The sequence below is a fragment of the Dermacentor andersoni genome, chromosome 9 (genome assembly GCF_023375885.2).
Source record: "Dermacentor andersoni chromosome 9, qqDerAnde1_hic_scaffold, whole genome shotgun sequence".
In the NCBI taxonomy this organism is placed as follows: Eukaryota; Metazoa; Arthropoda; class Arachnida; order Ixodida; family Ixodidae; genus Dermacentor; species Dermacentor andersoni.
In genome coordinates, this window is record NC_092822.1 from 6,961,245 (window position 1) to 7,200,943 (window position 239,699).

The window sequence follows — 239,699 nt, forward strand, 5'->3', positions numbered from 1 at the left end:
TTGTTAAAGCACTGCAGCTCCACTTCACTATGCCCAGTCTTTCTTTTTAGAGTGATAGCTCTACTACCCCAGGTAAAAAACTAGAAAACGCCTGGTTCCATAAATCTGACCTTCAGTCCCAGCCAAGGTCAAACTGGGACTTAGCCTGCCACTACCAGCGGCTGCTGCATACACCGTGTGGGCGTCCATATCTTGAAAGCGATGTGGGCAAAGTGCACCGAGTGCTGGTAGCTTCGTTCGCATTAAAGTGGGAGGTGGCATGAAGGTCATTCCGCTCGCTGCTGCTGCCGTGCCGAGCAACGTCCTAGTGTTGTCTTATGGTGCAATTGTAGATGTGGTAGTTGCTGACGGCACTCAGCAGCATGTGTGTCCTTTCCCAAAGCAAGCAAAACTGTACTATCGCTCAACAAACTTGGTTTAACTGTATTCAACCACAGCAATTTTTTCCCTTATGAAACCTCCATTTCTTCACACGACAGCAGCCAAGTAGAAATTAGTAATTCTCCACTGTCACAATTAGTACCTCCACTGTCAGATCATGGATAGTTTCTGGGCTCAGAACTGCTGCAACTGCACCACAATGGTTATCCTTAAAGGGACACTAAAGCTGCATATTAAGTTGACATGGATTTCTAAAATACCATTACGGAAACCTTGCAGCACTTGTTTCGTGCGAAGACTTAAGTTTACGAGATTTCACCTGAAGGGTCCACATACCTCGCCCACACCTGAGTGGGGAGTCATGTTGCGTATGCAATCTCTTCCCTTTACTGCCGTCCGTGAGTAAAATAGTGCCCAACAGGTGGCACTACAGTTCTCTGCACAGAATGCAAATAGAGAAACGAAGCCAAGACAGAGCAATGGATTTGCTGCTGCAGCTGCTCTTGGTCAAGTGGCAGAGAATGTTCAGGAATCCTGTGACATCACATGGCCATGTCATTTTTTGCCGTTTGTGCAAGCCAGAAAATCCAGCACAGCACTATATATTACTGAAACTACTGAAATGCAAATGCCCAGGCGGTGCGGAGTGAAGAAATCGAAACCTTTTGACCGCCCACGTCGTCGTCTAGGCCAACGTCAATGGGTTTTTTCTAAAAATGGAATAGGACTGGACAAGTAGCATTCCTCTTGTCTTATAATGCAATACAATCTTTCCATTACAAGTGGTTGAGTACTAGAGACGGAATTATAACAAGTGCCTTTGTCATCAGGCTAGTGCTTGAATGTCCCGGGGAGTGTCTAATGATCCACAATAGAATGTGCAAGTGCAACTGAAAAAGTACATACAAACATACAGACAGCACTGTCTCTGTGTATCCGTTTCTTTCTACATCCATTGTTCAGTCGCACTTACGCGTTCTATCATAGATTCAAACCAACTAGCCTGCCAACATGTTTTAACCAAGTTCTCCGATGTTCTGCGTTCACCTCAATTGCTAAAGCTCTGGTCACCAATTTTTCTCAAGGAAGCCAGTGCACTCGGCCAACAATGAAACATCACAAGTCATTAAAATGCTTTATTTTCACCAGTATTCGAGATTGTATTCACTATGTACATGTAGAGCGCACGAACACATCGATGCGCATGTTGTATATAAATAAAGACGCATGCACGAGGAATTCAGAAGTCAGCATCCAGAGTGAACACTTGGTCTTCCTTGTTAGCCATGACACCAGCCTTCTGGTATTCACCGACCTTCTTCTCGAAAAAGTTGGTCTTGCCTTCCAGTGATATGTGCTCCATAAAGTCAAATGGGTTCTCAGAGTTGTAAACCTGTGGAAAGAATAATGAAGACTCAGTCAGCCCAATGTAGAAAACGTACCTCAACCAGACCCAATTTTGCATTATGTTCAAAACATTTGCTAGCAACATATGAAATACACGCACATTTGAAACAGTTTTATTGAGCAGACTTTGCTGAAGCCAGCAGCAGATTGTACCGAGCATGGAACCAAGAAAATAAGTTCTGTACTGATCCAATCATACTTATACCAGTCACACATGGCACTTTTAATCACGATTGAACCTAACAGGGATCGAACTTCTTTACGACATTTTGCTGTCTTCTACACTTTTTGCAAGAAGCCAGTCGCAATTGAGACATTCAATGTCGATCGAGCTTGGTCGTAGATGACAGTGCAGATGTGACAATGGTATTAGACAATGTGGCTGTGACTCTCGCAGCTCATTATTGAAGTTGCTGTCAAACCTCGACATAAGTAAGTTGTGCTGTTAGTGAGAAACTTCATTAAATCGTGAATTTCATTAATTCAAGGTTTTTAAGTTTTAGCAGTAAAAATAATTTCACAAAGTCCCAGAACATTTCTGGTAGGTAACATCTAGTCCAAGTGCTACTTATAAACAAATCTCAAGAAGGTCGGGCCATAATAGCACAGTTATGAGAGTGATGTGGTACAGATTGTGCCGAAAGCAATGCATCGGCATGGCTCGCGCGTTCAATATTGCATGAGTTGCATCGTGCAGCGCCATAAATCTCAGATGCCATGGCTGACTGCGCTTAGTGCTCAGAGGAGTCATCCGACAAAGATCACAAATTAAAAACAAATCCCGCAGTTTCGCCAGAAAGGCGGAGCATTGATGGCGATCGCAAGGAGACAAACAACACTAGATGCACGGGAACAATGCGCATCAAGGCACCAACCATCTCAGGTCGCGCTTTGCACTTGCTGCAGATATATCTCCAAGATATGTGTAGCCTGCGTTTAGACGGCCATGCAGCCACAGCAAGGGCAGAGGATGAGACGCTCGCACAAGAGGCTCACACGCGTCACGTTACCGAGCATTCACCCCCTCCCCACCCTTGCCCTGCGGCCTTCGCAAGTTGTTTACCAACGCGACAAATGGTGCAGTGATGTTTCTTGCATACTGTGTCCCAGCATGCAGGCTTTGACAACATTTTAGAGCATAGCTCTTAGGTGCTTGTTCTTGCAGCAAGCGTTGGCGTCATCCCTTGGTGTCATCGTAACCGAGCGAACGCAGATAAAAGATGGCAATAGCGAAGTCGGCGCGAGGAGGAAAGGAGACGAGAAGGGTGCAGCAGAATCATGAGGTGGAGAGCAGAGGAGTGCATGCCGAAGGCATGAGAAGCGCAGTGCCACAAAAGAAGGGCTTTACAGCAACAATGGCTACGAGATGGCGCCAAAGTGGCACACATTGCCTACATGGAGACAAAGCGCTGCATTGTCTGCAGCAGCTGCTGTGAATCACGGCCACTCACCACCCATGCGTTGCCTCTCACAATTTCCGTATTAGTGAGGCGGTAGTGCTGCACTAAACTCCACTTGCAACATGCCACATGAGACCACATGTCCACTCCAGCCAATATATTGTAAAATGAAAACATGTACACAGCTGCACTCAAATTTCGCATTAGAGAGTACTGGTGATCACTGGTGAATTTTTGTTTATGCTTTTAACTTTTTATGTGGAGGATGCTTGCAAACAACTTAGGTTCAACTGACATGTCTAGTTTTTCCTAGGTTTCCATACAGGCTCTAAGTACATGTTTGAAATAGCTGAAAGCTTCGTTAAATTGAAAACATTGCAAATTTAATTACATTGAGGTTCATTATAATGAAGTTTGACTAGTGCTTTAATGACCTGTAGCAACCTGTTCCTTTAGCCTCATCCGAGATGCAGGAGCCTGTGTATTCACTAAAGTCATCACGCAAGTCCTGCTCAGATGTTAAGAAATGCTAGGTTAAACTATAGAAATTTTCTATTTTTGTTCTGCACATTTGTACAGGGCAACAAACTTAAGTCAATGTCACAACACACAGATGCCATGAACTCAAGTGGAGGTCGTCAGTGGAACCAGAAATATTGCAAACCTCAACACTGGCTTGTGTTACACATGATGTAACGGCCCCACAGAACTGGTGTAAGCAATGCGCGTGCTGTGAGCATTACGATGTGAAGCTGGCTCTTTACTAAGGAACACTTGAAGCAAATTTGGGAGGAACAGTGACCAACCTTTTCACATCCCAGCTCCACGAGCAGGCGGTCGGCCACAAACTCAATGTAGCGCTTCATCAGTTCGCAGTTCATACCAATGAGGGCCACAGGCAGTGCTTCAGTCAGGAATTCTTGCTCTATGACAACAGCATCACACACTATCTGCTTGACACGCATAGCCGATGGCTTGTGCACCAAATGGCTGAACATGAGGCAGGCAAAGTCTGTGTGCAGGCCCTGTACAGGGTAAAACATGCAGTTCCAGACCTCGTCAAATACAGCCATTACCAGTTTCCCAAGCACACTGTCTGAAAAGCCACCCAAGTTTCACTGTAAGATTAACAAAACATACAAGCCAGCTTAAGTATGGTGGACAGCCAGTGCTGCCACTGCAGATTAGCTGGAGTCCCTTAAGAGGCCTTTGCTCAGGCATCATGCAAGCTCTTGGAAGGCACATGTACCCACATGCTTGACTTCTGCAATCATATGGGGAAGACAGAAGTTGAATAACATAGGTTGTGTTTACTTTTTTCTGCATTAGAGATGATGCCCATAGGTTGGGATGCACCACTTAAAACCCTGGCAGACACAGACAACTCAGAGCGATTTGCACAATTCAGTCATCACACTGTACTAAGCCAGCCTACTGGGCATGGATTGAGGTTTAACCTTGATGTTCATGTGGCTTAGCATGCAAGAAAACCATGGATAGGAAGGATGTGACTCCAAATGGCTGAACCTACACCCATGAAATGTGAGATGAGGAAACTGGGCAGGACGACTCCATACCTCATCACGGCTGATGAGCTCATTGCTAAAGGTGAGGCCTGGCATTAGGCCTCGCTTTTTGAGCCAGAATATGGACGCAAAGGAACCAGAGAAGAAGATGCCCTCGACGGCAGCAAAGGCAACCACGCGCTCTCCAAAGCTTGCATTCCGGTCCCCGATCCACCGCAGTGCCCAGTCTGCCTTACGCTTGATGCAGGGCATGGTCTCGACGGCATTGAATAGCAGATCTCTGTCAGAGTTGGGAAAAAGACCATCTTGTCAGAGAGGCTGCACATTGCAGTAACTAAACTCAGTTCCTACTACAGCTACGTTGACTTTCCGCTGTCTCTAATGGTCTTACTAAGTCGGGCAAGAAAATTGCTTGAAAAACAAAAAAGAACACATACGTCGGCAATAGATATAGAATCATAGAATCATCCAACAAAAGTTGGGACCGAAATAACCAAAGTTTAGGCCCACAGAATGCATGGGTGCTAGCTGGGACCTACAGTTCGGATTGAATTAGCCGAAAAAATTGGATTAATCAGAGTCATATTGACAGAAGTCTACAGTATATATAATTTCTAGCACCTTATTCTGTAGTTAGTGCGTTCTGCCAGTTGAGTTCATCGTCACTAAGACATTACCCACAAGTGCTATACACATAGTGCATGAATTGAATTATTTCAGTGCATCTTGCCCTTTGGATTTATGAATTGTTTAGAAGGATTTACAACAAAATACATGGGGTCGGCCAATTAATGAGAAAGATGACAAGAGATGAAACAGCACACAGACAACAAGGACTGAGACACCAACAGACGGATGAAGCAGACTCTTGTCAAAAATTCAGCTGCAATGTCATCAAATGGGTGATGTACTTATCAGCAAGGCTTAGGAATTTGTTCACCTCTCTGCAGCGTCCTTGATGTAAGTGTCAATGAGCAGGCTGTACATTTCAGAGTGAACATTCTCAATGGCCATCTGGAAGCCATAGAAGCACCGCGCCTCTGTCACCTGCACCTCTTGGCTAAAGCGCTCCACCTGTGAAGAAGAAGCAGTTGCAGTGTTGGTGCATGCACGGCTACAACACTAAACAACTGACTGTGCCATCTGATGCAATCGCAGCAATACCTTTAAAGAGCACAATTAAAAGCTTTACAACACTACATCATACTGATGCAATATCAGGAATTACTGTGTGGAAAATGCATTCATCAAGGCATCACAACAATACTGTTTGTGAGGTTTGAAAGACAATAGCGCTTATGTCATTCTACAGCTACAAGTTGGCTTCTCTTGCACTCTATAGCCGTGCAATGAAGCTCACTTGGAGACATTTAAATTATGGGGTTTTAGGTGCCAAAACCACGATCTCGTTACGAGGCATGCCATAGTGGGAGACTCCAGAAATTTGGACCACCTGGGTTTCTTTAACGTGCACCTAAATTTACACAGGTGTTTTCGCAGTTCGCCCCCATTGAAATGCTTGCGGGAATCTACGTATTTCAGTTAAGTTTATGCCCACGCTGCCATTTATTATGGCAATCTCATCGCCAGTGTGCTTAGTAACAAGGCACTGTGGGCCGCATCCAGGCTAATGTTGCTTAATTTTACCGACCACTCCGCTGTAAAGCTGCCAAGGCTTTCTGTGCAAGGAAAGGAATCCACAGAACTAGAACGAACAAAATACTAGTGAAATGCGGCCGCCCAGTCGCAATGAATTTGGCCGATGCTGGTGAAATCGCTATTTGAGTTGAATGTAGTTCGTACCAGGTTCTCGTTGACGATGCCATCGCTGGCGGCGAAGAAGGCAAGGATGTGCGAGATGAAGTGCCGCTCCTCGGGCTTGAGCGACTCCCAGTGAGGCAAGTCCTTGGCCAGGTCCACCTCTTCCACGGTCCAGAAAGAGGCCTCAGCTTTTTTGTACATGCGCCATATGTCCTCGTACTCGATAGGAAATACCACGAACCGACGAGGATTCTCGCGCAGGAGCGGCTCGTCCTCCACGGATGTCGACCGCCGAGCCACTGGCGATGTCTGCTGCAGCGCCTAAAAAACATTACTCCATGTCGGAATCACTCACGGCGTGATAGTGCATACTGTACCCCCACTGTACCGATACAGCCTGCAGAATCGCGTCTGTTCCTTCTTTTGTTCGAGCGCGCGCGTGTGCCTGGGCTTTGGCGAGCGTGCAGTGGATTTTCATCAGAGCTCCAAACTAATCTACACGTGTACCGCTCGAAGCCACAATTTCAGAGCTTGAACAGGGATTTGCAAGACCGCAGTCATTTGCTGCAACATAATTAACAGCATGCCACTCACCTTTTTCTCAACTTTGGCGGTGTCGGCGATGCTAGCGTCGGGCACCTGCAAGCAAGAAAACGGGCGTGATCACCGTGGGCGGACACGTGAAAATACGGAACCACTAGCAGGCGATCAGCTGATTGTTCTGTAATTGCATTTAGTGTGAACATTACGGTTACGAGTGCCTGCTGCGATAACTATATAGCTGTACTGATAAGCTGCACTTTTCACACTTTAGATGTGCTCGATATGCTTTTTGCTACGAGCTGCTGATACAAGTAATGTTCAAAATAGATAAACTTGACTCAACGACTATGGGCGGGATCATTTGCCATGGCGACCAGCCGAAGGGAAACAGCACTACGGCGCTGGCTGGCGAGTGAAGTCGGCAAATTAGATCGCAGTTCATATTGCCCGAGTTCCTCGCAAGTGCTATGCGTGGGGCTACTGGATGTGAAACTCGTCAAATCCAGTGGACGTAAAGCACCTCAAGGCTATGCGGCCGCCGTTTTTGGCGGGAGGATGACGGACGAACATCTGGCACGCTCATTTATTGTCTCAACGCTTTTCAAAAGAAACAGAGGTACAAGTGCCCATTAGAGGCAGCTTAAATGTAGGTAAGAAAATAGATGCTTCTCCTAATTGCCTAATGACATTCCAAAGATGACTAGCACAAAAAGCTCAGTACCAGAGCACCAGACGACTATCACTGAATTGAAGGGTTGGTACTACAATCGTTTGTGCACAAAGGGATTCGCTACCAGTGCTAGCATTCGCCACACGATTCGTTCTTGCTTATAAGTTAAACAACGGCTCGCACGAGACTTTCAGTTGCTGGGGCTGCATCTTTAAGGTCACATGCATGTCGGATATTGGCCTGCCGCGAAAGCGGCAATAAACCGCCAAATTGGCGTCAGGGCTTTAAACAAATGCGTTTGAAACTCACGTGGTTTTCCTTGTCCCGGCTAGAGATCTTCAGGTTGTTGATGACGTTCATGTCTCGCGTAGTAAGAGACATTTTCGCTGGAGCGGTCATACCAATGTTACCTCCCAACAACAGAATTTGCGCGCAACTGCGCATTGGCGCCAAGAGTCAGGCGCGAACCAGCCTTTCTCTCCATTGAAAAAGCCGTCCAATCAAAAACGAATGATTCCTACGAAACTCGCGCAAATAACAATTTTCCTCATCTTAAGCACAAATTTGCGCGGAGCAAGATACATTATTTATCTTTTTGTTATAACAATTATTTTTATGGTCTTTGAAAATCATTTTAGTCAACACGAATCATAGCGGAGTGCCTTTAAGGAATTTTGCAGTGAAAAGAGGTCGCGACATTAGCAGCCGAGTATTCAGTGGGCGGAGCTTGCAGCAAACTGGAAAACGCGGGCATGTCTGTTCACGCAGGCAAGGGAGCCATTGACGCAGTAAATATGTCTTCCTCTAGGCAAGAAAGGGCCATTCACGCAGACATGTGCGTAATGGTAAAGCAATGGTTTAACATTTGTGCGCGTACGCACATACACGAAGGGAAAAAGAATAAAGCAAGAAATACATGCAAAAGTAAAGCCCTGTCGCTTCCTCTCGTACCGACACATACTTTTTAAGCGGGGCTTTTCTTTTTAGCTTGGTTGACATTCCTCGACGTTCCATCGACAAGAATGCAGCGATGCAGCTTATTGGAACATATGGGCCCACTTCCTTTTAAAAACAGGTAGAGAAGCAAATGAGCGCTACACCAATACCTTGTTTGACGTCGCTTTCATCTTTTTTACATGCGTGCTTGCTGCACACAGGAAACTTCGTTTGTCGCGCAACTCCCTTGCTTCTCAGTTTTTTTCACGACAGAGGGAATTTTTTTAAGTTCGATGATGCGCGTCCGTTGCGTCCAGTTCGGTGTATCGCGCCTCAATAGGGACGCAACGTTTTGCTTAAATGAACTCGTAGGGTCAATCGCGAGGTGTGATGAGCCTGCACAATTTTTGAAGATGCTGGCGTGCTTGCTTTACGTCCCAATCAACATGCAGCAGACGGGATCAAAGTTTAGATAAAAGCGCTCGACAAGATGCGCCAGCGTCGAGACTGAGCTTAATGTAATCGTGCTGTCTTGGTGCTGCTAGGGTGCTACTCATATCGGATGATCGCCCAGTGGCAGTTCGTCGCTCTACTGAACCAATGACAACACATTTCATCAGGCGCACGCGTGGAACGAGGAAGGCGCACGAGCGCCTTAATTGACGCGAAATGCTGACGACGTGAAATTCAAAGAAAGACCGTGTTTCACGCATATTAATCCATCTGCGAGCAACACGGAATGTTCAAGACTTCCCAACTTTAGCGCAGAAAAACCTGTCTTTTAAAAAAAAAATTATACACTCAGCCCTTGTCAAGTTGGGTTTAGATCTGGCTGTTCCCTTTGGCACGCTCATGTGGACCTGGAAAGCCGGATAAAACTAGCACACAATGCCAGAGACAATTTTCAGCTTTCGTAACCCAAGATATATTAAATGCCTATGATAGTGTAGAACATTAAGTATTATGCAATCAATTAACGAACCTTGATTTCTCGAAATATATAATAAAATGGTTTAGTGAATTTCTGACAGAGAATTTTATTGCTTTGTGACAGGGTTTTCTTCAAATTGACATCGACAGTCACATGGGGTTCGACGCGGAGCTGTCACTTCACCTTTATTGTTTAACACTTTACTAAGCTCTATATCTTGTCATAATGGCCAGCATACACACATATGTATACGCAGATGACATTGCAATTTTTTTCATCAGACAATGACATCCACTCCTTACGTAGTCGACTGCAAACATAACTGTGCGCTAAGTGGTTACAGAATATTCGTCTGTCTCTTAATGTCAGAAAATGCTCAAGTACAGTTTTTCCCATCAGGGATCTGTTACGTTTCGCCTACAACGCGCGGTATAGCCGGCGCGGATGCAACGGACGCCGGAGCTTCGTTAAAAGCGGCGGACATTTTGGCCCGTTCAGCGCCGCCGATACGCCTCCCCGCCAAGCGCGTCCAGGCGTGTTTCAGTGCCACGTGTCTTCGTGTGTGCGTGTGTGTGTGTGTGCCCACGCTTGTCAAAGCGCGGCAGCCGGGGAGAGGAGCTCCCCAAGAGTGAAGCGAGGAGGTCTGACCACGGCGCCGGCCTGGCGATGCGTCACTACACTCGTCTCAACCTGTCTCTCAGCGTGTCCGTGGCGCCGTCACGTGCGCCAGTGACGAGGCGTTCCTTCTCGCCCTCAACTCCGAGACTATAAGAGCAGCTGCCCCCGGACGCCGAGAGAGAGGCTCCGATTTCTTCTGTCGAGTTACGTGCTCTCCCGTCTCTCACTTCGGTCGACCTGACCGCCCGCTCTTTTGCGATGTTAGAATAAACCACTTGTTCTGTTACCAGTCGACTCATGCTTTGCCGAGACCTTCGGATGCTTCCAGTGCCCCAGGCCGCCAGGCCAACGCTACCCTTGGGGCTTGCGACCCGATTGCAACAACGGGTGTCAGCGCTGAGTTTGCAACAACTCGTGCCAGCACTGCGATTCTAACAGCTGGTTGCCAGCGGTGAGATCGCGACAACGGAGGCCAGCAGCGAAGAGATGCAGTTGACTGTATGCTGAGCAGCACAACGACCATCCGGGAGCAGTGCAACGAGCCCTGCGTGATGACTGGTTGCCTGCAGCGGAACGACTGCGCTGAATTCTTGGCTGCGAGGTTTGGTGAGTGCGGGACTTTCTTCTTCTGAGTTTTGCCAGGCTTTTGTTAGTGTCAGAAACAGAGCTGGTAATTGTGGTTGTCGTTGCTGCCGGGTTAGTTTGCGGCAAGACAATAGTGGGCAGTAGAGAAAGCAGCATTCAGAGCAGCCATGGATTTGAAGTCGTTGCGCAAACCGAAATTGCTGGAGCTTGCAAGAGAGTTGGGTCTGGATGTCTCAGACAAACTCAGAAAACCGGAACTGCTAAGGGCTATTCTTGAGTTAGAAGCTGAGGATGACGAGCTGTCGGAATGCCTTGAGACCATTGAGGAGCGGGCAAAACGACAGGAGCGTGAACGTAAAGAACAGATAGAGCGAGAGCAACAAGAAAAAGAGCGCGACCGTCAACACGCTTTGGAAATGAAGCGTCTCGAGGTAGAGATGGAACGCGCTCGTAATGGAAGTCAGGCACACGGTGCAGGAGAACGAGTATTGTTCAAAATGACTGACCTGATGCGGCCGTTTAAGCTTGGAGAGGACATTGGTTTGTTCCTGGTTAACTTTGAGCGAACGTGCGAGAAGCAGGGGTTCTCTCGGGAAACGTGGCCACAGCGCTTGCTCACTTTGTTACCCGGCGAGGCGGCCGACGTAGTCGCTCGCTTGAAGAGAGAGGAGGCAGAGGATTTCGACCAAGTGAAATCGAGTCTGCTAAAAAAGTACAGGCTGTCCGCGGAGGCGTTCCGTCGGAAGTTTCGGGAAAATGAGAAAGGCAAAAGTGAGTCATATACAGAGTTTGCCTACAGGCTTATGTCAAACATGCAGGAGTGGCTCAAAGAAGAGAAAGCGTTTGGTGACCACGAGAAAGTTCTGCAGTGTTTCGGGCTAGAACAGTTTTATAGTCGGTTACCTGAGAACGTGCGGTACTGGGTCTTGGATAGGCCAGACGTTAGTACGGTGGCTAGAGCCGCTGAGCTAGCCGATGAGTTTGTGACGCGTCGGGCTCGCGGAGCTAAAGACGGTCAAAAGGGTGAATTTGGCTCCAAGTTTGAGAGGCCGAAGTTCACTCCCATGAGAGCAAAGGGGAACACACGTAGTGCGGATGCGAGTGAAAGCAGTCCGACCGAACCTAAGGAGACGGCGGCAGCCGAAGCCGAACGCAGAAAGCGGTTCGAGATGAGGCAAGCGCGCGTTTGTTATACGTGCCAGAAGCCGGGTCACTTTTCGGCGCAGTGTCCGGAAACAAAAACAAAAGTCGTGTTTTTGTCGTTATGCAGCACTGACGAGAACATGAAGCTTCTCGAGCCTTACATGCGAGACCTCCTCGTGAACGGGAAAGAGTGCCGAGTGCTTCGCGATTCCGCAGCTACAATGGATGTAGTTCACCCCTCCTACGTAGAACCCGATATGTTCACGGGCGAGTGCGCATGGATCAAGCAAGCCGTGGAAGCTCACAGCGTGTGTCTGCCCGTAGCAAAAGTGCTGATTGAAGGACCTTTCGGAGCGCTTGAGACGGAGGCGGCAGTGTCATCTATGCTGCCCCCCCAGTACCCGTACCTATTTTCGAACAGGTCCGATCACCTCCTGCGCGAGAAGGGGCTTTTGTTTGGTGAGGCTAGCGTTCAGGCCTTAACCAGATCGAAGGTTCGGGAGCTCGCTGCAAAGGCGGTAGTTGCGGGGTCGACGTTGTCGAACGATGAAAAAGGGTCAGAGGCGCAGCAAGCTGGTATTCAGAGCACGCCCGAACTGAATAAAATTGAGCCTGTAGCGTTAAAGGCACCAGATACTGGAGAGGAAAATCCCGATGCGGGAAAGTTAGAAGAGCTATCTGCAGATTTGCTCATCGCGCCTACGTCAGATGGACTTAATAGGTTGCTAAAAGTCAGCCGGTCGGCTTTGATAGCCGAGCAAAAGAAGGATGGCAGCCTAGAAAACATACGCTGCATTGTCAAGGAAGGTGTCGCCAAGAAAAATGCTCGCTTTGTGGAAAGAGGTGGGGTCCTGTACCGAAAGTATCTAGACCGCAGAGGAGTGGAGTTCGATCAGCTGATCGTGCCTCAGTGCTACCGTCAGGATCTGTTGCGCTTGTCGCATGGGGGCTCGTGGTCCGGACACCTAGGAGTTAAGAAAACTAAGGACCGTCTCTTGCAAGAGTACTATTGGCCAGGGTGTTTTCGGGACGCAGACCACTTTGTGAGGACATGTGACACCTGTCAGCGGGTAGGCAAACCAGGGGACAAATCGAGGGCGCCGTTGAAGTTGGTACCTATCATTACGGAGCCTTTCAGACGGCTCGTTATTGATACAGTGGGACCTCTGCCGGTAACAACCACGGGGTACAGACACATTTTGACTGTGATCTGCCCAGCGACAAAGTTCCCTGAAGCAGTGCCGCTTAAAGAACTCAGCTCAGTTGAGATAGTCAATGCACTACTGTCCATATTTGCGCGAGTTGGTTTTCCTGCGGAAATCCAATCAGATCAGGGCACAGTGTTTACTAGCGCTTTGACGACAGCCTTTCTCGAAAGGTGTGGGGTAAAGCTGTTAGACAGCTCAGTGTACCACCCACAGTCGAATTCCGTTGAGAAGCTCCACTCCGTCATGAAGCGCGTGTGGAGAGCATTGTGGTTTGAACAACAAACTGACTGGGAGCTGTGTCTGCCTGGGGTGACGTTGGCATTAAGGACCGCGCCGCATGCGGCTACGGGGTTTTCGCCAGCTGAGCTAGTGTACGGTCGCTCGCTACGGTCGCTCGCTGCGATCTCCGCTTCGCATGCTTCGATACGGATCACTGCCCTCTCCAATGGCTGCAGACTATCTCTTCCACAAATGGCCGCCTCCTGCACTGGAGCCTCGCTTTGCAACAACATTCCTTTGAGGTGCGTTACAAAAAGGGGAGTCTCAACGGTAACGCCGATGGCTTAAGTCGAAGCCCCTAACGTGGGAATCAGCCTCAAAATTGTTTGTTACTGATGTTTTTCTTCCTGAGGCAGGATTTTTTTTTAACCTATTGCTTTTGTGTAGTGTTTCAAAGTGATGATGTGCTTTCTAGTGCAATTTTCCGATTTGTGGACGCGTTCTGAGTGCTGCTAAGCTACTGTAAGGAACTAGGCAGTAGTATAAAAGGGGAAAGAGCCTGGCAGGGCTTAGTGAGGGTTGTGCCGTGCTTGCTGACTGAGCGGTTGACTTTCGGCGTAGTTCTAACGCTTGCCGGGAACGAGAACAAAAATGTCAACTCTCCCGAAGTCACATTGCAGTGTCCTGTGTGAACCTGAACGAGAGAACGAGGCCTTCTCCGTGCGCTGCGCTCAAGAAACGCCGAAGGACGACCGACTTCGGTTATGAGCATCATCAAGCGACATCCCTCCGGACAGCGGATGCAGTCCCCTGACCATCGGGATCTCCTTCCCCCGGCGGGGCGGTCTGTTACGTTTCGCCTACAACGCGCGGTATAGCCGGCGCGGATGCAACGGACGCCGGAGCTTCGTTAAAAGCGGCGGACATTTTGGCCCGTTCAGCGCCGCCGATACGCCTCCCCGCCAAGCGCGTCCAGGCGTGTTTCAGTGCCACGTGTCTTCGTGTGTGCGTGTGTGTGTGTGTGCCCACGCTTGTCAAAGCGCGGCAGCCGGGGAGAGGAGCTCCCCAAGAGTGAAGCGAGGAGGTCTGACCACGGCGCCGGCCTGGCGATGCGTCACTACACTCGTCTCAACCTGTCTCTCAGCGTGTCCGTGGCGCCGTCACGTGCGCCAGTGACGAGGCGTTCCTTCTCGCCCTCAACTCCGAGACTATAAGAGCAGCTGCCCCCGGACGCCGAGAGAGAGGCTCCGATTTCTTCTGTCGAGTTACGTGCTCTCCCGTCTCTCACTTCGGTCGACCTGACCGCCCGCTCTTTTGCGATGTTAGAATAAACCACTTGTTCTGTTACCAGTCGACTCATGCTTTGCCGAGACCTTCGGATGCTTCCAGTGCCCCAGGCCGCCAGGCCAACGCTACCCTTGGGGCTTGCGACCCGATTGCAACAACGGGTGTCAGCGCTGAGTTTGCAACAACTCGTGCCAGTGGTGCGATACCTAACAGATCCAACACACATAAACCTTGCCTATCACCTGCAGTATATACCTCAGGTGGACACGATAAAATACCTGGGCATAATATATGATAACCAGCTCAGTTGGTGCAAGCACATTGAATATATAAATAAAAAAAGGAGTGTGAGCGGTTGGAATGCTAAGAAGGTTTTGCAACAGTCGATCGGGGATACGGACAGACTCTCTTGTGATGATTTATAAAATGTACGTATGGCCAATTTTGAAATTTGGATTTGTTCTATATTCAGGTGCGACAGCATATAAATTGCATCCCCTTGTTCTTCTCCGATTCCCGTACAGCTATTAGGAATTACTCAGCCGGCTTCGTCTCAATGGAAGCACACAAGTTACTTATACACAGTATTAATACTCATAATTACGACCAACTGGATAGCTCACACCTAGTCTGGTTTCCAGCTCATCAGGGCCACTCGGTTAGCCCCAATGGCTGCAATCCTAACGAGCAAGCTCACTCTGCTGTGAGAGATCTCACATGCCGCGCATCAGATCAGGAACTGCTCCAGGATGACAGCGGCTCTAGTACAAAGACCCACTTACTAGTTTTCACGAGATCACCTCACACTATAGGGACGGCAGGAGGTTGTTCCCTCCCCCCCATCAGAAGCTCAACCGAGCTCATGGCACTCACATTAAGAATGATTCAAACTAAATCTTATCCCACACCTTTTGTGCTTAACAAAATTGACCAGGATTTTCACGCGGAATGTAAAAGTTGTGGACACACTCCGTGTCTATTTGATCATATGTTCTGGCTGTGCCCCAACCAAAGGGCTTCGGATCTCAACAGTGAGGAGGACTGGAGTCGGCGCATATCCAGCGAAGTCCTCCAAGATCAACTCCTGGCCGTCCGGAGAGCCCACGACATCGGGAAAGCCTTTGGCCTACCGGTGCCTACGTGGGCGGAACCACCGACTTAGCCTGCGGGCTTGTGCCCCCGGAGCCTAGTTTCTCTGGACTAAAATAAAGTTCTTGTCATGCCATGCCTTGTTCTTCTGGAATGGGAAGCTTTATGCCTGTACCTTGTTTTACCCAAATTCGTTGTCAACGACATATTATTCCTAGAAGCACGCTTACCGGCTTTTTTGTGTAGATTTCAACTGTTAACTTTCCAAACGTTCTTAAAGATGTAAGATTCCTCAGTAAAATTACAAATAATTTTTATATCTCATGGTTATGTTGCGCTTAGTTTTACACTGACGATATTAAGTGAAGGGCAGGACGTGGACGGACATAGCGCAAACTACCAACTGTTTAATACTGCTTGTATTTTTATTTTTAATCTCAGCTTGTAATATTTTTTCAGTCTTCCTGGTATTGGCTTCACACTCCTCGGGTCGTCTTTGTACAGGCACTTGCTGGTCCCTAAGATGTACGATCAAGTGAAACTCTCTTATTGGCAGAGAGAGAATCTCCATATTATATTTGACGATATTGTTACGGTGAAGGGAAAGAAGGTCACATGGAGTCACGGAGGAAGACATTTAGGAAGTGAAACTCCCGTCAGCGCGAGCGACGCGGGCGACCAGATAAAGTCACAATTGTATGCGCTGACGGGGCCGTATGCAGTGGTGGCGCCATGCGGCGCATAGAAGCCGCAGCGAAAAAAAAAATAATGCAGCGCCCGGGGGCAGGCGGCTCTGGTCAACGCCTCCTATACTTGTATATAGGACGTGTTGCTCTGGCGCGCTCCCGGCCATTTCCTCCGTGCCCTCACTAGAAGTAAGGCGCGCGCGGCCGAACGGGAGCAACACACTCGAACGGTTGCCCTGGCAACCGAAACGGCGGTAATTTCTTTCCAGGCCGCCAGGCGCCGCTAGCATGATAGTGGCTCCGCGGGCTTGTGACCTTTTCTGGTCACCGCAAACAGCGGAGTTTCCACTCCTAAATTTTTCTTGCTCCGTGCATGGAGTAGAGGAAGACGAAGTCTGGCAGTTGCCTGAACGCCACATACACCAGTTCAAAATATACATTATTTTACACTCGTGGGCCTGCTTTCTTCCTGCAACATTTTGGTGTAAGGTGTTGGATACAATCACATAACTTCGCAGCGCACGTCATCTACCTGCCGCGACACTGGCAAATCAACCGACACAAGCGACAATGCCTCACCAGCCCGTGCCAATGGTCATCCTCATTCATCCGCGGGACCCGGAGACATTTTGTGGCACGGACAACGCCGACGTCGAGGACTGGCTTACGATGTACAAGCGAGTGTGCGACAACAACAGGAGGGATCCAACAATGATGCTAACAAACCTGATATCTTATCTGAGAGGAACTGCTAAGCAATACACATGAAGCTGAACTAATGAGCTGGGATGTCTGCAAAGACAAAATGCAAGACCTGTCTGGCAGACCTGTAGGTCGTCAGCTGGCAGCAAAAAAAGAACTTGCGTGCCGCGCTCAGACGTCCACAGAATCCTGTGTCATGTACATACAGTATGTGCTGGCCCTCTGTCGCAAGGCTGATGCAGGCAGACCGAGGCAGACAAGATTGGTCACATACTAAAAGGCATTGCAGACGATGCCTTCAATCTCCTGAAGTGCAAAGATTGTGCCACTGTGGATGCAATTATAAAGGAGTGCCGGCGCTTCGAACAAGCGAAGGGCCGCCGAGTCGCTCAAACTTTCGACAGATTGCCCAATACCACCACGACATCTTCTTGTGAAGACCCACCGCGGTTCGTTCAGCCGACAGGACCGGAAGATATAACGCGCATCGTTCACCGTGAGCTTGAGACCATGGCACCGGCTCCAGTTCGTTCAGACTGTCGGGAAAGCGTGCCCACTATTTCCCTTATACAAGCGGTCGTTCCGGAGGAAAAAGCAACTTTGGGCATTCCATCTCTCTGCTCGGTCTACCATACAAACACCTACCAGATTACTCCGACCGCTTGCTCCCAGACGCAAAGCTTTCTGCAACCCAGCTGACTGGCGCACAGTGGATGATAAACCCATCTGTTTTAATTGTTCTGGTATTGGACACATCGCCCGTCATTGCCGCAACCACTGGTCGTCGCCTCCTCAGTGGTCGTCTCCGAGTCACTACCGCCAAGTGCCAGACAATTGTACTTTCTCGCCCTACTAGGAACATCAAAGCCGACAGTGCTCCACCAGGATCCAGCTGCTCCCTGTCTCTGCAACGCCGTAGGTCCCATTCGCCACTTGTTCACTGCTCTTTGTCCCCTTCTGCAATCGGTCGCTTCACTTCGGAAAACTAGGCGGTGCAGCTCCCGGAGGTGAAGGTGCAACTCCGACCCGGCCCACAAATCCTCTGTTGACCCTGTCTACACGTGGAAACCTACTGGACATTGAAGTTGATGGCGTTCCTAGTTACATCTCTCGTTGACACAGGAGCGCAGCTTTCAGTTATGAGCGCTGCTCTACGCCGAAGACTCAAAAAGGTTCTGACGCCCGCCGTACCGTGCACTGTGTGAGTCGCCGATGGGAGTACTTCACCTGTTCTTGGAATGTGCACAGCACGTGTGACCATTGGGGGCAATTATACCATTGTTTTATTTATCGTCCTTGAGCACTGTCCGCACGACCTAATTCTCGGCCTCGACTTCCTTTCGAAACACTCTGCCCAAATTGACTGCTCCACAGGTGATGTACAGTTGGATCTGCCGCGCTTCCTGCCGACGGAACAACTTGTGCTTCACACCGCTTATGTTCTGCTGAGTTTACAAGGCTGTCTGCACAGGCGGCTACAAATGTCCTCCTGACACCCTATCTTCCCATACGTGATGGCGAGTAAGACGTGTCGCCGCTTACTGACAAGGGTTTGTTGCGCAATATTGCCCTACCGAGCACCTTAATCCGGATCCGCGAAAACTGCACTCACGTGCCCATCTTGAATTTTGGATTTTCGTCGCATGTGCTGCCACACAGTATCGCCATAGCGCATATCACTCCTTTGGAAGAATTTGATATTTCTTAAATCTTTGACCTCTGAATCCTTCCTCAGTATCAACGTACCTTTGTCACCGACTCCTTCGTACTCGACGCCTGCAGACGATGTTTCTAAGATGATTGCCCCTGACCTTCCTTCCGAGTAAACAACAGCTCTTCGTCACCTCCTGTCATCTTATTGGCATATCTTTGATTTGGATGACCGTCCACTGGGCCAGACATCTGTTGTCACGCATCGCATCAACACCGGTGACGCCAGCCCCATACATAGGCGGCCATATCGTGTCTCCGCAACAGAAAGGGCCATCATACAGAAAGAGGTAGACAGGATGATGGACAAAGACACCACTGAACCTTCCAGTAGCCCGTGGGCATAACCAGTTGTCTTAGTAAAGAAAAAAAGACAACTCGTGGTGCTTCTGCGTTGACTATCATCACCACAACAGGATAACAAAGAAGGATGTTTATCCCCTGCCTCGCATTGTTGACGCTGCCTTCACAGATCCCAATACTTTTTATCAATTGACCTCCGTTCTAGCTATTGGCAGATTAGCGTCGATGAGGTGGACCACGAGAAAACTGCCTTCGTCACACCGAACGGTCTGTGCCAATTTAAAGTCATGCCCTTTGGTTTATGCAATGCACCAGCTACATTCGAGCGCATGATGGACTCTCTCTTGCGTGGCTTGAAGTGGTCTACATGCCTCTGTTACCTCGACGATGTGATTGTGTTTTCGCCGTTGTGTGCGGCGCCTCACAACCATACTCTGCGTGTTTCGCAGGGCTGACCTTCAGCTAAACTCCTCCAAGTGCCATTTCGGTCATGGTGAAATTAACATGTTCGGCCATCTCGTAAACGCTACCGGAATCCAACCTGATCCACAGAAAGTTCACACCGTGCGAAATTTTCCTGTACCTTGTTCAACAAATGATGTCCGTAGTTTTCTGGGCTTATGCTCTTATTTCCGGCGATTTGTGAAAAATTTTGCCGACATCGCTCACCCTCTCACTGACCTTCTTAAGAAAGATGTCTCTTTCTCTTGGGGACCACTGCAGGAGAAAGCCTTCTCTACCCTGACTGAGCGGGTTACAACTTCCCCGATTCTGTCACACTTTGACCATTCTACGCCCACTGAAGTACAAACTGACGCGAGTGGTCGTGGCATCGGCGCTGGTCTCGCTCAACGTCAACAGGGCCAAGATCGTGTCATCGCTTATGCCAGCCGCCTTCTTTCCACGCCCGAGCAAAATTACTTCATTACTGAAGAGTGTCTCACGCTCGTAGGGGCGGTCGCGAAATTTCGACCGTACCTTTTCGGTCGGAGCTTCTGCGTCGTAACCGATCATCATGCCCTCTGCTGGCTCTCCTCTTTCAAGGACCCAATTGGACGACTTGCACGTTCGGCATTGCGTCAACAAGAATATACATTTTGTATTATATATAAGTCAGGGCACCTGCATAAGGACGCCGACTGCCTGTCCTGCAATCCCGTGGATTAACCGGACCATATCGATGCAGACTCAACCATCAGTGACGACCATATGACTCAACCATATTGGTGACGAGCAATGCCAAGATCTTGTTCTTCGCACATGGACTTATGGAACGCCTAAGCTCCTCGCCCAATGTCCCGTCCCTCTGGATGTTCACCTTGCGCGATGGAACTTTATGCTGTCGTAGCGTTCGTCCTGATGGCCTGGAGCTCCTTCTAGTCGTTCCCAAGCACCTTCGACTAGCTGTGCTCCAGCAACTTCATGACGCTCCTACTGCTGGAGCGGGCTCTTCAAGAGGCGCTGGACACAACGGAAGAGTACCTGAAGGAAACGGGACTCTGTCTGTCACCCAGCAAATCGGAACTGTTGCTGTACAGGCCCTCGAAACAAGGCATGAGGAATTTGACACCGATCGATCAAATACCGATCAAATTACACACGAGTGCCGGCCAGCCGATTCCCAGAGTGGACACTATAATAATCCTGGGGCTGCTAATTGAGGCTAAAGGCGGTAACATGCAAATAGTCATGAAACTCACGTCCAAAACAGAGAACATGCTCCGGCTGATCCTCAGGGTGATGAACCGCAGGAGACGGCTCAGCGAGAGCAATCTCATCAGACTTTACCACGCCTTCCTCATGAGTCACGTAAATTACATAGCCTCGGGGCTAAAATGGACCAAGAGAGACGCGGCCAAAATAGAGACACTGATGCGCAAGATCATCAAAAGGGTGCTAGGTCTTCCGATCACTATACAAGCACGGAGCGGCTCGATCGGTTAGAGGTCCACAATTCACTATCAGAAATCATCGAAGCACAGACCAAGGCACAGGTCGTGCGGCTGTCGATCACCAGGGCCGGCAGACGCATCCTAGAAGAAGCAGGGATAAATGCAGAGGCAGAGTGCAACGCACACAAGGTTGCGCTCAGCGCGGTGGTCAGGGGCACGGTGTTAGAAGTATCCCTTGCAGGGTAGAACCGCTTCCGAGAGACGTCCACCGCAATTCAACGAGGGGCGCTGAAATGCGAGGGCCCGAGCACTGCTGAAATCGACCGCCAACTGCCCGGGACTGGCGGCATATGTAGACGCGGCCCAGTACGGGCGCAGCGACCGGTACGTGGCCGTCTCGATTCGCTGGGATGGTACGATAACTAACGCAGCATCGGTCAAGGGGGTAATGTCCGAAGTGGCCGAACAGGTGGCAATAGCCATGGCAATGAGGGACCCCGAACGTCCTTACGTCTACACAGATTCGCGATCGGCGGCCAGAGCATTCGCCTCAGGCTCGATATTGCGGGAAGCGGTGGCCGTCCTTGGCAGCGAGAGAGCCGCGGGTCATCACATCGTCAAACGGTTTCCAGCCCACATGGGGGCCGACGTGCACCCCGAATTTCCCAACGCCAACGAGCTGGCGCATGGACGCGCGCGAGGACTCACGCACCGCGGCAATCGTGGCGAGCGAAGTGGCGGGGAGGGAGGGGAGCACCGAGACCCGCTGCTCACCTTCAACGAAATAACAACGCACTATCAGCTGTCGAGGAGGACCTTCCCGCTCCCCCACGCTAAACTCACTAGACCACAGTCATCGATATTCAGAATGCTTCAGACAAGGTCGTTCCCCTCGAGAGGCAGAGAGAGCCGTTATTCACCAGAAGTAGAGCCGCAATGTCCGGATTGTGGCGAATCATACTGCTCGCTAGCGCACATGCTCTGGCAATGCTACGTGTTCACTAAAGAAGAAGACTGGGTGGACGCCCTGCGAAGCGACGACCACCAGATCCAGCTCCAGGCCGTCCAGAGGGCTCCCGAAAGGGCGGAGGCTCGCGGGCTTCCCGTCCCAACGTGGGTGCGGCCCGCGACCCCTGCCGACCACTAAACCAAGAGTAGGTAGGTAGGGGTTCCTCAGGACTCAATAAAGTGATTTCCTCCTCCTCCTACTGCTGGACATCTGGGCATCACTCGTACTTACGACCACCTGCGGCGCCACTTCTTCTGGCCCGGCATTTACCGCTCTGTGCGCCGTTATGTTGCTTCTTGCGACCTTGTGTCAGTGTCGGAAGACGCTTGCTATGCCTCCTGCTGGTTTGCTACAACCAATTGATATCCCTGCAGAGGCCTTCTTCCGTGTGGGCCCCAACCTCCTTGGCCCCTTTTAAATTTCAATTAAAGGAAACAAATGGATTGCTGTGGCAACAGATTATGCCACGAGATATGCCATCGCACGAGCGATGCCAACCAGCTGCGCTACAGATGTCGCAGACTTCTTACTATACGACGTCATCCTGCACCACGGCGCCCCTCGCCAGTTACTCACGGATCGCGGCCACTACTTTTTATCGAAGGTCGTCGATGATCTGCTCCGCTCCTGTTCTACAGAACACCAGCTTGCTACCGCGTACCACCCTCAAACGAACGGCCTCACCAAGCGACTCAACCGCACACTAACTGAAATGCTGGCCAGGTACGTTTCCAACGATCACCGCGACTGGGACGTCGCTTTACCATACATCACTTTTGCATACAACTCATCCCGTCACGACACTGCTGGACTTTCACCATTTTACCTTTTGTATGGCCGCGACCCCACCTTGCCCTTCGATATGTTGCTACCTTCCGCAGTACCATCACCCAGCACTGGTTACGCTCGCGATGATATTGCCTTAGCCGCCTAGGCCAGAGATGTCGCTCGTCATCGCCTCACAGTCTCGCAAGCTTCTCAAAAGCGACATTACGACCTTCGGCACCGAGACCACCATTTTTCACCTGGCTCCCTTGTCCTTCTCCGGACGCCTTCCTGTCGCGTCGGCCTGTTGGAAAAACTACTTTCCCATTATTTTGGTCCATACCAGATCTTACGTCAACTGTCCGATGTGACAGACAAGATCGCCCTAGTCGGTCAGCCTTCAGTGCCTCCCAACGTCACCAGCGATGTTGTTCACGTCGCCAGGCTCAAGCCCTATGTCCCCCCATTAAGTGAGGCTCTATAACTTGCACCGGGATGGAGCTAACCCCACCGGGAGGGTGATGTTACGGTGAAGGGAAAGAAGAAGGTGACATGGACTAGAGGAACACGAAGTCTGGCAGTTGCCTGAACGCCATATACACCAGTTGTAAATATACATTAATTTACACTCGTGGGCCTGCTTTTTTCCTGCAACAATATATAACCAAACAACGCAAAATACCTTTCTTACGATATATTAAATGGGCTGTTACAAAATCACTTATTGGAGCTAAAAAGAAACACAATCGTAGCGACAGATGCATCGCAATCAGAAGGAAAATTGTGAATTGGAATTTTCTCTTCCAATTTTGACTGGTTGTTTTCTTTAACGCTTGCCGACTATCAGGCTCCTCGGTTCCTTCTTCTCGTTGACAATGTGCCAGTACTTTTAGCTGAATTTCTGGCAGTCACATTGGATTTACAGAAAGTGAACGCCTTAATCTCGGAAGTTGTAATAGTAACGCATTATCTTTATCGACTCTCGCTGCACATAGTGGCTCACATATATCACATATGTTTCACTGTCTAATAATCTCTCGCTTAACATTAGTTAGGTTGGTATGGGTGCCTGGTCACAAAGGATTAGTTATTAATGAATTAGCAGGCAGCTTAGCGAGAGCGGCCTTTAGTGGTCGAATTATTTCGATCCTTTCTGTATAGCTTCCTTAACTGCTGCTAGGTTCAGGAGATGTGCAGTCATGCAAGACTCTTCGAGCCTATCATCAACTAATTTAAGTGATTACCGGCACCTCCTATTTCCAAGGAACAGAAACTTCTGCCATAATAGAAACAAAATTTTGATGTCGAATACCTACATACCTGCGCAAATATCAAAATGTTTGAATACAAATACAAAGTTTCGAATATTGAATAGTGATATGCACATGCATTTATTAGCAAGTTATGTTATGTCGGAACATTGAAATTGCATTGTAAATGTTAAAAAACTAGACTAGTAAGCCACCATACTAAAACATGGTACATTTGGCTCGTGTCGGTGTTAAGTTGGAAAATTTAGTAATTCCCACTAGCTGTCCTCACCAGCCTGTGCTTTATTATAACGCATTAAGTGCCTGTAAACATGGAGACATTTGACCCTCTGCGAGTCGTTACACATTGCACTTGCTGTCAAGCAATAAGCTCAGAATTGGGAGTGATGCTGCAAAAAAAAAGGAAGAAGAAAGAAATTGCACCCTTGCTATTGAGAGGTTGGCTTTCTTGCAAAGCTTTTACATTTGGTGGCTTACAGGCGAAATTTCGCTAGCAGCACAATATCATCCCAAAATTGCACCAATATTCTAGATAGAAACCAATGCTAACAACCGTGTTTGCTCCCATATAGCCAGCAATATATGCGATTTGATTCGAATATTTGTATCCAACTGAAAATTCTAACCATTATTGAATATCTATTCTTTCAATCAAATACGAATATTAAAAACATAATAGTTGATGATATTCGTACTTCTTAAATATTTCCACGTCCCTAATTATCTGCACCGATCTGGTCAGGCGCCCTCTTCTTTCTGCTCATACTGTGGTGAGAATGAGATAATGGAACACTTCCTGTCATGTCGCCGTCTTTCATCATTTAAAAACATACTTTAGAAGGGTAATTTCATGGTGCTGGATTGAATAGAACGATTCCTGATATTCTATCTTTCGGAGCCTCTTCTCTAGGGCATTATCATAGCGACGTTGATTCAGCTGTTGCGAGGTACATAACTGAATCAGGATGATTTCCTTGCTAAATTGGTAAACTTTATGATTCCATTTTTTGAGCTATTCAAAATTTTTCAGAAGTGCTTGTTTTTAGATTCATTTAATCTTTTTTTTCTTAAGCCACACGATTCTTGGCCAATCCTCGATAGCGGGTGTGAGCCACTCTTAGAGACAAACAAACAAACAAGTTCAGACATAATATGTTTAATTAATTAGTTAATTAAAGTGCTCCATTGTCTCATCCTCACCACAGTATGAGCACAAGGAGGCGGGCGTCTGACCAGATCGGTGCAGATAATTAGGGACGTGGAAATATTTCAGAAGTCCGAATATCATCAACTAATTAATTAATTAATTAATGAAAATGCTAGTGTTATACAGACATCCCACTTTTCTTTTTCCTCATTGTAACCAATCGACAAACGTGGGCCTTCCCCAAAACCATTTCATTTTTCACTAATTTAGGCGCCCATTGAGATGAGCTAAACGCTAGTGAGCATTCTGCTGGTGTGGCCTTTCTGCTCATCTTGACCAAAGTTGATAGGCACGGCATCAATCAAAGAGCTGCCAATAAAGTATTCAGCTGATAAATGTTTTCAGATGGACAAACTGAGAAACGCGTCTACATAAGCTGGTAAATTACCTTCTCATAATCTGCATTTTTTCAATTAAATATGTAGCTCAGCAACAACAAAAGCGAAGGCCCAACTTCCACGTTGAGCCAGAGCATCGCCGTCAACGCCGCCGCCAATTTCTTTACGTTTCCTTGCATATTTGGGTCTTGCTGAGTGAACTGTCACCAGAAACCAAATTGTGGACTTGTTTTGGCGCTGACAGACAATGAACACACGACACATGCACGAAGCACTTTGTTGGACCTGTGCCCCTTCTCAATGTGTCCATGTTTGTCAGTGCTAAACAAGCTCACTATGAATAAACAACTCGCTCAAATCAGCATTCTGATGGGAACCAAACACCCGCCAAGTTTGCCTTTTTCTTTTATTGTGCTTCTGCAGCTAAGAGCGACATCATCTTGCCCTTGAGCCCCGCCCTAGCGGCCAGTTGCAGAAGGTTGCCGTGAGTCGCCTGCTCAGGTTCCTGCTCTAGCCAGACAAGCAGTGCCTGGTAAGCTTGCTTCGCCGCGTCACCCTCGTGCTCAGAGGCGATATACATGATCTCGTCTTCACCGAAGCTCAGCAGTGGTGCCAGCTTCTTCCAGTCGGCGCCCAGCGCCCCGGCCAGTGCCGCCAGTTCGTCTTTGCCAAGCATGTCCTTTGGCTCGCTGCCACCACAATTTCCACCCGCACCGGTGCCAGATAGTGCTGCAGCATACCACAAATGTCTTACTAGGTATCTTTAGCTTTTCCTATTAACAACACGAACAGAAGCTTGGAGATCAAGGGCGATTCGGGCATCAGCAAAGAACTTCAACTCTCCTCAAGTGTGGTCGTGCAGCATGCAACTACGACATGCGCTGTGCTGGCTAAACATGCACATGTGTACTGGAGCACCCGATTTTAGGCTGCATGTCCTTGAGCCGTATTTCATGACAAGTCTTTATTTCCCATTCCTTTAGCCTTTCATTATTGGCTTCATAGCACTGTGCCTAAATTATTGTCATGACAGGCCCTGCAATGCAGAACAGGTAGAAAACAGTTCTTAAGAAATGATCAGACAACAAAGAAAACATTGCTAATTTCTTTTAGCAGCAACTGTGGTCTCCAAAGTTTTGCTCCCCACTGTACACAAAAAGCTCTCATACGGCCACTGCTGCACCAATTTGTTGCACTTATGAGATTACATTCTAGCAACAATTAACAGGAGATATATCTATTCGCGCACTCAATTGTTCTATAACTATTGACAAAAAAAATTTTCTTACTTTCAAATTCAAGCATAAATGAATGAATGAATCTTTATTTCCCATTGAACATGGAGAAGGGTGAGAAAAAAAAGCCGTGAAGAGACGGCTTGAAAAACTCTCAACCCCCTGACAACACATGGCAGTGACAGGTCAGCAAAACATGCAATGAAGAAAACTAATAGTAAAAAGAAAAGTCAGTAAATGCATAAATTCGGTGCAGCATGCCAGCACATACAGAAAACACCGCTGGCAGTTGTACATTGACAAATACGTGAAATCTATAAGGTATGCTGTGAAATTTGTCAACAAAAAAGCAATGGTAATAACAAAAAATAGTAATTTACATAATGAATAGTGCAGCCAAATCAGATTGTTTAACTAGAAAAATGTCCATACCCAATATATAAAATTCATTTAACAACCACGGCAAATTATTGCTCAGTGATTGTAAGCCGTACGTGGAACGGCAAGTCAGAACTTTCCAAAGTTCGGTCCTCTGAGTGTCATAAGTGGCAGTACTTCTTTCTAAATTCGCAATTTCCGTAAACAGGAAATTACTCTGCTTAACGCCTAAGGAACACGCTCGCACTAGCCTATGCCAGTATAGATAGGTAAACTTTAACATTTTGTATCTCTTGAACAAGTGGGATGCAGGATCACAATAAGCGAGGTCTGCAATGACCCACAGAATTCTTTTTGAGCTTTTATGAGCCTCATAACATTTCTTTGTGTGGTTATGCCCTACACTAAATTACAGCAATTTAAATAGGGAAGAAAAAGATATTTGTCATTTGTACATTAATAATTTCACAGATTGTGGTAGCAAATAGCTATTTCTGTTTAATATGCCTGTAATATGGCCCAATTTTCGCAATATGTAATTTACATGGTCTTCCTATATTGATGTCTCAGAAAAGTAAACACCAAGAACTTTTATAGATTTAACAATTTCAATTTTCTAAGAACGAAAAGTGATGTTATATTCTGCGGGAATTCATTTGTTTTTAGCTCTAAAAATGACTGCTTTGGTTTTATTTGTATTTACATTTAGCTTGTTTCTTTTCATCCATGAATCTAATTCTTCCAAAACCTTATTCACCTTTGAAGATGCCTTGCCTGGAGACGAAGAGGGTACAAAGATACTGGTGTCATCAGTGAATATTACATATTTAGGAATAGGAGAAATGTGCACTATGTCGTTTATGTACAAGCTGAAAAGCAAGGGACTAAGAAGACTTCCTTGGGGAACCCCAGAAATCATTTTCATTTTTGCTCACGTTTTATCACCTAACCTATGGAAACGAATTGGAATCTATTTGATAGATAACTGTCATATTGATAGATATCTGATAGATAACTATTGATAGAGTTCGAGAGACAGACCATGTATACCATGGTGGCTTAACAGTTAAATGCCTGAGTGAAATTGATAAAAAAAATGCCTACTTTTTTATCTTCAAGATTTCTGAGCAAGTATGTTTTTTTTTTTTGGTCAAGCAAAGCAAGTTCGGTGGAGCAGTGTTTTTGGAAGCCATGTTGAGCTTTTGTTATGATGTTGTTATTATTGCAGAAACTCTAGAGCCTCTTTCAAATTATTCACTCCAAACCCTTCGAAAAGACTGGAAGAATCGATATTGGACTAAAATAAGTAAAACTATTTTTATTACCTTTTTTATGAAACGGAATCACCCGTGCTATCTGCATCTTAAATGCAAAGACACCTGTTGATATACAAAGACTGAAGATGTGTACTAAGACCGGCACAACGTTAATCACATACTTTATGGGCTTGATCAGTATAACGTCGGCGTCACAGCTCCGCGAATTCTTTAGACCAATTAATTGAGAGCAGACCTCGTAATCATCTGTGGGTTCTAAAAATATACAGCTGGCATTCCTGAGACCCAACGTACCAGTAAATGTACTCGGAGCTAAATTATTGTCTTAGTGTACAAAGTATGAAATGAAGGCATTTGCCATGCCCACACCAGTAAGGACCACTCCATGATCTAAAATCTTACTGATGGGCACAGTCCTTTCATGACTATTTGTCAGATTATTTAATTGATTCCATAAAAGATCCAGCCGTCCAGAGCACCTAGAAAAAGATCCCAAGTAGTAACTATCCTTGGCCTTTCGTAGTCCCTCCTTAGGTGGGTTCCTAAATTTCTTAAATCGAATAAGGTCAACCTCATTGTGCGTCCGAATAAATTTTTGAAAGATTCAGTCTTTCTGTTTAATTTTTTGCAGTAGGTCACATGTAACCCACGGCTTACAGGAACCACTGCACACTTTAGTAATTTTACAGACAAAATGTTTCTTGTAAACAGAACGAAATATTTCTAAAAACACCTCATATGCTACGTTAACATCAGTTTCATTGATAATGTCAGCCCAGAAAGGTTGGCTAACATCTGAACGGAAAGACTCCAAGGCTGCCTGCATCACAACTTGGTGACTAAACATAGCCCTGGTGTCTGACATAACAGGTGAATGTGTTTTGATGGAACAGCAGACGGCCATGTGATCACTTATCAAGTATGTGGCGACACAACTGATAACACGCGACATATAATTCGTTATAAGTCAAGAATTGTTTCTGTGGACAACGTTAGCCGAGTTGGTGAAGTTATAGAATTTGTGCAGCCACTGCTACTCAATATAGTTTCAAGTTCAAACTTTTTGACACTGTGAGTGCGCATATCAATATTGAAGTCAGCTCCAAGTACCAAATAACACTGATTTTGATTGATAAAAGCAAGAATACCCCCAAAAAGATCAATAGGTATGGAACCATTTGGAGAGCGATAACAAGCGACAATAATAGTATCACGTACATGAACACATACAGCTTCGTAATGCGCAGTCACACAAGAAAATTCAGTCATGAGACTAGCCTCTAAAGAATTTTTAACCAGCAAGGACACACCACCTCCTCGGCAATTTAACTTATGTACGAAAAAAGTTGGCATTTCTGGGAGCTTGAAGGTGTGAAATGTACTACACTGCCATGCTTCGGCGAGCATTATCACATCAAGGCAGTTACACAGTTTAGAAAATAAATGTTCAAGCCCAGCGACGTTATTACCGATTAAGTGGACATTTAAGTGAAAAATATCGCAAAAAAGCTGTTTTATAAGGCTGGAAGGCGCGAGAAAATTCTTCTTGTGTTATATGACCTAAGTGCACCATATCTTTAGTAAAGTATCACTCATCTAAGGCGAGTAATCTTCTTGCGATTGGTTAAGTCACTCACATGTCTGATAACGATCAGAGCTTCCCCGCTTCTTCTGCGAATGAGAATCTCCCCATTTTTGTGCCAGACGAACTGGAAACTTCATTTCTTTGACCATTCCTTTGCGATTGCCATCAGAGTCCTAGAGCGCTTTGTCATGTTCTTGGTTATAAAAATGCCTTCTTGTTGTTGTCTTAAGAGATTTGCTTTTTCCTAGCCAGGGATCTCTAGTTTCTTGCCTCGTGAACCGCAAAACAAGTCCCGGTACTTTTCCTGCCCTCGCAGCTAACCTGTGGAGGGCCATGATGTTGGTTTGAGCAAGCTTTTGCACGCCAAGCTTTCCCGCTACATCTTGAACTTTACTTTTAAGAGATCTTCCCCCTTCGAGGGGGGGACTCCATGAATCGCAATGTTTTGACGCCTGCAGTGCCATTCCAAATCATCAAGATCCAATCTCAACTGAGTCATGTTAGCTGCATCCTGGTCTTTCTCAATTTTGTCGTCTCTGTCTTCGATACCCTGTATCTTTCCCGTGTGCATTCAAACGTTCTTGTGTGCGATCAAACTGATCCTGCATCACCTGAATTTATTGCTCCATGCCATCCACTTTCTGGTTTAGAGGGAGGATTGCCGTCAGCTTGAGGTCTATTTCAGTTATCAAAGCTAACAGACCAGCCCCTCCTTTCTGTTCCTGGCTTTCAAGGTTTCCTTTCGTACCACCTGGACGACATGCATTTCCAGTTCTTTTTGCTTTGTGGTCTCTTATTAGCAAAAGCTTCCTCATTTAGCCCAGAACAAGTAACACCATGAAAACTGAATTCACAAACAGTGCACACAACTGCATTTCCGTCATCACGGATGACAGAGCAGCAGGTGTAGCAGTGGGTCATGTGTTGAACTGGAACAGAACAGCTGCACTTTTCATGCAAAAATGGCAGCATAGGCAGTAAGAGGAATACAGTAGACTCCCTTTAAGATGAACTCAAAGGGACCACGAAAATTTATTCATCTTAGAAGTTCATCTTAGCAGAAGAATAATTGGCAACATGACCAGGCGCATCCGGATATCTTAGTTCAATACGGTAAATGAAGTAGACTTACAATGGGGGAAAAATGACATAAAAAGCATTTATTTCACTGAACTTAAACAGAAAACTGCCTTCAAGTGGTACTCTTTCTTGGTTTCATCCAGTTCGTGATGGATGTTTGGTACTTCTGGTTCAAAGGTAAACAAAAACCCGGGGCACTTCACCGACCAAATAAAGATTTAAAAGAAAAGAAGACGTTGGTACTTCTGTGCAAATTGGAGAGCAGCCACAAACAATGTCATCAAGATGACCTTAAAATTCCTTCTGTGCCTTCGTGCCGCTGGAAAATGTTCTCTAGGAAGTTAAAGCAGGCATCTGCCACCTCACAGGTCATTGGTGCAGGCTCCGAGCTAGCAAAAGTACGAAGGAGTGTGCTGAGCACTCAGCAAAGCAACACAACCTAGAGGAAAGTCTAGGTGACGTTGAGCAAAGTGGGGAAGGAGAAACGAGGCAAAGCGTCGCGGAGGAGGAAGCTAGGTGGAGGTGCACTGGGTTGGCCTTCTCTGGCAGTTGCTACAGGTTTCATGTGCGATACGGGCGTAACGGGTCCGTCTCGTGATAACATTGTCCTCGCGCGCCGTAAGCTGCATGTGCGAGTGAAAGCATGTGAAGGTGAGCCGACGATGGCGGCTCAATCTCGGATGCACAAAGGAGGAAGTGGAGGTGGGGAAGTGCGCCATCTTCTGTCACGCGCATGGCACCGGCGAGGGAGGGGAGTGGGGGAGAGGGAGTGCAGTCACACAGGCTTTATCTTGAAAGTGATCTGCTTTGGGCGCACAGTCTAGGTTAGCTGATGTCTTGTAACTTTGCCTGCGCTGTGTTTTTGTCGCTCAGTGTGTGTTGAAGCGATAGACAGCAGGAAGGTCACTTCGCTTGCTGCCACGACTCCTCATGCCAGCGAGTATCCGTGGTCATTGAGTGTGATGTGCGCACTTGCACCGTGCTCGTCAAGTTAGTCAGTAAACGAATGAAAGAGGCATTCTACTACAGCGGCTCCTGTGTATGGCGCGGCCGCGCGAGCCCTATCTTGAATACGATATGCGGTGCAGACAGTCCAGGTGCACCGAGGGCCAACAGCTTGATGTGCACTATAGCACCCATTAGATTGCGTGTCACCCATGTTCACGAAGTGAAATGTCACTGTCTCTTTTTGTTTCCGCCTCTTGTTTCTGCCTCTGTCCACGGGCGATGTATGCTGCAGGCCTCCAGTAGGGTGCTTCGATGCGCGCGCCCCCAGGTGCAGCACATTGGGACACCCTAGCCTCTGGGATCGGCAGCGGTGGCGGTGAGTCCGAATGTTCATCTTAACAGAAGAGCACGTCTGAGGCGGTTCATCTTAAGTGGATCTTGCATTGAATCCATGGAAAACCAAACAAACATTTTTATGTTGTTTGTTATATTGAATTTGGCTTAACCGAATTCGTCTTAATTAAAGGGGCCCTGAACCACCCATTGGGCTTGTTGAAATAACATAGTCCACGAGTAGCATACGCTGCTGTAAACATCTCAGCCAAGTTTTGCTGTCATACGGTGTGCGTGGAGCTCACAAGCGAATCGCGAAGTCACCTTTCTCTCAAACACTCTCTTTTGAATGGAAGGCGCTGTCCTCACTCTCTTCTGGACAGTTTATTTCGTCATTCCCTTAGACGGCTGCTATTGGCCAACAGCTGACATCAAGCTGCGGCCGGCTACATGGTTTAGATACCGCGGCCGCCGCAGGGTGCAGCCACGAGCAGGGTGTCTACCAATTGATTGATTTGTGGAGTTTATTGGCGCAAGGGCCAGATATGGCCAAAGAGCGCCAAGTCGGTGATCAGTGCTTGTCAATGACATGTGAGTGTCAATAGTGGGGAGTATATGATACACGGCTGTATAGTGGCCTAAAACTATTCGCTAAAATGTGTAAAATATACATATGGTGCAATGTGGCTGTAAAAGGGCCTAAAATTTATTCGCTCTGAGGTGCGTAAAATTCAAGTATAAAAAATGAGGGTGATTGATCGTTTCTGTGATGACAACAGATGTTTCTCGGGATGAGGGACGGTCAGTAAAATATGTAGTGTTTCTAGCACTAGTGCCTCAGCAAGGCCTTGAAGGCAAGGGCTGGGAGGCACGTGCTCTAATAGGTGTTTTCATTGCGGCTACGACCTCCATGCGGAGGCCGTGCTACAAGTAGCCAGGCCAAATGACATTTAGGGTGTCAGTTTCAAATAAAAAGTTTAACGCTGATTGAAAAGTAAAAAGGGGATCATTGCTGAGAAAGAATGCTGGGTGTAACGGTATATGTTCGAGATAAGCGGAGGGAAAGTACTTTTTTCTTTCTGCCTCTATTTCAGCGCATTGGATAAGGACATGGATAACTGTAAGCCTCTTGCCACATTTGGTACATGTCGGAGGTTCACTTCCTGTCAAAAGGTAGGAGTGAGTGCCGTAAGTATGTCCTATTCTTAATCTGCAAAGAAGCACTTCCTTATGCCTTGCTGTTCTTTCGGATATCCAGTTGCCTAATTTGGGTTTGATAACGTGTAGCTTATTCCCTTCTGCTTTATTCCATTGATCCTGCCAGTACTTCCTCAGTTTATGGCGTAAGAAGGGCTTAAGTTCTGTTGCTGCTATGGGTCTATTCAGATCCGTTTCATTAAAGACGACTGACGTTGCACTTTCGTCAGCAGCTACATTGCCTTTTATGCCCCTATGGCCAGGTACCCAACATAGGACGATGTTATGGTTGTACATTAATGCTAGGCATAGTTGTGTGTACAGTTCATTAAAAACAGGGTTCTTATGTTTTCGAAAACTCATTAAGGCCCTTATTACGCTTAACGAATCTGTGAAAATGATGGCCTTATTCAGATTTGTTTGTCTGATGTGCTTTACAGCTGAGAGTATTGCGTACGCTTCAGCCGTAAAAATACTTGTGTTAGGATTTAGAGTACCGGAGGTGGAAAAAACTGGCCCAAGAGCTGCATATGCGACACCAGCAGATGACTTGGAAGCATCTGTGTAAAACTCGGCGCAGCAGTACTTCGCTTGGAGTTCGAGGAAGTGTGATAGTATGTGTGCCTCAGGTGCATGTTTCGTTATTGCAACAAAAGAGATATCGCACTCCATGGTCTGCCATTCCCAAGGCGGTGGAAGGCGAGTGGGAGGCATTAGAATATTTTCTGGGAAGTGTATGTCTGTTTTTTCTGCCATTGCTTCCAAGCGCAGGCTCAAAGGAGTTCTAATAAGTGGGCGGTTACGGTAAAGTCTGGCAGCGGAGAGGTCGCTAACGATGGAATGGCATGGATGTTCGGTGTCTGATTTTACCTTAGTGTAGTATGATAAACTTAGGAATGTTCTGCGTAGATGTAAGGACCATTCGTTCGACTCAACATAAAGACTTTCAACAGGGCTCGTTCTAAAGGCGCCTGTTGCCAGTCGTATACCGAGGTTGTGGACTGGGTCAAGAATCTTTAGTGCAGTCTCTGTGGCGGAGTGGTACACCACGGCTCCGTAGTCGAGGCGTGATTGTACGAGACTCTTATACAGGCTAAGCAGACACTTCCTGTCACTGCCCCAAGTTGTTCGAGAGAGCAGCTTGAGGAGGTTCATGGTCTTCAGGCACTTTTCTTTAAGATATTTTAGGTGTGGAATGAAGTTGAGTTTTCTGTCGAGGATAACACCTAAGAATTTGTATTCAAGGCTGACAGTTAGTCTTTCTCCCTTAAGGTTAATATCTGGTTCTGGAAGTACACCTCTCTTGTTTGAGAACAGGACACATGTGCTTTTTTGAGGGTTCAATCTAAAACCATTCTCATCCGCCCACTTTGAGAATCTATTCAAGCCAAGCTGTAGCTGTCTCTCGCAAATGCTAAGGTTACACGACCTGAACCCTATCTGAACATCGTCCACATAGACTGAGTAGAAGAGCGTGCGAGGTAATATGGTGTGTAGGGAGTTCATTTTAACAATAAATAGCGTACAGCTCAGTACTCCACCCTGCGGTACACCTCTCTCCTGTACGAATGGTCGAGATCGCACGTTGCCAACTCTAACACGAAATGTCCTGTCAGAGAGATAGCTTTCAGTTATTCTCAGCAAGTTGCCGCGAATACCCATTGCAGAAAGATCACGTAGGATCCCGAAGCGCCACGTAGTATCATACGCCTTCTCCAAGTCAAGAAATACTGATAATACAAGCTGTTTGTGGACAAATGCATCCCTGATGTACATTTCCATGCGCACAAGCTGATCTGTCGTCGATCTGCCTTCTCTGAAACCACATTGATATGGGTCTAATTTCTTGTTTATTTCTAGATAGTGGACCAGGCGACTGCTTACCATCTTTTCAAAAACTTTGCATAAGCAGCTCGTCAATGCTATAGGCCTATAACTATTTGCCACGGAAGGGTCCTTACCCTGTTTCAAAATAGGAATTATGATGGCCTCTTTCCAAGCAGAGGGAATATGGACGGAAGACCATATAGAATTGTAGAGACAAAGAAGGGTTTTTTGTGATTCAGACGGCAGGTGTTTTAGCATTTCATATAGGATGCGGTCAGAACCTGGGGCAGATTTGTTGCAGCTATTTAGTGCTGCCTGAAGTTCCGCCATGGAAAAAGGTCTATTGTATGCCTCGCATTTCGTGCTTTTCCATTCTAATGGTTGTCTTTCTATTTGCCTTTTGTATCTTTGGAATGTTTCAGAGTAGTGCGACGAGCTGGAAATCTGTTCGAAATGTGCGCCAAGAAAGTTCGCCTGATCTTCCATGCTGTCGCCTTGAGTATTTACCAGAGGCAGCGAGTAAGGCTGTCGACCGTTTATTCTCTTCACTCTATTCCAAACCTTTGTTTCATCAGTGTGTGAGTTAATGCCCGATATATACTTTCTCCAACTTTCTCTTCTAGCTTGTCGCCGCGTTCTCCGACCCTGGGATTTGACCTGTTTGAAATTGAGAAGATTTTCTGCCGTCGGAGAATCCCGAAGTAAAGCCCATGCCTTGTTCTGTTTCTTACGCGCTATTCGACAGTCATCGTTCCACCACGGAAGACGGCGTTTTGTGGACAATCCACTTGTTACAGGGATACATTTGGAGGAGGCGTCAAGGAGAGCAACCGTAAAATATTTAACCGCAGCTTCTATGCTTAGAGCACACATGTCGTCCCAGGATAAAGAAGCAAGCTTTTTGAATTTTTCCCAGTCAGCTGAGTCAGTTCTCCAGCGAGGTAATTGTGGAAGGCATTCATTAGCCATTGGTGTGCTTAGAACTACAGGGAAATGATCACTCCCGTATGGGTTTTTAATAACTTTCCATTTAAAGTAAGGTAGAAGGGTAGGAGATGCAATGCTAAGATCTATTGAGGAGTATGTTTTGTTTGCTATGTTATAATACGTGGGCTCCTTCTCATTCAAAAGACATGCACCTGAAGAAAAAAGGAACTGTTCAATCAAGCGGCCTCTCGCGTCACAGCGCGAGTCGCCCCATAGGTTGCTGTGCGCATTTAAATCTCCAAGCACAAGATATGGCTCAGGCAGCTGATCTATTAATGTTTGGAATTCTTGTTTGTGAAGCCGAAAATCGGCGGTATATACAGGGAACAGATGGTTATCAGTTTACTTAAATGTACAGCTCGAATGGCCACTGCCTCAAGGGGCGTTTGTAGCTGTAAGTGTTGACAGGCTATAGATTTGTCTGCTATGATGGCTACACCGCCTGATGATGCGAGAGCATCATCGCGATCCTTCCGAAAAATAACATAGTGACGAAGGAAGTGTTTATGTTTAGATTTCAAGTGAGTCTCTTGGACACACAGCACTTTTGGAGTTAGTTCATTAAGGATTTCTTGGATATCATCGAGGTTGCAAAGCAGGCCTCTGATATTCCACTGAATAATTAGTGTATCCATATTAAAATAAATGTTGTGCTATGTGTCGAAGAGAATGTACATCGTTTAGGTTACAGAGCCCTTTTGGGGTCCTGTAATTGGAATTTTGTCTTTCCTGGAGCGGTCGAGAAAATCGCGCCGCTCCTTAGGCGTCAGCTGCGCCTTCTGACTGGGTGTTGTGTCCATGGCCTCTTGAGAGGCACTGGACACGTGCTCTTGCGAGCGGTGTGTTTTCCGTGGAGGCCTTGTCTCGGAAGACAAGGCCTTGGAGCCCACCGTGCTGGTGGTTGATGGGCTTGTGTTGACCTCTGAGCTGTGCTGACTGGTGCCAGCACTAGCAGGGGCCTCCACTGGGGTCAAATTCGGGAGAGGTAGGGCAGCCTTCGCTGCTCCCACCGTGGGGGCGGGTGGCGTTGCCACACGCTCGCTATGCGTCGCGGTGGCGTCCGCCAAGTGCCGTTGTGGTACTGCCCCCCGACGTACCACTTCGGCGAAAGATGTGCTCTGTGCAAATGTTGGTGCAATGCGTTGTCGTGCTTCTCTGAAAGTTATGTTTTCTTTTGCCTTTATCGTAATTATTTCTTTTTCTTTTTTCCAGACCGCGCATGATCGAGAATATGCAGGGTGGCCACCGTTACAATTGCTACAATGGGGCTCAGCCTTACAGTCATCTGCGGAGTGATCATTGATGCCGCATTTTGCACATGTTAGCCGCCCTCGGCAGCTCTGGGAAGCGTGGCCAAACCTCTGGCATTTAAAACAGCGTCGCGGGTTGGGGATATACGGTCGTACTCTGATTTTGATGTATCCAGTTTCTATTGTCTCTGGTAACGTGCTAGAGCCAAAGGTAACTATGAGGTGTTTAGTTGGCAGCTCCTTATTGTCCCGTCTGATCTTTATTCTTTGTACGTTTATTACATTTTCATCCTTCCATCCTTCCAGGAGTTCTTCTTCGGTCAAATCCATCAAGTCAATGTCAGAAATTACGCCTTTGGCGGTATTCATGGTTCGGTGTGCTGTTACACTGACAGGGATGTCTCCAAGTTGTACAAGGTTCGTTAGCTTGTCGTGTTGTGCTTTGTCTTTCAATTCGAGTAACAAGTCACCAATGGCCAGCTTGGTGATTTTATAGCCGCCTCCAATGGTCTCTGTGAGATACTTCGCCACAATGAATGGTGAAATCGTTCTTGCCTTCTTGTCAGGTTTTTCACTGTGTACAACGTGAAATTTCGGGAAAGTCTGAGTGGGTTTGAGAGAAAACTGAAATGTAGCATCGGTGCGCCCCCTTTTAGAGGGACGATCGGTTGGAAAAGGGTTGGAAGTTCCCATGAAATATGTTTAGTATTCAGCGACGATGTCAGTCACCCACCACCGAGCCCAACAAGGGGACAAGGCTGGGTATGTGGTGAAACAAGCCCTGCCATGCCAACTGTACGTCGTCGCTATAACCACATATGTTATAACCAAGGTAGGTCATACCACACTAGGTTAACCCTCGCCGCCAGGAATGTTGGAAGTTATCAGAAGAAAAAGAAGACAGGAAAGACTAAAAGGGAGAGGGAAAGACGAAGATGTGCGAAGAGAGAGACAGGAAAAGGTGACTGCCGATTTCCCCCAGGTGGGTCAGCCTGGAGGTGCCGTCTATGTGAAGCCGAGGCCGAAGAGGTGTGTTGCCTCCGCCGGGGGGCCTTAATGGTCCAAACACCCAGCATCGGCTCAACCGCCAGGATCCCCTTTTCCCCAGACACGGCTAAGCCGCGCACGGCTACACGCGGGAGGGTCCAGCCCTCGTGTGCTCGGGTCCGTGGTGTCGCAACACACCAAACGCCTGCTGACGCAGACGCCCCTGCGGGGGGGTGTCTACCAAGTTGACATTTCCAAATTCCCTGAGTTTTCCAGATTTTCCCCGAGTGCCTTTGCAAAACTCCCTGAGTGATGTAGAACTATGTTTTATGTCAAGACCAGCTGAAACCATACCTCCGATGCTGTCACTCTCTAGTAAGCATATGAAAAAAATTAAACAAGAAAGACTTAATCCAATTTGAATACTAAGAAGTAGTGTTTATGTTATTCAAAAAGAAAATAGAAGGGAGGGGTTACTAAAATGCACAGCAAATAAAATGTCTTCGAAAAAAATCGCAAATCGAGTAGGACATTTTCAATAACGAATAAGAAAGGAGATGCATACAAAAGAAAATATTTTCAAATATGAGCTATATCTATCAACTGATAGCAAGCTCAGTGGTATGAAGCCCAAACATTGTCACAATTGAGATTCTCTCTCAACAGCTCGTAAGTCAACCTCAACTATCCTGACATACTCTCAGCCCGCGCACGACACCTCAGTGTTGTGTTTCACTGCTTTAAACAATTTATTTTGGTTTGGATGAGGGACACTTGCATCTCGACATCAGCCAACACTTTGTCTTTTGAGCTCAAGCTCCATCAAAACAGTGGCAGCACGCTTCCTTTCCCGTTCATTCCTCAATGCATAGGTCCTTTCTGTCTTTGTACTCCTTCCACCCCTCGTTCACCCCACGGACCATTTGAAGCATCTTCTTGGTCAAGGGCACAGTCCACGTCCAAGTTTTCAAACTCCTTAGGGGCCACGAAAATGTCAGAAAAATCGGCCAGTTGGAAAAAAATAAATGCATGTCATTTACTGCCCTTAAAGGCTCAAACCGCTACAGGCACATTCTGAAACGCTCTGAAGGCTTGTTGGTACACGTATTAGGCATATCGGTGCTCGTACTGTGATGGGAAATACCGGGTGCAAGCGTGTATAATTAAGGAATACCTACTGTGTCCCGTGGCAGTAGCCCCTTCCCACGCTTGTTATGCTTCACTGCAATACTTTTGCGTATGCTTCACCAAGTAACATTTCTGTACGAAGGCGAAGCTGACTTTCGGGAACTGGCATTATGCAACTCACCGTGCTTTCCAAACTTCTAAGCCAATCGCGAGGACCGCAAAGGCGGAGTCCATGCCATTGCTGACAGCAGCGAATTCTTTCAGTAAAGAACACGGCACCCAACAGCAAGAAGCTTCATGGCGAACGTTGAAGCAGCTAGGCCTAGCGTTGCCGCAGTGGTGGCTACGGCTGTCAGCAGATCTGCGTGCGAGGGTGCTGGTTTCAGGCGGCAAGGTAATCAAAATGGCAGCAGTGGTGGCTTTGATTAGTGCTGTTTCAGACCTGCGGTCACGGCAAAACCTCCAGAAAATCAGACGGTGAAGAGTTCTTGCGTTCGAAATTTGAGACGTTCTGATACATTGACAATGTTTAACAGTCTCGGTAGAGAACAGCAGTTTACGATAGGTAGCGAGGCACTGGAAGTGGTAAGCGAATACATCTACTTAGGGCAGGTAGTGACCACAGATCCAGATCATGAGACTGAAATAATCAGAAGAATAAGAATGGGCTGGGGTGCGTTTGGCAGGCATTCTCAGATCATGAACAGCAGGTTGCATTATCCCTCAAGAGAAAAGTGTATAACAGCTGTGTCTTACCAGTACTCACGTACGAGGCAGACACTTGGAGGCTTACGAAAAGGGTTCTACTTAAATTGAGGACGACGCAACGAGCTATGGAAAGAAGAATGATGGGTGTAACGTTAAGGGATAAGAAAAGAGCAGATTGGGTGAGGGAACAAACGTGAGTTAATGACATCTTAGTTGAAATCAAGAAAAAGAAATGGGCATGGGCAGGACATGCAATGAGGAGGGAAGATAACCGATGGTCATTAAGGGTTACGGACTGGATTCCAAGGGAAGGGAAGCGTAGCAGGGGGCGGCAGAAAGTTAGGTGGGCGGATGAGATTAACAAGTTTGCAGGGACGACATGGCCACAATTAGTACATGACCGGGGTAGTTGGAGAAGTATGGGAGAGGCCTTTGCCCTGCAGTGGGCATAACCAGGCTGATGATGATGATGATGATACATTGACTCTATGGGGTATGTGGTGGTGCCGCGAAGCCGTCCAAATTATCGGGAATCCGGAAAGTCGGTTGTTGACTGTACACTGGCAACTCCTCCAGCCGACGACAGGACGTCAAAGACGATTCGTTATGATTCCTGTCTGTTACTCGAGCCAGCATTACAGCGACTTTCGACCTTTTAAATAATATTACAGCTAATTTTCCCTGATAGAGGCACAAGTTCCCTGAGTTTTCCCTGAGTTTTCCTAGACTACTCAAAATCCCTGAGAATTCCCGGTTTTCCCGGTTGGTAGACACCCTGCACGAGTCCACTGGCTAAGCGCACTGCGGCTCGCTGAGGACAACCGCGTTTGGCTTACATTTAGCGCGTCGTAGGCACCAAAATCAGAAGTCGTGGTGTCTACGTTAACATCTAAAATCAAATTTGAACTGTGCGCCACCATGACATTTAGCAAACAGAGCGCTGTGGGCATGCCCCACTGCGCCGTAGCCTTCACAGTGCAAGGCACTGAAGAAGGAACAGGAGCACAGTGGAGGCCGTGTTTGATTGCCAATAACTCTCACTTCTGCTGAACGTACTGAAGTACTTTATTGCGGCAAAGTATTTCTGAAATAGCCTATTTTCACTTCAAAGACCTTTCTCCACTTCGATAAAAAGTGGTTCAGGGCCTCTTTAACGAGAGTTCACCAGTATTAGAACACTATTACAGCCATAAATGAAGATATCAGAATTCAGTCAAGCAGACAAACTTGATATATGACATATTTCTCTCGAATACAGCAATAATTTCCTCCTATTTCCTTAGGTAATATCTGAAGTTCCGGTAGAACTAGTTCATTCGTACAAGTATTTAGGAGTAACACTCTCGAGCGATCTTTCCTGGAATCCTCATGTTACTAACCTAATATCATCCGCGAACAGGACGTTAGGATTTCTAAAATGCCATCTACATCATGCTCCTCAACATGTAAAATTGTTAGCCTACAAATCATTTGTCAGGTCAAAACTAGAATTTGCATCGCCTATTTGGAATCCTCATCAGGCATACCTAATTAATGATCTTGAGTCTGTACAAAATCGCGCCGCTCGTATCATCCACTTGTCATATTCCTTTGACATCAGCGTTTCCTCCTTAAGAACTGCATCCACATTATCCTCCTTATCGCTCCGTCGTCGCATTGCCAGCCTATCTTTATTTCACAAATTCTTTCATAGCCCTATGCGCATCGCACCTTATATCCTTCCTCCTACACGCATATCTCACCGCACCAGCCATCAGCTACAGGTTGCCCGTCCACACTCACGCACTGTCACGTCTTCAAATTCTTTTTTTCTTCGCACAGCTGCAGACTGGAACGGCCTTCCTAATGACGTTGCTGTCATTATGTGCCCATCCAAGTTCATCGAAAACGTAAAAAACTTCCTGTTATTGTGACTATGTATTTTTATTCTTGCCACCCCTTATGTAACGCTCCATTTATTGGAGCCTTTAGGTAATAAAATGAAATGAAATGAAAATTTGTAAACAGGGCTTTTGCAAAAGATGTAAAAAAAAGCAACAATTCCATGTGCATCCTAAACTAGTGTGCTAGCTTTTTCTGTTCTACAAGCTCTAGTGAATTCATTTCTCAGAATTTTGACATTTGTCTTTGGTATGGAGTTACGAGCTTTAACCGAGTGCTTCAATTCTGTACTTCACAACTTCTGAAATTCTTTAAGGACATCTGATCTTTTAAATCATATGCCTCATCTCAACAGCCACTAAAATGGAAGTTTTTTTTTTTACCATGCTACAAATTTTATTCCAACTGGTTTATTAGTTGCCAAATGCGAGCGTTTCTGTGTTCCACGTATATTATATAGTACTATTTCGTGTTTCTGTATTAGGATAGAGAAACCAAAGTTGGCCACTTTGGAAGTAAAGCTTCCTCTCTAGAAGAAAAGTGAGAATTCTTTGCTTCACACTAGAAAGTGCCAGGCACACCTGCTGTCACACTTCACAAAGCTGCGAGGTCAGAAAATAAACTGCGACACACATGCACCATCCACTTCAAAGAAAGAAAATGTTGGCATAAAATGAAGATGTGACTTAGGTTTGCCACTAGGGGTGACAGAGCAGCACACGTCTCAGGAATGCAAAGTACCTGGCAGAGTACCAAGCATACCTGTGTCCCGAGATGCCTCCTTGCTTTCATCGTGATTCTTGAGCAGCTCATCTTCGCTGTCTCCATAGTCAGCCATGTCTGTCTTCTCATCAGCTGCCTGGGACGGGGCTGAATTCTGAAATTCAATTTATTTCAATCATTAAATAAACTGTACATAGGTAGTGCAAGAACCAGAGAAGCCTCCAAAAAATGCAATGTAAACAGGTTGACTCGCCACTGTCCCTCACCTTGCCTTTATATATATTTAGGCACATTCTCAATACAGCAACTACACAGACCACGACAAACAAGACAAAGACATACAACGACAAGCAGAGGCTGCTAGTTTAAGCAAAAGCAAGACATGTGTATCCTACAATTGGAAGGAAACATACAATTAGTGATGAGCAATAAAAACAAGGCAAAAGCAGTTTGAATCAAGCACTTACCATTCTTCATCTGTCTTTATGCCCACAAGCCATTCACTTACTCACACAGCCAGTGCTGGTGATGTTTGTTGTTAGATTAAAGTAAGGCACTCGCGCCACTGCTACATTAATTCCATCTTTTTCTTGCAAATATGCAGTATAAAACACAGAAATTTTTTTAAATGTATATTTAGATTTTAGCACTGCCCCTACAAATATAGTAGTACCGCAAAAACCCAAATATAATACGAGAGGTGATTCTATGTCCATAAAAATAAGAAGAATGTTTTAGTCGCATATTATTACTTATCATGAAAACTTACCGTAGTTCAACATTTCTTTGTTAAAGCTACACTGCTGGCTTATTCCCCTCACTTTCCTCGCACGACACACTGCCACAGGGGTCCCACCTAGAGGTGCTTATCTGTACCATCCAGGTTGTTTTGTATTCCGCACTCTTTATAGGCATGCACGACAAGTGGGCTACTGCAATAATAAGCCTGTAAGGCTCAAAAAGCAGCTCATCCAGTGCCTATTCCTGTGAGGCACACATAACAATGCTGTGATGCTCTAAATGAACATGCACAAAAAAAGTGTGGTAAAAGACATGGAAGTAACTTGCATGCTCCATACTGGAAAGGCACTCCGAAGATACAAAGAGGCTTCACACAGGTGTAGGTCCCATGTAAGCCCCCTCATTCGGGACACATGGTCCCTTCCCGCAGCATGTAGAAAAAAGGCTTTTCGTCACTACCAGCCTTAGCTGCTCCCATCAATCACTCTGAACTGTCGTGCCACGCCACTGCTGCTGGTAGTTACGGCAGCCCAAATCGCTTTCCGCTTGATGCGTCGGCGGTGCTGCCATCGTGCATCTGACAGGAGGGATGATGGCTGGCACAGCATGCAGCACGCAGGCCTCGACACATGTTTCGGCATGGCAGGTGGCGGGTATGAGCGCTTACGGTTTCTGTCTCCCACTTCCATTCCTCAACGCACCACAGGGTCTGATGATGAAGGCACCACGCACCCAGTTTCACAACTGAAACCGTGACTAGGTGCACGAAATAATGTGGAAAGTCTTGGAACCCAAATTAGTGTACAGCATAAGAAGAAAAACATGCTTGTCAAAATTTGGAGAGGAAAAAAGTCAAAATTTGGAGAGGAAAAAAAAATTCTTGTGTTGTATGCAGGTTTCTAAGTGCAGCACTTGTATTCCAGTGAAACTTTAGGTCTAGAAAACGGCAGCAAAAATGAAAGCCTTGTCTGAGTTTCAAGCATCCGGTGTCTGCATGGCATCAGAAAACTTTTAGCTGCATGTCTATGGCTGTCAATTTTGCCAAGAAATAATGTGTGCTCTCAGGCACTTAGATGAGTGCACTTGTGGAGACGGTGAGGTTACTTGGGACGATCTCCAGTTTACTGAGGGCTTCCGAAGCAGGGCATGGCATGCGAGCAGAAACTGAAGAAGACCGGGCCTGTGTTGTGGCTGCACCGCACCAGAGCTGGCTTTGTTCCCTCCCTATTTGCCTCTCATGCTCCCTGAGCAAGTAGCAGCGGGGCACACTCAAACACTCTAAGCAATGCACTTTAGGCATCCAATTCAGCCCCGACTCATTTCTCAATATTGACATAAACTAATTTTGGAAACAACATAATTAGATCAACTGTAAAGGTGCCGCTATACGAGGCATGCACTAGATTTAGCCACCAGTTTTAGTGGGCAATGCTAAAAGTTGCCTGAAGATCAGATGATTTACTGCGACACAAAAGGATGTGGATCAACAAACAAAGACCAAGTGCCTGTCGCACAGCCTTCACTTGTGAGTAAAGAGGTTCAGATAGCATTGCACAGGGATAGAATAAAGTGACAACTTACAACCAGTCAGAACACACAGTTAATACGCGCAAGCATACCTGCGTATTGACAGGCAACTCCTTGGCCAGGCGCATCACCATAGATTCCAGGTAGAGCGGCAGGCTCTTGATAGGCTGGTTGCTGCTTGTGAAGAAGTGTGGTGACTTCTGCGACAGCAGGCGTAAAGCCCGCCAGCCCGAATTGCTCTGGTATATGATCCTGAAACAGGCCAGACAAAATGCCAACATGAGGCCAATACCTACAACTCCAAAACAATAATATGGTGCCTATAAGACCTGCGCTTCCATAAATTTCTATGACCACAACACTGTTAACAGTGTCCCTTTTGCCCATATGACTTTGGCCAAGGATACTTAAAAGAAAAAATAAACATGTTACCACCACCACCCTGCTCATAAAGCACAGATTTCATTGTTTCCATTGGACTTTGCACTTAACATATGTGATTTCTCACAGGCACTATATGCTTGTCAGTGATGCCATCTTAGTGATTTTATCACCAGATTCAGCGACATCTTGGTCTGTCTAGCAACACATTTTTGTGTTTAACAACCAGCTACATTCTTTAGCAATATGACAGAACGATTGGCAACATTTAGCGACCTTAACATTAAGAAAGTTGCTCCAAAGTTACTTTCTAGGACACACGTCATCATTCAAATGCTAGAAAAAGGTCACTGCAACTGGCTCTACAGTGCATAGACTCTATGGCTATGATATGATACAACCATGGTCTGTACTCTGGGAAGTCATATGCTGCGATTAAGTGCACCCAGGCAAACAGACTTCAAAATTTGATTACTAAATGTTTTTTATTATTATTTGTTTTTATCTTTTTAGAAAATCCATTAGGAAAGGTCTTAACACTGCGAGTGCTGCAGTTTCACTAAGTAAGCTGGTGAAAGTTCACAAGCCTAGCAGTAAAGCAAATTATCCAAATTTACTTATGTTATTATTAACTTATTACAATGCTTACTAAAATTTTATGGTGAGGATTAGAATGTAGCAGGCAGGACATGTGAACTGAAGAGAAGTGTACATATCTGAGTGGCCGGGCTCATTTATACAAATAAATATTGTGCAGAACATTCAGGTGGATCAAGTGGCAACGTAGTATTTGGCCTGTATACAGGTCCCATAATGTTCAGCACCATGTAAATTATGGGGCTTTAGGTGCCGAAACTACGATCTGATTACGAGGCGTGCTGTAGTGGGGACTGCGGAAATTTGGACCAGCTGAGGCTCTTTAACGTGCACCCAAATTTAAGTACACGGGTGTTTTCGCATTTCGCTCCCACTGAACTTCGGCCGCCGTGGCCGTGATTTGATCCCACGACCTCATGCTTAGCAGCCCAACACTATAGCCACTAAGTAAGCACGGCGGGTTGTTCAGCACCATATAAACACAATGACCAAAATTGTGTCGTCTAATTTACCCCTCGTTTCTCAAGCGCCTAGAACTAGAAAGTTTGCGGCATAACATGGACCAAGTGCATGGACCAAGTGCATCCTTCTAGTGGGAGAATCACGTGATGCGTAATCTTTTGGTATGCTGAATTTTTCATCACATAATCCAAAGGTAAACGCAGGATTTCAGCTGTCATCATGCATAATTTTCAATGTGTATACAGGGAAACCTCGTTACTACTAACACCACATTAACGAACTTTTCAGATTAACTAAGTTTTCAGAAATCCCCTGCTGACTTCTTATACTTCCAACATAAAAATATTTCAGTACTACAAACTTCAGAATACCGAACATTTCAGAATAATGATGGTTATTCACTTTCCCTGTGATATTGTTACGATATTATCGGTAGATACCCGAGAGACGAGCCGCCACGAGAACGACGACGAAGTGGGTCTATGCCCTTGGCGTGAGTGAATGTCGGCCTGGCGCTCTGGCTCCAGTCTACTGTAAATAGTCTGTAAATAGCCTCTTTTGTCTGTGTCTTTCTACACGTAATGACACGTAACAATATTAACTACGAACTACTACATGCTACTACGTACTACTCAGTACTACGAATTAATATTCCGAAATCTGGGGATTCTTAGATGTCAGTGTATCCTTTGCGGCAGCCAAAAAAGTAGGCTAGCAGACAACAAGGAGCAAAGGGTGGGCGTCATGGTGCATGGGTTCCGCATAGGTTTAAAAAACCTGAGACAGTGCCCAAGAAAAAAAGAATGTGGGCGAGCGGAGGCGACGACACATCAGGTTTGCAAGTGCATGCTCCTAGCAGAAAAGTGTCATCTAGCAATAGAGGCACATCTCTTCCTTTTCTCACCCTTCTTTCGCGCTGCTTTCTGCGGCCATACTAGCTGCACTTGCTGTTAAACGTAACCTCTGTACTCGCGGGGATGCCACACGGTCACTCTTTGTACTTTCCAGATGGGGTCGTTTGCACGCGCTTGTGCTTTGACATAGTTCAGGTGTCCGCCTCGAGCAAAACAGTTGCAGTGGCCATGGCAAGAAATGTGAAAAGCAAACAAAAAGCAAGAAACATTGTGCTTTGGAGGTGACATGGAGCTACCTTTTTGTCAGTATTTTCTCATTGTCAGCGTCTGTATTGCGCACATCACTCATATTATACGGTGCTTTGGTGGTGTGTGGTGGCGGAATCTATGGAAAACAGCAATAGCGCGTGCTGAGAGCCAACAGTGACATTTTCATGAATAGCTCATATGGTGACAACTTATGAACTGATGGGTTGATGGGCAGAATGGTTAATTTTGGGGCTTTCACCATAACGATCTTTGAGAATAACGAACAATTTACCATGGTCCCTTGAAGTTCGTTATATCGAGATTTCACTGTATTGATAAATAAATGAAGTCCTCTCCACTTCCTCTACACAAATTCTTCTTCTACAGTCCTCTACGCGAATTGGTAGTGTTGGTACATATATGAAAAGGCGGCAGTTCAAAAAAGACAGACAAAGACAAGACGACAAAGACGGGCGCTGAACTTCCAACATGATTGTGAATGGTTCATGAATATATACGTGCTGTCCGAGCCAGGAGGGATGATAATGATACTGTATAGGTTTTTTTTGCGCAAGGGCCAGGGATGGCCAAAGAGCACCAAGAAATGGCGTGGGAGAGTCAATGATGCGGTGAGTGACAACTGTCAGATGTATCATGGCTGTATAGAGGCCTAAAATATTTCCTGTAAGGTACATAAAAGATACAAATATTAAAATATTGGCAAGGACAAGCGATGTGAGTGATGACCATAAAATATAGCCTAAAGTGAAAAAAACATGGAAAAAAAGAAGTGTCTCAACTCCACAAGCCCTACCGCCTGACTAAGATGAATTGAGCACAAGGGTCTGGAAGCACGTGCTATACAAAACAGTTCGCTCGCAGCAATACCTTCTAGACAGAGGAAAGGCTAAGAATATCTCAGACTAATGACATGCAGTACAACATCATGCAAGAAGTTAAGCACTGCTTTGCTTTCAAACAGTGGTTCTGGGCCGAGAAACAGCATCAGATGTAAGGGGATATGTTGTTTGTATGCCAAAGGAAAGTGATATCTTCGCTCTTCTGCTTCCCGGGACTCCAGCAAGACATGGAGTACAGTCAGCCTTTCGCCACATTTGACACAGAGGGGGAAAGAAGTTCTGTGCCAGTTAAAAGGTATGAATGTGTACCATATGTATGCCCTATTCTGAGGCGGCAAAAGAGAACTTCAGATTGCCGTGACCTTCTTAATGATGGTCACTTCCCTAGAACTGGCTTAATTACATGGAGCTTATTCAATGTTTGCTCATTACATAAGTGTTACCAATGGCTCCCGAATTTGTTATGTAGGAATGGCTTCAAGTATGTGGCAGGAATGGGTATGGACAGATTTCTAGGTGTTGTTGCTATGGAAGTTGCCATTTTATCTGCAAGCTTGTTACTCTCTATACACCTATGGCCAGGCACCCAACATATTACAATCTGTTGGTTGGATGCATACATATTGCACAGCAATGAATACAGGTCGTTGATTATAGGATTTTTGTGTTATCGCAGTGACTGTAAAGTTTTGACGACATTCAAGGAATCTGCGAATATAATGGCCTTTGGAAGCTTTGCTTTCTGATGCGTTTAATGAAGATGCCATGAAGATACTGGTTTCAGGTTGTAGAACATCAGATTCCGAAAATGATGAGCCAACAGCCACGTAAGAGACGCCGGCTTGCGACTTTGAAGCATCTGTGTAAAACTCTGGGCAGTTGTATTTCGACTGAAGCTCTAGAATGTGCATCTGTATGTGCACATCTGGAGCGTGTTTTGTTACCTCAATAAATGATGTGTCACATTCAGCAAGTTGCCATTGCCATGGTGGCAACAGCTTCACCAGAGCCGTCAGGCAAGGTTAAAAGATTGAGACACCTATTTCCTCACCAAGTTTACTGACCCGCTCTGAAAAAGGCTCCCTCACTAAGGGACGATTACAGAATCGTGCAGCAGATGTTACATCATTAGTGCTTGTGTAGCAAGGGTGTCAAGGGTTAGACTGTACCTTGAGGAAATATGTGAAACTGCTGTATGTTCTCTGTATGTTAAGGGACCATTCATTCAATTCAATGTATAGACCCTCAATAGGGCTTGTTCTGAAGATGCCTGTGGCCAGACAGATACCCAGACAGTGTACGGGATCCAGTATTTTCAGCGCGCTAGGTGTGGCATAGTGATATATGACGGCACCATAGTCCAACATGATCGAACAACGCTCTTGTAGAGGTTCAATAGACACTTCTTATCACTTCCCTATGTTGTAGGAGAGAGAATTTTAAACAAATTCATTGTTTTTAGGTATTTCGCCTTCAGATATTTGATGTGTGAGATGAATGTCAATTTGGCATCAAGCACTTGAAATTTGGCTTGTACTCCTTATTCACAGGTGTTCATTGCCCATACAGTACGATACTGAGACCTTGAAACAGACGTCTCTTTCTTGAGAAAAGTATACAGGAGCATTTTTGAGGGTTAAGCTTGAAACCGTTTTGATCTGACCATTTGGACACTTTTTTTAGGCCATGTTGTACTAGTCGCTCACAAACCAAAAGGTTACAAGATTTGAAGGCTAATTGTACATCGTCTACGTAGACAGAATAGATAATTGTTGGAAGTAGCGATGCACGGAGTGAGGTCATCTTAACGATGAATAGCGTGCAGCTGAGTAAGCTTCCTTGAGGTACACCAGTTTCTTGTATAAATGAACGGGACAATACATTGCCAATTCTGAATGAAAAAGTACGGTTGGAGAGGTAGCCTCCTATAATGCTAAGCATAATCCCTCGTATGCCCATCTCCGACAGGTCTCACACTATCCCATAGCGCCATGTTGTGTCGTACGCCTTCGTCATGCGAAATGCGAAGGTTGTGGGTTCGGTTCCCGCCTGCGGCAAGTTGTTTTTTCATCCACTTTAATTTCGATTAATTTATCGTTTCTTTATTTCATTTATTAAGCACAAGTAATTTCCCCTATGTTGTCCTTGGTGTCAGTGTTTGTTGGCTTCTTCTGATATGAGTAATAAAAATCGAGCGCCTCGGTTAACCCTCTTTCTTCTCGTTTGTCATATCTAGGAATATAAGCAAGAAGTACTGCTTGCGCACAAATGCCTCATGGATGTTTGCTTTAATGCGCTTCGAGATGGTTGGTTGTAGATCGGCCTTCCCTAAAGCCACATTGAAATGGGTGAAGCATTTTGTTGGACTCTAGGAAATGTACAAGATGGCGATTGATCATTTTCTCAAAAGCTTACAAAGGAAACTCATAAGCACTATAGGACGGTAACTGGTCAGCAATGAAACATCCTTACCATGCTTCAAAAATGAGATAACAATAGCTTCTTTCCACTTAGATCAGGGTGTCTACAAAGATGACATTTCCAAATTCCCTGAGTTTTCCAGGTTTTCCCAGAGTGCCTTCGCAAATTTCCCTGAGCGACGAAGAACTATGTTTTATGTCAAGACAGGAAACCATGTCGCCTGATGCTGTCACTCTCTAGTAAGCATGTGAAAAAATTAAAAAAAAAAAACGACTTAATCCAGTGTGAATACTAAGGAGTAGTGTTTATGTTATTCAAAAAGAGAATAGAAGGGAGGGGCTACTAAAATGCACAGCAAATAAAATGTCTTCGAAAAAAATTACAAATCAATTCGGACATTCTCAAACACGAATAAAAAGGAGATGCATACAGAAGCATTTTAGAATATGAGCTATTTCTATCAACTGATAGCAAGCTCAGTGGTATGAGGCCCGAACATTGTCACAATTGAGATTCTCTCTCAACAGCTCGTAAGTCAACCTCAACTATCCTGACATACTCTCAGCCTGCGTACGACGCCTCAGTGTTGTGTTTCACTGCTTTAAAGAGTTTATTTTGGTTTGTATGAGGGACACCTGCATCTCGGCATCAGCCAAAACTGTTTTTTGAGCTCAAGCTCCTTCAAAGCCGCCGCAGCACGCTTCCTTTCCCATTCATTCCTCAACGCGTAGGTCCTTTCTGTTCTCATCCTCCTTCCGCTGCGTGTTTGCCCCACGGACCATTTGAAACATCTTCTTGGTCCCTAGGGGCCGCGAAAACGTCCGAAAAATCGGCTAGTTGGAAAAAATGAATGCATGTCTTTTACTGCCCTTAAGGGCTCAAACCGCCATAGGCACATTCGAAAAAGCTCTGAAGGCCTGTCGGTACACTTACTAGGCATATTGGTGCTCGCACTGTGACAGGAGATACCAGGTGCACGTGTGTATAATTAAGGGATACATACTGTGTCCCGTGGCAATTGCCCCTTCTCACGCTTATTATGCTTCACCGCAATACTTTTGCGTATGCCTCACTAAGCAACATTTCTGTACAGAGGCGAAGCTAACTTTCGGGAACTGGCGTTATGCAACGCACAGTGCTTTCCGAGCTTTGAAGCCAATCGCGAGGACCACAAAAGTGGAGTCAATGCCATTGCTGACAGCGGCGAATTCTTTTAATAAAAAACACGGCACCGAATGGCAAGAAGCTTAATTGCAAACATCTAAGCAGTTAGGCCTAGCGTTACCGCAGTGGTGGCTACGGCTTCCAGCAGATCTGCGTGCGAGAGCACTGGTTCAAGGTACTCAAAACTGCAGCGGTGGTGGCTTTGATTAATGCCGTTTCGGACCTGCGGTCACGGCAAAAAGTACGGAAAATGGGACGGCAGAAGGTTCTTGCGTGCGAAATTTCAGACGTTCTGATACAGTGATTCTATGGGGTACGTGGTGGTGCCGCGAAACCGTCCCAATTATCGGGAAAGTCGGTCGTTGACTGTACACTGGCTACTCCTCCAGGTGACGAAAGGCCATCAAAGACGATTCGTTACGATTGCTGTCTGTTACTCGAGCCAGCATTACCACAACTTTCGTTCCCTTCTTACAAATTTACAGATAATTTTCCCTGATAGAAGCACAAATTCTCTGAGTTTTTCCAGACAGCTCAAAATCCCTGAGAATTCACGGTTTTATTGGTTGGTAGACACCCTGTAAGATGGAAGATACCCAGCAACCCAGATAGTATTGAAAAGTGTGAGTAGTGTGGTTTGGATGTCGGGGTGGAGGTGCTGAATCATATTGTACATGATTCTAACAGGGCCTGGTGCAGAGCTCTGACAAGCAAGCAGTCACGGAAGCTTTAGGTTTGGCAACGCTAAAAGGACGGTTATAAGGATCCTTTGGGTTAAATTTCCGGTTGAGTGGCTTACATTCTTCTATTCCTTTATATTTCAGAAAGTTCTCCGAATAGTGGGGGGAGCTAGACACGGGCTCGAAGTGCTCACCAAGAGCGTCAGCCTGGTCTTCCAACTTTCTCCCTTCTCCATCCACTAGGGGCAACTGATGGATTTGTTGCTCCTTAAGCCTCCTTAGTCCGTTCCGTACTTTTGCCTCCTGTGTGTATGAATTAGTACCCAAGAGGTCTTTTCCCAGCATGCCCTTCTAGCTTGCCGTCGTGTCCATCTTGCCTGCGATTTAATGTGTTGAATTCGATCAAATTTTTCGCAGTTGTGTATCGAGTGAGTATTTATTTGTTCACACTACCTTACAGGTGAAGGGGCATTAAGTAAGGAGGGGCAACAGTAATTACATGACAAAAAGAGCAAAGTGCAGCATCGTTACCTGCCATTGTAGTAAGCCCCATGCTTTATTTTGTTTCTTCCACGCCTTCTTGCACTCATTGTTCTACCACTGCACTCATCTTTTGGATGAGCTACCGCTTGATTGTGTAATGGATTTGCTTGCTGCGTCGATGATAAAAGCGGTAAAATCCGTTACTGCATCGTCTATATTAAAATCAGGGCATTTGTGTTGATGTATTAAACATTACATTACAGGGGAGTGGTCGCTTCCATAATAATTTTTGGTTACCTTCCATTGCAAGTCAGGAAAAACTGAAGCAGAGCCAAGCGACAGGTCTATTGATGAATATGAATTAGGATGAAGATTACAATAGGTTGGCTCCTTCTTATTGAACAGGCACGCACTGGAGTTTACAAGGACATTTTCAATGAAACAGCCTCTCGCGTAGCATCGTGAGTTTCCCCACATCATGTTGTGGGGATTAAAATCACCTACGAGTATATAATGGTCCGGAAGCTGATCAATTAGGTTGTAAAAATTGCTTTTTCCGAGATGATAATTTGGGGGTATGTATATGGAACGTACAGTGTTCAATTTATTAAAAAGAATTGCCTGAACTGACACTGCCTCAAAGGGCGTCTGAAGGGCGACATATTGACAAGCTACAGACTTGTTGACAACTACTGCAACACCACCAGATGAGACTTTCGCCTCGTCACGGTCTTTACGATAGATGGTGTACTGACAAAGAAAGTTTGTGTGTGGGTTTCAGATGTGTCCCTTGAACACACAGTAACTTTTGGATTTTGCTTGTATAGGCATTCTGTAATGTCGTTGAGGTTATGAAGAAGCCCTCTAACATTCCAATGCAGTATTTGTGTCTCCATTATGATAAATGTGTTTTGTGCTGCGTGTTTAAGAGACGAAGAGGCTCTTTCCAGGCGCTGTGACGCGAGGTTTGTCTATTTTGGAGTGATCGCAAGAGTCTCGCCGCTCCTTAGGCACTGGCGGCGCTGTTTGGCTGGTTGTTGTGTCCATTGCTTCTTGCGAGGTGCTGGGCACGCTCCAGAAGAGCGCTGCGTTTGACGTGAAAACCTTGAGACATCAGACCACCGGCTCGGTGGTCGATGGTCCTTTCTGCTGGGGTGGCGGAACAGCGCTAGCTGCAGCCGCCGGCAGCAGTGGGGGGATGGCATTACCACCAGCTCGCTGCGTGTGGGCTAGACAGCTGCCAGGAGTTAGTGTGTCACTGCCCCCTGACGCGTCACATCGGCAAAGGTATTCTTCGGCAGGTAGGATACCCAACAGCGTGCCTCCTTGAAAGTTATCCTTCACTTGAATTGTTACTATTTTCCTTTTCTTTTTTCCATGATGGGCACGACTGCGAGTATGCGGCATGCTCTCCATCACAGTTCATGCAGTGGAGAGAGTTTTCACAAGATTCAGATGAGTGCTCATGAGCACTGCATTTTGCACAAATTTGGCGGCTCTGTGAACTGTGGCCAAAATGCCGGTATTTGAAACATCGGAGGGGATTTGGCACATATGGCCTTACACGAAGCTTGATGGCCTCAATGGATTTAGGCAGAATACTTGAGCCGAAAGTAAGCATCAAGTTTTTAATCTGGATTTCCTTGCTGTCACACCTGATTTTAATTCTTTTAACATTGATAAAATTCTGCTCAATGAAGCCCTCCAAGAGTTCAGCCTCACTCAAGTTCCAACAGATTATCGTATAAGACAATACCGCAGGTGGTGCTCATAGCATGGTGGGGGGTTACTGTAACTTGAACGCCCCCAAATGACACTAGACTGGGAAGCTTTTTGTACTGTTTGTTGATCATGGAGCTCCAAGAGGAAATCATTAGTTGCCATCCTTGATGCCTTGCAGCCTGGTCCAAAAGCCTGTTAGAGACTTGGAAAGTAGAAAACGGAAGATTGTTCGTACTTGTTTTTCTGGTTTTTCCGAATGATTGACGAGGAATCGTGGGAAGTTTGGTCTTTGACATCCAAAGAACTGGAACACATCTTGGTGCACCCTCTTTTTTGTGGGCAATCAGGGAGTGGTGGGAAGGAACTAGCCATAAGGATATGTGGAGATTTCGGCAGCAATGCTAGCCACCCACCATGGAGCCCAACATGGGGACGCCACAGGAGTTGAAAGAAACATTTCCTGCTGACGCCAACTGTACGTTGTTGCTATAACCAAATATGTGCAACCAAGGTTGGCTGCTCCACACAAGGTTAACCTTTGCTGCCTGTGAAGTTGGAAGTAAAATAAAATTAAAAGGAGCACAGGAAAGACTGACAGTGAGAGAAAGACGAAGGTTGGAGCGAGAGAGAGACAAGAAAAGGGAACTGCCGATTTCCCCCGGGGTGGGTCAGTCCAGGGGTCCGCCTACGTGAAGCCGAGGCCAAAGGGGTGTGTTGCCTCCACCGAGGGGCCTTAAAGGTCCAAACAATCGGCATCAGCTCAACTCCCAGGATCCCCTTTTCCCTGGACACGGCTAAGCCATGCACGGTTAAACGTGGGAGGGTCCAACCCACATCTGCTCGGGTACATGGTGTCGAAACACACCAAAAGCCTGCTGAAGCAGACACCCCTGCAAGGCTGAGCCAGGGGTTTTACACAAGCGCAGATGATAACCTCTGGCTCAGACAGCACATATATATTCATGAACCATTCACTATCATGTTGTTGGAAGTTCAGCGCTCATCCTTGTCGTCTTGTCTCCGTTCGTGCCTTTTTTGTGCAGCTGCCTTTTCCTCTACACTCTCCTTTTAAACTCTTCACCTGCAAGGAACACTAGCTGAACATGAAATATTTTAATAGATGTTTTACACTATGTTGGCCTGTGTTATAATGTTCCAGGGAAGCCTACATTATATCAAAATCCCTCGACAGTTCTAGCGACACTGGAGCAAAATTTTGCGTAAAGTTAACGACTTCTACGCCTCAGTTTAGTGACAACTGCAGGGCGGGGGAGAAATGGTAAACACTGGTGCTTGTTTGCTACACAATCACCCCTACAATTTTTGGGGGATTAAAACCTGCATTTGTGTTAAAACAAACAGGTAAGCAAATAAACAGTTACGAAGCTTATGTGTTTATGAACCAGAAATACCTTTTCAATTTTTTATGAAGGTTGCCAATGTTCCTTTAGTTGTCTATCAAAACATATAGTTAATATCAGTTTAGTTGATATCAGAACATATCCAGGATCGCTTTGCAATTTGTAACACCTTGAAATGCATCAGCAATTGCTTCAGCATGCACAAGAATGGCTCAATTTTCATACTTGGCTCGGCTCTTGGCACCAGCAACAGGGTCACCTTGGTCCGCCGTGATGTCAAAGAACTTTTCCAAGCTAGGAACAAAGTCCCGCTTAGGTGATGAGCATGCTTCCCAGTTGTCCGGGCACAGGTTCCACAGCCGGTTCATCTCAGTGCTGAAAGCGCACAGGACATCACTGATGACCAACAGCTTTTAAAAGCCAAGGTTTCTGCCACACGAGGATTAAATGTACCATTGCTTCCCTTCAAGGTGGTTAAACTTCCTTTTAATCTATTGCTGACAGTTGGCGTCAACTTGTATCCCTGTATTCTTGCACATTCTTCCACCTTAGCTCCACAAAGTGGAGAGCACACTTCTTGACTCAAGTGGTCACGGGACACTCAGGTATCTACTCAAAGGCACTAGAGTGTAGACGCTCTTTTTCTGACCTAAAGACCAGGAACTGTAACCACTTAGGAGGAGTAGATTTTAATGAAGAGAAAGGAGGAGAGGTCGGCCTGGAGAGCGTGTCTCTAGCCTGCTACTCCTCACTGGGGAATGGAGAAGTGGGAAATACAGGGAAAGGTAGGTGGCCGGTGATTATGATATGGTACAATGTTGCATGGATGGTACAGATATGATGGTATGTTGCATAGATTGGTAGATGTTGCATAGCACAAGCATCCCATAGGAGTGGACTTGATTTTGCAGGATCATTCCTTGCACCTAACCACACCATACTTTCCCCTCTCAATTCTCTGGGCAGGCCTCAGTTAAACAAGGCTTGAATGCTAGTACAACTATTAAAAGCAGCAAACTGCCCAGTAAGATAGCTCTACAACAGTTTCCACTCCAAAAGGACATGTCAGCCAAAATTTGCCCCTGTGAACAATGCACCAAGTGCAACTATCCCAAAAGGATACAGATTCGTCAGCTAAGTTCCTGTGACTATTTGACAGGTGCTGCAGCAGCAAGTCTAGGCCAGGTGCTAACATTGACTGTTACACACAACCTTCTTCCCTGGTGCAATCATTTTCTGGAATGCATGCCCTGACCACTTTGTTACCAGTACTGACCGAAAAAAAAATTCGTGAATACCTAACAAATCACTTTCAATAACTTTCTGTTTCCAGTGTTCATCGTTTAGAACCCATCATAAACCACTCTCAATGGTCTACTTTTGACAACCCTACCACCTAGTTTATTTTTTAGCTTATGTATCCCATGTTGCTTCTTTACTTTCATAATTTTTGCTTGCTTGTTTCAAGTCGTAGAAAATCAAAACTTACTTTTTTTATGTGTGTGGTTGCTAGCTTTATTTGTACGTAACCACTCTTACACATGTTTGTATTGTCCCCCATTGTGTAATTCCTTCGGGTCTTCAAGGTGATAATAAATTAAATGAAAGGAATGCCCTATCTGGGTCCACTTTTGAGCTAAAATCCCATTTAGTAGTTTCTCCTTGGTGCAGGCTACTGCTTTTCTGTTTGAGAAATGGCTGCAGCCTTCCCTTCCATATTTTACTTCATCTTGGAAAAAGGGGTGGGGTGGTTCAAGAGTGCGGCAATAACCTGAATGAAACAGCTACAAATTATGACAAGCAACCCACGTACTCGCCAAGCACAACTCTCTTGCCGGCCAGTGCTGCTTTCACCTCATCGCCAAGTTTCCTCTTGAGCCTGTGGAAAGCGCCAAGTCATAACCATTAATACTAAACATCCGTAAACACTGAATTTCGATCTATGAACTGAATACAGACAATAAAGATAGAGTAACAACTCAACTGAATACAGTCGAACTTGACTATATCGAACCCGTTTACATCGAATTATTCTATATATCGAACAATTTCTGGTCACGGTATAGCTACAATGAGTATATATAGAAAAAATTACGCTTACATCGAACAAATATTGCAGTGACTCCCGATATATCGAACGTCAATCGGCGGAAAAGTGCCCCCAGAAGTTGGCTTTCCCTCGCGGTAGCGGGGAAACCCGGCGGCGCGGCTCCATCCAACCGCTCTCTCTACCGTGACCGCGCTGCCTCGGGCTGTTTGGGCGAGCCGTCGACACTACCCCTGTCGCGCATAGTGGAGTCTATTAGGCCACATCCTCCCTCTTTCACTATCATCTTTCACTTGCCATTCCCTCTCCCCTGACGACACTTCGCCGTGCTCCCTCATGGGTTGCAGAATCAAGCGTCCTTCCTTTCTTTAGATCACTATCTATCGACCACGACCTACTGAACTCCAGACCTGCACAGATCTCCCTCTTCCAGCATGCCTGGTCTAGTTCGCCCTTTTCGCCGCTAGGGAAAGAACGTACGAGCAGAGTGGCGCTAGTTATAACCTGTTCGCTGTCGTTTGCTTCTGCGATCGTTCAGCGCTTGTCTTGCCATTTCGGCAGGCACAAAGCGCTTGTATTGGCGGTAAATGAATAAATTCACAAATATACATAAGAAAACATATTTGCGAATGCTTTGCGTTTGAATAGTGAAACTAGAAGAGGAGGAGCGCTGCAAGAAATGTAAACAACGAGCATAGGTGGCAGCTGCAATGCTAGATCGACAGCATAAATTTCCCTTTTTCTACCCTCCGTAAGAGAATGGAAAAATTGTTTAAAAAGATTCATAGGATAATCTAGCTTTTTTTAGTTGATTACAGACAGCCTAATGTCGTAGATGACATTAGGATTTACTGCTGTGTGCCGTAGTGAAAGGCAGATGATCTGGTAAAAGTATAGTAAAAGTATTCACGAGTGAGTCCTCCGCCCGATATGTGCAATAAGCTGATCAATTCTGTTTCAAGGGAAGGTGAGCATATCTTGTTTTTAATATCGTTAGATGTCTAGCTCAGTAGAAAGCTTGCAAAAAATTAAGCGATCCCAGTGCTTTAAAACGTGCTGCACTGCAGGCCTTAAATCGTGTACGTCACGGAACTCTTTTCAAACTGTAAAGCTAGCTTTTCTGCATGGTACGGTGGTAGCATAACGGTGGTGCTTAAGATACGTACGCAGTGAAGCTGGTGTGCATAATTCACTTTTCGAACTCGCGACGCATTCACGGACAACTTTTAAGAGTTAAAATGAGTGGTAATCGTTCTGTCGTCGAACATTACGGTGGCTTCAAGTTTCTAAAGAGCGCAGAAGCGAATTTTACAACGTGTACAATGAAACTGTTGTGTACGTTGTGAACTCTATACACAATGTGATTTATAATAATCTGCTTGAAAAACGCAATAGGAGTGGCTATTTAACGCTATTTTAGAGAGCAGCGGACTACACGCTCCGACATTTTTTAGGTTCGGGCAGTCAAATTTTGGAGCCAAGTGACCGATCAAAGCCTTGTGACATCACTGTCACTGTGTTAGCAAAAATCATCAACTAGAGAAGCAGTTTGTCACAACACAACAGCTGCCGTACTAATTACAACGCCGCACAGCCGCCCACCGCGTAGCAGACGGATGGATGGATGGATGTTATGAGCGTCCCCTTTGGAACGGGGCGGTGGGTTGCGCCACTAACTCTTGCTACTATGCTGCCTAATATCCTACCTAGGTAAACCAATGAAAAAAAAAAAAAAAACACTATGAACTACCACGTCCAAACTTTCCGATCCCCTATTGCGAACTGTGCTTTTGTACGTCTCCGTCTTTTGTCGTTTCCCTACTTTTCTTCTACCAATCCTCCAATCGCCTCTTACTAATGTCAATTGCGGACCTGTTTGCTTTACCACTGCTCCCGCTGAACCCAAGGGCTTCAAGGAGGCCAGTGGTGCCTAAATCGACCGCTGGGTAGACATCTTCACATTCTAATAAAATATGCTCCGTCGTTTCCCTAGCTTTACCGCAGCAAGCACATGCTTCTTCTTCCTTCTTATATCTCGCTTTATAGGTGCGTGTTCTAAGGCATCCCGATCTCGCTTCGAAAAGTAATGAGCTTCCCTTTGAGTTATCATAAATGGTTTCTTTCCTGATTTCGTTTTTTCCTCTTAAGTAGTTACTCATGGCAGGTTTCTTTTCCATTGCCGCCACCCATGAGATTAATTCAGCCTCTCCGACTTTCCGCTTGACCTTCCTTGTTGCTGTGTTGCCCACCCCACAGGCTGCATACTTGCTGGTAAGCTTCCTAGTTCTTTCCCTCCACTGTGAATCAATGTTTTGCCTGTACAGATACCTGAACACTCTCCCAGCCCATTTACTTTCTTCCATATTCCTAAGCCGTTCTTCATACTCAATTTTACTGCGAGCTTCCCTCACTTCAAAACTAGTCCAGCCCATATCCCCCTGCACAGCTTCATTTGTAGTCTTCCCGTGAGCGCCCAATGCGAGGCGACCCACTGACCTTTGGTTCCCGTCGAGTCCTGATTGTACCCCTGATTTAAAGCAAACAACCGCATTTCCAAAAGTAAGTCCTGGAACCATTACCCCCTTTCCACATACCTCGGAGGACCTCGTACCTATTGTATCCCCATAGCGCTCTGTGCTTCATTATGGCTGCATTTCTCTTCCCCTTGACTGTTATGGTTTTTTCCTGTGTTTCCATATATCCATTGCCTTTGTTTATCCATATACCAAGGTATCTATATTCTGTTACCCGAGGTATTTCTTGGCCCTGTATCTCCACTGTCTGTTCACTGTTTTCATTGAATACCATAACACCTGATTTTCTAACACTAAATTTCAAACCTAAATTGTTGCCTTCCTGTCCACAGATATTAGCCAGACGTTGCAAATCCCTTTGCTTGTTAGCGAGCAACACAATGTCGTCCGCATAAAATAAACCTGGGAGTTGCTGCTCTATTACTGTACCTGCCTGTTTGTATGGGAGATTAAACCCGATACTACTTCCTTCTAGCGCCCTCTCCGTCCTCACCATGTACATCATAAACAGCAGTGGGGATAAAGGGCACCCCTGCCTCAGTCCCTTGTTGATATGAGCTGTCTCCGCGCTCCTCATCCCTTCCCATTCAACGCAAACGGTATTTTCTAAGTAAACCTCTCTCAAAAGCTGTAGACAATGGTTACCTAAGCCTTCCCCTTCCAGAATATCCCACAAAATGTTGCGGTCTACGTTGTCGTAGGCTCCTGTAATGTCCAAAAAGGCCACATACAATGGTCTGCTTTCTACTTTTGATATTTCAATACACTGAGTAAGAACAAACAAGTTATCATCCAAACGCCTACCTATTCTAAAGCCATTCTGAAGCTCTCCCAAAATGCCATTATTCTCTGCCCATGCTTGAAGCTTTAATTTGATTGCCTGCATTGCTAGCCTGTATATTACTGATGTAATGGTCAACGGCCTATACGAGTGAATTCTGTCTTTCTCCCCCTTACCTTTATAAATTAAATTCATTCTACTTTGTCACCAACTGTCTGGTATTCGTCTATCTTTTAAAGTTTTTTCCACTGCTTTCACCAGAGCTTCCTTACTTTTTGGTCCCAGTTCATTTATCAGCCTAACGGGAACCTCGTCTAGCCCTGTGGCCGTGCACTTAGGAATTTTCTCTTCCGCTTTCTTCCAGTCTAAATTTGTCAGCACCAGCTCCTTTTCCACTTGGGTTTCTTTCATGCTCTTTTTTTCTTCAAATACAACCTCGTCCTTGCCTTGGAAAGATTCGGCTGTTACTTTTTGGATGTAATTTATTGCCGCTTCTCCTTCCAGTCTGTTTTCATCTTCGTCTAGGATATGTTGTTGTATTGTTGTTGAGTTCCTGCCTAATAATTTTATGTGATTCCAAAATGTGATTCCAGACGAACAGGTTATAAAAGCGCCACCTACGGCCGTCGGGTGAACGAAAGTGGGCGCAAGCTGCTCCCATAGAAGCCGGATATCTGTGCAGGTCTGGAGTTCCAGTATGTCGTGCTATCGACACTCCCCAGCAAAAAATTATCCTGGCCCGCCTCAGCGCTTGCTCAGACAGCCAATCAGAGGCTCTTGTGCTCTCTTCGTGCAAGATGGCGAAAGTGTAAGTTGTCTGGCTGCTTTTCTGGTTAATCGTGTTTGCGCCTTGTGGGCCTTCTCCCGCAGTGTTGCCGTGATGAAGCGGCAGAATTCGCCTTTCGTCGTGAAGCTCGAAATCACAAATCGCGTGAAACGCGATGAGAAGTTGGATGTCCGCGCAGCGTGCAAGATTCCGAGGAGCACTCTTGGCACGATTAGGGCTAAAGTGGCCAGACTCGCAACCCGGTGCCCATGGCGCCCGACGCGTACGCACGGCCGTGTACGAAGGGTTCTTCATACGTTCCGGTTTCCGCATGCTCGGCGATGACTGTAAATGCTGATGAATGCGACGAAGTCGTTGCCAGTGTTGCCGAAGTTTGGAGCGAGCTGTCAAAATTTCCGGGACATTCGAATCAACGGTGGACGAGTTTGTGAGTGCAGATGATGGTGTCGCGACCACGGTAGAGCCCGGAAACGAAGACTACATCGCCGACATCGTACCGAGCACAAATGAAAGTAGGCACACTGAGGAAAGCAACTACGGTCCTTTGCCCACATCCTCCGAAGTGATTGGTGCACACGCATTAGTCCGGTGCTTCTGCGCAAATGCGGAAAGTTGCGGCCTCAGCTGCTCTGACTCCTTAGACAATGTGGGGAAGTGCGTGCGTTGAAGGCAGCGAAACTGCCCAAGCAGAAGAAAATGCAGGACTAATTTATGCGGAACTAAGCTAGTTTCGTCAATAAAGTGATTTTATAAATGGTATGTGCTTTTATGACATCCAATTATTTAGCAGGCTTATATCGAATTATGCTTTATATCGAACTGATAGGTGTTTTTTTGCGAGTTCGATATAGCCGGGTTTGACTGTACCTAGAAATCCCAATTTCACTAGTTTAAATTGCATCAGGAACTTTCCTAATTGAACAATGCTGTTTATCACACATCAACAATTTCTATCTCTTCCCTCTTATAGGTGTCGAGCTCACTTAAAATTAAGTGAAGTTCCAAATGTAGCTGCGTGATGAGCAGGTCATGACAAGCGAAGTGTTCGCTTAGTGAATGCTAACATGAAAAGAAGGAAAACGAGGATGCTCTAATTCGTGGCCCCTTTTTTTTCCCCCAGTGCCAAGAAAGGCATTCACCATTAGAAACAATCTTTCAAGTCAAGCCAACAGTGGACGTATGATGTGAACATGCTCGCACCGCCACAGACAAGGCTTCAACCCAAAAGTGTCGCACAACTCGCTTCTAAATAGTTTTGTGGCACTGCTCTAGACTAAAATTTCATCACAATAATGGTGAATGAGATAAGGCCACATGCTCCTCTCTAATAGTTTTGGCAATTCCAAATTACCTCTTACTAAAAGTACAGTAAGCCAAACTATATCCTTAGCGAAAGAAAAAAAAAAACTTTGTGCATTCACTAAGTAACACCGTGCTTACAATCTGAAAAAGTAAGCAATAGAGTCTACCAAAAAAGAAATAGTTTGTCAAAGCATTGCTCAAACAGAGGTACATGTATTTGCATGTACAATGACAACATTCATGCTCACAAGTGATGGCAAAAGAAACCTGTGAAAAGTAAATGCTAGTGGCACACCAACCTAACTTCTCGCATTTGTTCCACGGGCCGGGCTTCCTTAAAGTCTGGGCAGCCTTCATTTTTCCACGCATTCCATGACTCCTCTCTCTGAAGAATGTGCTGCAAAGCGAGTCAGCGTCTCACATGTCTGCTGCTTCAACAAAGCACACTGCAGCCAGACGTTGTCATGCTGTATCCGCACAATTAAAAAAAATTTCCCCAACATTCCACAGGGTGGTGCTCAAATAGAAAAACTGTCATGGGTCACCACCAAGGCTTAGCAAAACAAGGGTTACCTTGATGCGAGTGGCAAAGCCGGCACCATCAGGTGGGGTCTCCTCAAGCAGCTGGCAATAGAAAAAAGAAAAATATCATTCCACAGTAGCCCCGAAAAAGCAAGCTCTCAAAACAAGAAGAGCTTCAAAGGAAAAGCCAAATTGTGCTACAACAAAATACTAGTATTATTATTTTAACATACAAACTATAGCCATCTTACTATAGAATTTTTCAGGAAGGTAAACTTGGAGTGGTGTTATTAGTCATGTAAAACTTGTTACAACAGAAGAGTACGTTGTTACAACATTTGGTTTATTTTTGAAAACATTTTGCTTATTTTTGAAAAAGTTAAGGAATTTGCAAAAGATGTTAAAGAACAGATGTATTAATCAGGTTTCCTGTATTAGGTATGTACGTACTGTTTTGTTCACCATGCATTTTCTACTTCCAAAGTTACATTTCATTATGCTCTTCTGTTGATTTGTGTGCACTGTTGTACATCTGCTGTACAATTTATTCTTATACTTTGCTGCCATAATCTGGGACACCAAAGACAAATTATTTTCTACAAACAATGTCTAATAACAATAAAGAAGACTATGACCCTTAAAGGAACACTAAAGGCAAATATTAAACCAAGCTAAAGTGATAGATTAGTGCTTGAGAATCTCTAAGGCGTCAATATTATCGCGAACAGAGCCTTAATAATCGAGACACTGAGGTAAATGCAGGACATGATTAGACACTCCCCTCGGACATTCAAGCACTTGCCCGATGATGGAAGCACTCCTCAGTTAAATTCTGTCACTAGTACTCAACCACTCGTTGCAAAAAACATCATTGTATTGTATTAGAAGATAAAATGAAATGCTACTTATCGAGTTCTAATTCATTTTTAGAAAAAAGAACTAATTAAAATTACCATTGAGAACGACGTGAGCAGTCAAAAAGTTTAGTTTTCGCTCGACTCTGCATCGCCCATGCTTTCCTGTTTCAGCAGTTTGTTATAGCATAGTGCTGTGCTGGTTTTGTTGACTCGCGAAACTCGCATAAACTGCAAGTAGCAGAGAATTCAGCTTCCATGTGATGTCGCGGGATGCCCGAACCGTCTACGCCACTTGACCAAAAAGCAGCTGCAGCGGCGAATGAATCCACCGCTCTGTCTTGGCTCGCTGCCCCCGTCTGTCGGGCACCGTTTTACTCACTGATGGCAGCAAAGTTATGGCGTATGCAACGTCACCACTCCCCCGGTTGGGTGGCGGGAGATGTGAATTTTGAAAAAGGTATCTGGACCATTCAGATGCAATTTCCTCATAAACTAAGTCCTTTCTTGGCACAAAACAAGTATTGCAAGGTTTCTGGAATGGTATTTAGACAGTCCATGTCAACTTATTTGCCTTTAGTGTCCCTTTAAGCAGCAACAACACAGAGCATATTTCCAGTGTGCTCTTGTATGGAGTGTTTGTGAGCAGTAGGCTAGTACATTGCCATATATATCCAGCTGCAGGTGTCTTGTGCCAGCTTGCCCTCCTGACAAACGTAAACGTTTGCTGCAGTTTAGCATCAGCCTGGGGTGTCTCTTTCAGAGCACACCAGAGAAGGAATTTTGGACAAGTTTGCCATCTGATGTCACGTGTTTGGTGATACATCCTTGGCAAGTGCAAGTGAGGAACTCACTTTGTAAACCTGTGTCAGGGTGTTCTTCACCCAGGCAGACTGTTCCTCTGTTAGAATGTGCGAGTCTCTGGTAGGAGTAACAAAACAGCAAATGCCAGAAGTTAGGCAACAATGATGATTTCAACAAAAAAGTTGACTTTGTTGACAATGGTAACTGAAAAGTGTAACAGGGAGAAAAACGGCAGCATATCAGTCACACCTGCACATGAAGCACAATCAAGTACATTACTTCATAACTTCTGAGCTTGTTATGTCTCCTCAACAGTAAAACAGTTCAATTAATTGTCCTTTTCCAGCCAGTCGATACCATAGCATGGTATTGAACAGACATGGTTACACATAGCCCAATTTCATTATAGTTAGCCCAATAGGGATATTCCCTGATATAGCCAACTCTGTTTTGTGGCTGCAGTGTTAGCCCTATAGGGCAGCTTTGTTGTCTGGAAACAAGTTCAGAAGTGAATTGTTTTAGAGGCATCAACCCCTTATGCACATGCAGGGTATCTTCAGTGTCATATCTAGTGCCTTGATGACATGAGAGAACCGCAAACGATGACTGCAACAAAAAGCTTACCGGGAAAGTGCTGGAAAAAAATAACTGGCTACTTCTTTTTAACTATTTTGCCACTGTCACTAAAAACTAAAATCAATTTCATTTCAAACAATGCACAGTAAAACCTTGTTAAACCGTACCCGCTTAAACAGTAGTTTCGTTTTAAAAGTAGTAAAGTCAAATCCTCGACTCAGCAGCCATTGAACATAATGTATTTTGTATCTGCATAAACCGTACCAGCTTATTGCATATGCATCGGTTAACACGTAGTGTTTCCACTTTTCGTCGCACAAAAACGGCGGTGCGTCGTCTCCATCCACCCGGCAGAACAACAAGCCTTAGAGATCGGAACAACGGCTTCCAAGTGCCCTGTGCGTTCGCGCGTGAAGCCACATCATTTCGTCGGCGTGCGAGAGAGTGTTGTGGCATCGCACGCGAGGACTCACGTCATGCTGAAGCTCGGATAAAAAAGACGCCGGATGCTCAGCATAGAAGAAAAATTAGACATCGTTCATGCTATCGAACGTGACACGAAGAAGTCGGCGCTGGCACGCGACAGGGATCTGCTGTTGACTACGGTGTGTGGCATCTGGAATGCGAAGAAGTTGCTCGGCAGCGCTGCTGCGACCGCGAAGAGATGTTGGCTACGAGGTTCGACTTTTCGCCATCGTTGCCTCTGTTGTTGCCGAAGTGTCGGCTAGCAACAGTGATGAGGACGGCACGTAAAGTGACAGCACGGGCGATTCAGGCCCGACAGCGGCAGAAGCTGCGCGTTACGCCAGCCTCATGAATGCAATCATCGCAACGAGAACAGCACCTCGCAATGAAAAAGGCGCCTCGCGACTTCTGCAGTGCTACCGCGCACGTGCAGAGAGAATAAGTAACATGAACGAGGAATCTACCATGCGAGTGTTTGCCGAGTGGAGGGGGGCTGGCTGAAAAGCTGCCTCACAGCTTCAGTAAGTTTGAGGTTGCTGTCGTCGCTGCTACGCCGCCGCGGCATCAAACGAAAATAACACTTTAGTCGCGCGAAGTCAATAAATACTGCATGTTTTTTTCCTCTTTCATTGCACTCTCTCTGAGTTCTGTTTTTGACAGGTAAGTGGTCGATCTCATGCTATTTCGGTTAAACAGTACTACCATTTAGTACATACTTTTTCCGAGCTCCGGCCAACTATGGTTTAACGAGGTTTCACTGTAATCGGAATTAACATTGATTGCTTTTTCTCTGTAACATGCAAAAGACCAATCTCTGAATTATGTTAGCACCACAGGACTCTCTAATGATCTCTCAAAACACATCTCAATGTACATATGTACAAGCACACTGTGCACTGTTACAGCGAAATGTTGCCTCAGAGCCTCAAGCATGAATTCCCAGCTCCTAGACTGACACCAACATGTCTCACTTAAGGGCAGTTTTTGTAACAGTGAATCAAACAATTTCACTCCTTCAAGAGCCCCTCACCAGGGCCCATAGCAAATTTCGGTTATACGCTGGAAGTTGTTATGTGTCCTCTGGGGAGCGTTTTGCTGCAAAAGTTTTTCAAATCGACTCATTAATAGCCGAGATATAAATACTTCAGTGCCGCAAACCCATGATTTCAGAAGGCGAGCTCCCCTGCCAAGCGAGACACTCTCTCCACTCGCCCTGTCTAGCCTATGCAAGCGAAATTCCTTCTTTGCGTTCTCCCATACCGGACCTCGAGGATTGCGTGACGCACACGTCACAGGCCCCGCCCAGCCTTCATTTTTTTCTCCTTGCCTTTTTTTTTTCTTTTTTCGGCGCTGCGTGTTTTTGCTGACGGCGTTGCGCGCAATCTGTTGTGATTGGCTTGTTTCAGGCTGCGCACGATTTTGCGCGCTGTGCACAAGGAAACCTGACTAGCAGTATAATTCAGTGCTGCACAAATACTGAGGCAGACACAAGCGGATCGCAGAGCATGGTCACATGCTGGAACACGGTAGAAAATGGCCTAGTTTCCGTACCTGCGCACATGACTGCATGACCGTGGGAACAAGCAGATGAAGCGAAAGTACATCTCTCTTGCTTCGGTGTGAAGTAAAACAAGAAACACGCAGACATTCCGTTTGTGTGTTTTATTACTTCTATAAACTTCAATTCGTCAATTCGAGCAAAAGATCACACAAATAACAGATGTTGCCTTGAGTAATTCTTGAAGTCACGTGTCACTATGAGCAATGTCACAGTGCGAACACGTGTACATAGGCACACTAGCATGTGTACGTCACGCAGCAGCTTGGAGCACGGCGGCCGCGAGAAGTGAAAACAGCATTCGGTTTGAGCTTTCAGGTCTTTCCGTGGCGCATAGCGATGTAATACTTTGCAGACACGATCGTTAGTGCGTAATTTATGCTCTGAGCGTATCAGCTCGAAATGGCCAGACCTGGTGAGGGGCCCTTTAAGAACTGTGCAACATGGATAGCTCAGTTTTAGTACAGCTGTTCCTTTCATCTTAAATGAATTGGAAGAAATGCACAGTCACTTAACAGCTTGAAGCGCACAGTAGACTGCAGGTACTGGAAGAGGATGAGGAATTGCACCAGGACGTAGCGCCGGAAGTTGCTGTCGCTCAGCTCCAGCTCCAGCAGCTGCAAGGAGGCACCCATGCACCATGAACACAGGCTAGGCTGTACTAGCACATTACACCCTCTACACTTTCAAGTTCTCACACCATGGATGTTGACGCCATGTTCTCAGGCCTTTTTTAATGGTGCACTACACTGCAGTATTCTAGAAGAACCAAAGACTAAGCTTTTCATATTTTTTACTTCAGCACAATGGCCCAAACATGAGAAAACACATCGAAATTCACAATGTCACACTGATATACTGGTGCTGAAATTTTGAAGTCAAGTTCAAAAAGTGGAACTTCAGCCTACATTTTCCATTCTAGTAATCAACCTCTTACAGCAAAATCAATTAAAATAAGTTTTGAAAGAATACTTTCAAAGTTTAAAGTGATTTAGTGTTGCACCTTAGTGCCCCTGGTGCAAAGCAAAGGTGCAGATTATGCCTTCAGCTTCAGGTTTATGCCACTAAAAAGCACATTGGCATGAAATCACACCACGATTCAACAGCAAGTAGTGACAAAAGTGATGCATGAATATGGTAGAAAATAAAATGAGTGCTTACTCAAGCAGAAGCTTAAAAAACGAAGCCATGCATATTTACCTTCCTGGAGCCGCTACAATTTTCGTTTTTTCCACAAAGGAGTGCCTGACTATGTATTTATGTGTTCAGTGTGAGTGTTCGGGGTGAGTGTTCGATGTGAGTATCGCAACATTACCCTGCACATGGTTGATCTGATACATAACAGCTCTCAAACCAGACACAAATACAGCTGAAAGTTGGGCCAGTTGGTTCTGCGTTAAGTGCATTATAAGAATTTCCAGCGAAGAAAACACTTACGAAGGAACCAAGTAGATAGAAAGACGCTGGCTGTGAATTGACGGTTTGATGGTGAGCAAAGTACGAAGAGCAGATAAAAATGAATAAAAGATATATTTGGAAAAAGCCAGACCATACCGCTGCACATGCGTGTCATCGCAAAGCCTGACGTAGGAAGTCCACCTCTGTCAAGCCGATTGAGGGGACGCTGACACATTTACTTCCCTTATGCAGAAGGCTTCATATTGTCACGTGGTGGTGACGTAGAAGAACACAGTAGCAATACTGTGAACGAGAAAACTAACTTTTATTGGGCGAACTTGTGCCCACAAAACAGGCTACACTTATAGCACAACGAAAGCGGCGAACACAGTCGGCGATCGTCGGAAATCTGATCAGCGGGTCAAGCGCGTCGGCTTTTATACAGGATCGTCGAATGTTCCAGACTAATCGTTGGGACCCGCGTGCCTTCCACAAAGTTCTACACCATTCGAGTCAGGCGAATAAATCAGATAACAGAAGGTTCGTCGACAACAGACTGTGGATAGAAGCATCGATAACTTTCCAGAAACTTCGGATACATGCAAGCGCGTCCCGCGCTGTGCGATAAGATTTGTTAGGCGGCCAAACGTGGTCGCCCGATAAATATAAGTACACGTGTCAATACCCCCCTCTTAAAAAGCATCGTCCCGATGCTACAAATATAAGAGAGCGACACACAAAAGGACACTTATTAAACATAAGTAACAAAACAACGAAAAGAAATCAAGTCTAAAAGTCAGTTACGCGAAGTCCCAAAGTTCGTCAACGCTGGTGGTACGGCTTGAGCCGCACAACGTGGACAATTTCAGGTCGTGAGCGACGCCGCTGTGACAGCGAAATGCCGTCTGGCACGACCTCATAGTCCAGTACGCCAATACGTCGGATGATCTTGTACGGTCCGAAATAGCGACGCAAGAGCTTCTCGCTCAGTCCTCGTCGGCGTATAGGGGTCCAAACCCAAACACGGTCACCGGGCTGGTACTCGATAAAGCGTCGTCGGAGGTTGTAGCGTCGGCTGTCGGTCCTCTGCTGGCTCTTGATCCGGAGGCGGGCGAGCTGTCGGGCTTCTTCGGCGCGCTGGAGATAGCTAGCGACGTCAACATTCTCTTCGTCAATGACGTGGGGCAGCATGGCGTCGAGCGTCGTCGTCGGGTTCCTGCCGTAAACCAGCTTAAACGGCGTGATCTGTGTTGTTTCTTGCACCGCCGTGTTGTAAGCGAAGGTTACATACGGCAGGACCGCGTCCCACGTCTTGTGCTCAACGTCGACGTACATCGCTAGCATGTCGGCGAGGGTCTTATTCAGGCGCTCCGTGAGACCATTAGTTTGCGGATGGTAGGCAGTTGTCCTCCTGTGGCTTGTCTGGCTATATTGCAGAATGGCTTGGGTGAGCTCTGCTGTAAAAGCCGTTCCTCTGTCGGTGATGAGGACTTCTGGGGCGCCATGTCGCAGCAGGATGTTCTCGACGAAAAATTTCGCCACCTCGGCTGCGCTGCCTTTCGGTAGAGCTTTTGTTTCAGCGAATCGGGTGAGATAGTCCGTCGCCACGACGATCCACTTATTCCCGGATGTTGACGTCGGAAACGGCCCCAACAAATCCATCCCAATCTGCTCGAATGGTCGACGAGGAGGTTCAATCGGCTGTAGTAACCCTGCTGGCCTTGTCGGTGGTGTCTTGCGTCGTTGACAGTCTCGGCATGTCTTGACGTAACGGGCGACGTCGGCGGTAAGACGCGGCCAGTAATACCTTTCATGTATCCTCGACAGCGTCCGGGAGAATCCGAGGTGCCCAGCAGTGGGATCGTCGTGTAAGGCGTGCAGTACTTCTGGACGCAGCGCCGACGGAACAACAAGAAGGTAGTTGGCACGGACTGGTGAAAAGTTTTTCTTCACGAGTAGGTTGTTTTGAAGCGTGAACGAAGATAATCCACGCTTAAATGCCCTAGGGACAACGTCGGTGTGCCCTTCCAAATACTCGACAAGGGCTTTTAGCTCCGGGTCCCCTCGTTGTTGATCAGCGAAGTCTTCCGCGCTTATTATTCCAAGGAAGGCGTCGTCGTCCTCGTTATCTTGCGGCGGCGGGTCAATGGGGGCGCGTGATAGGCAATCGGCATCTGAGTGTTTTCGACCGGACTTGTATGTTACAGTGATGTCGTATTCTTGTAGTCTGAGGCTCCACCGTGCCAGCCGTCCTGAAGGGTCCTTTAAGTTAGCTAGCCAACACAACGCGTGATGGTCGCTGACCACTCTGAATGGCCTGCCATATAGGTAGGGGCGAAATTTCGCTGTAGCCCAAACGATGGCGAGGCATTCCTTTTCCGTTGTGGAATAATTGCCTTCCGCTTTTGACAACGACCGGCTAGCGTAAGCTATCACGTGTTCATGTCCATCTTTTCTCTGGACTAGGACGGCACCGAGGCCTAGGCTACTGGCGTCAGTGTGGATTTCGGTATCGGCGAGCTCGTCGAAGTGCGCAAGTACGGGCGGCGACTGCATGCGTCGTTTGAGTGCTTCAAATGAGTCGGCCTGCGGCGTTTCCCACTTGAACTCGATGTCACATTTAGTTAGCTGTGTCAGCGGCTCAGCGATGCGGGAAAAGTCCTTGACAAATCGCCTGTAGTAGGCACACATGCCAAGAAATCTACGCACTGCCTTCTTGTCGGTGGGCTTCGTACCATACCGGCGAAAAGCTCCTCCTTTACACCACGCATCAGTAGCCGGACTTTCTTTTCCTCGGACATTTCCGGGTCGGCGTGGCGGAATAGGCGGCTCATTTCTTCCGTAAAGATGGTAACGTTCTCGTTTGGTAGCTGCACTCGGGCGTCCAGCATAGCTTCAGCCCTTTCCTTGCGCACGACGCTTGTAAAGGTGCGCAGGAAGCCGCTACGGAACAGGTCCCACGTTGTGAAGGTCGATTCCCTGTTCTCAAACCAAGTTCTGGCGACGTCTTCTAAAGCGAAGTAGACATGCCGCAGCTTGTCGTCGGAGTCCCAGTTGTTGAACGTCGCGATGCGTTCGTAGGTCTCCAGCCATGATTCCGGGTCTTCAGTCGCTGCTCCATGGAAGGTTGGTGGGTCCCGAGGTTGTTGTAGGATAACGGGGGACGCTGGGACAGCCATTGGGGTTGTTTTGACCACGATCTTCTTTGTCGACTCAGGTAGAAGTCCGTGCTCTGGGGGCAGTCCTTGAAGTCTGCGGCTAGCACGCTGGTCTTGGGCGATGTTGGTTTTGTCCTCGGGCTTCGGGCTTGGATCGCGGCTTTGCGGGGGCGTTCGGTACATGAACGCACTAGCACCTCCACCAGATGTCACGTGGTGGTGACGTAGAAGAACACAGTAGCAATACTGTGAACGAGAAAACTAACTTTTATTGGGCGAACTTGTGCCCACAAAACAGGCTACACTTATAGCACAACGAAAGCGGCGAACACAGTCGGCGATCGTCGGAAATCTGATCAGCGGGTCAAGCGCGTCGGCTTTTATACAGGATCGTCGAATGTTCCAGACTAATCGTTGGGACCCGCGTGCCTTCCACAAAGTTCTACACCATTCGAGTCAGGCGAATAAATCAGATAACAGAAGGTTCGTCGACAACAGACTGTGGATAGAAGCATCGATAACTTTCCAGAAACTTCGGATACATGCAAGCGCGTCCCGCGCTGTGCGATAAGATTTGTTAGGCGGTCAAACGTGGTCGCCCGATAAATATAAGTACACGTGTCAATATATAATAGCTTACTTTCTTTTTTTAAACTGATCGAGAAAATGTGTGGCTTCGAAAAGGCAGCAGCACTGGCACATATGGCCTGCTAAATGTCCCGAACCCGCAATCGCTTCTATGTTGCACCTGTGCTCTCTGAACCTATCGTTTAAGCACCAGCCAGTTTTGCAGACGTTGCTTTTGCCACTAGGAAGTGGAATTTTATAAACCACTTCAGCTCTACAAGCGACGAAACACGTAATGTGTTTCTTGGAGCAAGTGGTTTTCCTGTGCCTGTTAGCGGCTTTCTATCCACTTGCTTTCTTCCTTAATTATTTTTTTTTTCACTGGAAATTCTTATAATGCCTTTTACAAATGCAGATCTTTTTTTTAAAACTGCCAAATGATTAAAACAACAGAACCCTAGTGAACGCAGCAATTGGGAATTTTTTGGTGTTCTCCCAACATGCTCAAGCTTGCCTAGCCTTTCCAGACTTACTAGTGCAGTTGCCTGATTGTTCTTTTAAAGTTCCGTCTCGCAAACACAGAACATATCACAAGTAGATCATTCCTGGGTACCTACCTAGAAACCAAGATTCTGTCTGCAGGTTTGCGGTGCGATGACAATTGCACCGGGCTGCTTTTATAACTGTTTTAATGCCACATGGAGTTACTTGCACGGGTTATGTGCACTCTTTCCCCCTCACCTCGATTATCCAAAAGCTGTAGCTGGAGGTGCAGTGTAGATGCAGGGAGAAGTTGTGCACTAAGAATACCATGTGCACCTATTCAACTTAAGTCATGTTTACCATGACACAAGTTATTACAAGCACAATTCAAAAGTGCACGCACCTTCTGGCTGGTCAAGTACTTGGCAAAGTACACCGACTTCCCGGATGGACTGCTTGAGCTGCCTGGTAGTGTCCACTGTGCCGTCTTAATGTCATCCAGCTTGAAGCTGCCAAACACTGACAGCACGTCTGCCGAGTACTGCAAGACAGAAACATCGCAGCATATTCTATAAAGCAGAAAATAAGATGTTTCTAAAGTCAGTGTTGCTCCTGTGGCAGTGAACAGGCTATCAATTGCAGATCTGCTGACATATTTTGCTAGAGAAGGAGTATAATAACAAGCAAAGAAAGCAACAGCTTTTCTTCTGTAAAATTTGGCAGCAGTCCCTTGATAAAACTAATTAGTTCTGAAAAAATCTGCAAGGCAGGGGAAGATTCATTAAAAATTCCGAGGACACCTAAGCCCTTATGAGTTGCGAATTCAAAAACATTAATGTCCAATTGAACGGCGCTGAGCGTTCCTTCGAGTTCCATAGTTGTATGTGCTGCCTGAGCCAGCAAACAGCAGCAGCCTGCGGCGCCAATGCAGCATTGGCCACTAACGCAGCGATGCCCTCTCCTCTCACACATCTGCCGGTTCCCTTTTAGCCACGCTGCTGAGGCTTGTGCGCTTCGATCCATGATGTCATGCCACCCTGCTCGACTGCGACAGAATCTGATGGAGATGCCCCCGAGTAAGCCGCGGTGATCTTGACATCACGTCGGGCTTGACGGTGGCAGTTTCGGTCCAAGTAGCATGACGTCATAAAGCAGAGTACACAGGCCTGCCATCTAGGAGGCAGCTCTGCTCCGCTGAGGAGCGATCGCGCCGAGAGCGAGGGTGACGTGTAGTCACAGTGATGCCCTCTTTCCTCGTGCAACACCTAGTGCGCTAGCGCAGCAGCAGGTATTCCTTTTCGCCCGCTCTGCTCCATCAAGGCGCAGCTTGTGATGTGGTGTTGCAGCCAAGGGAACCTCGTCAAGGCTCACTCGTGACGTGGCGTTGCAGCCAATGGCAATGCAAGTTTAGGTGCTGTTTTGCTGCTACACACAACAGACGACGGCTTTCTCGCTCAATGGGCCATTTGACACTTTCGCATCAACAAAAGGAACGCATTTTCCTAAGTGCTCATGCGTATGCAAGATATTGCAACCCACATTCTACCACTTGGCCCATCCCCAATCATGTCATATCAAAAATGTCAGTTTCTGTAAGATCATTGAACCAAGCATTGTGCTTGGTAAGCCCTTGGGAGGGAGGACAGTGCTGATCTAATTGTTCAGGTGGATGCCACGAGCGAGACATGAAGCAGGATGTTCCCCTGTATTCTCAACCACATCATTACGTACTTCCCTAATACAAACCTATTTAGTGATTTGAGAGACATGTTAGACAGATAGAATAAGAACAGGCACCAAAAGAGCTGGATTACAACTGCGCGCACATATAGAAGCAACAGCGGAGACAAGGCACCGCTGCTTAAAAAGGAGCGATTGCTTCCCCACTTTTTGACATTACATATAAATATTGCTGGTTCTTTTACTGTAGATACCAGTTCTCAAGTATACTGCTTCAAAAAATAAGGATGGAGAAAACTGCTGTCTCCAACAGTCAAATTGATTATACTATGAATGGAGAAAAAACGTGGTAGAGATTTTGCGCAGCAGACAAAGTATTAAAATGATTTAACCCTGGCATGAGACACGGAGGAGATTTCAAGTGAACACTGAAAACCCTTTCCAAATTCATCACTTTGTGCTTCTCCGGGCTAGCATGCAAGAGCAGCAGCACTTGCCGAGGTGAACTGCCGCCAGTGGACTTTGCTGTAGCACAGGAGAGGCTGCCGGAAGTATTCCTGCAGTGACCAGAACTTGCGGTACAGGTTGTAGTCAACAGGCACGGAACTGTAGTGACACAGAGCACGAGAATGTCTCGCCAATCCAGGCAAAAGCAAGGTGCAGGTCAGCTTAACATAATGTGTGGCACTACATGTTACAAAACCAAAACTTTCTATGACGACTCGAGTGTTTCAGATCCTCCTACCACACATGCATGTTGCATGTTGCCTAAAAACAAAGCAGTAACCTGCACAGCTGTTGCTAGTCAGTTTCTGTCTACTCAAAAAAAGAATCAACTTGACAATTTTTTTTTTATTTGGCTCAACATCTCAAATCACCACACAGGTTATAGCATGATGTGCCATAGTAGAGTGCTTCAGATTAATTTTGTAACATGCACCTAGATCTAAGTATACATGCATTTTTGTACTTTACTGCCACTGAGTAAAGCCACTATGGCTAAGAATCAAATCCAAAACATTATGAGCTTTGAAACACCCACCATGGCCACTAACATATACCACAACATCACAATGCAAACATTGACACTTGAGTAAGTACAAACAAGGCTGACACAAGCCTCCATTACGCTTAGGCATTCCCAATGACCACAAATGCAACATCACCACATCCAGTCCACTGCTAAGAAATGCAAACACGCAGATAATTTCCCAGAAGCACAATTACAGCACACACCTTTTCTTGCCACATTATTTTAATTTTCATTATTTTGTAAAGCATAGCACTGGTAGTTAATTCTAGCAATCAGGTTCCTCGATTAGTGCTAAAAAATTTGCATGTGTATGCATATACTTGTGTGCTTACAGCAGCACATGGTTGCTCTGTTTTATAGAAAGTTCTCACAAGATACATGAATTATAAATATCATCAATTTTTTTTTGTTGTTGTTGTATGTGTGTGTTGTTTTCCGGCACACACAGCTGCCTCTAAATTTTGCCTGGAGCTAGTCCAGTCATTCCCATGATGGGCTACAGCATTGTTGCTACCTACAAGACTGGCTCAGTGCCTACCTTCATGGTTACTTGCCCTCACCTTTAATTATGTCTACTGTTTGCATTTCGAAAAAGAGAGTGCGACAAGGACATATACAAAAGCTGACTTATTTGAAAGTACTCCTGGATTTATATTATACGAGTTCAGAGCTTGGTGAACGGATCATTATTCAGCACATCACACCGTGCAGACAGTGAGATAGGAGGCATGGACAAAATGTGGGCGTGTGCATTCTGTTTGTAGTATATCCTGTTCCATTGTCTGGGCAGTTTGCCATGTCGGTTTTGGGACACGGAAAGACTGCAACATGTGCCTTCTTTAGTCAAACCTGTGTGCACACTCATTCTTGTACGGTAGTCCACACTGGGCACCTGTGTAGGGTGTGGGGTAGTTTACCTGGTCGATCCTTCTTCAGAATCCTCATGGTAAGAACTCTCATCTGAGAGCCCTTTGTAGTCCTCTGAGCTGAACAATGTGATGTTCTCGGCATTGAACTCACTGGCTATGTTCAAACCTGGGAAAGAAGCAAGGCTACATAAGAAACAGGCTTCCTGGCCAGAATATCACAATGCATTCACAGTAAAGCCTTCATGAGCAGACATGATGGTTCTCTTGAAACTACTTGTGCAGCACCTTCAATTTTTTTTTCAATACTTAATTCTCTTTTTATTTTAGCCTCATTATGGCCACATGATGATGGCAATATTTTAGAGCGACCCCCCCCCTCCCCGATAGGTGAAAACATTTACTGCCACAACGACTCGCAACAGCCACAGCAATAAAATGAGGCACTCACTAAGAAGCAAAAGCATTCTAGATGACAGCACTGGAAGTCGTCGGCTGCAGGCCATAATAATATTAGCAGTAAACTGCAATTGCTAAACCGAATGCAATGGTTGCACACCTACCAGAACGTTCCGAAAGAGGAAACAGCTTTGCCAAAAAGACAAGGATCTTTCCACAAAACACCGTGTTCTGTGACCTTGACAGCCTTCGGAGCAAGTCTGCAAACAAATGGAGGAAAAAGAAATGTGCTAATTACTGTGTCCACACTAACGAGAGGATGTTCAGTTTCTTCCATTTTTTTTTTTTTACCCAACTGCTTAGTGTGGTGGCTCAGAGCAATGGGACAACAGGGACAAGTTCAAGAGCATCCATTTAGTGACATCTCAAGATATCGTGAGAAAACCTAGGTAGCGAGAATAATCAGCTGCCCTCCAATGCAGTGGACAGCCTAGGGATGCTGAAATAAACTAGAGTAGGATCTCATTAATACTTTTCTTGTGGGATCGTGGGGAAAAAAATGCATCATCCAGGAAAACTTGGCATTTGATAACACTTGCGAGCACACTACGGATGAGATACCAGATGGTTACTCGTGAGATAAATACACAACCGGTGACAAAATATGCTGGGGCATGGAAGCGGTGGCAAAAAGCACCGCTGTGCTGTCTAGCATTGTACTTATGGTGTCAAGACATCATAGTGCATGTGTGCATCCTTTCATATTGACTACCTTGTCTTTTTCCTCGCTTGCAGCAGCCGAACTAATTCCATGCAGCACTTGGTGCTACGGGTCGCTTTCTTTATCTACCATGTTACGCGCGCAGTTCCGCAGGGCATAGGGAGGCTGAACCTTGCGCTGCTCGCTTTGCAATGACTAGACAGATAACACATTGCCGCGAGGTTTTCCTGCTTTTATTTCTACAATATTATTGTTTATAATTGCTGGCACATGTGTTTGTTACTTCTTATATACCATGCGGGATGCATTGTAGTTGCCCGTAAGACAAGAGCAGATACCTCCGGATGGTCCTGATCACGCGTAATAGTTCTGCACTCAAGACATTTGTTTTTTTCATGCCAACAAAGCAAAAAAAAATTTAAAAATTATATGATGGGGTTTTACATGCCAAAACCACTTTCTGATTATGAGGCGTGCCGTAGTGGAGGACTCCGGAAATTTTGACTATCTGGGGTTCTTTAATGTGCACCTAAATCTAAGTACACGGGTGTTTTCGCATTTCGCCCCCATCGAAATGCGGCCGCCGCGACCAAGATTCGATCCCACAACCTCGTGCTCAGCAGCCCAGCACCATAGCCACTGAGCAACCACGGCGGGTGCCAACAAAGCAGGCACCACTTAAAGCACATAAGAAAAAGACAGTAACCTAAAAAAGTTAGCCTGTGAGTTGCAATCCTGGCATGGACACTCATCTTTAAGTGGTGCGACTAGCTATCACATCATTCCTTTATCTTCGCCCGCTCGCTGTTAGTTTGAGCTTCCTATTGGCCGGGGTAATTTTTCGAAGATATATATGCGTGAAGCGCCGAAAAAGCAGTGTTGCTGCGTGGTTTAGTAAATGGCACCCCGTGTACAAATTAAAGATTGCAGGCTCATCACCAGACTGTTTGTGGAAGGAGTCCCACAGAAAGAGATAAGCCGAAGGACTGGCAGGTCGAAGACATCGGCAAGCAGAATTATATCTGCCTTTCGAGACGAGCGAAGACCAGTGGATGCGAAGCAGTCTGGCCAGTGAAAGGTCACAGAGTATGCTGATGACATACTGATTGTTGCTGCATCTTTCGGGGACCCTTTTCTGACTGCTAAAGAAATCCGTGATGAGTTGTCCCTGGATATTTTCACAGCAACAATACTATGCCGTTTGAAAGAAGCTGAGCTTTCAAATCGTGCTGCTGTGCAAAAGCCTCTCCTCACAGAACGAAAATGCCTACAATGCCTTTACTTTGCACAGAACTATCAGCATTGAGCAAAAGAAGAATGGCGCATTGTCATTTTTAACGATGAGGTCCCGTTCTGCACTCGGTGGGATCAATGACAGTGGGTGCGGCGGCCTTTGAATTCCAAGTAACCACTGCCTTCTCTGCTTGCTTATGCTGGCATGATCTTGATGCTTTGCAAATGCCATAAGCATTCCCCGACCTAACTTTTAAGATTAATTGTCGGGATTATTTGCGTAAAAGTATTTATCTGATAACGTCAATTAAGGACTATGTGAGCACACTGAAAGTATGAAAATTATGCACGAATAACTTCTCAAAAGCAACCACACAAATACAAGTTTTTTTTTTTTTTTTTTGGCAGGACACCATGGTTTAAATATGTGCAACGTGTATTGTAACCTCTATATCCCTTAATTTTGCTACACTACATTCCTAGAACTTTTGCCTGTCCATTCTGCATCTTTTAAAACTACAGATACCTACACTCGCAGCGCATTCTTTCAAGTGGCCGCTGTGCAGTCTCCGTGTGGGGAGCCACAAGCAAGGGTGGACTGCTGGGACTCTTGTCCGTATTGACGGACTGCATCCTACTATGGTTCCCTGCTACAAGACACCATGCTCCCGTACATGCTGGATGTGCCCTTCTCTGACAGCTGCTTCCTGTTGCGGCAGGACAAAAGCCCTGTGCACATGGCATGTTGAGTGACGAAGCTGCTTGAGGACTTGGGCGTACGCACTCTGCCATGGCTTCCAAATGGCGTGGATGCAAATCCTATTGAGAATGTGTGGGCGAGCATGAAGTCTCGCCTGTCCAGGTGGTACTTTTCCAGAGCCACAGCTGACGCACTATGGAACGCCATACATGAAGAGTGGGAAGGCTTTAATGATAACCACGAATATGTGGTCTTCTCGTTATACGACTCCATGCCAAGAAGGATGTCTCAGATTATTTCCACAGATGGTCGCTCCTCTCGCTATTGAGTTATATTAAGTTTGTATAATGAGCGAGGGAGACAGCAGACATAGCCCTAATACCATTTTTTAAATTCCACGTAAAGATTAAGATTGTGTTGATTTCTTCTCGCGTAACACTTTATGTCTGCTGGGTGCCCAAGTTGCTTTGTCTACCATGCTTCATTCATGGCAATAAATTCTTCTATTTCTTCTTTAAATGCGCCGTCATTTTTGGTCTACTCGTTCCTATTTAAGCATCAGCCGGTTCGTCTAAAGCAGCAAAAATAAAAGAAACGAAATAATCCCGAATGTGACATGTGTTCATCGCCGATGCAGGTACGATATCTTATTTATCTAGTCATTGTAAAGCAAGCAGCGCAAAGTTCACCCTCCGTATGCATCGCCGAACTGCACGGATTACGTTGTGGATAAAGAAAGCGGCCTGTAGCGTCAAGCACTGCACATAATCAGTTTGGCCGCTGCAAGCGAAGAAAAAGACAAGGTAGTCGGTATGAGAGGATGCGCATGTGCACTACGATGTCTCGACACCAGAAGTGCAATGCTAGATGGTACAGCGATGCTTTTTACCACCACTCGCATGGCCCGGCTTATTTTGTCACCGACTGCACTCTCTTCTTAATATTTATTAATTTAATTCTTTTAAAGCAATTGTAACTGTGGATCATACTAAATGGAGTTGGAGCTTGCGATTTCAATCTGGCAGTTAAATCTAATGGTCAATAACAGCCTCTCTTCAAGCAACGGCATCTCTTTTTCAGTTTCCATGAAACCATGTGTATCAACATAACTACGCAAGGTATCAAAGGCCACAGTAGCACCCTTGACCATGGTTGTGGGGCCACCACTTCTGCCTAAGTTCATTTCTTCTTTGTTTCGAATGTCGTGAGCCATCTTGCAATCAGAGATGATGTCCCGCACACATTGTGGTTTGCATGTCTGAAAGCCATCAACATAGCATGCGTGTTCTCGATAGGTGGCTTGGGTTCCTATATGTGCCATAGCATCCTCGAACTCCTGCACCTACTGCCCTGCAGGGTAACCACTTTTAACAGCGACATGGGCAGCTAACATTGCTGCTGACGACAATGATGCAGTGGTGGTGTGCCATAGGAGATTTCACATGCAGCAACCAAAAAAAAAGAATGTAACAGAAAGCTAATAGACAAGTCTCTGTGGCAACTAAATGGGACTGGCATTTCAGAGTGTAAAAGCCTGAAAAATGCAAAAAATACAAACATATCAATCAGGTTCCATGATAATTCACTCTTTGAAACATGGTGATTATCATAGATGACCGTCATTTTATAATTCTTTCGCTATGTCAGCTATTAGCTTTGCTTCCTCATTATGAGCTGGCACTATTTCTCAATATTATTGTTTTTAATTTCAGGCAGCAAAAGTTCTGCAGCACAGGATTACAGGGAGAATACAGAAGCAATACAATGACACTGCAGGAGTCATACCATTGCATGTCCTTAGCAGCTGGTTCTTGCAACACTTGAAGAATAGATCCTGTAAATGAGAAATCAGGAATGCTGACACTCGTACATACACAGTGCAGCGAGAATGAAAACATTTTCGCCGTTTTAGAAGAAATGAGATGTTGCAACTGTAGTGCAGGTGAACACAGAAGTCACAGGCACAACTCTGCAAGAGGGGTGCCATCACCCACACAACGCCTGAATGAATTTGAGCTTGATTCCGCATACCTATCATGGAATGCATGTCGGGGCTAAGTTTAACCTAAATGAACCAGACGATTTGCAAGAAAATTATAGGGCCAATCCAAATTAGAGTTGACTATCCCATAAATAAAAAACATCAATGCAGCTTATAATGTACAGACCTTACTTGATACTTAGCATTCAATAGCTGTCGCTATCTATACACTGCCCTGCATCAACAAAACCCCTGTTACAAGATATTCCTATTTGGTAAAACAGATTTTTAGAATTTGGGCAGGATCAACTGTAGTTGATGTTGTAAGGAATTGTAGAGAAATGTTGTATGAATAATATAAATGTTGAGTATTGAATGCTTATGTAGAGATTGTATGTTGTAGTGTTTATAATGAGAAAGACAGAATGTTTGTAATGGCAAGATATGAAATAGAAGGCACCCTGCAGCACAGTGGCACGTGCCCAGTGGCCCACACATTCAGCAAACTGTGCCCCAGCGATGCAAGTGCTCGGGCGGAATGCCACCAAGTAGGAAATAACGTATTAAAATTAGGAGGTTATACACTCACCTAAGATCTTTCACTCCTTGATTCACAGTGTTGCAACAGCCATGAGACCTCTTAAGAAACAGCACGATTAAAATAAATGCCATCCCCTTAGCTGGTGAGCGTTTTCTGCAGGGTGCACTGTTTTGAACATACATCATCATCATCAGCCTGGATACGCCCACTGCAGGGCAAAGGCCTCTCCCATACTTCTCCAACTACCCCGGTCATGTATTAATTGTGGCCATGTTGTCCCTGCAAACTTCTTAATCTCGTCCGCCCACCTAACTTTCTGCCGTCCTCTGCTATGCTTCCCTTCCATTGGAATCCATGCTGTATCTCTTAATGACCATCGGTTATCTTCCCTCCTCATTACGTGTCCTGCCCATGCCCATTTCTTTTTCTTGATTTCAACTAAGATATCATTAACTCGCGTTTGTTCGCTCACCCAATCTGCTCTTTTCTTATCCCTTAACGTTACATCTATCATTCTTCTTTCCATAGCTCGTTGCGTCGTCCTCAATTTAAGTACTAGAACTCTTTTCGTAATCCTCCAGGTTTCTGCCCCGTACGTGAGTACTGGTAAGACACAGCTGTTATAAACTTTTCTCTTGAGGGATAATGGCAACCTGCTGTTCATGATCTGAGAATGCCTGCCAAACGCACCCCAGCCCATTCTTATTCTTCTGATTATTTCAGTCTCATGATCCGGATCCGCAGTCACTACCTGTCCTAAGTAGATGTATTCCCTTACCACTTCCAGTGCCTCGCTACCTATTGTAAATTGCTGTTCTCTTCCGAGACTGTTAAACATTGCTTTAGTTTACTGCAGATAAATTTTTAGACCCGCTCTTCTGCTTTGCCTCTCCAAGTCAGTGAGCATGCATTGCAATTGGTCCCCTGAGTTACTAAGGTATTTTCCATTAACTTTTATCCCCAATTCTTCCCAATCCAGGTCTCTGAATACCTCCTCTAAGAATGCTGTGAATAGCATTGGAGAGATCGTATCTCCCTGCCTGACGCCCTTGTTTATTGGGATTTTGTTGCTTTCTTTATGGAGGACTACGGTGGCTGTGGAGCCGCTATAGATATCTTTCAGTATTTTTACATACGGCTCGTCTACACCCTGATTCCGCAGTGCCTCCATGACTGCTGAGGTTTCGACTGAATCAAACGCTTTCTCGTAATCAATGAAAGCTATATATAAAGGTTGGTTATATTCCGCACATTTTTCTATCACCTGATTGATAGTGTGAATATGGTCTATTGTTGAGTAGCCTTTACGGAATCCTGCCTGGTCCTTTGGTTGACGGAAGTCTAAGGTGTTCCTGATTCTATTTGCAATTACTTTAGTAAATACTTTGTAGGCAACGAACAGTAAACTGATCGGTCTATAATTTTTCAAGCCTTTGGCGTCCCCTTTCTTATGGATTAGGATTATGTTAGCGTTTTTCCAAGATTCGGGTACGCTCGAAGTCATGAGGCATTGTGTATACAGAGTGGCCAGTTTCTCTAGAACAATCCAGTCCTCAATCTAGAACAATCCAGTCCTCAATTAACAGTGCAATGTACACAAAAAAACAAAGAGAGACTGAGAGAAAAGAAAAAGCTCAAATTTAATGCCAGCAGATGACAGACAGTGCTGGGTCCCTTTTTTTTTTACTTCTCTACGGCACTGTGAGCTATATGTTATTACATCTTGTGAATTTAAAACATTTTATGATTCATTTCTGGCAACATCCTTAATTCAGAGGGGGTGCAATATGCAAAAACACTCATGTACTTAGGTTTCAGTGTACATTAGAAAACCCCATGTGGTAAGAATTAATCCGGGATTTTCCACCGCAGCGTGCCCCATAACCTACTGACTGTGCTGTTTCAAGACATTAAACCCCACAATTTTCGAACTCACATTATCCTCAAGCTGACTGCATGTTATGGCCAAGGGCCACATGCATCCTCATGTGCTCAACAGACTCTTAAGCGTCTCAACCATATCTGCTGTCATATTTACACTACTATATCATTGTTTAGGACGACAGAAAGCCGAGCCAGTTAGTAAGGATTCATTAAGCAAAACAGGTGTGAGGCGTGCAGACAGGACACAAGAGTAGAGAAGAGTGTTCGTGTTGTCCACTTCTCTACTCTTGTGTCCTGTCTGCACGCCTCACCCCTGTTTTGCATAATATATCATTGTTGCAGAGATGTTGAGAGAAAAATGCAATGCTGCTTAACCTCTTTCCAGATGCTGACTTTATCTTCAACAAGGCTGAAAAACTCCTCACTCTCGTTGAGGGGCAGGCTATCGAAGACATCACACAGCAGGAGCACGGGCAGGCTGCCCGAGCAGAGGTCGGCTGCGCCCAGATGAAATTCAGCATTCAGAAAAATGTAATGTTTGTTAGTCGGGGTGTGTAAGCACTAAGTTTATAATATGCATTGGACATGTCTACTTCAAGATGTTTGATCCCAGTATAATGGGCTAGCACAATTATTGAATCCTGTTCACCACTGAGGATGGCTTATGAATATGGTCCATCAGCTTATTCAAACACCTGTTCAATACTAGCTTGAAAGTGGGCTCACCTTTGCTTTTTGTTCACTAACAACCTGCCTCTGGTCAACAGGCTCCTAAACACCAACGTATGTATTAATGAAATAAAACAAATTGCTTTTCAACATCATTTTTCTTTTTACTTGTTTTTCTACTTGTAAAGTAAAAAAAATATTCTGTATTTGATACTATCCTTCACACCTGTACTTTTCTCATATGTGTATTGAATATTTCAAGTTTTCAGTATTTGAATAGCTTTACCAGTTACCAAAAATTTCTGTGTTTTCATTCAGTTGTGAAAGGCATCATTCCTCCAAGGATTTCTGGTGTTCAACCAGGCAAATGCTGCATAAATTGCAAAGTTGGAGATTGTGGGTGCATCGAGTGGAGGAACAGCTTTTCTTTTCATTGTCCATGGGTTATCGATGCTCAAGCATCAAAACTGCCAGCATTCGTGTGTTTGGCAGGGATCCACCACCTGCCGACTCATTCAGCAATTCTCACTCTCTTCACTATTGAGGCAGCACAATGAGACAAAATTCTGCATGTTGCAGAGAGCTTACATTCCCTTGCCAGGGTGATGGAGAGGTCAATCAGGTGATTGGCTGTGTCCTTGTTCAATCCCATACGCTGAAATGAGTTGGAAAGTGGTAGAATCCATTGGTGACAATTTATTTACTTATGTACTTCAACACAAACGGCTGGGAAAGTGATTACACATGGGAAAATCTTAGAAATATACACGAGGTACATAAGAAAATATATACAGTTGGCACAGGCAATATAGAAAATACAAGGATAACATGAAAAACATTCACCATACCCTGTATCATGCAAGCGACACCGATGTTTCACTGCCTGAATTCATATACCACTGTTGAGCCTATCACACAATGAATGAATGAAAAAAAACAAGGCACCAAAACACTAGACTATGTGAAAAGGTACACTGGCAGCCAGAAAATGCGAAACATATGCTCAGCTTTGAGTGGGTGAAGAACAAAAACAGCTGCATTAATTACAGTAGCACACAATGCCTACATTGCCCTGTGAACCTGTGCCCGATTAACATGAGAGAAGAAAAAGATTCACTTGCCAGGAGGACTGAGAGAATCTTCTTCGAGGCCAAGTCGACAGCCTGCCGCCGATTGTCTCTGCATGAAACAATAAAGGCAGTGTGTCCCCTTGTTCCAAGTGCAATCACAAGACAGGGTGAAAGGTTGTGTTACTGCTAGCCGATCACTAAGTGCAAGGGCAAGTGCAGCGGTGGCGTAGAGGTAGAGCACCCGCCTCACGTGCAAGAGGTCCGTGGTTCGAATCCCGGTGCCGCGCAATTTTCCACCGGATTAAAAAAAAAAAAAAAACAATCCGCGTGTTGATAAAATTGCATAAACAGGCCTGGAGTGCGGCCTGATCCCGGTGACCAGAACCGGTAACGCACTCCCTCACTAGAGCAGGATTGGCCACCCTGGTGCAGTACTTGGCCACAACCTCCTATATGAACACAACAATCAAACCCCGGCTCTCAGTCCCCAGCAGCTGCGAAGCAACTGACCACGGCGGCGGTTAGACCTGCGACGCTGCAGAGGGTGCTAAGAATCCCTGGCTCCGGACAGGCCGCCATTGGAATATGAACCTGGCAACGTTTAACGCTAGAATGTTATCTAGTGAGGCGAGTCTAGCAGTGCTATTGGAGGAATTAGAGGGCAGTAAATGGGATATAATAGGGCTCAGTGAAGTGAGGAGGCCAAAAGAAGCATATACAGTGCTAAAAAGCGGGCACGTCCTGTGCTACCGGGGCTTAGCGGAGAGATGAGAACTAGGAGTCAGATTCCTGATTAATAAGAACATAGCTGGTAACATACAGGAATTCTATAGCATTAACGAGAGGGTGGCATGTCTTGTTGTGAAACCTAATAAGAGGTACAAAATGAAGGTTGTACAGGTCTACGCCCCTACATCCAGTCATGATGACCAGGAAGTCGAAAGCTTCTATGAAGACGTGGAATCGGCGATGGGTAAAGTCAAAACAAGATACAGTATACTGATGGGCGACTTCAATGCCAAGGTAGGCAAGAAGCAGGCTGGAGACAAGGCAGTGGGGGAATATGGCATAGGCACTAGGAATAGCAGTGGAGAGTTATTAGTAGAGATTGCGGAACAGAATAATATGCGGATAATGAATACCTTCTTCCGCAAGCGAGATAGCCGAAAGTGGACATGGAGGAGCCCGAACGGCGAGACTAGAAATGAAATAGACCTCATACTCTGCGCTAACCCTGGCATCATACAAGATGTGGACGTGCTCAGCAAGGTCCGCTGCAGTGACCATAGGATGGTAAGAACTCGAATTAGCCTAGACCTGAGGAGGGAACGGAAGCAACTGGTACATAAGAAGTCAATCAATGAGTTAGCGGTAAGAGGGAAAATAGAGGAATTCCAGATCAAGCTACAGAACAGGTATTCGGCTTTGTCTCAGGAAGAGGACCTTAGTGTTGAAGCAATGAACGACAATCTTGTGGGCATCATTAGGGAGTGTGCAATAGAAGTCGGTGGTAACTCCGTTAGACAGGATACCAGTAAGCTATCGCAGGAGACGAAAGATCTGATCAAGAGACGCTAATGTATGAAAGCCTCTAACCCTACAGCTAGAATAGAACTGGCAGAACTTTCGAAGTTAATCAACAAGCGTAAGACAGCTGACATAAGGAAGTATAATATGGACAGAATTGAACATGCTCTCAGGAATGGAGGAAGCCTAAAAGCAGTGAAGAAGAAACTAGGAATTGGCAAGAATCAGATGTATGCGTTAAGAGACAAAGCCGGCAATATCATTACTAATATGGATGAGATAGTTCAAGTGGCTGAGGAGTTCTATAGAGATTTATACAGTACCAGTGGCACCCACGACGATAATAGAAGAGAGAATAGTCTAGAGGAATTCGAAATCCCACAGGTAACACCGGAAGAAGTGAAGAAAGCCTTGGGAGCTATGCAAAGGGGGAAGGCAGCTGGGGAGGATCAGGTAACAGCAGATTTGTTGAAGGATGGTGGGCAGATTGTTCTAGAGAAACTGGCCACCCTGTATACGCAATGCCTCAGGACTTCGAGCGTACCGGAATCTTGGAAAAACACTAATATAATCCTAATCCATAAGAAAGGGGACGCCAATGACTTGAAAAATTATAGACCGATCAGTTTACTGTCCGTTGTCTACAAAGTATTTACTAAGGTAATTGCAAATAGAATCAGGAACACCTTAGACTTCCGTCAACCAAAGGACCAGGCAGGATTCCATAAAGGCTACTCAACAATAGACCATATTCACACTATCAATCAGGTGATAGAAAAATGTGCAGAATATAACCAACCTTTATATATAGCTTTCATTCATTATGAGAAAGCGTTTGATTCAGTCGAAACCTCCACAATCATGGAGGCATTGCGAAATCAGGGTGTAGACAAGCCGTATGTAAAAATACTGAAAGATATCTATAGCGGCTCCACAGCCACCGTAGTCCTCCATAAAGAAAGCAACAAAATCTCAATAAAGAAAGGCGTCAGGCAGGTAGATACGATCTCTCCGATGCTATTCACAGCGTGTTTACAGGAGGTATTCAGAGACCTGGATTGGGAATAATTGGGGATAAGAGTTAATGGAGAATACCTTAGTAACTTGCGATTCGCTGATGATATTGCCTTGCTTAGTAACTCAGGGGACCAACTGCAATGCATGCTCACTGACCTGGAGAGGCAAAGCCGAAGGGTGGGTCTAAAAATTAATCTGCAAAAACTAAAGTAATGTTTAACAGTCTCGGAAGGGAACAGCAGTTTACAATAGGTAGTGAGGCACTGGAAGTGGTAAGGGAATACATCTACTTAGGACAGGTAGTGACTGCGGATCCGGATCATGAGACTGAAATAATCAGAAGAATAAGAATGGGCTGGGGTGCGTTTGGCAGGCATTCTCAGATCATGAACAGCAGGTTGCCATTATCCCTCAAGAGAAAAGTTTATAACAGCTGTGTCTTACCAGTACTCACGTACGGGGCAGAAACCTGGAGGATTACGAAAAGAGTTCTACTTAAATTGAGGACGACGCAACGAGCTATGGAAAGAAGAATGATAGATGTAACGTTAAGGGATAAGAAAAGAGCAGATTGGGTGAGCGAACAAACGCGTGTTAATGATATCTTAGCTGAAATCAAGAAAAAGAAATGGGCATGGGCAGGACACGTAATGAGGAGGGAAGATAACCGATGGTCATTAAGAGTTATGGAATGGATTCCAAGGGAAGGAAAGCGTAGCAGAGGGCGGCAGAAAGTTAGGTGGGCGGATGAGATTAAGAAGTTTGCAGGGACAACATGGCCACAATTAGTACATTACCGGGGTAGTTGGAGAAGTATGGGAGAGGCCTTTGCCCTGCAGTGGGCATAACCAGGCTGATGATGATGATGATGATGATCACTAAGTGGAGGGCGCATTAGAACGCAGGCCCTCACTAATTGCAAAAGTCGGTGCCAAATGATGACCTCGCCTTACTGCAGCATCACAGATGTCAAGGACACAACTCCTCCTAAGAAGTTCCTAGTGTTACCGGCCACCACCACGTGTACACTTCGAATGTAAGCAAAGGGACTCCTTACATCCATTCAAAGCAACAACGAAGTAGACCCCACTTACATTTCTTGTATTGCGATCGATCGTATGCCCTGTACGACATTTTCGATGGCCAACTCGCCCTCCACATAGCGTTTGATGAGTTTCTGAAAAAGAAAGGAGGGAGGGGGGATAATTAAGGCAGTGTCTATTCTCCCGGCAGCCGGGAGAATTTCTGAAACGAATTTCTGCCGGCACTCACCTCCTATTGGCTATCGGAATGCTAGGCTAGGTTAGGTTAGGTTAGGTTAGGGCACACCTGCTGGAAGTTTGTCACGTTAATTCCGAGCGCCAATAGGGGGCGAGTGCTGGGAGAAATTCCGTTTCAGAAATTCTCCCGGCTGCCCATAATTAAATTACACACTTCAAACTTTCGGTGCACATCAGCCACATTTTCTACAAATATAAATTGTTGCAACACTGATTCTCTCCAGGCAGCAGGGAAGCCTTGTAAGCGTTTCATTCAACGCCTCTAAACAGGGGCAGTTAATGAAAGCAAAGGCAGCGTATGACAGTGTTTAAGTTAAAAGCGTGCTCAGATTTTGTTTTTGCTCACAACAGTACACTGACATAAAGAAAGGCGGCGGCACGCCGGTAAGACGGGAAGGTTCGCACCGAGTAAAGCCTTTCGCCTCTGCACGCTGCTAGAGGACATGCATGTGTGCCGATGATCATCTTTCCAACTGTCCGCTTGTTGTTGTTGCCAAGCCAACATGTGGTCCGTACCACCTCTACCCTCGTTCACTCGCGTGCCGCACTCCTTCACCATCTTCGTCTTCACTAAAGCTAAGTTAAGCAAAAGTATAAAATCAGTACATGTCTTATTTCGTGTAGTCAATGCAAGATTACATAAGTGAGCTCGTTCTCAGGAGATGAGACAGCTTACGACACACGCAAAATAGTCTGAAATGCGATGTGATTGAAAGCATCACGGAAATCAACGACCGTGCGTTCACTTACTTCAATCTTTCTGATTATGTGCGCGAAAGGACCCGTGTCGGATCCAGAATCATCCATCCTTACTATGTGCGAAAGCTACTATGCATGCATTTATCAAATCTGATTTGTAGGATGGCAGGCTTCTGGTGCAAACACCGTAAATAGAGTACTGCTGTAGCTTCGCCGGCTCCACACAAACCACACAAACAACAGACAGCTACTACAAAAGACGTGAAAAGGCAGATGTCTAAATAAAGCCGGCCAACGCCTCGAGCCAACACTAGCCAACACAAACTTTGCATGAAGCGGAACTCGCCATGAACATCCATTGGAACTATGAGAAATAATGAGAAGGTATGAGACAATTCCTATTCGACAATATTGGAAAAGCCGAGCGTATTTGGCAGTTCACAATATTTAAAATTTAGCAACTCGCACTGTATCCTAACCACCTCCTGGCAAAGCTGAAAACTCGAAGCGCTGCATAGTTGCACTAAGTACGAACTAACGGCGTAAATTTTAAAACGATTTAGTAAAGTTTAGTGGAAATTTCAGTGAACAAAAGCCTAGCGCACATTGAGTCTGATCTGCCCGTGTTGTTGTTTATATTGACGTGCTCCTGAGCATGTCAGTAAAGCAATGCAAAAATGAGTCATGCAGCTGGCTCATTTTCTTGCACTTAAATTATCGTCATACACCGTGCTCAAAGCAGGCTCATATGCCCAAGCTGTTTGCTTGGGCGTGTACCTCAGCGTGTGTGCCAAGTTGGTTAATTCATTTGTGTGTGCCAAGGTCCTTTTTAAAAAATTATAAATTATGGGCTTTTACGTACCGAAACCACGATATGATTATGAGGCACGACGTAGTGGGTGACTTCGAAAATTTGGACCACCTGGGATTCTTTAACGCACACCTAAATGTAAGTACACGGGTGTTTTCAGATTTCGTCCCCATCGAAATGCGGCCGCCGTGGCAGGGATTCGATACCGTAAGCAACCACGGCGGGTCAAGGTTCATAGATGATCTCTTGGGTCGGTATTCAGCTGACAGTCCAAAATCTATACGTGCCAATTGGAAGACACTGCCACTGGGGCGGATTGCAGGCCACGCGTGTCGGCATGCTTTCATTTAATTTCCCTTCATAGCGCAAGGCGCCCGTTCCTGCGGCGAGCGTCGGCTTTTTCCCTCGTAACCGAGCGAACGAACGCAGCGAAGGATATGAAACTACGTGAAAGCGAACGCGGAGCGCAGAGGGAGATGAAAGAGTGATAGCGAAGAGAGCACGAGGAAGATAGCGGAGGAGGAGGGTATGACGGAAGTGTGAGCTTTGAGGCGACGATGGGAGATGGCGCCAAAGTAGCGCGCCTCGTCTAAGCAAAGAGCTGCTTGAGCGGATGTCTGTCTGCGGCGTCTGCTGTGAATCGTGCCCACGCGTCACCCACGCTCCGCCTCTCGCGAACTCCCGATTAGCGAAGCAGTCGCGCCACCTATCGCTCCGTTTGCAACGTGCCACACGAGACAGATTGTCCGCGCCAGCCAATATATCGTGAAATGAAAACACGTATACAGCTGCGCTCAGATTTCGCATTAGGAGGAATTGTAATCGTCGGTGATTTTTCTTTCTTTTTCCACACCGGAGTTGTTAGTTACAACTAAGCTATTACTTAGAAGGAATTGGTTCGGACACCGACCGAAATGGTTTAAATATATATTTACGTTTCGGCTCCTCCGCGGGAGTCTTGTTCACAATAGCGGCAGCGCTTGCGCCCTCTCTATGTGCGGTGACATTTCTCTTTCGTGTTGGTCATTTACAGCATTTGCAGAAAACTACTTATACAAGCGTCACACAGCGAACCGCGCGTAGGAAACTTGCCCAATGTCCCGAAAGAACTCCGACCTTTCCAGAAAGTTGACATATCAGGGAATTGGCGACTGCAGAATCCGATATACTTGATCTGGCAACTGTCGGCCACGTTCATAGAGTTAATATAACCAACTGTGGTGCACGTTTCTATTTTGTGGCGTCAAATCGATGTGTTTCGTGGAAGACGAAAGGTTCCTTGCTGCTGATCACCTTATTTTCATCGGTCTCAAGGATTTGAGCGACGAAATCGCGGAAATGGTTGCGCTGTGCGTGCAAACGCCCGGCCTGCACAGCGAGCCGCATCAGAGCGGGGAAACGAAAAGGGAACGGTAGGGAGGTTAACCAAGGACGTGCCCGGTTGGCTACCCTACACTTGGGGAGGGGAAAGGAGAAGAACAGATAAGGAGATAAAATTAATAGTCAGTCATTCACAGTCAGTCGCAGAAGAATCTCCACTGTCACAAGCGTTCATATGCAATCCAGTGTCCTTCAAGAAACGCAGAAGGGCTTTTGTGGCCTTTTGCATGCAAGAACGCATATGGTCCAAGGATCTTTTCTTCTGAGAGCGCTGTATTGTCTAGTAGGTTGAGTTTTGCTTGTAAAGTACGTCGTACGTTGAGTGTCAAAGGATGGGCAGTGACCCAGAAAGTGCTCTAGCGCCTCATCACATCCGCTCAAATTGCATGCCGCACTGTTGGCCATTCCTATCACGCACGAATAGAAATCAGATTTCTTTAAGGACAAAGAGTCTGTCAAGCGAGCGGGAGATTAAAGAAAAAACTGAAGTGTTTGTGCGTGGCGGGCGTTGCAAGCACCTGTTCGCGGGGTTGCTCCGCTGCTATGTATCTGTTTTGGATCTTCATAGGCAACTCCGCACTGAGGCTCGCGTTGCAGTATATCAGTATACATACAGCATCTCACAATATGTAGGCAGTAACGTCTATCGTGCTTTAGGAAGCTATGTGCGGATATTCTGCACTGATTTATATAGTTGAAGTAGTAAACTTGTAATAAAACTGAGATACGTCAATATGACAAGGTAGCCATCCTTGTTTATTCTCACTTCTTCCTCTCCTCCCCCCACCTTTCCTCTTCTTCTTCTCCCTTACACTCCCCGTCTTTTAAGCCTCACCTCTCCTGTTGTGATACGGAAGGACGTTGCTTACAGCTGCACTGTTCATATACCCAACAGTCTTGAGTGCGCCTTGCTGCACACCTGTTTTCACCACCTGGAACGGACCAAGAATTGTTACGTCGGTTCCTGGTAGTCCCTTTCGGACAAGAACAAAGTCGTTTAACTTGTTATTAGGTATATGTCCCGGATAACTCTTGTCGAACTGGCGTTTCATCGCTTCGCGATACCTGCTGCGCTCCTCGGTGGTTTTGATTCGTTCAGTTAGCTGAAGTTTGTCGGAAATTCCAAGCTCCTGGTCAGCGGTCAGTTTCGGCACTTCACTACACGCGGCAAAATGGGGGCTACATCCAAGGCTTGCGGTCCGGTTATGATGTGCAACGGCTGCTATAGGCAGCACTTCCATCCTCCTCGGAAATTTGGGTACATGGACATAAACTGCTATATATCACAGATCACTCTCTCCGCCAATCCATTGGCTTGGGGGTGATACGTAGAGCAGCGCCGCAGCACAACCCCGCGACTATCTGCCCACTGCTGAAACTTCTTGCTCATGAATGCGCGTCCGTTGTCAGAGACTACTACTTTGAAATTCGAGAACATCGCTCGGTCAAGAAGCGCAATAACACTATTTGTATTTTCTTTTCCAGGGCGTGCAGCTACCATTCTTGTGCATTGGTCAATTGCCACTAGAAATGACTGTGTTTGGCGCACACCTTCGCTCTTCTTTTTCAACTCGGCAAAGTCCACATGCACTACTTAGAAAGGTGCGTCTGAGTGACGCGGTAATACGAGCTCGTCCGGCCGTGGCCGGTACTTTGCCTTATTGACCTGGCACAGGTGACATGACCGAACATATTTGTCTATGTCTCTCTTCATATTCTTCGATGTGAACCTTCGTGGAAGTTTATTATAGGTTCACCAGAAACCATCATGCCCGAGAGTCGGGAGTGTCATTTATTTATTTATTTATTTATTTATTTATTTATTTATTTCCTCAAAGATCTCTTGTTGAGACATTACATGAAGGAGTGGGAGGGGGGGGGTAGTGACAAGGATAGATACTACAAATTGCAAAGGTATGTTTTCGATGAGTCGCTTGAATGCAAGCGGGTCGATGATATATATAGTGGCAACTTCGGTGGGCAGGCCATTCCAGTCTCGTGTTGTGCGCAGAAAAAATGATTGCTGAAAAGTCACGATATGAGCTTGTGGGGGATATACTGTGACTAGTGCGGGCAATGCGATGTGCTCTTCTTACGTACGGGTTGTCAAAAGGCAAAGAATTAAAAAAATTATGAAAAAGGTTAAGGCGTGCTATTCTACGGCGGGAGGCTAGAGAGGGCAAGTTTATTTGGGCTTTTAGTGCTGAGATGCTTGAATTGTACGAATAAGTTGACAGAATAAATCGTATCGCGCGGTTCTGAACCGACTCGAGGGCGTTAATAAGGTTATTGTGGTGGAGGTCAAAAATAGCATCGGCATACTCCATTGGGCCGCACAAAGGTTAGAAAAGCAAGTTGTTTAATAGAGGGAGGAGCGAGGAAAAGGTTACGGCGTAGATAACCTAGAGTACGATTAGCAGAATTTATTATGTGATTAACATGACAGGTCCAAGTTAAGTCACGCGAGATATACACACCAAGATATTTGAATGAATCAGTTGTTGCAATCTGCGTTTTATTGATGCTATAATTAGGCATATCGTAATTACGACGACGATGAATAGACATTAACACGGTTTTAGTTACATTTAATGACATGAACCAAGTGTTACACCAGTTTTGTATGCGCGATAGGTCGTTTTGTAACGCCAAATGGTCGGTGGCGTTAGTAACTGCTCGGTAAACCACAAAATCATCTGCGAAGAGTCGGATATGAGAAGAAATATTACAAGGCAGGTCATTGATGTATATTAAGAAAAGGAGGGGACCAAGTACGGTACCTTGAGGTAGGCCTGAAAGCACGGGTGTTAAGGATTGGTACATGTGGCACATGTGTGGTACAGTGCTCCACATGTACATGGTACATGTGGAGCGCTTTTGGAACGAGAGTCTCCGGCACCACGAACCTTCCATTGGCAAACTGTAGACTTTCGGATCCTTCCCAGAGTTTCGTCATGTTTAACACTTCATGTGTAACTTCGACCGCCAGTCTAGATAACGCATCTGCATCCGTCAAGCCGCTGCCTGCTCGGTGGATGACCTCAAAATCATACTGCTGCAGTTCGTTTATTCAGCGCGCCAGCTTTCCTCTTGGCTCCCATTGACTGAGAAGATAGGTCAGAGCCTGATGGTCCGTATACAGTTTGAATTTTCTGCCGTCTATGTACGATCTAAAGTATATCGCACTGCCATGAGGACGGCAAGGGCCTCCTTCTCCGTCGTAGAGTAGTTGAGCTGAGAAGTGTTAAAGGTGTAGGAATAGTACCCTACGACATGAAGTTGTCGATTTAGAGAAGAAATGCAGTCCCGCTGATACAGCACTGCCCCTGTACCATAATGTGATGCGTCTGTGTTGATTTCGAACGGCAGGCTGAAGTCAGGTAGAGTTAGTACTGGGTCAGACGAGATGCGGCGCACTAGTTCTTGATAGGCTACTTCACTATCATCGGGCTAAATAAAAGGAACATCCTTTTTTGTCAACTCTGTCAGGCACTTTGTCATCTTTGCAAAATCCTTGATGAAAGCCCTGAAGTGGCCTGCTAGTCCAAGGAAAACTCGCAGCGCAATGAAGGTCGTGCTGCTTCTTAAGTGTCGAAATCCGTTGTACAGACTCGTCCTTGGTACTTTTGGTAGCACCGTCGAACACTCTACCAAGAAAAAGAACCTTGGGCTGAAAGAAATCACTCTTTTTTTCATGTATCTTCAGATCGGCATTGCTGAGTGCTTGTAAGACCTTCGCCAGGTGTTCGGTGTGCTCCTGCTCAGACCTAGAATACACAATGATGCCATCAATGTAAACATTGCAAAAAATTCTGATATATGGCTTTAGAACATTGTTCATCATCTTCTGGAACCATGCGGGTGAGTTCTTCCAGCCAAAAGGTAGCCTGTTATATTCGTATATGTCGAATGGTGTCACGACGTGGCGGAAAACTTTTTAGTCTCCTCTGACAGTGGCACTTGCCGGAAGCCTTAATTTTGCACTGGTCCAGGCGAGAAAAGATCTTACAGCCCCCGGTTTCATTGATGATTTCGTCGATAAGTGGCATTGGAAAGGGAAATAAGTCAGTCTGTCTGTTGACCTGCCTGTAATCAGTACAGAGACGAAATGTGTCATCTCCTTTAGGAGCAATAGTGATCGGAGAAGCGAAGGCAGAGGTTGATGGGCGGATTACACCGGCGTCGAGCATCTTCTGTATTTCTTCCATCAACCAGTGTTTCTTCTCTCGCGACATTTTGTAAGCCTTGCGTTTCACTACAGTCTTGTCGCGAAGTTCAAATGGTACTTCAAACTTTGATTTGGCCTTCGGATAGCCCCCGACGCATATTAGCTCTGGATACAGTTTGATAACGTCCACCGCTGTAGTGGGCTTCCGTTGATTTTCAGCAAGTGAAACCGAATACATTTGGCGGTCATCTCGAGTAGTGACTTCCCCATCCAAGTAGAGGTTAAGTCGTAGCTGTTGCATGACTGGGCGAGACAAGAGCGGCTAATATTTTACTCCTTTATACGTGATCAACACTTTTGCCCACTCATTCTGTTTCTTGCCATCGTATACCCATACACTGTCAGAGGATAATCTTCCACGATGCGTAGGTCCGGAATTTCGCTCTTGTTTACAACTGTTATCGAAGCTCCACTATCTACTAAAGCCTCAATTGACGTCCCTCCCATTTGCTTGCACGGAAATGTATATACACAAGCTGGGCACGGTCGGTAAGAAAGATGGTCTTTTTAAATGAGAGAGGGTGATCTCCCGATACCAACTTGGTCCCGTTTTTACACCGCAGTGTTTGATCTTCATTGGATGAAGTACTGTAGCCGTTAGAAGCACTCTCTTGATGCTGCAAAGTGCATAAATATTTCGTATTTGTAAGCAAGTCATCAACAGTATGTGGAGTTCGTAATTGTACCTCGCGTTGCGTGCTCTTCGGCAATCCTAATATAATCAGGGGTACGAGCGACGAGTCCGATAACTTGGAGTCAGCAATATGTAGCAGCCTTCTCAAAAAAGTATTCAACCGGAGTGCCGGAATTATATTTGAAGGCTATATCGCTGTCCCAGCACTGGAGCTTATTCTCGGAGAAAGACGTCAAAAAACTGTCTCTCCACTCAGCCCACGGCCGGTGCGCTCTTTGGGTGATTCTCAAGTCATGCCAGGCTTTTGCTATGCCTCCTAGGTACAAGCGAATATTCATAACCTTGTCAAGGTCATGTCGCCAACCATTTTGGCCGCACGCGTACTCGTAAAAACAAAGCCAAGCTTGTGCGTTTGCAGGTCGTAAACATCCGGTTTTGCCGGTTCCAACTCCGAGAATGCTGGAGGACGTTTTTCGTCACGAGCTCTAGTATTTGTTGCCGATGTTTCTCTGCTCGAGTTCCATTATGTGATGAAGAATGTCTTGCGCTCTCTCATATGTTCGGCCTTGCTCAGTCATGCTGGTCGTACACGCGGTTACGTTGTGCCGCCGATCGCAAAGGGTCGTTCGTGAGCGTTTCGAACGAGCGCTCGCCCGCCACAGCGAGCCATCCTCCGTGGCTTGCCACGCTCGTGCGCCTGTCGCAGTCCAAGCAAACGGTCCTCGGTGAAACGAAGCGGATGAGGGGCACAACACATGTTCGAAGCCTGTCCTTGACTGCGCCAAATTTGTAATAAAACTGAGATACGTCAATATGACAAGGTAGCCATCCTTGTTTATTCTCACTTCCTCTCCTCCCGCCACCTTTCCTCTTCTTCTTCTCCCTTACAAAATTTAGCGCGATAAAGACACGGAAACAACTAACCAGCTAAAAACTGGTTAGTGTGTCTTGGTATAAAAGCGAACGAAAGTTCGACCGTTTGCGAGTCGGGGTCGCCTGCGTCCGATGACTTGCGTAAGCGCTCGCAGTACGCAGTGTTCGAGGTATAGTAGCGCCCGGGCTTGTGAACACAGCAGAGACCTGCCGCCCGTAGAAATTGTCAAACCCGGTGAAATGTGAAGAGTGAATAACAACCAATCGGACCAAGTGGTGTTTCTAGCTGGAAGAAACTTGGTCCGATTGTTTAATATTTATTCACTTTTCACGTTTCATCGAGAATTTCAACGGGCGGGTTTCCAAAATTTAGCGGGCGTTTACTCTTGGCAAAGTCAGTTGTATTAGTGTAAATGCATGACTTGGAAATGAATGGAACCAGCTGTAATGGAATTTAACGGTATGTACAGTGTGTCGGAAAGCGAACTAGCGGCGCTGTGTGAAAACTATGAATGAACAAAAAGCAAATGAAGCTTAAGCGTACATCACTATAATTTATCAAAACGCCTGCATGAACAAAGTACCCTCCGCGATTTGGAACACCGGCAACGTACTATTTAAAATAAACAAAAAAAGAAAGCAACGGTCTGACTACCTACCGCTAATATTTCCGGCAGTGTGCGCTACGTCACGCCTCGTGTTCACATTTTGTGGAAACGGCGCATGTCAAGTGTGATGCGAAACTTCAGCGTTTATGGCGTAGCTATAACATTGCAGTGCACATAATTACTCAACACTCGTATTCTCCCTATTCTCATGCTTTGTATGGGATACCCGCAGTGCCCTCGGTGAACTAGACGAGTCTCGTTTATATTTCGTTGAGCTATAGCGTATAGTTACGGGCGTTGTGTAGACAAAATTCAAAGTTTGTGGGCCTTTGTAGTCGATCTCTTAATTATGGAAGCGCTCGTGTGTTTTATGAATGGCGTAGAATTTAGCTCGCTATCCTGGAAAAAAACTATGGCAGGTACCTACCCAGATGAAATTTCGTGAACATGGGGAAAACATTATGGGTTTAAAATTATGTGCAAGCGAAGTTAAATGTGTGGGTGAAGTGTATATACGGCCTTTTAAACGGGCGAAGCTCTCCGTGGGCGGCGCGGAAAGTCTCGAAACCGGCGTTTCAAACCATCGTTAGCGGGCTAACGATGGCTTGACACGAAATTTGTTTTCTAAGCAGTTCGCTTTTTTCCGCAAGGTGTTAATTTCTTAATGCACTCCGAAGATTCGCGACCGTCAAAGCAGAAAGCAAAAAAATTGGAGGACGCTTAAGCTTCGCCTTCAAGAGTGGAACGCGATAGCGTTATTGCACCCCGTTCGCACCGCCTACTCAAACGCGCTACGCTAGCCAAGCGTCGCGATCGGCACAGATATCCGGGCCCCGACGCGCCATGAAAGCGGACGCGGTCATGGGGCGAGTGGCGCGCCACGTGTCGGGGCAGCGCCGTACATTGCGAGGAGGGGGTCTTCTGTGTTTGCCGCAAGATGGCTCTGCGTGTGCGCAGAGCGCAGAAGAAATGTAGCGGAAACGTACTTCGCTACTCGTGAAACTGCGACTTCTGTAAGTTACATGGTCATAATTACCGATATACACCGCAGTATAAGTTTCTACGGCACGTTGCTAAGGCAACACCGCATTCACTAGAGGCGATTTTGTCCCGTTCTGAAGGAACTAACTCGTGGCTGAGTGGTAGGGTCTCCGTCTCATACTACGGAGACCCTGGTTCGATTCCCACCAGCCCATCTTGCAAGGTGCTTTATTTATGAAGTGCCTTCTTAGATTTATCGCTCACGGCCAACGCCGCCGACGACACCGGCTTTTCTGCGACACGAGCTCCTTACGCTGTCGCGTTAAAATGGCCGCCTCACGGAGCGGCGAGCGCGCTTCGAAAGATGTCGCGCGGCGGCTGATATCGGCGGTGTATTGCTTGCGCCTGTCGAATGAAAAATTTTGATTTTTTGGGATGTAGTGCCTGATAGACGGCATCTCGTAATTCTTGCTATACATCTTTTTTATTTATAGTAGATGCAAGCGTGTCTTACAACCTTTGTTCAATTTTATCCCACAATCTTGATTTTGGCCACTCCTATCTCTTTTATGACATACAGCTCGTTAGTAAAGCCTTTATGCGTGAAAAGTGCACTCATCCTGCTTTTTGTTTATGTATTACACAAAATATTCAGTGCAGTACTCCCTTCAGAAAGAGATATCTGGTGTAACCTGCAAAAAACACATGTTTTCCCTCTTAATGCAACATCTCGAAACAGGCAACTTCGCTGCTGGTATAGTCGGACTCTGACCTTCAAAGTCCCACAAATGTGCTGTCTTTCTTTTCGGAAGTTATCATTGTTTTTGCATCAGATGGTGGCATGCTGGCGAACCTAGTCCAAGATTTCGCAGCGTACGCTCTCTCACAGGCAAGAACGTGTGCGTGCTGTGGCCTCAAGAGCCGTCTCGGGGATTACAGCGCGGTGGCTGCGAATTCCGTTGGCAAGCGTCGTTGTCGAGAGATGCACAATGGGCATTTATGCGACCAGCTCTATAGTTGCCACTGCGCGAGTAAGCGTGCCTCACGCTTCGAATCCAAGACCGCATTGCTGTTGCAACTCTCTGAACATGCTTGCTCATTGCTTCAACGAAACGGACCTGGCAGAGAAGTAATGTTCCGTAATGATGAAAACAAGCGCCAGAAATGCTTTTCAACATTACATGCAGGTGTTCATAAACATTTTATTTAACATGGCACATTAAAAGCAAATTTCTGGTGAAACAAACTTTCTTTTTGCGATGCTTGCCAAGAACAGAGCTACCAGAAACTTTTTGTTGCATCTGGAGATAATAAATGTGGCCCTCCAGACGTTCGGTATCTGCACTAAAATTTTTATTAATAAACACTTTTAATGCATATATAACATATCTGGCTTTGTTACTTGTTTGCTTATTTACTTTCTATTTACTTATATAAGACAGGTACTGAAGTATCACCTGTGGCAACTGTTAGCGACATTCCGTCATACAGGCGAACTATATGCTGAAAGGGCGGACATTACTTGCACAGCAAACTGCTGTGTTTGATTTGCTAGTTAACAAAGTGTCACTGATTAAAGGCTAATTATACGGACTACAAGGTATAGACGTTGCAATTACGCATTTTAATCCCGATGATAACGGAGCCATAATCCACTTAGCCCAATCACTCACTAATGTATAATACCGGTTTTCAGATATCCATACCTACCTGTACAAAAATGCGCATTTCGCATTCGCGTTAAATTCGGCCTAAACTATGTGAAGCAGACTTTTGAAAACTGCAGAAAGGCTAGTGTGGCACGTTTCGTTGAGGGATATTTCGAAGCTGGGAGGTTTTCTGCTGGGTGGATATAACTTCAATATTACGTACATCTGTGCAAAATATGCCCTAAACTATGAATACGTAACCCTTTAAGCGTCACTGACGTATATCAGTACGTTTCCACATTCCTTCCTTTTGTCAGAGAATAACGTGAGGGCAAAGGAGCATTTACCAATATCTGTGTCACGCAGGGTGTCTACCAACCGGGAAAACCGGGAATCCTCAGGGATTTTCAATAGTCTGGAAGAACTCAAGGAAAACTCAGGGAATTTGCGCTTCTATCAGGGAAAATTAGCTGTAACTTTACTGAAAGGGAAAGAAAGTCGCGGTAAAGCTGGCTCGAGTAGGAGGAGTTGCCAGTGTTTAGTCAACGACCGACTTTCCGGACGCCCGATAATTCGAACGGCTTCGCGGCACCGCCACGTGCGCCATAGAGCCAGGTATGTATAATAACGTCTGAAATTTCGGATGCAAAAACCCTTCGCCATCCGATTTTCCGGACTTTTTGCCGTCATGGCAGGTCCGAAACGGCATTAATAAATCCACCACCACCGCCGCCGTTTTGATTACCTCGTCGCTCCTCGAACCGGCGCTCTCGCACGCAGATCCGTTGGCAGCCGTGGCCACCACCGCAGCAACGCTAGGCCTAGCTGCTTCTGCGTTTGCTATTAAGCTTCTTGCCGTTACGTGCCTTGTTTTTCATTGAAAGAATTCGCCGCTGTCAGCTTTGGCACCGACTCCGCCTTTGTGGTCCTCGTGATTGGCTTCGAAGCTCGGAAAGCGCGACGAGTTGCATAATACCGGTTGCTGAAAGTCAGCTTCGCCTCACTACAGCAATATAACGCGGTGAAGCGTGCGCAAATTATTGCGGTGAAGCTCAACAAGCGTGGGAAGGGGCAATCGTCACTGGACACAGTATGTATTCCTTAATTAAACGCGCGTGCACCTGCTGCCTCCTGTCACAGGATGAGCACCGATGCGCCTAATAAGGAGGAACTGGCAGGCCTTTCAAAGCTTTTTCCGATGTGCTGCGGCAGTAAAGACATGCAGTGGCGTACCAACTATTTCTAGAGTGTGTGTGTGTGGGGGGGGGGGACAAACCGCAGACGGTCTGACATTTCGCTCTCTCTCTCTCTCTTATATCATCATCATCAGCATCATCATCAGCCTATTCATGTCCACTGCAGGACGAAGGCCTCTCCCTGCGATCTCCAATTACCCCTGTCCTGCGCCAACCGATTCCAAATAGCACCCGCAAATTTCGTCACTCCATCTAGTCTTTTGCCGTCCTCTACTGCGCTTCCCTTCTCTTGGTACGATAGCAGTAGCTACGATAGCCGTAGCGTGATAATTTCAGCTCAGTAGCTAATCAGGCTCATCAGAATCAGGCCTGAATAATCTCAGTAGCTACGATAGCAGTAGCGTGATAATTTCGAACACTTGTTCACAATTTTTTGATGCTGTATTTGATCAACATGCATTTACCATCGCAGATAAACTTGGCGCATTGTTCCCCTTATGTTCGCACAATTTTATCTCAGTAGTTATTGTAATTATGCAAGCGCAGCAGTCTAAGTCTTACACCGCTCGTAAAACAGACTAGTAAGGATATGGACCACTTGCATACCTATTCTACTTGAAAACGCGCATTTAACCCACCCATTTGGAGCATTGCCGACACCTTATCCCATGCCCCTAATTTCCCCTAGAAATAAACAAGATGCCTTGTTCAGCTCACCGAGAACACCGGAGAAACAAACTGCGAATCTCGTAATATCCCCTTCAGTCACAGCATAACATTTGCGAACGCAACTTTTTTTGCCATTACTGTGTAGTGGTTACAAGGAATAGACAGTGAACATTAGGCTTTGAGTAAATTGAACATTCTGCTCTCTTAAGGTACACCCATTCCACTTCTCAGTGAAATGTATCGCTTCAAACGATCGCTTTCACGAAGGCATTGCTGTCTTTGACGCCCCTTCAAAGAGGGCCTTCGTGAAAGCGAAGTGGGGGGTTTCGGTAGCAATCGCAAAATATTATTTCTTCCCTTGTTGTAATGCTTGGGCCCAATAATTAACCTTTGCAAGTAATTTGAGCGCATGATTCAATATATTTATTGAAGAAACATAGCACGGCTCACTGTACAATTAATGAATATTAGTTACTATGTATTTAAGATGGGTCACTATAAAATTCAGAGGCATTCTCCCGCCTTGACTTGCCTTTTATATCGAGTCTCCAGCACCTTGGGATAATATTGCTAAAAATAGCTCATCTTGGAAAATATTTGCTTCTGTATGCATTTCGTTTTTATTCGTACTTGAGAATGTCTCACTATGAGTTTTACGCATTTTTTCCAATATATCTTTTTTTTCGCTTTGCATTTTACTAACTCCTCCATTCTGTTTTCTTTTTGAATAAGATAAACACTACCCCTTACAATTCAAGCTGGATTAAGTGTCTTTTTTTTAATTTTTTAGCATGCTTACTATAGAGTGACACCATCGGGCGACATGGTGTCAGCCCGTCTCTTGACGTAAAACAAAGTTCTGTGTCGCTCAGGGAATTTGGCAAAGGCACTCAGGGAAAACCTGTAAAACTCGGGGAATTTGGAAATTTCAATTTGGTAGACACCCTGGTGTGTCACTTCTTTCCCCCCTTTCTGCATAACCAAAAATAGGCCGCGGTTGTGTTCGTTTTATAGCATTCGAGAAAAATGAAAAGAAAAACCGACGCTGGGGGTGCGTCGGACGTCACCTCCTAAAAAATCCGACACTGAAAGGGTTTATCACTGAAACGTTGTTAATAAGCCAATTTTACACTTACGTAATGTTCGCCTCTGCCGGGGGGGTGGGGGGGGGGGGCAAGCAACTTGAAGGGCTGTCTACGACAGGTGTAAAATAATAATAATAATAATAATAATAATAATAATAATAATTAACACAGGATATATAGTTGTTGAAACGAAAAGAAGGACGCTTAGCCACCCTAAGGTGGAGACCACTGTTAATTATATTTGCATACATAAAACAGCAAGAAAGAAAGATTTGAAGCGGAATCAAATAGAGGAAGAAAAATGTACATGCGACTTGCATAGAACGGCTAACCATATCTGGCTCGGAGACGCCATTTGAACAAGCGCCGGGTGATTTGCCCCGCAAATGAGGCCCGAAACCTCTGTCTTAGTTTTAACTTTCTATACACCATTAACTGTGTTCCTCTGCTTATTGCGATACATTTAATTCATGGCGTCCTTATTTTTTTTCCTTTCTTGCATTTTCGCGTCTATGTCTTTTTTTTTTTGTTATAGAAGTATGGGTGTGTTTTGTTAACAATTTAGTCATAGCAGCTGGGGTCCTTCTATATATTAAAAGCAAGGAAGGACCCTGGTCATAGCCACACGTTGTAATTGGTCATCTGTGTGTTCTAACATTTAATAGGATTTTATAGTTACACGAGTTTCATGTAACCGATAATTAATTTTTAAATTGTTAATTATTGTCATCATATGTACGCTGTACGAGGTCCCAATTCCGTTTTTAACTACGAGCCCCTTTCTGCATACTATACATCTTTCGTAATTTCTACTTTAATACTGACAATAATAAACTTATTTTGATCCAACAGACAATGAACGCGAGTTTATGATTTATTAAGATTACGGCACTTTGGCCTAATTGGGAATATACGACTGCCGGTCAGACCATCTGGGACGTCTCTGCAGGAACCAATTTAGAAGTGACACAGAGTTGCACCATGCTATTCGCTCTCCACGGCCACGTGACGCTTCACGCCTTATCTGTCTTTCGCAACTTGGCCGGACAGAAATAAATAACGCTTTTTCGATTGTCGTCTGCTGTACCAAGAGCGCGCTTATCGTGCTGGGAATCGTCGTCGTCTGCTCGCGCGTCTTGTGGCGCGCCATCACGTGTCGTGTGCAGTTCCGATAAAAATGCGAGCAGCCGTCTACCGCATTGTCCAGCGTATTATAGGCGCCCCCGTGAATACGAGAGGTTCGAGCGGTGACTGCGCTCGAATTCGATGCAGCGCAGTCACCGAGGGTCGCGTTTCAGCTTCTGCGGTATTCCGTGGGGTGATCAGAAAAGTCGCTTCTACCATCCAGTCCCTACGGAATAGCATCGCCGCAAGTTTGTAAAGTACGTCACGCCCTTGCACATTGACTATGATTAATTAATTAAATTATGGGGAGTTATATGTGCCGAAACCGCTGTCTGGTCATGAGGCACGCCATGGGGGGGGGGGGGGGGGGGGGGGGGGGGATTCCGATCAATTTTGACCCCTTGGGACCCTTTGACGAGCGCTTAAATCCAAGTCCACGCTCAGCGTTCTTGCATCCCGCTCTCTTCGATATGCGGCCGCGGGATCGAGCCATCGACCTCGAGTTGAGCAGCGCAACGCCGTGGCCGTGTGCGATAGCCGAGCGATACCATCCCGCGGCGGGTGCAGCTCGAGACGTACTCACCGCGTCGGCATCAGTGCGCAAATGTCGACAGACGAAATGAAATGGTTGGATCTTATTGAGAAATACGATCGGCATGGGAGGAGCGAAGGGCTTATTACATCGTGGCAGTAGTTGCAATGGTTGTTTATTTATATCAATAGATATAGACAAATAAAGGAAAAGAAAGAGAAGCGAATTAATTGCCAACCGCACTGCAACTGTTTAACGCAGACGGCTGACGCCTGAACGGCGGGGGGATCGAGAGAGAATAACGGAGAGCAAAAAAGGGGAGACTATTTATTTATGCACAGCAGAGGTCGGAATCTCTCGCTCACAGGAGTAGACTGTATGCGCGAGTGTACGGTATTAGCCGCGCAGCGCTTTCACTTTACTCCTCCCTGTCACCCTCGAAGGGTTCGCGTGCGGAGGAGGTGCGCGTACGCGACGACGGTCTCGACGTGTCCGTTCAACCTCGTGCGAACACACCGGGCTGTGTACTCCTGTGGGAACGGGTTTGCCCACATTCATTTACCTTATTTTATGAGAACTGGGGACCAGAGACAAAACAGGGGCTATGTACACCGCTGCGATCGCGGGCACGCGAACGCCCTCCTCCATGCGACTTCCCTGATGGCACGCCGCTTGTTGTCCCCTCCCCCCCCCCCCCCCCCCCAAAAAAAGAAATCACACTGATGATGTCATTTTATACAACTGATCACTAAAACAAATAAAAAATTGCGGCAGCAGCAAGCGAATGGACCTTCGTACACGTCTCTCGCTTCGACACAGCGAGAAAGTACAGCTTGAAAGTACAGCGCATACGAAGCTACCGGCACTATACACGCACTCTGCAAACATCGCTTTGAAGATGAGGCCCGCACAGGCGCGCATTTTGACCACGTCGCAGATCGCTTTCAAGGCACGAGCGCCGGCAAGGTTTCCCTATACGGCGTCCGCCAATGGCGTCTACTACGGCGTCCGCGATTCGCGTGGCCAACGTCGTGTATGTGTATGTATGTGTAAAAAACTTTTATTGTCCGTAAGGGGTGACACAGGAGCTCCGGTACCGCTCGTAGGCGTCCAGGGAGCCCGATGTCACCCTAAGGAGCAGGTGTTAGTAGACGAAGCGGTTTGCCGCTTCGGCTGCCAGACGGACAATGTTTTCAGCGACGTACTAATTGCGTGCAATTTTTTCCGACTGGCAAACAAACCTCGCGAAATATGAGAAAAAAAAGAAACAAAGAAAGGACGACGCTCTTACCCGCATTCATAAAGAGCGCCCTCAAATAAGCTGAGTGAAAGCAACTTCATTGCCTGTCGCAAAGCTGAAAAGACAGCGCATCACCTTGATATTGGTACGGGAGGAGCACCAACAGCAGGCTTCGCAGCTTTGCAGTTATTCCTTCCTCTTTACGTCACACTTGTTATCCGTCACTTATTATCACATTGATAACAAAAGCCCCTTGATAACGCTCTGACCACGCACGAAAGGCGAAAAGCAATCCAATGAATGCATAGCATATATGTTTCAATATCCCGGCTTTGCTCGCACCGCGTCGGCAGAGTGCGCACGCAGCTATATTTCGCGCCAGAAACTTCCTTCGGACCAAAGCCAAATTAAAGTGATATTTTTATTTTTCATGAGAGTGTATACGTGCTGCAAAAACAAGGTCGTGGGAAAAAAGCGAAATAAACAGACCGGGGAAGCGACCCAGGCGTAGAGAAAAGGCAAAGCCGATGCGTTCAAGGTAGTAAATATAGCACTTCCAAATGAGCCGAATGGGCAATCGGGACGCCTGCACAAAAAAAAAAAAAAAAATACTGTACATCAGATTTTAGTGTGCCCTTATTATCTATAAATTCGTAAGCGCTGTTGAACACCAGCTGCTGCCTAGAGGACATGTTCGAATAGGCCTCCTTCTGCAGCCACGCAGTACTGAGTCTGGTTTATCACATCTTCAGTGCCTTTCTTGTTGACCGATTCTCGAATTCTACGGCAGACATCCGTTATCCTTGTCTTGAGCTAATCTGACATCCGTCTCGATCATGTAAGCACGATCTTTCACATAACCCCAAAGAAAGAAATCGAGTGGAGAGAGGCCAGGTGACCAAGCCGTCCAATTTACAGGCTCGTGCCTTCCAATCTGTTGCGCATGAGAAGTCGCATCCACCCAGTTTCGTGCTCGGCTGCTGCTGCGTGCTGGTGCTCGCTTATACCATAGAAGTGGAAGACGTGACAGCGGGAATTCGCTGACAAACTCATCCACCACTCCTTCAAGGATTGTGCCCACGTAAGCTGTCCAGTCAGTGATCGAAGAAGATGGGTCTGATTATAGCGCCAGCGTAAGTTCCGCACCCCTCATTGAACGACCACTGGTACTGGTGCCGATTGCGCTTTACCCAGTGTGCATTGTAGTCACTCCAATAGTGTGCATTTTGCAAATTTACCTCGGCGTTTCTGTGAAAATTGGCTTCATCTATTCACACGATGTTGTTCAAGATGTCCTGTGATTTATCGGCTTTTGTGAGGACCCAGTTCGAGAAATCTAGACGATTCTACAGGTCCCCATCTTCCAAGCATTGGTGCTGGTCAGGGGCGTCTATTTAGATAGGAGCACCCGAGCTAAAGCTTCCTCTTAAGAGGAAGCTTTAGCTCGGGTGCTCTAAATAGATGTAAAAGGAGAATTCGTTTTTCTCGGCAACCACTGCACCAAATTTGACGGAGTTTGCTGCATTTAAAAGAAAAGCTTAAAATCTAGTGACTGTTGGTTTTGAATTTTCGATTTAGTTCGTCAAATTTTTATAAAAATTTGGCAAAAATCGCAAATTCTCAGAAAACGAAACTATCAAGTTTACAACTCCGTAACTCAGCAAGGAAAAATGATATTGCAATTCTGTGAAAAGTACCTGATAGCACATCTAAAGCGGACAAAATTGATATGTTACACATGAACCTCAAAAATTGGAGTAATGTGTAATTACAACTTTTGCAGAACCTTTGTAAACAACGTAACAAATTCACGTAAGATGTAAACTGACATATCAAATGTGTCCGCTTTGAATGGTCTAATGGATGCCGTTTACAGAATCGCGATATCTGTTTTCGATGCAGAGTTATGAATTTGTAAACTTCGTTCTTCTATTTTTTTCAGACGTCTGAATTTTTGAAAATCCTTTTAACAAACATCAAGCCCTAAATCAAAATTCCGCTTCCAACAGTCACTAGAATTTATCTTTCTCTCTCAAATGCAACAAGTTTCATTAAAATCGGTCCAGGGGTTATCTCAGAAAAACGTTTTTGCGTTTTTACATGTATTTGAATAGGCCGCGTCGGAGTTGGGCCCGAGCTAAAGCTTCCTCTTAAGGAGGAGGCCGAACTGCAACGTGAGCCCCCCCCCCCCCCCCTAACGAAATTTCTGGCTACGCCACTGGTGCTGGTTGAGGACGTCGTTTAGAATCGTCCAAACTGGTGACTTAGAGATCGGTACCTGGGCGGCTACAACCCGCACGCTAGCGTGAGGGTTTGAGGCCATAAATGCTAAAACATCCTCGCGTAGGCTAGGACTCAAAGATGGAGTGCTACGCCGCTGTTTCTCGAAGCTGCCGGTTCGTCGCCGGTTTTCACCATTTCCGATGATAGTCGACGCGTTTGGTCTACCACCACACTTCCATGACTGATATATACTTGCGGCCTTCCTCTTGTTGTCATTTGCAGCTCCCAAGGCAAGGAATATTTTTGTCTTCTGCTCATTAGAAAAAGACATGGCGACTGGGACTAAACAAAACGCACCTTTATTCATTTGCACTGACGTTGTCAGTTTGATTTTGTGGTGGTGTGTTAGGTATTGCGGCAAAAAAATAAAAGAACAATCCGTGCAGTTTACCTACGCTAAGACAACGACTATCACAGTTTGTTTCCAACACCAAACGCGACGTGTTACTTAGGCCGAGGCGCGGCAGATAAGGCACTAGCTCGATCACGATGTTTTACAGCGAAACTGTATGTGGCAAGCCGATTCGTCCGTGTGTCCGCCTATCGCCTGTACGCCGAAAACTCCTTCTGCGCAACCCTATACGAATGCACGAAAAAAAGCCAGAGAGGCGCGCGATTGGCTGCGCTAGTAGTGACGTCGTTGCTCTCCATCGCAGCCGAGGGCACGCAGCAGTGTTGCCAGGTTTAGCTATATATATTCAAATTGGGCTACAGAAAAAAAATTTTGCTGTCGACTTGGGCGAGTTGGCTATGTGGCTATATTTGGGCTCGTGAAAACCTGCGACTTGGCTTTGTTTGGGCTATAAAGGCCGCCTTAACCCATGCTCCAGAGGTGGCTGTCAACGAGTAGAAACAAATTTCGAAGGTTATATTTTAGCTGGCTGAGCCCGCAGCGCGGCCGTGTGTTTGCGCATGCGTGAAATGCCCTTCCCCCGCTGGCTTTGATTTTTGATGCACCTAAAGTTACACCATACTTCACCGTACTAACATTTGCAACAGCAACATAGTTTCATCTCTGTGTTATCGGTTTCATTCATTTGACACCCGATCCCAGGGCATCGGGATGAGTAGAGGGTGTTTCACAGTACACTGTACTAACATGGCTATGCACAGAAAGGGAGAGCATTAAAACAGGGTAGGGCGATCGTGGCGCCGGCGTGAAAGAAGGGAAGCACGGGTTGGCGACACGCTCCAGTGTGTTCATGGCCATGGATTCTGGGAGAAACCTGCTCCACGTTTCTCACGGTAAGCTCTTCCTTCCTGCCATTTCCCTTTTCCTGCGAGATGATTTTTGGTCTCGCTGACATTCGAGGTTCATTTCGATAGATTGGACTTAAGATCGGATCCTCCTCGGAGAGAATTGAACCGTGGGGAAGCATGGCCAAGTATGCGAGAAACTATAAGAAAGAATGGGAGCAAGACCCCGAGCTCAAAGGTGGATGCTGGTGATTTGCCCGTAACGTCACAGATGCAGTTGCTCATTGTGTTATTATCGAAATATGTTTGCCACGATGACATCAGTGTATCACATCACATGAACATCACCCACCGTGTTAGCTTAGCAGGTGAGTTGTCGCGCTGCTGGCTCGAAGACGCAGGTTCGATTCCCGGCCACGGCGGCCGCATTTCGTTGGACGCGAAATGCAGGAACCCCCGTGTACTTAGATTTATGCGCACGTTAGAGAAACCCACCTGGTCAAAATTAATCCAGGAGGAGGAGGAGATAACGAGATAAGTAGAAGGCAAGGAGGTTAACCAGAATAACGTCCGGTTGGCTACCCTACACCGGGGGAATGGGAAAGGGGAAAACAAAGATAACAAGGAGAGAGAGGAGGGAAGGAAATTGCGGTCAGTTCGCTGACGTATGTGGTCTTACAGCAATTGCATTAACAGTCACAGATGGTCGCACAAGCCCGTCGTCCTTAAGAAGCACAAAAGCGCCTTCACCGCTTTATTTGCCCACAAGCGATGGGGGCGGTGTTCCAGCAGCACCTGCACAGAAAGCGGTCGATTGTCCAGTTTTTGGAAAGCTTTGGCAAGTTCTTGTCTCTCTGGGGTGTATCGTGGACAGTGGCACAGCAGGTGGTCGATGTTTTCTTCGGTGCCACAGACCTCGCATGCTAGAGTTCCCCGCTGCGGCATGCCTCATAATCATATCGTGGTTGAGGCACGTAAAACCCCATAAATTATTATTACGAGCAGATGAACATGGTTTGCCTTTTGACAGTAACCGCGGTTTTTCTCAGGATTACCACTCACCAATTTGTCGTTTATCTTTGGTATTTGTGCTCCGTCGCGGCTTTTGCCATTTCGAGGTCGGGACGTGCTCGTCGCCGAAAACGACTGTGCGCTTAGTGCCGTTTTGCGTAGGAATATTTTGAAGCTTCGGACAGCGAGTGGCACGTGGCTTCTCTCTCTTATTTCAGCGCATGTTCTTGGCGTGCTAGAGATCTAAGATGGCGGCTGGTGTAAATGGAAAGTATATTGCGTGTGTCCCAGCTCACCCGGGCCAAGCTAACTGAGAGAGAACAGCATAGGTCGATGAGACAAAGTGTGTTTCGCTCAAACTTTTAATTTTCTTGGTTACCATTCCGCATGTAATCTGAGGAAAGGGCATTCCTAATTACTTGCTCAGTTACCTAAGATCTTATGTCTGGTTGCGCATAACATTCCAAAACATCGTGCCCGATTGTTTCGAGCGCGCAACGTCTCCAGTTTTCCGCTTTCCAACGCCATAGGGCAGAGCGCGAACAAGGGTGAGCAGTGCTCTCGAAAGGGATCCTTCTCGGTGCACTACACGGCGACGGTGACAAGACGGCGGTCCGAACGTCGGTTGCTGCTACGAACAAGCGTCCGCACGATTATCAGCCCGACGCGTGGCATCCGCGATCAAACCGCGCGTCGGGCGTGCGTGCAGGTATAGTGGAGGTCAGGGACCCTACACTGAGGTCACTGCTCTTGCGCGCGCGATTGCCAAGAGGCGATTGCAAGGTTGCTGGAAGAAACGCAGGGAAACGACAAACAACGGAAGCATACAAAGACAAAGTTCCCCCCAGGGGCTCGCAAAGTTTGCGTGCGGGAATTCTTCATGTTTTTCTGTTTTTAACACAGGTAGGACGTTAGGCAATGTAATATCGAAAGCTTGGCGGCGCAAGCCACCACCCCGTTCCATCCGTCCACCCGAGAGGCACGGACGCAGGGGCGTAGCCAGCAGGTCCCGGGGCCCACGGTCTTCTAAATTTATTTCAGTACTGCCACACTGGGCCGCCCACAGTGCCAAAGTACTGCAGGCTCTAACACCCAAGACGATTTTGTTTAGAGAAGTTTTTGTTGAGTTAATAATGTGACATTGGGTCCTCAGTTGCCGAACTTCCGCTATAATTGCTAATTAAGCAGTTAATTAAGATATCCTAATGAATTATCTGCCTTATTTTGCACGATACCGAGTTCCTAGTGGTCACAAACACACATAACCTGATAGAATATCGAGAAATATCCTCACAAAATTGACATTTCTGCAAAATTCCATGCAGCTAAAACAAGACGCTGTATTTCTGACATGAAGTCAAACAAGAACAACAAAATAATAAAGGGACGGTTACCTAGGACTAGGAGAGAGTGCTTTTTTCAATACCGCGACACTGATACAAAACCAATAAAACGATACAAGACTGATAAATGGAACACAGTATATACCCTGTCCCAGTTATAACTTTAGCCAGAGTTAAAAATTATGCGAATGCCACGTAGCTGGACAGAACCAAGATAATGTTGTAACGGTTGTAAAGCTAAGCTAATGTTGTAAGGTACGCAAAGTGCATCGAGTGGCCAGTCGTGCGGCAATATTGCGTGTATTCGCGTGCTTCTGTCAAGCTCGCAAAAACACTTTTATGTAGCACGCATTGTGCAACCGAAAGCTATATCTGGAGTTTTTGATGTTGCTCTACAATTTCCTCATTGACACCTTTAATCTACATATTGATTAATTTGAGTATCTAATTTCTAATATCTAATAATAATATATCTAATAATTTCAGTATCTTCAAGCGACGGCAAACAACATTACCTTGCTTCTGTCCCGCTACGTGGCATTCGCATATTTTTAAACTCTCCATGGCTACAGTTAGCTGGGACACCCTATATATACCGGCGACACACAAACCGTGATCGGAGATGAGCGCACCGCACGAGCGCATGAAACTTTCCGCCAAGGCGAGTAGTTTAGTCACCACTAAGCGAATTAAATTTTTTAGCCCGCACATTCGTGCAGTTATGACGCAGGGCGTTGATAAAGCTGCAGCCGACAATGCGCGTCTGGCACACGAGCTGGGGCTGCGGTTTGCTGGAGGCCAGTCAAGCCGGCCGAAAAGGGGGGCCTCTCCCGTTACTACGCCACTGCGCAGTCTCAGTGCGCCCAATTTTATGCAATGAGGGAATCAAAAATAGAGAAAGATTCACAAGTTTCCGCAGGATGTCGCAAAAAAAGAAAAGAACAGTCTTGGGCGATCTAGCCTGGACATGCCGTAGAAGATCAAGGTCTATCTTAGGTGAACAGCACACCTTGTGCTAAACGTGTCTCTGGATTGCACCATCAGGTTGCACACGTAAGTAACGACACATCTGAGGTTGCGTACTGCAAAGTCCGCAATTGCAACATGAGGCCACACATGCAATACGTCAAAGTGCACATGGCAAGGCCGACGCACATAGATAATGCAAATAAAGCTGCAAATAAAAATGGCTATATTTGGCTACAGTGATTTTTGCTCTTTTTTGTGTTTGGCTACATTAGGGCTACAATTTATCTTGCTAGTAACAGCGCAAAATGTAGACAAGGGACGAGACAAGAAAACACCACAAGCGCTGACTTTCAACAACAGGTTGTTGAAAGTCAGCGCTTGTGGTGTCTTCTTGTCTCGTCCCTTGTCTACATTTTGCGCTGTTACTAGCAGAATGGAAAACCAACAAGCCCAAGCTGCTATTCTAGCGAAATTTATCTTGTTTTGGGCTACACCGTCTCGTCCGACCTGGCAACACTGGCAGCAGTTTCTCTCCGGCTCCGAAATGTGTAGGCCACGCTTAATACGTACTCCTGAGGATCAGGCAGCTTTCAATCAGCAACGGCGCGAGCAGAACCTGGAAAGTATACTCGTCTACGCCGTGCCGATGCTGCAGCCCGGGCACCAGAACAGGCTCGTGCAGCCGAGCGCAAGCAGCAACTGCGTGCCGAGGATCCGTCGTTCGATGAACCATCGGGATTAACTCGGAGATAAACACCGGGGCCGCACGTATCAGCTTCGCTGGTTAACGATCTGTACAGAGTGCTTGGGCAGTGATATTTTTCTTAATTTCCTTCATTTCGTTCTGGCTAACTCAGACGGACCCTGTTCTAGGGCGCTGCTTTATGATGCCGGTGAGAGGGCAGTCACTTGGTATTCACCGTATTTCGCAAGGTTTATTTATCAGTCTGAAAAAAATTGGTGCGAAATTAGCAAGTCGCTGAAAATAGCGCTGTTAGATGTCCCTTGGCTGTGCCTACAAATGCCTCATTGACACTTTGATATGTCTGATAGTATGTCTCGAGTTAAGTAATTAATTACAATTACCTAATTAAATATCAGTAACGAAAAAATTACTGGCAGCTATTCCACTGTACTGGAAACAATATGCACTAGGTTTTTTTTTTTTTTTAATCTTGGTGCATGATAGTTAATTGGGACATCCTGTATATATTTATGACCTCTGCATGCAAGTGATGATGTTTCCATCACTAATAAATGTTGCAAATTATTAGAAGTGCCCTTTTTAATGAATCGTTAGCTTTGCTTACTGGAAAGAAGCAATACTGAGACACATATCATTCACGTGCATTTCACACGCCATTGATAAAAGACTCTGCCGAATGGGTCGCTAAAGTTTACAGGTTTTTTTCAGGGTCAAAAAAGCACGCAAACCATTTTGAAGCGAGGTGAACATACAAAACATATTCATTCTCTAGGCATAAGCTATGCATACCTTTAGTAACAATTGTGAATGGGCTACCTCCTTCTCTTTAAGAATATTATAAACTTTGACCTGTGTACGTATATATTTAAATATACTGTGTATGTTCATGGTGTTTAGAGTGGAAATTTAAAACAATGTTGAAGTGAGAAATACGGACAAGACAGCCGCCATAGGTGCTTCTAATGCGCTTGTTCTCCTTTCTTTAAGAATTTCAGAAATAAAGCAAGGTATAAATTAATAACGCGTGCACGTCGGCGCCAACAATGATGCAATAAGCTATTAGCCACAATAAAATTTTAAGCGAAAAGGTCGGGGCAAGTAAAAAGAAACCTCAAATGATGTGGGTGACAAAAGTCTGGCAGTGACACGTTGGGGGGGGGGGGGCGGTAGGCTTCCGCATCGCCGGGGGGGGGGGGGGGTGGTGAGAACACTCCGGAGGGGGCTCGCGCCCCGGAACCCCCCCCGTAGTCGGCGCCTATGCCTAGCTCAGTCCTGCAATGGGCATGAATAAGATTCGTATATATAGCGTCACCCGTGTGCTATTAGGTTGCGTACTTTGATTGTTAGTACGTCAATGCGATTAAAGATTTTACAGTGGAGCGGTTCGAACCTCGCTGGGTTTCTCATTGCGTCCGCAGCTTTTCAAAGTTGTCTCTGACGTTGTTGCTGCTTGCCGCGTGCAGCGAACCCTTTACCTGGTATTTACCAAAAAATAATAATAATAACGGTGACGGGTCTGGAACTTTGTGAGTTAGCGCCACGTGTGTGCAGTCGTTCCTTCTTTGGTCCGAGTGCGCAACGCGCTAGGTTTACTGATCGACATAAACAGGCTGAGTCTGTGGAGCCACACTATTCGGGTACGTTGGGTAGTGTGTGAGTGCAGCCTTTTGCGCACAAAACGAGGACGAGGCTGAGACACGCGAGCGCAGACTCGCAGCGCATATTGAAGAAAGCAGTGGCGTAGCCAGACATTTCGTTCGGGGGCTCACGTTTCAGCTCGGCCTCCTCCTCATAGAATTTGTCGAAGGATCAAATACATGAATAGTAACTGCATTCACATTGCCAAAGATACTGCAAACGAATGTTTCAACACTACGCACTGTCAAGACAAGTAAAATATGTATCTTTTCATAAAAGAATCCACTCGTATGACCCGAAAATTGTGCCCAAAATAACTGATATCATACTTCCATGTTTTTTGTCTATTTAATAAGTAAAGCAAATATCACAGGAACCTTAGTACTATATCAGTTCGAAACGGGCCAAGCAATGTATGCCGCTGACATGAAAAATGTAAAGGCCGTGAAATTAACGAGTTGACAAATATTTTAATGAAACTTTGTCATTCAAGAGCCTTGTTTACATTCTTGTACATGTGCAACGGCCAGAGAGAAATCTCAATGGCGCTGTCCTTCGTTGAAATGTATCGCGCAGGAGCAGCTGTCACCGGTAGTGTATTGTAATTGCACCGAAGATATAGTCGCAACAGAGAGCACATATAGACCGTTTTTTCGTAGGCGCCGCCATATTGTGAGCGCAGTGGCGCCGCCTATGAGCAGCGCCATACTGGCTTGGGTGAAAGCGGTCTTTTGCATGGCAGGTATACGCTCGGCGGTAGGTTCTGGCGTTTGTTTTCGCGGTCGTGCGGTCTGTTTAGTATGACGTGCGTCTTCTACGTGGTAAACGGTTCTGTGAGACGTGCTGAAGTGGTTTAAGGCGTCATGGCCGGAATTTCTGCTGGTGTTGAGGTGGACGGAACGCGCAGCGCGATGTGCGCGCGCATATTTGAGCCTACAATCAGCCTCGGAGATAAATTGTGTATTTCTGAATGTTCCAATCACTAATGTGACCTTATTGCAGTATTATCCTCTATTTCTAAGCTGGGGTTTAGGAGCCATGAAATATACGCGACGATCGTAACAGCGTGAGCGTGGGTACCGTTCTGCTACGATAGGAGCTGTGATGTTATACTTTGACAAGCGTTCAAACTGTTCGCTGCAGGTTACATTGCGTGACAACTTGGTTCGATGGATGAGGTTTCCGCCCCTGAATAAAATAGTTTTGGCAAGTAAAAGAAGCATACCTTACAGTCTGAATTACGCTTGTCCAGCAAAGGGACAGTTTACGAACTGCGCGAGCGTCCTAAGCAGTGGTAGGTGCTGGATTACATATATCTTTGTTCTATATACCGCATGGTCCAAGCATACGGCATCAGCGGTTATATATTTATAAACGTTGTGCGGCGTGACTATGCGAGGTCCTATTGCGGCATTAGCCCGTTTTCTCTTGCTTTTTCGAGAAAGAGGATGATAACACAATTTTTTTTTCGGTTGTGTTCGTTCCGTTCTCTACGACGCACTCACACGTATTATGGAAATTTTGTCCTCAAAAATAGCCATCGCATTCTTTTTATGCGATCCCTCTCACATATTATGGCTGTATACAGGCCAAAAAGGCAATGCGGAAGCACACAGCTTACATTTGTATCGTGCTGGTTCACCAACCGCAGTGATCGCTGTATTGAGCAGCGCCGTCGGCCTCATGCAGGAAGGCTAGCGTAGACATATGGTAATTTGAAGCCTACTAGACTTGAAATGCGCGAGAACGATGCCGGTGCATCACAAATATTTGATGGCGCCTGCCGCTTAGATTTTTCGTGGTTGCCTTAGGTTGGCCGTGCACGAGCATACGCTCTTATGCTTTATGTTTTACTCCCTAGGCCAAGAGATCAGATATTGAGCAGATTTACCATTTCATGCTGCTAATACAGAGACACCGGTTTTCTTTGTTGAATTAAAACTGATATAAGCAAAATAGTTCACAACACTTACACACACTGCGACTGATAATGTGCGTACACCGCGGCTGATAAAACGCGTCACATTTTTGCGCCCCCAAGAGATATTTCCGCCTGTAGTTACCAAGGCACCGAAACGCTTCCCTGACGACCTTATATGAACGGACATGGCGTAAATTTTACAAAGTACCATCTAAAACATCTCGAAATCGTTCCGCAGCACGCGACAGCAATACCTTCAAGCAACGCCGCGCCGGATCGCCCAAGCCAGAGAGGAGGAAAGGCTCTCCGCGCGTCCTATCCTCCTCGCCCGATGAAACGGTCTATAAAAAGCAGCATTTCTGCAAGATATACGAGTGCGAGTCAAATGAAAGTGAGCCATTGCGAATATATGACAAACGGGGTACTTTATTAAAAGAAGTCTCCATCAACATTTATACATTTGTCCGGCTGACTAACGAGTCGCGTAGTTCCCGTCTCATAAAAATCCTTGGGCTGCTGCTTCAAAAAGTATGTAACTGACTCTTTCTTGTTATCGTCCAACATGAGTCTGGTTCCTTTTAGCTGCTTTTTCAACTTCTCCAAAATGTGGGAGTCGCAAGTCGACAGGACTGGGCTGTATGGTGGATGCTGCAGCATTTCCCCCTTGAACTTTGCCAGTTTTGTGTTTATCACATCGACGACGTGGGGACGGCCATTGTCGTCGAGCAAGATGACCCTATCCGCCAATTTTCCGTGTCGTTTGTTCTTGATTGCGACACGCAGCCAATCCGGCGTTTCACAATATCGGAAATAATTGATAGCCTCCCCAGGTTTAATAAATTCGATCAGTAATGACACCCTGTAGATGGAAAAAGAAAGTCAACAACTCCTTTCCCGTGGAAATGATGGCCTTTGCTTTCTTTGGGGGTGGTGAATTCGAATGTTTCCACTGTAAGCATTGCCGTCGTGTTCCAGGCTCGAAATAGTGGGACCATGATTCGTCCCCTGTGACAACTGCAGACAAGAAGTCGTCACCCTCATTGTGGTACCGGATCAGATGAGTCAAAGCACCGCCGAACCTATCCGTTTTCTGGCGGTGATTCAAAATCTTGGACATCCATTGCGCACACAAGAGCCGATAACCGAGATGTTCATAGATGATGGTGTGAACCGAACGGGGACTGATGTTCACACGCTCTGCCAGTTAATCGATGCGTATCCTCGGTTCTTGTCCAATCAGCTGATCAACCTTTGCAATTGTGTTGGGGGTGACTGCACGGTGGCTTTGGCCCGGTCTTGGATCGTCTTTGCAACTTTCACGTCCTGCTTTGGACCGTTTGCTCCAACGCTTCACACTGACCAATGAAATGCAATGTTCAACGTACACGGCAGCCATACGGCGACTAATTTCTTTTTAGGAAATACCTTCAGCTGTCGAAAACCTCACGACACCACGCTGCTCAACTTCTGGAGCGTGCATTATGTCACGCAATCATGTTCAACCCAGTGTATAAGAGCAATAAAGAACATTTATCCTCACACCTGCGTGTCACTTTTGTAAATGAGAGATGCATGTGTGCTACGCGCATATGCTTCGCAGATAATGAACAGAACTAATATTGCGCGAAGTGGGTTGGCTCACTTTCATTTGACTCGCCCTCGTACATTATACTACATATATATATATATATATATATATATATAAATCTACGTATCTAAGCGAAAGTGACTGTATATAATGCGTTAAACAAGGCAAATTAACGTGTTGCGCAATCACAGATTCACAGATTACAGAATCCTAAGGCCATCCCCCCTCCTTCCACTCCCCCCGATGCATCGAGCGCGACGGAAGGCGGCGCGCTTCTTCCCCGCTTTTCTCCCTTGCGCACACAAGACTGAGCCACCATCGCCGGCTCACCCGTGCCCCCCTCCCCCCCGTCCCCCCTACGCTTTCATTCGCACATGCAACATGCGGCGAGCGGTCACTGGACTTTATACAGAACGTGAGGGCGACGGCGACGGCAGGAGTGCACCTGGAGTGTCGATATAATTGCTATTGCAATGATATAATAAGAGTATCCCGCAACTGAAGCGTACCGTGGCCCATTACTTACCGCAAGAGAAGAAGCAGTAACGAAATCGAACTTTCACCATGCGGCAATTCGCTGCGCCGCAACAATGTCCTTTTTCTTTTGTGGGGCCAGAGCACCTAAATATAAAAAAAAAACACACACACAGAGGAAAGCACGTTGGCCACAATCGAATGCCTGCTTTGGGCACCTAATGTGGCTACCGAAGGAATATCGAAGAAAACGTGAGACTCTTGGTCCACATAGAACCATACGCATACTGTTAGGTACCCTACACAGGCGAGACAAGACTTTCCGGAGAGGTTGCGCTCAAGCGAACTCGTTGCACACCGTCGATTCCCCACAGTGATGGCGGCGAGCGACCATTGTTCGTTTTACTCGCCTGCTATCCAGAAAGCGCCCAAAACTCCGCCAGGCGAAAATCCACTCGGCCAGACAATAACGAACGCGCGCCGAAGGGCGCCACTTGGTGGTCGAGGCAACACGAGAAAAACGCATGCGCTCTGGCTGGCTCTGGTAGCCTGCGGCTTGCGAGAACAAGAAAATTGAAGAGGCTCAATGTGACCTCGCGAATAAATGTCAAAGTAGAAAAATAAATAAGAACATAGTTACCTTTGCTGCCTTTAGTGTCTTCACGTGGATGCTTTGGTGCAGGTGAAATGTTGATATTCTTTTCTGTGACATGACGGCACAAATAAACCACCACAACGCTTCGTCTCATCGGATCTCGCTGCGTGCTTTGTCAACTTCTCTGATAGTGTGTTGATTTCGCTTGTCTCGTTGTATGGTCCGATGTACGACTTTAGAAAAGTCAATGCACCTTTGGCGTGAAATGTTTATAACAACATTAAGCCCACAAAGTTCCAGAATTGAAAATCAGAAGAACGACTTTGGAAATGTCAAAGCACCTTTAGAGTCAATAGTTTATGAGAACTTTATACCCATAAAGTTTCGCAATTGAAATCCATGCGCTCCGTAGATTCCGCTGCCTCCGCGAAATGCCGCGACGAGCCATCTTGCCATCAAAACGCCCTTGAAACTTTTTGCTCGGATGGGGCTCCTTGCGTTATGTGACTCCCGGTGCATGGGCGTTGCCGCAAAATCCAGCCCGAGTTTGCAATGTTCGCGCTGAAATGTTTTTTCCAGCGTGAAAAAGACATTCTGGACGAAATCCAGAATGATTTCCGGGGCTTGTATTGCTCGGCGGTGCATTGTATTGCTCGGCGGGGGGCTGAAGCCCCATAAGCTCCCCCCTGGCTACGCCACTGGGTGGCCACATATATAGCAGAATCTGTGACACGTCACGTGTGCGCCGCCCGCGGAAGATTCCGCTCAAGAAGGACAGCTCCTCGCTGGGAAGGGCGCTGTTCTGACGCGCACACCAAAGCTGTCCGTAAAGCAGCGCTGGAAGTCTGCGCTCGTGTCTCTCAGCGTCCTCGTCTCGTGCGCAAAAAGCTGTACGCTGTGGAGTCGTATTCTGTAACGATTCGGTTTCCGAAGAATTCAGTTTGCCAGTGGCATCACGTTTTGGGCGGTCCGCTGATGTAATGACAACGACAGGAAGGATATAGGCCAGTCGGCGCGCAAGTTTTTTCTGGAAGTGAGCGTCACAAACCAGGTGAAAATATAGCATATTGGGAACACTTCTTGGTTACAAGAACAATTACAACAAATAATTTGTTGATGCTATCGGTGAGGTTTATGACTTTCATTATGAAACACGTGTGTGACATACTGGTGATGAGGGATTTAGCGTATTTTGTTTGCTGCTGTTGACCCATTTAATTATGCCGCTAGGTGGTACGTCGTACTTTAACACGGCGTGCACAAATTCCACTAGAGTTGTCTGTGTCCCAATATTCGCCGTAGACGCAAAGTAGACGGCTAAGTGGACAGCGGCCATCTTAAGCCTCGTTCCAATTATCACGAAGACGTCAATGTAGACAGCTTCGCGAAACAGCGTCGAAGGCTGTGTTCCAATACTCGCCGTAGACAGCAAAAGCTATGTTCCAATAGTCGCCGTGTACGGTAAAGTAGACGGCTAAGTGAACAGCGGCCATCTTAAGTGTCGTTCCAATTATCACGAAGACGTCAAAGTAGGCAGCTTCGCGAAACGGCTGTGTTCCAATACTCTCCGTAGACGGCAAAGTAGACGGCTAAGCGTGTGTTCCAATCCTGACCAGCATCCGAGACACTTTACGTAGACAGCTAAGGAAACAGTTTCGATGTAGTGTAATGGAACACGTTTCTAGCCGTCTGGAAGACGTACGGAAGACGATCAGACGTTCATTTCAGGGATCACCAGTCGTTTGTGCGCAGGCGCGAGTAAGAGCGAGGGCGAGAGAGGAAATCGGGGGGCTTTTGCTCCTTGAATATATGACCTGTGATATGACTTTGCCTAGGCACTACGGAGGAGGTTTCTTAGCGCGATTTGTATGCGTTTGTCCCCTAGACATGCCGACATTGCGGAGTGAGGTCGAGTTTGTTTACGCTCCGCCGCTGGCTGCCCACGCGGTGAGGCAGTGGGCACGGACGCCCCATTTAGTGATCGCTGTGTCTGAATGGTCTAATAGTTGGGGTCGGGCATGAAATAGATGGTAGCTGGCCCATGCAGGACGTTGTTGAAGGGAAGGACTTATTCTCATCGAGAACGAGTAATTTGGGATTTATTTTCACTATCTACATGATAACGTTACAGTTCATCAGTCTAGCATGACTGAAAGAGGAATGCACACTCAGCAGCCGCGCAACCGCTGCTTATAAACACTCGGCCCTCCCTAGATCCCTAGGTGAGGGAAAACGGTCGTTCACCGTCGACCAATTCGGAGCGTCCAAAGGCATCGTAGCCGACCCACCCGCCTTTTAGGGGGATGGTTTACACACTCACTTCCGCACAGGTTTCACGAACACACCAAGGTGAGAGGGTTTTCGCAGACACGGGTCTTGCCCTGAGCAGGCGCCGCTTGGTCCCAGAGTTGCACCCGCAGACAGTGGCCGCCGCGTCTGTCCATTGACTGACGACTTCTAATGGCGTTTTTCACTGGTCGATCTGGAGCAGCCGCCTGAATCCTCGAGCGAGCGCTCGGCTTTCATCAATCCGAGTCTGCCAGTGGAGCGCACGAACGCTCCGCGGGAGATCACACAGGAAGTCTGCGTGCACGTGACACAAACCGGTTCCGCAAACTATGCCCAACACAATGTTGTGCGTACCGACCGGGTACCGATTTCGCTTGAAGACGGAAGTGACGCCATGTGACGCGTTCTATTTCCGCCCGAATCCGCGTCTCGGCGGCGGAGCAAGTGAGAGCGATCCGGCGCGGAGCGAGTTGATCCGAAACGACCAGTGGAACGCGCGAACCCGCTCCAGATCGACCAGTGAAATTCGGATTCGTTGCCGCGGAGCAAAAATCCTGCTCCGAATCGACCAGTGAAAAACGCCATAAGACCCGTGAGACGGTGCCACAAAACTTCTTATTCCAGGAGTTCCCCCGCTTCAATCAAACCGTGAAGGCGACGGCGACTCCACAAACAATACTTGGTCCGCCGACTGCGTCTAGACATCCCGGAGTCGCTCGTTTGGGGACGCGGCGTGTTGTCATCCTTACAAAGCGAGTCGCCGCAGTAGACATGGTGGCGCCGTTCGGTTGGGGACTGTCGCTTCCCCGAAGATCGCCAGCCTCCGCAGGTCGAACGTAACAAGAGGCAAGGTTCTGATTGGTGTTGTATAAGTCGCGGGTCGCTTTTTTCGCCGCGGCGATAGATTGGATTTTTTACAAGCACTGCTCCAGGAGGGTACATGTGACCGGCAAACGGAGGCCTCAGGAGAGCACCTGAGGTTATAATAAAGCAGGCGGCGCAGGATCTCCAGGGCACCCAAGGGTAGCGGGGAGAGAGAGAGAGAGAGAAGAAACTTTATTATAAAGTGAAAGGATTGATGTGGTTGGATCAAGGCTTTCAGGTGCTCTCCTGAGGCCTCCGCTTGCCGGTTACATGTGCCCTCTTGGAGCAGTGCTTGTAAAAACAATCTATATCGTTGCGACTAATATATATATATATATATATATATATATATATATATATATAGCCGCTGCAGCCGTTTGCGCCTGCGCACAAACGGCTGGCGATCCCTCAAATGAACGTTTCGTCTGAAATCCGTGCTCTGGGGCCGAATCTTATAACGGTTCGGAAGCAGAACCGTCCATTTGGCCTCACCTGATTGGTCAAAAGTTTGCTTGCGTCAGAGGCCGTCAGAGATAGCGGAGCGGCACCGCAAATTATGATCACGTGACGCTTATGTCAATCATTTTCACAGCGAAACAGTCGTTGGCTAAGAGCGGAACTGGCGAAAGGGTTGTCCGCTTTGGTTTCCGTTGCTGTGGCTTGACTGTTGGCTCGCGACCCTGGCCGCGCGCTCCGGTCGCGCCACCCCGGAGACGCACGGGCGTCGCGTGCGTTGGTTGTTTCGGAGGCTATCACTTGCCTTCGTCGTCTGCTTGGCGTTGCTACTTCGGTGTCGACCACGGCTGGAAGTGCGATAGGCGTTTGAAGAGATGACAGATAATTATTTGCACCGCCCCTGCCGGGTTTCTAAGAGCTTTTGCAGGCTACGCTACGAATTGGAGTAGACTCGGATGCAAGCGTACCAGTGGTCATTACACGCAGAGGAAGGCACTGCGCGCTGCGGTTCATCGCCGCCTATACCTAAGCTGTCCCTAAAAACCAGTTCACGGTTTTGTTGCGCTCGCTACTTAGGAAGTGCTGGCAGTGCATTCCTGGTGCATGCATCGTGCAAGCTCGATCCTAGCGTTGCGCTAGGATCGACGACACATAGCGTTGCGCTCTGCCAACTCATTTACACCGCCTGTCGGCTCAGAATGAAAAAGAATGACATTAATAAATTACTTCAAGCATTGCGTAAACGTCCGACACCGCACGTTTATACTTTATAACTTGCCGTACAATATTTAATTTATATTTTAGATTTAATTAGCACGTAGAAACATTCTGCAGTTCCTTGATTAACTCGTCATTTGATGACGTACACTTCAGAGGCGGCACCCTCTCGTCTATTGGTGGTCTCCTCCCCTTCTTCTACCTCCGGCTTGGGAGTGGCCCATTTAGTGACGTAAACGGCGGAAGTGAACGGTTCATTTAACCCCGATCTCGCCCGTGCACACGGTACGCACAAGCTCTGCACACGGCACACTGCGTCTTCGGATCACATCCAGACATGGAGGTAGGAAAAAGTTAGGAGGAAGCATTACGTCATGCAGCCAGCCTTGGCAAGCGAACGTTCCGTGAAGCCCATACATTTGCTCAGTGGTGGCCCAACACGTGGCCTCTTGCGTCGAGATCACGGAGCAAGAATCGAGATTTGCTGAGACGTTTGGTTCCTGGTAAATATGTCAGTAGTTTTTGTTCGGTGCGCGTTTGCTCGGCTGCCCTGCCGTGGCTCTGCCTGCAGAGTGGGAGCACTAAAACCAACCACGTGCTTTGACGTGCGATCACGTGTTGGGCCACCAGGTTTGACTTCAATCGGGTTGCGCGATGCTCCCTCCTAAGTTTTCCTTACTCCATGACACCGAAGCACCTCGCGCCACTTCGCTTCGTAGCAGACGACAGATTCGGTTTCCACATAATTGACATGTGCGTTACATCACCATAATATGCGCGCCCTCAGGCGATGGCGTCACCCAGGTGGCGACCAATTGCTGCTCGCAAAGCGAAGTTTTCGAAAACCGAAGTGTTACAGAAAACAGATCCGTTGTGACGACCGGAAAAAAGGTGTTTCCTTTTTTTTTTTTTTGCATAAGCGCTGCTAAAGATAGAAAAGGCCGAAGGAAAGGGAACTCCACGGTACACGTAGTCCAAGCGCACACGCCACATCTACATCTAATCTTGGCTGCTGCAGCATTGATGGTGCAACGCCTACGAACGTCGTTCGCAGGCTGAACCGCCGTGCGCACTTTACCTCTTGTGGTTTGTGATAATCGATGTCGGCTCACTGCCAGCCTTTCCCATAATCACGCGACTCGTGTAGTCCCGTCTAAGCTGCTGCTCTTTCCCCGGTCTCTCTGAGAGAGAGAATGTGACCTTGTTACGACGTCCATCTCCCTCTTCCCCCATTTTTTGTTTATTTTTGCTTCGGGGTTACTGGCTGGTCGGCACGCCGCCCAGCCTGATGACGTAAGACGAAGGGGCTTCCCTCATCTGCGGCAGAAAAACTTTCCCTCTCCTGAGAGGGCGTTGCCGTGCGAAGCGAGCACGTTTCTATTCTGTCGTGGATACAAGGTCAGACGACGCTGTGCGATTGCTTCGGCGATGCGTCGGTTGTCCGCGCGAGAAACTCCCTTGACGTCAAGAAACGAGAAAACAAACGGCGAGCTATGGTCCGAACGCGGCAGAAGGCGCCATGTTGATGAGGGCGCAGTTATCGTAGCCTGACGAGGACTCGACAATCTTGGGCGGAAGTTCCTTGAGCGCGTTTTCCGCCGCGCGCGTCAGCCGACATGCAAGCGGCTTTCCACACACCGGCTCAATTACGAGCATCGTTTTTTTTTTTTTTTTTATGGGGTTTTACGTGCCAAAACCACTTTCTGATTATGAGGCACGCCGTAGTGGAGGACTCCGGAAATTTCGACCACCTGGGGTTCTTTAACGTGCACCTAAATCTAAGCACACGGGTGTTTTCGCATTTCGCCCCCATCGAAATGCGGCCGCCGTGGCCGGGATTCGATCCCGCGGTCTCGTGCTCAGCAGCCTAACACCATAGCCACTGAGCAACCACGGCGGGTAATTACGATCATCGTCTGAATTATACACATACGTGTGCTCCTAGATTGCGTGGGCAGAGTAATAGAACGATGCTTTGCGCAGATAGTGCGTCTTTTAGTCCGTTATAAGAGTTTCCTTACACGCGCGCTGTGCTATAACAAAACAATTTGGACACAAAGGCACCGCTGTATCTATTGTATGTTCGCGATAATTAATTAATTGAATTATATATATATTGACACATGTACTTGTTTATCTTTATTGGGTGACCGCGTTTCGCCGTCTAACAAATTTTATCGCTCAGCGATGGACGCGCCTGCATGTATCGGAATATTCCCGAATGTTATCGATGGTTCTATATATCCGCTGTCTGTTGTCACCGGACCTTGTGTAATTGTGTGGTACTTTCTGGAAGACACACGATTACTCTGAAACCCTCGATGACTTAAGTATAAAAGCCGATGCTCTTGCCCCGAAGATCGGATTTTCGACGATTACCGACCGTGTTCGCCACTATCCTTGCGCTTGTGTGTCAAATGTGTCAAAGGGAACCAAGGGGCCCGAGAAAGTGCATCGGGAAACGGCGCTGCGGTAGCTCAATTGGCAAGAGCATCGCACGAGCAATGCGTACAGATATATATATATATATATATATATATATATATATATATATATATATATTTTTTTTTTTCCTAGAAAGTATGCCTTCCAACTACTCGGAATCAGCAAAAACCGACTATCGCGGACAACATGAGTCTCTTTCAACGTAAGTGTGAGGCTCGGAGCAGGACCTGTGGCGCTTGAAAGTAGCCTGGGGCCTGACGAACCAACCGACTGAGCTATCTTTCCGGGCAACATCGAAGGGTCACGAGTTCAAATCACCTGTTATGTTCCTTTTTTTTTTTCGCCACTCTTTCTTTCTTTTTTTTCTTTCTTTTAATGTCTTTTCCTTTATTTTATCACTGTACGGGAACCCTTCTAAAAAAAAAAAAGAAAGATATATATCTTCAAATATGTATGGCCTCACACTCACATGTGCAGGTCATAAATACCAGGTTTTCTAGCCGAGTGCCATCCATGCGGTATAACCGAGCTCAGATTGGTGCACCTTGACTGACCAAGTAGGGCACCACTGTAGGTTAAATGAGGCGTACAACTCCTGCGGGACCCGCCGTGGTTGCTCAGTGGTCATGGTGTTAGACTGCTGAGCACGAGGTCGCGGGATCGGACCCCGACCACGGCGGCCGCATTTCGATGGGGGCGAAATGCGAAAACACCCGTGTACTTAGAATTAGGTGCACGTTAAAGAACCCCAGGTGGTCGAAATTTTCGGAGTCCTCCACTACGGCGTGCATAATCAGAAAGTGGTTTTGTCACGTAAAACCCCATAAATTAATTTTTAATTTAACTCCTACGGGGACGGTAGAGTATCCGTCTCCAGTGCAAGAGGACCGTGATTCAAATCTCGGTGCCGCGCTATTCTCCACCGGAAAATACAAAAAAAAAAAACCGTGTGTTGAGAAAATTGCACAAACAGGCCTGGAGTGCGGCCTGATCCCGGTGACCAGAACCGGTAACGCACTCTCTCACCAGAGCAGGATTGGCCACCCTGGTGCAGTACTTGGCCACAACCTCCTATATGAATACAACAATCGAACCCTCAGTCCCCAGCAGCCGCGAAGCAACTGACCACGGCGGCGGTCAGATCTGTGACGCTGCAGAGGGTGCTAAGAATACCTGGCTCCGGACAGGCCGCCATTGGAATCTGAACCTGGCAACGTTTAACGTTAGAACGCTATCTAGTGAGGCGAGTCTAGCAGTGTTATTGGAGGAATTAGAGGGTAGTAAATGGGATATAATAGGGCTCAGTGAGGTTAGGAGGACAAAAGAAGCATATACAGTGCTAAAAAGCGGGCATGTACTGTGTTACCGGGGCTTAGCGAAGAGACGAGAACTAGGAGTCGGATTCCTGATTAATAAGGAAATAGCTGGTAACATACAGGAATTCTATAGCATTAACGAGAGGGTGGCAGGTCTTGTTGTGAAACTTAATAAGAGGTACAAAATGAAGGTTGTACAGGTCTACGCTCCTACATCTAGTCATGATGACCAGGAAGTCGAAAGCTTTTATGAAGACGTAGAATCGGCGATGGGTAAAGTCAAAACAAAATACACTATACTGATGGGCGACTTCAATGCCAGGGTAGGCAAGAAGCAGGCTGGAGACAAGTCAGTGGGGGAATATGGCATAGGCTCTAGGAATAGCAGAGGAGAATTATTAGTAGAGTTTGCAGAACAGAATAATATGCGTATAATGAATACCTTTTTCCGCAAGCGGGTTAGCCGAAAGTGGACGTGGAGGAGCCCGAATGGTGAGACTAGAAATGAAATCGACTTCATACTCTGCGCGAACCCTGGCATCATTCAAGATGTAGACGTGCTCGGCAAGGTACGCTGCAGTGACCACAGGATGGTAAGAACTCGAATTAGCTTAGACTTGAGGAGGGAACGAAAGAAACTGGTACACAAGAAGCCAATCAATGAGTTAGCGGTAAGAGGGAAACTAGAGGAATTCCGGATCAAACTACAGAACAGGTATTCGGCTTTAACTCAGGAAGAGGACCTTAGTGTTGAAGCAATGAACGACAATCTCATGGGCATCATTAAGGAGTGCGCAATAGAAGTCGGTGGTAACGCCGTTAGACAGGAAACCAGTAAGCTATCGCAGGAGACGAAAGATCTGATCAAGAAACGCCAATGTATGAAAGCCTCTAATCCTACAACTAGAATAGAACTGGCAGAACTTTCTAAGTTAATCAACAAGCGTAAGACAGCGGACATCAGGAACTATAATATGGATAGAATTGAACAGGCTCTCAGGAACGGAGGAAGCCTAAAAACAGTGAAGAAGAAACTAGGAATAGGCAAGAATCAGATGTGTGCGTTAAGAGACAAAGCCGGCAATATCGTTACTAATATGGACGAGATAGTTCAAGTGGCTGAGGAGTTCTATAGAGATTTATACAGTACCAGTGGCACCCACGACGATAGTGGAAGAGAGAATAGCCTAGAGGAATTCGAAATCCCACAGGTAACGCCAGAAGAAGTAAAGAAAGCCTTAGGAGCTATGCAAAGGGGGAAGGCAGCTGGGGAGGATCAGGTAACAGCAGATTTGTTGAAGGATGGTGGTCAGATTGTTCTAGAGAAACTGGCCACCCTGTATACGCAATGCCTCATAACCTCGAGCGTACCGGAATCTTGGAAGAACGCTAACATAATCCTAATCCATAAGAAAGGGGACGCCAAAGACTTGAAAAATTATAGACCGATCAGCTTACTGTCCGTTGCCTACAAAGTATTTACTAAGGTAATCGCAAATAGAATCAGGAACACCTTAGACTTCTGTCAACCAAAGGACCAGGCAGGATTCCGTAAAGGCTACTCAACAATAGACCATATTCACACTATCAATCAAGTGATAGAGAAATGTGCAGAATATAACCAACCCTTATATATAGCTTTCATTGATTACGAGAAAGCGTTTGATTCAGTCGAAACCTCAGCAGTCATGGAGGCATTACGGAATCAGGGCGTAGATGAGCCATATGTAAAAATACTGGAAGATATCTATAGCGGCTGCACAGCCACCGTAGTCCTCCACAAAGAAAGCAACAAAATCCCTATAAAGAAAGGCGTCAGACAGGGAGATACGATATCTCCAATGCTATTCACAGCATGTTTACAGGAGGTATTCAGAGGCCTGGAGTGGGAAGAATTGGGGATAAAAGTTGATGGAGAATACCTTAGCAACTTGCGATTCGCTGATGATATTGCCTTGCTTAGTAACTCAGGAGACCAATTGCAATGCATGCTCACTGACCTGGAGAGGCAAAGCAGAAGGGTGGGTCTGAAAATTAATCTGCAGAAAACTAAAGTACTGTTTAACAGTCTCGGAAGAGAACAGCAGTTTACGATAGGTAGCGAAACACTGGAAGTGGTAAGGGAATACATCTACTTAGGGCAGGTAGTGACCACGGATCCGGATCATGAGACTGAAATAACCAGAAGAATAAGAATGGGTTGGGGTGCGTTTGGCAGGCATTCTCAAATCATGAACAGTAGGTTGCCACTATCCCTCAAAAGGAAAGTGTACAACAGCTGTGTGTTACCAGTACTCACATATGGGGCAGAAACCTGGAGCCTTACGAAAAGGGTTCTGCTGAAATTGAGAACGACGCAACGAGCTATGGAAAGAAGAATGATGGGTGTAACGTTAAGGGATAAGAAAAGAGCAGATTGGGTGAGGCAACAAACGCGGGTAAACGACATCTTAGTTGAAATCAAGAAAAAGAAATGGGCATGGGCCGGACATGTAATGAGGAGGGAAGATAACCGATGGTCACTAAGAGCTACGGACTGGATTCCAAGAGAAGGGAAGCGTAGCAGGGGGCGGCAGAAAGTTAGGTGGGCAGATGACATTAAGACGTTTGCAGGGACAACATGGCCACAATTAGTACATGACCGGGGTAGTTGGAGAAGTATGGGAGAGGCCTTTGCCCTGCAGTGGGCGTAACTAGGCTGATGATGATGATGATGATATATATATGCGCGCGCGCGCGCGTGTGTGTGTGTGTGTGTGTGTGTGTGTTTTTTTTTGAAGAGTGGAGGCCCACATAGAAAAAACAAACATTAATTCAGACGTTTCGGCCGGAGTCTGACCTTTGTCAAGAGGGTAAAGGCCATACCTATATACGTATACATATATGCATGAACGACGAGAAGGGGAACCTAGGCGCTCGACCCCATTAAATCACATGGACGCCAGGCCACGCGGGACTGGAGGGGAACGAAAGGGCGAACGCCTTAGCTCGAGCGCTAATCAGCCGAGCGGGGCAAAACCAATCGTCTCATCAATCCCCACCCTTTACCTTCGTGCCTCTGCCGTCCAATTACTGCGACCGACTCGAGATCCAGCGACTCAACCGCAGGATTTATCCTCCCCCTCACAGAAAGCTCAGCACTGAAGAGGCAGCAGCTCTCAGACTTATTCAGACGAACACATTCCCAATTTAAACCTCCACAGATACAGCAAAATGTACCCACATACATATCGCGGCATCTGTCCCTGGTGCGGCGACACACGCCCTACACTCTCACATCTCGTGGGGCTGCGGGGGCAAACCTCAGCACTTAAAGACGCCTAGCACGTCATTTGAGCGGTGGGAGGTACAGCTGACCGGCGGCGATACCCTGGCGGGACAAGAAGCTCTCGTCGTCCAGCCATGGCCAGTGGAGTCCTGGAATGAGGACACCACCCACTCGACCTCAAGAGCGATAGTCCAAATAAATGCTCTCTCTCTCCCTCTGTGTGTGTGTGTGTGTGCGTGCGTGCGTGCGTGTGCGTGTGTGTGTGTGTGCGTGCGTGTGTGTGTGTGTGTGTGTGTGTGTGTGTGTGTGTGTGTGTGTGTGTGTGTGTGTGTGTGTGTGTGTGTGTGTGTGTGTGTGTGTGTGTGTGTGTGTGTGTGTGTGTGTGTGTGTGTGTGTGTGTGTGTGTGTGTGTGTGTGTGTGTGTGTGTGTGTGTGTGTGTGTGTGTGTGTGTGTGTGTGTGTGTGTGTGTGTGTGTGTGTGTGTGTGTGTGTGTGTGTGTGTGTGTGTGTGTGTGTGAATCGCAACCATACAAAGCCAACAGAGAAGGGAGTCAAGGAAATATATAGGAAGCTAAAGCAACAACTGTTTTGATCCGATGACACGGTCAAATTGACAGGTCTTCGATCTTTGTGAACCTCGATCCGCAGTAGCGATCGACCGTATACAGAAGTCGTTTCCTGGTAATTCCACGCGTAAGTAAGTGTACGCGAGCGCCGTCATATCACCTATGTACACACGCAAATGTCAACTTAAGCAAGCTATATACGTGTGGAATGAAGCATGTCAAGGACGAAAAAAAAAAAAGGAAGAAACATCATTTGGAAGTGTCAACCTTACCAACAAGATGTCCTTATAGGGTCGCGTTGTGTGACCCTCCTTTAGCGTGCTCATTAGCTTGACAACACAACACAGACCAATTGGCACAACTACAACGCTAGTTTTTTCTTATTTTTCTTTCATTCCAGATTTCTGGCTTCGAAACACGCCGCGCCTCGCTTCATTATATATTCGGCTTCGTGACACGAACATAACCCGGGTTCTCTCTCCGTGCCTGCTGCTATTCTCCTCGCGCAGGCCCTTAGCGCCGTCTGTGTTCTTCTGATTTAAAAAGCGGTTAGTTGCGCATCAAAATGATCACGACGCGTTAATCGCAACCCAGGCGATAGGCGCGCCGTTGTGCCAGTGCGTCAAGCGAGCGCAGTTCCAAGTCGCGCGGTGCTTCACCGCGCTACACGTCAAAGACAAAATTGGCCGTGTTGGCTTTTGTGTCGCCAGAATTTCTCAACTGCTGTTTGTCCAATAACATTGATGAGTGTCACACTGATAGAGGCGTACGCTTCGCTTCATTTGGCGACGGCAGTTCGCAATGACGATTCAGAAACCCGCGTCACCTGTTACGCGTCGTTTCCTGTTTCTTTGCGGCAGCACTTCGCTTTATAATCGTAATACATAGATTATATATTTTTCTGAGAAACCGAAAGTCCTCGCTTTATATTCGTGGTCCCGTTATTTACGTGCGAATACGGCATATATGTGCAACAGCCAGAGAAAGCTATAACAAGTCCCAAGATGCCGTCTTGAAAATCGTAAATGAAAGACGGAGAGGTCGATCTGGAACGCTGTACTTTGGCCAGTTGCGCAGCGTTTGGTCAAATAAAAGGGTGAACAGAGAGGAAATGCTTTTCGTGATATATCCATCTATACGGAGTCTATGCTGAATATTCCAACTTGAGAGTGCATTTTCCGGATGGCGCTTGGCAGTCGTGGATCATATCGTCTGCGCGCGTGGGGCCAAGGTCGAGCCCACGACCTCGGTCCTAATTACAGAGGTAACTGTGCGCGTAAGTCCTCGCTCAGTGCGCAAACTAGGATGTGCAAAAACAAAAGAAACAAATAAAAAAGCAAAGGAAGAAAGGATAGAAAGAAAAAGTAACAAATGTTTAAATAACTGTGCCCACTTGCGCAGCACGAAAGCGGACCCATTTCCACGCTGCGCTCACGTGTTGCGCAAACGTAGGCGTATCTATCGAGGGGGAGGGAGGGGAAAGGGCACTTCCTCCCTCCATTATACTGTTAAATATATGGGGGGTGGGGGAGGGCAACGTATGCCATTTGCCCCTCCACTTCTGGAAGCGGGCACTTTCAGTTGCAAGTATACAACAGGACAGCAACTGAGGCCAAATTTCCTTTCTGGATGTAGTGCCCACCAAAGTACTCTCCTTCTGTATTACGGAAGGCCGAAGGATTGTCCTTCGTGCCCGCACTGCCAAGAAGGCTGGCGCCCGCCGTAAGGAGGCTATATCTTGTGCTACTTGAATCGTGCCCAGTTTTTATTGCGAGAGCAATTGTATGGACACTCCAGGCGCATTTCTGCCGTCGGCGTCGCCGTGAGGCTCCGCATAATGTCCAAGGGCAATAAAATCGTCGCGGCGCGCCTTGAGAACGGCACGCCAAGACGATTTTATCGCCCTTTGACTTTAGATGCGGCCACGCGCGCCCTCCCGGGCCGCATTTTTACAATTGCTACAGTAAGTACAGCGGGGCGTGGCACATGCGGACGCAAGTAAGAGTAAGAGCGGGTGTGAGAGGGAAAATCTATGGGCTTTTACTCCTTGAATATCTGACTTTGCCTAGGCACTACGTAGGAGAAGTTTCTTAGCGCGTGTTGTATGCGTTTGTCGTTGTTGTATGCGCAATTCCGGCACGCCTAGGCGTGCCGGCATTGCGGAGTGGGGTCGAGTTTGCGCTCCGGCGCTGGCTGCCCGCGCGGCGAGGCAGTGGGCACGGACGCTCCATTTGGTGATCGCTGTGTCTGAAGGTACGTCAGACAGACTTTCTCGCACTGGTGCTGAGTCAGTCATGCCGTATCAAACCCTTCTTGCCCCTTACGGCGCTGTATACCTTCAAAAAAAAAAAAAAATCACTGATTTTTTTGGGGGAGCAATAGGGGCCGTAGTAGAGGCCCGGCCTGCTCTCCTGGTGCGGTATCTTCACTCTTGGCAGGCTTTTCATATGCTGCTGTCCGCGGGTTTTCAGGAGCATCTTTGAGTGGTCCCCTTTGAGTGAAATCAACGCACAGCGCCTTAGCAACCGTGGTTGAGTGGCATTGTCTGATGTCACGCCGTCAGGATTACTGGCTTTGCGTCTCGGCCACGTTTGGTTAGGTCAACGTTAGGTTAGTTAGCGTAAGAGGCGTGAGGGTAGCTCGATGTATTCTCATAGCGGTTGCAGGGGCGTCGAGCATCACCGGCGGCCTTTCAGCCACTGGTGTCCATCCATGGTTGCTTTCTAGATATTCAGTATATGTGGCCCGGCCTCTACTACGGTCCCTACTGCTCCCACGGAAACATCTGTGATGTTGTTTTCGAGGTACATCGCCGAAAGGCGCGACAAAGCTATGATCCGGCACGACTGACTTAGCACGAGCGCCGCACATGCGAGGCAGTCTGTCCGACAGCGGTCGCCAAATGGGGCGTCAGTTCCCGCTGCTTCACCTATTTCATCGGGCCAGCAGCCAGCGTCCGAGCGTAAACGAACTCGACCCCACACCGCCATGCCGGCACGCTTAGGGACAAACGCATACGACACGCGATACAAAACCTCCTTCGTAGTGCCTAGGCAGATCTCATGTACTCAAGAAGCAAAAGCCCCCACATTATTTTCTCTCGCGCCTATATACTCTCACTCGCGCATACACACAAGCGTCCGGCCCCTCCGGAAGTGCCACGCCCCGGTGTACTTACTAGCAATCGTCAAGTCGTGCCCGGGTCGCTGTATCTTGAAAGCCATCTGCGAAGGGAACACAGCCTGCCGCGCGCTGTCTTTGCGGCTTAGTTCGCGTTGATGCCAGTCGCAGCACGTACGTCAGTTCGCTCGCAGCTGCTGCCGCGCTTCCTCACTCCAGCGTTTTGACAGAGAGTTTCTGCGGTCATCGAGTGAGATGTGTTCATGTTTACTTGTGCGCGCGTGACACCATGCTTGCTAATTTAGCTAGCATGCCTACGTTTACAAGTTTATACTGCCGATAAAACTGCTATCCTTACTTCGTATAGCTGTCCACAAATTTGCTGTCGAAATCGATGCTTCGGCTTTCGGGCGAAACTGCGACTTTTTGGTACCGCTTTACTATATTTGAAAACACAAAAGCAGCTTAACATTCTATATTTAACCTATGGGCGACGGTCCAGATAAAGTCTTTTAATCAGCTGCGCCCAACAATTACGAACCTTGCGGCATGACAGCTACTTGGAATAACATATATTACTGCGTTGCAGAGTTCGGACAGACTCACAAAGTGAACGTGACCACAGACGATGAACCGCTTCTATGAAATTATTTATTTGAAAAGAACAAAGGGGAGAGGGGGCTGGGGGAGGAAGTCGTGAGCAGAAACGCCAATGCACCAATATAACTGCGCACAATATACATAAAGATCGACTCTATGTTCCATGGCAAATTCGTCTGTCACGTCTGCAAGTCAGCAGCAGAGCTGATTTACTGCCTTTCCTTGCGTCACTGCGCTTGCCTGAGCGAATGCACGCGAAAAAAGAAAAATCGAGGCGTAAGAATAAGCACTAAGTACAAGAGGAAGAAAGTATAGTTGGGGAGTTTCAGAGAGAGAGAGAGAGAGAAATGAGAAGAATGTAGAAAAGGTTCGATTGTGTATAGAGTCAATTGTACTGGTGGAGTGCCGAAGGATATGAGACCGAATTCTTCGGAATCCACGCTCTGTAGGGCATGGTCAATGATTAAATGGCGGCCGTGCGAAGGATATCTGCCCCCCTCTCAATTACATTGCACGGGCGAGAGAATGAGAGAAAGAGAGCGGAAATGGCCAAGAGCATTGTGCTAGCTGACGCCATCAGAATAAAGCGCTGGACCTGTAGAAGTTCGTCGAGAGGCGAGGGACATCAATTTCACCAGGTCAAATAGGCTGGATGGCATTTCTTTCTTTTCGAATTCCCGAGCGTTTTATCGCAGCGCTCTAAGCGACCTCGACAAATTATTTGCCTGCTTCCCCATTGAGTTATCTGCGTGCTGACAAAAAGGATATATATATATATATAGAATTTGCATGGTGTTGAACGGGGCGAAAGGAGGAGCAGACATTCAAGGAGGGAGAAAGGAATGCTTACGCGTCGCCCAAGTTTAATCAAAGCGTCTTCGATCAAAACCTACTGCTGGTCAAATAGGTTTCCCACAGCAGTTGAGTATTTATTAGAGACTTTCGTGCACCTTCTTAACGCGCGTTTAGGAAAAAAAAAAAGACATAGCTCACGAGCCACGGTATTTCTGTCAACTTGTTTAATTTTCTCGTCAGTGTACGTCTGTAAACCATCAGAGACAGCTACAGGTTGAGGGCTATAGCAGACGAAAAATGGTGTACCATTTGACTTTTTTCGTTGGGAACGTGGCAGCACCATTGGCTTTTTATATTCGGCGTCCTTTTCTTTTCTCAATCCTTTTGCGAATGGGTTTGAGATGGAACACCTAATTTTCATTTACGACAGCTAACGTTATTCTGCTGACGCACTTCTGCGCTCAGCGGAAACACGATATGGTGGCGCCGGCCGGGAAAACCGCATAATAATGTTTTCCTAGCATTCTTAGTACTCTTGTTATGGCACTTCAGGAAAAGGTTTGGCACGCTCATGCGGCAAACACATGAATACTAACCAACGCAAGTGCCCTCTCTGAGCAATGCAATGTCATAATTAAACAAAAAAAAATGCGCAAATTTAAAAAGTAACTTTTATTTTGGTTCATAGGGGACGCCATAATACTTAAGTTTTAAAATTTAAACATGATGATGTTGCTTTTATAAATAGGCTGTGCAGTCGGCTTGATGGACTGTAGCAGTTAACTGAAAGATTTATTCGTCGAACAGTTTCCCAAATCAGCCGCCAGGGGCCGCAACGGCGGCGTGAAGAAAAGTACACCGCATCGCGGAGAGTCGCGGTTTCGCTGAACTGTTCGCAGCGTCGTAGCGTGTGTCGTGCGTCGCCGGCACAGTACCTACGGTCATCGCGATGACGAACGAGACGCCCTCGCCGACGGCCAACGGCACGGCAACCGCGGAGCTGTACCCTCCACCGGCGCGTGTGCGAGACAAGGCGTACGTCCGAAGCATGGTCGAGTATCAAGAGATGTACCAGAGGTCTTTGCGGGACCCGGAAGGTTTCTGGAAAGCCATAGCGCAGGACTTCTACTGGAAGCACCCGCCGAAATCCGGGAAGTTCGTCGACTACAACATCGACGTGCGCAAGGGCCCCGTGCATATCCGCTGGATGGAAGGCGCCAAGACCAACATCTCCTACAACTTGCTCGACCGAAATGTGGAGCGAGGGCTGGGCGCCACCGTTGCATATTACTGGTGAGTCAGCAGCGCCCGCCGCAGGGATGCGCAAGCATATCGTTTCGGCGAAATTCTCTGAAAGGCGTCTTTTGGATTCAGCGTCCACATACGAAAAACTAAGCCCCGCGGTTCACTTCGGATCGTTGTGCTCGTTACTTTCGGTTTTCTTGCTGCATGTCTTCGTCAAACGCAGAGCGACTTGCATACAAATCGAAGCATCTTTGACACGGAAATACACAACCGATAAAGTAGTCTTACGGTTTCGTCGCGAAAGAACGCACGTGTGCGAATGGAAATCGCTACAGGAAAGTAGTACGATGGGGACACGTATACAGCTAACTGAGGTAGCGCATGGCCCGTGTTTCGTTCTTTCGCGTTATTTCCACTATATGCAACCCCCTCGCTCGCCGCCGTACATTCGTACGTTGCTACCTGTAGCCTTCGCTTGTTGCAAGTACTGTCACTTCCTTTGCGAAACAATCGCTGCAGGTGTCACGCGGCTCATCCTTTCGGCTGTGACAGCCATGGTGATGGCGTGAGCTACTCGTGATGGGATCGATTTCCTTGAGCCGAATTTCTTATTATAGCCTTCTGGCCCACGCGTGGATATGAATGATGCATTTGCCGTTTCCTTCGCGGTGACCAATCAATTGCTTCTTTCAATTGCGGTACCGCACGAACATGTAAGTACGTCGATTAGGTTGATTTGGAAACGATCGGCCGGGCAGCTCTACCTGCGAGGTGCTCGCAGAGTAAATCCAATGCCATAAAAATCTGCGCCGACATATGTCACCTGTTCCATATTCCGTAGGAAAACGTAGTGGGTAGATGAAAACGTTGTCTAATGCCAGATGATGCGTTGTCACGCTAGAAATTGGGAGAATGCCGCCCTGGTGATTGTGCGACTGCGTGAGCATTGTCATATTTAAACGATCTCACGATTTTTCTCTTAAGTGACCGGCGTGAGGAGCATTATATTTCCGCCTGAATTAAATAGAAGCCACTGAACACGTGTTGGTGGGCGAGTCGGTTATGCATGATTACAACGAAGCATTGAAAATCTGTTTTGGCTGTGTGACGGATTGACGTTCCTTCGATGAATCATATTTAATCGAGCAAAAGCCGCGCCTCATCGCAATGTGGTTGCGTACATCTTGGTCGTCTGCACTCTTACGAGAGTATTATCGAGCGATTTGACGCAAATGTAGCTTTAGTTTTAGTGGTTACCGTTTACTCAATGTGCACCCTGTGTGTGGACGTTGGTTGAATATGACGAGTTGGGACCACATGTTAACGCTCGGAAAGAACAGCAGCTTTGATATAAAGAAAAAAAAAATGTTATGACTGCAGCGCTTCCTGTCACCTGTGTAGTGTAACTCTGCACCTGTGTCCCAACCACAGAGGCAGGTTACGCCGCTAAGTTCGTAGCATATATATGGCAGCTGCCGCTGCTCGGAGCTAAAGTGCGCTCGCGGCGTTAATTTTTTTCCCATTTCTACTTGTATACGCGTCGGTCTTGTAGACGCACGCTACAAGCTCGACTGTCGGACGCTGTAAAAGAATTTGCAGCAATCTATGGCATGCAGGCGACGAAATTAGCGCGCGATCCATACGCGGCGACAGATGTCGAAGTGCGCTTCACCGCTAACAAAGTAATTGTGCTGTGATGCCCGCTTGTCGGTGGTAGCGGAAGTCGCTTGGCATGTAATGGCAAGTACATATGGCAGGAATAATGTTTTACCACCCACCAACATAGCCTCTTTCATTGCCATTTTGAACTTTTTTCGGACGCTGGAAGCTCCATCATGCCGAAGCGTCGTGCTTTAGTGTGCGGGGCCCTGAAACGTTTCGATCGGTTTCTGTCTTGCTTCCGATGCAGACCAAGGTCAAACGACAAAGCGGTTTATTATTTGTGCCAACTGCCCACGCGTTCAAAATATCTTTTTCTTTCCTGTCATACCTGTTCTTATTTTTCACCCTTTCAACGCACGTGAGCGCTTCAAAGTTTGAGTGCTGACAAGTGTTACGTAGATCATTATTAAGTTGATAGTTGCTAAGTTGTTGGAAGTCAGCGCTGTGTGTCTTTCTTCGTCTGTACCTGTATCTCGCGCTTTTCTTAATTTAGCATGAACCACCGGCATGCCCAAGTCTCTACCGTTCAAAGATCTTTGTGTTCGTTCCCCGTGAAGGTTTGCCCGTTTATTTTTCGTACATGACTGAAACTGTCAGTAAAACGAGTTCTTGGGCGAGTTGGTCACTTATTGCAGGCATAACAGCAGCGCCAAAGAACACACACAAAAGAAAGGAACTCTGACAGACACGGCTGAAACTGTTTCACTCTACATTTTTATGAGAATGCGAACTGTTTAGTATGTATTTTCTTTAACCATAAGCAGGTTGGCCACATATTTGTCAGGTGGTACAATACTTCGTCTTTGACGTGGATTCCTTGATGTTATTAAAGCCGGGTAGGGTTCATGGTAGAATTAATAGGTGTTGCATAACAGGAATTACAACTTAATTCCACGCTTGCGTTCGTGCCAAAAATGTTATCGTTCGATTTTTCAGTGGATTCTACTGCAGAGCAGGTTGGGTTGAAATTAATGCACTAGTTGAAATCCAAAGGCCATATAGCTTGAGATGATGATGATAATGATGGTTTGTAGCAAACGCCTCACGTTGGAGCGCTTCTTTGCCATAGGTTATATCTATGTCCCCACCCGCTTTATTTATCTGGTCACTGCAGCAGTATAAAATGTCCAAACAAAAATTCCTAAAGGCTACATTTGTGCTTCTAAGTTTTAAACTTTTTCTTAAACACACGATTTTACACTTATGAACTTCTTTATGGGGCATTCAGAATGCACGGCTTTCTTTTAATTCACCCCTTCATCCATCTGAAGTTCACTGCAGGGACAAAATGCTTTGTGCAAAATAGTGTGCGTTTATTTTTTTGGTACATAGTGTACATGTTTATCGTCCCTGCACAGCACATTTTTTCCTATTGTTCAATGTATGTACCAAACACCTGGATTCTGCCAACTTTCTCCTAGCTCCTCTTACTACCGAATCGGTAATTTGTTTTCTTTCTTCTGTTCTATATGTTTTTTGCATTGCCTTTTTTTTTATGTTCCGAACTCGGTTTTACAACTTAGGGGAAAAAGAAACAATGAAAGATGAATTCGCTCATCCTAATTGCCAGCTAAAGTAAGTGCATGCGCTATACCCGGTGGCAGACTGGCATTCCTTCCATGCAGCCCATATGCTTTGATTTCCATGCTTTGCACTCGTTTTTCTGCCATACAGTAAAGCGTCAGTGCATTGTAGCAGCCTTGTCGTTTCGGGTTTCATTAGAAATGACAGCTGAGTGAATATCTAAAATGTCGCATTAACAATGACAATAACTCTTTATAGACGAGCAAACAAAATTCTAACATGGAATAAAATCAATAAGTTCGCACAAATATTCTTTGAACCTATGCCCTATACCCATGGTTTTGTGATGCAGTGCTGATGCTATATATACATAGTATAGTGTTTTACACCTAGTGTTCTAAATGGACACGAGTGAAGAATGTTAAGCTTGAAATTAAGCTTCAAAGTGGCCACTTTCAGTGGGAGAAAGGGACGCCCTGATGCTTCCACACAAGCTTGCCTTGGCGGCATTGATTTTGACAGTATCACGATCAAGTAACGAAATACTCAACTACAACTTTTCCTGTGCCAAAACGACCAACAAGCACTCTAAAATATTTTAGACCTTCAAAGGTGTTGGGTTGTTCCGTGGCTAACGTCCTTACCGTCAGGGCTATAAAAAAATTTATTGCACACAATAACGAGCTCAAGCTACATGTGCAATAAGAAAAGGTGTATCTGACATGTGAATTTCACAGCAATAGTTGTGAAACTTTATTTATTGCACTTTTCGTGTCGTTTGTCACAGCTATCATCATTTTTACTTTCCCCAAAAAGTTGGTGAACAAAAAAACTTTAACAGTCCACACAAATTATTCGATTTTACCATAGAGCTTGTATATTAACTTTATGGATTTTACCTCTTAAATGTGAATCCCTGCCATGGTGGCTGCATTTTGATGGGGGCAAAATGCAAAAGCACCTGTGTACTTAGATTTGGGTGCACGTTAAAGAACCTCTGGTGGTCCAAGGTATTCTGGAGGCTTGCCTCATAATCAAATTGTGGTTCTGGCACATAAAAACCCACAATTAAATTTTTTTTAAACACCTTACACATGAGGGTGTTAGTCATGGGACAACCATGCTCCCTTTATACACCTACCTGTATAAAGGTGTTAAAATGTTCAGTGTGTATGGGAAAATGATTTGAAATTCATGACATACTACCAATGCTATGGTTTCAATGCAATATTGAAACAAGCCCCAATTTACAAAGCAGCATAACGTGTTTGTGTGCACAGGGAAGGCAATGACCCGGAAGACTGCAGTACTATCACCTACCAGCAGCTGCTGGATGATGTATGCCGGTTCGCCAATGTGCTCAAGAGCCGAGGTGAGGGCATTTCGCAGCCATGGCATGGCACACATCTGCATTCGTGCAAACTCCCTTTGACAGACGATATTTTCGTTATAGCGAACTGTGTCTCTGTATTCCGCAGGTGGTTGTAAGTTCATACCGGCTAACTTTGCGCCGACAGTGCACTGAGAGGGGGCACCGTGAGCACATGCGTGGTAGCAAGGAGGGCTCTCCAGCAGCAGTGTGGGCCCAAAATGCCAAGTGCTGCATATATAGTTAAGAGAAACTTGCACGAAAGGCACTTTTGGCTAGACTGCTGGCTCACCCCCTCTCTGACTTTGCACAGGGGTGGCATTTCGTGGCGAATTTGTTTATTGCCACTTTCAATCACAGTACTGGCATGTTGCATTTAGAGTAAATCAGAAGTATCTAGCCATCTTGACAGTGCCTGATCAACTATGCATTAACACACATTAATGTTCTGCATTCAAACATAGTGCTGAGTGATACAGTGTGAAATGACACCTGTGCAAAACCTGCCGGGCAGATAAGCCAGCTATTTTCTTTATACTTATCTTATTTAAGCAAGATTTGGTACCGTAGAAATGCATGCATGTCATTGAGTACAGTACAGTTTTGCCCATTGTTCTTTATGCACTACGCCTTCAACACCGATATGTGAACCCATGCTATATGTGAACCCGTCCTGTCGACAATAATGCACATGTGAGAATAAAACTTCTCTTGGCAGATTGTCATTAGGAGAGACAAGGGCTGTTAAAAGGGAGGTTTCTAGGCAAGACAGAATATTGGGCTAGTTAGTATGGACTAGGCTTATGACATATATACAGTAGTGTGACTGAGCACAAGAACGAGGGAAGTCGCACACGACAAGATGAGAATGGAGGAGAAGAATGATGAAACCTTGTAGATGTAAAATAAGTTTTGTGGTGCCTTTGGAATACCCAGTCCACTAGCACTGCTTTTGATTCTGTGACCATTTTCAGGCTGTTGTAAGGCACGTGTGACATTCCAACCCTCTCCATGAGCAGCTGTCTGGCATGTGTTGCACTTTTTAGCAGTATGGGGTCATCAACCACTCGGCTCTTTAATTTATTTGTACCACCATGTGCCACAATGCTTGTTTCTGAGTCACAGTGGTAAAATGGTTCTAAAGCACAGTGCCTGTGGAAATGCCTGAAGCTGGTGCGGTTAAACCCCCAGACTATTGCCAACACATCAAAGCTTCCTGTAGTTAAAAGGAAACTTGTCATGCATATTAAAAAAGTGCAACACTGATAAGGATGTGGTTTGTTGCTCCTTTGCTTCATGTTGTCAATTATTTTGTGCTCACCCTGCCACCTGCTGGCCTTATTAGCTAAGTTGGTCGCACAACTGTCCTATAGAAAGGTGGTGCTTCCAATAAAGTTCGATCCCTGGACTAAAATGAATTTTTCTTCAAATGCAAAGCCTTTTTTCTGAGGAATACATTTGTAGTTTTCCTTTTACATTTAGGTGTACAACAGCATTCCATTTCATCGTTAAACTTTCGAGTAAAAACAGGAACAGCGCAACACAGGATGATCTCGTCCTGTGTTGCGCTCGTCCTGTTTTTATTCTAAATATGAACCAACCAGCCCCATTGAACACACTGCTAAAGTTATCCAAAAGAACCTGCGATTGTTCCGCAAATATATATTTCTCTATAATTCTTCCAGAGCTAATTAAAAAAATGTACTAGAAATCTTTAGTTTACACATCCGCTTGTTTACTTGTTCTTGGCAGTTTAATTCTATGTAGTAGGCTATCTTTAAAGAAAATATAACTGGATGCTAGAAATCTTTGCCTCAATAGAAGTATGCTGGATCTATCTGGAAGCAAGATTATATGCCCCCACAATCTATTGGACTTATCCGAGAAATCATGTTGGCAGGGTACTGTATTTTTCTTATAATTCTTCAAAGATATTGCTAAGTTTTTCATTTTCCTTACAGGATCATGTTTATTTACACAGATCCCATTTTTTTCTCTAGCTTGCAAATTCTGGTTGTATGTTTTGGTTGCCCTGCTAGGAGCATGGCAGGCAGTCGTGCAGCTGCCTTTTCAGCATGAAGCTTGCTGTCGCTGTTGAAGGTGCGAGTGACTTGTCGCAGGCCTGTGACATTTCATATGCATATATCATGCTGTGCAGGCCTCAAGAAAGAAGACACAGTCGCCCTGTACATGCCCATGACCCCAGAGTTGGTTGTTGCCATGCTGGCATGTGCCCGAATCGGAGTCATTCATTCTGTCGTGGTACGTACAGTTACTTTGCCTGTACTCGAAGCTGGCATCGTGTCCATGTCTCGCAGAAAACATGTATTAGAAACTTATTTTGGTTATACAGTGTGGGGACGCTCGACTCTCACACATCCCCTGATGCTGTTTTCCCCACATGGATCTCGCATCTCCTGTAATCCAGCTTGCCCGCGTAGTGGGCGCTGGTGGCGGTTAGTGTAGTTGCAGATTGGTACGAGAGAGGGCGTGAGTGTTGCACTGCTAATGCCGCCTAATTGTGGAGTTACTTGGGCGCAAAAGGGAGTAGCCTGTTTCTCTTTGGCTTGGGGTCGGCAGGCTGCGCGAACATTTCGAGCGTGTGCCAACATGCTTCGCAGGACCATACCTAGAAGTGCTTCAGTGTGGGGCACTGGGATGGATGAACTCTATCGTTCGAACACGACACTGTTCATGTTCACGGAATAATCGCTTGCTATTCTGTCGCAGTGAGTCGAACTTCCTCAATTCGTTGGTGCTGATCGGCATGTTCTGTACGTAATAATTCGGCTGGTTAGATTGGTGTATTGGTGTATAAAAGGTGCAATAACTGCCCTTATGATTGTTTGCACTACTGTGTTGTCATTCCTTTGTCCCAAGAGCACATTTGAAACCCCACATCTGTCGCCTAATGTGGGGCTCTTGGGGCATCACACGACGTTGCTAGGAAAGCAATATCATGGGGGCGCGTGAAAGTCGACCGTCCCCACAACAGTTACCTCAAAATGACTTACACTTAGATAACTTGTAATTTTGTGCAATTTAAACACACTGAGTAACCGAGTACAACTGAGTAAAACATAACCACGATAGGACACACCAGATAAGGATGTTGGAGTGCGATTTTGGTGTTAAATCAGTGTTACTTGGTGTTAAAATTGATGTATAGAATGTAAAAATGTTCATCCACTTGGGAATGTCATGAAGCTACCAGGGGATCCCATACATGTTTCACAGAAAGAAAGCTTCACAGTTATCGGTTAATTTGGCCTTGCATTTCCATTTGCTAGCCTCACCATTAGCTCTGTGGTATAGCGACTGCTCTGGAAAGGCCTTAATCCCAGGTTCAATACTTGAAGCATTCTTCAACTTCAGAGCTCTCTTTCTGTAATACCCGTATGTTTTAGCGATACCTTGGTTTGAGCGAGTTGGTTCTTCTTGACAGTTTTCATAAAAACGCGGTAATAATGAAGACGAAGGAACACCTACGACAGGACTGGTGCTACTTCCAACTGGCATTTATTACAAATGCTAATCTAGTTATGCTCTGCGCATCAGGTACATCATGTACTCATCATTATACACACAAAAGATTGTAAATGAATCAGATTATACACACGATTGTATGGTCAATCAGTTCATGTGCCTAGATATCTCGAAAGAAATGTCGCTTCTTTTTGCACTTGTCGCCTGCGTTCTTTATAAAATATGCTTGAACTATTTCGCGTTCTGTTTTTGTGTTTTCTTTCCTCAAGAAAGTTGTCGCCAAACATGGGTGTGCATGCATACTTTTTGCAGTGCTCGCCCAAGCGACTGCCGTATCCTTTTCTAATGTCATTATTGTGCTGTCTAGCCCTATCAGAATCAGAATCAGAATTTATTGTTAGAATTTTGGTCATATTAGAAGTATTTAGTATGCAGGAGGAGGTCCCATAGTCAAAGACTGTATCGGGACCTCCTGTACAGGAATAGTTATGATGATTGACATCTCAAACAACAGTAGCATATAATAAGGTATTATATAAGCAACAGGAAATGAACGTTAACAGAGCAAAATACAGAATTCATTACAAATAATAACAAGGTTTAGCTTATCTTACGGTAACATAAAGAGTTGCATGTGAAGAAAATACCAGTAGTTTATTTACAAGAACAAAAATAAACAAGAAAGAAAAAGAAAAGAAAAAAAGAACGGACAAAAAAAAACGGTTACAGTAAATTTTATCATTAGTTTGTCATTAATAAATGCATTTTGAGTTCCCTTTTGAATTGGTGTAAAGATCTTGTATTTTTCATAATGAGAGGAAGAGTGTTCCATATTGATATGGAAGTGAATTCCACGGTTTGTTTACCGTAGTTAGTACGGATTCGTGGTAAAAGAAAATTGTTATTCAACGCGAATCTGGTGGTACTATTAGTTGTCAGGTTAGATGATGAAAATGTGATCGACGGTAGCTCATTATGTAGAAATCTGTAGAAAAAAATACATAGGTTGTATTTAGTGAGCCCAGAAATAGTAAGGATGTTATTCTCGTGTAGTAAGGAAGTGGCATTAGAAAAGCATGAACTATAGGTAATTATTCTGATGGCTCGGTTCTGAATTGTTTGTAAAGATGTAATATGAGTATTATAGGTGTTTCCCCAACATATGATACCATAAGTAATGTGAGAGTGGACGAAAGAGTGGGAAAGTGAGAGCAATGTGGTACGTGTGAAGTAAGGGCGTGCTTTGATTAAGATGCGTATACTATAAGCTATTTTCTTTTTTATGTGAGCAATATGATTGTGATATTTCAGATTACAGTCAAGTAGAACGCCAAGGAAAGATGAACATGAACTGGGATGAAGGCAGTGGGGACCAAGACTGATAGGTGGAATGGAAGCTAAGTTTCGCTGATGTGAAGAGAATACAACAAATTTAGTCTTAGTTGCATTAATAGATAGCATGTTTACATTACACCACCTTAGAATGTTTTCACCTTAGAATGTCATTGAAGCAATGGCCAGTTTGTCCTATATAAACGTGTCCACAATTTAAGGGTATCTGATACCCAACATCTGAAGTGCATTCGGTGTAATTGGTCCAGTGATGAGTATGACATTTCTAACATTTCTGGTGCTTCTTGTTGTGAAGGTTACACACTGCTGACAATTTACAAGGTGCTGAAGAAGCAGCTGCAAACCGTTTCAAAGTCTCAAACTGTTTCAAGGTCACAAACTAACACAATGTCAATCTAGTTTTTTCAGCGTGATTCGAATGAACTCTGCATGTTCACATAGTTTTACTTCTACCACATGGACCGATGCAGTGCCAGTGTTCGAAGTGTGCAGTTATCTGCCCTTTTTGTTTTGCTTCATAAATGTCGAAACCTTTTCAGACTTCTTGAAGGGGCAGCGCAAGATGACTAAGACAGAAAGCAGGCTAAGCACAGGGCAACGCTGAACTCGCAGCTAACTCTATCAGAAAGCACGTGCATAAGTACTACCACTTATACCTACATGCTCTCCCATCGAGTATGTCATCAGTGCACAGGCAAATAGCAAAATCCTGTAATCTAATGCTATACTATGAAGCGGTTTAAAAATGCAAATTCACTCTCATGCAACGTTAATGAAAGCATGCTTACACAACGCATTCCTTTTATCCTGATATGGTAGGCCTTAGTAATCTCCCTCGTAGTCTGATTCATATCACAGTATAACATTATACAGCATTGATTCACATCATGTATAACATCAGGTTACAGGGTTTTGCTGTTTGCCTGTGCAATGATGACGACACCATCGATGGGAGAGCACCTGAGTATAGATGGTATTAAGCATGTATATGCTTCCTAATAAAGTTACTTGCGAGTTCAGCACTGTCCTGTGTCTTTCCTGCTTTATGTCTTAGTTGTCTTGCACTGGCCCTTCAAGATATTCAACCAGTACCGACTTGCCCAAATGTCGATCCTTTTTCAGACATGTTGAGTCGGCCTTCCTGTTATTCATCATAGAAGGCAGCCGTTATGTCAGCACTGGATGAGTGCGCTTATTGAGGCCTTTGTTTTCTACGACATGGGTGGCAGCACTGTGGCAGCGCTCAAAGGCTACGTTTTGGAATTGCACCTTACTGAGCTTTTTCTCAGCATTTCTAAAGGTACCATTTGTGACAATGACAAGTACTATATGTATATTGCATAGTGAAGAGGTAAAAATGAGGTTCTCAGGCCTAAAACATGAAGCAAATTGGTTAAAACTTTAGAAGGGCTTTCGATGGAGTGAAGTTTGAAAATGAGCCATAAAATAAAAAAAAAGCAAAATAAGGTCACTTTTGTTCACAATAATAAAATCACTGAAGGGATTAACGTTGAGAGAAAATAAAAATGCTGGTAGCTATCGTTGATTACACCACCATCTGACACTGAAGCAAAGATGGTGATAGCTTTAGGATGTTCCCAAAGATATTTTGCTCAGTGAATGACTCTGCTAGTCCAGCGAACCTCAACACTTGGCTGCATTGCAAAGAGACTCAGCAAGGCGAGAGTAAATGTCAGTTTATCATTGATAGAGCAAGAAAGCACAAGAGGCAGGTAAAGAATCTTTCTGGCAAGAACAGGCTCAATTTTGGGTGATGTAATAAGTGAAACTATTCACCTGTTTCTAATGGGAATACATGTATATTAGAACTCTTTGGAAATATGGAAGAAAAAGAGGGGAGGCATAGATCACAGGTGCAGACATGTAATTGGAGCCATTAAAAAAATTTTGAAACAGTAGATGTTGTAGGAAACTGGGGACAAGAACATGGCACCATATTTTAGCTACATGTATTCATTTCTGTGAGCACAGTACATGGGTGCAAAAGCAAGCAAGTGAGCAAACAAAGTAAAAGTGCATATAGAAGCTATAGCAAGCTGATCATAGACATTTACTCTGCAGCATATATAACTTGGAGGATAAATAAGTAGGTGCGTGTGGGTAAAACCAGCCATGAAAAATTCGTGATAGTGGGTGTAGTACCATGTTTGCTTCTACTTTGCTCTGCCCTGCAGCTCGCACCATTTATTGTTTTGTTCCTGTACTATTTTCAGATGGCTCAGGCTGTCACCTATGTGCAGTGATGAAAACATTTGTGACAAGGCAGAGGTGGCAGCACTAGTAATAGATGCAGGATGTAACTTTACCAGTGGTCATGATAAAGCTGTTGCTGCTGCCACCGATGATGATCCATGGCAATGATGACAACTGTGATAGCCAGATTGTAGTATTGAAAGTGAAAGAGTACAATGCAAAAGCAACTTGTGGGAGTGCCTCGCCTCTGTGTTTTTCTGTTCCAAGTGATCATGGAAGGCTAACCCTGGAGTTTTGACTGTGTAGTGGCCACATTCTATAAAAGAAGTGCTTTTGACTGCACTGTTAAAGTTGTGAATCAAAGTGTAATTTCCATTACATTTGCTTTATATGATTGTTGATGCAATGATGTGCTGCATTGACAATGTTGTGAGCACTCACACCTTGCACTTATAGTTTGCAGGTTTCTCATCAGACTCCCTGGGCGAGAGGCTCAAGGATGCAAAGTGCAAAGTTGTCATCACAGCGGGTTAGTAACTGTGTCATTTGCTTCTAGCAGTAGCAAATGATGTCCCTTAATGTCTCGGTAATCTATACCCGTGTTAGACACATGTTGGCCCTGTGGGGAGGGCATGGCATCAGCCTTCTGTGTTATAGCTAGTGATTTATATCAAGTGACAAGAAAGCTTGCTTGGGGAAGTGCAGATATGCCATCTTCTTCTTACAGCAACAGTTGTTTGAAGTGCATTTTCAGGGGTCTCTAGTGATGTGGCAGTGGGTTCTTCTTATCCTAGTGTTAACCCTTTATTGGATAGTGTCCACTGCAACGAATAAATTTTGACAAATTTTAGAGCAAGTTTAGTGCTTCTGAGAAGCTCTTGTGCATAGTGTCAACTTCAGTGGAAAACAGAAGTTTATATAGCCACAGTAGAAGGTGCCACCGACCACTGTTTTTCCCCAACTCGCCTTCAAAGATAGTGTCGAGTGGTGCTGGCGGGCAAGTCACGTGCGTCCCCACACGTTTACTATTTTACTATTGCGACGTAGTGGTTTAGCACATATAATTGTCTACATGGGATAGAAGATGCCTTTGGAAGCAAGAGTTGTAAATGTAAGTGAAGTCAAGTTCTTTCTTCAGAACACATTCTCTAAAATGTCCACTGCAGCGGACACCACGCATGATAGGAACAACACCATGTGCGTGGGAGCATTTTCTGTGCAGTTTTGTCATCACTCCTTCCAGTTTCAATTGGATTGCTTTTGATATTTGCCTGATATGTTCATGCAATAATGCTTTGTTCATTATATTATCCAGTGAGCTAATAGGAAGAAACAATTGAATGAGTTCCCGGGAGCTCCTGCTGCAGCAAAATGAAGGCCACCTGTCAGAGCAAGTTTAGTTGCTGTCGATGTGCGTTATGGCACATAAAGCATTTTTCCCATCAGAAATAATGTGCACAACAAACATGTAAAGTCTCACTTGGCGAGTGCAAAGTGTTATATAATTGTGCGAAATGCAAGGTATCAGGGACGAGCTAGGAAGATTGGGGGAGTAGGAGGGGGGAGTGCACATCGGACAAGTGGCCCCTTCTCCTCCTTACCCTTACATCCAGACTTTCTGCAAATCTGAATACATGGCGTAAGCGACATGCAACAATACTCGCCTGCCCAGCTGCTCCGTCCTTGGTCAAGTGTGTGCCCCCCCCCCACTAAATCAATTCCTGGCTACACCACTGCAAGGTATATTAAAGTTGCTGTTTTTTTGTATTCCATAAAGCAGAGTGACGTGTACGGCATCCAAACTTTGCCTATTGGAACAAAAGAAAACTATCTACACTCACTGGAACTAATGCGCACGTTGTCTGCTGTAGCATTGGCATTGTGCTCCGGCAGCAACTGCACATTTCGCAACTGGGCGCAAGGGGAACTGCTGATCGCAGCTCAACCTAGCGCGCCATATATAGAGGAAAGCGGGGAGGCAGCGCTAGAGGGAGGGGAGGTGGCTCAACTCCGCCAGCAAGTGCGTATTTTTTCCCAGCCCCGCATGCCGTATTTTGAAAGGGATCTGCAATTGGCTCATACCTTTGTGTGTGCTGTGTTCTCGCCGCTCTTGCGTTGGAGTGATAGACCGCACGAAGGTCACTTCACTGCTGCTGCACTTGCTCACACCAGCGTTTTGGCAGCGAGTGTCCGCGCTCACCAAGCATGATGTGTTCATGTTCGCTTGTGCACGCTGACACCATGCTTGTTGATTCAGTTAGTAAGTGAATGTTTCAAAGTTTATACGGCCGATAAAACTAAGATCCTTACTTCCTATAACTGTCTACTAATTTGCCATCGTAATCGATGTTTATCCTCTCGGGCGAAACTGCTACTTTTTTCCTGTATGCACACATTTGTGATGAAAACAGCATATCACATTCTCATTTTGCCTTCTAGATGGTGTCTGGCGTGGGCCAAAGCTCGTTAACCTCAAGGAGATAGTGGATCATGCTGTCCGCAAGGCCAAGGAACAGTAAGAGTTCTAAGTGCATAGGTTTTTCTGTTAATTTGTGTTCATGCAGTGCAGCAGTTGAAGAGAAGCACTAGTGGCCAATCAGTTCTATGGAAGCCGACAACATGGAAAAAGGGTAATGAAAGAGAAAATTGTCATCCAGCCAACTGTAGTACGTAGCTACAAAGGAAATCGGTACGGAAGAAATCTCTGTGGGTTTCCTTTGTAGCTTCGTGCAACACCGTGTGGATGGCAGTTTTCCCTTTCAAGGCTACTGGATACATGAACCAGAGGGTAAAAACGCAACCAGGACACTATAATATTGTAATGTGTGGCAACGTTACTAAATATGTGGGAGTTCTGTTGGGATAATAGTTACAGGCTTTTAACTTGAAGGCTCACTTGGGTCTAATGCTTTATTGATCATGCCATTCTGCATACAAGATGTATGCATGGCATGTGTGCTGCGTGTGCACAAAGTGATGGTTTAGACGACATGCCGTACAGCTTGCATCATTTTGCTGCTTTAAACATGCTGCATAAAAGCACACAGCAAAGCTCTATTTAGAATATTATGCCAGTTGCAAGAATAAGACAACAATGTTAGTACTGTCCACTGAATGCAAGACATGTAAATCAAGAAAAGGATGTTGGTGTCCCTCTTTTGTTTCTCATGTGACACCCCATGGCTGACATTAAAACTACTTGCATCAGGCTTTGACCAGCCATGTGCCCTTTTGGCACCCTCCCAGTCAGTCAACTTCCCCTGTTGAACTCAAGTAAATGCAGTCAAGTTGAGATCAGAGAAGAATTGTTCGAGCCAGTTCAGCTGCAGCTGTTGTCAGCGTGCTGGGGGGTCACACAGCTTTTGTTCTATCTGCCCTTTTCTCAACACTTTTTGCTTCTCGCTAAGTGTCTTAGCCAGGAAGGAAGTGCAGATTACATGTGCAGTTAAAACAAATATGGTTTTCCCCACTTTGCTCAGAGGTCACGAAGTGAAGCAGACCATTGTGGTGCGACATCTGACGTCTGAGAAAGTGCAACGCAAGGACATTGGCAAGCGGCCCTTCTCTGGGCTGCAGGTGGCCTGGAATGCTGAGCAGGACTCCTGGTGGCACGAGCTCATGACAAACCAGCCCACAACCTGCACCCCCGAGTGGCTCGACGCAGAGGCTCCTTTGTTTCTGCTGTACACAAGGTCGGCTGCCTGCTTTTGCCTTAGCATGAAGTTGTCAGCTACATTTTTGACAAAGTTACATCATTCCCTGTTTACCATACCATGACATCAGTGCTTGTTAAAAGAAATTGATTGCTGAGGCCATTGTCTTAAAGGGAGACTAAAGGCATATACAAAGTCAACATGGACTGTTAAAATGCCATTCCAGAAACCTTGCAGTACTAGTTTCATGCCAAGAAAAGACTTAGTTTATGAGAAAATCACGGCTGCAGGTTCCGCATACTTTTGCGCAATTAAAATCGCCCTCTCACGAGCAGGGAGTGGTGACGTTGCGTATGCCATCACCGCCCTTTACTGCCATTGGCGAGTAAAACGGCGCCCAACGGATGGAACTACGTTTTTGTTTTTGGTTTTTTCATGCAAAATGCAAATACACGGCCATAGAGAAACTGAGCCAAGACAGAGCGTTGAATTCACTACTGCAGCTGCACTTGGTCAAGTAACGTGAACTGTTCAGGAATCTTGCGACATCACATGGACGTGGCATTCTCTGCTACTTGCAGTTTGTGCGAGTTTCACGAGCCAGAAAAACCAGCGCAGCACTATGCGATAATGAAACTATTGAAATGCGAAAGTGTTGGCGACGCAGAGTGGGGAAAGCAAAACCTTGCGCCCACCTGCGTCATTGTCGTGGGTAACGTCAACAAGTTTTTTCTTAATATCAAATATTTCTGGACAATTAACATTTTCTTTCGCCTTATAATGCAATAAAGTGATCTTTTTATTATGAATGGTTGAGTGCTAGTGACAGAACTATAATGAGAAGTGCATTCGTCCTCGGGCTAGTACTTGAATGTCCCAGGGGACTCTCTAATTGTGTCCTGCATTTATCTCAATTTCTCGATTACTAAAACTCTGTACGTGATAATATTGTCACGTAGTAGTGATGATGAAGAAAGCAGCAAAACTGCAAATGACAAAACTAGTGTTTTATTGGGCGAACCTGTGCCCTCAAAACAGGCTACATTCAAAGAACAACAATAGCAGCGAACACAGTCAGCGATCGGCGAAAATCTGATCTGCTGATAAGCCCATCAGCTTTTATATATGAGTCATTGAAGCTTCCAAAGTAATCGCTGGTGCCCTTCCAGAAAGTTCTACACAATTCACGTCGCACATGCAATCGGATTACACAAGTTTCGGTGACAACAGACAGCAGGTAAAACCATCGATAACATTTAAGAAACTTCCAATACATGTTGGCACGTCCCGCGCGGAGCGATAACATTTGTTAGATGGTGAAAAGCGGTTGCCCGAAAAAGATAAATAACTACACGTGTCAATATTGACACCTTAGATGTTCTCGAGTACTGATCTCTCACTTTGGCTTGACTTAACATTTGCCTTTAGTGTCGCTTTAAGCTTCTCTTCCTTGTTTGTCAGCAGATAACATTAAGATTCCCTATCACTACATTTGGTTGCATTGTAGCTCTGCACTGAATGGCACTTTTTTCTGAAATTGCACAGTTAATGCGTCCTATGGTTTAACCCTCTACCACTTCTAAATGTGGACGAAACACCATACAGTTATGCAAAGTAGGCGAATTGAGGGAGTTGGTCATGAAATTTTGGAGCAAAAGTGTCCTCATGGGTCATCTTTATTTTGATGACAATTATATGGATATTCCATACACATTTCTGCCGTCTCCGTTGGCATTGCCGTGGTGTTCCATATAAAGTCCAATAGCAATAACATCGTCGCTGTGCGCCTTATGCTGTGTGTGCGAGTGAAAGCGTGCAAGGCTGAGCCGACTATGGCAGCTCAATTTTGTGTGCGCAAGGGTTGAAAGCGGGGAGGAAGCATGCCATCTTCCATTGCGCGCAAGGCACTGAGGGGGAGAGGAGGGGAGTTGGGGCATTCTACTGCGGTGGCTGCTGGGTATGGCATGGCTGCACAGGCCCTATCTTGAGAATGATCTGCGATTAGGACAGAGTCTAGGTGCGCTGATGGCTCATAGCTTCGTGTGCGCTGTGTTCTCACCGCTTAGTTCGCGTTGCCGCGCGAGGCAACATGAAGGTCAATTTGTTCGCTGCTGCTGCCGCTCTTCCTCATGCCAGTGTTTTGATAGCGAATGTCCGTGCTCTTATAGTGAGATGTGTTTATGTTTGCCTATGCATGCGTGACACCATGCTTGTTAGTTTAGTTAGTAAGTGAATGTTTACTAGTGTTTATTGGTGATAAAGCTACTATCCTTACTTCGTATAGCTGTCTACTAATTTGCTATCACAATTGATGCTTCGCCTTTCTGGTGAAACTGCTACTTCTTATACACATACTAATGTTTTCAACCATGTTTGCTTTCTGTTCAGACATGATGATCTGATGTTAAAGATCATGCATCTGAACATGTTCCACACATCGACATAACAATGCACAGTAAATTGTGAAGCATCTCAACATTTAGCAGTTCACTTTGACATGTTTATACGACGATATTGTCACATGTCTTGAAAGAGGACTGGTGACATTTAATGAGTAGATGCGGTAAGTTACTTTCTGCGGCCATTTTGCCTTCGCGCATTCCACCGCACATCATTTCGACTAGGACACTGGCTCGTAAAGGAAGCGTAACGCTTCCAGAGGAAACACGAAGGGCGTCATCGCATCACTTGTCATCATACCCGTCGATTGCTCAGTCAGCTGAGAAGGTGACTACACCTCTCCGTAGGTCCATAACAGCGCCGTATTCTTGCAGAAAGTCAAACCCGAGAATGATGTCATGGGAGCATTCGCATAGGACAAGGCAGCTCATCAGAAATGTCGATTCTTGAATCCAAACTCTAGGTGTGCAGGTTCCCAGTGGAATAACGACGTCACCACCAGCCATCCAAATCTCCGATCCATGCCAAGGTGTAATTACTGTCTTCAGAAGCGCCGCCATCTTCCCGCTTGAGATAGAATAGTCCGCCCCGGTATCCACTAAAGCACTAACTGCGTAACCGTTGATCACCACCAGTATGTCGAGCGAAAGCCAGTCATTCCGTACAGCTACAGTCGTATCGGCGCCTGTCCTTGTTCGTGTCGATCGAAGGTATTCAGTGCATCGACTGCCAGCGGCCTTGCCCCCAAGATCGCTGTAGTTAGTTTTCCAACAAGGACTTGGTGATCATGCGCTTGAATATCACTGGGGTGGTGGTGAAGATCACCTTGGTGACGGCGAGCGTGACTATCACCCGGTAGGTGGTGGCATGCACTGTTGAGCGAGATAATGTTCAATATCCTGAGGTCGTTGGCTGAGTCGGGGTGCTGGCGAGCAAGCAGAAAAGCCCCGCAACCCGAGACATCAGTATGGGCACTGGCGGTACAAATGATTTGCTTCACCGCAGTGGAAGCACAGAGGACGGTGGTCCAGTGTGCGCCAGACATCCAATTTCCGAGGGGTCATGCGTCGATCATCGGTGTAATGCACTGGCTGCTCCTGCTGAAGCACAACAGGAGGAGCTGCAGGGGGAAACACTGGAGGCGTGCGTCGTTCTGCAATATGTAGTGTACCAGTTGGGCTGGTGAAAGTGCAACCGAATGAGCAGCATGAACAAACAGCGTGGGTGGTGAAGCAGGGAGTCTCAGGGCTTCTGTGTAGGTTGCGCGGCGGTGTTCAGTCGGTGCAGGCACGATGTTACTAAGAGGAAAGGTGGACTGGGTTACTTGGTGCATTTCATCTTTTACAACACTCGCAGTGGAGCTCACTCTAGCTTGTGACTCTCCATAAAGCTTCTGCATCTTTTGCACCCAACGGTGCAGACCAGTTCTCGGAGGTTGTCATTGTTGCTACGGTGGCCATGAAAATATTCGTAGTGAATTATTCACTACCAATATTTTCATGGCCACCGGAAGCAACAATTCACTACCAATATTTTCATGGCCACCGGAAGCAACAATGACAACCTCCGAGAACTGGTCTGCACCGTTGGGTGCAAAAGATGCAGAAGCTTTATGACCATTGACCTGCCGCTCGTAGAGATTTGATCGTTGCTGAAGTATCTTCTCCATACTTACAGCCTTGCATAAAAATTCGGCGACAGTCTTTGGAGGGCTGTGCACAAGACCAGCGAAGAGCTGCTCCTTCACTATTCACATCAGATGACCCAACTTCTTGTCCTTGGTCATTCCTGGGTCTGCTTGTGTGAAGAGGCGCATCATGTCTTCGACGAACGTGATGACACTTCCGTTGGGAAGCTGGACGCGGGTCTGGATCGCTCATTCTGGTCATTCGCAGCGATCAGCACTGGTGTAGATGTCTAGTAGTTGACGGCAGAACTCGGGCCACGACGTCAGTTGCTCCTCACAGCTTTGAAACCACGTGTGCGTGCCGTCCTCCAGGCAAAAATAGACATTTCTAAGTTTAGTTGCATCATCCCATTCATTGTACTCAGCCACATACTCAGTCAGCTATCCAGCCTTCGATGTCTTCAAACACGTCGCCGTGGAATGACTTTGGAACCCATAGGTTCTGAAGTGTGTGCCTGTTTGTCATCACACTATCCATACCAGTTGAGGTGTTTTGAATCACTGTGTTTTCTTGTGGAGGCATTCCCCGGACCCTGCAGCTGGCCCGATGGACAGGGGTTTGGTTGTACTGGGCTGTGTTGTGCCACACTGCGCGCCTACATCGAGGCAACGGGCACTCTCGTATAAAGCTTTTTGTCTCCTCCTCGTCGGCTTCAAGAGTCGGTCTTTCGTCTTCGACCCCGAGTCGCAATAGCTGGTGTTTCCACTCCCAGAAGGGGTCTGTGGAATGATTGAGAAATTCCCAGCGCCTCCACCACTTTGTCACGTGTCTTGAAACAGGACTGGTGACGTTTAACGAGGGCAGCTGGCTCCTGAAAAACACGGCGGTGGGACCTGGCTATAGAGCGGGCAGAGTAGCATGCGCACTTCTTTTTTCATGTCCTTGCATGCCTCTTCTGTTGCACTGTGCCCACTACTGCAGGTGGCAATATGATATCTGTATATTTATGGGACAGGTAGGTAATGAAAACTACTGTACAAACTTTATAAATCTGATGTCAGTCTTATCCAGAGCATGTGACAGCCACTTGCAGTCAACACCATTTGGATGCTCATCTCGTATCACAGCATATCTCGGCTAGCAAAACTGAAGATTGTCACCGTAAACTACAGAATTGCCTGCAGTGTACATACCCACACATATGCTTACTGAGTTTGCACACTCATTAAGGCAATTAAAAGGAAATAAGAGGGTTGGGGGTTTGTACTCATCAAGTAGATGTCAGAACCTGTTCATGAACTTCTTCAGCCCCGCAGCAGGACAAAGACCTCTTGCAGGTACCACACCTGTCCTGCTGCATCAACTGAATGCATCCTAAGGGTGCTGATTACATCCAATATCCAATCCTCTGCAGCTTTCGACTGCGTTTACCATCCCTTGCCTACCATATACTCTGTTTCTCCCAGCACATTAGACAAGGATGACAGAAGAGGACACACAGCAGTCGTCCTTCTTTAATGTACTTGGAAAAACATTAATTATGCAGCACCAACTAGCCCACTGCTCAACCTTGGTGTGCTGTTGCTCTAACCAAACCCTTTGAACTCTTTTAGTAGAGTACTGTACCAAAGTGTACTTTGAGATGTAAAAAATAGATGGAGTACATTCAAGACTGTGATTGTGTGTGGCGTTCCAGTGGATCCACAGGAAAACCTAAGGGAATACTGCATACATTGGCCGGTTACATGCTGTTCACCGCCACCACCTTCAAGTACGTCTTTGACTACCACCCAGGCGATGTCTACTTCTGCACGGCTGACATCGGCTGGATCACAGGCCACTCGTATGTTGTGTACGGAGTCCTTGCCAATGGTGCCACCAGCGTCATGGTAATTGCGCATCCTTCAAGTCCCATTACTGCAATGGCAGTTATGGGCCTTTCAGGCTTTAGACATGTGTGTGCAGCTGTTCCATAAAAGCTCCAGCTCACCTGATGTGCTCACACACTGCTTCAGTTTGAACCCACCACAGTTAGGCAGAATACAACTGTGAACCCACAGTTAGGCAGAATACATAAGTACCGAAATATGAAACATGTATTTTCTCATGGTATTGTTGTGTCAATCTGTTACTCTACACACTTCTTTTAGCTGAAAGGTTCAACTTTCTCAATGAAATGGGCATAAATGCATATACTTGAACATCTTCCGAGCACATTCACATGAATTGTGCAAAAAGAAACCTCATTGCCAATCTGCCATGTCTCCGTAGCGCGGCCACTTGAATATTATTCATAGGAAAAAAATGTTCCTTCCTTTGAATGGCCTTCCTTACATTTATTATCTGGCTCAAAATGGTGCAACATATCAGGCTTGTGTTCTCTAGCAATCGCTTTAGGCAAACGAAAATGAATACAGTCTAAACTCGCAACAACAATATTCTAGCGACAACGAAGCATTTTCGTATCCCCAGTGAACGCCCATAGGATTCAATGCATTTCGTACCTCTCGGCAGCAAGATGTCGCTGTACTGCAATCCTGCATCAACAAAATTTGCCGGAACGTAACTCTGCATATTACCTACTCACGTAAGGCTAGCAGGCTCCAAAATGTGCTCAAATGTGATCGTTTTGCACTAAAATTGCGTCGCATGACAGTGTGGGTGCCACCATTTTTGTTCACAAAAACAACCAAGTGTTGGAATCGATCAGTGCGCTGGAAACATGTCATGGCCGCCATCGTGTTTGTTGATCGCTCGTTTAAAGTGGCACTAAGGTCCCTAGCGGCATGCATGTTGCTACCGACATGTGACGACGGTTCTTGCACATCTACTTGACGAGGCTGTAGATTGTTGTTAGAAACGCACATTCAGTTTGCACTCTCCGTGGCCAACTCTGCCTGCGGCTGACGCCTCGGTGAGGCTTAGGCCAATCGCGTGAGATGAAACTGAACACAAACTGAACGCGAGTTTTGAACAACAATCGCCGATCACGGCAGGACACTGCATAATGTGCGCCTCCATGAGAAAGATGCAGAAAAAACAAGGAAATCCACATCCTACCAACATGGAATTGTTCATGGCGCTTGAGATGGCGGTCACAGCATATGGAGTGTCAAGCATCGGGCCATGATTGAGCAACCGTCTGGGAATACGCATCCCTTGCTTCAAGAACGCCGGTTTTGGTGCCACCCGACAGGCATCGTGTACGGATTCGGCGCCAGACGTAGATTTGCACGAAAGAGCCGTTATCTTGATCGTTTGCCTTCGGGCACACGAAATACGATCACATTTGCGCACGGCACCGGACACGTCGGTGCCTACTGGTAACAGCGCGCACTGGAAAAATGCTGCTGCATGCGCTGCTGCTCTGCGTCTGTTGCCGAGTTATGCAAAATCTTACAAAAGTGATCGCATCTCCGAAAGCAATTGACCGACAATATTGCACTACGACAGTACTACCACTGCTGGTCGAAGCATGCGGCGCACCTTTACTGTCAGCAATGCAGTTCTACATCCTCGAGCAAAGCCTGCAAAGTAGGCTAACAGAATCTTCACGGTAAAATATTGTTCTGCGATGCATTACTTACCTGGGCTGTCTCTTTTCATAACGACTAAATTCTCGTGAAAACGAACTTTTCTGCGTTCCCCACTGATTTCGTTATTACGAGGTTCAACTGTATTACAAGTACTATGTCATTGTTGACTTTGCCAGACATTTTTAATTCTGCGAGCTTAATAAGGCAGTACTAGTTGACATCAGTTCTCTATATGGGTGGTGCATGTTTTTGTATTCATCATGGTGACCTTTACCCAGGTAACCATTTATGTTCCATAGATGTCCCTAAAACATGGTGCTTTAGACATTGCACGCATCCTATAGATATCTAGATTTATCCAAAATTACTAATACGTACCATGGATAACTCAAGTCCCATCCACATCACATTGCTGCAACGTTTTAAGGATATCGCAGCTGGGCCTCTAATAGATAATCACTTTAGGCATGCAGAGGTCTATAGGACATCTAGTGGATGTTTTTTCAGTTCATGCTAGTGATGCATACTTGCAGGTGTCACATCACATGTGCTATCAAGAACAGTGCGTGGTGTGTACAGCAGACGGTGTGTGGCAGAATGGCCACACAGCAGGATGAGATACGTAGCGTGCACACATTGGGGCACACACCCGTGACAAGGAAGTGCAGCATACTCATTTTCCTGGACCTCCCACATGGCACATTGAGAATATTAAGTTAACGAAAGTTTTAAAATTAAATTGTCCCCGCAGGAGCGTCTGTCGCCGCAGCAGGCGTTGGTGTGTTGCGACACCACGTACCAGAGCACATGGGGGTTGGACCCTCCCGCGTTTAACTGTGTGCGGCTTTACAGTGTCCGGGGAAAAGGGGATCCTGGGGGTTGAGCCGATGCCAAGTGTCTGGACCTTTATGGCCCCTCGGCAGAGGCAACACACCTCTTTGGCGTAGACACCTCTTTGGCGTACACACCTTCACGTAGACGGCACCCCCGGACCGACCCACCCGGGGGAAATCTGTAGTTGCCTTTTCCTGTCCCCTTCTCCATTCTGTGTCTTTCTCTCTTCCTTTCAATCTTTCCTGTGTTCTCCTCTCTTCTATTTACTTCCGACTTTCCTGGCAGTGAGGGTTAACCTTGTGTGGGTGGCCAACCTTGGGTACTCCAGATTGGGTTATACTAGCACCGTACAACTGGCGAGGGTTTGTCTTACTCGTAAGACTTGCTCCGTCCCCATGTTGGGCTTGGTGGTGGGCGGTTGGCACAGCTGCCGAACTCAAGACCCCTATATGGCTTCAAGTAAACCACTATCCCTTGATCGCCCTCTAAAAAGATGGCGCATCGATGCAAGCTTCCAGTTCTTTTTGAATAACAATAAGGAACACTTCCCTAAGTACCATGTCATACAAAGTGAAGGTAACACGAGCGTGCGCAAATTTTCCCCCTTCTTGGTGGCGAAATGCCTCGCAAACACGATAGGACCTGGCATCAAAGCCACAAAGATGTCCAATGGAGACCTGCTTCTTGAATTGAAGGATAAAACCCAATTTGATAAAATGAACGACTTGAAATGCATTGGCGATGTAGCAGTCACTGTGTCGGCACATCGAACCATGAACACGAGCCGTGGAGTAATCTCTGAAGACGACTTCATGGACCTTAGTAACGAAGAGTTGCTTGAAGGTCTTCAGGACCAAAAGGTCATCAAGGTAGAAAGAATACTAATCCGCAGGAATAACGAACAACTTTGAACAAAGCACATTGTACTAACCTTTGGTACCAGTGTGCTGCCTAGTACATTGGATGCAGGCTATATCAAAGTACATGTTAGGCCGTACATTCCAAATCCTCGATGGTGCTTTAAATGCCAGAGGTATAGGCATGGATCCCAGACATGCCGAGGAAGGCAGACTTGTGCGAAATGCTGCTCGAATGAACATCCATCAGACACTTACGACTCATCTCCACATTGTGTGAACTGTGATGGAAGCCATCCAGCCTACTCCAGGACATGCCCTAAATGGAAGAAAGAAAAAGAAATCATTGCACTAAAGGTCAAAGAAAATATAACATTTCATGAAGCAAGGAAACGTCTTTCATACTTAAATCACACAAGCTTTCCCGAGGTGGCGCAACGGGGGGCAGCATCACAAATCCCTTCGGAGTCTACCGCAGTCACTGATAGTGGTCCGGTAATCACTCCGCCTGCCTCCCTGGTGGCAGCAGCAAGTGCTGCTCCATCAACATCGAAGGTGGGCCTGCAGACCTCGGTTCCGCAGGTCCCAAAGCTAAACCAAACTCCACGACCTGGGACGCAAGTTTCAGCGCCTAGTTCACCATCCTCCAGCACCTCAGAGAAGGTCATGGAGGTCGATCAAAGAACCCCGGCGTCATCGACGCCGAAAGATCAGCGCGCTAGGAGGGATAAAATTCCTGTAACTACTCTGAAAAAGGGACTGGTAACCTGAACGGTTACCGTCCTTGTATACCTATCTATCTTTAACACGTGCTCTTGAACAAAGACAACAAAAATCTTCCTCGATATGGCTACACAAATAATTCAGTGGAATGCCAGGGGCCTATTCAAGAATCTAGATGATGTCAAAGATCTACTCGAGGAATATCAGCCACGACTGTTCTGTGTTCAAGAAATGCATTTAAAGTCGACACACAAGAACTTCTTGAGACAATACATAGTTTTCCATAAAGATAGAAATAATGGCTTCAGGTGGTGTGGCAATCGTAGCTCAAAAGTCAGTAGCATGCCAGCATGTATCACTCCAGAGTTCATTTGAGGCAGTGGCTGTTCGGGTTATATTGTTCAATCAACTTATAACTATTTGCTCCATATATATATCGCCTGATGAACGGTTTGACTCAGCAGAATTTGAAAAGCTGATTGACCAGCTTCCTGAACCCTATATAGTAATTGAAGATTTTAATGCTTACAGCACATATTGGGGTCACTCGAGATGTGATGCGAGAGGATGAGCAATAGAAAAGTACCTTCTTTCATCGGGAGCCTGTCTATTTAACAATACAGAGCCAACTTTTTACAGTTCTACACATAACACATACTCATGTATAGATTTAGCCATAGGGTCAGCATCACTTCTTCCATACCTGGAATGGAGAGCTATTAGCAATCCATATGGGAGCGATCACTTCCCAATACACCTAGAAGCAACAAAGTGGCACGATGGACCAGCTTACCCAAAAAAATGGAGACTTCATAGTGCAGACTGGTCAAAATTTAGAAACATATGTAAACTGTGCCTGGAAGATGTGGACCACCTAGGTGTAGAGAAACTGGCCTACTACATCACTGAACACATCATCTGTTCTGCTCAAAACTGCATAGCTCAGTCCTGCACAGATAAAGTCAATCCAAAACCGTGGTGGAACAAAAATTGTGAAATTGAAAACAAACGTCAGAACAAAGCATGGAGCAGATTTTCACGCCACCCAACAACAGAAAACCTAATAAATTTTAAGCGGTGCAAAGCAAATGGCCGCCGTATTCGCCGAATATTCAAAAGAGAAAGCTGGATACGCTACATATCCTCAATAAACTCATACACGGATGTTAGCAAAGTATATAACGGTATGTAAACTAAAAGGACAATGTCCAAATCCTTTTCCTCTCATCACTGGCTCTGGTGATTCAATAGAAGATGAAGCAAACACTCTTGGCGAGCACTTTGAGAGAGTATCAAGTTCGGAAAATCATTCCGAAAAGTTCCTAAACCATAAAAGAATAGCTGAAAATATTCCTCTGTGTCCAAACAAGTCATCAGAAGGGTACAACAGGCCATTAACATTCCAGGAACGCAACCTTGCCCTAGGCTCTTATGGTAGCTCTGCTCCAGGTTCTGACACAATAACGTATGAAATAATCAAGAACCTGCCTTGTGACACCCTAAACTGCATCTTAGGTCTTTACAATAAGATTTTTGCAACTGGTCATATACCTTCATCTTGGAAAGAGGCAATAGTCCTACCAATACTCAGACAAGGCGAAAACCCTTCCTTAGTTAACAGTTACAGACCAATTGCACTCACTAGCTGCTTACTTAAGGTATTTGAAAAAACGATTAATCGTCACTTTGTGTTCTTTTTAGAATATAATGGTATATTAGACCCTCGCCAATCTGGCTTCCGAAGAGCGAGGTCTACAACTGATAATCTTGTTCTCCTTGAATCATATATACGTGATGCATTTGTACACAGCCAATACTGTCTATCTGTATTCTTCGATCTTGAGAAGGCATATGATACTGCCTGGTGATACGGTATTCTGCAAGACCTGTCATCCTTTGGAACTTGTGGTAGTATGCTGAACATTTTGCAAAATTACTTATCTGAAAGAAAGTTCCATATAAGAATTGGCAATGTACTATCACGCACTTTTATTCAAGAAAACTGTGTACCACATGGAGGAGTGCTAAGTTGCACACTTTTTATAATCAAAATGAACTCTCTCCGCTCTGTTGTACCATCCATGGTGTCTTATTCTGTCTACGTGGACAACATCGAAATCAGCTTTAAATCTTGCAACCTGTCCACATGTGAACGCCAGATACAGTTGAGTGCTAATCAGCTCACAAAATGGGCAGACGAAAACTGGTTTAGATTCAGTGCAGAAAAGACTTCCTGTGTGCTGTTGTCTAGACGAAGAGGGGTATGTCCTGACCCTTGCATTACGATGCATGGGTGAAGCCTGGTAACTAGAAAAGAACAAAAATTTCTGGGTGTAATCTTCAATAGTAAGCTAACTTTCGTGCAGCATATAAAACAGTTGAAGCTGAAATATCTTAAAGCTATGAACATTTTAAAGATTTTACCTCACCAGTCGTGGGGAACAGATAGGTATTGCCTCCTATCTCTTTTTAAAAGCCTTGTGTTGTCACGCATAGACTATGGATGTATTGTTTACCAGTTGGTTTCAAAGACAATAAATACTTAAGCTACTCGATCCTGTCTATCACTTAGGGATCCGCCTAGCACTTGGTGCCTTTCGTACGAGCCTTGTCCAAAGTCTTGTTGAACGTTGAACCCATCCCACCTTGGGAGCAATGTACAGTCACCTGTGACTTGTCCTTTACAGAACTTAACAAAAACAGTTGTCCAAGTACCCTCACCCAGCAACATTTTTTGGCCCTTGAAGACAAGTATAAATCTATGGCATTTATCACTGATGCTTCAAAGTCTGCAACTTCGGTATCATGTGCAGCCCATGGCCCAAACTTCTCCAAATCTAGAACCTTGAATAACCATAGCAGCATCTTTACAGTGGAAACGTACGGTATCCTGATCGCAGTTGAGTACATAGTACAACACAAAATACAAAAGTCTATAATATACACAGATTCCTTAAGCGTTGTCACAGCCCTGTCATGTGGCAAAGCAAGCCGAAACCCTGTATTAAACTAGCTCCTTAAATGCATTTACGTAGCGTATAAACAAAATCTTGCTCTTGTTGTATGCTGGGTGCCAGGCCACTCTGGCATCGCAGGCAATGAAATGGCGGACAAAAATGCTGGACAAGCGGCTCATCGGGATACAATTGATGTAAGCTGGGTACCTGGTGTAGATAAGAAACCTGCGGTACGAAAGGCACTCCGTAATCATTGGCAAGCTGAATGGGACAAGCAAATTGAAAATAAGCTGCACCTGCTTAAACCGAAGTTAACCAAATTTTTTCCATTGAAGCTTGATAGACACATCGTAGTCACCCTGGCACGACTCAGAATAGGACACAATTATGGCACACACAAACACCTCTCGACTGCAACTGACCCACCGACATGCACACGTTACGGTGAGAACCTAACCGTCCTACATGTCCTCATCCAATGTCCTGAACTTCACCGAGAGTGAGTGGCTCATTTTAGAAAACTTTACTCACACCATATACCCCCCCATACCTCGACGTTCTTATCAGAGGATGCACTTTTTAACTTTAACTTGAGCAAGATTCAAGTTAACTTTCTAGGCATCATCTCATTCCATCCTAACCATCAGATCGTGCCTCACAGGTGAGGTACAATCTGATGCACAAAAGTATGTCTGAGCTCTCGCACTTTTTGCGTAAGCAAGAATTGTAAAGCATGGGACTCAGACAATAAAGAATAATTTAACATGTGTGCCTGTAGCCAACACATTTAAGGCCCTATGTTTATCTTAGTAATTATTTTAGAATTGATGCACTAGTATTCATAAATTTATCTTACGTGTAGGCCTCTATACAGCCTTTATTTTTAAGTCATTGTCCTAAACTCGCAATTTTACTTAAACCAAAACACATGTCCTTGTGCTCTTTGGCCTTAGATGCCCTTGCGCCAATAAACTTCAATCATCATTAAAATTAAGTTGTATCAGAATATTGGCAGGTAGATAAAAACATATGAGATGCAGACATGATCATTTCCAACTATAATGTGAACAAATGAGAAAACATGATTATGTCATAGGGAAACTGGGAAAAAAGGTATATGGGCTGGAGCAACTATTCATGCAGGGGCCGAAAAAAAAATTCTTTTTTCATGTTGTTACAACATACATTAGACATGTGATCAGCAGTGCAACACGCCATAGCCACAGCCAAGCTACCAGATTTCAGCACAAAAGTTCTCTGAATATTCTCAACGAACCTTAACTACTGTTTAACCTGAGTGTATATGGTTCCACCTTTTACTTTTGCAATATTTATTCACTGCATTCAAAGTGAATGGCATTTCATGTGCAATAAAGCTTGGGGAGTTCAGCGTTCTCAAAGGCCATGTTCCACAAAGCTTAATTACACAAAACTTTAATTACATCCCCCAAACAATACGGCATCTTAAGTAAATCTTCAAGAAACCCAATATGACATACTGCATACATCTCTACAATGTCAGTATGTAATGTCCATAAAGAGTCTAATTCTAATATGCAATGAATGCCAATAAATAATTGACTACTTGATATTTGCAAAGTGCATGTTAGTAGGATGTCCTTTATATATTATGTTGATACGTAGATGAATGGATCAAACCTGTGTGTTGATCGGATATCTGTGGATCACTGGGTACAGAGTAAAAAGGTTTCAGACAAGCAGAAATAAATATAAGAAATTTACTATGTATCAGTGATTACTAATTGGTGCGAATTTCTTAAAGTGAGGTTGTCGGGAACATAGACACCCCAGCATTTAATGTCATAGGGAGTGCAAAATAAATCATTGTGCCATTATCTGTTCAGCTGACAGTGATTAATGTTTACGAAGGACTGTAAACACTGATCTCACCTGTGTCAGAATTTCTGACATTGAGTGAGCGTTTCAGCGTGTCGCTGTGGTGTCTGTCTGCACGTGCAGTTTGAAGGGGTGCCATTCTACCCGGATGCAAGCCGCTACTGGGCCATAGTGGAAAAGTACAAGGTGACCCAATTCTACACAGCACCCACAGCCATACGGGCCCTCATGAAGTATGGAGACTCCTTCGTTTGCAAGTGAGTTGCACCTTTTTCTGGCTACAAACTTGACATTGATGACAGCTCGGGGGAAGTTTTGCGTTGCAGCTCTTATCTAAATATATGGCAGTGAAGACACTGTTTTTCTGGTCATCCACTCAGCCAATTTTGGCAAGATTTATTGTAATTAAACAACAACGTTAGGACCTGCTAACTTCTGAGAGCAGATATGTTGTTTACGCCACAAGTTTCATTTTTCTTTTTTACAAATATCGCTAGAAATAAAAAAATTTCAAGAAAAGTGAAGCATGAAGTTTGCTGTTATAGCAGTAATGCCATATGTACTGTATATCACAGTTGCATGAACTGCATCCATTGGGAACATAAAGCGGATAAAAATTTACATATTAATCACTCTTATGAAGTGTGCCAGTATTTTGGGAATAGGAACTTTGCAAGACTCCTATAACTGGTGAATCGATTCCTGTTTTATTCTGTTCGAAAGTATGCATGTGTGCAGCCTGCCATTGCTGAGCCATTCTTTTTACGCTGTTGCGCACAACTGATTCAATGATGTGTTCATGCAGTACAGTGGGGCAATGGGGAAGAGGGACCTTTCACGGGAAAGGGCAATGTAACCCTAAGCATTTGCAAGTGTGCTAATATTCACCTAGCTTGCTCCTAAGAGCAGTCGTCCATTGACCAGCATTTGTGCACCCATCACCCGTGGTCGGGATTTCCACTATAACAGACCCTTTCCACAGCAATGGCCAATCATGAATGGCACGTAAGAGTTTTGTGAATACAGGCAGGGGTCATTTTTTTTTTTTAATCACTCGATCAATGGAACTGCTCTGAAATACGAAAGATGGCATACATGAATATGATCAGAGTACATAAATATTCTTGTTTGTCTGTGCATTTTTTTTTGAGGACATTAAGGCAGTTTGCTAAAGCTCCTGTACTGGCAAAGCCTCAGAAACTTGCCAATTTCAAAAAAAGCTCTAGTTTTGCGGAACAATTAGTGCAGTGCCTGAGATCTGTGGTGTACTCTCCGCATGGAGTAGGACCACCCGTTGGTACAAGAACTGTTTGCAAAGTCCACTTGTGAGGGAACTGTTGGCCATATTTTGGATGTCGTGCAGAAGCTGCAATTGTAACTTCTGCTGTGCAGACATGACCGAAAGTCGCTGCGCATTTTGGGAACTGTTGGTGAGCCCATCAACCCAGAGGCCTGGCTTTGGTACCACAAAGTGGTCGGAAATGGGACTTGTGCTATTGTGGACACCTTCTGGCAGACAGAGACGGTATGGTGACTAAATATTTATTTATTTAAACAATACTGCCATCTTGTGTGATATCATAGCAGGAAGGACATGTACTTAAGTATGGCGGAACAAAAATATCGGATAGAAAAGAAAAAGTTCATGTGAGAAAAATTTGAAATGCTTAGGAGGCCATAATAGGGGCACACACATTTTAACATGTACATGTAACAGGGAAGCCAATACTACTAAAGATGTTTGTACCAGTTGTCTAATTGCTTTGTGTCATACCTGTGCAACTAGGTACAGCTAATGAGGGATCCTAAGAGGACAAACAAGGAAAATAGAAGGGTTCTGCAAAAAGCTTCTAAGGTGATGGTAGATTCATGAAAAAGAATGCAGCACCCTGTACCACCAACTAAGCAGGGCAGCCGCCCTGCCTACTGAGAAAACCAGGAGGCCAGCAGTCAGTAGTAGTAGTAGTAGGAGTAGTGGTGGTGGTGGTGGTGGTTGGCTGTAAAAGAAAATCACAAAAGGAGATATGAAATGAAGGACTGTGGGAACCATAACTGTCTCACTTCCCAGTGGACACCTGAACTGTCCCACAATCATTAGAGGCAAATTCACGAAAAAGAAAGTTGATGTCTGCCTGTATGTAGCATGAGCTACACATGTTCTCTCTGTCTCTTGTGAAGCTTGTTTCCAGAGGGTTCTGTGGGGGTTTTCCTAGCAGCTGCATGCTGCATTCAGGTGGACACTAGCTTTCCCTCTGAGGCAGTATGCATGTCAGATATAGCTTTGTCTTTGTCAGAATCTGTACCAAAGTTTCATTTGGAGGGCTATAAACAGAAGGCATTTCATTGCTTCCATCACCTGTGAAATCAAGAAGACTACTTCCTTTAATCCCATCAATTGAAACCTGAACATAACCACGTAATATGTGAATATGTAAGTTAAGAACTGTGCAACAAGCAATGGCAGGAAAAATATAGGTGTAACATTTAGGAACTGGAAGATGGCAGTGTGGATTACAGAACAAACGAGGGTAGGTGATACTCTAGTTTGAGGTTACAGGGACGCAATAGAGCTGGGCAAGCCATGTAATGCATAGGGCAGGTAACCAGTGGTCTACTAGAATTACAGAATGGATGCCAAACACAGTTGAGGATAAGGGAGAGATAGGTGTTGCAATGAAATCAAGAAATTTTGCAGACTGGCATAAGGAGAGGCCTGCAATGAACACAACAGCAGGCTGATGATGACTTTCCATCGGTTAAAAATGACCATAATTGGTGACTGAAGTGATACTCCTACTGTTTCGTCCACAGATTTGTGATGTTGATTGCATGCTGTATAATTTTCCTTATATCCATGTGAATGCAGCTTGAAGCTGCAAGAGAAGGAGGAGCTAGTACATTGGACTATGTATTACTCAGAAATGTCTAGATTTTGTTATTTTTTTTGAGGTTGTCGCTTTTCCCCCTGCAGTCCATTAGTGAAAGACTCGACATTTAGTTTTTTATTATGAACAATGAGCAGCACCTGCTCATGAATATTTCAATAAGACTTGACGCCAGGTGAATTAGTTATGACCGGTTGAACACATTTATTGAAGCAAATGTAAGACAAGACTCATTAGAAGAGGGCAGAATGACCACTCTTATGAGGTGGTTAACATTGTTTGGAAAATAAACATTTATGAAATGGCTCTCTTGGCAAGAGTGACTGTCTTGTCATCTTCTTTTGTGCATGTTCATGGTTGAATTTGTACTAGTCTGTGCCTGTTATTCGTTGACTAGTCATGGTGGTTGCTGCATGGAATTGATGTAGCACACCCTCTGCTCTTCTTTCCAGGGAGGTCATGTGTTGACACCCTTACCAGGAGCCACACCAACCAAGCCGGGTTCTGCGGTAAGCTCGCCATGAAAGCATAAAAGGCCAGCATCTACATTGTATATTTTGAGCAAGGAACCACTGATTACACGTGTGGTGACACTTGCGGACTTCCACTATTCACCTTTGTGTGTCTTTTGTAATCAGCGGAGGAAGCTTTCTGCTCTTTTATGCAAAATCTTTGGCAGCCAACGTCAGTGAAAAGTGCATCGAACTGTATCTGCAGCAGTGATCCCTGCAATGTTGTGCACTAGTGTGCTGAGCATAATAATTTATAGTACTACTAGATTCCTTTGGCATCAGTTGCTCATGCTTGAATAGTCGCATCTTTAAAGACATATGGCTTGGGCACCAATAATTTCGAGCTTTCTATTTTTGTGAGCTTCAGAATTGATGCCATCATCTTATGCTCTCCACGTACAGACATTTCCATTCTTTGGAGTGGAGCCTGCTATTGTTGATGAGCAGGGTAAGGAGCTGGAAGGAGAGGCCGAAGGCTACCTGGTGAGTTTTTTTAATCACTTGGCGGCAATTGCTTTTATGTTGTGCATGGTATAACTCAATTATTAGTTGTTTTTTCCATCTTCTTACCACTTTTTTACACATATACACTGAGAGCCAGGAGGACCCAAATGGTACCAGTTGGAAGCGGTTTAAAAAACCAGTCCTGCTCATTAGTTGTTTACACTGTCCTATGCATGTAAGAACACTATCTTGGTACAATAGAATGTTTTGGCTTAGTGTTTAGCCTAGTGTTACTGGTTATAATGATAAAGTAGTATTGGTAACGGTAGTGCTGCCTGTGTACCATCATGGCTGTTACTGCTATACCATTAATGCCGGCTGCCAATAGAGGGATTAAAGCAAGCAGCCCGGTTCAGGCCTCTTCTGAATCCCACATCCTGATTGGATGGGTTGTCATGCATAATGAGAGGCTTGGGAGAGTTTTAATGAGCATCTTCAGATGCTGTCACTGTGCAGCTGCTTCTTTAATATGCAGCAGCATGGGTATCGTTAACAAATGGTATGGTGTCACCACTTGTACCACCATTGCGAAGCACCAATTAACCTGGCACCGACATGCTCAATGTTTCGGGCCACCTGCTCTCCACGGCCGAAGTGGAGTCGGCGCTCATCGAACATCCAGCAGTGGCAGAATCTGCAGTGGTTGCGCACCCGCACTGGCAATTTGGCATGAATGGTAACAGTTGGCAGCACTGTTGAACACCATCATATTAAGGGTTAGATGAAAACTTTCTGGTCAGGTAGTGCGATGATGTGGAGCTGCAGTCACCGACCAAGTCAAAGTGGTAAAATGGACCTTTCAGAGCCTGTACGGGTCATTATTATAGTACAATCAAGGGCACTTCAATACACTACAGTGGAATGCCTTGATATTGTTGAGCAGGGCATAATAACTCATGTTATTAGACGAAAAAGAAAGCCATGCTGCAGAATAAAAGTTTGGATTGGTTGATGTATGTGTTCAATTCCAGGCTAGTTTCTGATTGACTAACAGTGGTGTTAATCTAGTTTATGACATGATTTTATCTACCAGATTTTACCTGCAATGAACTATTAGATGAAATTCAGGGTTCGTTATAACAAGTTTTTAGCAATGCGATGCCAAGGCATTCTACTGTTGCATTCACACAGGTAGAGCAACTACTCTTTCAGTAGTACTTTCCCACCGTTTTTTCTTGCTGTTTGTATGCTTTTCAGATTTACTTCTGGTTGAGAGTTCAGTGCCAGAAAATTAAGTTCTTTGCAGACCTGCATAGTGATGCTCGCCTTTTGTTGCACAGGTATTCAAGAAGCCCTGGCCCTCCATGATGCGAACGGTCTACAATAACCATGTTCGATTTGAGACCACATATTTCAAGAAGTTTCCTGGTTACTACTGCACTGGTGATGGTGAGACGGTGCCCCTTTATGAACTCACACTTATCTAGTGATGAGGCAGCTGATGAATCCATGTTCATGCTCTACACATATATTGCATATCATAAAGGTTGTTCCAACGTTTCCCTGTCATCTGAAAAATAACTCTCCCTTTGACAACAAGAAAATGGAAAATTCTTTAAAGTTGTAAATATGGTAATAAAGTGCCTTAACGACAAGTATGCCTTTAGGTACATGGTGAAGACATTTTTTCTAGGCAATTTGGATTCAAGATGTGCGCAAATACCTTTGTCAGCCAGTAGGTAGCGCTCAAAATGCCCCCATTATTGACAGAATTTATTACAGTGAAGAACACACATGTACATTTAATGTTGTCTAAGACATCACATCATACCATTCAATGCTATGTTTGTAGTGAGAGTGTTCTCTGACTTTCCTTTGAATGTTGCGTATGCCGCTGGTCCATCCAATGTCTAATTACACTGGAACCACTGTCTCAGTATCACATTCATTTCCATTGTGCTTGTAATCTCTTTGCGCACATTTTGTTGTTTTGCTGTTATAGCACATGCACTGTGATCACTGCAGCACACCAGTTACTTGACGAGGGTTTTTACAAATTTTGCTTTCGCCAGTAAAATATTTGTGCGGGTCCTTATGATGCTGCCTTTGGTCAAGACCACAGTTGTATATGCACCGACACATGGAGCGTTTGTACACAGGTGTGTAATTGCAGGGGCACGCCGAGACAAGGACGGCTACTTCTGGGTCACTGGCCGCATGGACGACATGCTCAATGTTTCGGGCCACCTGCTCTCCACGGCCGAAGTGGAGTCGGCGCTCATCGAACATCCAGCAGTGGCAGAATCTGCAGTGGTTGCGCACCCGCACCCTGTAAAGGGCGAGTGCCTCTACTGCTTCGTCGTACTCAAGGATGTAAGTTACACTGCAGCTTGTAGTATATTGTGCACTCCGTTTGAAAGCTAGTGAGCTTGCCTGCATAGGAGACTGCCCCGGGAAAGCGCCACAACCTGGCGCTCCTTCACTGCAACGCACTTCTTGCGTCAGTACCAACTGGAACTCCACAGCCACCTCTGCGACAATTTGCTCTGCTTGCTCAGTGGCTGTGGCATTCTGTTGGTGAGCACAAAGTGGCAGGTTCAGTTCCCAGCTGCTGCACATCAGCAGGGCCTTTTGCACTGCGCATTGGGCCTGCACTACCCTGCGTTTGTAAATATTCATTCAAGGCACTCTGCTACAGAGTGTGCCGTACTCATCGATCGATCAATCGGTGAACTAAGCAGACATTTTATTTTTGGCCTCACACCTCTCGCCAATTGTGTCTACGACAGCATGACATGGTTGTCACTTAGACACCAAATTCAGAGGCCCTGCCCAATCTAGCTTTTATTTAGGCTTTAGCTTCTTAGTACACACGTCCACCACAGTGCTACTAACAACAGCAATGCATTAGCACATGGCAGCCACTTCTGTTACTTTATTTACAACTGACTCCTCGTCCATAGGAGCCATTTGGGACCTCAAAAGTTTGAGTGTAGCCAACAAGTGGGTCAGGGAATTACCTCCACACACACACACACGCACACGCATGCACGCACACACACTGCACTCAAGCTGCTGCTGCCTGCACTTTCATTCAGTCATCATTGTTTATTTTTTATCTACACAAATTGACACAACACCTGCAGGCTTGGTGCGACGCCTGTCACCGGCAAAAGATGCCGAGAGCGAGTGGGGCTACACTAATCCAGGTACAACCAATTTAGGAAGGCCCGCTAAGCTTCAACAATACACTCCCCCACCAGAACAGGCATTGGCCTACCTGGTGCAGTTTTGGCCACTCCCTCCCACATCATCATCATCAGCCTGGTTACGCCCACTGCAGGGCAAAGGCCTCTCCTATACTTCTCCAACCATGTGCTAATTCTGGCCACGTTGTCCCTGCAAACTTCTTAATCGGATCCATCCACCTAACTTTCTGCCACCCCCTGCTACGCTTCCCTTCCCTTGGAATCCAGTCCGTAACCCTTAATGACCATCGTTATCTTCCCTCCTCATTGCATGTCCTGCCCATGCCCATTTCTTTTTCTTGATTTCAACTAAGATGTCATTAACTCGCGTTTGTTCCCTCACCCAATCTGCTCTTTTCTTATCCATTAACATTACACCCATCATTCTTCTTTCCATAGCTCGTTGCGTCGTCCTCAATTTAAGTAGAACCCTTTTCGTAAGCCTCCAGGTTTCTTCCCCGTAGGTGAGTACTGGTAAGACACAGCTATTATACACTTTTCTCTAGAGGAATAATGGCAACCTGCTGTTCATGATCTGAGAATGCCTGCCAAACGCACCCCAGCCCATTCTTATTCTTCTGATTATTTCTGTCCCATGATCCGGATCTGCCGTCACTACCTGCCCTAAGTAGATGTATTCCTTTACCACTTCCAGTACCTCGCTACCTATTGTAAATTGCTGTTCTCTTCCGAGACTGTTAAACATTACTTTAGTTTTCTGCAGATTAATTTTTAGACCCACTCTTCTGCTTTGCCTCTCGAGGTCAGTGAGCATGCATTGCAATTGGTCCCCTGAGTTACTAAGCAAGGCAATATCATCAGCGAATCGCAAGGTACTAAGGTATTCTCGGTTAACTTTTATCCCCAATTCTTCCAGGTCTCTGAATACCTCCTGTAAGCACGCTGTGAATAGCATTGGAGAGATCGTATCTCCCTGCCTGACGCCTTTCTTTATTGGGATTTTGTTGCTTTCTTTATGGAGGACTACGGTGGTTGTGGAGCCGCTATAGATATCTTTCAGTAGTTTTACATACAGCTCGTCTACACCCTGATTCCGTAATGCCTCCATGACTGCTGATGTTTCGACAGAATCATACGCTTTCTCGTAATCAATGTAAGCTATATATAAGGGTTGGTTATATTCCACACATTTCTCTATCACCTGATTGATAGTGTGAATATGGTCTATTGTTGAGTAGCCTTTACGGAATCCTGCCTGGTCCTTTGCTTGACAGAAGTCTAAGGTCTAAGCCTCCCACATGATTCTACACAAGAAAAGCAGGAAGATACCTATAAAGAAAGGGGTCAAACAGGGAGACACAATCTCTCCAATGCTATTCACTGCGTGCTTGGAAGAAGTATTCAAGCTATTAAACTGGGAAGATTTAGGAGTAAAGATTGACGGTGAATATCTCGGCAACCTTCGGTTTGCCGATGACATTGATCTATTCAGCAACAATGCAGACGAGTTACAACAAATGATTGAGGACGTTAACAGAGAGTGTGTAAGAGTGGGATTGAACATTAATATGCAGAAGACAAAGATCATCATGAATAGCCGGGCAAAGGAACAAGAGTTCAGGATTGCCAGTGGGCCTCTAGAGTCTGTGAAGGAGTACATTTACCTAGGTCAATTAATCACAGGAAACCCTGATCATGAGAAGGAAACTCGCAGAATAAAAATGGGTTGGATCACATACGGCATACATTGTCAGCTCCTGACTGGAAGCTTACCATTATCATTGAAAAGGAAGGTGTACAATCAGTGCATTTTACCAGTGCTTACATATGGGGCAGAGGCTTGGAGACTGACAAGGAAGCTTGAGAACAAGTTAAGGACCGCGCAAAGAGCGATTGAACGATGATTGCTAGGCATAACGTTAACAGACGGAAAGAGGGCGGTTTGGATCAGAGAGCAAATGGGTATAGCCACTATTCTAATTGACATTAAGAGAAAAAAATGGAGCTGTGCTGGTCATGTAATGCACAGGTTAGATAATCGTAGGACTATTAGGCTTACAGAATGGGTACCAAGAGAAGGAAAATGAAATCGAGGACGACAGAAGACAAGGTGGAGCAATAAAATTAGGAAATTTGTGGGCGCTTGTTCGAATCGGTTGGCGCAGGACAGGGGTAATTGGAGATCGCAGTGAGAGACCTTCGTCCTGCAGTGGACATAAAACAGGATGATGATGATGCTGACACAAATTGACGGGTCCATGAAAGAAAGTAAAAAAAAGAAAGAAAGAAACTGCTTTCATTTTTGCAGGTTCATGTGAGACGTCATGAAATAGGTGCAAGTCTGCATTTCAACACTTTGGGTGTGCGATGCATCAGTTTGAAGCAGGGTATCGAACTAGAACTGAACCAAAAACTGGAAAAAAAAAACATTTTTGCTTGAACCGGAAGTGAACTGAAACATCAAGTCGAAAAAAAAAAAAAAAGAAGTTTTCGGTTCAGGTTGGCCACCTTTTCTGGAGCTTTTCATTCATGCAGTGATTGCACTTGCAGCTCTATGCTATACCTCATTTGTAAAGAGACACCATTTTCCCATGAAGTAAGGTTGTGTTAACGCGACAATATTTGCATTGCATCTAACACACGGACCCGCTTGGCTGTGATGAGCGCAAAGTACCTGAGACTGTGGAGCACACATACTTGTGGCTTGTCCCTAGTACTACTGGGAACAACAGGCATTGATCTCTTTGTTAGCGCCATTTAACAACAGGCCGTTTAGTGAAAAAGTGATACTGGGCCATTGAACGGACATATCAATGAAGCTAGCCATCAAGGCTCTCTTAGAATATGTAGTTAACACAAGCCTGGATTTAAGGCTGTGAACAGGCCCTTCGAACACGAGTGTTTATATAGCTATTGCCTGCCCCCCTCATCATTGCTCCTCAGTCCCCTATTTTTCCCTTTCCCCCTGAGCGGGGTGGAGGACTCTGTGTGTTTTCTTAATATATTCTCCTCTCTCGCTCAATGAAGCTTTGCTTCACATGAATTCCAGCATCAGTGTTGGGTCTGCATAATTATTTTGTAACTACGTGTGGCTTGAAGATCAACAGGTGTAATTTTTCACTGCAGCTTAGCAGCAGCGTTAAGTTATTGTACAAAATAAATTTGTGCTGTTTTCCTGTAATCTACAGTTATGCAAATGAACTTGAACTGGTTCGAACCAGCTTAAACAGTTATTTTTTTTCCCTGCAGTTGAACCCAAACTGAACTGTTTCGGTTCAACCAGTACGGAAAATGTTTGTTTCGATGCATTTATGAAAGAGTTAACAGATGACTTGCATGCTCATTCTAATGATGTTAAATTTTGCACACTTGCTACCTAAACCTGCCTATGTTGGGTGGGTACTGGGTGCAGGTGCAACGTGGCAACCGTTGTTGCCGCCAGCAGTTGGCGTACCCCAGAAAGCATGCTTCGAGATTACGCGTTGCTCATAACAGTATTTGTGTTGCACGGCTTATGATGTCTCCTCATAGGTAAAGGGGCAGTGGTTATCAAGGAAATAATAGTGTGAGGGTTTAGATGGTGCAAATGCAATACGCAGTTCTACCTCGTCTAAAGGCTTGCTTTTATTGTTTATGCAGACAGGAAGCTTTCGTTTATTGTCGCTGATACACAGCACAATTTTTACATTTTATTAATGGGTACAATTGTGTCTATACAGAAAAGACGTTATAAACAAAATATTTAATAATGTTTCCAGTTTTTTTGCAACATGACTTGGGTGAAACTGATGCATTGATGCAAAGAAAATTACCAGTAGTAATGGATTAATTGTGACTGGCTCATCTTTTTTTCATGTTTTTGTTCTTTATTCATCAATTACCCCGCAGCACCCAAAGGCGTTACAGCAGGGGGGTTACAACGTATGACTGTATTCATGAGCAAACTCTCCACAATAGCTTGCTTATACCTGCAGCCTGTTTACGAGTGCTTTAGCGTGACTTCATTATATTTCAGTGCCATGAATACAATGATCAGCTGGTGAGCGATCTCAAGGAGAAAGGTGAGTGTCCTAGTCATGTAGGATTGCAACCTGAGCATGTGTCAGAACTTAGATCCATAAAGTCAATATGCATCAAGCTGGAGCACAGTTTTCATCAGAAAAGGGTGCATACAAAAAAAGGAAAGAATTGCGAGTCTTGACGTTACAACGTGCAACTATATACTGACTTAAATGATGCAATTAATGGCTTACAAGCATAAGCAATGGCAGCTTCTTGCAGCAGTTCATTGTGCCAGGCATGACTGCTGAGAAAGCAGCCCTACGGTTGCCATGGCAACTTTCAGGCACAGATGACCACACTGAGGCTGGTCACAGAAGTGCTGCTGCCCACTACGAAGTCAGACACCATGGAAGTCGTGCTCAAGAGGCACCATTGATGGCTTTAAAATTGAGATGAAGGACCGCATGACAGTAAGGAAAGCAAATCTCGCACCTGCACTATTCCCTTCACTAAGTACGGACTTACAAATGTCATGTTTATGGAAAGAGATGCCAAAGTTATTTTCGTCAGTTCTAGTGAATTCACTGCTCTTTTGAAGTGACTTTTTTAAAGTTAACATCATTTTATCCACTGCTGCTATTCTCACCTATTTTAACATCACAAACCATGTCAAAATTCTGTGCTTCTAGATATGTGCTTTGCAAACATAAGGGTTTAATGCATGCAAAAAATGCTTGCAAGCTTGCCAGGGGCTGAATTTCTGGCTGGTCACTTTCAGAGATACTGTTCTATGTTCATGATGGCCATTCCATCTGCGGGCTCTGCCAGTGAGCACTCACTAAAAGCAATATCCCTGAAAGTGATGAATTGATGATACCATTCCTGGTTCTTTTGTAAAATAAAACCTATAAAAGAGGCACCATAAATAAGAAGCCATTCAACAAGAGGTAACTGTCCAAATTCAACAAGCATTACATATTTCACCACCTTTACAAGGGCATTTCTTGCTTAGATTCAAGGCTTACAGACACAGAAAATAAGATTTAGAAGTTATGCTTTCTTATTTCTCCATTAATGTAAACATTAAAAATTAACTTCCTGCCTTTTTCTATGAAACCAAACTACAAAAATAATGTGCTTTGGAAACAGATTATTGTCCCAAAGTTTATAGTTTGAGAATTTGGAATGCACTGAAGCTGAAGTTACTGTGTTATATAGTCGAACCCATTTATAACGATCTATTGCTTATAATGGCTGCACTTCAGTGCACATACAATTTTCCGAACCTCCCTGTGGAAACTACTTCCAGATATAATGAATGCTTTTTAAATCGCCGCACTGCTATTACGAACGCTTCGAACTAGGCCACAATCAAGAGAGGGCACACACTAAGTGCCATACCAGGGACGAAGCGCGACCAAAACTGGGCGCACGGCAGCACGTGCCCCCCTCCAGTCCAACAGCGACTAGGATATACAGCCTTTGAGATGAGCGAGCGACACCCTCGCGCGGACATCGCCCCGGTGGAATACTGGATGCCATGACGGCATCACTCTCATTTTTGTGCAATTGTCCGTGCGGCACCATGTTCATTACGCCTGTTTTGGAATGACCATCTACGTCTTTCCACCATGAGAGCGGCTGCTCAAGCTTTCCTGTCAACGTGGCCCGAGTCAGCAAGAACGCTGCACCACGCAATGTTGCAGAGGATCAACGATTGCTGCGCCGTTATCAATTAATTCACGGTTTGGCAGCACATCGTTTACGTATTGCTGTTTGCTGATAACAGTCCGTGGTGACATTTTACCTTGCGAGCATAGCGAAAGATAAAAACAAACGCAGAGCGCAACGTGAGAAGAAAAGCGTAGTGCCGCGCAAGACTTGCGACGACCGCCACGAGATGGCTCCAGAGGAGTGCGCCGTCGGTGCAGTCGTTTGTTCACCAATGGCATGCAGCACGCAGCACTGCATGAGTGGACATCTGTCTGCCTGTCTGCAGCGGCTGCTGTGAATCGCACCCATGCCCCACGTGCCACTCATGTGCTGCCTGTTGCAATCTCCCGATACGCGAGGCGGTCGCGTCCCACTTTGCTCCGTTTGCAATGTGCCGCACGAGACAGATTGTCTGTGCCAGCCAATATATCGAGAAATGAAAACAAGTATAGAGCTGCGCTCAAATTTCGCCTTAGGGAGTATTGTAATTGTCGATGAATTTTCTTTGCCTGAAGCGACATAGACAACATAATTTTATGGTTCTTGTGTGGCTGACACGCAGTCGTAATGCCGAGACCATGATGTCCGAGACCTTCGCAGAATGGCAGCATGTCGCAGTAGTTTCTGAAGTTTATGCTTTCAGCTAACTAGAATGCTTTGCTCTCGTGTGCAGAATAGTCATGTCCTGCTGGCAGTAAAATATATCTCAAGATCTCAAATAAAAAATTGGTGCTGCGCTTGCAGTTTCGAAATGACAGATGATCGGAACTGGGCGCCGTTTTGAAAGAGCTACATAGTGGCGGCGCATTTCATTCATTAAATGTACGTTTCTGATGGAAATGTGCAGCTAGGTGCAGGAACGCACTGGGAAGAAAAACGACGCTGAAAATCTGGTTTTCGGATCAAAGTGCTGTCCAATTGTAACTGCTGATGCCAGCTTCAGTGCAGTTAATTTTAGAGCATTTTTAAAGGCAAGTCCATGTATATATAATGAGCTACTGATATAACGGCCACTTTTTGTGGAACTATCGAGTTCGTTATAAATGGGTTCGGCTGTACATCATTGTGCAAGATTTAAAATTAAACTTCTCTTAAAAGTGGATGTCTGAAGTAAGACTGGTTAGAACAAACATTTTGCTATAGATTAAATACCTTATTCACAATAGAAAGAAAACGGGGTGTCTAGTTCCTCATTATTTTGCTCATTGTATAGGTAATTTTTTTAGCGGAAGTAAAGCTAAGCCCAGCATTTATCAAAACAGAAGGCAGCACATATCAGGCCAAATTGTGTAGCATTATGTAGCATTAAAGTGTGCGGCATTATGTAAAATCGACCATCTTTTTTCTTACCTTCTTAAAGAGACACTACAGGCAAATAGCAAGTCAAGCTAAAGGAATGCTTTAGTGCTCGAGAATCTCTAAGGCATCAATATTATTGCGCCCGAAACCTTAGTAATTGAGAAATTGAGATAAATGCAGGACACGATTAGACTCCCCCAGGACATTCAAGTACTTGCCTGATGACAAAGGCACTCCTCATTTATAATCTGTCACTAGTACTCAACCACTTGTTATTAAAACATCGTTGTATTGCATTATAAGATGAAAGAAAATGCTACTTGTCCAGTTCTAATTCAGTTTTAGAAAGATGAACTAATTGTATTTACCCTTGACAACGAACGCGGGCAGACGAAGTGTTTAGTTTTCACTCAACTCTGCGCTGCTGTGCTTTCGCGTTTCAGTAGTTTCATTATTGTGTAGTGCTGCGCTGGTTTCGCTGGCTCAGAAAACTCGCACAAACTGCAAGTAGCAGAGAATACAATGTTCATGTGATGTCACGGGATGCCCGAACTGTCCATGCCACTTGACCGAAAGCAGCTGCAGCGGTGAATCCATCGCTCTGTCATGCATTTGCATTTCGTGCAAAAAACTATACCGCCGTCTGCCAGGCGCCGTTTTACTCGCCAACGGCAGCAAAGTGTGGTGATGGAGTATGCAACGTCACCGGTCCCCAGTTGGGTGGCAAGAGATTTGAATTGTGATAAAGCTATTTGGGTCATTCAGATGAGATTTTCTCATAAACTAAGTCTTTTCTTGGCATGGAACAAGCATTATGACATCTCTGGAGTTATATTTAAACCGTCCACGTCGACTTAGTATTTGCCTTTAGTGTTCCTTTAAGAACAGCTTGTGAAATGAACCATATTACAATCGGATTACATACTGTAGTTAGATTTGTACTACACAGTTTAAAACACAAGATGCATAAAACTTCATCAACAAGCAGCAATTATGTGTGTGCATCACCTATTCCAGTTCGGACCAAGATTGGTCCCTTCGCCACGCCCGAGTACATTCACCATGCCGAGGCACTGCCCAAGACCCGGTCGGGGAAGATCATGCGTCGCGTGCTGCGTCAAGTTGCCCGGAATAACCGTAATTTCGGGGATCTCAGCACCCTGGCAGATGAAAACGTCGTGGAAGCCCTCTTTAAGACAAGGCCACCCGTAGCCTAGACCAGCTTACCCCGGCTTACATTGTAGTGAGAGTGTGCAGTGATCCAGAATGCAATCTAATGGTCAGGCCAGAAGCCCATTCCCCTTTGTGCCACGGCTCACGATTACAGTGGTAAAAGATACTTGAGCTATTTTTCACTTGATCCTAACTTGTAAGCAACAGCGCAAGGCTTGGTTTAGCAACTGATACCTGTTAAAATGGACAACAGCTAATTTATTGTGGAAAGCTAACGCAATACATTATGCAGTGTGAGTTGCTGTCCATTGAGGAATGCTTGAATGGTACAGGTGCACACACGACGTCTGCCGTCATGGAAAAGCTACTCATGAAAAAGTTGGGTTGCTGTTGACGCTAGCAGTTCTCCCAAGTGGCACAGTAAGAGCTGGCTACCATTGTGTGCGGTGCCCAAATTGTCTTAGACTGACGTACTGCAAACACTGCTACAATGCACAGTGAAAACAATTGCAATGCAGGGGCACTTGTTTCTACATATGGCTCAACTTTTACTAGTGATGCCAGCCACAGCCAAGAGTGTTGTTATCCAGGCAGAAGAATTGAGCTGACTCGCCACGTCATGTTCGACAGGCTAGCTTGCATTCTGGGTCACTTGAAAGCTGCTGCATGGAATGTGGTGCAGAGTCAGATGAAGGGGACATTTTGCCAGATATGTGCACAGTGCATTTATCTAGCTGAGAATCTACTTAAGCTTACAACTGCTGTTGTTTAATGATACACCTTTACGTGTTACATTGGCAGGAGGTCATGCACCTTTATCACTGTTTTATTCTCAGGCACACCGTTTTCTTTTTTTGCATTTCTTTTGTATTCTTAGGACTGGCATGACCTCAAGCAGGTGATCTCTTGCCCACATCAGGGTTGTGGTTTAGCGAAGAACTTTGAAGTTTTAAGGATGTTGTTGCTTCTTCAGAGTTTACTGTTTCTCGGTGCAATATTTGTGAAAGACAAACAAACTCTTTCAAGCTGTATGTGATCGTACACACTAGTCGATGAAACAGTGGCATGTGAAGATTCTTTGTGACCAGATTCCTAGTCCCATGTGTTGCCTGAAAAAGCTCCGTTCATGTTGTCACCATGCTCCCAATCATTGTTTGGCTGAATGGCCTGAAACACTTTCATTTCCTCTCATTCTGAAACTCATACATGACAGCATAGAATGGTAGTCTGTCAACAATTTCAACTGGCATCAGTCACCGACTGGATTGTGGACCAGAAAAAAGTATTTGTTTAGTTGTTTTTCAGCAGTCACGCTGCCCCATCCTTTTGTGAGCTATTGTTCTTCTTCCTCACCATATGTCAACCCCATTACACATGTAAGGCCAAGAATTGCATTTGAGTGGGCATTGTGATGGCACTTTGCACACTGATGGTGCTCTACAAGGACAATCAAATGCTTTTGCCATTCTAGGAACACAGACATGCAACTACAACTGTGCAGAGTTCACGATAGAGAAGGTGCTTGTGGATACTCTACCTCTAGCAGCCCCAAGCACAGAGGCTAGAAATATCACTGAAGCCTGTCTTCAGATACGATTTTCAGGGTTTAATCGGTGCATTGGTCCAGAGAGCCATTATCGAGAAACTGTGCAGTATGGTCACCTCCTCTCCTAGTGGCATCTCTGTGTTCCATGGAGCCTTTCGAATGCCTCAACTGCATCAGACAATCAGTCTAGGCTGTTAAACTTTTCTCAATCGCAGTGTTCAAGCTTGTTGCATAGTTGTGTAGAGAGTATCCAGCCACCCACCCGCACAGGTTGGTCTGGCATGTAGTGGAGTCGCCATGTTTTTGTGAAAGGTCACGCTGTAACCATAGGACAGCTGCGCAGAGTATACTGCAGCTGCAGATCCCTCCCATACAGCACTGTGTCAAATTAACTCAACTGTTCTGCATGCAGCATGCTTACAATGCTTTTAACGCTATGGCAGCCAGACACATTCCAGTCATTCAAGTGCAGTCTGCACTACGGAGACAGAGTTTTCAGCAAAAATCTTACAGCCATTTTCTTGCTGTGCTTTTTAATATAGTTGATGTGTATACGTTGCATCATAGACCTTTTCATGAGGAGCTTGATATGGTTGGTGCCATATGTAAGGCTGGACTGTGGCAGGCAGCTGCTGGCTGCTCTAGAATAGGCCAAAGGGAGCAGGTGCTCAAGGCTCCCACATGTGAGTGTTACAGTCCAACAAGCAGGTGTCGTATAAGAAGGTGAACATCTTATGGTATCTTTGGCTTGTCGTATTGGAGTGCTCTAGACTGATTTTGCGGCCAGCAATTGTCTTTGTTTGCCCAAAAGAGAGAAAGCAGCTTGCATTTGGCTGGTTCTTTTTGATAATTCTTCTCCCACGTAGAGCGATCTCAGGCACTCTGAGCCTTGCCATCGAAGCAGTCGTCAAGGCTACGATCGTATCCAGTCATGTGATCAAAACACAGTGTCGTAGCATTGTTGCTGCTGACAATGCTCCACTGACCAAAGGCCGCTCAATGCATGCTGACATCTCAACAAACGGTGCTCGTCCCATCAGCGCATACACTGTTGTTCTTGGCAGTGTCGAAAGCTTTGGCTAGGCTTCCACACAAAATCAGATTTTTGTGGTAGTCACGTGGTTGCACCTCTGCCATTTCCTCCTCTGACAGTGAGTCGCGCTTTCGTGTGCTTGTCCTCCGGCTCTGAGTTCAAGGAACGCTGGATCTGTCTAACTCTGAATCTGAGGACGGATGCGTCTGGCTGAAGACACCATTGGTAGTAATCCTGGGACTGATATCTGAAGCACTCCGTGCACACTTGAATTTCAGGGTGCATGAGGCTGCGAGGGAACCTGCTTCATTCTTCACTCCCGCAGCTTAGGCAAGCTTTGCTGGCAATACTGTGCAAAAGTGCATTTTCACACATACATGCAAAGCACACTGTTATGGCCATCTGTATATTGCTTGCCATCTGTAGCATGGGGATCAAGATCTGTGGTTTTAAACTTCATGGTCAACGCATCAAAGTGCACATTGCACACGGCCGGTTGTATTTGGTGAATTGATGCATCACAATGCATTGTTTACAGCTTTGACTGCTCGCTGAGTGGAGGCAGTGTGCTGTGGAGTGATCAACAGTGCAGTGAATGTTGTTACTTTGCAGCTTGTTTGTTATGTATACAATGCATGGCCCTGTAGGCAAAAGTGCAATAAATGTTCCAGCAAGCTATGTGCCTCGTTCATTCACACTAAAGCACACTACTCAAATTAGTGTCATTGATAAAGGTCCTAACTCGCATTTAAAATGAATTTTTATATTTGTTTTAGATATTTTTGTTAAGTGAGCAGTGTTTCACCGAAGTACAGGTGTTAATGTTTATTTATTTATTTTATTTATTTCGTACCTGCATCGCTGATAAGCATTACAGCAGGAAGGACACTCGCATTCGCAATTTGCAAGAAATGATGCACTTAACGCATGAAAAAAGTCGCAACTTCATACATTAACATGTGGCGACAAAGCATTCCCTTCACAAACTGTTCCCAAAAAATGAATAGCGGAGTACGTCACCTTTAAAAGGAAGTTCATAAAGTTTTAACTCGTGGTCTCTTCACTTCGAGACAGAATGGTGGCTTCAGATATTTTGTTTTGGTATACCAGTCTGAGAATAATAGATACTGCGAAGAAATTTTAATCTCGAATTTTTTCTTCTGAGATTTAAGGTCTGGCTACTGAAGCTTGCTTTTGCTCTCTGACATACTGAGTGACCTGTTGTGATTTCCGAGGATGGAACAGACTGCCCTATTCAGAATTTCTTTCCAATTTATCGGCAAGACCTTGAGTGCATGGGTGCCAGCAGACACTCGTATTCAAGTACCGTGCGGATGCGAGTAAAATATAAAAGTTCCTTGAGATGTTTGGGAAAATGGCTCAAATTTCTTCTTGACAAACCTAGGAAACCAGCAGCTTTCTTCACAATGTAATTTATGTGCTTTGACTACCTCGGGTCAGCAGTAAGGTAGACGCCCAAGTATTTAAAATTCTGCGCTTTGCTCACAGACATGTGGTTAATAGCGTATAAGACAGGTAAGAGCGCTTCCTCAAAAGATGACGTGTACACATTTTTTAGCATTCAAAGTCGTGTCCCAATTGGCACACCACACGAATATCTAAGTCTTGTAGGCTTTGCATGTCAAGTGAACTATCTATGACTCTGTAATCACGCAGTCTGCGAACATTCTGAGCGAAGACGTAGCACATCATCATTAATATCATTTACATATAACAAAAAGAGAAGTGGCCCCAGAACAGAACCCTGAGGGACGCCAGAGGACCATAGCTCGATGAGCGACCACCAACAACTACTCACTGCTGTCGCAGGGACAGGTACTCAGAAATTCAGAAGATGATCCTTTCATTCAAAGTGTAGCTGGGTAATTTGGAAACAAGATGATCATGTGCAACATCGAATGCCATCTGGAAATCCAGAAATATACAACCAATAACCTTTTGTTTATCAATAGCTACTGCTAGGTCATATGTAAATTCGACCAACTGTGTAGAACACGACGGACCTTGACGAAATTTGTGCTGTGTGGGATTAATGAATTGTGGGGTTTTACGTGCCAAAACCACTTTCTGATTATGAGGCAGGCCGTAGTGGGGGATTCCGGAAATTTGGACCATCTGGGGTTCTTTAATGTGCACCTAAATCTAACTACACGGGTGTTTTCGCATTCCGCCTCCATCGAAATGCGACCGCTGTGGCCGGGATTCGATCCCGCGACCTCGTGCTCAGCAGCCCAACACCAAAGCCACTAAGCAACCATGGCGGGTCTGTGCAGGGTTAAGTAAATTGTCTTTAGCAAGATGCGACATGATGCAACTGTAGATTACGTGCTCCATTGTCTTACAAGCTATACTTGTTAGAGACACTAGCCTATAATTTTCTACCAAATTTGTCAGCCCATGAGTGGTCTGTGTGATCAAAGAATGGCATGTTTGAAGGCATAAACGAGAAGAAAGGCCGTTAACCGAAGGACATATTTTTTATTAGTCATATCATAAGAATCCATTAAACATTGACGCCAAGGACAACATAGGGGAAATTACTTGTGCTTAATGAATGAAACAAAGCAACGACAAATTAATGGAAATGAAAGTGGATGAAAAAACAACTTGCTGCAGGTGGGGAACGATCCCACAACCTTCGCATATCGCGTGCGATGCTCTAACAATTGAGCTACCGCGGCACCGTTTCCCCATCCACTTTCTTGGGTATTTATGTTTCCTAGTAGAACCCCGATTACTTAACGAGGGTTTCAAATCCAGCAACATCGATGCCTTCAGGTAGCATGTGTGGGTTTATTGACCGGTTGCCTGCACCCAAAAAGATATCTTTCCCGTGACGCCTGCGGCAGAAAGGATGTTCCACATCCGCCGCCAAGGTTTGCGAGTGGTGGTGCTGGCTAACACTCCCAGGATTCTACTAGGAAACATAAATACCCAAGAAAGTGGATGGGGAAATGGCGCTGCAGTAGCTCAATTGGTAGAGCATCGCACGTGAAATGCAGAGGTTGTGGGACAGTTCCCCACCTGCAGCAAGTTGTTTTTTCATCCACTTTCATTCACATTAATGTATCATTTCTTTATTTCATTCATTAAGCACAAATAATTTCCCCTATGTTGTCCTTGGTGTCAGTGTTTGTTGGCTTATGTGCAAAGGCATGTGTGATCACAGAATGGTACGCTTCTCAATGCAGCTAAGCTTTGATGGACCTATTGTACCACTACCGTTGTTCTTTAAAAAAAAATGACACTTTAGATGTACCAGAGAGCTCATTACCTGTATTTGTTTCTCTACTGCAGTAATAGCTGCATTCACATGAATACGACAATGGCACGTGCATTGCGTTTCCTGCAGGTTGCGTGCATGTAAAAGGCAGCGTATCTGCTAAGAAGTCGACTAATGCAGTGCTAGCTTTGCTCTGCATTGAAATGGTAGCTGTGACATTGAGAGGATGTTTACCCAACTATGTTACATTAAAAAAGGGTGGCTGAATTGTCTAGTTGGTCTTCCATTAATTTTGTTCCAAGAAACAGTACAACAGCCTGACAGGTCTAGGATGGACACAGAAATGTTCAAAATGGTTATGGTAATGTATGTCAACACTGGCTTGTAAGATAAGGGAAAATATTGCACCTCCTGCAAAGCATGCCCGTGTGCACTACTTTCCGTGATTTCCTTTTTTTTTTTACTTTCTCAAAAAAACAAAAAAATTAGAGAACAAAGTAAAATGGATCGCCAAACACCTCTCTTTGTTTTTGTTGATGTGGTTTCCTTTAAATGTTACTCTAATGCCTGACAATGAGGACTTGTAGATATGAGTTTGTGACATGATTTGTGACAATGGCTCCACCCTAAAGTATAAAAACCATATGCTTAAACTATGCTAATGCAGATAGGAACTCTTTTCTTTTTTGCGAGACAGACAAAAACAATCATCAGCCCTTCCACTCTGTGAAGAAGGATGAGCGGCGAAGCTGTGGTGTGTTTTACCTCAATCAACGCATCTATTTATATATAGGTATTATTATTACTATTATAATTAGGTGTTCAGGCAACTATAGCGTGTGGGGATGCGTGACTCTCACGCCTCCCCTGAGATCTAGTTTTCCCGCATAGCTCATCTCCTGCAGGGCGGCTGCGCCCGCCGCGTGGCCTGGCACCCGCAGCGGTCGGAGTGGTTGAAGCGCAGTGCGAGAGATGGCGCGAGTGTTGCGCTGCTAACGCCGCCTCACGGCAGGGTTACTTGGGGGCGCAGGGGAGAACAGGCGCTCTTTCCCGGCGGGTCAGCGAACAGCGTGGACGTCCCGCGTGCGCGGCGACCCATGCTTCTGCGAGACCGCCTCGCGTGGCCGCCTTGGAACGCGCCACCGTTCACGTGACAGTACACGCGAACAACCAGGCGTTGGGATCCAGCATGGGGCGAACATATTCGCTCGCTATCCGGTCGCGGTGAGTCGGACTTCTAGATTTGTCGCGCGCCCATCGGCATGTTTTGTGGATAGCAACTCGGCTAGCAGGCATTGATCTATGAAAGGTGCAATAAATGCCCTTGTGATTGTTTGCACTACTGTGTTGTCGTTCCTTTGTCCCAAGAGTACGGAGGAGAACCCCACAAACGTAACCACAACACACAATGCCCACTGATGGTAACCGTGTGTATAGGACACGGGGGGGCCGTTAAACTGATCCTCAAAATAAGCGTTGACCGAAGCACAGTCAAAGGAGTGCACAAAACAAAACACGTTTGTTTGTAATTTGCAACTGAGCATATTTCTTAGTTAATTAGCTGAATGAAACTTGGAAGGACTAAGGTTTTATTCTAGCGAACCAACATGGGGCTGTCCATTTCCCTCCTGTAGAAGCCCACGTATTGACAGCAAACGGGAATTCCACAATATTTACAACTTCACTGTGAACTACACAATTAGGAAAAGCAGGTGGAAATCGGCTTAATGTTACAGTTGGCATAGTGGCTAATTGTCATATAATTTGTTTCGGGATAGTTTTGATAAAACAAGAGTTGCAGCTGTTTTCTGTAATCATACTCCCTCCGTAAACAGCCATGTATTGACAGCAGACGGGAATTCTGGAACGTTTAAAACTTCACTGTGAACTAATTATGACAAGTAAATGAAACTCGGCATAATGATAAGAGTCATCTTAGCGGCCAATTTCGGTACGATTTCTTCCAAGATACCTATATAATATTGAGAGCTACAGAGCATTCACGAAAACTGGAAAGGAAAATTTTTTTGTGTCAACGCGATGCGTAGATTACCGAACATAGACACTGCCCACAGGGTAGCTATATACGACTTCTCTGTAAAATGGGAACAGTTTATAGCCTGAACTACTGGAGAGCTCATATGTGTCATTTATTCATTTACCGATTTACATAATGTACTCTTTTTAGGTGCTTCATGCGAAAGCACTTTGAATGGGCAAGACAAGAACGAGCGACACCATTGTTTATCATTGGTGACGATGTCGACATCATGATACCTGACGAGGACTGGTTCCTGTCATTAGTCGGGGACAACTTCGAACTCGCATGCTACAAGGACCCCAATCAACCAACCATGGGGTACAGTCATGTTTGGATTCGGCCTAGGCCACGAATGTAGCGAAAATAGTCATGGAACGCATCACAGTGCACCACAGCAACCACATAACGATTCTCACTACCATCACTCTAAAGCAATCAAGCATTGCATACCCCCCTCAGCAGCTGCAATGGTTTTCAACAGCTTCGCTGGACATTCACTTTCGCAAGGCTGGGATTGCGAGTCAATTTTTTAGTATATACGACGCGGAGCATTTGGTGCAGGTAATCTTGTACATAATGCTCTGTGCCTTTTCTGTAGAAACGTGGTCTCGTTCTTTTAAAAGAAATTTTAGCTAGGGTTTTCTTTCTTTTTAATTCAGTTGTCTCCAACCGGGCAGATATCTTCTGAATGTTTACCTGATTATATCATCGCTGAATGCAGAAGCTTGTTCAAATATTTTGCTCCCATGATTCATGTATTTTATTTGTAACGACACAGATATCACAAGCTGCTCACCAAGAGGTTAACGCAACGAATTATCAAGGTTGTTCTAAAATGCACACCACAGTCAAGGTGTTATTAATCTGCTGCGACTGCAGACAAAAATCGCTAGTGGACATGTACAAGCACTGAATGTTTAACCACTTCAGACACCAATACATTCTGCACTTTCAAAATTTAGATTCACTAAATTTCATGCATCTTTAGAATCGTTGAAAGTGTGGAGCTGTGGAACAAATTAAGAATTTTAAAGTCGTCAGTGAGTTCCATCAAGTTCACAGATCATGGACTGCATGAGCGATAGCTATCCATTCCTGCAGGAATGTCAGGTATGAGAATTATTTCCTGCCTAGCATGTACTTATAAAGTAACTATGCAGCCACCTGATAAATATACCCTTTGTAAAGTGAAAAACAGTGAAAGAAGCAAACCTGCAACATAACAACATACTCACACAAGGAGTGAACACCAAGCTGTCTACTTTCAAACCCCTTTTTTATTAAAAACTTTACACATAATTAAACTTGCAGCATATGTCCAGTCAAAAGTGTTTCAAGATGTATGTGGCATGTTTTAAATATCATTATTTTCATCAGCATTCTTGAAGCACTATCTTGGCATACCCCGTTGTGCACACAGTGCCTGAAGGTGCTAACGTGCACTGAATGGGTGCATCTATGGATTGTACTCTGCGTGTTGTGTGAAATGACAATCGAAATTCTAGGTCCCGTGATGCTGGTTTACGAAGTGAGCTACCATGAAGGCACGGTCTAAAGTGCGAAAAGTTGCCGCACAAGAAATGTTTACTGCCACTCTCTGGCATCTCCTTCTGCCAGCCTTAGTGGCAACAAACTGGTTCCAAGCAGCATCCAATTAACACAAAATGTTGCATCAGTAGTAGCAAAAAGGCCACTTCTGCTTGCACTGCTGAGCCAGTTCACTCAATTATTTCTGAGCTTTGTGCCCAAAATGATCATGACTGAGAGTTTAGCTTGTTGGTGTGGCTCCATAATGCGCACAGAGCATAAAGCACGTAGAAGAACTAGAAGACATTGCTTTAGAATTGTCATTTTCCATACTAAAGCTTTAGTGGCAAGTCAGTGCCAGTGTTCGTCATCCTCTGATTACTGTCCATATTTTTTATGCTGTTTGTTCACATTATGCCCAAAATGATGACTGTACAAGAATGGTTACGTACTATAATGGTGCGTTTGTACACCCAAAGAGAAGGAAGACAGACGTTTTTGGTCTGGCAACCTCACCCCATCCAGTGCTTTAGTGTTGAGCCATCTAAATAAACATCTCCCGCCTTGTAACAATATAAACAACCAGTACAATCATGATTATGCAGCCTTCTTAAACACTTATTATCCTCGCCATCAAGTTCACTGCAAGTCCCCCCCCCCCCCCCACCTCTCATTGTAGTCCCTAGTTACCATGGGCACACTCGGTGGCGGCTAATTTTCTGGCCACTCCCTACCTCAGCCGCCATCGACTGCGTTTCGCTTCCCCTGGCACTACTCCGGTAGGCCACGGTAATGCCGTCGCTTTCCAAGGGTCGGTTATTAGCTGAAAGTACAAGTTTGTTCTGCACAACACTACGCTTTAAATGGCAGCGCAGGAGAATACAGACATTTCATTTCTGCGGATCTGCAGCGCGACATGCTATTACACCCTGGTCGATGGTTTCGCTGACGCACAACGCGAGTTCACGTCGCAAATGAGTAGTGGGCCGAAGCGTCACCGACTGTCGGTAGAAGAGTCGCTGGAGCAGCTGCTGCTGCCCTTTTTCTTCTTCTTGTGGCGAAACTCCTTGTCGTCCCGGGAGGAGTGCTTGCTCTTCTTGCGGTCGCTCTTTTTGCTCTTGCGGCAGCTGTCGCGCCCCTTGCGTTGCCCGTCGCGGTCCTCACCGCTGCTTCTCCGACGGGGTGACCGCGACCGATGGTGGCGCTTCTTTTTTTTCTTCTTTTTCGCCTTCTCGTGCGAAGACGAGGACCGGTGACGTTGTCGGCTGGCACCGGCGTCGGACGACGATGGCGCCGTTGCTGCGGCGGCAGCCGCCCGCGCCAAGTTAAGCTGCGTCAACGGCGACACGAACTGCTCGTCGTCGCTGTCCTCCTCCGAGCTCGTGCTGCTCACGTCCAGCACGATGTCTTTGTTTGGGTTCACCTTGAGGAAGTTGCGGCACTGGTACGTGAAGTGGCCCGGGTAGCCGCACTTCTTGCACGCCGGCCGTACGGTGTCCGACGGCTGGTTGGTGAGCCGGGCCATCACTTCGCGAAGTGTGTTCTCCATAGTCGGGCGGGCTTAGCCACAGACGGCACCACAGCTTATGATTACGAAGGCTTGTTGCGCACTGCACCGGCTTCTTGATCAGCCGTTCACCGCTCAGGGATCACGCACGTACTACTGCCCTACTGCCCTACTGCTGCTACTGCTGCCGCAGCGGTGATCGCACAGAAAGCGTACCAAGCGTAGTTCGCGTGCGCGGCTTGACGATCACGTAATGTAACAGCTGCACAACTTCTAAAAACGACTAAACGTTAAGCTACAGACCAAGCGTTTTACACAATGGTTGAACCACAGAACACGTGGTTGAACGTTTACCCGTTTACGTCCGATTCACCAGCACCACATAGAATAAAGAAAGTGCCAAATCAATTGGCTAAATAACGAAAGCACATCTGCTACTCCTGCGCCCCTAGGCAAGACGCGGCAGCATGCGCAGCACGACCTCATAGAATAATGACGACCTACTCATAGAATAAAGACCTACTGAGGTCCTGAGGTCGTGATGCGCAGCAGCTTAGTTTCTCACTATACTCACAAAATGGCAGGATGGGTGGATGGAAGGTAGGAGCGTCCCCTTTGAAACAGGGTGATGGCAGTTGCCACCATGCTCAGCTTTTTATTTTTGTTTAACTGTGTTGTTGGTTATTGAAATTCACCATTTTATTTAAATACGTCTTCCTACACTTTTAACCTTATGTCACCTCTCTGCTTTTGAACCACCATAGCAGCCTTCTCTGAAACGCTGCTTTTTACAGCTGTCGGCAGGCGGCGACATAAATTTAAGCAGCGTAATGCGGCGCCGCCGCGGCACCAGCTCGCGTCCCAATAAACGCATGTAAGTTTGCACATTTTTTCTTTAAAATAAAACAAGCAAGTAATTGTGTCAAGTGTTATACTAAACGAATTTGACGCCAAAATACGATGACTCTGAAAATTTTGAGCAAGAACAGTGCAGCGGTGAACGCAAAGCCTTTCTTCGATGTCCCTGTCTAAATACATGAAAAGGGAGAATTCGTTTTTCTCAGCAACCACGTACTGCACCAAACTTCACAAGGTTTGTTGCAGTTTAAAAAAAAGCCTAAAAGCTAGTGATTGTTGGTTTCGAATTTTGATTTACGTCGTAAATTTTTTACTAAAGATATGCGAAATTGGCAAATTTCCAGAAAACGAAACTATCAAGTTTACAACTCTGTATCTCAGCAATGAAGAATGATATCACAATTCTGCGAGTTGCATGTCATAGTACATCTAAAGCGGACAAAACTGATGTGTTACGCATGGATCTAAAAAATTATGTAATGTGTAGATATAGGTTTTGCAAAACCCTTGTACACAACGTAACAAATTCATGTAATGCATAAATTGACATACAGAATTAGTCCTTTTTGAGTAATCTAATAAACCTAAATTTAGATAAATAATCTAAATAATGGATGCCGTTACACAGAACGGCAATATCCGTTCTTGACGGAGAGCTATTAATTTGTAAACTTCGTGCTTCTTTGTTTTCGAACTTTCGAATTTTTGAAAATTCTTTAAATAAAATTAAGGCCCTAAATCGAAATTCCGCTTCCAGCAGTCACTAGAATTTAACTTTCTCTCTCAAATGCAGCAAATTTAATTAAAATCGCTCCAATAGTTACCTCAGGAAAACGTTTTTGTGTTTTACATGTATTTGAATTAATTCTAGGCCGCGTCGGAGTTGGGCCCGAGCTGAAGCTTCCTCTTAAATTTGGGAGTAGACCAACTGAAGTTTGGGGTGGGCCAACTTGAAATTTGGAGGTGGGCAAATTGAAATTTTGGAGCATGCTTATGCATACTTCGACAACTCCAGTGGAGTTTCTGCATTATTTTTCAGTACTTGAATTTGCTTTGGATTGGGCTGTTCCATCTTCCTCGCGTAACAGAACGCGGAGTAATTGGCACGTTTTTTTTTTTTTATTTTATTTTTATTGCGGACGACACTTGGGAGCTGAAAACAGTTTTAGGTAGCGATTATATATGCTAATGTTTGGCCCGTAAGCCGTATGAAATTTTATGTCCAGTCCACGCTTAACAACAACAAAACTCAGTGCCCTTCCACTCTGGGAAAGATCACCAGCGAATTAAGCATTAAGCTGTGTGTGTGGGCCTGACGAACTGCACCTCCGCCGCGAGTCGGCCCGGTATTTGACTATCTTCGGGATCGGCCCACGTGTGGAGAGTGCTTAACGCCACCTCCGCCGCGGGTCGGCCTTTCATTGCACTATCTTCGAGATTTTTTCTGCACCCGGACGCGATACAGTGGGTAAAGTAGCCCTTAACACCTTCCCTGGATATGGTGTTGCGCTGCTAAACTCGAGCTCACGGGTCCAAACCAGGTCGCGAAATACGATTCGTAATTCTGTGTAGATGTAAGTTAAAGAACCCCAGTTGGCGAGAACCTGAACTGGGTGCCTCATAAGCATATCGCCAGGCGTAAAACGCTAGAATTTGTTCAATTAAAAAAGAACAAGAAACAAAGCAGGTAGCTGCGTCCTCCGGCTTCTTTTTAGGGGTGTAAACGAAAGAAATTATTCTCGAGTCTGATTACTAAGAAAAACATGTTACGCTTATCTTATATTTCGTACCTTCAATGTAATGCCGTGGTGGTGGTGGTGGTGGTGGTGGTGATGTTGAAGCAGGCGGGGTTAGCCTGGCATACATAGCCGGCAATTGTTCCGCCTGATCCTCCTTCGAGTTGAGATCAGGGGGTGTGTCACCAGGTGTCGATGAGCCCCGTGTCTCGCAGGAAGGCTATCAACAGTCGTTGCGCTCTCTTCCTGAATGCCGCGGGCCCTCCGGGGAAAACGACGTCTTCAAAGGTCCTGTGCGTGAGACCGCTTTTTTGCAGGTTGTCGACCAACGCTTTTCTTTCTGTGTCAAACTGTGGGCATAGCCAAATGAAATGTTCGATGTCACCAATGTCACCACAGAAAACACAGAGTGGGGAAGCGCGAAGCCCAGTCTTGAATAACCAAGCTGGGGTGTATGCGGAGTCGGTCCTGATGCGGTATAAAAGCGTCGCTTGTTCGCGTGTAAATCCATGAGTCACACAGGATTCGTGTGGATTCTTGTACATCTGTCTAAAGTGAAGGCGGATTGCATCCTTAGCGTCTTGAAAAGCTTTTGGAGCTTTCACTTTTGGGACACATGTCAGCGCTAGGCGTGCAAGTGCGTCAGCTTCCTCGTTTCCATCAATTCCTACGTGTGATGGAATCCACTGAAACGTTATGTTAAATCCTTTGCTCGTTAGGTCGTCAATCAGTGCCAGAGACTGCCTTGTAAATTTCTCTAGAGGTAGGCCCCGATGTAATCTTTGTAATGCTGACTTGGAATCCGTCAGCACCACGACATCTCGTGCAGAAAAGGCACGTAGTTTCCGCAAAGCCGCGGTGATTGCGGCGCTTTCTACTGTTGTAGAGGAAACTACGCGATCCAGTCGGCCAGACCATGACACATCAAGGGATGGTATGCAGAATGCCGCTGCACAGCTATTTGTTTGTGCGCACACCGAACCGTCTGTGTACACTTGTAGATGGCTTTGAAACACAGCGCTCAAGTGGTCCAGCACAATAAACTTGGCTTCGGCAGTTGAAATGGTGCGTTTCGTCGGTAGGTGGGGTACACTGAGGCTGCAGGTAACATCCGGAAAATGCCGTCCCTGACGGGACGTCCGCTTAACTAAGCAGCTTCTGTATTAAAAGCGGCTGCTTTCAGTTATCCGGTGCACTATCGTAAGAACAATACTGAAGCATTTAAAGGAACGGCATGCCTCACATACACGTAAACATATTTGTAGATCTGTCGTGTTCGTTGAAGAAGATAAGTGTGGTACTACATTGGGCACCCAGTTTTAATGGGTTACAGTGTTGCAGACATGGTGAGACTATAAAAAAAAATGTTTTCCTTGCCTGAATCAAGCTTGCAGATTTACAGGCTGTCCCAAAACTAAGCGCTTATATTGAATGACAGCTAGGAACTTGTTCACCAGAACCGATTAGCACTTGTGCGTTAATTCTCTCGGGAACTGGTGCGCCTCGGCGCAGCAGCCACGACTCTCCAGCAGCACAATATTATTCATTCGGCATAAGAGCCCTCGCTTGCACCGGCCCCTCACCTTCGAGGCTTCAAAAGTGCTGTTATTCCTTACATTCGAACGCAAACGACTATTCAATAATTTTTAATAGTGAATTCTGGGGTCGAAAACGATCTGAATAGCAAATACCATTCGATTAGACTATATGCCTCTATTTCATTTCGCCTGCAGGCACGTTGAAGGAGATCGCCAGACAAGCCAAGGAGATTACTACAATTGGTAAAGACTTCCCGGTCTCACCGATTGAGTCTGAGTACATAGGCAATATCTTGTCCCTAACACTGTTGTTCATATTAACGTCCAATAATTGCCTTGATTCCGTTTCTTAGAAAGTATATTGGTTCACTTGGGGCTGGTGCAACTTTTAAAAGAAACAAGCTTATTCCGGACGGGAGTTCTCACTTTTTCAATAAGTGCATTTAAAATATTTTATAATTTTTCTCTTGCATATATGTCGTGGAGATATATGTCCCTTAGATTTATTGCCTAGAAGTGCATTGGTCATTTGCATCTCTTCGCGCCACGCAGTTTATTTCACTATAATATTGTTTTATTTGATCATTAATTGTCCCTCATCAATATTCCACCAACAAGAAACGCGCGTCAAATGACACGATATCAATAACGTTTTCTTACGTAGCTTCATATTGCAGATAGGCGGCCTCTGTGGCAAATATTACGTGTTACATTTAGAAAACAATGTTAAAATTTTAACATTATTTTCTGGCTAAAACTACAATTGGTACCGGTCGACAAGAGTCGCGGGCGCACCAATGGAAGTAAAACCATAAAAAAAATTCACTGCGCAGTCTTTTTGCAAGAAAAACTGGGCGTCCGCACAACGAATGCGCGCTCGCTAGCAGACGATGCACTAGACAACGACAGCAAAATTGAAGACGTAGTGTTCTATAACACATGCCTAAAATGTACAGAGTGTTTCAGGGAACACTTTCAAAAATAAAAGTTGCCTGTGGCAGATATCACAATTCTATTTTATGAGCGGGTCTACTCGAAGCGGCGGACAATACTTGTGCAAAAAATTGAGATGCGAAATCGACCAATTAATCAAAATTCGCTACTGAAGTTTTTAACTAATTACATTATGGCCCATATTGCAATTTACAAATTCTAGCCGTGGAGTTCGCAAGGCGGATCCACTTGGAACGAATTTTCAAGATGACACCAGTTTCGAGATATAAATTCCCGAACTTTGCAGAGAAATGCATTGGCAAGTACATGATTTGCCTAAACTTCGTCTTTTTGGCTTCCAACGGCTTTGTGACTTTGTAAACTCGTCATTGTCAACAGTATATTGTGCAAACAATAATTAAATAAACATCATTAAAATTGCCCGACAGCAGGAGTCGAACACAGGGACTCTAGCACAGAAGCCTGATATTGAAACCATTAAGCCACGGACGCATGTGTCAACAAGCGATTGAAACACCCTTATGAATTTATCGCGGGCATGCCAGTGCCTTGAGACGCTTGGCGCGTTTCTATTTGACCACCTGGACAAGCTCAATCGTTGCAATTAATAGCAATTGTACGCGTTACCAGCGTCTTCTGCACTTCGAAGAATATAGATTGCGCTGAAGTACACAACAATAAGATTTATATAGCGTAATATACAAAGCCATAAGAACGCTTGAATCCACAAGCACGAAGATCAGAGAAATCTATGTACTTCCCATCATAGAGTTTCCTACAAGAAGTAATTTTTGTAGGAAACTCTATGACTGGGCATACCCTAGAGTTTCATATTAGTATTTAGCACGGAGGAAGGAAACTAAGGAGAGGCCCTACCCCCTCCGCGCGCTAGAAGAAAAGTGTGGCGGAAATGACGTAGTAGGTTCTCATTTTTTTGTTGCTTTCTTTTTTTTTTTTTGCATGGTCACGCCTTTTGGGCCACAATGGCGGCGTTGTTATGGTTTTGAGCGCTCACACGTGTTGCTCTGGTAGGTTTCGGGCCGTGGCAATGGCGCTGAGTGGGTGGGTTTGCGTTAGTCACCGTGTCTTGTTGCGCTGTGTTACCTGCACCGTGCTCTGCCAGATGTTGCGCAGCGCGGCGTGGTTTCGCGAAAGATGTAAACAAGAGAGGAGGGTGGCCCAAAAGGCGGAGCATCGCCATGAGCAACGCCAAATTCCGGCTTCACTTTTGCTTCACAAAGAGTGACGTCAGGGCCTCTCCTTAGTTTCCTTCCTCCGTGGTATTTAGTTAAAAACTCTATGGGTCAAGCACAAGCTTAACCGCTATTGTACTAGACTATGGTCGAGTGGACCGAACCATCGCTCCCATTGCAACTCCGGTAGACACTAGCGCCAGGGTTCCCTCTAGTAATTTTTGTAGGAAACTCTATGTGCCCAGTATAGTAACTCTATGTGTATGTATATGCGTACAGGACTCGGAGGCCATGCTTTGATTGGAATAGTTTTGTTCATTCCCGTGAGGTGACACTGCAAAAATTATCGTTAAATGTTAAACATTTAATTTTGTTGTTATTCTTCTATGTTACGGTTCACTCCTTGTTGCATTACATAGCAACAGAAGCAAGTATTAAGCATCAGTATAAAATATAAACATGAACGTATAAAGTATTTCAAAAAGAGAGAAAAATACACTACCCCTTTCTGAGATTCGAACCGCGGTTTTTTGCGTGGTGGGAAGCAGACATTCTACCTCTGCACTCCGCCGCGTGGTTGCTACCGATCGCAGCGCCCCCAACGGCGTTACGGTCTTTTGGCTTTACTTTGAATTACTACGAATGCATTGAAAGAGCGGCCGTTCTGGACACTCTCCATGTTTTAGTACACTCTACTGCTGTGCTGGGACAAATCCTCCTTTAGAAGATGCCTGCCGCGTGAGCTGAGAAGGTGGTTCCAGCCCCTCTCCTATTTTTTTCCTGTCCACCAGGGTCGGCTGCAAGCGCTAGTTGCGGTGGCTGCTCCAAACTTGAATCATGTTCTCCTGCCTCTGAGATTTTAGCGGCGTCTGTGGCGATCCCGGAGGCAGGACCCGCGGCATTTCCCAACGTTCTCAGACATACTTCAGTGGCCAGTTTCACAGCTCCGCTCGGAACATAGAGTTACTATACTTCTACTAACTCTATGCTTCTAGCCACGACCTACCGAACTCCAGACGTGCACAGATCTCCCTCCTTCAGCACGCCTGGTCTAGTTTGCCCCTTTTGCCGCTAGGAAAAGAACGTACGAGCAGAGTGGCGCTAGTTATAACCTGTTCGCTGTCGTCTGCTTCTGCGATCTGTCCAGCGCTTGTCTTGCCATTTCGGCAGGCACAAAGCGCTTGTATTGGCGGTAAATGAATAAATTCACAAATATACAAAAGAAGACATATTTGCGAATGCTTTGCGTTTGAATAGTGAAACTAGAAGAGGAGGAGCGATGCAAGAAATGTAAACAACGAGCATAGGTAGCCGCTGCAATGCTAGATCGACGGCATAAATTTCCCTTTCCTAGCCTCCTTAAGAGACTGGAAAAATTGTTTTAAAAGATTTATAGGATAATCTAGCTTTTTTTAGTTGATTACAGACAGCCTAATGTCGTAGATGACATTAGGATTTACTGCTGTGTGCCGTAGTGAAAGGCAGATGATCTGGTAAAAGTACAGTAAAAGTATTCACGAGTAAGTCCTCCGCCCGATATGTGCAATAGGCTTATCGATTCTGTTTCAAGGGAAAGTGAGCATATCTTGTTTTTAATATCGTTGGATGTCTAGCTCAGTAGAAAGCTTGCAAAAAATTAAGCGATCCCAGTGCTTTAAAACGTGCACTGCAGGCCTTAAAAATCGTGTCACTGAACTCTTTTCAAACTGTAAAGCTAGCTTTTCTGCGTGGTACGACGGCAGCATAACGGTGGTGCTTAAGATACGTACGCAGTGAAGCTGTGTACGTAATTCACTTTTTGAACTCGCGACGCATTCACGGACAACTTATAACAACTTAGTTATAATGAGTGGTAATCGTTCTGTCGTCGAACATTACGGTGGCTTCAAGTTTCTAAAGAGCGCAGACGCGAATTTTACAACGTGTACAATGAAACTGTTGTGTACGTTGCGAACTCTATACACAATGTGATTTATAATAATCTGCTTGAAAAAGGCAATAGGAGCGGCTATTTAACGCTATTTTAGAGAGCAGCGGACTACACGCTCCGACATTTTTTAGGTTCGGGCAGTCAACTTTTGGAGCCAAGTGACCGATCAAAGCCTTGTGACATCACTGCCACTGTGTTAGCAAAAATCATCAACTAGAGAAGCAGGTCGTCACAACACAACAGCTGCCGTACCAATGACAACGCCGCACAGCCGCCCACCGTGTAGCAGACGGATGGATGGATGGATGGGTGGATGGATGTTATGAGCGTCCCCTTTGGAACGGGGCGGTGGGTTGCGCCACCAAGCTCTTGCTACTATGCTGCTTAATATTCTACCTAGGTTAACCAATGAAAAAAGAAAAAAAAAACACTATGAACAACCACGTCCAAACTTTCTGATCCCCTATTGCGAACTGTGGTTTTGTACGTCTCCGTCTTTTGTCGTTTCCCTACTTTTCTTCCACCAATCCTCCGATCGCCTCTTACTAATGTCTATTGCGGGTCTGTTTGCTTTACCACTGCTAGGGTGGCTCATAGAGTTTCCTACAAAAATTGGGGTGGCTACCACTGCTCCCGCTGAACCCGGGGGCTTCAAGGAGGCCAGTGGTGATCGACCGCTACGTACGAACAGGTTATAAAAGCGCCACCTACGGCCGTCGGTTGAACGAAAGTGGGCGCAAGCTGCTCCCATAGAAGCCGGATATCTGTGCAGGTCTGGAGTTGCAGTAGGTCGTGCTTCCAGCCTCTATAGGTCTTTATTCTATGGTTCAGGTCATAGATGTTCTGTGGCAGGGCTGTCTGCAACATCATCTGCTCCGCTCCCGGAAGCTGTGGTTTTTTGTAATACGGGGCCCACTACTATCCTTTTATCACTATACTAACCAGCCGTGACCCCTCGTAAGCACCGAGTATTCAAAAATTAATAGTGATAGTCCGGCCATAGCACTCCGGCATGTTTCGGAAAATCAGTTAAAAGCGTTTAGCGGCCAGCCGACCTGAATGCCGGACTTCGCATGCATAGCTCCGCTATTTTGTGTGCAGCTTCGTGAACTTGTTCAAGTGTCAAAATATGGGTAAGATGGCATGGTTAATGCGTCGCGCACTTTGTTCTCTCGCGCTTTCCTGCTGCACCCACTAAGGGTCAAGTTTCTTTTTGAAGTGCAGAAACTTGTTTTTGCTGTCGCATATAGCGCACACTTTGAAAGACCAACGCTAACCTACGCTTTCTTGAACATCTTGTCGTCAAAACGGAAGGCCAGTCAAATAGTCCATCTTTGCGCAGCGCACATAAAAAAGCAGATATGTGGACCGGCATTTATTTCGCAGGTGCCATTTGGGGCAAGGCACCTGAAACTGGCGCTGCTGAAGGCGAGGCGAGTGGAGCCGACACTTGCGTATTCTGCGAAATTGTCGCAGGGAAAGACCCGAAGGCAACACTTCTCTACCAGGTGTCATACATAGCTCAAGCTCATAGCCCACGATCGCTCAAGATTTAGTGTGACCAGGAACTACAAATCCAGTGTTTCATTTCGTTTTAGGATGAAGATTATGGTGTGTTCCCAGACATTCACCCTGCTTCGGCACACCACTATTTGGTTGTTCCCAAGAAGCACGTGAAGAATGTTAAATCGCTAACATACAATGATATTCCGCTAGGTGAGACTCGTGCGCTGATGTGTTTTTGTTAGAATATCGTCAAGACCGAGATGGCATTACAGAAATAATGGGTGCATGCTCTTCAATAGCTGTGTGTCACTATATATGTAAGTTCAGCGTTTAGTCTGTCGGAGGCCTGTTCTTATGTTACCAATAACCAATGTTAAAGCTTCTTGTTTAACATACGTCGTTCAGCATTATTACCCTTTCAAATATTATAATCAGAGCAGTCTTGTAGACCACCATGAAAAATTGCTGATCCATCTTTCTATTGCTCAATACGTGCTACGTAATTTATTTTCCCAAGCGTTAAACGCTAAGCACGAAAAAGTGCCGCACGACTAGTCGCACGGCCCTCTTCGCGTGCAATTGCGGTCTTCTTTCAGGCTTGCAAAAAACCTTTATGTAGCACGTATAGAGCAACAGAAAGATGGATCGGGAATTTTTCATGGTGGCCTACAAGTTTGCTTTGATTATACTATTTGAGAAGTTCATTAATTAATAATAACTAATAATGTAGTTAGGCGAAATACAAAAATATAATCTGCCTTATTTTTTTCTCCTGACTTGCAAACAACATTACCTTGATTCTGTCCAGTTACATGGCACTCTCATATTCTTAACCTTTAGTGCAAACCCGCCGTGGTTGCTCAGTGGCTATGGTGTTCGGCTGCTGAGCACGAGGTCGCGGGATCGAATCCCGGCCATGGCGGCCGCATTTAAATGGGAACGAAATGCGAAAACACCGTGTACTTAGATTTAGGTGCACGTTAAAGATCCCCAGGTGGTCGAAATTTCCGGAGTCCTCCACTACGGCGTGCCTCATAATCAGAAAGTGGTTTTGGCACGTAAAACCCCATAATTTAACTTTTAGTGCAAGTTACGGAGAACAAACACCCTGTATACAGGGTGTTTCAGCGAACATGGATGGATGGATGGATGGATGGATGGATGGATGGATGGCGGCTACACCCTTTGTAACGGGCGGCGGCTGGCGCCACCTAGCCTTTTGCTTCCCCTCCTATTATTTTTTTCCCTTTCTTTATATCCTCTTTTCCTTACACTAGTTTTCACTCCCCTCCTCCCCCCAAAATAACTATCTAAAAAATCATAGGAAACATTATCTCCCCGATTTATGGTTTTATCTCTCCCTTGACTCCCTCCACCAATCCTCTAGCCTCCCCTTCATTACTGCCACTATTTTCTCGTCTATTTGCCCTCGTTCCCCGGGAAAACCTAATGCCCCTTCCATATCTGCCCCTTCCAGAGTCGGGCGAAGGTCTGTGCATCTCAGCACTATATGCTCTGTGGTCTCCATTTCGGGTCCGCAAGCTGTGCACAAAAGGTCCACGTCTTCAAATTTAGCCCTGTATGTTTTCGTTCTCAAAACCCCCGTCCCAGCTTCGAATAATAGTGAGCTGCCCCGCGAGTTATCAAATAAGAGCTCTCTCTTAATCTCCTGTTTTTGTGACCTATACATAGATAGCGCTAGCTTTCCGAGCATTCTTTCTTCCCACATTTTTCTTTCAGTCTCCTTCACCTCCTTTCCCATACTAGAACCACGTTGGACCCCCTCCCTCGGCTGTAGGTATCTATTCCTCAGCTTCCTCGTTTTGAGTGTCCACTTTGTGTTCAAACTTTTCATGTATAGATATTTGTACACTTTTCCTGCCCACCTTTTTTCCTCCAGTGTTGAGTCTCTGTTCATATTTTAGCTTACTTATTGCCTCTCTACCTTCGAATGACGTCCATCCCATGTCCCCCTGCACTCCCTCATTAGGGGTGTTCCCGTGCGCTCCTAAGGCCAACCTGCCTACACTTCTCTGTCTCGTTTCCATGCATGCCTGAACTTCCGATTTCATGTGCAGTACTGAATTTCCGAATGTGAGGCCAGGTACCATAACCCCTTTCCATACGCCCCTAACCACCTCGTACCTATTGTAGTTCCATAGTGCCTTGTGTTTCATTACAGCTGAGTTCCTTTTCACTTTTTCAATCATAATTTTTTCCTGTTCTTCCAAGTACTTTTTTCCCTCGTTTAGCCATATGCCTAAATACTTATATTTTTCAACATGATCAATCTTAGTGCTTTGTATTTCCAATGGTTCCCCCCTTTCTTCATTGTATACTATTATCCCAGACTTCTCTCTACTGAATTGCAGTCCCAATTTTTCTCCCTCCTCTCCACATATGCTCATTAATTCCTGTAGCCCTACTCGGGTGTCAGCAAGAAGTACAATATCATCTGCATACATCAGTCCGGCTAGTATTTGAGCTACCTTCTGCCCTTCCAGCATATAGCTTATGTCGGTTCCTATTGTGCTCTGTTCTAGTCTCTTTTCCATTTTCACTTCCAAATTTTTTTCAAGGTTGCCTGTTGCAGATAGCTCAATTCTAGTTTATGAACTGGTCAACTCAAAGCGGCAGACACTACTTGCACAAGAAATTAAACTGCAAATTTACTAATTAACAGAAATTCACAAATTATCTTTTTAGCTAATTATCTTATGACTCATATTGCAATTTACAAATTCTAGCAGTGGACTTCGCAAGGCAGATCCACTTGGAAAGAATTCTCAGGATGACACCAGTTTCGAGATATAAATTCCCGAACTTTGCAGAGAAATGCATCAATTGGCGTTCCAGTTACTTGTGTGCTTCAGTGCATGAAACGACGTTTTGTTAACAAATTAACTGGAACGCCAATGCATTTCTCCCTAAAGTTCGGGAATTTATATCTCGAAACTGGTTTCATCTTGAAGATTTGTTCGAAGTGGATCCTCTTTGCAAACGCCACGGCTTTAATTTGTAAATTGCAATATGGGCCATAGTGTGATTAGTTAATAACTTAATTAGTGAACTTTTATTAATCAGTCAATTTTGCATCTCAATTTTTTTGCAAGTATTGCCCGCTGCTTTAAGTAGACCAGCTCATGAACTAGAATTGTGATATCTGCCAAAGACAACCTTCAAATATTTTTGAAGATGTTTGCTGAAACACCCTGTATATATGTGTGTGTATGTGACATTTGACATTGCTAATTATTCTTCAAAGGCAATCGGCACATTGCAGCCATTACCTCTACATTTCAACAGTAAGTATGTGTGTCGCTTTTGACCCGTCTTATGTTCAAAATTCCCCAGGAGGATATAATACTGAAAATGTTGTTGCAGTCTGTTGAAGCAATAGTTTTCTCAGGAAAGAAAACAAGAGCACTTCTAACTGCCAGTCAATTGTTCTTTCACATTTTTCCAGTAAATCGCCTAGTTGAGATTGGGAAGCAGGTGCTGGAAGAGCGCGGTGGAAGCATGGATTCCTCAAGGTACACATTGTGTTACGTGTGGTGATGCGAGGTTGTTGTAATCAAGAAATCATTTAATGTGCTGATTGTAAGAAGGCTGAATGGTGACTCTGAATTCGTTGCAAATGCAGCTTTTAACATGTCACAAAGTTGTGCACTCTTGCTTCTTCTGAGAGAGCTGTAGTGATTTCATCATGTCCCTATGGTAGCAGTGAACTATTAACAATAATTGCATTGCATTAATGTGCTGGTAGGCGAAAAATAGTATTAGTGGTCTAACTCAGCTACCAGCAAAACACTTCGAGAGTGGACAAGGCCAGGCTTATGTGTGTAACTATGTACAGTTGGTTTAGTGTTTTGGCGCTTATTTCACCTCGTGCTTTGCACGACATTGTTCTGAGAATGCAACTTTGTTTAAGATTAGTTAGTTTTTGTGATCGCCTTTGATGATGCAGTCACCTGGATGCTTTTCCAGTTTCCTTCCCCAGTGCTCATTTCATAGTCTCTCTTTCCCTTTGTATTTGTGCTACCAGCAAGTTGCCGCCTACCGAGTGGCCTAATGATTTGTGTCGGTCATCATAGTCGGATACTCACTCAAGCCTGCAGAAAATGAGGAAAAGTTGGTTGTGGGCTCGTTTACATTTTCATGGACCTGAACATGTTTGGTAGCCTTATGTGAACAAGGGCCGTTGGGGAGCTGAAACAGCTTTTATTTGAATATACTTTACCTTGCTTGGCACTGTGTGTTTTCTTGATTTATTCATCGAAAGCCAGGAAATGTGTTGTGATATAGCTCTGTAAAAGAAGCCCTTATGGGCCATACTGTGTTGACAGGATGGGCTTCCACTGGCCTCCTTTCACGAGCATCTCCCACCTGCACCTGCATGTGATTTCACCTGTGGCAGACATGTCCACGTTGGCCAGCATCATCTTCATGCCTCGTATGCCATGGTTCAGTCTGGTCAGTGCACCTGTAGCATTTCTTTTTCATAGTGTGAGGCTGTGCATGTGAAGTTTGTCGGTCAACAATGTGTAAACAGTTGGGATGTCTCAGGCTGGAGCCACCACTTGCCTTCATAAGTCCCCTTGTTGAGACCTTTGCTCCTGCATGAGACTGTTTGCTCATTGTTTATCGAGTCTTCATCTTCCTGTGACCTCTTTGTCTTGTTTGTATTATGGACAGTTTATGGTTCTTCAGGAACATTCTTGAATCGGGGATGAAAGCTTACCCATTACAATGTGGCTTGATGTCTGCAGCATTCTGCTTCTGAATGCATGGTCTCAGGCGTGATTCCAGGTCACAGTATTGCTTGCATACCTGTGAAGGCCCTGTACAGACAAAGCAAAAACAGAATAAAATTCCTCCATTATAGTATCTCCAGTAACTGAGATGCAGTTTGGGACCTAAAAGCTGTACTTGTCAACTCTCCCAAAGTTTACGAAATTGAGTCTCTTTTTTTTACGATTTGATGAATTCGGTATCAGAACTTTACGAAAAATTAATTTTCTTGGCGAAAATGTTTGTTCGTCAGTCTTTGAACCTTCCGTTAGTGAAACGACGCAAGAGGTGGGACGGCTTAGAGCAAGCTTATTCAGACAAGTTGTGCAGGCAACAGCAGAGTCGCTGGAATAGTCATTGTGATCTAAAAGCAGTGTTGCTTGTCAGCCTTTGCTGTTCTATGTTTGCTGCTGCTTCTAAGTCAGGAGGCGAAACTTTAGACAAATGTGTGATATGCCCCCCTCTCGCCGCTTCTTTTCTACTCTCGACGCTGTGTCTCTGGGATTTTACGAATTTTAATGTTATGAGGCTGGCAGGTATGCCTAGAGGCCAATCGAATATTGGGGGGAAGGTGGGGGGGGGGGGGGGGGGGGGCACTCATCTCAGAAACTGCACGTTGAATAAAAAAAAACCATTTTCCCTCCGTCTTTGCTATTGTGTCATTGGTGTGACCGCAAAGTCGGGATGTTTCCAGATTCTTAAGGGTTAACTGCCAGAAACTGAACTCGCAACTGATCGGTGAGCGTGTGTTGTTGCACCATTCTCTCTCGCCGCAGGTGGAGGACACAGTGGCCTACCTGGAGCGTTCGCGACCACCTGCGACCTGATCGCTTCTAGATTTGCTCAATACAAGCTTTGCTTCGAGGCTTATTCCTCCAGTGTTGTACGTGCGAGTAAGGCCGCCCGGTTGCATTCCATGTCGTGTTCTGGTACGGTGACTGCATCATCCACCAGCTGCCGGGAGTGACTCTTGCAATTAAAGTTATGCTCAACAAAAGTTTCAGGGTCCGTCGCCGTGACATAGCTGAAGTGCCACAAACAGCGACCGTGCGTGCCTTGTTCTATGCGTCCCAGCCTGCAGCTGTGGTTGTGCATCAGTACTCGCCACGCGTCTGACTTTATGTGTACGACTTGCAATCTGTAGAGCTTTTGTGTTCTCAGAAAACAAAACATTCTGGACTACGTGCCTAAGCACAATGCCATCTGTAAGAAACCATGTCTGAGGGACTTTATTCAGTGACATACAAAATATTTCTAGAGTGGAGGGGGGGGGGGGCAAATCGCAAAAGATATGACCGTCTCTCTCTCTCTCTCTCTCTCTAAGATATAACAATTGCTATTACAATAAGTGAAAAGAGCCTGGATCGCTTGCATGCTTAATTTACTGCAAATGCCATGATAAGTCCCCTGTCTTTGAAGTTTACCTGCATATTGCCCATAACGCACCCTTGATTTTTGCCAGTTATAAACAATGTCTTGTTTTGTTCACCGAGGACATCACTGAAACCCAGTCAGAACATGTTATGGTGCCTGAAAAATAGGGAAGGAAATTTCCCTTTTTTCCTATCAGGAATTTCCTATCAGTAATTATTTGCAACGCTTCTAACTGGACCAGGAATGCAAAAATTTTGTCGCACATTGCAGTTACCATGGCCCCTGTCCGCTTGTTGGCAGCTTTTATAGTTCTGCCAGGGCCGTGGGCTCAGTTCTCTCCCGCTCGTTAGGTGCTTTCATAACACTTTAGAGTGCTTCCATACGTAATTTATTTGCAAAAGGCCATGTATTAACCTTTCACGTTAACTGTACCCATTAACCCTTTGTGGGACAACATATATTTTTTGCAAGAATTATAAAAAATTTTTTATTACACTTGAAAATGAGGTGTACAGAAATGATTCTAAACAAATTTCACAGTTTTATTATGTATAGTTAAAGAAAAAAATGTGGGACGCATTTGTCCCATTGACACTAAATGGGAAAATGAAATGTGGGATGTATTTATCCCATTGACCTACACGGGTGCCACACTAGGTTAGTTCTGACTAACCACTTCATGGAATGGTCCAAAACAGGTCACACAAAGCGGGACTGAGCATGCCTTGCACAAGAAACTTGTTCGCACTTCTTTCCCCCTCGTGGAACACCAACGGCATCTGCGCCTATTTTCCACTTTCACAGGGTTGTGCTCTCTTCCCATGAACCGAACTTCATCCGATACGCCAACCATTTTGTGGCCATTTTTTCTACCCTCCTTGTTCATTCTGAACGGCTTCCTGCTGCCGGTGGTTCTGAATGTCTGGCCATTGATGAGTTCCCGTCCAAGAACCAATCGAAACCATAAGTAGGTCATTGGATTCACAGCATTTACTTGAATGAACGCGTTGACGATGGCTGCATCGAGCAAGAAATAAAATATTCTGTACCAGGACTTTTTGGACCTCCTGTCAGCTCGGTATGCATTGCGCTTTTGGTCGAATTTGTCGACTCCTCCCATCCAAGTGTTGTAGTCGGATATAGCCTTTGGACACTGGACGGAAACCGAAGACCCATTTGCAAGCTTGCGGACAACTTCTGTGTCCTTTGGGTGGTGAAAATTCGATAAAGCATGCACATTTTTTGTGTCACGCCACTGATATGCAACAATGCTTCCTTTTGATCGCCAGATATATTCTCCTTTCTGGAGTTTGTTGTCCATTTTCAATTCATCAGGCAGATCCTTCCTGTTTGTCCGGACTGTACCAACAGCAAGAATTCCTTTCTGTGCAAGGTCCTCCATGAGGCGAGTGGAAGTGAAGAAATTGTCAAAGTAGAGTTGCGTGCCAGGCTCAACGCCTTCTACCAGAGACAATACGACGTACTCTCCAAGTGCTTGGTTGGCAGGACGCTTCGCATTTTTTCCTTCATACACCTGAAACGCAATCAGGTAGCCGGTTTCTGAATCGGCCCGGCACCACACCTTGTAGCCGCGTTTGATGGGCTTCATTGGCATGTATTGCTTCAGAGACGATCTTCCTTTGAATAGGATCATACTCTCATCTATAGCTTGATGAGCCGATGGCGTGTACTCTTTCTGAAAACGTTTGTTCAGAGCATCGATGAGAGGGCGTACTCTTGCCAGCCGGTCATATCCATCTTCGCCTCTTTTTTTTTCTTTCGTGTTGTCACTCAAATGCAGGCAATTCATGATGGATTGGAATCGCTTGAACGACATGACTTTTGAGATTTCTGGTGCATTGAAAAAGTTATCGCTGCTCCAGTAAAGGTACAGCTGATGTCTCGGGTTTACACTCATGAGAATCAGAATGCCGAAGAAAGCCCGAAGCTCATCTAACGTGATCGTTTTCCATTTTCGCCGGTTTTTCTGTTCTGCAAAGCGGTTTGTTTCCTCTACAAGGAGCTGCATTACTTCGTCGTCGAAGTAGAGTGAAAAAGCTTCAATCGGTTTGGATGGCAACTTTTGTGACATCTCAGGATCCCATGTTTTTGGGACTTGCAGAACATGGTCTGGCTCGTCACAACCCCATGTGCCCGGCGTTTCTTCCTCATTTTCCACGATGTTGTCGCACAGGTCTAGCGATCTTTTCCGCCTCTTTGTTTTCTTTTTTGTATAGGTTGCCTTGCGTTTTGCCTGTCTGCTCGTTGACGCAGCCATTTCATCTGCACTGGCATCCTCATCTGTACAATGAGGCGCAAGCTCGGGAATGACATTCTCGTCTGTGCTTTCCCCATCCGAATCATTGGAGTCCGGATCGTCCGATATGCTAAAATAGAGCTCGAGAGCTTCTTCTTGTGATAGAAATCGCTTGCCTGCATTAGAAAGCAACGACAAGTTCTAGATCAAATAATTCGAAAATTACCGCTCAAAATTCTGCCATTAGGCTTAGCAAAATGTGCAACTTTTTTCAGCATGGTATTGAAAATTTGCATTTATCTCATTATATGTAAGCTCAAATCTCAGAAACAAGAGCTGATTTTAATCCAGGGTTGTTTCTCTGAATGCAGAAAAAAGGAATTACTTACCAGGCATGTTGATTTTCTTTTCTGCCGGATCGCATATAGTCGAAAACTTCCAATGCATCAGAAAAAAAGAACGAAGTTTCAAGTTCTGGACTCACTGCCTCATCTAGTGGAGGCTGCTGAAACTATATTTAAAAGAAGTACTGAAACCTCTCAATAGGTGGTAGCACATCACAAGAATGATTCCGGTTTCCTTCTGCTTCGTACGAGCCCTTTAGAGTGGAGCACTATGTGGGACGTATGTGTCCCACTGTCCCACAAAGGGTTAACTTGTCCTTGCTGTCGCCAAACAAAACGAATCTGTCTCTCTCATTTCAGTGAGGGTACCAGACAAAGCCGATACATCACGCATGAAATAGTAAAGAAAATGAGGGTTCAATAATTATTCTTAACGCTTCTAAATAAGCCAGAAACGTTGAACACTTAAAAGGATGCCTATTCCTTCTAAGTATAAAATATGTGAAATGCAGAGTTCTCTTGGGATATTGTGAAACCTAGCTAGTAGCAGCAGCATGATGCTTTCAAACACTTGCTTACAATTTTTTTGGCGCCGTATTTGATCAACATGTATTTACCATCGCACCTGAACTTGGTGGATTTTTCCCCTTATGTTCGCAAAATTTGACCTCAGTTGTAGTTGTAATTATGTCAGTGCAGCTGTTTAAGTTTTACGCCGCTCATAAAACAGACTAATACCGGTATGGAGCACTTGTATAGGTATTATACTGAAAAATGCGCATTTAATCGACCCACTTGGAACATTGCCTACACATTGGCCACACCACTTCCATAATTTTCCCCCAATATGAATAAGATGCCTTGTTTAGCTCACCGTGGACACTGGAGAAACAAACTACAAATCCCGTATGATGCACGAAAACACATGGAAACTCATCACCCAGAACATCGCTTCGTACTTCGAATAAATATAAACACCGTGCCTCGCATATTTTACCGGGGAAAACAACTAAATGCCGTGTGTAACGCATGAGAATTGGGATAAAGCGACTATCGTTAACTGTTGGCAGAGCACATAAGTAACCTGTACAGTGCGAATTTTCGGTACACTTCACAAGAAAGTGGCCCTAGTTTTTCAATGTACAGGATATCTGCTGTTCTCTTTTTTTCTCCTACCGGGAAACAAGTAATAGTGTAGCTCTTGTTTAAAAAACAGCCTGAAAATGAAATCCTCAAAGTCAGAAGCGACACATTCCTTTAGAAAAGTTTCAAGTCTGTGTTCTGTTGGTATTGAATCAGCTCTGAACGTTTGACCAAGGTCATTTTCACCGCCATATCTACGATAAGTTGAGATTACACCATGAAATTGGACAGTTATACCTGTAAGTAGTTTGATTAGATTGTTGATGTACAGTCAGTGCCCAGCGCATTCACCTCATAGTGGCGTGCATCGCTCATGTTGTCATTGTGGGAGTTCTGTACGTGGTCGTGGGCAAGACAGTGTCAATGTCGACCGCCTCAAGACCATGGGCAGAGCCGGGGGGGGGGGAGACGTATGGGGCTTCAGCCCCCCCCCCCCTCTCCAAAATTTTTTCTTGCTGTCATGCACCGCCAACCAGGCAACCCACGGCGCCAGAAATCATTGCGGATTCTGTCCAGAATGTCTTTTTCACGCTCGAAAAGACATTTCGGCGTAAACATTGCAAACTTGGGCTGGATTTCATGCAATGCCCATGCACCTGGAGTCGCATAACACAGGAGCCCCATCCGAGCACAATGTTTCAACCAAGTTTTGATGGCGAGCGGACTCGTCGCGGTATCTTGCGGAGGCTGGGGAGTCTACAGAGTGCATGGATTTCAATTCTGAAACTTTAATGGTATAAGGTTCTCATAAACTTTCGATGCGAAAGGTGCATTGACATTTCCAAAGTTGTGGTTTAGATTTTCAATTCCAGAAATTTGTGGGTTTAGTGTAATAAACATTTGATGCCAAAGGTGCATTAACATTTCTAAATTAGTACATCAGACAATACAACAAGGCAAGCCAAATCAACACACTATAAGACAAGTTAACAAAGCATGCAGCAAGGTCCTATGAGACAAAGCGTTGTGGTAGTTCATTTGTGCCGTCAAGTCGCAGAAAAGAATATCAAGATATTTTTTCACCTGCACCAAAGCATCCATGTCAAGAAACTAAAGCCAGCAAAGGTTACTACGTTCTTATTAATTTTTCTACCTTAACTTTTATTCGTGAGGACACATTGGGCCTCTTGAATTTTCTTGTTCTACCCACCGTAGTTGCTTAGTGGCTATGGTGTTGGGCTGCTAAGCACGAGGTCACGGGATCAAATACCGGCCACGGCAGCCACATTTCGATGGGGGCGAAATACGAAAACACCCATGTACTCAGATTTAGGTGCACGTTAAAGGAAACCAGGTGGTCCCAGTTTCCGGAGGCCCACACTACAGCATGCCTCATAATCGGGCCGTGGTATTGCCACGCAAAACCCCATAATTTAATTTTCTTGTTCTGGCTACCAGCGGGCTGCTAGAGCCAGCCAAAGCGCATACGTTTTTCTCGTATTGCCCCGACCACCGCGCGGCGCACTTCGGTGTGCATTCCTTTCTCTGGCCGAGTGGATTTTGGCCTAGCAGAGTTTTGGACGCTCTCTGGCTAGCAGACGAAAAAAAGACAATGGTTGCTCACTGCCATGACTGTGGGAACGCAACAGATTGCAATGCATTTGCTTGAGCTTAACCTTTCTGGAAAGTCTTGTCTCGCCGGTGTTGAATACCTGGCAGTATGTGTATGGTTCTCTATGTACCAAGCGTCTCGCTTTTCTTCGATATTCCTTTGGTAGCCACATTAGGTGCCTAAAGTAGGCAATAAATTGTGGCCAGCTTTCCTTCGCATTTTTCATCTCAGTGCTACTGCCCCATAGAAAAAAAAGACATTGTTGCGGCACAGTGAATTGTTGCACTGTGAAAGTTTGATTTTCTTACTTCCTCATTTGCAGAATGTAATGGGTCATGGTACTGTTCAGTTGCCAGATACTCTTATTATACCACTGCGATAGCAATCGTATGGACCCTCCAGGCGCATTCCTGCCGTCGCATGTTCCGTATAAAGTCTAAGCCCCGCAGGGGCGTCTGCGCAAGCAGGCATTTGGTGTGTTGCGACACCACGTACCCGAGCACACGAGGGTTGGACCCTCCCGCGTGTAGCCGTGCGTGGCTTAGCCGTGTCTGGGGAAAAGGGGATCCTGGGGGTTGAGCCGAAGCTGGGTGTTTGGACCTTTAAGGCCCCCCGGCGGAGGCAACACACCTCTTCGGCCTTGGCTTCACATAGACGGCACCTCCAGACTGACCCACCTGGAGGAAATCGGCAGTCGTCTTTTCCTGTCTCTCTCTCCCTACAACCTTCGTCTTTCCCTTACTTTCCACCTTTCCTGTCTCCTTCTCTCTTCTATTTACTTCCTTTCTCCTTGGCGGTAAGGGTTAACCCTGTGTGGTTATCCAACCTTGGTACACCATATTTGGTTATAGTGGCGGCGTACGACTGGCGTCGTGCAGACTTGCATGCAAGCTCTGCCGCGTCCCCTCGTTGGGCTCCGTGGTGGGCGGTCGGCGCTGTTGCCGAATTTTTATACATTTTCATGGAAACTTCTTTCCCCAAACTTCCTGATCGACCTCAGAAACGAGGGCGCACCGAAGATTTATTCCAGTTTTTCGGACACCAAATACAGAATTTCCCCCGCTTTCATGTTATTCATTCTGAAAAGTCAAACAAAGCAGTGCGAACCATTTCACCATTCCTTGTTTCAAAGTCCCTGACTGATGTTTTTGGCCCAGGTTACAAGGTATCGAGGATGGCAAGCGGCGACCTCCTCTTGGAGCTCCGCGATGTAAAACAATATGAGAAACTACCGCAACTAGTGCCATTTGGGGAAATCCCCATAACAGTAACCCTGCACCGTACAATGAACACCACCCGTGGTGTTGTGTCAGATGATGATTTGCATGAGCTGACTGAAGCGGAACTCCTGGAGGGCTTCAGTGAGCAAAATGTGATCAATGTCAAAAGAATTAAGATGAGGCGGGATGGCAAAGAGATTCAGACGAAGCACCTAATAATTACTTTTGGATCAAGTATCTTGCCCGAGTCAATCGAGGCCGGGTACATCAAGCTCCGTGTTAGGCCGTACGTGCCAAATCCACTCTGATGTTTCAAATGCCAGCGCTTCGGTCACAGCTCGCAGAGCTGCCGAGGCCGCCAAACATGTGCAAAATGCAGTGCCCACGAACACACATCTGAAGCTTGTGAGAATGCTCTCCACTGTGTAAACTGTGATGGGGAGCACGCCGCGTACTCGCGGTCGTGCCCATCCTTGAAAAAAGAAAATTGTAACAGTTGAAGTAAAGGAAAATATAAGTTTCAAGGAGGCACGCAGGCGGGTATCGTACCTGCCCAAGCAAACCTTTGCCGATGTGGCGCGTCAGGGGGCAGCGTCACTACGGCCTCCGGCGGCTGTCCGACCCACAAGCAGTGAGTCGGCAGCTACGCCAACTGCCCCCGCGGCGGTTGCAGCTAGCGCTGCTCCGCCAACCAAGCAGACGGGGCCATCAACCCCGAAGCTGGGTGCAGCCGAGGCTGCCCCAACCTCCGAGGCCCCTTCCAGCGCTGGCAACGGCCAGCGCAGCCAAATCCCTCAGGGAGCCCCATCGACCTCCGGGCTGGTGGGCGCAGGGGTCTTGCCTTCCGGGGCAGGACTCTCTCGGAAAACCTCTCGCTCGCAAGAGCGCTTGTCCGGCATCTCACAGGAGGCAATGGACACTACACCTGTCCTCAAGGCGCACCAAACGCCTAAGGAGCGCCGAGACTCGCTCAAACGCTTCAAAAAGGGCAGAACCCCTGTTACAGGGCCTCGAAAGGGCTCTGTAATCTAAGGCATCCTTTCCGTTTCTGTAAACACAGCACCAATTTTCTTTAAATATGGATACACAAATCATCCAATGGAATGTCAGAGGTCTTCTCAGGAATCTTGATGATGTGCAAAAACTCATCCATAAACACAATCCAAAAGTGCTGTGTTTACAGGAAACACACTTAAAACCAAAACACAAATTTTCTTCGACAGCACGTTACTTTTCGCAAAGATCGCGATGATGCTATCGCATCATCGGGCGGTGTTGCAATAGTAATTCAAAAAAGCATAGCCTGTCGATGTTTACAGCTACGAACGGCCCTTGAGGCAGTGGCGGTTCGAGTTATTCTGCTAAACAAACTGATCACTATTTGCTCACTTTATATACCCCCGCATTATAAACTAAGCAAACATGAATTTCAGTCCTTTATAGATGAATTGCCAGTACCCTATGTTGTTCTTGGCGATTTCAATGCACATAGCTACCTGTGGGGCGACCCTCGTATAGATGTGCGAGGACGTCTTGTCGAACAGTTCCTTTTTTCTTCTGGTGCGTGTCTGTTGAATAAGAAGGAACACACATATTACTCTCTTGCAAACAGAAGCTATTCTTCCATAGATCTTAGCATAGTCTCCTCGTCTGTACTACCTGAACTTGAATGGGAAGTTACCGACAACCCTTACGGCAGCGACCACTTCCCTACACTGCTAAGATCACCGAAAGAAAACAAATATCCACCACACGCTCCTAGGTGGAAGATAGAGACAGCTGATTGGGAGAAATTTCGATCTCTTACTAGTATCTCATGGGTTGACCTGTCTTCGTTAGGAATTGATGCTGCAGTCGAGTTCTTTGCAGCATTCATAATAGATGTCTCATCTAAATGCATATCAGAAGCAAAAGGCTTGGCCTGCAAACGGCGTGTCCCATGGTGGAACGACGATTGTAGGATCGCTCGTGAAAAACAGAACAGGGCGTGGGGGTTGCTACGCGCTTCTCCCACTGCGGAGAATCTTAGCCACTTTAAAAAAGTAAAATCCCAAGGCAGGCGAACCCGCCGACAGGCCAGATGAGAAAGTTGGCAGAAGTTTCTATCGAGTATTAACTCGTTCAGAGATGAGGCCAAAGCCTGGAACAGGGTCAATAGGATAAGAGGGCGACAAGCATATGCACTCCCTTTGGTAAACACAGAAGGCGATACCCTACAAGATCAGGCGGACTCACTTGGGGAGCACTTTGAGAGCGTGTCAAGTGCCAACCATTACTCGCAATCCTTTCTGAAATATAAACAAATAGAAGAATGTAAGCCACTCATGAGAAAATGTCAACAGAATGAACCATACAACTGTCCTTTTAGTATTGCCGAGTTGCGAGCTGCCTTGAGCGCATGCAAGAGCTCTGCACCGGGATCTGACAGAATCGTATGAAATGATCCAAAACATACATAAAGACACCCAAGTTACACTAGTCGCAATTTTCAACACAATTTGGGCTACAGGATACCTCCCGGTTGCATGGAAAGAAGCCATTGTGATCCCGGTTTTGAAACAAGGCAAAGATCCTTCCTCAGTGGCAAGTTACCACCCGATAGCCCTGACAAGTTGCCTTTGTAGGTATTTGAAAAAATGATTAATCGGCGACTCATCCATTTCCTTGAACTGAGCAAAATGCTTGATCCCTATAAGTGTAGCTTCAGAGAAGGGCGCTCCACAACTGACCATCTTGTACGTGTAGAAGCAAATATCCGAGACGCATTTGTACACAAACAGTTTTTCTTATCCATATTCCTCGATATGGAGAAGGCGTACGATACGACGTGGCGTTACGGAATCTTAAGAGACTTGTCAGAAATGGGCATCCATGGTAATATGCTAAACTTAATAGAAAGCTATCTGTCCAGTCGTACCTTCCGGGTAAAAGTCGGTAATGTACTTTCGCGTCCTTTTACGCAAGAAACGGGCGTACCCCAAGGAGGCGTGCTCAGCTGCACACTCTTCATCGTGAAGATGAGCACGCTTCGCGCTTCATTACCACCGGCAATCTTTTATTCTGTTTACGCGGACGACATACAAATAGCTTTCAAATCCTGTAACCTCGCTGTATGCGAGAGACAGGTACAGCATGGCCTGAACAAAGTGTCAATGTGGGCAGACAGGAATGGATTTAATATCAATCCTAACAAAAGCTCTTGTGTCCTTTTTACAGGAAAGAGAGGAATAATCCCAGACCCTTGCTTAGAACTGGGCGGACAACAAATACCTGTAAACAAAGAGCACAAGTTTCTAGGTGTTATACTTGACTACAGACTCACTTTCGTCCGCCACATTAAACATCTTGAAGAAAAATGTCTGAAAACAATGAACATAATGAAACTTCTATCCCAGACTACATGGGGTAGTGACAGGAAGTGTTCAATGAATCTCTATAAAAGCCTCATTCGGTCGCGACTAGACTATGGTGCCGTGATTTATCACTCTGCCGCCCCGAGCGCACTAAAGATGCTAGACCCAGTGCACCATCTAGGAATCCGACTGGCCACTGGCGCTTTCAGAACGAGTCCCATATACAAAGCTTATATGTAGAATCGAATGAGTGGTCACTTCATCTGCAGAGAACATACATCAGCCAAGCATATTTTCTGAAAGTCCACTCAAATCCTCAACATCCGTGTTTTAATACCGTTAATGACATGGCATATGCTACACTTTTTCGCAATCGTCCCTCCGTAAGACGGCCTTTCTCGCTGCGTGTGAGGGAGCTTAGTGATGAAATGCATGTCCCACTCCTCGAGCTCCACCTAATGCCTCCAGCTAAGCTGCTACCTCCTTGGGAGTGGCAGATGATAAAATGCGATATATCTTTCATGCAGGTTACAAAACACGCTCCAGAGATTGAAATCCAGATGCATTTCCGGGAACTGCAATACAAACACTCCTGCACGGAGTTTTACACAGATGCATCTAAGTCACGCGAGGGGGTGTCATATGCAGCCGTCGGTCCATCCTTCTCGGAATCCGATCTACTGCATCTGGAAACTAGTATCTTCACGGCTGAGGCCTACGCAATATTGTCGACCGTGAAGCATATAAGGAAATCAAAACTAAAAAAATCAGTTATATATACGGACTCCCTTAGTGTTGTGAAGTCATTGATGTCGTTCTGTAAGCACAAAAATCCTATAATAATTGAACTCTATTCCATCTTATGTAAAGCATATGTATCTAACCAGCATGTGATTATATGCTGGGTGCCTTGCCACAGGGGCATCCAGGGTAACGTTCTAGCGGACCAGATGGCCACATCAATTGCATCACACACTGTTAATTCTACCGCTGCAGTCCCTGTCACAGACCTGAAACCTTTCTTAAGAAGGAAACTGCGAAACTACTGGCAACGCTTGTGGGACCTGGAAACAAATAATCAGCTGCATGTAATAAAGCCACAATTAGGTTTCTGGCCTCCTGTAACAAAATCACGCCGGACAGATGTCCTATTCTGTCGTCTAAGAATAGGACACACTTTTGGCACGCATAACTTTTTACTCACTGGAAATGAGCCTCCAACCTGTGGTAGATGCGGGGAGAGGCTGACCGTCCTCCACGTCCTCCTGGAGTGTCGGGAAGCCGAATATGACAGAAAGAAACATTTTCCCTTAGCATACCGGCAGCATATCCCCCTTCATCATGTTATGTTACTCGGTGTAGAACCGCTCTTTGATACCAGCGCAGTCCTAGGTTTCCTGAAAGATGTTGTATTACATGTAATTAGTCCATACGTTCGTAGCGCCTCCTCTCTATAGAGGATAGCGCTGTGATAGTCGTTTCGCATAGCGCATGCCTCCCGTCCCTTGGGTTCAAGGGCTCTGGCGAGGCAGTAGTGCTCTTAGAAAATTTTAGCATCTCACATATTTTGTACATTGCATCATTTTTCCCAATGCATTCTAGTGTTCATAGTATTCGTCATTAGTCATCGCCATAATTTTATAGCACGTAGATTTTACGCACTTTACTGCGACTATTTTTAGACCACTTTACAGCCGAGTCACATCTTCCATAATACATTAACATTACCACTTGTCATGGCGCTCTTTGGCCAAACCTGGCCCTTGTGCCACAAAACACCACACATCGTCGTCATCATTATAAAGTCTAAGGGCTATAACATCGCAACTGCGCGCCGCATGCTGTATGTGCGAGTGAAAGGGGGGGGGGGGGCTGAGCTGTCAATGGTGGCTCAGTCTTGTTTGCACAAGGGAGAAAAGCGGGGAGTTAGCGCGCCGCCTTTCGTCACACGCGATGCATCGGGTGGAGCGGAGGGAGGGGGGTGGACCTTCGGATTCTGTGATCTGTGATTGCGCAACATGTTTATTTGCCTTGTTTGAAGCATCACGTACAGTGACATTTTCTTAGATATGTAGATTTATTGGAGACTTATACGTACCTTTATTTAAATATCTTGTTCCGAGGACTTGTTCATACGTGCAGTGAACTTTGTTTCCAGTAAGACTTTTTTGCCCTTTATCAAGCTGTATCTTCACACTTCTATATTCTATTGTAGCTTCGCATTTCTAATGTGCGAGGGCGAGTCAAATGAAAGTGAGCCAACCCACCCCGCGCATTAATAGTTCGGTTCATTATCTGTGAGGCATGCACGTAGCACACAGGCATCTGTCATTTACAAAAATGACACGTAGGTGTGAGAATAAAGGTTCTTTAATACTCCCATACACTGGGTTGAACATGGTTGCATGGCATAATGGACGCTCCAAAAGTTTAACAGTGTGGTGTCGTGAGGTTTTTGACAGCTGAAGGTGTTTCCCAAAAAGAAATTAGGCGCCGTATGGCTGCCATGCACGTTGAACATTGCATTTCATTGGCCACAGTGAAGCGTTGGAGGAAACGGTTCAAAGAAGGACGTAAAAATTGCAAAGACGATCCAAGACCGGGCTAAAGCTCCCATGCAATAACCCCCAACACAATTGCAAAGGTTGATGAGCTGATTAGACAAGAACGGAGGATAAGCATAGATGAGCTGCCAGAGCGTGTGAACATCAGTCACAGTTCAGTTTACACCATAATTCATGAACATCTCGGTTACTGGCTCATGTGTGTGCAAAGGGTGCTCAAGATTTTGAACCACCACCAGAAGACTGAGAGGTTCAGCGCAGCCTTGACTCATCTGATCCGGTATGGAAATGAGGGTGACGACTTATTGTCTGTAATTGGGACCGGCGACAAATCATGGTGCCACTAATATGAGCCTGAAACACAACGGCAAAGCTTACAGTGGAAACATTCAAATTCACTACCCCCAAAGAAAGCAAATTCCGTCATTTCCGCCGGAAAGGTGTTGACTTTTTTTTCGATCGTCGGGGGTCATTACTGATCGAATTTGCTAAACCTGAAGAGACTATATATTAACCGTTTCTGACATTGTAAAACACTAGATCGGCTGCATGTCGCAATCAAGAACAAATGATGTGGAAAATTGACGAATGGGATCATCTTGGTCCATGACAATGCCCGTCCCCATGTCGTTGATGTGATTAACACAAAACTGGCAAACTTCAAGTGGGAAATGCTGCAGCATCCATCATACAGCCCAGTCCTGTCGACTTGCGACTTCCACATTTTGGGGCAATTAAAAAAACAACTCAAGGGGACCATATTTGTGTCGGATAATGATGTGAAAGAGTCTGTTATACAGACTTTTTGGAGCAGCAACACAATAACTTTTATGAGACGGGAATCGCGGCGACTTGTTGATCAGTGGGGCAAATGTCTAAATGCTGATGGAGACTTCTTTTAAATAAAGTACCCTGTTTGTCATATATTCGCATTGGCTCACTTTCATTTGACTCGCCCTCATATGTCTTGCAGAAATGCTGCTTTTTATACGTGCTCTCTATTGCAAGTATCGTTTCTATGCAATTACAATACACGACCGGAGCCAGCTCCTCCGATTCAATACATTGGAACAAAGGACAGTGTCATTAATATTTTTCCCTGGTCGTTGCATGTGTACAAAAATGTAAACAAGGTTCTTGAATGACAGTTTCATTAAAATATTGGGCTTGTTCATTTCATGGCCTTTACATTTTTTATATCAGCAGCATACACTGCTTTGCTGGTTTCAAGCTGATATAGTTCTAAAGTTCGTATGATATTTTCTTTACTTGTTAAGTAGACAAAAAACGCGGAAGCATTGATATGATTTATTTCGGGCACAATTTCTTTGACATATGAGCATATTTTTTTATGAAAAAACACATATTTTACTTGTGTTGACAGTGCGTAGCGTTCAAGCATTCGTTTACAATGCTTTTATTATTATTTTATTACAATGCAGTTATTATTCATGTATTTGATCCCTCGACAAATTCTATAAGGAGGCTGAACTGCATCGTTAGGCGTATCTACCGGGGGGGGGGGGGCACTCGTCCCCCCCCCCCCCGGTAGATACGCCTGTGACTTTATTGAACAGCTGGTGCAACGTATTAGTTTAAATATAGAGAAAATAACTCGATGTTTTCTGTGGAAGATTATGGCGTCTTCTTGTCGTCATGGGAGTGTCGTCATGCTCGCTCAATAGAGTGTTTTAGTTGAGCGTCCTTACGGTACGCTCCGCTCCGAGCTGGCCCGCTAAGCCACTGCAGAGCGGCGGGCGATTTTCACGTTTTAGTTATACAAACCTTTCTAGAATTACTGTATGTGCTGTAGCATATACAGTAACTTTAGACGGATGGATGGATGGGTGTTATGAGCGTCCCCTTTGGAACGGGATGGTGGGTTGCGCCACCAAGCTCTTGCTACTATACTGCCTAATATCCTACCTATATTATAGGTTAAACAATGAAAAAAAGACCTTTCGTAGTTGCAGCGCCCCCTGGCTAAATTCAGGGTAATGAAAGAAAAAAACACTTTATGATCACTCTTATACAGTAAAACGTATATATGTATATATCTTTACATATATATATATATATATTGTGGGAATTTATAAGCTATTCTTTGTCATCTGTACACGATCATCATCATATGGGGTTTATATGGGGTTCTTCTTCATCATCGCTTGTGGGGCTGGCTCTCGAGTGTGCTCCGTGCTGTGGGCGTGGTCGGTTCACCTAATCTTGGGACGCGGAATAAAAGCCGTGATTACTGCTGCGTCACAAGTGGTGGAGTGTGCTCTTCGGTCCCCCGTCCTCTGACTCCCCGCTCAACCTCCTGGAGCTTCGATCGGGTCGCCGATTGTGCCAGCTGTCCGCCAACATGTCGCAGGACGAGCCAACAGGCACTTCTACTTCCACCATCTCGGCCTCGACTACCCCAGCCTCCCCGTATTGGGTTGTCAGTGGGCACCAGCGTGATCCCCATCTGTTTGCTGGACTTCGCGGTGAAGACGTCGAGGATTGGCTGGACGACTATGACCGAGTGAGTTCGGCTAACCGTTGGGACGATGCGTCCAAGCTACGTCACGTCGCCTTTTATCTGACAGGCGTAGCGAAGACTTGGTTTTTCAACCATGAGGTTGATTTCACGAACTGGGGCGCTTTCAAACAGCAGCTCCGCCAAATCTTCGGTACACCGGCTGTTCGTTCTGCCCTCGCAAAAAAGACGCTCGACACTCGCAAGCAACAACCCGGTGAATCCTATACGTCGTACATCGAGGATGTGCTTGCTCTTTGTCGACGCGTGAACACGGCCATGACCGAATCAGACAGGGTTCGCCACATCCTCAAAGGCATCGGAGCTATTGCTTTCAATGCTTTAGCCATCCAGAACCCCGCTACCGTCGCTGATATCGTCGCTACTTGCCAGCGCCTTGACGAACTCGAATCAGTACGGTTGCAGCTAGCCGGACACCACTGCAAACACTAGCGCCGACGACTCTACGTTACGAGCAATGATACGCGCAATAATTCGAGAAGAGCTCCAGTATCTTGGCTTAGCAGCAGGACCTATGCCTTCTCATACCTCCGATACCAATCTGCGAGATGTCATCAAGGAGGAATTGGCATCCATGGCTGGTGCAGCGTACACGGACCCTCTAACACCTAGGGCCCCATCGACGTACGCACAAGTAGCCGCAGCTACTCCAGTCATCGTCCCACCGATGCCTCCAAAACCAACACCGGCTCACATCGCTTCCATGACTACCAGCGCACCTACCCAAACCAGCTATCCGCAGTGGCGTCCTCCTCGTCCCATCTGCTACTACTGCGGCTATCGTGGCCACATAGCGCGTTTTTGCCGCAAGCGCCAGCAAGACGAGCGTCGCGGATATGACGTATACGAACGGGATGACTTTTCGCCCGGAGCTACTTTCCAACGTCTAGGGAGCTTCCATGACCAACGCCGTCCTTATGGTCCACCGCGCGGACGCTCTCCATCGCCTACTGTAGCATCCGAGACAGCTTACCGTCCTGCGAGACGCCGCTCGCCGTCACCCCTTCGCCGCTCTACGTCCCCACTGAGACCTGCTTCTCAATTCGCCGAGCGTCGTCCGGAAAACTGAATTATGCAGCTTTTGGAGGAAAAGCTGCATCGAACGACAGGACAGAAATTCCTCCATCGCGTCCGTACAATGTGATATTGGTTGTAGTAGAAGGTGTACAAGTAGAAGCTTTAATAGACACTGGTGCTAGTGTTTCCGTCATTCACCGTGATTTGTGTTCGCGACTTAGGAAAGTTACGACCCCCTATGATGGACCTACGCTACTCGCTGCTCAAGGGGCCTCCATTCGACCTATCGCTATGTGCACAGCTCGTATTTCCATCGATGGACTTCTACATCGCGTACAATTTGCAGTGCTAAGTTCGTGTGCCCAGCAGCTGATATTGGGATGGGATTTTCTTTCTACGGCCTCCGCCTCCATCTGCTGTGGACAACGCGTTCTCCACAGGACCGACACGACCTATTCACTTCATGCAGATGACGCACCCCTTCACTTCGTTGCTGCAGAAGATACCGCGTTACCTCCTCGCCATCAAAGCATCGTTACTATCACGTCTGATGTGATTGACTGCGGCGACGTGCTCGTCTTACCATCTGCACGCTGTCTTGCAAGAGGGATAGCCTTTGCATCAGGGCTCGTTAGGTTTGATCATGGCGCTGCACTTCTCTACGCTACAAACCCGACATCCGAAAAGATTCTCATCCCTAAAGGCACTACATTGGCTTGCGCCACTGCATCAGAGTCTATATCTGTTATTTCCTTTAAACCAGCTTCCTCTGAAGGTCCTTGTACCGGACGGGCCGCATCTCCTTCAGCTCTTGCAGCTGCCATCAGTTCCGACCTGACAGCTTAGCAGTCACAACAATTGCTTGCTTTGCTCCGAAAACATGAAGCTTCCTTTGACGCGCATTCATCTTCGTTGGGAAAGACTTTGATTACGACGCATCGGATAGAGACAGATGGTACATCCATCGTGCGCCGTAGACCATATCGCGTATCGCTAGCCGAGAGGAACGTCATTGACGAGAACGTCACCGACATGCTCCAACGAAACATAATACGCCCCTCTGCTAGCCCTTGGTCTTCCCCCGTTGTTTTGGTTCGCAAAAAAGACGGCTCTGTTCGATTTTGTGTCGACTACCGAGCACTTAACAAGATCACACGCAAGGATGTATACCCTATGCCGCGAATAGACGATGCCTTGGATTCCCTGCAGGGTGCCGAGTACTTCTCCAGCATCGATCTGCGTTCCGGCTACTGGCAGATACCTATGCATGAGGACGATAAGGAGAAAACAGTGTTTTCAACACCCGATGGGCTCTACGAGTTTAATGTCATGCCATTCGGCCTTTGCAATGCGCCCGCAACGTTCGAGCGCATGATTGACACCGTTCTTCGTGGCCTAAAGTGGAAGACTTGCCTGTGCTATCTCGACGATATTGTTGTTTTCTCGTCAACCTTCTCTCAGCACCTGCAACGTCTGGATGAAGTTCTCACGTGCCTTGCCAACGCTGGACTTCAGCTAAACACTAAGAAATGCCATTTTGCGAGCAAGACAATCAAAGTTCTAGGTCACATTGTGAGCAAAGATGGCATTCGTCCTGATCCTGACAAGGTTTCCGCAGTTCAGCACTTCCCTCGTCCCGAAAAGACCAAAGATTTGCGTAGTTTCTTAGGCCTCGCTTCCTATTTTCGGCGATTCATACGGGGCTTCGCCTCAATAGCGTCACCTCTGCACAAATTACTGGGTTCTAATGTTCCCTTTGTGTGGTCTCCCGAATGTGAATCTGCGTTCACCCATCTGAAGCGCGCTCTCACATCTGAACCAGTACTACGCCATTTTGATGAAGCTGCTCCTACCCTCCTGCATACGGATGCTAGTGGTCACGGAATTGGTGGCATTCTCCTACAGCGAGACGACACTTTAGGTGAGAGGGTCGTCGCATACGCAAGTCGCGTTCTGACAAACGCCGAAAAGAATTACACCATCACGGAGCAGGAATGTCTAGCTATCATTTGGTCTGTGCAGAAGTTTCGACCTTATCTTCACGGCCACCACTTTACGATCGTTACAGACCATCATGCATTATGCTGGCTTTCGACGCTGAAGAACTTGTCTGGACGACTTGGTCGGTGGATTCTTCGTTTGCAAGAATACGACTTTACCATTACCTACAAGTGCGGAAAAAAACACCAAGATGCAGACGCACTTTCTCGCTGTCCGCTTCCTACGACACCATGCAATGGAGCTCCAACTACCATCCGTGACAAGCTTTCGCTCGATCCCTCCTCAGATGCTTTCTTGTTGGCCACTGTCGACGAGATGCCTCCACACGACAACAAATCCTTCCAATTTCATCAACTTGCCGACTCTTACTGTCGGCGCATCATCGACCACCTTCAAGGAGCTTCGCGCCCGCCTAACGCCCGCCTTCGTCGGCAGCTGACGCAATTTAAGATTGACAACCGCGTCCTATACCGTCATGTCTATCACCCTGACGGTCAACGCTGGGTTCCTGTTCTGCCACGCTCTCTACGTGCTTATGTCCTGCGGGCTTCTCACGACGACATGACTGCTGGTCACCTTGGTTTCCAGAAAACCTATGACCGCATCAAAGGGCGCTTCTACTGGCCTGGATTGTCCGCCAGTGTAGCGAGGTATGTCGCTTCCTGCGCTCTATGTCAGCGTCGAAAGCTCCCTACATCAGCTCCAAGCGGACAACTGCAACCGGTTCCTTGTCCGTCGCAACCATTTGAGGTCGTTGGAGTTGACCTATATGGCCCACTTCCTGTGACTCTCACCGGTAAACGATGGATTGTGACAGCCGTTGATCACTTGACACGCTACGCCGAAACAACTTGTGTGAGTTCTGCCTCAGCCTCTGAAGTTGCTGCATTCATACTTCAATCCTTAATACTGCGTCACGGTGCTCCTCGCGTCCTCCTGAGCGACCGTGGAAAAGCATTCCTCTCGCAACTACTAGACGAAGTACTCAGAGCCTCCGGAACCACCCACAAGACTACCTCCAGTTACCATCCGCAAAGCAACGGCCTCACAGAGCGATTTCATCGCACGCTGTCAGACATGTTAGCCATGTACATTGACCCGGATCACAGAAACTGGGACGCAATTTTACCATTCGTGACCTTTGCATATAATACCGCCGTTCAACGCACGACCGGTTACTCGCCATTCTACCTTGTCTATGGTCGTTCGCCCTCTTCCTGTCTTGACGTCTCTTTCTTCGCGCCAACTGTCCATCAATGTCCTTCCTCCTGCGAAGAATATGTGTCCCGCATTCTGCGTTGTCGCCAGCTCGCCCGCATCAACACCGAAGCACGGCAACAGGACCGCAAACAGCATTACGACGCCTCTCATCGCGTCGTGTGCTTCCGCCCTGGCGAGGAAGTGCTACTCCGGACACCAGTTCGTACTCCTGGCTTGTGTGACAAGTTTCAGCTTCGGTTCATCGGCCCCTACAAAGTCTTGGAGCAGACTTCTCCAGTGAACTATCGCGTGGAACCAGTTATTGTTCCAAATGACCGCCGCTGCCGCGCCGCTGAGATTGTCCACGTTTCCCGTATGAAGCCTTTCACGAGACGTTCACCGCCCCTTTGAATTGCGGCCAGGATGGCCGCTCTCGCGCGAGGGGACATTAGTGTGGGAATTTATAAGCTATTCTTTGTCATCTGTACACGATCATCATCATATGGGGTTTATATGGGGTTCTTCTTCATCATCGCTTGTGGGGCTGGCTCTCGAGTGTGCTCCGTGCTGTGGGCGTGGTCGGTTCACCTAATCTTGGGACGCGGAATAAAAGCCGTGATTACTGCTGCGTCACAATATATATATATATATATATATATATATATATATATATATATATATATATATATATATATATGTAAAGATATATACATATATATATATATATATATATATATATATAACTTATTTCTCCATGAAGTACCTATAGACGTGCGCTTGTAATGCGTTACCGGTCCATATTATCCAATGGAAAATAAAGCGCCGTCTTGGGGAACGCCACGTGTTAGCCAGTGCGCTTGCTTTCTGCATCCAATCCGTTCTGACGCCAACGCTAGCCAAAGTGCTGCGCGGCACGCTCCGCTCAGGCAGCTTCCGTGTTCCTCGCTCCGCTATCCCGCTTACGGCTAAGCGGACGGCGCATGCGCATTCGCGCTTCCGCTCCGCTTAACTGCTTAGCGGAGCGTAAACACGCTCAACTAAACACTCTAATTACGTCGGCTTCGCCGCTTACCCGAGCAACACTCCGTCAGTCTTTCGCTTTCAATTTTTATTATCTCTGTTAACACGACACTAAAGCGAATTTACCCATTACGAATTAAGATAAAAAAGAAATCTCCGATATTATCACCTTCCGTGTCTACATGGCTTTCCCCAACGTGCAAGAGGACGGTTGGTAGGGCACTCCCACCGAAGAAGACTTCTCCTCGCGAAGCCTCTTATTGCGGAGAAGCCAGCAGCGGTCCCGCGGAGCCACCGGAGCCACGCACGAAAGCGCATTTCGGGTGCACCGCAAATGCGGTACACGGCGTATCGCCAGTAGGTTAGGTCGGGAAGGCGGTGACCATCTGCCGACGCCTTCTTCACGTCGCACAAAATGTGTCCGCACATACGGCGACTCAATCGCGCAGTGGCCTGCTTGAAGCCGCTTCCAGGCCAGACGTTTCATTGTTGAATTGGCCGAAGTGACTGCGATAAATGCTCGAACACTTGGTTCCGGCTGCTCAGTCGCCCCTCTCTCGTCCCGTCACCTGAGCACGCGTACTGCAAACAATGTGTGCGAGCCTCCCGTTGCGTTGCCCGTATCGCGCGTCAGAAGGAGCGCGCCGTGTACGCGTATATACCGCTGTGAAATGCAGCCGATGGTCAACGACAGTTGTTGGACTCAATGCACGCACGTGCATGTAGTTTTACTCGGAGATAGAGCTAGGAGTACGATATATACTTGCTCATTAAGTTTTTTTGCATTATGTATACATAAACGAGAAGAAAGGAAATTTATTGGTCAAATGATAAGCCAACAAGCAATGCCACGAAGGACAACATTGGGGAAATTATTTGTAGTTCTTCACCGAACATATATATATATATATATATATATATATATATATATATATATATATATATATATATATATATATATATATATAATTTCTGTAGTTCAATGAAGAACTACAAATAATTTCCCCAATTTCAAGCCAGCAGCTTGAAATTGGGGGGAAAAAAAAAAAATATATATATATATATATATATATATATATAGAGAGAGAGAGAGAGAGAGAGAGATAGTGTGTGTGTGTTGTGGGGTTCTCCTCCGTGCTCTTGGGACAAAGGAACGACAACACAGTAGTGCAAACAATCACAAGGGCATTTATTGCACCTTTCATAGATCAATGCCAGCTAGCCGAGTTGCTATCCACAAAACATGTCGATGGGCGCGCGACAAATCTAGAAGTCCGACACACCGCGACCGGATAGCGAGCGAATATGTTCGCCCCATGCTGGATCCCAACGCCTGGTCGTTCGCGTGTACGGTCACGCGAACGGTGGCGCGTTCCAAGGCGGCCACGCGAGACGGTCTCGCAGAAGCATGGATCGGCGCACGCGCGGCACCGCACGTCCACACTGCTTGCTGACCCGAACCAAAGAGGAAGCGCCTTGTCTTTCGGCGCCCAAGTAACCCCGCAGCAGCGCAACACTCGCGCCATCTCGCACTGCGCTTGTACCACTCCGACCGCCGCGGGCGCCAGGCCACGCGGCGAAGCCGCACTGCAGGAGCTATGCGGGAAAACAAGATATCAGGGGACGCGTGAGAGTCGCGCATCCCCACAGTGTGTGTGCGTGTGTGCGTGCGTGCGCGCGCGAAAGGGGTGAAAGGGGGTCAACCAAAGGCCCCGATTTTTTATTAACTATAAGAAGCCAACAAACTGTAGCGAAGAAGATAGGCGTGTGCTTCAGGCGCATCGTCAACGCCTCGCTCGATCGAGAACAGCTCGGTGCCCGACGCTTGATCAACAGACCTGGCTGTGTATCGTGTAACATTCTGGCTTGTTAATTAAACCGCCTTACATATTTGGTGGAGCTTCCTATATGTCTTCGTCCACCCTGGAACTCCGCCGTCGGAAGTTGCCGCCCATCGTGCCTGACGACGCACGCCAAACCCCACCGCCGGCCTCGCCCACCCTTCTCTGTTCCGGCTCGCTGCAGCGGCTCCGACGAAAACGACGTCGAAGGCTGGCTCTCATCCTATGAACGCGTGAGTGCCCACAACAAATGGGACGATGCTCATAAGTTGAACGACGCGGTCTTCTAGCTCAGGGGCGTCGCGAACGTACGTGTGGTTCCGCAACCACGAATCTGACCTTCGCAGATGATCCAACTTCAAGACGAGCTTCACGCCAGTTTTCGGACGCCCCGCGGTGCGAAAGCTTCGTGCCGAAGAACGCTTGCACAACCGTTCCCAGCAGCAAAGGGAGAACTTCACCAACTACGTAGAAGACGTCGTCGACCTTTGCAAGCGCGTCAATGCATCAATGGCCGAATCCGATAAGATCCGTCATATTTTGATGGGCATCGAAGACGACGTCTTTCAAATGCTCCTATCGAAAAACCCGCAGACCCTGATCTTTGTCAGAGTTACGATGAACTCCGCAGACAATGTCTCCCGACCCGGCAGTCTTCCGCGCAGGATCCCTCTGTGTCGAGCGTAACCGCTGTTCCCGACCACGGCTCCCTGCTCTGTGAGATCAAAGAGATCATCCGTGCCGAAGTCGCTCGCCAGCTGTACTCACTGCCGTTCTAAGCTAGATGCGCGACCCTCACGCATCCCCTGATAGGTTGTTTTCCCTGCATGTCTCGCGCCTCCTGTAATCCGGCTTCTCCGCGTAGCTTAGTGCCAGCGGCGTTGGTCAGATTGCAACACATTACGAGAGATGGATGGATGGACGGACGGACGAATGGATGGATGGATGTTATGAGCGTCCCCTTTGGAACGGGGCGGTGGGTTGCGCCACCAAGCTCTTGCTATTTTACTGCCTAATGTTATACCTAGGTTAAAAAATTAAGAAAAAGAAAAAACACGATGAACTCCACCGACCAAATTTTCTGACCCCCTATTGTGAACTTTGATTTTGTACGTCTCCGTTTATTGTCGTTTCCCTACTTTTCTTACACCAATCTTCCTATCGCCTCTTACTAATCTATATCGCAGATATATTTATTTTCCCCTGCTCTCATTAAACCCAAAGGCTTCAAGGAGGCCAGTGGCGCCTGAATCGACCGCTGGGCAGATGTCTTCAGATTCTAATAATAAAACATGCTCCATCGTTTCCCTAGCTATACCGCAGCAAGCACATGCTTCTTTTTCCTTCTTATATCTCGCTTTATAGGTGCGTGTTCTAAAGCATCCTGATCTCGCTTCGAAAAGTAATATTGAATATATCTTTATTTCCAACAGATTGTGGGAGACAGGGAAGAAAAGCTCCAAGTGCAGCTTGAAAATACACCCTGCCCCCTATGAGCTCACCCTACAGGCCGTATACTTGCTGGTAAGCTTCCTAGTTTTTTCCTCCACTGTGAATCAATGTTTTTCTTGTACAGATACCTCAACACTCTCCCAGCCCATTTACTTTCTTCCATATTCCTCAGTCGTTCTTCATAACGAATTTTACTGTGCGCTTCCCTCACTTCAAAACTAGTGCAGCCCATATCGCCCTGCACATATATAGCTTCATTTGTAGACTTCCCGTGAGCGCCCAATGCGAGGCGTCCCACAGTTTCCCATCGAGTCCTGATTGTACCTCTGATTTCAAGCAAACAACTGCATTCCCAAAAGTCCTGGAACCATTACACCTTTCCACATAAGGGGGGGGGGGGGGGAGGTGCTAAGGGGGCTGCAGCCCAGGGCCTCACCTCGGAGAGTTGGAGAAGGGGGCCCATTTATTCTAACCTGCTTAGTATATGGAACCATGGGCAACGGAACTTCGAGCGACATGTATGAAGCGAGAAAACTAGAACGAGCAGACGGGGCCCCCGCCTAATGTAACACCATGCGTTTAGCCTGATCATTTGGGGAGAGCTTGTCGAGCTGCAAAAACAGGAATCCCCCGCCACCCAGGCGGGGCCCTCTTTCTTACGAAGCGAGGTGCGTTTGTTTGGAAGAGTTTTCGTGGTTTCCTGTCAGTCCGTCTGCCCAGTGCTCTCTGGAGAGGAGGGGCAAGGGGGAAACACCTAAAACATGTAATGTGGGATGAGGACCTAAAGCTCCCTTGCCCCTCGTCACCACCACGCCACCATCCACCTCTGAAATAGTTCCGCCGCTGTCCTTCTCATAGAAAGGATGTGCTGCAGTACCCAACAGTGCCTCCCATTCGACTTTACCGTGATGGTAATTTGGGCGGGGGAGGATGAGTCCGATAGCAGATGATGATGAGTCTGATGGCAGAGTCTAGGCAGGAAAGGAAAAAAGACGTCACACGTGCTTTTGTCCTCGTGCCCTGGGGCATGGAATGTTCACTGTTCGGGCTAGGGTTGTAGAAGAGTGAAGGGGGAAGTTGGAGAGCTGGACACAAAGGCCTGTCTCCAGGGCCCATTCCTGCCTAGTGGCTTGCGCACCCTCGTGCGCGCTCGACGGAAAAAGTAGGTCAGACTGGCCGCCGAACTTTCCCGAAAGAAGTAGAAAAAGATGACTCAGAGGCGACGGAGGGCGCGTAACTTCGCCCGCGCTAGGAGTCGCCCTCTCCCCTTCGTTCTCGCGCTCGGCTTCGACGGGGCGAAAGAAAAATCGAGAACCTCCCAGAACAGACGTTTGCTCCTAGCCAATAGGAAGACGAGAGCGTAACTGGAGAAGGAGTGAGTTTGTACGGAGAAGGAGGGAATTTGTACAAGCAACTCTATGCGTATGTGAACGCCTGCTTTGGCGCTAGTAACAGACAGACGCGGCGCGCGTCTATAAAAGGAAGTTGATCGCGGGCTGCGATTCAGCCCCGAGCCGCCGGTTAAGCTTGCATAAGCCCGCCCTCTGAGGAGCTCCCGGGGCACGCACCACTCTCGGCCAGCCACGGACCATCCAGGCAGCGTGCGCCAGTCATCGGGACGGCCACCGTTGGACACCTGCGGTCGCGTCGGACTGACGAAATGCCCGGTGAACAATTAGCATCCATTCATGCGAAAATGCACGGTGGGAAGCATCAAAGTGGTGCGTCTAAACGAAAGGCGAAGTTATAAAGAGAAGAGCGTGAGAAGAAGCTACCAATGATGACAAAGTACCTACTGAATGCAGCTTCCGCGGAGCACTATGATCGCTCTACCCAGAGTCCGTGTCAAACTCCCAATAGTACCGACTGTGCTTCTGTGGAGGACTTACCAACTCCATCACCACGGTTTCCTGGCAAGAAGCAAGGTTTGACTCATCTTGGTTGTCGATCCTGTGAAAACGGTGCCAACACGTCACTCTTTGTGAAGCGAAAGTGAAGCCGGAAGTTGGCGTTGCTCATGGCGTTGCTCCGCCTATCGGGCCAGCTCGCCTCTCTTGTTTACACTTCTCGCGAAACCACGCCGCGCTGCGCACAACCGTGCTGCTCGGACCCGCGCGCTCCGCAGCAGTACTAAACAATCGTTAGCACGTCAGCGTGATTCTGCCAAAGAGGGAAAAACTTCCCGCGGATATTCCTTCGTCCGTTGCCATTGCCGTGGCGCGGTACATATTGCGTACATCGTTGCATGCGCGTTCATTTCACAAACTTTAGTTCCTCCTGTCCCACCTGGCCACAGCAACATCCGGTAGAGCACGGTCGAGATAACGCAGCGCAACAAAACACGGAGACCAACTCAAACCTGCCCGCACAGCGCCTCTGCCACGCTACGAAACCTACGGAGCACGGAGTAAGACATATAGGAGGTGAAACTCCCGTCAGCGCGAGCGAGCGCAGGCGACCAGATAAAGTCACAATTGTTGCATGCGCCGACGCTACCCTATGCAGTGGCGGCACCATGCGGCGCGTCGTAGAAGCCGCAGCGAAAAAAAAAAAAAAAAAAACAGCGCCCGGCAGGCGGCTCGGCGGCTCCGGCAGCTCCGGCGCTCACTCCGGCGGCGCCCGCTCAAAGCAGACGACAAGCAGACGACACGGGTGTTTGCTTCAGCGGGCACGCCGTAATCGAACTGCGTAGGTGCGCGCACTCAAGAAAACTGTTTTGTTGTGTGCCCATCAAAAAAAGCAACACGTGTGGCAAACTTCCGCTAACCTTCCTCTTATCGCCAAGCAGCTAGGGCAACTAGTTTTCGCGAGTCTTAAAAAAAAGAAAAGGAACGGAAACATGCACGGCGGCATCCTTCCTACGCGCACCCCTGTGAGCACTAGAGCGAGAAACAAGCGGTCGCCTTTTGAGCGATTAGGAACGAGATAGCCATCAGTTTCGCAAGCGCAAAAAGCCGAAAACCGCCCGCCACGGAGCAAGATAGCCCTGGCTACAACCAGAAGCTACGTATCATCTTATAGCTGTCATGGAAAACGCGTTTTATTTTTTACTGTGCTCAAATGGCTGAAGCGTAGCAGCAGTTGCTCTTCGGGCTACAAGCGGTAAATAAGCGCGCGAGTGTGCCCTCAGTAGAAGTCAGGCGCGCGCGGCCGAACGGGAGCAACACGCTCGACCGGTTGCCCTGGCAACCGAAACGGCGGTAATTTCTTCCCATGCCGCCAGGTGCCGCCAGCATGAAAATATATCCGCGGGCTTGTGACCTTTTCTGGTCGCCGCAAACAGCGGAGTTTCCACTCCTAAATATTTCTTGCTCCGTGCTACGGAGCAACACGTGTGAGCGCACAGAACAATAACAAAGCCGCCATTGTGGCCCGAAAGGCGGGGCCGCTACAGCAAAGAAATAAAATAACACAGCAAAACAAAGGAGAACCTACTACGTCATTTCCTCTGCACTTTTCTCCTAGCGCGCGGAGGGGGTAGGTCCTCTCCTCAGTTTCTATTCCTGCATGGGTGCCAACCTCCGTCGTCCATATTTCTGAGCAACCGCCGCCAACCGAGCCCTGTCCTGTTCCCGAGTCAGCAACGTCTATGCTACTCGGCCGGGCCCCGCCACAGAGCTCTAGGTGTCCGGTCCACTACGCCCGATTTCTACTACTGCTGACCAACAGGTGCCAAACCTCCCCGATGAGCCTCCTTCTATTGACGAGCGTCTGCAGTAAACAACACTCCAGGAACCGACTCACTTGTTTCCTGTTAATGGAATGCATCATGTAACCGCACTGAAAAACAAGGGACAAGGAAGGAACACAGAAGACAGGCGCGGTGTTCCTTCCTTGTCCCTTGTTTTTCAGTGCGGTTACATGATGCATTCCATTAACGACCACCAACTAGCCCGCTTATCCCTGTTAAATATGCTAATTTCCTGTTAGTTTGGCTTCAAATAATTATGTTCCCACCCACA

At 45.9% G+C, this 239,699-nt stretch overlaps 6 protein-coding genes across 8 annotated transcripts; 2 read left to right on the plus strand and 4 right to left on the minus strand.

Annotated features, from left to right (window-relative positions):
* Positions 1-1,504: 1,504 nt before the first annotated feature.
* Positions 1,505-8,170, minus strand: RnrS (ribonucleoside-diphosphate reductase subunit M2). The gene is made up of 7 exons (XM_050174643.2): positions 7,998-8,170; positions 7,070-7,114; positions 6,518-6,796; positions 5,655-5,788; positions 4,766-4,994; positions 3,995-4,213; positions 1,505-1,774 (listed from the first exon to the last, which is right to left on the minus strand). Exons 1-7 carry the CDS (start codon positions 8,130-8,132, stop codon positions 1,622-1,624), a joined length of 1,194 nt encoding a protein of 397 aa, XP_050030600.1. The 5' UTR covers positions 8,133-8,170; the 3' UTR covers positions 1,505-1,621.
* Positions 8,171-25,951: 17,781 nt separating this feature from the next.
* On the minus strand, positions 25,952-92,007 carry Hpr1 (THO complex 1-like protein Hpr1). Of its 2 annotated transcripts, none has more exons than XM_055068455.2 (19): positions 91,801-92,007; positions 90,865-90,947; positions 87,278-87,335; positions 86,745-86,811; positions 85,863-85,984; positions 82,867-82,915; positions 78,592-78,687; positions 78,080-78,197; positions 76,627-76,735; positions 74,853-74,990; positions 69,360-69,460; positions 66,295-66,361; positions 64,638-64,688; positions 64,364-64,461; positions 58,427-58,492; positions 56,839-56,988; positions 45,472-45,631; positions 43,151-43,265; positions 25,952-26,316 (listed from the first exon to the last, which is right to left on the minus strand). In XM_055068455.2, exons 1-19 carry the CDS (start codon positions 91,855-91,857, stop codon positions 25,994-25,996), a joined length of 2,028 nt encoding a protein of 675 aa, XP_054924430.1. In that variant the 5' UTR covers positions 91,858-92,007; the 3' UTR covers positions 25,952-25,993. The 2 variants fall into 2 exon arrangements, with proteins under 2 accessions (XP_054924430.1, XP_050030603.1); XM_050174646.3 differs by lacking the exon at positions 91,801-92,007 and adding an exon at positions 91,456-91,557.
* A 77-nt stretch (positions 92,008-92,084) lies between these two features.
* On the plus strand, positions 92,085-188,711 carry AcCoAS (acetyl coenzyme A synthase). 2 transcript variants are annotated; one of them, XM_055068456.2, is made up of 15 exons: positions 92,085-92,133; positions 144,633-144,724; positions 146,880-146,983; positions 152,231-152,303; positions 154,214-154,289; positions 155,254-155,466; positions 161,152-161,344; positions 170,343-170,476; positions 171,612-171,744; positions 173,557-173,613; positions 174,019-174,099; positions 175,401-175,509; positions 176,234-176,433; positions 181,285-181,330; positions 185,301-188,711. In XM_055068456.2, the coding sequence occupies exons 1-15, from the start codon at positions 92,126-92,128 to the stop codon at positions 185,498-185,500; spliced, it is 1,719 nt and encodes a 572-aa protein (XP_054924431.1). In that variant the 5' UTR covers positions 92,085-92,125; the 3' UTR covers positions 185,501-188,711. The 2 variants fall into 2 exon arrangements, with proteins under 2 accessions (XP_054924431.1, XP_050030604.1); XM_050174647.3 differs by lacking the exon at positions 92,085-92,133 and adding an exon at positions 139,755-140,214.
* A 5,866-nt stretch (positions 188,712-194,577) lies between these two features.
* LOC126526941 (uncharacterized) lies at positions 194,578-196,933 on the minus strand. Its single transcript, XM_050174648.3, has one exon. It carries the CDS (start codon positions 196,394-196,396, stop codon positions 195,842-195,844), a length of 555 nt encoding a protein of 184 aa, XP_050030605.1. The 5' UTR covers positions 196,397-196,933; the 3' UTR covers positions 194,578-195,841.
* An 8,425-nt stretch (positions 196,934-205,358) lies between these two features.
* Positions 205,359-211,857, plus strand: LOC126526942 (adenosine 5'-monophosphoramidase HINT3-like). Its single transcript, XM_050174649.2, has 6 exons — positions 205,359-205,696; positions 205,950-206,071; positions 206,162-206,279; positions 209,536-209,602; positions 210,416-210,542; positions 211,637-211,857. Exons 1-6 carry the CDS (start codon positions 205,693-205,695, stop codon positions 211,685-211,687), a joined length of 489 nt encoding a protein of 162 aa, XP_050030606.1. The 5' UTR covers positions 205,359-205,692; the 3' UTR covers positions 211,688-211,857.
* A 1,003-nt stretch (positions 211,858-212,860) lies between these two features.
* On the minus strand, positions 212,861-225,835 carry LOC126526943 (piggyBac transposable element-derived protein 4-like). The gene is made up of 2 exons (XM_050174650.3): positions 214,881-225,835; positions 212,861-214,667 (listed from the first exon to the last, which is right to left on the minus strand). The coding sequence occupies exons 1-2, from the start codon at positions 214,936-214,938 to the stop codon at positions 212,893-212,895; spliced, it is 1,833 nt and encodes a 610-aa protein (XP_050030607.3). The 5' UTR covers positions 214,939-225,835; the 3' UTR covers positions 212,861-212,892.
* Between the last annotated feature and the right edge of the window lie 13,864 nt (positions 225,836-239,699).

Bases quoted from the DNA above. Each gene is read 5' to 3' on its own strand.
- LOC126526943 (XM_050174650.3), bottom strand. From the start codon at position 214,938: ATGCATTGGAAGTTTTCGACTATATGCGATCCGGCAGAAAAGAAAATC. The intron at 214,668-214,880 runs GTAAGTAATTCC...TTTCTAATGCAG, and splicing joins AAAGAAAATCAACATGCCTG to GCAAGCGATTTCTATCACAA.
- Hpr1 (XM_050174646.3), bottom strand. From the start codon at position 91,515: ATGATCATCGGCACACATGCATGTCCTCTAGCAGCGTGCAGAGGCGAA. The intron at 74,991-76,626 runs GCAAGTGCTGCT...TCTGTCTTGCAG, and splicing joins ACTGGCGGCAGTTCACCTCG to TACTCGGCAGACGTGCTGTC. The intron at 43,266-45,471 runs GTATGCTTGCGC...ATTGAATTTCAG, and splicing joins AGTTGCCTGTCAATACGCAG to AATTCAGCCCCGTCCCAGGC.
- LOC126526941 (XM_050174648.3), bottom strand. From the start codon at position 196,396: ATGGAGAACACACTTCGCGAAGTGATGGCCCGGCTCACCAACCAGCCG.
- LOC126526942 (XM_050174649.2), top strand. The intron at 206,280-209,535 runs GTGAGACTCGTG...ACATTTTTCCAG, and splicing joins ATACAATGATATTCCGCTAG to TAAATCGCCTAGTTGAGATT. The intron at 210,543-211,636 runs GTCAGTGCACCT...CTCTCGCCGCAG, and splicing joins GTATGCCATGGTTCAGTCTG to GTGGAGGACACAGTGGCCTA.
- RnrS (XM_050174643.2), bottom strand. From the start codon at position 8,132: ATGCGCAGTTGCGCGCAAATTCTGTTGTTGGGAGGTAACATTGGTATG. The intron at 7,115-7,997 runs GTGAGTTTCAAA...TCTTGCTTGCAG, and splicing joins GCCGGGACAAGGAAAACCAC to GTGCCCGACGCTAGCATCGC. The intron at 4,214-4,765 runs GTATGGAGTCGT...TACCCTGTACAG, and splicing joins AGCTCATCAGCCGTGATGAG to GGCCTGCACACAGACTTTGC.
- AcCoAS (XM_050174647.3), top strand. From the start codon at position 139,871: ATGACGAACGAGACGCCCTCGCCGACGGCCAACGGCACGGCAACCGCG. The intron at 144,725-146,879 runs GTGAGGGCATTT...CATGCTGTGCAG, and splicing joins CAATGTGCTCAAGAGCCGAG to GCCTCAAGAAAGAAGACACA. The intron at 146,984-152,230 runs GTACGTACAGTT...TTGCACTTATAG, and splicing joins GAGTCATTCATTCTGTCGTG to TTTGCAGGTTTCTCATCAGA.